We start from the raw sequence: 288,358 nt of genomic DNA on the forward strand, positions 1-288,358 counted from the left end.
CTTTTCTAACATACAGAAACAGACACAGAATGTCAGACAAAATGAAGACACAGAAAAATCTTTTCCAAATGAAAGAAAAGGGCAAAACCACAGCAGAAGACCAAAATAAAATGGATATAGTTAAAATGCTTTATAGAGAATTTAAAGTAATGATCATAAAGATACTAACTGGGTTGGAGAAAAAAGTGGAGGACCTTAGTGAGACCCTTAACAAGGGTAAAGAACAAATCAGATATCAAGAGCACAATAAAAGAAATTAAAAATACACTGGATATAATAAATAGGTGCTATGTAGTAGAGGAAAAAATTAATGAATTAAGAAAGAGAAAATAATGGAAAGGAACTGAGATGAGTGAAGGAGGGGAAAGAAAATTATGCAAACTGAGGACAGTCTTAGGAAAATCAGTGACTCCATCAAGGGTAGTAACATTTATAGTATAGAGATTTTAAAGAAGAGAGCAATAAGTGGGCAGAAAATTTATTTGAAGAAATAATAGCTGTAACCTCCCTAATCTGAGGAAAGAAACACAGAGATACTCTCAAGAATTCAACCCAAGAAGGATCACACCAAGACACATAGAAATTAAAATGTCAAAAAGTAGCAACAAAGAAAACAACCTTAAAAACAGTAAAAAGACAGTTACATACAAAGGAAATAACATAAGGCTATGAGCAGATTTTTCAGCAGAAATTTGACAGGCCAGAAGAGAGTTCCATGATATATTCAAAATGCTGAAAGGAAAAACCTACAGCCAAGAATACTCTATCTAGCAAAGCTATGATTCAAAATAAAAAGAGAGATAGAGTTTCTTAAACAAAGACTAAGAGTTGACTACTAAATCAGCCCTAGAGGAAATATCAAAAGGGGCTCTTTGAGTGAAAAGAAAGACGATAAGTGAGAGTATGAAAATTAAAAAAAAAACCCACAAAGGTAGTAAGTGAATATTTCTGTAAAAATAAGTCAAGGGATTCATAAAACAAAAGGACATAAAATATGGCACCACGTATCTAAAACATGGGAGGAAGATGAGTAAAGAATGTGATTTAATCTTAAGTGACCATCAACTTCATATGGACTACTATATACAGAAAATGTTATATACAAACCTATGGGCAACCACAAAACTAAAACCATTAATAAATATGCAAAGAATAAAGAGGAAGGATTCCAAGTATATTTCTAAAGAAAGCCAACAAACTGTGAAGAAGATCAAGAGAAGAAAGGATCGGAGAAAATCTATAGAAAAAAATACAAAATAAGTAAAAAGGGGAGGGGGCAAGATGGCGGAAGAGTAGGGTCCCCAAATCACCTGTCCCCAACAAATTACCTAGATAACCTTCAAATAATACTGAAAATCTACGAATTCGGCCTGAGATTTAAAGAGAGAACAGCTGGAATGCTACAGTGAGAAGAGTTCGCACTTCTATCAAAGTAGGAAGACGGGGAAAAAGAAATAAAGAAACAAAAGGCCTCCAAGGGGGAGGGGCTCCGCGAGGAGCCGGGCTGAGGCCAGGGCGAGTGTCCCCAGGACAGGAGAGCCCCGTCCCGGAGAAGCAGGAGCTGCACCAACCTTCCCGGGCGGGCGGAAAGGGGCTCGCAGGGAGTTGGAGCAGGACCCAGGAGGGCGGGGATGCCCTCGGGCTCCCGGGGACACTAACAGACACCTGCGCGCGCAGGAGAGTGTGCCGAGCTCCCTAAGGGCTGCAGCGCGCACGGCAGGACCCGAAGCAGCTCGGAGGGGCTCGGGCGCGGCTCTGCGGGGAGGGGGCTGCGCGGCTGGGAGAAGCTCGGCGGTGGCGGCGGCTCCGGCAGAGGAAGAGGCTCCGTGCTGAGGGGGCTGCGCGACCGGGAGCAGATAGGAGGGGCTCGGGCGGCGGCTCGGCGGAGGGGGCTGCGCTACCGGAGCGCGAATCCAACAGCGCAGGCCCCGGAGCACAGGGCGCCGGGAAACAGCCCAGGATCCGGCCTCCCCCCGGGACAGGCAGAGGCCGGGAGGGCCCAGGACAGCAACGACGCTCCTGCCCCGAGCTGAGCAGATCAGCGGTCCCTGCACCGGAGCCTCCAGGCCCTGCAGACAGAGAGCCCCATAGTTACTGTGGGAGCTGAATGCAGGTTTCCAGAGTGGCCATAGCCACTGAGGCTGTTCCTCCTGGGGCCTCACGGGATAAACAACCCCCACTGAGCCCTGCAGCAGGCAGGGGCAGAGCAGCTCCCCCAAGTGCTAACACCTCAAAATCAGCACAACAGGCCCCTCCCCCAGAAGACCAGCTGGATGGACCAGTTCCAGGGGAAGTCAAGGGACTTAAAGTCTACAGAATCAGAAGATACTCCCCCGTGTTTTTTGTTTGTTTGTTTGTTTGTTTTCTTTTTCTTTTTTCTTTCATTTTGATTTCTGATTGCTTTCCCCCCCACCCCCGCTTTTTTTCACCTTTCTTTCTTTTTCTTTCTCTTTTTCTTCCCTTTTTTCCTTTTTTTTTCTTTTTTCTTTTCCTCTTTTCTTTCCTTCACTCTCTTTTTTTCTCTCCTTTTCCCAATACAACTTGTATTTCGCCACTCTGCACTGAGCAAAATGACTACAAGGAAAACCTCACCTCAAAAGAAAGAATCAGAAACAGCCCTCTCTCCCACAGAGTTACATAATCTGGATTACAATTCAATGTCAGAAAGCCAATTCAGAAGCACTATTATACAGCTACTGGTGGCTCTAGAAAAAAGCATTAAGGACTCACGAGACTTCATGACTGCAGAATTTAGATCCAATCAGGCAGAAATTAAAAATCAATTGAATGAGATGCAATCCAAACTAGAAGTCCTAACGACGAGGGTTAACGAGGTGGAAGAACGAGTGAGTGACATAGAAGACAAGTTAATGGCAAAGAGGGAAACTGAGGAAAAAAGAGACAGACAATTAAAAGACCATGAAGACAGATTAAGGGAAATAAATGACAGCCTAAGGAAGAAAAACCTACGTTTAATTGGGGTTCCCGAGGGCGCCGAAAGGGACAGAGGGCCAGAATATGTATTTGAACAAATCCTAGCTGAAAACTTTCCCAATCTGGGAAGGGAAACAGGCATTCAGATCCAGGAAATAGAGAGATCCCCCCCTAAAATCAATAAAAACCGTTCAACACCTCGACATCTAATAGTGAAGCTTGCAAATTCCAAAGATAAAGAGAAGATCCTTAAAGCAGCAAGAGACAAGAAGTCCCTGACTTTCATGGGGAGGAATATTAGGGTAACAGCAGACCTCTCCACAGAGACCTGGCAGGCCAGAAAGGGCTGGCAGGATATATTCAGGGTCCTAAATGAGAAGAACATGCAACCAAGAATACTTTATCCAGCAAGGCTCTCATTCAAAATGGAAGGAGAGATAAAGAGCTTCCAAGACAGGCAGGAACTGAAAGAATATGTGACCTCCAAACCAGCTCTGCAAGAAATTTTAAGGGGACTCTTAAAATTCCCCTTTAAGAAGAAGTTCAGTGGAACAATCCACAAAAACAAGGACTAAATAGATATCATGATGACACTAAACTCATATCTGTCAATAGTAACTCTGAACGTGAACGGGCTCAATGACCCCATCAAAAGGCGCAGGGTTTCAGACTGGATAAAAAAGCAGGACCCATCTATTTGCTGTCTACAAGAGACTCATTTTAGACAGAAGGACACCTACAACCTGAAAATAAAAGGTTGGAGAACCATTTACCATTCAAATGGTTCTCAAAAGAAAGCAGGGGTAGCCATCCTTATATCAGATAAACTAAAATTTACCCCGAAGACTGTAGTGAGAGACGAAGAGGGACACTATATCATACTTAAAGGATCTATCCAACAAGAGGACTTAACAATCCTCAATATATATGCCCCGAATGTGGGAGCTGCCAAATACTTAAACGAATTATTAACCAAAGTGAAGAAATACTTAGATAATAATACACTTATACTTGGTGACTTCAATCTAGCTCTTTCTACCCTTGATAGGTCTTCTAAGCACAACATCTCCAAAGAAACGAGAGCTTTAAATGATACACTGGACCAGATAGATTTCACAGATATCTACAGAACTTTACATCCAAACTCAACTGAATACACATTCTTCTCAAGTGCACATGGAACTTTCTCCAGAATAGACCACATACTGGGTCACAAATCGGGTCTGAACCGATACCAAAAGATTGGGATCGTCCCCTGCATATTCTCAGACCATAACGCCTTGAAATTAGAACTCAATCACAAGAAGAAGTTTGGAAGGACCTCAAACACGTGGAGGTTAAGGACCATCCTGCTAAAAGATAAAAGGGTCAACCAGGAAATTAAGGAAGAATTAAAAAGATTCATGGAAACTAATGAGAATGAAGATACAACCGTTCAAAATCTTTGGGATGCAGCAAAAGCAGTCCTGAGGGGGAAATACATCGCAATACAAGCATCCATTCAAAAACTGGAAAGAACTCAAATACAAAAGCTAACCTTACACATAAAGGAGCTAGAGAAGAAGCAGCAAATCGACCCGACGACCAGCAGAAGAAGAGAGTTAATTAAAATTCGAGCAGAACTCAATGAAATTGAGACCAGAAGAACTGTGGAACAGATCAATAGAACCAGGAGTTGGTTCTTTGAAAGAATTAATAAGATAGATAAACCATTAGCCAACCTTATTAAAAAGAAGAGAGAGAAGACTCAAATTAATAAAATCATGAATGAGAAAGGAGAGATCACTACCAACACCAAGGAAATACAAACGATTTTAAAAACATATTATGAACAGCTCTACGCCAATAAATTAGGCAATCTAGAAGAAATGGACGCATTCCTGGAAAGCCACAAACTACCAAAACTGGAGCAGGAAGAAATAGAAAACCTGAACAGGCCAATAACCAGGGAGGAAATTGAAGCAGTCATCAAAAACCTCCCAAGACACAAGAGTCCAGGGCCAGATGGCTTCCCAGGGGAATTCTATCAAACGTTTAAAGAAGAAATCATACCTATTCTACTAAAGCTGTTTGGAAAGATAGAAAGAGATGGAGTACTTCCAAATTCATTCTATGAGGCCAGCATCACCTTAATTCCAAAACCAGACAAAGACCCCACCAAAAAGGAGAATTACAGACCAATATCCCTGATGAACATGGATGCAAAAATTCTCAACAAGATACTAGCCAATAGGATCCAACAACACATTAAGAAAATTATTCACCATGACCAAGTAGGATTTATCCCCGGGACACAAGGCTGGTTCAACACTCGTAAAACAATCAATGTGATTCATCATATCAGCAAGAGAAAAACCAAGAACCATATGATCCTCTCATTAGATGCAGAGAAAGCATTTGACAAAATACAGCATCCATTCCTGATCAAAACTCTTCAGAGTGTAGGGATAGAGGGAACTTTCCTCGACATCTTAAAAGCCATCTACGAAAAGCCCACAGCAAATATCATTCTCAATGGGGAAGCACTGGGAGCCTTTCCCCTAAGATCAGGAACAAGACAGGGATGTCCACTCTCACCACTGCTATTCAACATAGTATTGGAAGTCCTAGCCTCAGCAATCAGACAACAAAAAGACATTAAAGGCATTCAAATTGGCAAAGAAGAAGTCAAACTCTCCCTCTTCGCCGATGACATGATACTCTACATAGAAAACCCAAAAGCCTCCACCCCAAGATTGCTAGAACTCATACAGCAATTTGGTAGCGTGGCAGGATACAAAATCAATGCCCAGAAATCAATGGCATTCCTATACACTAACAATGAGACTGAAGAAAGAGAAATTAAGGAGTCAATCCCATTTACAATTGCACCCAAAAGCATAAGATACCTAGGAATAAACCTAACCAAAGAGGTAAAGGATCTATACCCTAAAAACTACAGAACACTTCTGAAAGAAATTGAGGAAGACACAAAGAGATGGAAAAATATTCCATGCTCATGGATTGGCAGAATTAATATTGTGAAAATGTCGATGTTACCCAGGGCAATTTACACGTTCAATGTAATCCCTATATCATTTATTTCTACTCTAATCTTCATTATTTGTCTTCTGCTGCTGGCTTTAGGCTTCATTTTCTGTTCCTTTACTAGCTCCTTTAGGCCTAAGGTTAGGTTATATATATGAGACTCTTCTTGCTTCTTGAGGTAGGCCTATTGCAATATACTTCCCTCTTAGGACTGCCTTTGCTCCATCGCAAAAGTTTTGGACTGTCCTATTTTTATTTTCATTTGCTTCCATGTATTTTTTTAAATTTCTTATTTAATTTACTGGTTAAGCCAGTTATTATGTAGTAGGATATTCTTTAACTTCCATGTATTTGTGGTCTTTCCCATTTTTTTCTTGTGGTTGACTTCTGGTTTCCTAATGTTGTGGTCTGAAAATATGCTTGGTATGATCTGAATTTTTTGTACTTGTTGAGGGTTGATTTGTGACCCAGTATGTGATCTACTCAGGAGAATGTTCCATGTGCACTCAAGAAGAATATGTATTCTGCTATTTTAAGATGAAATGCCCTGAATATATCTGTTAAGTCCTTCTGGTCCAGTGTGTCATTCAAAGCCATTGTATCCTGATTGATTTCCTCCTTAGATGATATGTCCATTGCTGTCAGTGGGGTGTTAAGGTCACTTACTATTATTGTATTATTATCAATGACTTTCTTTATGGTTATTGTTAATTGATTTATATTTTTGGGTGCTCCCAAGCTGGGGGCAAAAATATTTATAATTGTCAGATCCTCTTCATGGATAGACTCCTTAATTATGATATAGTGCCCTTCTTCATCTTTTATTAGTCTTTGTTTTAAAATATAGTTTTTCAAAAAAAAGAAAAAAAATAAATAAAATATAGTTTTTCTGATATAAGTATGGTACTCTTTTTTTCTTGATGTCTATTAGCATTATAGATATTTCTCCATCCTATCACTTTCAATCTGTAGATATCTTTATGTCTAAAATGAGTCTCTTGTATACCCTATGTATTTTGACTGGAGCATTTATTCCATTTACATTCAGAGTGATTATTGAAACATATGACTCTAGTGCTATTCTGTTACTGTAAATTTGATGTTTCTCATGGTGTTCTCTGGTCCTTTCTAGTCTTTGTTGCTTTTGATCTTTTCCTCCATTCAAAGTACTCCCCTTAAATATTCTTACAGGGCTGGTTTAATGGTCAGGAAGTCCTTTAGTTTTTGATTGTGTGGGAAATCCTTTATCACTCCTTTAATTTTGAATGACAGTCTTGCTGATAAAAAATTCTTGACTGCATATTTTTGCCATTCAGTATGTTGAATATTTCCTGCCACTACTTTCTGGCCTGCCACATTTTTGTGGACAGATCTACTTTGAATTTGGTCGGTATTCCCTTGTAGGTTAAGAACTTTTATCCCCTTGCTACTTTCTTGATTCTTTCCTTGTCTGTATATTTTGTGAATTTGACTATGATATGTCTTGGCTGTGTTTGGCTTTTGTTAAATTTAACGGGAGTTCTTAGATTTTAATGTCTGTGTTCTTCCCAGATTAGAGAAGTTTTCAGCTATAATTTGTTTACACAAACCTTCTGCCCCCTTTTCTTTCTCTTTATCTTCTGTGACTCCAAACATGTGAATGTTGTTACATTTTAACAAGTTGCTGAGTTCCCTAAGTCTACCTTCATGGTCCAAACCTTTCTCTCCCTCTTTTATTCTGCTTTATTATATTCCATTTTATCTTCTAAGTCACTGGTTGGCTCCTCTGCTTCATCCATACTTGTTTTTATGTTCTGCACTTGGGATTGTGTCTTGGAATTTTTTTATTATTTTTAAAATTATTTATTTATTTATTTATTTATCTATTTATTTATTTATTTATAACAGAAAGAGAGAGAGGCAGAGACATAGGCAGAGGGAGAAGCAGGCTCCTTGCATGGAGCCTGATGCAGGATTCTATCCCAGGACCCTGGGATCACGACCTGAGCTGAAGGCAATTGTTCAACCACGGAGCCACTCAGGTGCCCCATAGCATTTTAATTTTTTTCCTGATTAGATTCTAGTTCTTTAATCTGTACATCCAAGGATTCTCTATTGTATTCTATAATTTTTTAAAGCCCAGCTAGTATCCTTATAATAATCAATTTAAATTCTAGTTAAGATTCTTACTTGTATCTGTATCAATTAAATTCCTGGCCATGAGTTCTATTTCCCTTTCTTTCTTTCAGGGTGAAATTCTCCATCTTGTCTTTTTGTCCAGAAAAGAAAAGAAAAGAAAAAAAAGAAAACAAAATAACACACACAAACAACCCAATCAAAACAAAGAAACAAAAAAAAGCAAACAGACTAGATGCTGCTTGTTAAAAGAAACTAGATACCCAATAAAATAAAATAAAATAAAATAAAATAAAATAAAATAAAATACAAAAGTTGAAAGTAAAAAAAATAGGGGGGGAGGGCAAGAGGGCAGAAGAGTAGGGTCCCCAAGTCACCTGTCCCCCCTAAATTACCTAGATAACTTTCAAATCATCCTGAAAACCTACAAATTCGGTCTGAGATTTGTAGAGATAACAGCCTGGAATGCTACAGTGAGAAGAGTTCCGCTTCTATCAAGGTAGGAAGACGAGGGGAAAAAAAACATAAAGAAATAAAAAAGCATCCAAGGGGGAGGGGCCCCGCGAGGAGCTGGGCTAAGGCCCTGCAACAAGTGCCCCCAGGACAGGAAAGCCCAGTCCCAGAGAAGCAGTAGCATCACCAATCTTCCCGGACTGAAAGGCCCTCCCAGGGAGTTGAGGCAGGAGCCCAGGAGGGGCGGGGATGCCCTCAAGCTCCCAGGGGCACTAACACAGGACCTGCGCCCTGGGGGAGAGCGCCACACACCTCAGCCGAGCTCCCTAAAGGGTTGCAGTACGGACACGGTGAGACCCGGGAGAAGCCCCAGCAGCAGCTCTGCGCAGAGGGTACTGGTGGCCCCGGGAACACAATTCCAGCAGTGCAGGCCCCAGAGCCCAGGGCGCTGGGGGACACAGCCCAAGATCCCACGCTCCCCCTAGGACAGGCAGAGGCGGGGAGGACACAGGACATCAAGGACGCTCCTGCCACTGGGCGGTCTGAGCTGTGCAGATCAGCGGCCCGCGCCCCTGGAGCATCCAGGCCTCTGCTGACTGGGAGATGTGGTAGATACTATGGGAGCTGACTCCAGGGCTGGAGAGCTGGCCGCCACCACTGTTGTTGTTCCTCATGGGGCCTCACAGGATAAACAACCCCCAGTGAGCCTCAGTTGCCTCACAGGATAAACAGGATAAACAATTCCCACTGAGACCTGCACCAGACAGGGGGCTGAGAAGCTCCCCCAGGTGCACACACCTGAGAATTAGCACAGCAGGCCCCTCGGCCAGAAGACCAGCTAGAAGGACAGGGGAAAAGCAAGTTATTGACCAAGCAGCACTGGAAAGTTCCAGGGGAAGTCGAGGGATTTACAGTATATAGAATCAGAGGATACTCCCCCTTGTTTTTGTTTTATTTCTTCCCCCTTTATTCTTTTCTTTTTTCTTTTTTTTTCTTTTTTCTCTTCTCTCTTTTTCTCCTTTTTCCAGTACAACTTGTTTTTGGCCACTCTGCACTGAGCAAAATGACTAGAAGGGAAAACTCACCTCAAAAGAAAGAATCAGAAACAATCCTCTCTCCCATAGAGTTACAAAATTTGGATTACAATTCAATGTCAGAAAGTGAATTCAGAAGCACAATTATAAAGCTACTGGTGGCCCTAGAAAAAAAGCATAAAGGATTAAAGAGACTTCGTGACTGCAGAATTTAGATCTAATTAGGCAGAAATTAAAAATCAATTAAATGAGATGCAATACAAACAAGAGGTCCTAACGACAAGGGTTAACGAGATAGAAGAACGAGTGTGTGACATAGAAGACAAGTTGATGGCAAGGAGGGAGACTGAGAAAAAAGAAAAACAATTAAAAGATCATGAGGATAGGTTAAGGGAAATAAATGACAGCATCAGAAGGAAAAATCTCTGTTTTATTGGGGTTCCCGTGGGCACAGAAAGGGACAGAGGTCCAGAATATGTATTTGAACAAATCATAGCTGAAAACTTTCCTAACCTGGGAAGGGAAACAGGCATTCAGATCCACGAAATAGAGAGATCCCCCCTAAGATCAATAAAAACCGCTCAACACCTCGACATTTAATAGTGAAACTTGCAAATTCCAAAGAAAGAGAAGGTCCTTAAAGCAGCAAGAGACAAGAATTTTCTAAATTTATGGGGAGAAATATTAGATTAACAGCAGACCTCTCCACAGAGACCTGGCAGACCAGAAAGGGCTGGCAGGATATATTCAGGATCCTAAATGAGAAGAACCTGCAGCCAAGAATACTTTATCCAGCAAGGCTCTCATTCACAATAGAAGGAGAGACAAAGAGCTTCCAGGATAGGAAGAAACTGAAAGAATATGTGACCACGAAGCCAGCTCTGCAAGAAGTACTAAGGGAGACTCTGTAGTAGAAAGAGGAAGTCAAAGGGAACAATCCACAAAACAGGGAGTGAATAAGTGTCATGATAACGCTAAATTCCTATCTTTCAATAGTAACTCTGAACGTGAATGGGCGTAATGATCCCATCAAAAAGCTCAGGGTTTCAGACTGGATAAAAAAGCAGAACCCATTTATTTGCTGTCTACAAGAGACTCATTTTAGACATAAGGACACCTGCAGCCTGAAAATAAAGGATTGGAGGACCATTTACCATGCAAATGGTCCTCAAAAGAAAGCAGGGGTAGCCATCCTTATATCAGATGAATTAAAGTTTATCCCAAAGATTCTAGTAAGAGATGAAGAGGGACACTATACCATACTTAAAGGATCTATCCAACAAGAGGACCTAACAATCATGAATATTTATACCCCGAATGTGGGAGCTGCCAAGTATATCAATCAATTAATAACCAAAGTTAAGACATACTTAGATAATAATAGACTTATACTTGGTGACTTGAATGTAGCACTTTCTACATTCGAGATATCTTCTAAGCACAACATCTCCAAAGAAACAAAGCTTCAAATGATACACTGGACCGGATGGATTTCACTGATATTTACAGACCTTTACATCCAAACGCAACTGAATACACATTCTTCTCAAGTACACATGGAACTTTCTCCAGAATAGACCACTTTATGGGTCACAAATCAGGTCTTAACTGATACCAAAAGATTGGGATCATCCCCTGCATATTTTCAGACAATAATGCTTGGAAATTAGAAGTAAATCACAAGCAGAAGTTTTGAAGGATTTCAAACACGTGGAGGTGAAGGACCATCCTGCTAAAAGATGAAAGGGTCAACCAGGAAATTAGGGAAGAATTAAAAAGATTCATGGAAACTAATGAGAATGAGATACAACCGTTTAACATGTTTGGGGTACAACAAAGCAGTCCTGAGGGCGAAATAAATTGCAATACAAGCATACATCCAAAAAATGGAAAGAATCAAATACCAAAGCTAAACTTGCACCTAAAGGAGCAGAGGAAAAACAGCAAATAGATCTTACACCCAGCAAAAGAAGAGAGTTAATGAAGATTCGAGCAGAACTCAATGAGAGACCAGGAGAATTGTGGAACAGATCAACAAAACCAGGAGTTGGTTCTTTGAAAGAATTAATAAGATAGATAACTATTATACAGCCTTATTAAAAAGAAGAGAGAAAAGACTCAAATTAATAAAATCATGAATGAGAAAGGAGAGATCACCAGCAATACCAAGGAAATACAAACGATCTTAAAAACTTATATTAAGCAGCTATATGTCAATAAATTAGGCAATCTAGAAGAAAAGGACGCATTTCTAGAAAATCACAAATTACCAAAATTGGAACAGGAAAAAATAGAAAACCTGAACAGGCCAATAACCGGGAGGAAATTGAAGCAGTCATCCAAAACCTCCCAAGACACAAAAGTCCAGGGCCACATGTCTTCCCAGGGGAATTCTTTGAAATGTTTACAGAAGAAAATGTACCTATTCTACTAAAGCTGTTCAGAAAGATAGAAAGAGATGGAATAATTCCAAACTCATTCTATGAGGCCAAAATGCCCTGAATTCCAAAACCAGACAAAGACCCCACCAAAAGGAGAATTATAGACCAATACCCCTGATGAACATGGATGCAAAAATTCTCAACAAGATACCAGCCAATAGGATCCAAAAATACATTAAGAAGATTATTCAGCATGACCAAATGGGATTTATCTCTGGGATGGAAGGCTGGTTCAACACTTGTAAAGCAATCAATGTGATTCATCATATCAGCAAGAGAAAAAACAAGAAGCATATGATCCTCTCAATAGATACAGAGAAAGTATTTGACAAAATACAGCATCCATTCCTGATCAAAACTCTTCAGAGTGTAGGGATAGAGGGAACATTCCTCAGCATCTTAAAGCCATATATGAAAAGCCCACAGCAAATATCATTCTCAATGGGGAAGCACTGGGAACCTTTCCCCTAAGATCAGGAACAAGACAGGGATGTCCACTCTCACCACTGCTATTCAACATAGTACTAGAAGTCCTAGCCTCAGCAATCAGGCAACAAAAAGAAATAAAAGACATTCAAATTGGTAAAGAAGAAGCCAAACTCTCCCTCTTCGCAGATGAATGATACTGTCCATTGTAAACCCAAAAGCCTCCACCCCAAGATTGCTAGAACTCATACAGCAATTGGCAGTGTGATAGGATACAAAATCAATGCCCAGAAGTCAGTGGCATTTCTATACACTAACAATGAGACTGAAGAAAGAGAAATTAAGGAGTCAATCCCATTGACAATTGCACCCAAAAGCATAAGATACCTAGGCATAAACCTAACAAAAAGGTAAAGGATTTATACTCTAAAAACTATAGAACACTTCTGAAAGAAATTGAGGAAGACACAAAGAGATGGAAAATTATTCCATGCTCATGGATTGGAAGAATTAATAGTGTGTAAATGTCAATGCTACCCAGGGCAATGTACACATTTAATGCAATCCCTATCAAAATAGCATGGACTTTCTTCAGAGAGTTGGAACAAACCGTCTTAAGATTTGTGTGGAATCAGAAAAGACTCCGAATAGCCAGGGGAATATTAAAACAGAAAACCATAGCTGAGGGCATCACAATCCCACATTTCAGGTTGTACTACAAAGCTGTGGTCATCAGCAGTGTGGTACTGGCACAAAAACAGACTCACTGATCAATGGAACAGAATTGAGAATCCAGAACTGGACCCTCAACTTTATGGTCAACTAATATTCGACAAAGGAGGAAAGACTATCCACTGGAAAAAAGACAGTCTCCTCATTAAATGGTGCTGGGAAAATTGGACATCCGCATGCAGAAGAATGAAACTAGACCATTCTCTTGCACCATACACAAATATAAACTCAAAATGGATGAAAGATCTAAATGTGAGACAAGATTCCATCAAAATCCTAGAGGAGAACACAGGCAACACCCTTTTTGAACTTGGCCACAGTAACTTCTTGCAAGATATATCCATGAAGGCAAGAGAAACAAAAGCAAAAATGAACTATTGGGACTTCATCAAGATAAGAAGCTTTTGCACAGCAAAAGAAAGAGTCAACAAAACTAAAAGACAACCTAAATAATTGGAGAGGATATTTGCAAATGACGTATCAGATAAAGGACTAGTATCCAAGATCTCTAAAGAACTTATTAAACTCAACACCAAAGAAACAAACAATCCAATCATGAAATGGGCAAAAGACATGAATAGAAATCTCACAGAGGAAGACATAGACATGGCCAACAAGCACATGAGAAAATGCTCCGCATCACTGCCCATCATGGAAATACAAATCAAAACCACACTGAGATAACACCTCACACCAGTGAGATTGGGTATAATTAACAAGAGAGGAAACAACAAATGTTGGAGAAGCTGTGGATAAAGGGAACCCTCTTGCACTGTTGATGGGAATGTGGACTGCTATAGCCACTCTGAAAAACTGTGTGGAGGTTCCTCAAAGAGTTAAAAATACATCTGCCCTACCACCCAGCAATTGCACTGCTGGGAATTTACCCCAAAGATGCAGACGTAGTGAAACTCCGGGACACCTGCACCCCAATGTTTCTAGCAGCAATGTCCACAATAGACAAACTGTGGAAGGAGTCTCGGTGTCCATCGAAAGATGAATGGATAAAGAAGATGTGGTCTATGTATACAATGGAATATTACTCAGCCATTAGAAACAATAAATACCCACCTTTTGCTTCGACATGGAGGGACCTGGAGGGTATTATGCTGAGTGAAATAAGTCAATCAGAGAAGGAGAAGCATTATATGGTCTCATTCTTTTGGGGAATATAAAAATAGTGAAAGGGAATAAAGGGAAAGGAGAGAAAATGAGTGGGAAATATCAGAGAGGGAGAGAGAACATGAGAGACTCCTAACTCTGGGAAATGAACAAGGGGTGATGGAAAGGGAGGTGGGCAGGGTTTTAGGGTGACTGGGTTATGGACACTGACGGAGGCACTTGATGGGATGAGCACTGGTTGTTAGGCTATATATTGGCAAATTGAACTCCAATAAAAATAATTAAAACATATAAGTATATATAAACAAAAATTTTAAAATTGTAATAAAAATTAAAAGGAGGAATTGAAAAACTAAGAAAGTAAGTGAAAAAATAATAATAAATAAAAAATAAAAGAGAAGAGGAAGCTAGATCTTCTTTTCCCCTAGAGTTGAAGCTTTGCGGCACTCTAAGATCAGTAAATTGGTGCAAGTAAGTTTTTTTTTCTTTTTTTAAAGATTTTATTTATTTATTCATGAGAGACACAGAGAGAGAGGCAGAGACACAGGCAGAGGGAGAAGCAGGCTCTGTTCAGGGAGCCCTATATGGGACCGGATCCTGGGTCTCCAGGATCACACCCTGGGCTGAAGGCAGCACTAAACTGCTGAGCCACCTGGGCTGCCCACAAGTAAGGTGGTTTTTTTTTTTTTTTTTTTTTTGCAGGTCTTCTAAGGGAGGAGCCTGTTGGGCTGATTTTTTCGGGTGGTCTTGTCCTAGTGGATATGTGCCTCCAGGGCACAGGGGGTTGAGACTTGGTGTAAGCAGCTCCAGCCTCCACTAGGTGGCATTATTTTGTTCGTTGAAGACGAGTCACTGAAAGGTGGGATATATATGGTAGTGCCCTAAAGTCTCAGAGCTGAAAATTCATCCCCTGTAGTGCAGTGAGCCATTATAGAAGATAAATCAATCACTCTTGTGTTTCTGATTGCTGTCAGAACCCTGCATTTACTCTGCCTGTGACGAAGGTTTTTTTTTGTTTTTGTTTTTGCTTTTGTTTTGTTTTGTTTTGTTTTAATCTCAGGTGCATGACAGAGTTTCAAAATTCCAAATATTAGAGAATTCAGATGTACAGACCTGCAACTGTTCCTCCAGGGGATGTTCTTGCCAAGATTTTGCCATTTGCCATTCCAGGAAAGTGGTCACACAATTTCACAGCAGTTCACGGTTTATGGCAAAACAGAACAGAAAGCTGGCACCAGGAATCATTGTTCTCACCCAGCTTCTGAGCTCTTGTGTTTGAGAACAGTGTAACATTTAGTTGCCACCCATTCTTCTTGCAACCCAGGGGATCCTCCGACCTAGGATTCCATTCCACTTTGCCACCTGAGAACGTATAAGCCAGGCAAGTCCCTGACTGTAGCAGACTTTTACAAATCCAGATTTTGCACTCTGTTTTTTATAATACTTTGTGGTAGTCTCTGTAAGCAGGTTCCCTCCCTGCTGCCATTTCCACAGCAAAATATCCCCCAATTCAAATCTCTACACCTCCTACCTTCCAAAAGTTGGTAGCTTTTTCTACTTGTAGACTTGCAGTTTTTGCTCTCTCAAGCATCCAATTGATTTCTTGGGTGTTCCAAAAGATTTGGTAACTATCAAGTTGTGTTTGAGGGACAAGAAAAGATTAGGACCCCCCTAATCTTCTGTCATCTTAACTATTCTACAAAGTATTTTTTTCTAATTGAAGAAAGATACTTCAGTGTATGACTCAAAAAAGTTTTAGTGAAAAATATGCAAAACATTAGACCCCTTTAGGGAGCTATGATGGTGGTGTAATAGGACTCTAAGATTGCCTCATCCCTTAATCACAGGTAGAAAAAAAATCACAGGTAGATAATTATTGATTCACTCTGAATACTCAAAGAAATCGACCTGAGGACTGATAAAACTAACTGCACAACTAGAGGGAGAGAAGAGGTCACTTTGAGGAAGGTAGGAAGTGTGGAAACATGGTTTGATGGAGAAATGGATTGCAGGTGCTACCGAGAGGAGGGAGCCCTGGTCATGGAAAACAGTGAAAAGTGGAATCCAAAAAGATATGTACCAGAAGAAAAATTTCCCAATGCCATTGGCTGGGAAGTGAGAGGGGCTGAATTTTATGTGCTTTTGCAACCAGCATGGCTCAAAGACTAGAATTTCAGAGGCCCTTGGGCTTGGCTGAGATAGAGACATGAGGACACTGCCCTATTCCTGGAGTAGAGGCAGACAAACAACCCCAGGGCAGACTGTGTGATCTGAAGATTGACTAGTGGCGCAAGGATACACTGTCCATTCTTTTCAGAGTGCATCTGTGAGAGGTGGCATTGACACTCTGGGGAAAAAAGAACCTGCATATTCCATTTTCCTCCTCTAACATTCACCATGGAAGAGACACATCTGATGAGAGCAGCTAACCAGGACACTGAGTGTTTAGCCTACTTGCCCCAAATCACACGCCCTTGTGTTCTGGCACATTTTTTCCTTCTAGGTCAAATCTGCACCAGTCTCAGTGTGGCAAGACCCTTTGCCAGAGGACCAGTGTAGGTCTCCAACAGACCAGACCCCTGATGTTTGTTATCCTAAAAGTAAGCATGCCTGCCTAGAGTAAAGAGCAAAGTACACTTTGCTGCTCCAGGAAGACTAGTGACCCAGAGAAAGAAAGTGAAATCAGCAATCTGAAAAACACCTGTGACACAAAAGGAGAAATTATTCACCTTTCTGGAAGTGTTTCCCTGAGAACAGAAAAAACAGACACCCTTTTTCAGAGACACAGGAGAGGGCTAGCACCATTTCCTTTCCCCAGTCCTCAGCATAAACCAACATCAGTAAACAGTATGAGGTCAACACTGGCTGTCTAACCTGCCTTTACCAAATCCTGCTTCCCTGTGCTTTGCTGATACTGCTTTTGTAGATCAACTGTGCCTTAGGAACAGCACAGAGGGTCTCTCCTGCAGAAGAACAGCAAAAATCCCTGCATACACCATGTCTACTGATCATGGAGCTCTGCAAAGTCTCAGTTTTAGTGGAAATAGTATCATGTCTCGTTTAACAAGAAGACCAGAGCACGACTAGTTAAAACTCACCAAACTCTGGCCAAGGTCAAAACACTCTCCACTGCAGGCAAGGGAAAACTCTGTAGATGACTAACGAGGGACAGAGCACCCAAAACAGCAGCAAAGTGCATGCAGTACACACCAGAGACACTTCTTGAAGCTCCAGGCCCTAGACATTAAATGATCTCTTCTTAATAAGTCGTTACTCTTGGGAGCAGGAAATGTAACAGGCTTTATTAACGTAGAGAAGAACTCAGATACCTAGAAAAAATGTGAAGATGGAGGAATTCATCCCAAACAAAAGAATAAGAAAAGGTTACAGCCAGGGATTAATTGAAACAGATATAAGTAATGTACCTGATTCAGAATTTAGAGCAGCAAGCATGATGATAGTAGATGGGATTGAAAAAAGCATAGAAGACATCAGAAAGTCCCTTACGACAGTGATACAAGAGCTAAAAACCAATCAGGCTGAAATGAAAAATACAATAACTGAGAAACAAAAACCAATTGAAAATAATAACCACAAGGAAACAAGAAGCAGGGGAATGGATAAGTGATTTAAAAGATAGAATTATGGAAAATAATGAAGCTGAACAAGAGATGGAAAGGAAAATCTTGGATTATGAAAGTAGAATTAGGGACTCTGTGACTCCATAAAATGTAATAGTATTTATGTCATATGAGCCCCAGAAGAAGAGAGAGAAACGGGGACAGGAGTTATGTTTGGGGATATTATACCTGAAAACTTCCCTAATATGGGGAAAGAAACAGACATCCAAATCTAGGAGGCACAGAGAACTTCCATCAAAATCAACAAAAGCAGGCCAACACCAAGACATATTGTAGTTACATTTGAAATATACAGAGATAAAGAATAAATCTTAAAGCACCAAGTCAAAAGAAGTCCCTAACTTAAAAGGGAAGATCAATAGGTTAGCAGCACAACTTTCCACAGAAATTTAACAATCCAGAAAACAGTGGCATGACATATTTAATCTGCTGAATGTGAAAAGTCTAGAGCCATTAATACTCTATATGGCAAGGGAATCAGTCAGAGAACAAGGAGAGATAAAGAGTTCCCCAGACAAATAAAAACTAAAGGAGTTCATGATCACCTAACTAATCCTGTGAGAAATATTAAATGGGAACTCTTTGAGTGGGGAAGAAAGACCAAAAGCAATAAAGATTAGAAAGGAGCATAGAAAATCCTCAGGAACAATGACAAAAGAAATAATAAAATGGCACTAAATACATTTCTGTCAATAATTACTCTGAATGTACATGGAACAAGTATGCCAATCAAAAGATATATAGTGTCAGAATGGATAAAAGAACAAGACTCATCTATATGTTACCTCCAAGGGATTCAATTTAGCCCTGAGACACCTACAGATTAAAAGTTAGGGGATAGAGAAATATTTATCATGCAAATAGAAGTCAGAAGAAAACCAGAGTAGCCATACTTATATCAGAAAAACTAGATTTTAAAGCAGAAACTATTAACAAGAATTGAAAAAGGACACTGCATCATAATAAAGGGTCTATCCAAGAAGAAGTTCTAACAATTGCAAATATTTATGCCACCAACTTGGGAGCACCCAAATATATAAAGAAATAATAATGAACATAAAGCAATTCATTTATAATACAATAATAGTAGGGGATTTTAATACCCCACTTACAACAAAGGACAGATCATCTAGGCAGAAAATCAACCAGGGCACAATGGCTTTGAATTACAACCGGACTGGATGGATTTAACAGATATATTTTGAGCATTTCCTCCTAAAGCAGTGGAATAGACATTCTTTTCATGTGCATATGGGACATTCTTCAGTATAGATCATATACTCGGGACAAATCAGGACTGAACAAGTACAGAAATCCTGTGATCATTCTACTCATGTTTTCCTACCACAACACTAAGAAAGTTAGAGTCAACTATAAGAAAGATATTGGAAATACCAAAAATACATGGAGTTTAAGGAACATCCTATTAAAGAATGAATGAGTAAACCAGAAAATTAAACAAGAAATAGAAAAAATACATGAAAAGAAATGAAAATGAAAACACAATAATCCAACACTTTGGGATGCAGCAGAAGTGTTTCTGAAAGGGAAGTACATACTAATAGAGCCCTTCCTCAAGAAACAAGAAAATTTCAAATATACAACCTAACTTCACACTAAAAGAGTTAGAAAAAGAACAACAAATTATTCCTAAAGCCAGCAAAAGAAGGGAATATCTAATAAATATTAGAGCAGAAATAAATGATACGAAAGAAAGAAGACACCAGTTGAACAGATCAATGAAACCAGGAGTTAGTTATTTGAAAGATTAATAAAACTGATAAACATCTAGTCAGACTTATCAAAAAGAAAAGAGAAAGGACACAAATAAATAAATTCTGAATGAAGAGGGATCACAATAATTATAGAGATACAAAAAATTATAAGAGAATTTCATGAAAAATTATATGCCAACAACTTGCATGATCCAAAATTAATGGATAAATTCCTATAAACATATACACTACCAAAACTTAAACAGGAAGAAATGGAAAACTTGACCAGACTGATAATCAGCAAAGTAATTGAATCAATAATAAAAAAACTCCCAATAAACAAAAGTCTATGGACAGATAGCATCATAGGTGAATTCTACCACGTATTTAAAGAAGAGTTAATACCTATAATTCTCAAATCATTCAAAAAATAGAAATGGAAGAAAACTTCCAAAGTCATCCTATGAGATCTGTAATATCATGATTTCAAAACCAGACGATGCCATTGAAAAAGAGAATATAGGCTAATTTCCCTTATGAACATAGATGCAAAGATTCTCAACAAAATGCTAACAAATTGAATCCAAGAGTAGTGGGATATATTGCTGGGCTGCAAGGGTGGATCAAGTCATAAATCAATCAATTTGATACACCACATTAATAAAAGAAATGATAAGAACCATATGATCATTTCAACAGATACAGAAAAAGCATTAGACAAATTACAACATCCCCTCATGATAAAAGCTGCGAACAAGGTAGTTTCAGAGGAAACATACTTCATCATCAAAAAGGCCATATACAAAAATCTCACAGGTAATATCATCCTCAATGGGGAAAAATTGAAATGTTCTCCTCTATGGTCAGGAACAAGACAGGAGTGTCCACTCTCAATACTGTTACTTAATATAGTACTGGAAACTCTAACCTCAGCAATCAGACAACAAAAAGAAATAAAAGGCATCTGGATCAGTCAGAAAAAAGTCAAACGTTCACTATTTGTAGACAACATGATACTCTACGTAGAAAACTCAATAGACTCCACCAAAAAACTGCTAGAACTGATACCCAAATTCAGTAAAGTCATAGGATACAAAAATCAATGTACAGAAATCTGCTCATTTCTATACACCAATAATGGAGCAGCAGAAAGAGAATTCAAAGAATTAATCCCATTTACATTTGCATCAAAAACCGTAAGATACTTAGGAATTAACCTAACCAAAGACCTATACTCTAAAAACTATAAAACACTGATGAAAGAAATTGAAGATGACACAAAGAAATGGAAAAAAAAGTCCATGATCATTTCTATACTGTCCAAAGCAATTTGTGCTTTTAATGCAATCCCTATCAAAATAACAGAACATTTTTCACAGAGCTAGAACAAACAATACTAAAATTAGGATAGAACCACAAAAGACCCCAAATAGCCAAAGCAATCTTGAAAAATAAAGGCAGAGCTGGAGGCATCATATTTAAGTTATGTTACAAAGCTGTCATCAATAAGACAGTATGGTACTGGCACAAAACAGACACATAGATCAATGGACCAAAATAGAAAAGCTTATAAATGTACCAAAAATATAGTCAACTGATCTTTTTAACTTCTTGAGGAACCTCCATACTGTTTCCCAGAGTGGCTGCACCAGCTTGCATGCCCACCAATAGTGTAAGAGGGTTCCTTTTTCTCCACATCCTCGGCAACATATGTTGTTCCCTGACTTGTTAATTTTAGCCATTCTGACTGATGTGAGGTGGTACCTCATTGTGGCTTTGATTTGTATTTCCCTGATGACAAATGATGTTGAACATATTTTCATGTGTCTGTTGGTCATTTGTATGTCTTCTTTGGAGAAATGTCTGTTCATGTCTTCTGTCCATTTCTTGACTGGATTATTTGTTTTATGTGTTTTGAGTTTGATAAGTTCTTCATAGATCTTGGATTCTAGCCCTTTGTCTGATATGTCATTTGCAAATATCTTCTCTCCTTCTGTAAGTTGCCTTTTAGCTTTGTTGAATGTTTCCTTTGCTGTGCAAAAGCTTTTTATCTTGATGAAGTCCCAATAGTTAATTTTTGCATTTGTTTCCCTTGCTTGTGGAAATGTCTGATTGCTGTGGTTAGGATGTCCCATACTACGTCAGACAGAAGTGGTGAGCATGGACATCTTTGTCTTGTTCTGGACCTTATGGGAAAAGCTCCCAATTTTTTCCTGTTAAGAATGATGTTAGCTATGGTTTCTTCATAATAGTCTTTAATATGTTGAGGTATGGGGATCCCTGGGTGGCTCAGCGGTTTGGCGCCTGTCTTTGGCCCAGGGCGCGATCCTGGAGACCCAGGATTGAATCCCATGTCGGGCTCCCAGTGCATGGAGCCTGCTTCTCCCTCTGCCTATGTCTCTGCCTCTCTCTCTCTCTCTCTCTCTCTCTCTCTCTCTCTCTCTCTCTCTCTGTGACTATCATAAATAAATAAAAAAAAATTAAAAAAAAATATGTTGAGGTATGTTACCTCCAAGCCTAGTTTGTTTTGACAGATTTTACCATGAATGAAGGTTGTACTTTCTCAAATGCCTTTATTTCTGCATCTATTGAAATGATAATATGACTCTTACCCTTTTTCTTATCGATGTAATATATCATGTTAATTGATTTGTGAATATTGAACAATCATTTCAAACTTAAATAAATAACACTTGATCCAGATGAATGATTTTTAATGTATTGTTGGATTTGGCTTGACAGTGTTTGTTTTGTTCAGGGATTTTTGTTCATCAGGGATATTGGCCTGTAGTTCTCTTTTCTAGTGGTGTGTTTACTTAGTTTTGGTATCAGGGTAATGCTGGCCAAAGGAATGAATTCGGAAGTTTTCCTTTTTTTTCTATTTTTTGGAATAGTTTCCAAATAATGGGTATTAATTCTGCCTTAAATGTTTGTTAGAATTCACTTGTGAAGCTATATTGTCCTGAACTTTTGTTTTGAGGGGTTCTTGGATTACTGATTGAATTTTTTCTGGTTATTGGTCTGTTCATATTTTCTATCTCTTTCTGTTTTGGTTTTGATACTTTATATGGCTCTAGGAATTTATCCATGTATTCTGGAATGTCCAATTTGTTGGCATATACTTTTTCATAATATGGTCTTATATTTGTCTTATATTTTTTGTATTTCTGTGGTGTTGATTGCTATTTTTTCTCTCTCATTTGTGATTTTGTTTATTAGAGTTCTTTCTCTTTCTTTTTTTGATAAGCCTGGCTAGAGTTTTATCAATTTTATTTAGTTTTCCAAAGTACTAGCTCCTGGTTTCATTGATCCTTTCTTTTTAAAATATTCTATGTTGATTGTTTCTGCTCTAACCTTTATTTTTTTTCCTTCTGCAAGTTTTAGGTTTTGTTTGCTCTTTTTCTAGTTCTTTAGGTGTAAAGTTAACTTGTTTATTTGAGATTTGTTTTCTTTTGGGGGTAGGCTTGTATTGGTATAACTTCCCTCTTAGAACAACTTTTACTGCATCCTAGAAATTTTGGACCAATGTACTTTTTTATTTCTCTTATTTCCTGGTTGACACATTTGTTGTTTAGTAGCATGTTATTTAACCATCATATTATTTGTGGGCTTTCCAGATTTTTTCTTGTGGTTGACTTCTAGTTTCATAGTGTTGTATTCAGGAAAGTTTCATGGTATTATTTCAATCTTCCTGAGTTTGTTGAGGCTTGCTTTATGGGCTGAATGTTATCTATTCTGGAGAATGTTTCATGTGCTCTTGAAAAGAATGTATATTCTACTGTTTTAAAATAGAATATTCTGAATATATGTGTTAAATCCATCTGGTCCAAAATGTCATTCAAAGTCATTGTTTCCTATTATTACTGATTAGTTCTTTTATGCTTTTTATTAACTTTTTTATGTATTTGGGAGTTCCTATGTTGGGTCTATAAATATTTATAATTGTTATATCTTCTTTTTGATTGTCCCCTTTATTGTAATATAGACTCTTTCTTTGCCTCCTGTTATAGTCTTTCTTTTAACATTTATTTTGTCTGTGTAGGTTTTGCTACCCTGGCTTTCTTTTGGCAATGATTTGCATGGTAGATGATTCCTTATCCCCTCTCTTTCAATTTGAAGGTGTCTTTAGGTGGAAAATATGCCTCTTATAGGCAGCATATAGATGGGTTTCTTGTTTTTTTTTAACCATTCTGACATATGTCTTTTCATTGGAGTATTTAGTCCATTTGCATTCAAAGTAATTATTGATAGATGTGTATTTATTGTCATTTTATTATTTGTTTTGGGGTTGTTTCTGAAGATTTTCCCTAATACATTCTTATCTTTCCCTTGCATGCTTTATCTTCTTTTCTTTAGTAATATATTTGGATTTCTTTGCCTTTACACTTTTCATATATTTATTAGTGGTTTTGATATATGATTTACCACTAGCTTTGTATAAAACATCATCTGCGTATAGCATTCTCTAGGCAGCTAATGATCATTTAAGTTTGAACCCAATCTTTACTACTCTCCTTCCCACATTTTAGGTAAATATTGTCATATTTTACACCCTTTAATTTTGTGGGTTTCTTGACTGATTTTATTTACAGAAAAATCATCTTTATTGCTTTTGTGTTTCTTTACTTTATACTACCACTTTTGGTCTTTCTGTTCCATTGAATGAATCTCCTTTAATATTTCCTGCAGGGCTTATTTGTGATCACAAAGTCCTTTAGTTTTTGTCTATCTGGAAAACTTGCTATCTCTTTTATTCAAAGTGATAGCCTTCCTGAATATTTTTGCCTGTAGATTTTTTCCCATTCAGCTCTTTGGATATATCATGCTACTTTATTCTAGCTTGGAAAATTTCTTCTGTAAAATCCCCTGCCAGCCTTTTGGGCTTTCTCTTTTGAGTTCTGTCTTGCTGCTTTAAAAATTTTTTTCTTTGTCACTATATTTTGCTAATTTAATTACAATGTGTTTGGTATTGATGAAGTTTTATTGATTTTGATGGGGGTAGTCTGTGCCTCCTGTATCTGGATATTTGTGTTCTTCCCAAGATTAGAGAAATTTTAGCTATTATTCCTTCAAATGTATCTTTTGCCCCCTTTTCTCTCTCTTCTTTTTCTAGTATACCATTAATATAAATGTTATTACATTTATAGAGTCAACTGAGTTCTCTAAGTCTATTCTTATGTTACATAATTCTGTTTTCTTTATTTTGTTCAGTTTGATTACTTTCCATTATACTCTCTTCTAGGTCATTAATTCATTCCTATGCTTCTTCCAGACTTCTGTTCATTACATCAAGCATGTTGTTTCTCACTTTGCTTATTAAGCCCTTTATCTCTGTTATGTTATTCATTATCTCTGTGTTAAATGTCTCACTGATGCCTTCCACTCTTTTCTCAAGTCCAGTGAATATTCTTGTGATCATTACTTTAAATTCTCCATCAGGCATATTATTTACATCTCTTTCCCTTATATCTCTGACAGTGGACTTGTTCTGTTCATCATTTGGAATAAATTTCTCTGTACTCTCATTTTCTTTGAGTCTCTGTGTACTATGAAAGTCAGCTACTTTTCTGTTCTTAAGGGTAATTGCTGAAGAAAGAGGTCCTGTAGTTCCCTGCTCTGTAGTGTTTTGTGGTCCCCATGGCCTAGCATTTCTGCGAGTGTCTCTGATATGTGTTGCTTGTGCTCTGATGTTTTGTTGTGGCTGCTTTATCTTTCAGGCCACTCATTTGTAGAGACTATCTTTGCCATATTGGGGCAGTGTTTTGTTCATGACCTAAGTGTGGTGTGTTTTAAGTTAAGTGTGCTCTTCTCTGTGAAATAATACCTATCCCCACTGCCAGTGGAACTGAAAGCCCACAAATCTACATCAGGAGATGCAATATGTGCAAGGGTTTGTCCTAGTCTTTTTGGGGAGTGGGCCTACTGTGCTGGAACTGAGGCAATTGTGACTGGGAATGGTGGTTCTGCTGGAGGGATCGGTGCTTGGTGTAAGCAAGTTAGTCAACAGTGTTGGCACTGTGTTGGTTCTTGCTGGGTACCCAGTATTTATAAATGATGAGGGGAGGGAAATGACACCAGCCAGTTCCTTTGTTCCCAGAGCATGTGTCTATGAATGCTCTCTCTGGGATGTATTCCAAGATGAATGAATAACCTCCCTACCATGTGACCCAGGTGCTCTTCAGATTGCAGATTCCATGCTATATGTCCCCAGGTGGTTTGCCTGCCTTCTTACCACAATGTCCTCTGGGCTCTATCCCAGACAAGTCTGTTGACCTTTCAACCTCCAGGGTCAAAGCTTTGTTGGTTGCCAAAATTCATGAAATTCACCCCCTCTCACTTCCCAAATGAGTTACCGTGGGGATTTATCCCATGTGGTCCCCTGTGTGTGTGTTAGTATGTCTCTCCCCCTCTCCACAACTGTGTCTCCCTCCCAACTGCAGGATCTGCTTCTCTCTGAGACTGTGTCTCCACAGTCCCTACCTTCTTTGATGTGGCTTCTTCTCTACCTTCAGTTGTGGTATTTATTCTGCTAGTCTTCAGGCCAATTTCTGGAGTATTGAGGATGATTCAATAGTTATATAGTTGCATTTGTGAGATGAGGTAAACCTAGGGTCCTCCCATTCCACCATCATTTTCCTCCTTCATGTTCAAAGTAAGTATTGATGGATACGTATTTATTGCCATTTTGTTACTTGTTCTATGGTTGTTTTTGTAGTTTTCCTCTGATCCTTTCTTTTCTTGGGTCTTTTTTTTTTTTGCTTTCTTAAGTGGTATACTTGGATTCCTTTATTCCTTTCTCTTAATTCTTTGCATATCAAGTACTGATTTTTGACTTATTGTTACAATTCAGGTTCTAGATAATATTTTCTGCATATATCAGTATACATGTAGAAGATGGCCACTTAACTTTGAACTCATTCTTTACTTCTCTACTCCCCTTCACATTTTAGATATATGGTGTCATATTTTACATCGTTTTATTTTATTCATAATTTGATTTTTACAGAAATAATTATTTTTACTTTTTTTGTGTTTTTTACTTTTCCTGCTTTCACTTATGGTGAAACTTTCCACTCAGAGTACCTTTTATTCTTTCTTTTTTTAAAGTAGTCTCAATACCCATCAAGCAACCCAACATAGGGCTTGAACTCACAATGGTGAGATCGAAGCCTGAGCCAAGATCAAGAGTCAGATGCTCAACCAACTGAGCCACCCAGGCATTCTCCATTTATCATTTATTATTTCTTGTAGGGCTGGTTTAGTAGTCATGAACTCCTTTAGTTTTGTTTGAGAAACTTCTTATCCCTCCTATTCTGAATGGTAGCCTTGCTCTGTATAGTATTCTTGCCTGCAGATTTTTCACTTTCAGCGCTTAGAATATATCATGCCACTCTTCTGGCTTGCAAAATTTCTGCTGAAAAATCTTCTCATAGCCTTATGAGGTTCCTCACATATGTAACTGTCTTCTCTCTTGCTTCTTTTAAATTTTTTTATCACTAGGTTTTCATATTTTAATTACCATGTCTCTGGTGTGGACCTCCTTGGTTTGACTTTTTGGAGGGATCTCTGTGCCTCCTAGATTTCCCAGATTAGGGAAGTTTTCAGCTATTATTACTTCAAATTAATTTTCTTCCCTCTCTTCCTTCTCTTCTTCTGGGATGCCTATAATGTGAATGTTAGTATGCTTGATGGAGTCAGTGTATTTTTAATTTCATTTATTATGTTCATCTGTGATTGATTCATTTTATTTTTTTATCAAGGGTCTCACTGATGTCCTCCACTCTTTTCTCAAGTCCATTAAGTATTTTTATGATGGTATACTTCAAATTTTCTGTCACATTTATTGCTTAAATCTGTTTCATGTGGGTCTTTTGCTGTGGTTTTGTCCTTTTTTTTCATTTGGGAGATATTTCTCTGTATCCTCATTTTGTCTAAATCTCTGTATCTGTGTCCGTGTGTTAAGAAATCAACTACAACTCCTATTCTTGAAGGTAATGGCTTCATGAAGAAGTGGTCCTATAGTTCCCTGTGGTGCAGAGTCCACTATTCCCCAGGATGTGGCTCTTCAAGGAGTATCCCCTATGTATGTTGCATGTGCCCTCCTGTTGAGTCCTGGTCACGTTTTCCTTCAGTTCAGTTGTCTACAGAGCCTTTCTTTGCCTGTTGTGGGCAGTTCTTTCGTCTCCATCTGGGTGGAGCATGTTTTAAGAGGGTGTGCACCAGTCTGTTTGCAAAATGAGACCTGCTGCCACCACTGTCACCAGAACTGAGTTTTCACAAAAATCATGGGTTGGGACATAAGTTGTTTATGAGGTTTATACAGGTCTTTGGGGGAAAGGAACCTACAGCACTGGGACTGAGGTAAGAGTGACTGGGAAGAGCAGATCTGCTAAAGTATGGGGGCATGGAGCTTGCCATAAGCAAATTAGGTAGAGATTATTGGCATTGATCTTGTTCTCTATGGTGGCTATGGGTTTATGTTGAGGTGCAGAGGAAAGAAATGTCACCTGCCAACTACCTTATTCCTGGAGAGATCTCCCCCCCGATCCCTGCCTTCCTGGGCCACACTTGAAGATGAGTAAATAACTCTCCTTCCTGTCTGCTCCTGGAATTCTTCAAACTTTACTTCGAGGCTCTATCTTCCTTGGTTGTTTGTCACACTCTCTCTTTAAGAGTTGGGACTCAGCCTCCTGATGTCCTCCAGGCTCATCCAGAGCTAACCCTGATGACTTTTAAAATTCTAGGCTTTAAGTCCTGCTTCAGAATTCATGATGTGGCTCCTCTAGCTTTCTTGCTTTCCAGGCCAAATATTTTGGGGATTTGTCTTCTCTATGCATGCTCCTCAGTATGATAGTGTTTTTCTCACCTTTCTCTGTGTCACCATCTTCCTCTTGAGCATGGACTGGCATGGCTGATTTCACTCCCAAACCACATCTTTATATTTTCTACTGTTTTTTGATGTGGCCTCTTCTCTATCCTTTGTGGATTTTTTTCCCTAAGCTATGCATTATTTTCTGGGTTATTTACACTGATGTGACTATTATTGAGCTGTATCCATGGAATAAGGTGAACTTATGGTCTCCCTACTCTGCTATTTTCCCCATTATTTCCTCTCCAGATATGGGAAACTGTTGAAAACTGCTTATCTAAAACAATTAATATCTAATAGTTGTAAAACAAAAGGAATTAAAGTCACAGTTCACTCTTTTTAATTTATTTTGTTCCACTACTGCTCAAGAATGGATTGAAAATCATTTAAAATGCTCCATACTGATACGTCATTTGCAAATATCTTCTCCCATTCTGGAGGTTGTCTTTTAGTTTTGTTGGCTGTATCTTTTGCTGTGCAAAAGCTTCTTATCTTGATGAAGTCCCAATAGTTCATTTTTGCTTTTGTTTCTTTTGCCTTCGTGGATGTATCTTGCAAGAAGTTCCTGTGGCCGAGTTCAAAAAGGGTGTTGCCTGTGTTCTCCTCTAGGATTTTTTTTTTTGTTTGTTTATTTTATTTTATTTTTTTTTTCTGGGTACTTTATTTATTTATTTATTTTTTTTTATAAATTAATTTTTATTGGTGTTCAATTTACCAACATACAGAATAACACCCAGTGCTCATCCCATCAAGTGTACCCCTCAGTGCCCGTCACCCATTCACCCCCACCCCCCGCCCTCCTCCCCCTCCACCACCCCTAGTTCATTTCCCAGAGTTAGAAGTCTTTATGTTCTGTCTCCCTTTCTGATATTTCTCACACATTTCTTCTCCCTTCCCTTATATTCCCTTTCGCTATTATTCCTATTCCCCAAATGAATGAGAACATACACTGTTTGTCCTTCTCCGGTTACTGTGGCCAAGTTCAAAAAGGGTGTTGCCTGAGTTCTTCTCTGGGATTTTGATGGAATCTTGTCTCACATTTAGATCTTTCATCTATTTTGAGTTTATCTTTGTGTATGGTGCAAGAGAGTGGTCCAGTTTCATTCTTCTGCATGTGGATGTCCAATTTTCCCAGCACCATTTATTGAAGAGACTGTCTTTCTTCTAGTGGATCGTCTTTCCTCCTTTATCGTATATTAGTTGAGCATAAAGTTCAGGGTCCACTTCTGGGTTCTCTGTTCTGTTCCATTGATCTATATGTCTGTTTTTGTGCCAGTACCACACTGTCTTGATGAACACAGCTTTGTAGTACAACCTGAAATCTGGCATTGTGATGCCCCCAGATATGGTTTTCTTTTTTTAAAATTCCCCTGGCTGTTTGGGGTCTTTTCTGATTCCACACGAATCTTAAAATAATTTGTTCTAAGTCTCTGAAGAAAGTCCATGGTACTCTGCGCCTTTTGATGGGGTCATTAAGCCCATTCACGTTCAGAGTTACTATTGACAGATATGAGTTTAGTGTCATCATGATATCTATTTAGTCCTTGTTTTTGTGGATTGTTCCACTGACCTTCTTCTTAAAGGGGAGTTTTAAGAGTCCCCCTTAAAATTTCTTGCAGAGCTGGTTTGGAGGTCACATATTCTTTCAGTTCCTGCCTGTCTTGGAAGCTCTTTATCTCTCCTTCCATTTTGAATGAGAGCCTTGCTGGATAAAGTATTCTTGGTTGCATGTTCTTCTCATTTAGGACCCTGAATATATCCTGCCAGCCCTTTCTGGCCTGCCAGGTCTCTGTGGAGAGGTCTGCTGTTACCCTAATATTCCTCCCCATGAAAGTCAGGGACTTCTTGTCTCTTGCTGCTTTAAGGATCTTCTCTTTATCTTTGGAATTTGCAAGCTTCACTATTAGATGTCGAGGTGTTGAACGGTTTTTATTGATTTTAGGGGGGGATCTCTCTATTTCCTGGATCTGAATGCCTGTTTCCCTTCCCAGATTGGGAAAGTTTTCAGCTAGGATTTGTTCAAATACATATTCTGGCCCTCTGTCCCCTTCGGCGCCCTCGGGAACCCCAATTAAACGTAGGTTTTTCTTCCTCAGAGTGTCATTTATTTGCCTTAATCTGTCTTCGTGGTTCTTTAATTGTTTAATCTCTTTTTTCCTCAGTTTCCCTCTTTGCCATTAACTTGTCTTCTATGTCACTCACTCGTTCTTCCACCTCGTTAACCCTCGTCGTTAGGACTTCTAGTTTGGATTGCATCTCATTCAGTTGATTTTTAATTTCTGCCTGATTGGATCTAAATTCTGCAGTCATGAAGTCTCGTGAGGCCTTAATGCTTTTTTCTAGAGCCACCAGTAGCTGTAGAATAGTGCTTCTGAATTGGCTTTCTGACATTGAAGTGTAATCCAGATTTTGTAACCCTGTGGGAGAGAGGGCTGTTTCTGATTCTTTCTTTTGAAGTGAGGTTTTCCTTCTAGTCATTTTGCTCAGTGCAGAGTGGCCAAAAACAAGTTGTATTGGAACACGGGGGAGTATCACTGGTCCGTCCAGCTGGTCTTCTGGGGGAGGGGCCTGCTGTGCTGATTTTCAGGTGTTAGCACTTGGGGGAGCTGCTCTGCCCCTGCCTGCTGCAGGGCTCTGCGGGGGTTGTTTACCCCGCCAGGCCCCAGGAGGAACAGCAGCAGTTGCTACGGCAACTCTGGAAGCCTGGATTCAGCCTCCGCAGGAACTACGGGGCTCGGGGCTCTCGGTTCTCCGTCCGCAGGGCCTGGAGGCTCCGGGGCGGGGCCGCTGATCTGCTCAGCTCGGGGTAGGAGCGTCCTCACTGTCTCGGGCCCTCCCGGCCTCTGCCTGTCCCGGGGGAGGCCGGATCCTGGGCTGTGTCCTGGCGCCCTGTGCTCCGGGGCCTGCGCTGTGGGATTCGCGCTCCCGCCCCGCAGCCCCCTCCGCGGAGCCGCCGCCCGAGCCCCTCCGAGCTGCTCCGGCCCCGCCGTGCGCGCTGCAGCCCTTAGGGAGCTCGGCGCACTCTCCCGGGGCGCAGGTGTCTGTTAGTGTCCCCGGGAGCCCGAGGGCATCCCCGCCCTCCTGGGTCCTGCTCCAACTCCCTGCGAGCCCCTTTCCGCCCGCCCGGGAAGGTTGGTGCAGCTCCTGCTCCTCCGGGACGGGGCTCTCCTGTCCTGGGGACACTCGCCCCGGCCTCAGCCCGGCTCCTCGCGGGGCCCCTCCCCCTTGGAGGCCTTTTGTTCCTTTATTTCTTCTTCCCCGTCTTCCTACCTTGATAGAAGCGCGGACTCTTCTCACTGTAGCGTCCCAGCTGGTCTCTCTTTACATCTCAGGCCGAATTCGTAGATTTTCAGGATGGTTTGAAGGTTATCTAGGTAATTTGGTGGGGACAGGCGATTTGGGGACCCTGCTCTTCCGCCATCTTGCCCCTCCCCCCCTCCTCTAGGATTTTGATGGAATCTTGTCTCACATTTAGATCTTTCATCCATTTTGAGTTGACCTTTGTGTATGGTGCAAGAGAGTGGTCTAGTTTCATTCTTCTGCATGTGGATGTCCAATTTTCCCAGCACCATTTAATGAGGAGACTGTCTTTTTTTCCAGTGGATAGTCTTTCCTCCCTTGTCGAATATTAGTTGATCGTAAATTTGAGGGTCCACTTCTGGATTCTCTATTCTGTTCCATTGATCTATGTGTCTGTTTCTGTGCCAGTACCACACTGTCTTGATGACCACGGCTTTGTAGTACAACCGGAAATCTGGCATTGTGATGCCCCCAGCTATGGTTTTCTTTTTTAAAATTCCCCTGGCTATTCGGGGTCTTTTCTGATTCCACACAAATCTTAAGATGATTTGTTCCAACTCTCTGAAGAAAGTCCATGGTATTTTGATAGGGATTGCATTAAATGTGTACATTGCCCTGGGTAGCATTGACATTTTCACAGTATTAATTCTTCCAATCCATGAGCATAGAATATTTTTCCATCTTTTTCTGTCTTCCTCAATTTCTTTCAGAAGTGTTCTATACTTTTTAGGGTATAGATCCTTTACCTCTTTGGTTAGGTTTATTCCTAGGTATCTTATGCTTTTGGGTGCAATTGTAAATGGGATTGACTCCTTAATTTCTCTTTCTTCAGGCTCATTGTTAGTGTATAGAAATATCACTGACTTCTGGGCATTGATTTTGTATCCTGCCACACTTCTAAATTGCTCTATGAGTTCTAGCAATCTTGGGGTGGAGTCTTTTGGGTTTTCTATGTAGAGTATCATGTCATCAGTGAAGAGGGAGAGTTTGACTTCTTCTTTGCCAGTTTGAATGCCTTTACTTCTTTTTGTTGTCTGATTGCTGAGGCTAGGACTTCTAGTACTATGTTGAATAGCAGTGGTGAGAGTGGACATCCCTGTCTTGTTCCTGATCTTAGGAGAAAGGCTCCGAGTGCTTCCCCATTGAGAATTATATTTTCTGTGGGCTTTTCGTTGATGGTGGGAATGTGAACTGGTGCAGCCACTCTGGAAGACTGTGTGGAGGTTCCTCAAAGAGATAAAAACAGATCTGCCCTACGACCCAGCAATTGCATTGATGGGGATTTACCCCAAAGATATAGATGCAATGAAAAGCCGGGACACCTACACCCTGATGTTTATAGCAGCAATGTCCACAATAGCCAAACTGTGGAAGGAGCCTTGGGGTCCATTGAAAGATGAATGGATAAAGAAGATGTGGTTTATGTATATAATAGAATATTACTCATCCATTAGAAGCGACAAATACCCACCATTTACTTCGACGTGGATCGAACTGGAGGGTATTATGCTGAGTGAAATAAGTCAATCGGAGAAGGACAAAATTTATATGGTTTCATTCATTTGGGGAATATAAAAAATTGTGAAATGGAATAAAGGGGAAAGGAGAAAAAATAAGTGGAAAATATCAGAAAGGGAGGCAGAACATGAAAGATTCCTTACTCTGGGAAACGAACTAGGGGTGGTGGAAGGGGAGGTGGGCGGGGGGTGGGGGTGACTCGGTGGCGGGCACTGAGGAGGGCAGTTGATGGGATGAGCACTGGGTGTTATTCTGTAGGTTGACAAATTGAACACCAATAAAAAATAAATTTTTTTAAAAAATAAAATGCTGCATACTGTAGCAAGATAATATTAGAAATATTAGCTGTAAAATAAGAAAGAGAAAATGAGCAAAGACATAAAAATAGAGCCATGAAAGATGATAATAAAAAATTACCGTAAGAAAATCTCCAAACTTTCTACAAGTAGACTGTAAATTAGTTTTGGGTTTTTCAGCAGACTATATAAAAAAGACAAGTGACCCAATTATTAGTATCCATAAGAATCAAATCAAACCAATTGATTAGGACATATATAGTTTGTTCTATTACAAAAATCAGGTAGTACTCTTGTGTTCTCCTAAAAATCACAGCATATTGTAATGAATAATGTCCTCAATAATAGCTCTAACTCCTAATCTACTCATACTATTAAAGAATATCCAAAGTTGGCGGAGGGAGCTTCATGGCACCGGGAGCAGCTTGGATGGAGCTCCGGCGATGGCTACCCGCCGAGGGTAGTTATTCCCCGGTATCACTATATCATAGTGCATGCCCCGGAGCCCAGGGCGCTGGGGGACACAGCCCAAGATCTGGCGCTCCCCCCGGGACAGGCAGAGGCCTGGAGGACACAAGACAGCAAGGATGCTTCTGCCACTGGGCGGCCCCAAGCTGTGCAGATCGGTGACCCCTCCCCCGGAGCATCCAGGCCCCTGCGGACTGAGAGTTGCGGTAGTTACTGTGGAAGATGTCTCAAAAGCTGGACAGCTGGCCGCAGCCACTGTTGTTGTTCCTCCTGGTGGCACCTTGTACCTCGGACTGAGCAGGGGCCTCACAGGATACACAACTCCCACTGAGCCCTGCACTTGGCAAAGGCGGGGCAGCTTCCCCAGGTGCACACACCTGAGAATCAACAAAGCAAGCCCCTCCCCGACCCCTCCCCCAAAAGACCAGCTAGAAGGACAGGGGAAAAGCAAGTTATTGACCAAGCAGCACTTGAAAGTTCCAGGGGAAGTCGAGGGATTTACAGTATATAGAATCAGAGGATACTCCCCCTTGATTTTTGTTTTCTGTTTGTTACTCCCCCTTTATTCATTTTTTTCTTCCTCTTTTTTTTTCTCTCTTTTTCTCCTTTTTCCGGTACAACTTGTTTTGGCCACTCTGCACTGAGCAAAATGACTAGAAAGCAAACTCACCTCAAAAGAAAGAATCAGGAACAGTCCTCTCTCCACAGAGTTACAAAATTTGGATTACAATTCAATGTCAGAAAGCCAATTCAGAAGCACTATTATACAGCTACTGGTGGTTCTAGAAAAAAGCATTAAGGACTCACGAGACTTTATGACTGCAGAATTTAGATACAATCAGGCAGAAATTAAAAATCAATTGAATGAGATGCAATCCAAACTAGAAGTCCTAACGATGAGGGTTAATGAGGTGGAAGAACGAGTGAGTGACATAGAAGACAAGTTGATGGCAAGGAAGGAAACTGAGGAAAAAGGAGAAAAACTATTAAAAGCTCATGAGGATAGGTTAAGGAAAAGAAATGACAACCTCAGAAGGAAAAAATACGTTAAATTGGGGTTCCCAAGGGTGCCGAAAGGGGCAGAGGTCCAGAATATGTATTTGAACAAATCATACCTGAGAACGTCCCTAACTTGGGAAGGGAAATAGGCATTCAGATCCAGGGGATAGACAGATTCCCCCTAAAATCAATAAAAACCGTTCAATACCCCGACATTTCATAGTGAAACTTGCAAATTCCAAAGACAAAGAGAAAATCCTTAAAGCAGCAAGAGACAAGAAATGTTTAACATTTATGGGGCAAAGCATTAGGATAACAGCAGACCTCTCCACAGACCTGGCAGGCAAGAAAGGACAGGCAGGATATATTCAGGGTCTTAAATGACAAGAAACTGCAGCCAAGGATACTATATCCAGCAAGGCTCTCATGCAGAATAGAGGGAGAGATAAAGAGCTACCAAGATAGGCAGAAACTGAAAGAATATGAGACCACCAAACCGGCTCTCCAAGAAATACTAAGGGGGACTCTGTAATAAAAAGAGGAAGTCAACGGAAACAATCTACAAAAACAGGGACTGAATAGGTATCATGATGACACTAAATTCATATCTTTCAATAGTAACTCTGAATGTAAGTGGCCTTAATGACCTCATAAAAGGGCACAGGGTTTAAGACTGGATAAAAAGCAAGACACATCTATTTGCTGTCTACAAGAGACTCATTTTAGATAAGGACACCTACAGCCTGAAAATAAAAGGTTTGAGAACCATTTATCATTCAAATGGTCTTCAAAAGAAAGCAGGGGTAGCCATCCTTATATCAGATTAATTAAAGTTTATCCCAAAGATTGTAGTAAGAGATGAAGAGGGACACTATATCATACTTAAAGGATCTATCCAACAAGAGAACCTAACAATCATGAATATTTATGCCCCGAATTTGGGAGCTGCCACGTATATCAATCAATTAATAACCAAAGTTAAGACACACTTAGATAATAATACACTTATACTTGGCGACTTGAATGTAGAGTTTTCTACAATCGAGAGATCTTTAAAGCACAACATCTCCAAAGAAACAAGAACTTTAAATGATACACTGGGTCAGATGGATTTCACTGATATTTATAGACCTTTACATCCAAACGCAACTGAATACACATTCTCTCAAGTGCACATGGAACTTTCTCCAGAATAAACCACATACTGGGTCACAAATCAGGTTTTCACCGATACCAAAAGATTGGGATTGACTCCTGCATATTGTCAGACCAAAATGCTTTGAAATTAGAACTAAATCACAAGAAGAAGTTTGGAAGGATTTAAAACACGTGGAGGCGAAGGACCATCCTGCTAAAAGATGAAGGGGTCAACCAGGAAATTCGGGGAGAATTAAAAAGATTCATGGAAACTAATGAGAATGAAGATACAACCGTTCAAAATCCTTGGGATACAGCAAAAGCAGTCCTAAGGGGAAATACATCGTTATACAAGTAGTCACCCAAAAAACTGGAAAGAACCCAAAAACAAAAGCTAACTTTGCACCAAAATGAGCTAGAAAAAAAAACAGCAAATAGATCCTACACCCAGCAGAAGTAGAGAGTTAATAAAGATTCAAGCAGCACTCATGAAATACAGACCAAAAGAACTGTGGAACAGCTCAACACAAACAGGAGTTGGTTCTTTGAAAGAATTAATATGATAGATAAACCATTAGCCAGCCTTATTAAAAAGAAGGGAGCAAAGACTCAAATTAATAAAATCATGAATGAGAAAGGAGAGATCACCGCCAATACCAAGGAAATACAAAAGATCTTAAAAACTTATTATGAGTAGCTTTACGCCAATAATTTAGGCATTCTAGAAGAAATGGACGCATTCATGGAAAACTACAAACTACCAACACTGGAACAGGAAGAAATAGAAAACCTGAACAGGCCAATAACCAGGGAGGAAATGGAAAGGGTCATCAAAAACTTCCCAAGACACCAAAGTCCAGGGCCAGATGGCTTCCCTGGGGAATTCTATCAAACATTTAAAGACGAAACCATACGTATTCTACTAAAGCTGTTCAGAAAGATAGAAAGAGAAGGAATACTTCCAAACTCATTCTATGAGGCCAGCATCACCTTATTTCAGAAACCAGACAAAGACCCCACCAAAAAGGAGAATTATAGACTAACATCCCTGTTGAACATGGATGCAAAAATTCTCAACAAGAATCCTATACTAGCCAAAAGGATCCAACAATACATTAAGATTATTCACAATGACCAAGTGGGATTTATCCATGGGATGCAAGGCTGGTTCAACACTCGCAAATCAATCAATGTAACTGATCATATAAGCAAGAGAAAAAATAAGAACCATATGATCCTCTCAATAGATGCAGAGAAAGTATTTCACAAAATACAGCATCCATTCCTGATCAAAACTCTTCAGAGTGTAGAGATAGAGGGAACATTCCTCAGCATCTTAAAAGCCACCTATGAAAAGCCCACAGCAACTATCATTCTCACTGGGGAAACACTGCGAGCCTTTCCCCTAGGATAGGAACACAACAGGGATGTCTACTCTCACCACTGCTATTCAACATAGTACTACTAGAAGTCCTAGTCTCAGCAATCAGGCAACAAAAATAAATAAAAGGCATTCAAATTGGCAAAGAAGAAGTCAAACTCTCCCTCTTCGCAGATGACATGATATTCTACATAGAAAACCCACAAGACTCCACCCCAAGATTGCTAGAACACATACAGCAATTTGGAAGTGTGGCAGGATACAAAATCAATGCCCAGAAGTCAGTGGTATTTCTATACACTAACAATGAGACTGAAGAAAGAAAAATTAAGGAGTCAATCCCATTTACAATTGCACCCAAAAGCATAAGATACCTAGGAATAAAACTTACCAAAGAGGTAAAGGATCTATACCCTAAAAAGTATAGAACACTTCTGAAAGAAATTGAGGAAGACACAAAGAGATGGAAAATTATTCTATGCTCATGGATTGGAAGAATTAATACTGTGAAAATGTCAATGCTACCCAGGGTAATTTACATATTCAATGCAATCCCTATCAAAATAGCACACACTTTCTTCAGAAAGTTGGAACAAATCATCTTAAGATTTGTGTGGAATCAGAAAAGACCCCGAATAGCCAGAGGAATATTAAAAAAGAAAACCATAGCTGGAGGCATCACGTTGCCAGAATTCTGGTTGTACTACAAAGCTGTGGTCATCAAGACAGGGTGGTACTGGCACAAAAACAGACGCATAGATCAATGGAACAGAATAGAAAATCCAGAAGTGGACCCTCAACTTTATGGTCAACTTATATTCTAGAATCAGGACAGACTATCCACTGGAAAAAACGACAGTCTCTTCAATAAATGGTGCTGGGAAAATTGGACATCCTCATGCAGAAGAATGAAACTGGGCCATTCTCTTGCACCATACACAAATATAAACTCAAAATGGATGAAAGATCTAAATGTGAGACAAAATTCCATCAAAATCCTAGAGGAGAATACAGGCAACACCCTTTTTGAACTTGGCCACAACAACTTCTTGCAAGATACATCCACGAAGGCAAGAGAAAGAAAAGCAAAAATGAATTATTGGAACTTTATCAAGATAAAAAGCTTCTGCACAGCAAAAGAAACAGTCAACAAAACTAAAAGACAACCTACAGAATGGGAGAAGATATTTCCAAATGTCCTATCAGATAAAGGGCTAGTATCCAAGATCTGTAAAGAACTTTTTAAACTCAACAGCAAAGAATCAATCCAATCATGAAAAGGGCAAAAGACATGAACAGAAGTCTCACAGAGGAAGACATAGACATGGCCAACAAGCACATGAGAAATTGCTCCGCATCACTGCCCATCATGGAAATACAAATCAAAACCAACTGAGATACCACCTCACACCAGTGAGAATGGGGAAAATTAACAAGACAGGAAACAACAAATGTAGAAGTGGTTGTGGAGAAGGGGGAACCCTCTTACACTGTTGGTGGAAATATCAACTGGTACAGCCACTCTGGAAAACTTTGGTTCCTCAAAGAGTTAAAAATACATCTGCCATAGGACCCAGCAATTGCACTGCTTGCTGGGAATTTACCCCAAAGATACAGATGCAGTGAAACACCAGGACACCTGCACCCTGATGTTTATAGCAATAATGTCCACAGTATCCAAACTGTGGAAGGAGCCTCGGTGTCCATCGAAAGATGAATGGATAAAGGAGATGTGCTCAATGTATACAATGGAAGATTACTCAGCCATTAGAAATGACAAATACCCACCATTTGCTTTGACGTGGATGGAACTGGAGGGTTTTATTGTTGAGTGAAATAAGTCAATCAGAGAAGGACAAACATGATATGGTCTCATTCATTTGTGGAATATAAAAAATCGTGAAAGGGAATAAAGGGGAAGGGAGACAAAATTAGTGGAATATCAGAGAGGGTGACAGAGCATGAGAGACTCCTACCTCTGGGAAACGAATAAGGGGTGGTGGAATACGAGGTGGGCAGGGCGTTGGGGTGACTGCATGATGAGCACTGAGGGGGGGCACTTGATGATATGAGCCCTGGGTGTTATTCTATATGTTGGCAAATTGAACTCTAATAAAAAGAAATTTAAAAAAAGAAAAAAGAATATCCAAAGTCTTTAAACATCAATTCTTAAATTTACCCCAACCTAGAGAAATTACGATGCATCTGTTAAAAATAAACTTTGAAGGGAGGAGCTCAGAACTATGGGCACAATAGGATATATGTACTATTTTTAGATTCTTATGATTAAATATTTATTACTTGTTTGAATTGTTATTGATTCCTTCACTGTCAGTTTTATTCAATAACCAAAAAAAAAACTTCTCTTCTAAAAGTTAATTGGTGATAATTCTGTTATCAGCTTTTTTGGTTTGTCCACAGATTTACTCCTTTTAATTAATACTGAAAACTTTACTGAGTTGAAATTTTCTTTGCCTAAACTGGGCCACTCACTTTTCAGCAACTTTTCTTCCCTTTTTAGGACCAATGAAACCGGAGGATACTTGCATGCAAAAGAGAAATGACATAAGTTGGCAGGTTTTCTTAGTAAATTGTTTTTTATTTTCCTGTGACATGAAGGTTGGAGGTAGTGACAATAGTTAATTATCAGGGAAAGCATCTTTTTCCTCCTTCTGTTTCAGGGTTTTGCTCTAAAGCTCAACAGGTCTGAAGCTTTATTTGTCCAGAAAATAATCATACCCTAGGAAAACTGGCTCATACTGTGAGCCCAAACTCACAAAGGATGGATTTTTATGAAAAAGCCAATTTAATAATTTATAGTGAAGAATATAACTGCCAAATGGACTGAAATGTGTGTTAGAGTGTCAATGTATTATCCTTTTAGTAGGAGGTCAAGTCAGAAAGTTAAATTAACAACAGATAAAAAACAGTTGGATAAACATATGAAGTAAGAATTAAGAGGGGATTTGCAAGATCAGGCATATTTCATTTGATAAACCTCAGCCAGGTTGGCTATCCTTTCCCTTTGCCAGTTCTCACAAGTCATGGTCTTTTGATAAAGCAATTCAAATTCTTAGTTTTTAGTGCTGAAATTGTGCCTTTTTCCAACTCTTGATAACTTTGAAATTTGTATAAGAGATCTATAAATGAAAAAAAAGGAGATCTATAAATGTTAGGCATGGTTTCATCTAGTTCTTGAATGGTTCTGGTTTTATAAGAAGAGCTTGCTGCCGATCTAGATTGCCCTCCGACAAAAATATTATCCTGTACTTTCTTCTCTAATTAGTTTAGTGCATAAATTAAAATGCTACTGTTTGACCTAACCCACTGTACTTTCTTTTTTCCCCTTTGCTATGGCTATTACCCAGAGGCTCTTTGCAGTTCTTGGCCCTGGCTTCTGAAAGTGGTTCCCTTACATGCCCACAGAGGATTGTATGCTTTGCAAGCCTTGTTTTTTTCATAACTACTTTCAGATTTGGCCAACACTATAGTCTCCAGGTGTATATATTTTTCAATTTGCACACTTATAAAGCCCCATAAACATTATTCATAAAGACCAAAATCTTAGTACACTGTAGAGAGGCTCTGTAATCAGCAATATTTATTTATTTATGCATTATTTGAACATTTGTTTTATATGTATATAACACATACCATAAGAAAATCTCCAAACTTTCTACCAGTATACTGTAAATTAGTTTCAGGTTTTTCAGCATATTATATAAAAAAGACAAGTGACCCAACTATTAGTATCCATAAGAATCAAATCAAACTAATTGATTAGGAAATATATAGTTCGTTCCAATACTAAATCAGGTAGTACTCTTGTGTTCTCATAAAAATATATGATGTTGTATTATATGTTGGCAAATCGAACTCCAATAGTATAACACCCAGTGTTTTTTTTTTTTCATTCATTACTTCATTTATTCACTCAACAAACACAATAAAGGCTTTGTGCCAGATAGTTGGGAATAGAGATGAGTCAGACACTTGCCCTCAATTAGTTTGCAGTGTACATAGGGGATAAACCGTGAACAAAAATTACTAAAATACACATTAAATTATGCCTTTTGTGATGAGAGGTTGAGAGAAAAGCACACCATATGGAGGGAAGAGTGTAACAAAGGTAACTCTATTGCTGTTAGTTCTGACTTATATTTTTGAGATTTTTCTTACTCTATGACCTCAGGCTTGAAGGAGTTGCAACTTTCTTATTCTAAGGTAAACTTTCTTCATATTTTGCCTTAAGTTTTATCTTGCTGTGGAGATTCTAGTGAGACAGACAGACATGTGAATTTTGGTGGAAAGAGATAGGGTGAGGAACAGTACAAACGACTGGTATGCAGTTTTTGTTTGATTTTGCACAGTCTTTGGTTCCATATTCTGCATTTTTTTTTGTACAATTGAAATAAAACTTGAGTACTGTCATCTGCTCAAGGGACTTACCTTTGGTTTGTGCAAATAAGGTTTCTGTGGTGAGAGACCAAATGAACTCAACTTCCTCTTTCAACAACAAATTTGTCAGTTATCAGCAGGATCTGTGCCACCCAGAGTTAAGCTTTTTTGCCATCAGCTCCCTGCAAAGAAACAAGACTGCTAATCGTGACAAGGCTCCAGGGTAAGTTACAGACTAGTGTCTGGGAATTGGTGGTTCCATGTGGAAAGATTGGTGGGGACATGAAGATCCAAGATAGAGGCAGATGTGGGACCATTGTCCAAAGTGAAAATGGTCCCTGGTTTCTCATCTTAGACTTCTTACAGTTGAATCAATGGTGACTGCCCTTGAGCCTAACTAGAGTACCACAAATTCAGGTTAATGCCATCAGTCCCAAAACCATTACTTAAGGAGCATGAAGTATGTGATGCAGCTCCCTCTTTGCTGAGGGCTCTTTGTTTCTCCATCAACCAGAGAGGAGGACACAAAATATTAAGAAAGCTGTATTTGTGAGACTTATTGGGGAAAAAATGGCATATTCAGCCAGAAAAAAAGAGCATTTGAATTTTTGCTCTCTATAATTTATCTAGTTTCATAATGAAGGGAAAGTTTACATATAAGTTTCTTGCTTTGGTAAGTTTACTTTTCACATATACAGAAACAATAACCTCTTTCAGGATAGAAGGAATCAGATCATAGATTTTGGAGTTGAAAGAACTCTTAGAGATTCAAATCCCTCATAATACATATGGGGAAACTGCGAGCCAGTGAAGTAAGGACACTTGGTTTCGGACAAATGCAAAAGTAAAGACAAATGATTAAGAGTGTGTTCAGAGGTGTTTCTTGATGCTTTAAAAGTTGTTTTGTTGACTCAAGTTTAGCTTCAAAGAGGCACCTATCTTTCAAGTGATTATTGTTCTTATTACTCTGAATACTAGGAACCTCTCTGGTTCTGAACCAAGGAGACTTCTGTTGGGAAATCCTTAAATTTGGACTGTGCCATGCCTGCTGGTCACAAGATAATTCTGAATAAAATAATAAAGTAATAAGCTTTGTTGTGATTTTGGTGGGGAGTGGTCTCAGTCCCAAATATCCTGCTAGTGGGGACATTTTTATTTTTTGTTTACATGGTTGCAAGATGCCACTGTCTTTTCCATTAATTGAAAAGTTTAGTAATTGTGACACAGTAAAATTATTTACTGCTGAAATAGGTGGTATCCTGGTATACTGAGGTAGGCAGTGGCTTGCACTGTACCAAGAATCAGATAATATATTCAGGGCAATTGTCTTTGCACACAAAGGTTGACACAGGTCCTTCTTTGATTAAAAGAAGTTCCTATTTGAGCTTATCTGGGAAAGTTGTTGAGATCATGTTGTACAGATTGCTCAAACCCTGGCAATGGTGGAGCATAAGACTAAAAAATGAGTGAGAATACTTCTGTGTGATTTGAGGTGGATTTCGTGACCATTTGTATTTAAGGTAAGCCAAATGGCATCCTAATATACCAGTATATACCGTTCAGTCAGAGTTTGAGCAAAGAGGACAGAGCTGTCTGTTGTGAAACCACTCTAAAAGTTCTAGTAGTCAGGGCAATGACTGGTAGAGAGTCTGCTTTATTTGTAAAAACTTTTGGTCAAGAATCTACTTGCATCCAGGTCGGGATATTTTGCAGGGGAATTTTTATTGAGTATTGGTTTGCATGCATTACAGGCAGAGTGATGAAGTAGTTCAATAAACACAGAATCAAAAAGTTTTGGTCTTAGTTCAAGTTCTGCTAGTGAGTCATTGTGTGGCCTTAGGCAAACTGTTATATTTCTACAGGTATCAATATTCTCACCTGCAATAAGTTGCAGGAGCTTAAAATAGATGGTCTTTACTTTCCTTTATGACAATGCAATAATTTGACTCTAGGGTCCTAGGTACCTGAGAAGAGTTATATACCATTAAGTGGTAAATAATAGGGTCATAAGATGAAAATCCAACTAGAGGGGACTTTCTAGAAATATAATCTAGATCATAAATGGAACTCAGTAAACTTTTTTTTAAAATAAAGGCCATTATATTTGTTTCAGAATAATGTTATCATGAGAACTCAACTATTAGACCAGTTTTTTTACAAGTAATTTCCTTTTTTAATAAAAAACACAAGCAACAAACAAGGGAAATAGCTCTGAAATCTGATTTCCACAATGACAGTGTCACCCAATCACTATTTCTCAATATTTTAAGCCAAAGTTCCCTTTGAGAAACATAAAAATGTCACTACAAGGTTATTGTGGACTTGCTTCCCTAGGAACCAAAACCTGGACTCCTAAGAAAACTTACCCATTGAATTGACATTTTCTGAGTACATGTGCTCATCAGCTACAAAGATTTTCTGGATCTGTATTTTCAACTATTTGCATTTTTAAAAATATTTTATTTATTCATGAGAGAGAGCGAGAGGCAGAGACACAGGCAGAGGGAGAAGCAGGCTCCATACAGGAATCCTGATGTGGGCTCAATCCCAGGACTCCAGGATCATGCCCTGGGCCAAGGCAGGCGCTAAACCGCTGAGCCATCCAAGGATCCCATCTGTTTGTATTATAGAAACAATGATTTTGATTCCCAAATAAGTTTACTTTAATAAGGAAATTCTTTTTTTTCAAGTAACACATACTTTTCAGCCTTTCACTTAAAGAATTATTATTTTAGTTTTACATTTACACATTTTGGGAGATTTTCTAAATTCAGAAAAGTACAGGATCCAACCAAAAACCCATGAAGACTGTTTTCTATACAAGTAAAGAGGAAGTGAACTAACATTTACTTAATGTCACTGTGTGCCAGACATGAAAATAGGTCATTTCTTATACATTTTCCATTTAATCTTCACAACAATCTATATTTCAGGGACTATGATGTTATTTTTTTTAATGAGGAAACTAAAGGCCAGAGATATGAAGTAAGTTACTTCAGGCTAGTCAGCTGATAGTTAAGATATGACCTCAGTACTGCCCAAAGAATCTAATTCTTTCCACCTCCAAAATACTGCCCCAACTGAAAAAAAAAAAAAGATATCTAATTAGGTCTCTTTCTTAAATGATTAAAAACCTAATCAAGATGCATGCATGGAAATTTAATTCCATTTAAGATTTTGTTTGTGAATAGCCTAATTGCTTTAATTCATTTTCATGATAAAAGTAATTCTCATCTCCTCTAATTTATAGAAAAAATATTTAGACTTACAAATATATCCAAATCTTAGTGTTTGTGATGTCAAGTAGGTGATTTAGGGTTGATTCCAATCAATTTAGGAAATAATGGAATTCCAAATTCCAGTTGTTCTTTTTCATCTGTGATTGTGAGTGATTGAATGAAGGACACCATGGTCATGTAGATCTGATGGGCTTGGGTAATACATGCAAGACTTTCATGGTTTAAAGAAGAAAAAGATCAAGTAAGACAAATCAAGATAGGTTCTCAAAAGGCCTGTAAAGGTTGTAGAGAATGGGAAGGCCTCCCTCATAAATCTTTCCCTATTTAATTTTCCCTTCTTCTCCAAAGATGACAACCCCACATACTGGCCCTATTATCAAACAAAATAATAGAAGCAAATTTGATAAACATGTTCACATAATGTCATTAATGACTTCATGATAAGAGGTGAAAAGAGAGGGAGGATTGAGAGAGTGAAGATTTGTGGAATTATACAGGAAAAGAGTAGTCACCTTGATACTAGAAGCCTAAGTATCACTCTCCTCATTCTGCCACTTGCTAGCTTTATATCGTTAGGTAAATAAAGTCACTCTTTGAGCCTCAATTTTCTGATCTGTGAGATGGGGATGATTTTCTCTGGCCTGATTATTCATAACATATACCTTTACTAGTGATTAACAGCAATTATGGGTATAATAAAGGTTTGTAAAGTATAAATCAGTAGATGAGTTGAGATAGTGGTTGCTGCCTTAATGATGACAGTGGCAATGCTGGCAGTATTATTTAGAGGAAGGGGATGAGAAGGGCCACGTCCATACAGTCATGACAAGTTAGGGCTGGAAGGGAGTTAAAAATAATCATCCAGTTTAATCTGTTTTGTTTTAATAATGAGGGAAATGAAAACCACAGAAAGGAAGAGGTTTAGCAGGGAAACACAAAGAATAATCTAATAGTTGCTAGAATCCAAAATGTCTTAGCTCAGAATTCAGTACTCTTTTCAATATATCCTACAGTTTTTAAGTCCTCTCCAGCCCACAGCAAATATTGTCACAGTCAGCTCACTATTGTTATTTAAAAAATTAACCCAGTACTCTATTTACAGATCTATTATGGTTTGAGGTCATAGGCAAAACTTCCTAAAAATCCTTGGGTTTGATGCAATCCTACTCTGAAACCTGATGGGCAGTCATTTGCCATATATGCATAGATATAAAAGTGCTAGAACTAGAACTGAGAATAATAGCTTCATCTTTGATGAACAGTCTTATCCATGGTAATGCTACTTTAAAATATCTTTTTGTTTGTGCAAAAAGTTGCTTTTATAAGACGAATTTTAGCTTTCTCTGCTCATAAACAGCCTTATTACAACTGAAATCATAATAGCTATGACTTTGAGAAAGAAACTTTATTCTGCTGAGTCTCCATTTTCTGATTTGTAACAGGAGTATAATAATTTACTCAAAGCTCTTACAAGAAGTAAAGACATGAATAGCACTTGGACAGTGACTGACAGGATGCATGTGGAAACTTCTTGGACTTAGCATTTCCCTGAAACTTAGAAGTCTGGTATAAATTCTGATGACATAATAATAGTGAAAGGGATTATAAGGGAAAGGAGGGGAACTAAGCAGAAAAAAATTAGAGAGAGAGACGAACCATGAGACACTCCTAACTTTGGGAAACAAAGGGTTGAGGAAGAGGAGGTGGGCGGGGGCATGGGGTATCTGGGTGATGGGCACTAAGGAGGGCAGTTGATGGGATGAGCACTGGGTGTTATACTATATGTTGGCAAATTGAATTTAAATTAAAAAATTAATTTAAAAAGAAAACGAAAGATAAAAAATAATAATATAATTTCATGTTGGTTGTACCTTTGTGAAATCACAGCATTTAGGTTGTTTATTGAAAAGAAAAACTATCTTGGGCTAGATGTTATTGGTACCTCCTAAGTTTTTGGACTCAATGCCACTGAGTTATGTTTAAAGACCTGACATAACTTTATGTTCTGAGACAAAATTTAGTTATTTCCATAAAGTTAATGTTTAATGACCATATTCCTATTTGAGCTTTTGGGTTCCTATCGGATTTTATTTTATTTTAAAGATTTTATTTATTTATTCGTGAGAGAGAGAGAGAGAGGCAGAGACACAGGAAGAGGAAGAAACAGGCTCCATGTAGGGAGCCCGACGCGGGACTCGATCCAGGGTCTCCAGGATCACACCCTGGGCCAAAGGCAGGTGCTAAACCGCTGAGCCACCCAGGGATGCCCTCCTATCGGATTTTAAATAAAAATCTGGAATGGCATGCTTTGGAAATATTACATATCCAGATTTATTAGTCTCCAACCTTATTATCCTTGGCTTGACCATGTATTCAGTATCAAAGGAGACTATGATTTTTGATGGTGAGAGTAATTCGTGGGAGAGATATTAGAAATAAAGCAGCCTAAAGCTCTACCAGTATGTGCTTATTTTCCATATTCTTGTTTTTACAAACCAATGTATATAAACTAAGCACTTACTGCATGCTTAACCCTCTGCTAAGCAAAGTGAAAAAAATAGAAGTCTAATATACAGAGTCCTCCCTCAGAGAAACTGTATTGTTAGAGTGTGGGCTATAAATCTATATAAAATACTATAAGTGTACAAAGAAGAAGGAGGTCAGAATAGAATTTCCCAGTGGAAGGAAAATATGAGATTTGAGAGAGAACCCTGAAAAAGAGCAAAATATTGGCCTCTGAGATAGGATCCAGGAAGTAAGTTCCCTTTAGGGGTTGATTTCTGTCATCAGATCCCTCTTTCAAGAGAAGAGGCATCTCTCATCATGGTTCTGGCCTTTGATGTAAGCCGCACGTACCCTTGACAGAGCACTGCATGCTGGAGCGACCAAGAGGCATTTACTCCTGTCAGGGTGGTGTTGGAGGCACTGGAAATTCTCCTCTTATCTCTACATAGGTGGTTCACATCTACAGAGCTAAGGACTGAAGTATATACTGAAGATGCAGCATTTTCACAGGTTATAATTTTGCCTGGACTTTATTGTCAGTATGGTTTTGGTTAGCTGAGTTGATTATGCAACAATGAGATTAAGTCCTTGGAATTAATCCCTACATGGACCAGTTAACATTAATTGTTTTATTTTATTTTGTTTTATTTTTTAAAGAGTTTATTTATTTTGAGAGAGAGTAATAGTGGGGGGAGTAGCAGGAGGAGAGGGAAAAGCAAACTCCCTGCTGAGCAGTAACCCCCCCCAATATGGGGCTAGATCCCAGGACCCTGAGATCATGACCCAAGCTGAAGGCAGATGCTTAGCTGACTGAGCTACTCAGGCAACACACAATAATTGTTTTAATAGTGCTGTATGTTTAACCTTGTTCTAGATTTAGAGGGAAAGAGCTAAAGAAATTTAGATTGCAACCTCTGACTTCACAACCCAGTGTGGAGAGATCTATAAATAATTGAACTATATGAGTTGTCATAAAGCAAAGTATTTTTAAGTTAAAAATATCTACTGAATGACTACGTGCCAGTCATTCTGCTAGAGTCTAGAGATTTAAAAATGAGTGAGATGTGGTTTTTGTCTTCAAACTGCTCATGGTTTAGTTAGAAATACAGACATAAATAGGAACATTTGATATAATTCATTAGTGTATTGTTAAAGTAATTCCTATGGGGACCTGAACCTAACTTGCATTTTTTACATCATTTTTATAGAAGACTAGATAATAGATTTTAACAAGGCAAACCTCAAGGAAAATGGGCCAGTTAACAAGTGTTTCAATAATTCAGAGAGGAAAGAGAGAGTGTGATAGTGAGGGAGGGAGAGAAAATTTGGTTGATTGAATGAGAGAAGAGGAGTCTAGGATTATTCTAAGAATTCTGATAGATAGTGATGGGTAAGTAAAAGGTCAGGGCATATGATTACTTTTGTTTTGGAAATACTCATTTTGAGATGCCTGGAGACATTCATATGTGAAATTTCAGTTGGATGCTGGACAAATGGGTTTAATATCTTAGGAGAGACTAGGCCTGGACTTAGAGATATGAAAGTCATCAGAATATGGGTGGTAACTGATGCCACTAAAGTGGGTGATGTTACTCAGCATGAAGATGATGAATAAAAAGAAGACACAGACCTAGGGAAAACAAAGATTTAAAAGATATGAAAAAACTAAAAGAAACCAAGAGAGAAACTTGGTACAAATGGACAAATAGTTAAGAGGATAATTAAGAAATTCTTGTTTGAAAGCCAAAGGAAGATAACTTTGCAAAAAGATGGAAGTGGTCAGACTGTATCTAGGGCAGCAAAGAAGCCTTGCATGATTTAGCAACATGATGGTCACTTGTTACTTTTGGTGAAGCAGTCTCAGTGAGGTTATGAGAGTATATACACTACCTTGAAGTGCATAAAGAATATATACAAAGTGAAGAAAATGAAATGATCAATGAACATAACTACTTTGAGAAGTTTATTTAAGAAGAGAAAGTAACAGATAGACTAAGATGCATAAAAAAGAAAATAATTATTTTGGGTGTTGGTGAGACTTGATGACAAAGATCTCATGAGAAAGGAGAGCATGATGATCTAGAGTAAAAGGGAACAACTAATGAAAGAGGATCCTGAGAGAAATAAAATGAATTAAGAGCATGGGAATTCATCTTGAGCAACAGGAAAGGCAGCTGTGTTGGGAAGTAAGATGTAGTTGTACATAAGAGTATATGTGTTGGGGGGAGACAGTAGATGAAATTGAGTTGCTTCTCACCCAATAACCTCAATTTTCTCTATGATTTAAGAAGTTAAGACTTTTTGTTGAAGAGTTGGTGGGAATGCAAACTAGTGCAGCCATTCTGGAAAATAGTATGGAGGTTTCTCAAAAAGGTATGACTAGAACTACCCTATGACCCAGCAATTTCACTACTAGGTATTTGCCCAAAGAATACAAAAATACTAATTCAAGGTGATGCATGCACCCAGATGTTTATAGCAACATTAACTACCACAGCCAAATTATGGAAATTGTGCAAAAATCCACTGACTCACTAATGGATGAAGTAGATGCAGTATATGTATATATACAATGGAATATTACTCAGACATAAAAAGAATGAAATCTTGCCATTTGCAATGACATGGATGGAGCTACAGAGTATAATGCTAAGCAAAATAAGTCAATCAGAGAGAGACAAATACAATATGATTTCACTCACATGTATTATTTAAGAAAGCAAACAAATGAACAAAAGGAACAAAAGAGACAAGCCAAGAAACAGACTCTTAACTGTATAGAGAACAAACTGATGGTTATAGAATGGAGGTAGGTGGGGAGATGGGTAAAATAATCGATGGAGATTAAGGAGTGGACTTTGTGTGATGAGCCATAGGTATTGTGTGTAAGTGTTGAGTCATTATATCGTACACGTGAAACTAATATATTTTATGTTAACCAACAAGCATTTAAATAAAAGCCTTAAAAAACAGTCTATGCTGGGAAAGGTAGGGGATGGGAGAGTAGAAGAGAAGAAGCTTTAGTAGGGTTATAAAGATACTGAATGGCCACCATGGAAATGGAAGAATGTACTAATCAAGGATATGCAAAGAGAGGCTTGAGAATAAAATCTTAGGCTTGAGATCATAAATTTCTGTTTTTGGCATTCCAAATGAATCCTAGTATTTTTAATAGGATAATTCAGCAGTTTGGATAGTAAAAAAAAATGCACTGTGGACCTGACCTGGGATTAAGGTGTTGCCAGTCTGGTAACAGCAAAAGAATGGCGAACAACGAAGTTAAGGTTTCTTGTGAGAGAGTAGTTGGTTTGACATTTAATGTAGGCTGAGTAAGGGAGGAAGTAGGATAAAGGAGGGTGCTGGGTTGAACCATCAGAAATGGAGGGATTTAAATATTTAAAGTCTCCAGGAGTGCATGATGCAAGCTAGTATAGTACAACTTGAAGTGAAACTTAATAATTATGATATTAGAGAGTCAAGAATTCATGAGTCTTGGCAGAGAGTACAAATTTGAAAAATCCTATAATAAGGATAATCTGAAAAGGCTTTGGAAAAGTGCAAAATTGTGATATCTTTTTTAAATATTTCACACATTCTATAACAGAATGTATCTGACACCTCAGTCAAATGATGTCCCAAACTGGCTAATTCCATACATAATTTTTACTTGAAATTCTAATATTCCTGCCATAGCAAGTTCAGAGTTGTTTTTATCTCAATTGTTGCACCAGTAGGGTTACCAAATATACTGTTTGCCTTGAACTTTCACAGGTTTAGCTCTGAAAATCCGATATCTCAGGAAACCGTTAGTTTTAGGCAAACAAAACTGTTGATCACACTACGAACTCCCAGCTGATATGGACTTCCTATCTTTCATGTCCCATCTTTCCAATTGATCTTCTACACTTCTGTCAAAGTGATTGTTTTAAAACATCAGTATGGGGGTACTCATACTGGGTGGCTCAGTCAGTTAAGCATCTGCTTTCAGCACAGGTCATAATCCCAGGGTCCTGGGATTGAGCCCCATGTCTGGTCTCCTCTTTCAGTTGGGAGCCTGCTTCTTCCTCTCCCTCTGTTACTCCCCTTGCTTGTGCTCATGCTCTCTCTCTCTCTCTCTCTCTCTCTCTCTCTGTCAAATAAATAAATAAAATATTTTTTAAAACCCACCAGTATGATAATATGACATATCTTCCCAGAATCATTCAATGATTCCCCCTAAAACCTTCCATGATCCTGTTGCCTCTACCTTTTTATTTTCTTTTTCCTTCGACTATCTTCTCCCATTCTTATCTCTCATTCCACCTTCCCCACCATCTTACTCTGTTTTCCAGCTAGACTAGAACACCTTTTATTGCTATCTATAGGTCATTTATTAACTTCAGGATGTTTGAATGCTATTTATTCATTGCTGTCATTTTTCTCCCACCCTTTATTCTCCTGTACCCTACCCACCCGAACTGCACGTTGAAAATGCATTTATCAGGGAGGGGCAAGATGGCGGAAGAGCAGGGTCCCCAAATCACCTGTCCCCACCAAATTACCTAGATAACCTTCAAACCATCCTGAAAACTTACGAATTCGGCCTGAGATGTAAAGAGAGACCAGCTGGAATGCTACAGTGAGAAGAGTCCGCGCTTCTATCAAGGTAGGAAGACGGGGGAAAAGAAATAAAGAAACAAAAGGCCTCCGAGGGGGAGGGGCCCCGCGAGGAGCCGGGCTGAGGCCGGGGCGAGTGTCCCCAGGACAGGAGAGCCCCGTCCCGGAGAAGCAGGAGCTGCACCAACCTTCCCGGGCGGGCGGAAAGGGGCTCCCAGGGAGTTGGAGCAGGACCCAGGAGAGCGGGGATGCCCTCAGGCTCCCTGGGACACTAACAGACACCTGCGAGCGCAGGAGAGTGCTCCGAGCTCCCTAAGGGCTGCAGCGCGCACGGAGGGACCGACCGGAGCAGCTCGGAGGGGCTCAGGAGCGGCTCCAGGGAGGGAGCTGCAGGGCAGGAGCGCGAATCCACCAGCGCAGGCCCCGGAGCACAGGGCGCCGGGACACAGCCCAGGATCCGGCCTCCCCCGGGACAGGCAGAGGCCGGGAGGGCCCAGGACAGTGAGGACACTCCTGCCCCGAGCTGAGCAGATCAGCGGCCCCGCCCCGGAGCCTCCAGGCCCTGCAGACGGAGAACCTAGAGCCCCGAGCCCGTAGTTCCTGCGGAGGCTGAATCCAGGCTTCCAGAGTTGCCATAGCAACTGCTGCTGTTCCTCCTGGGGCCCCACGGGGTAAACAACCCCCGCTGAGCCCTGCAGCAGGCAGGGGCAGAGCAGCTCCCCCAAGTGCTAACACCTGAAAATCAGCACAGCAGGCCCCTCCCCCAGAAAACCAGCTAGACGGACCAGTGATACTCCCCCGTGTTCCAATACAACTTGTTTTTGGCCCCTCTGCACTGAGCAAAATGACTAGAAGGAAAACCTCACCTCAAAAGAAAGAATCAGAAACAGCCCTCTCTCCCACAGAGTTACAAAATCTGTATTACACTTCAATGTCAGAAAGCCAATTCAGAAGCACTATTCTACAGCTACTGGTGGCTCTAGAAAAAAGCATTAAGGACTCACGAGACTTCATGACTGCAGAATTTAGATCCAATCAGGCAGAAATTAAAAATCAATTGAATGAGATGCAATCCAAACTAGAAGTCCTAACGACGAGGGTTAACGAGGTGGAAGAACGAGTGAGTGACATAGAAGACAAGTTAATGGCAAAGAGGGAAACTGAGGAAAAAAGAGACAATCAATTAAGGGACCATGAAGACAGATTAAGGGAAATAAATGACAGTCTGAGGAAGAAAAACCTACGTTTAATTGGGGTTCCCGAGGGCGCCGAAAGGGCCAGAGGGCCAGAATATGTATTTGAACAAATCCTAGCTGAAAACTTTCCCAATCTGGGAAGGGAAACAGGCATTCAGATCCAGGAAATAGAGAGATCCCCCCCTAAAATCAATAAAAACCGTTCAACACCTCGACATCTAATAGTGAAGCTTGCAAATTCCAAAGATAAAGAGAAGATCCTTAAAGCAGCAAGAGACAAGAAGTCCCTGACTTTCATGGGGAGGAATATTAGGGTAACAGCAGACCTCTCCACAGAGACCTGGCAGGCCAGAAAGGGCTGGCAGGATATATTCAGGGTCCTAAATGAGAAGAACATGCAACCAAGAATACTTTATCCAGCAAGGCTCTCATTCAAAATGGAAGGAGAGATAAAGAGCTTCCAAGACAGGCAGGAACTGAAAGAATATGTGACCTCCAAACCAGCTCTGCAAGAAATTTTAAGGGGGACTCTTAAAACTCCCCTTTAAGAAGAAGTTCAAGTAACTCTGAACGTGAATGGGCTTAATGACCCCATCAAAAGGCACAGAGTTTCAGACTGGATAAAAAAACAGGACCCATCTATTTGCTGTCTACAAGAGACTCATTTTAGACAGAAGGACACCTACAACCTGAAAATAAAAGGTTGGAGAACCATTTACCATTCAAATGGTTCTCAAAATATACCCTAAAAACTACAGAACACTTCTGAAAGAAATTGAGGAAGACACAAAGAGATGGAAAAATATTCCATGCTCATGGATTGGCAGAATTAATATTGTGAAAATGTCAATGTTACCCAGGGCAATTTACACGTATAATGCAATCCCTATCAAAATACCATGGACTTTCTTCAGAGACTTAGAACAAATTATTTTAAGATTTGTGTGGAATCAGAAAAGACCCCAAACAGCCAGGGGAATTTTAAAAAAAGAAAACCATATCTGGGGGCATCACAATGCCAGATTTCAGGTTGTACTACAAAGCTGTGTTCATCAAGACAGTGTGGTACTGGCACAAAAACAGACATATAGATCAATGGAACAGAACAGAGAATCCAGAAGTGGACCCTCAACTTTATGGTCAACTAATAATTGATAAAGGAGGAAAGACTAGCTACTGGAAGAAAGACAGTCTCTTCAATAAATGGTGCTGGGAAAATTGGACATCCACATGCAGAAGAATGAAACTGGACCACTCTTGCACCATACACAAAGATAAACTCAAAATAGATGAAAGATCTAAATGTGAGACAAGATTCCATCAAAATCCCAGAGAAGAACTCAGGCAACACCCTTTTTGAACTTGGCCACAGTAACCGGAGAAGGACAAACAGTGTATGTTCTCATTCATTTGGGGAATATGAATAATAGCGAAAGGGAATATAAGGGAAGGGAGAAGAAATGTGTGAGAAATATCAGAAAGGGAGACAGAACATAAAGACTTCTAACTCTGGGAAATGAACTAGGGGTGGTGGAGGGGGAGGAGGGTGGGGGGTGGGGATGAATGGGTGATGGGTACTGAGGGGTACACTTGACGGGATGAGCACTGGGGGTTATTCTGTATGTTGGTAAATTGAACACCAATAAAAATTAATTTATAAAAAAAAAAAAAGAAAATGCATTTATCTTTAAGTTGAACTTCCAATCCTCCTCTTCTGTGCAGGATTCATTTCTACTCCCATAGAGACCTCTTTGTTATCTCTCTCATGACGTTTCAAAAATCTATTATGGTTAGTTATTTTTATATCTATCTCTCTTAAATGACTATAAACATTTTGAGGACAACAATCATGCATTATTCTACTCTGATATTTCCCACCTCACTCCATCATTCTTAGCAATCAGCATACTGGATACAGTAGTAGCAGAATTTTAATTTTCTCTATGAAATCCTAATCTGCTGAATCCCAGATGAATGGTATTGGTAATACATAATGCAGGCTTTCTTGAAGAGATAAAACTTGATCAAAACTTTAAAGGGCTATTAGGAGTTAAATACAATAGTGTATATATCAGGCATAGTAAGTTAAGTTTTTCTCTGCCTCAACCACCATCTCTATTTTTCCTTCTAACCCTGTCCATATGGGGACCAATAAGAAAATGCAGATGGCTTGGCACAAGTGCCATCTCTTCTGGCTCAGAATTCAATGGAAACAGCCTGACACTGTAAAAGGAGCATTAAGAGGCCTACAAGTCTGACTTCTGGTCTCAGTTCCATCATATTCTTACTAGATAACCTTGAACAAGGTATTCAATTGTTCGTGAATGCATCTCTTTGTCAGTTAAATGCTATGATAGGGATATTACTGTTATTGTCTCACTTACAGGGATGATGCTATGGTAATATGAGGATTTCTTATCACCTATGCTATTGACCACAGTTCTTGTCATGCACTGATTATGATGTTGGAGATTTAAAAAATATTTCCTCCACCAGGATAGAAGCTTCTCAGGGACAGAGATTATGGCAGATGGTTCTGTATTTTCCACAGGACATAGCACAGAACTTATAGGATTGTGTGTATTAAATATATGTTGATTAAGGCAGCCAGAGTCATCAAAAAGCCATGGAAAAAAAGCCTAAATAGATTTATTTTTCCTTTATGCTTACTTTTAATATGTGGACCACTTTGGGGACTACAGATGCAGCCTTCTCACTCTCCTTTCAGTTCCTATGCTTAGGTGGGTAAGAAGTAATTTGCTGGTGAGATGAGGCAGTTTTACCCTTTACAGAATGGCAGCCAAGAAAAATAAAGTGTTGAGATGCCTTTAGAAGTAGACCACAGGGATCCCTGGGTGGCGCAGCGGTTTGGCGCCTGCCTTTGGCCCAGGGCGCGATCCTGGAGACCCGGGATCGAATCCCATATCGGGCTCCCGGTGCATGGAGCCTGCTTCTCTCTCTGCCTGTGTCTCTGCCTCTCTCTCTCTCTCTGTGACTATCATAAATAAATAAAAATTTTAAAAAAATAAATAAAAAAAAGAAGTAGACCACAAAGGGGATCCCGGGGTGGCTCAGTGGTTTAGCGCCTGCCTTCGGCCCGGGGCATGATCCTGGAGACCTGGGATCGAGTCCCACGTCGGGCTCCCAGGATGGAGCCTGCTTCTCCCTCTGCCTGTGTCTGTGACTGACTCTCTCTCTCTCTCTATCTTAAGAATAAATAAATAAAAATCTTTAAAAAACTCTTTTAAAAAAAGAACAACTAGACCACAAGGAATAGCTTCTTTCTGAGGTCCAGACAATAGTCTTAATGATACTCTGAGACCTTGGGTGGTGCTGACTTCTACCCATAGGATATGTCTGACCACTTGTGATTTCCAAGTTAATTATTTTACATTTCTCTCAAGCTTCTACAGGTAGGAATTTTCTAAGTTCAAAAGGGTAGGTACAAGTAATACTGATGATAATAGCCCAAATCAGAAGACAACATCATAGGGAAATAGCAAGCAACAGAAATGCATTAGTTGACATAATCAAGTTTGTGTATTTGCTTCATACTTCCAATAGGGACTTTAAACTACTGTCTGCAGTTCAATCTAATTATGCCACTTCTGGGATCCCTGGGTGGCGCAGCGGTTTGGCGCCTGCCTTTGGCCCAGGGCGCGATCCTGGAGACCCGGGATCGAATCCCACGTCAGGCTCCCGGTGCATGGAGCCTGCTTCTCCCTCTGCCTGTGTCTCTGCCTCTCTCTCTCTCTCTCTCTCTCTCTCTCTCTCTCTCTCTCTGACTATCGTAAATAAATAAAAAAAATTTAAAAAAATTATGCCACTTCTCTGTGAGTGCTTCATAAGTAGCAGGCTGTCCTGGTTATATGGCGATTTATGTAAGAAATGTTGTTATGGCACTAATGAAGCTAATGGCACAGTGGGTGAAAAAGCCAACAGACAAGTAAACAAACACTTAAATTACAAATGTTGATGCTATGAGAGTATATACTGATATGTAGGTGTACCTGGATAGTTTTGGCAATGAAAGTCTCTCTGACGTGCAAACTGAGATTAAAAGGGACCAGACATGTGAAGACCTGAAAGGAGGTAATTCCAGACAGTGAAAATATATGCCGAGGCCTTTGTCAGGAAAAAAGCTTGGCTTGTTCTAGAAACTGAAAACATCTCAGTGTAGTTGAAACATAGAGAATGAAGAAGAGAACGGAATGAGGTGATGTTGAAGGGCACAGGAGACATATTAGTGATCGCTTTTAAGCAGTGGTGGAAAATTTGGCCTTCAAACAATAGAGAGCCACCAAAGGATTTTATGGAGGAGAATGATATATTTAAAAGAAAGATTATTAGGACCACAATATAGAAAGTGCTAGAAGGGGTTAGTAAGTGCCACATCAAAGGTAAGAGAGTATGGAACCAAGCATAGGTTAGAATTCTAATATTAATCCTCTACACAATGCAAGTTTTGTGATTCTGTTGCAACTTATTTAACCTCTTTTGGTCTCAGTTTCCTCATCAGTGGTATGAAAATAATCATATGGCTGCTATGAGGATTAATGAGATAATATATGAAGAGTGTTTAGCTTGTAAATAAATAGTAGTCCTCAATAAATGGTAGCAAAAAATGTTAGTGTTAGACACAGTATGGAGAATACACTGCAGAGGATGAGACTAGTGTGCAGAGAGTATGGTAAATCAATCTGTTTTAATAGGGATCTGTTTCAAAAGTCAAGAGGAAAGTTGACAGTGCCCTAGATTCAGATGGCAATAGTGGAAGTACAGATGGATTGGGGAGATTCTTAGGAAGGAGAATCACCTGGTTAAAGATTGGATATGGAATAAATGTAGTGATAAGGTTAGATGAATCCCTAGTTTCCTGCTTGAGTGTCAGGGAGAGAGTCATGGCACTTAATGAGAAGGGGAGTTCAGACTCCAGAGCGAATCATCAATCTTCCACATTTTTCTGAGACAGGAACCAAAGGTATATGTAGGTTGAAGATGAGAAAAATTGGCAACATAGGTGGCATAAGCCAACTAGAAATAGTCAACAACCCAACTACAGGCAAAGAGAAACAGAGACAGGGGCAGAAGCAGAGACAGAGAAGGAATGTACTCCGACTTTAGCTCTTCGATTCAGCATTTTTCTGTTAGTGGCTTCTTAGGTTGTTCTCCTTTCTTAAAATTCAGAAATGTCACAGATTGTCCACAGCAAGCTAAATATTTCCTGAGATAACTTATATTTCTCCCCTACTGAAAACAAATTCCCCCATCTCCACCCTACCATGGGGATTTTACATTTGTTACCAGATTTGGGGCAAACTCATCCTATTTTCCCTTCAGTGTGGAGAAGAGATTTTGGAAAGCAGACCTTGCAAATCTCTAAGCTCACAATAAACCGAATTGGAGAGGCATAAAAACTGACAGGAAAAAAAGGTATGAACTTGATCTCTAGCTTGCTGTTCTGGTTTAATAGGTTTCTGTTATTTAACACAGAGGTGTGAATGGAACATCCCTCTTTAGTAAGTGAAACTTTCTGCACCAGTGAAGCAGGAACAAATACCCATGTCTATAAAGTACAAAAGTGGAAGTGTGATTTGGGTGGGTGTGAGATGTTCTCAGTTCTTGGAATTGTAGTGCACTTGACACATCTTCCCTTGCTTTCTCACAGTTTTTGCATGGATAATATACAATGCAGGAACATCGCCAATAATGAAGTCCAAGTGGGTTTTAAGGAGGTATAGATGGCATGTGTGGGGACAGGTGTTTAGTTATATCATAACAGCCTAAATAGATTAATCCTAGTGTTATAACATTATAAAGTCCTAATATGGGATAGAAAGTTTCTTCTATAATGTGACCTCCAGATATGATAAGCTCCATTTTGTCAAGTAGTTCCTCCTAAGCAGAGAGAAACAAGTGGTGTAGTGGAAATAGCATACACTTTGGAGAAAATAAAGCATAAGAGTATCTCCCATTTTTTATTTTCTAGGTTTGTTATTCCAGAAAACATACTACATCTCTCTGAACCTCAGTAACCTTATCTGCACTACAAGAGTAATAATAGTACCAACCTCTGGTGATGGCTGTAAGAATGAAATTGGATAATGCATGTGAAAAATTTCATTGCAGATTCTAAGGTGTATTGCTGATAGTCACACTATGATAATTTATCTTTTCACCTGTGAATAAATCTCCACCTTCAGTTCAAAGTCATACATACATAAGCAAGATGACTGCATGATTTTTTAGGACATATCACAAGCCAAATACCAAGGATGAAATATTAGAGGAGGGGAAGTGAAAATACTCTTTAGAATAATGGGAGGTCAGAATGCTGACTCTTCTATATGTGAATTAATCATATGGGGTTCTGCTTTTAATTCACACTACTATTATTTATTTTATTATATTATTTTTTAATTTTTTAATGGAGTTAGATTTGTCAACATATAGTATAACACCCAGTGCTCATCCCGTCAAGTGCCCCCCTCAGTGCCTATCACCCAAACACCCTGTCCCCAGCCCACCTCCCCTTCCACTACCCCTTGGTCATTTCCCAGAGTTAGGAGTCTCTCATGATCTGTCACCCTCTCTGACATTTCCCACTCATTTTCTTTCCTTTCCCTTTTAATCCCTTTCACTATTTTTTATATTCCCCAAATGAATGAGACCATATAATGTTTGGCCTTCTCCGATTGACTTACTTCACTCAGCATAATACCCTCCAGTTCTATCCATGTTGAAGCAAATGGTGGGTATTCATCATTTCTGATGGCTGAGTAATATTCCATTGTATATATGGACCACATCTTCTTTACCCATCCTTCTTTTGATGGACCCCGAAGCTCCTTTCACAGTTTGGCTATTGTGGACATTGCTGCTATTATAAACATTAGGGTGCAAGTGTCCCGGCATTTCACTGCATCTGTATCTTTGGGGTAAATCCTCAGCAGTGCAATTGCTGGCTCATAGGGCAGTTCTATTTTTAACTCTTTGAGGAACCTCCACACAGTGTTCCAGAGTGGCTGTACCAGTTCACATTCTCACCAAAAGTGTAAGACGGCTCCCCTTTCTCCACATCCTTTCCAACATTTGTTGTTTCCTGTCTTGTTAATTTTCCCCATTCTCACTGGTGTGAGGTAGTATCTCAGTGTGGTTTTGATTTGTATTTCCCTGATGGCCAGTGATGTAGAGCATTTTCTCATGTGCTTGTTGGCCATGTCTATGTCTTCCTCTGTGAGATCTCTGTTCATGCCTTTTGCCCATTTCATGATTGGATTGTTTTTGTTGTTGTTGTTGTTGTTGTTGTTGTTGTTGTTTTTTGCTGTTGAGTTTATTAAGTTCTTTATAGATCTTGGATACTGGCCCTTTAGTAGGTCATTTGGAAATCTCTTCTCCCATTCTGTAGGTTGTCTTTTAGTTTTGTTGACTGTTTCTTTTGCTGTGCAGAAGCTTTTTATCTTGATGAAGTCCCAGTAGTTCATTTTTGTTTTTGTTTCCCTTGCCCTCATAGATGTATCTTGCAAGAAGTTGCTGTGGCCAAGTTCAAAAAGGGTGTTGCCTGTGTTCTCCTCTAGGATTTTGATGGAATCTTGTCTCACATTTAGATCTTTCATCCATTTTGAGTTTATCTTTGTGTATGGAAATTCACACTACTATTACCTGGAATAGAACTGAAAATGGTATATGAAATCATTCTGCTACATATGAGGAGAATCTAAAAGAAAATCACTTCTTTGTTTTATAAACTTATTTAAAACAATACAAAACAGAAACAGTTAAAGCAGCTAAAATGTTATTTCACTTAAGAACAACCTAGCAGGACACATTCTTGCAATATGAACAGAAGCTATGCTTGTAAAATTTGTTTTGGGAAGGAAAACAAATGAAAAGAAGGGTGTGTATGAGGATTAGCCACCTTGTACTCCCCTTTGAAGCCCCACATCTTCTGTTTAGTAGTTTTGTGGCCTTAATAAACCTCTCTTTTGGCCTTACTTCTTCTATATGCGCTATGTGAAGGCTGAATTAAATGATTTTTTAAAGGTTCTTTCCAGTGTAAAATTCTACAGGAGTGTTAAAGTAAAATAATGAAGTTGTTGCTTTCTTATTTGCATGCAATATGTGTAAATACTTAACCAGAACTTGAGGAGTCCTAAAGATTACTTTATATTCACCATGTTCTCTATATATTACATAATGAAAAACACACTGAAGCATAAAATAAGATTAATGACATTCATAATGTTTTTCTTCTTATGATGATTGTTTTAGTGAAAAAGTATTAAGCATTAAATTGTTTCCAAAAAATATTTTGTGACCTATTTTACTGGTGCTCTAATCAATGTTTACTGTGACTGTTGGATAATCTGCCATGTCTGTGGTGTCACACCAGTACTGAATTCTTAGGGAAAAATTAATCTCTTCCCTTGAAGTTCACTAAGGGAAATTCCTAGTTCAGCTTCTATATTCTCATATTAATAGATTTTTTTCATATAAATTGGAATAAGACCTAAGCTGAGAGAGAAAGACAAAGTGCACTTATGCTAATGTAATAGAATCATAAGAAGGTAGTGTTCCCAAGTCCTGAAACTCAGCCAGTATATTGGGAATGCTGGCTAAAAACTCAGGGCCATTTTCCAAGTGCTATAGTACTCAAGGTAGGAAGTCAGAGCCCAAAGGATAAGAAAGGGGTTGTAAAAGGTGAGGCTGGATTTCTATTATTGCAATTGTAAATGAGCAGAGCTTGAGGCAAGGAAAATTTGGAGGCAAAAGGAACAGACTGAAATGCCATACCCTTTTTGTTGTGGTAAGAACAATAAGCTAAATATTTCATGACATCCTTGCCTATAAGACATGAGTTTAACAATTTGAGAGGGCAGTTTGGGAACAATTCCATGGTTGCCTGATTCATTAGGTGACCTTGGATCAGTAGTATATCTTCCTTTAGCATCTGCTGCTTCATCTGGAAATAGGCCTTTTCTAATTTTAATATTGTTACTTTCAATATAAAAAGGAAACTGGGTGTTGGCTATAGAACTGGTTAGTAATTATCCTCTTTTTTTCTTTGATTAAACAGGGATTATAAATCCACAGCCTACCTTGATGAGTATACTGAAATATTCAAGATGTATAGCAACAGTACCAGCAATGTTGAGACTGACTGCAGTGCTACTAATGTGACATTTCAGAACTCCCTCTATGCAACCACCTACATCCTCATATTCATCCCTGGTCTTCTGGCCAACAGTGCAGCCTTGTGGGTTCTGTGCCGCTTCATCAGCAAGAAAAATAAAGCCATCATTTTCATGATCAACCTCTCCGTGGCTGACCTTGCTCATGTGCTGTCCTTACCCCTCCGGATTTACTATTACATCAGCCACCACTGGCCCTTCCCAAAGGCCCTTTGCTTGCTGTGCTTCTACCTGAAGTATCTCAACATGTATGCCAGCATTTGTTTCCTGACATGCATCAGCCTTCAGAGATGTTTCTTTCTCCTCAAGCCCTTTAGGGCCAGAAACTGGAAGCGTAGGTATGATGTGGGCATCAGTGCTGCCATCTGGATCATCGTGGGAACTGCCTGCTTGCCATTTCCCCTTGTGAGAAGCACATACTTGGGCAACAAGACTGAGTCCTGTTTTGCTGATCTTGGTTATAAGAAAATGAATGTAGTGGCTTTGGTTGGAATGATTACAGTTGCTGAGCTGGCAGGATTTGTGGTCCCAGTAGTAATCATCGCATGGTGTACTTGGAAAACTACTATATCCTTGAGACAGCCACCAATGGCTTTCCAAGGAATCAGTGAGAGGCAGAAAGCACTGCGGATGGTTTTTATGTGTGCTGCAGTCTTTTTCATCTGCTTTACTCCATATCATATTAACTTTATTTTTTACACTATGGTGAAGGAAACCATCATTAGTAGTTGTCCCATTGTCCAAAGCACACTGTATTTCCACCCTTTTTGTCTATGCCTTGCAAGTATCTGCTGTCTTTTGGATCCAATTCTTTATTATTTCATGGCCTCAGAGTTTCGTGACCAAATATCTCGCCATGGAAGCTCTGTGACCCGTTCCCGCCTTATGAGCAGGGAAAGTGGTTCATCAATGATTAGCTAAAAATAAAGTAACTTTTCAATTATGACTTAAACTATGTTTCCTAGCTTTTCCCAAAAGATATAGTGACCAGCCAGACAATTTGTTTAATGGAAATTTGGGAACAATGGAAATCTTCTTGGGTGATAGGTGTGGTCAAAGGGATGTAACGGGAGAGGCAGTGTGTAAGAAATGTGGGAGAGGTAGGGAAGATAGAATTTGCCTGTTTCCTCTTTGAAATTCAAGATACTTTCTTAAGAGACCTAGCTCAAGTTTTTACAGATATTTTCATCCAAATGAAAACTGGATATTTTATCTTAAACATTTATTTAGTAAATATATTGTTACTAAGATAGAATAAATACATAAATCTTGGGCAGCCCTGGTGGCCCAGTGGCTTAGCGCCGCCTTCAGCCCAGGGTGTGATCCTGGAGACCTGGGATCGAGTCCCACATCAGGCTCCCTGCATGGAGCCTGTTTCTCCCTTTGCCTGTGTCTCTGCCTCTCTCTCGCGCGCGCTCTCTGTGTCTCTCAAGAAAAAATAAATAAAGTTTTTAAAACAATAGTGAATCTTTTTCTAAACTGTAAAAGTAAATATTTTTTATATGAAGACTTTTATTTGTGAATGACAGTTACATTCTTTAGCCTTTCTAAGAGATAAAAGGGGAATGGCAATTGAAGTAATGTGTGCATAAATTTCAGGGCCACAAACCTAATACTTAATAAAGGGCATGGAAATTTGTTCATTCACTGAAAATGTATTGGATGCCTATTGTATTCTGGGTTACCAATTTCTTGGGTACTTTCACAATAGAGCAAACATCTCATCTGGCCCTTCTAATAAACTTGTGGAAGTTTCCAATACAAATGAGTAAGTAGAATCTCAGAGAAGTGAAGTAACTTGCCTGAGGATAAATAGTGGTGAGCTAAAATCTGTCCTGTATACACCAGATATGCTTAAGTTATTCCTTTTATATGTGTTGTTACTTTTACTAGATCAATATTATACTTGACTTAAATGGTGAAGACACAGACCAAAGCTAAGCTGCATGAGACCAAGACCATTTCTACACAATTTGCTTGAGATTATCTGAAAAGTCTGAGTTATGCAGACGGCACATCAGGCTTCAGGCTATAAAGTATCAAATAATAAATAGTTAGTTTTTTCTAATGCTGTCCCAATCTACAGTCTTAAGGATCAGGGATATAGACGACCCAAAGAGTTCATTATTTCATACCAAATATATTTTAGGGCTTAACATAGGTCATACAAAACCCATGATTAGATGAAAGAAAGAAGACTATAAAGCTGACAGATGTAGAAGTTCCTTATATATTTTGGATATTAACCCCTTATTGGATATATCATTGCAAATATCTTCTGTTCAGTAGATTGCTTTTTTTTTTGTTTTGTAAATGGTTTCCTTCAGTGTGCAAAACCTCTTTTATTTTGATGTAGTCCCAAGATTTTATTTTTGTTTTTGTTTCCCTTGACTTAGTTGACTAATCTAATATTGCTATGGGGGAATGAGCAAAAAAAAAATCTGAGAGATGAACATTCTGTGAAGTCTAGATTTTTTTTGGAGCTTGCCCAACTTCTTTCTTTTTAAACATTACTATACATCACTGTGAACAAATTTGTGTTTATTGAAAAAGTTCTGTCAATAGAGCTCACAGAATTTCATTGGAAATAGAAAACATTACCAAATCATAAATGAATGGGATAAAAACATATGTGCTCCTTCTGGCAATTCCTTATCTTAATTTTTCTAGTGGTTATGTCTATTATTACAGAGACTTTATGGAGGATTTGAATATAAGCAATCCTCAGCTTCTCAAGTTGGCCTTTATGAAGCTCAATACATTACTGTCATCATTTATGCCTGAAATTTAAATAGCACAGACACTTTGCATGCAGGAAGGAGAAGGGAAGTGATTGTCTTCAGAATATCCATTTGAACAGCCTGGCTGAGGAGGAGGAGGAAGGAGCAAAAACTAAAAAGAAGAAATTAAAAAAAAAAAGAACAAGGTTTCTGGAGAGGAAGAGATTTCTGTAATTGTAAATTAATGAAATTGATTTTCTTGTGCTTTATTAACCTACACCTGAAAGCACTGCTTAAAGAAGGTTTCCAGGTATGTTTAGAGTCAATGGAAGCATTATTAGAATGACTGCCTAGATGGCCCACTCTAAAGACATAATTTTGAAAGACAACTACTTGCAACTACACTTCCTGCTGTTTGCAGAGGAAAATACTCACATCTACTTTGAAGTCATTGCCTAGAGATAGTGCTTTGAACATAGGATTTGTATATTAGTGGGCTAATTAATATACGTACCTTTCATTTGGCCACCATTAAAGTGGAATCTTTGGACTTTTTGACATATGAATCCTTGTTGTAATGAGAGAAAAATACAACATCAAAGTAAGTAATGGCTGGTTCTTGAATTTTAAAGGCTGAGATGCCTTATACAATGCTGGCAGAAAGATGAAAATGTTTGATCTTATGAGATAACAGCTCAGTAAATTGGTAAGATTGCTTTATTACAACAAACAACAATTTTAACGCTTATCTGTATACTTATTACAGAGACATGATGCAGGACAAATAAGACAGGAAAACATATCTCCTTGAACAGGCTTTTCAAAATGTCACCAAAAAAATGTATATATTTGCCTCTATATGCCTGCAAGATACTTGCCAAAATCCCCTTAGATACAGTTCAGAATCTTATAATACTGATAAAAGACTCTTTAAACTGATAGTTTCAGTAAAAAGAAGGAAGCAGTTTTGAGAGATAAAATAACTTTGAACAACAATGTATATGACCTTAAATGCAGTTTATGCATGATTTGCTATGCTGTTTATCTTTACAAAGATTTAAAGATGAGCATAGAGTACAGATATAACAATTTTCATAGATTAAATAAATTATTCTTATGTAGCTTGTAGTCATTTCTATAAAAATGTTAAGCATAATACTCTTATTTGAAAATTTAACTTTCTTGCTATTAAATTGCTACTGGAAGTAAATCGGTTTTTCCTTACATTCTTTTGCACATTTTACAGTAATATAACCCACCATAAAAGTAAACTTAGTGCTTTTAATATAAACTTAAAACTACATTCCACTTTTAAGTAGTAAGTAGTTTAGGTGTCATATTAATTATTTGGACCAAATACTAAGTCTTTAGGTGCATTACGAATTCAATATATAGTTACATGTAGAAGTGTGCTATTATCCCCTAAGGCTCTGAAAAAGTGAATTAATCTCCCAGGTCTCAAAATTCACCACACATGAATAATTAAGGTATTTTGAGAATTTTCAACGTACAGAATTGATAAAGTAGAAAAGGAACAACCAGTTTACAGAAGATGAATTTCAAATTGGCTACTATCAGGAAAGAAAGTGGCAAAATTCCAGTAGCTTTTATTATATACTAGTAGATTTTCTGATCTTCTGGTGTTGGGAGTAAGCTTCCATGACCTCAATTTCCATCTGAATTGAGTCTTACATGATGGCAATGTTTTCAAGTTGTTGCCAAATATAGAGGAAGAGTAAGCATCTTTATTGGAAACTCTCTTGAACCAAAAGTAGAAAGGGGAAAAATATTGGGAGGTGACTAATACCGAATACTATAGTTTGGCTAGAAATATACAGGAGAGCAGGAAGTAATGAGACGGTAACAGTTAGAGATCTGGTTCCAGTTCAAAATGGGGACACTGAAAGAACCTGAACTCACCTCCTCCTAAGAACACATCAAATCTAGAGCTATATATCAAACAATTTTATTTGGGAAAAACAAAGCAAAAAACTAAACACTGACAGAATGACTCCTTTGCATTTGAAAATGAGAAGGAAACCACCTCCTGCATAAGGAAAGCAGAGATGCAATCTCACCATAAACTTCTCCCCTGGCTCAGTGATCCACAATTGCACGTGGTGGTGGGGAAATAAAAATCCGGAGCTTCAACTTGAGGAACAGAGTTTTTATACCCCAAATTGGGCACTCCATTTTTAAGACTGATATGTGAGAGACAAGACTCAAAAACATCTAACTTTGAAGACCAATAAGTCTTAACCCCATGAACCCATGATGCTGTGGCAAATAAAGGCCTCCTTTGCACAGTGATTCATTTTAAGGCTCAGTATAGAAGAAACCCCTTGAAAAAGTGCATAGACTTTATGTGAGACAGAATAATTTGCAAACTTTAGCACATTGGTCTGAGGGTCAGGTGTCTGCAGAAATACTCTTAATAATATTTAGGCAAAGAGACAAGTGGACAGCATATTTCTACTCTCCCTCAGGCCTACTAAAGTTGATGTACAACACCTTTTATTTTATTTTCTTATATTCTTACTTTCCTTTCCCTTTTTATTTATTTTTTATTTTTTATTATTATTTTTTAATAAATTAATTTTTATTGGTGTTCAATTTACCAACCTACAGAATAACACCCAGTGCTCATCCCGTCAAGTGTCCCCCTCAGTGCCCGTCACCCATTCACCCCCACCCCCCGCCCTCCTCCCCTTCCACCACCCCTAGTTCGTTTCCCAGAGTTAGGAGTCTTTATGTTCTGTGTCCCTTTCTGATATTTCCCACACATTTCTTCTCCCTTCCCTTATATAAAAGACAACCTACAGAATGGGAGATGTTTGCAAATAACCTATCAGATAAAGGACTAGTTTCCAAGATCGATAAAGAACTTATTAAACTCAACACCAAAGAAACAAACAATCCAATCATGAAATGGCCAAAAGACATGAAGAGAAATCTCACAGAGGAAGACATAGACATGGCCAACATACACATGAGAAAATGCTCTGCATCACTTGCCATCAGGGAAATACAAATCAAAACCACAATGAGATACCACCTCACACCAGGGAGAATGGGGAAAATTAACAAGGCAGGAAACCACAAATGTTGGAGAGGATGTGGAGAAGAGGGAACCCCCTTACACTGTTGGTGGGAATGTGAACTGGTGCAGCCTCTCTGCCAAACTGTGTGGAGGTTCCTCAAAGTGTTAATAATAGACCTGTCCTACGACCCAGCAATTGCATTGTTGGGGATTTACCCCAAAGGTACAGATGCAAAGAAACGCTGGGACACCTGCACCCCGATGTTTCTAGCAGCAATGTCCACAATAGCCAAACTGTTGAAGGAGACTCGGTGTCCATCGAAAGATGAATGGATAAAGAAGATGTGGTTTATGTATACAATCGAATATTAGTCAGCCATTAGGAACGACAAATACCCACCATTTGCTTCAACGTGGATGGAACTGGATGGTATTATGCTGAGTGATGTAAGTCAATCGGAGAAGGGCAAACATTATATGTTCTAATTCATTTGGGGAATATAAATAATATTGAAAGGGAATATAAGGGAAGGGAGAAGAACTGTGTGGGATATTTCAGAAAGGGGGATAGAACATAAGACTCCTAACTCTGGGAAACGTACTAGGGGTGGTGGAATAGGAGGAGGGCGGGGGGTGGGGGTGAATGGGTGACGGGTACTGAGGAGGGCACTTGACGGGATGAGCACTGGGTGTTTTTCTGTATGTTGGCAAATTGAACACCAATAAAAAATAAATTTATTATAAAAAATGGTAATAGAAAGGACCCATATTAATAAAATCATGAATGAGAGCAGACAGGTCACTACCAACACCAAGGAAATACAATTTTACTAATGTATTATGTAGTATATGCTATCAAATTAGACCATCTGGAAGAAATGGATGGATTCCTGGAAACATATCAGTTACCAAAACTGAAACAGGAAGGAATATAAAACCTTAACAAATCCATATTTTATGAGTCTGCAAGGAAATTAAATATAAATTAAAAAAGGGGGAACCCTGGGTGGCTCAGCGGTTGGGCACCTGCATTCAGCTCAAGTCATGATCCCAGAATCTGGGATCGAGTCCTGCACTGGGCTGCCTGCAAGGAGCCTGCTTCTCCCTCTCCCTATGTCTCAGTCTCTCTCTCAGTCTGTGTCTCTCATGAATAAATAAATAAATGTTAAAAAAAATATCCCCCAAAAAACAAGAGCCGAAGATCAAATGGCTTCCCAGGGGAATTCTACCAAATATTTAAAGAAAAAATAATACTTATTCCACTGAAGCTCTTTCAAAAAATATAAATGGAAAGAAAACTTCCAAACTCATTCTATGAGGCCAGCATTACCTTGACCCCAAAATCAGACAAAGAAACAATCAAAAAGGAGAAATGCAAACCAGTATCCCTGATGAATATGAATGTCAAAATACTAACCAATATACTAGTCAATAGGATCCAATTGTACATTAAAAGGATTATTCACCACAATCAAGTGGGATTTATTTCTAGGATGAAAGTGTGGTTCAACACTCGTAAACAATCAACATGATAGATAATAAAAGAAAAGTCAAGAACCATATGATCCTCTCAACTGATCCAGGGAAAGCAGTTGACAAAATACAGCATTCTTTCTTTTTTTTTTCTAATTTTTTTTAATTTTATTTTTATTTTATGATAGTCACAGAGAGAGAGAGGCAGAGACACAGGCAGAGGGAGAAGCAGACTCCATGCACCGGGAGCCCGATATGGGATTCGATCCCGGGTCTCCAGGATCGCGCCCCGGGCCAAAGGCAGGCGCCAAACCGCTGCGCCACCCAGGGATCCCTACAGCATTCTTTCTTGATTAAAGCTCTTCAATGGATAAGGATAGAGGGAACATACCTCAAAATTATAAAAGCTATCTATGAAAAACCCACAGTGAATACCATTTTCAACAGAGGAAAAACTGAGAGCTTTCCCCTAAGGTCAGGAACACAGCAGGGATGCCCACTCTCACCATTATGTGGATAAACATATTACTAGAAGTCCTAGTCTCAGCAATCAGACAACAGAAAGAAATAAAAAGCATTCAAATTGGCAAAAAAGTACTCAAACTGTCTCTCTTTGCAGATAACATGATACTGCATGTGGGAAACCCAAAATACTCCACCCCAAAATTGCTAGAACTCATACAGCAATTCAGCAATGTGGTAGGATACAAAAATCAATGCCCAGAAATCAGTTGCATTTCTATACACTAAGACTGAAGAAAAAGAAATTCAGGAATCAACCCCATTTATAAATGCTCCAATATCATAAGCTACCCAGGAATAAACATAACTAAAGAGGTAAATTATCTGTACTCTAAAACCCACAGAATATTTATGAAAGAAATTGAGGAAAACACAAAGAAATGGAAAAACATTCCATGCTCATGGATTGGAAGAATAAATATTGTGAAAATGTCTATGCTACCCAGAAAAATCTACACACATTCAAAGCAATCCCTATCAAAATACCATAGATATTTTTCACAGAGCTAGAAAAAGTCATCCTAAAATTTGTATGGAACCAGAAAAGACCTCGAATGGCCAGAGGAATGTTGAAGAAACCTAAATCTGGGTGTATCACAATGCCTGACTTCAAGCTATATTACAAATCTGTGATCATCAAGACAGCATGGTATTGGCACAAAAACAGACACATAGATCAGTAGAACAGAATAGAGAACACAGAAATGGACCCTTAACTCTATGTTCAACTAATCTTTGACAAAGCAGGAAATAATATCCAATGGAAAAATGATAGTCTCATCAAAAAATAGTGTTGGAAAAATTGGACAGCCACATGCAGAAGAATGAAACTAGATGATTCTCTGACACCATACACAACGATAAACTCAAAGTAGATGAATGTGAGACAGAAATTCATCAAAATCCTAGAGGAGAACAGAGGTAGCAACATCTTTGCCCTTGGCTGCAGCAACATCTTGATAGACTTGTCTCCAAAGACATTGGAAACAATAGCAAAAATGAACTATTGAGGCTTCATCAAGATAAAAAGCTTCTGCATAGCAAAGGAAACATTCAACAAAACTAAAAGGAAACCTACAGAATGAGAGAAGATATTTGCAAATAATATATCAGACAAAGGGCTAATATCCAAGATCTATAAAAAACTCATCAAACTCAACACCCCAAAACCAAACAATCCAATCAAGAAATGGGCAGAAGACATGGACAGTCATTTCTCCAAAAATCTACATATGGCTAACAGACAAATGGAGAAAAAAATGCTCCATGTCACTTGTCATCAGGGAAATACAAATCAAAACCACAATGAAATACCACATCACACCAGTCAGAAGGGCTAAAATTTGCAAGACAGGAAATAATAAATGTCGTTGAAGATGTGGAGAAAGGAGAACTCTCTTACATTGTTGGTCGGAATGCAAGCTGTTACAGTCCCTGGAAAACAGTATGGAAATTCCTCAAGAAGTTAAAAATAGAGCTACCTTAGTACCCAGGAATTGCACTACTGGGTATTTACCCCAAAAATACAGATGTGGTGAAACAAAGGGACACCTGCACCCCAATGTTCAGAGCAGCTATGTCCACAATAGCCAAACTGTGGAAGGAGCCACGATGTCCTTTGACAGAAGAATGGATAAAGAAAATGTGATAATGGAATATTACTCAGCCATCAGAAAGGATTTACATTTACATTTACTTGGACATGGATGGAATTGGAGGGTATTATGCTAAAGTGGAATAAGTCAATCATAGTAATACAATTATATCATTTCACTCATATGCAGAATATAAGAAATGGTGCAGAGGAACATAAGGGAAGGGAGGAAAAACTGAATGGGGAAAAATCAGAGAAGAAGACAAACTATGAGTGTCTCCTAACTCTGAAAAAAGAAAGTGAGGGTTGCTGAAGGGCAGGTGGGTAGGTGGATGGGGTAACTGGTGATGAGCATTAAGCATGGCACAGATGGAAGGAGCACTGGCTATTATATGCAAGTGATGAATTATTGAAAACTATGTCTGAAACTAATGATGTACTATTATGTTGGCTAATTGAATTTAAGTAAAAAATGAAAAAAGGAAAGGTTATTGAAATACAATAAAATGCAGAAAGAAAACCAAATGAATTTAGGAAACCAATGTATAAATTAAAAAAGAAGTTCATAACTCTGGGAAACGAACTAGGGGTGGTGGAAGGGGAGGTTGGCGGGGGGTGGGGGTGAATGGGTGACGGGCACTGAGGAGGACACTTGACGGGATGAGCACTGGGTGTTATTCTGTATGTTGGTAAATTGAACACCAATAAAAATTAATTTATTAAAAAAAAAGAAGTTCAACAAGGAGATAGCAATCATCCAGGAGGGGGAAAGAAACACAAAAATTCAGAAATCCTAGGGTTGAAAAATATAACAACAGAAGAATTCAAGTGTTTTATAAAGCCGATTTGATCATGCAGAAGAAAGGATAAGGCATTGAAATTCACCTAGTAGGAGAAGACAAAAAGGAGTAAAGAAAGCCTAGGGGAATTGTGGAACACAATGAAAAGAAACAACAATCACATTTTGAGGATTTTAGAAAGAAAAGAGAATGAGAAAAAGGAAGAAAGTATTTTTTAAAGTGATAATGTCTAAAAAATGAACAAACATGAGGAAAAATGGACATTCATATCCATGAAGCCCTAAGTATAACCATATTATTTTAAACTAAGTAGAGCTACAGCTAGACACATTATAATTATATTGTCAAAGTTAAAGAGAAAGAAATAATTTTAAAAACAGAAAAAGGAAAGAGATAAGTTACATACTAAGGAATCCCTATGAGACTATTAATATATTTCACAGGAAACATTTTAGGATAGTAGAGAATAGTGTGAAATATTCAAAATATTGAAAGAAAATAATTGTCAAACAAGATTTCCATGCCTGGCAAAGTAGTCTTTTAGACAAAAGAGGGATAAAGACTTTCCCTAAGAAGCAAAACCTGAGGGTATTCATTACCAACACACCTGTTCTACAAAACATGATATGGTATTTTGAGTGGAAATAAAAAACACTAATTAACATAAAAATATAAAACTTCACTGTAAATCTCACTGGTAATAGTGAATATCTAGTCCCAGATATATTCTTCAATATGGTTAAGAGTGGTGCATAATTTAGTTACAACTCTAGTTTAAGAGTTAAAAACTAAAGCAAACAATTAAAATAACCATAATTACAGCAATCTGCTGTTCATCACACACACAAAAAAAATCCTTGTAAATTATAACAGCAATAGCCCAAAATGTGAGGGGGAAGAGAAGTAAAATATAAAATTTATGAATTATTTTTTAAATTTTATTTATTTATTTATTTATTTATTTATTTATTTATTCATTCATTCATTCATTCATTCATTCATGAGAGATACAGAGAGAGAAAGAGGCAGGGATGCAGGCAGAGGGAGAAGCAGGCTCCATGCATGGAGCCTGATGTGGGACACGATCCCAGGGCTCCAGGATCAGGCCCTGCGCTGAAGGCGACACTAAACTGCTGAGCCACCCAGGCTGCCCTAAAATTTACTAATTCTATTGAATTTAAGATGTTGGTGAGTTCTAAATAGGGTATTATAAGTTTAATATAATTTATATTAGCCTCATCATAACCACAAATGAAAATCCTATAAAAGTTACACAAAATAACACAATGAATGAGTCAAAGTATACTGAACCCAAAAGACATGAACACACACACACACACACACACACACACAGCAGAATAAGAGGCAAAGAAAAACAAATCTATAAAACACCCAGAAAACAAATATCAAAATTGCAATAGTAAGTCCTTACTATCAATAATGACTTAAAACATAAACAGATTAATTCTCGAATTCTAAGAAGTAGAACGTCTGAAATATGATCAAATATACTGCCTAAAAGAGACTTATTTTAGCATTAGAGATACACATAGTGAAAAACTGGAAATAAGATATTTTGGGGAAAAAGCATGGGTAACCATACTTTTATCAGACAAAATAATCTTTAACATAAGAATGTTAAAAAGAGTCAAAGTAGGTCATTATATAATGATAAAGTGGTCAACATACTAACGAAATCTAAGAATTATAAATAATTAAGCACCCAACATTAGAGCACTGATCTATATAAAAGCAAATATTTTCTCCAAAGAAATTATACAGATGGCCAATGGACACATTAAAAAAATGCTCAACATCACTAATCATCAGGTGAATGCAAATGAAAACCATAGGATATCACCTCCCACCTGTATGAATGGGTAAAATAAACAACACAATAGACAATCATTGGCAAGAATATGGGGGAAAAGGAACCTTTGTGGAAGATTGGTTGGAATGCAAACTGATGTACCCACTGTGAAAAACAGTATGGAGTTTCCTCAAAACATGCAAAATAGAAGACAGGAAGATGATGGTGGAGTACGAGGACCTTAGGTTCACTTAATCCCATGAATACAACTAGATAACTATCAAATCATCTTAAATGCCCCCAAAATCAATCTGAAGACTGACAGAAAAAAAAATCCATGAATAAAAGGAGAGAAGAGGTCACATCAAAGAAGGTAAGAAGTCCACAGTATTTTGATAGGGATTGCATTGAACCTGTAAATTCCCCTGTGTAACATTGAGATTTTCACAATATTTATTCTGCCAATCCATGAGCATGGAATATTTTTCCATCTCTTTGTGTCTTCCTCAATTTCTTTCAGAAGTGTTCTGTATTTTTTAGGGTATATACCCTTTACCTCTTTGGTTAGGTTTATTTCTAGGTATCTTATGCTTTTGGGTGCAATTGTAAATGGGATTGGTTCCTTAACTTCTCTTTCTTTAGTCTCATTGTTAGTGTATACAAATGACACTGATTTCTGGGCATTAATTTTGTATCCTGCCACATTCCTGAATTGCTGTATGAGTTCTAGGAATCTTGGGGTGGAGGCTTTTGGGTTTTCTATACACATTATCATGCCATCTGCGAAGAGGGAGAGTTTGACTTCTTTGTTGATTTGAATGCCTTTTATTTCTTTTTGTTGTCTGATTGCTGAGGCTGGGACTTCTAGTACTCTGTTGAATAGCAGTGGTGAGAGTGGACATCTCTGTTGTGTTCCTGATCTTAGGGGAAAGGCTCTCAGTTTTTCCCCATTGAGAATGATATTCATTGTGGCTTTTCATAAATGGCTTTTAAGATATTGAGGAATGTTCCCTCTATCTATTCACTCTGAACAGCTTTTACCAGGAATGGATGCTGTATTTTGTCAAATGCTTTCTCTGCATCTATTGAGAGGATCATATGGTTCTTGATTTTTCTCTCATTGATGTGATCTATCATGTTGATTGTTTTACGAGTATTGAACCATTCTTGCATCCCAGGGATAAATCCCACTTGGTCATGGTGAATAATCTTCTTAATGTACTATTGGATCCTATTGGCTAGTATCTTGTTAAGAATTTTTGCACCCATGTTCATCAGGGATATTGGTCTATAATTCTCCTTTCTGGTGGGGTCTTTATATTATGCTGAGTGAAGTAAGTCAATTGGAGAAGGACAATCATCACATGGTTTCACTCATATGGAGAATATAAGAAATAGTGAAAGGAATTATAAGGGAGAGATGGGGAACTGAGTGGGAAAACATTAGAGAGGGAGACAAACCATGAGACACTCTTAACTCTGGGAATCAAACAAAGGGTTGCAGAAAGGGAGGTGGGCAGGAGGTTGGGGTAACTGGGTGAGGGGCCCTGAGGAGGGCACTTGATGGGATGAGCATTGGGTGTTATACAATATGTTGACAAATCAAACTTAAAAAAAAAAGGTAGGAAGTGCAGAGAACTAGTTTAGGAGAGAAAAGGATCCTGGCCACTATGGAGGTGGGGGAGATATGGTTATGGAGAAGGGAAAGAGAGAAGAGCACATTGGAGAATGCACACAGAGAAAGTTTCCCCATAGCCATTGGCTTAGAAAATGAGAAAGAATGAATTTCATGAATTCTTTAATTTTAAAAAAAAATACTTTAAAATATTTTTTAAAAAATATTTTATTTATTCATGAAAGACACACAGAGGGAGGCAGAGATATAGGGAGATGGAGAAGCAGGCTCCCCACAGGGAGCCTGATGTGGGACTCAATCCCAGTACCCTGGGATCACGACCTGAGCCAAAGGCAGATTCTCAACCACTGAGCCACCCTGGGGCCCTTGAATTTCATGAATTTGCAACCCAGCAGAGCTGAAAGCCTGGAATTTTAAAGGTCAGTGGGCTTGTCTGGGATAGAGCCTGGGGTACGGTGCTGCTTTTGAAAAGACAGACAAACAACATGGAAAAAAAGGGATCTGAAGAGCGTCTTGGGCACAAAGTAGGGAGATAATTTGCTCTTCTCACATCGTGTCTCAAAGAGGCAGCAATTGTAGAGAGACTGCTCCAAGATTAAAGGAGCTGACTGACACCATTTCCCTCCCCGTCACTCAGCATAAACACAGAATCATCTGTGGAAAGCATCATAATGGTGCACTGACTACCTACTTTGTTTACACTAAGCCTCATGCCCCTGTGCTCCAGTGGAACTTCCTTTGCCAATCACACTTATCTCAGTTCCACTGTGGAGGACCCTTCCTATAGAAGAGAAGCACCAACTCCTGCCCACATCATGTCTCTCTACTAGAGAGTTTTTCTATTGGAGGTGGTATCAGATCTCATTTCACAAGCAGACAGACCAAAGCACACCTAATTAAAACTTGTCACATTCATGCCAAGGACAAAACACAACCCACAGTAGGGAAAAAAAGCCTCTGTTGATAACTGATCTGAGGACAGAGAAGCAAGAACACAGCAGCAGACATCATGCAATACGCATTCTGGAGACACTCCCTGAAGTGCCAAGCCCTGAGCAGTACATGACATCTTCTTCATAAGACCGTTATATTGAGAAGCAGGAGACATAACGGGCTTTTCTGACACAGAGAAGTAAGTAGAGACTTAGACAAAATGAAAAGACAAAAGAATTTACTCAGATGAAAGAACAAGATAACATCATAGCTAAAGATCTAAGCAAAACAGATATAAGAAACATGCCTGAAGGAGAATTGAAAGCAATGATTATAGATACTCACTGAACTTTAGGAAAGAATGTGAGACATCATTGAGACCCTTACCACAGATATAAAGAGTTAAAAAAGAATCAATCAGAGATGAAGGATGCAATAAATTATATCAGAAATAGGCTTGATTCAATGAACAGCAAGGTGTAAGAAGCAGTGGAACAAATTATTGACCAAGAAGAAAAGTAATGGAAAATAATGAAGCTGAACTAAAGAAAGACAGAATTATGCAACATGAGAAGACACTTAGGACTCAATGACTCCATCAAATGTACTAATATTCCTATTATAGAGGACTCAGAAAAAGAAGAGAGAGAGAAGGGAGCAGAAATTTTATTTGAAGAAATAATAGTTGAGGGACATCTGGGTGGCTCAGTGGTTGAGCATCTGCCTTTTGCTCAAGTCGTGATCCTGGGATCCTGCGATCGAGTCTCACATCAGACTCCCTGCAGGGAGCCTGCTTCTCCCTCTGCCTATGTCTCTGCCTCTCTTTCTGTGTTTCTCATGAATAAATAAATAAAATTTTAAAAAAAGAAATAATAATGTAAAATATACATACTGTGAAGTGGAAAACAGGCATGGAGATCTGGAAGGCAGATAACTCCTAACAAAAACAAAAACAAAAACAGCAGGCCCACACCAAGAAATATTAAAATTAAATTTGCAACAGACACTGATAAAAAAATATTTTAAAGGTAGCAAAACAAAAGATATCCTTAACTTACAAGGGATAAGCCATAGGAATAGCAGGAAATTTTTCAATAGAAACTTGGCAAGACAGAAGGGAGGGGCATGATATATTCAAAGTGCTGATTGGGAGAAAATTATAACCACAGATATGCTATCAAGCAAGGTTCTCACTCAGAAGGAGAGATAGAGTTCCCTAGGCAAGCAAAAACCAAAGGAGTCATGACCACGAATTCAGCCCTGCAACAAATATTAAAGGGAACTCCTTGAGTGTAAAGGAGAGACCAACAATTACAATTTAAAGGCAAGAAACACAAAACCAGTAAAAATGAATATTTCTGTAAAAAGTCAATTAAAGAACTCACACACATAAATGCAAAACAGATATAAAATATAATAATATATACATAAACTATGGGGAGGAGAAAATAATGAGTTTAAAATTAAACAACCATCAACTTAGTACAGACTATTCTATGCAGAAGAGGTTATATACAACCCTAATGGTAACCATACATCAGAAACCACTAATAAACATGCATAGAATAAAAAGAAATAAATGCAAATATGTCAATAAAGAAAGTCAACAAAACATGAAAGAGAGACAAGATCAGAAAAAACTTCCAGAAACAACAACCACAAAATGAGTAATAAAATGGCAATAAAAATATATCAATAATAACTTTTAATGTAAATGGACAAAAAGCTCCAATCAAGACACACAGAGGGTATCAAAATGGGTTAAAATAATAAAATCTATGTATATGCTACCTGTAATACACCCATTTTAGAGAGACACCTGAGCAGTTCAGTCAGTTAAGTGTCTAACTCTTGATTTTGACTCAGTTCATGATCTCGGGGTTCTGATATTGACTGCACTCAGCGTGGAGTCTGCTTAAGATTCTCTCTCCCTTTCCTTCTGCCACTACCACTTGTGCTTTCTCTCTCTCTCTCTGACATAAACAAATAAGTATTTTAAAAAGACACATAGGGTGTCCGAATGTATAAAAAGAACAAGACCCATGGATATGCTATCTATAAGAGACTCATTTTAGACATAAAGACACCTGAATATTGAAACTGAGGTGAAGGAGAAATATTTACCATGTGAATGGATGTCAAAAGAAACCAGAGTAGAAATACTTCTATTGGAGAAATGATATTTAAAACAAAGACTAAGAAGAGAGAAATAAGGAAACTATATAATAATAAATGAGACAGGGGCATCTGGGTAGCTCAGTGGTTGAGCATCTGACTTTGGCTCAGGTCATGATCCTGGGGTCCTGGGATTGAGTCCTGCATCAGATTTCCTGTGGGGAGCCTGCTTCTCCCTCTGCCTATGTCTCTGTCTCTCTGTGTGTCTCTAATGAATAAATAAATAAAACATTAAAAAATAATAAAGGGAACACTCCAACAAGAAGATGTAAAAATTATAAATATTTTTGCACCCAACATGGGATCACCCAAATATATAAGAAAATAAATAACAGGGATCCCTGGGTGGCGCAATGGTTTAGCGCCTGCCTTTGGCCCAGGGCGCGATCCTGGAGACCCGGGATCGAATCCCACGTCGGGCTCCCGGTGCATGGAGCCTGCTTCTCCCTCTGCCTATGTCTCTGCCCCCCTCTCTCTCTCTCTGTGACTATCATAAATAAATAAAAAAAAGAAAATAAATAACAAACCTAAAGTAACTGATGTATACTAATACAATAATAGTAGGGGCTTTAACACCCACTCACATAAATGAACATATCATCTAAACAGAAAATTAACCAGGAAAAATAGCTTTGAATGACACATTGGAACATATGGATGTAATAGATATATTTAGAACATTTCATCCTAAAATAACAGAATACACATTCATTTCAAGTTTTCAAGTCCACATGGAACATTCTTCAGAATAGTTCACACATTAGGCCACAAAACAAGCCTCAACAAATACAAGAAGATTGAAGTCAACATGCACCTTTTCTCACCACAGTACTATGGAAGTAGAAGTTGAAAAAAAAATCTGGAAAGATCACAAATACATGGAGCTCAAAAACCATGCTACTAAACAATGAGTGGGTCAACCAGCAAATAAAAGAAGAAATAAAACATTTAATGGAAACAAATGAAAATGAAAACAGTGGTCCAAAGCCTGTGAGATGCACCAAAAAAGGTCCAAAGGGGGAAGTATATAGCAATACAGGAAGCACAAAAAATCTGGGGCACCCATGTGGCTCAGTCAGTTAAATGCCCTACTCAATTTCAGCTCAGGTCATTATCTCAGGGTTGTGAGATTGAGCCTCACATTAGGTTCCACACTCAGTATAGAATCTGTTTGAGATTCCTTCCCTTTCCCTCTCCTTCTCCTTCTGCTATTTTCTCCATTCTCTCTCTTAAATAAATAAATAAAATGTTTTTTTAAAAAATGAAGTAAGTTAGGACGCCTGGGTGGTTCAGTGGTTGAGCATCTGCCTTTGTTTCAGGGCATCATCCCAGAGTCCTGGGATCAAGTCCCACATTGGGCTTCCTGCATGGAGCCTGCTTTTCCCTCTGCCTATGTCTCTGCCTCTCTCTCTCTTTTTCTTTTATGAATAAATAAAGAAAACCTTTAAGAATGAAGAAAAATATAATATAAACAACTTAATCCTACACCTAGAAGAACTAGAAAAAGAACAACAAATAAGGCATAAAGCCAGCAGAAGGAAGAAAATTATAAAGGGTAGGGCAGAAATAGATAATAGAAAAACTAAAAAACAAAACAAAAAATGGAACAGATCAGTGAACCCAGGATCTGTTTCTTTGAGAAAAAAAAATCAGTAAAACTGATCATCTTCTTGCCAGGCTTCTCAAAAAAAAAAAAAGTTGAAAGGACCTAAAACAACTCACATATGTGGGAGGAGAAATAAGAACCTACACCACAGAAATACAGAGTTATAGAAGAATATTATGAAAAGCTGTATGACACCATCTGGACAACTTAGAGGAAATGGATAAATTCCTAGAAATATATAAATTACCAAAACCAAAATAGGAGGAATTAGAAAGTTTGAATGGACTAATAACCTGCAAAGAAATTGAATCAGTAATAAAAAGAAATCCCAAACAACAAAAGCCCAGGGCCACGTGGCTTCACAGGTGAATTCTACAAAATATTTAAAGAAGAGTTAACACCTATTCTTCTCAAATTATTCCCCCAAAATGGAAGGAAAGCTTCCAAATTCATTCTATGAGGCCAGCTTTACCATGATACCAAAACCAGATAAAGACACCACAAAAGGAGAACTACACAGACCAATAACTCTGATGAGCATATATACAAAAATTCTCACAAAATACTAGGAAACTGAATCCAGTAGTACATTAAAAAATCATTCAGTATGATCAAGTGAAATTTATTCCCAACTTGCAAGAGCAGTTCTATATTGGCAAATAATTCAGTGTGATATATCACATTAATAAGACAAATCATAAGAACCACATGATCATTTCAATAGATGCAGAATAGCATTTGATGAAGTACAATAAAAAATCTTTCAAGAAAGTGGTTTTTTTTTTATTTTTTTAAGAAAGTGGGTTTTAAGTAAAACACCTCAACATAATAAAGGTCATATATGAAAACCCCACAGCTAATGTCAACTTGAATGGGGAAACACTGAGAGCTTTTCCTCTACAGTCAGGAACAATAGAGGAATACCCATTCTCACTATTTTAATTAAACGTAATTTTAGTTTAATTTAAATGTAATTAAATTTAATTAAACGTAATCAGACAACAAAAAGAAGTAAAAGGCATCTAAATGGCAAGGAAGAAGTAAAGTTTTCACTATTTACAGATGACATTATACTACATACAGAAAACAAAAAACTCTACAAAAAGACTGCTAGAACTGATAAACAAATTCAGTAATGTCACAGGATACAAAATCAACATACAAATAGATTCCATTTCTATACACCAATAATGAAGCATCAGAAAGATAAATTAGGAAACATTCTCATTTATAATTGAACCAAAAAACAATAAGATATGTAGGAAGAAATGTAACCAAAGAGTTAAAAAACCTATACTCTGAAAACTATAAAATACTTATGAAAGAAATCGAAGATGGGATGCCTGGGTGGCTCAGCCATTGAGCATCTGCCCTCATCTCAGGGCATGATCTGGGGATCTGGGATTGAGTCCTGCCTTGGGCTCTTTGCAGGGAGCCTGCTGTTCCCTCTGCCTGTGTCTCTGCCTCTGTGAGTGTGTGTGTGTGTGTGTGTGTGTGTGTGTCATGAATAAATAAATAAAACCTTTTTAAAAAGGAAAGAAATTGAAGACGACACAAAGAAATAGAAAAAAATTCCATCTTCATGGATGGAAGAACAAATACTGTTGAAATGTCTATACTACTCAAGGCAATCTACACATTTAATGAAATTCCTTTCAAAGACTAACAGAATTTTTCATAGAATTAGAACAATCCTAAAATGCATATGAAACCACAGAAGAATCTGAATAGCCAAAGCAATCTGGAAAAAGAAAAGCAAAACTGGAGGCATCAAAATTCCAGACTTAGAGTTAAATTCCAAAGTTGTAGTGATCAAAATAGTATGGCTCTGACATAAAAATAGACACACAGATCAATGGAACAGAATAGAAAACCCAGAAATGGACCCATACCTATATGGTCAATTAATCTTCAACAAAGCAGCAAATGATATCCAGTGGGGAAAAAAGACAGTCTCTTCAATAAATGATCTAAGAAAAACTGGATAGGAAGATATAAAAGAATGAAACTAGACTGGTTTCTTACACTATAGACAAAAATAAATTCAAAATGAATGAAAGACCTAAATGAAACCATCAAAATCCTAGAGGAGAACACAGTAACTTCTTTGACATCAGCCATAGCAACACTTTCTAGATATGTTTCCTGAGTGAGGCAAGGGGGGGGGGAAGCAAAAATAATTTATTAGGACTTTGTCAAGATAAAAAGATAAAAAATTCTGCACAGTGTAGGAAACAGTCAACAAAACTAAAAGCCTGCTGAATGGAAGGAGGTATATGGAAATGATATATCTGATAAAGGGTTAGTATCCAAAAAAATAAAGAACTTATATAAATCAACACTCAGAAAAAGAATAATTCCTTTAAAAAATGTGCAGAACACATGAATAGATATTTTTCCATAGAAGACATATAGAAAAGATGCTCAGCATCATTCAAAATCAGGGAAATACAAATCAAAACCACAATGAGATACTATCTTATACTTGTCAGAATGGCTACAATTACCAACACAAGAAACAATAGACATTGGCAAGGGGCTGGAGAAGAGGGAACCCTCTTGCATAGTTGGTAGGAATGTAAACTGGTACAGCCAATCTGGGGAACAATTTGGAGGTTCCTCAAAAGGTTAAATATAGAACTACCCTATGATCCAGTAATTGCACTACTAGGTATTTACCCAAAGGCTACAAAAATACAGATTTGAAGGGGTACATATATCCTAATTTTTATGGCAGCATTATCAATAATAGGCAAACTATGGAGAGAAGCCCAATGTCCATCAACTGATGAATGGATAAAGAGGTGATATAGATATAGATATAGATATATAGATATATAGATGACATAGATACATAATGGAATATTACTCATCCATTAAAAGAATGAAATCTACCACTTGAAATGATGCAGATGGAGCTAGAGTATATTATGCTAAGCAAAATAAGTTAGAAAAAGATAAATATCATATGATTTATTTCATATGTAAAATTTAAAAACAAAACAGATCTTTGAAAAATGCAGAAGCTTTTAATTTGTTTTCTCTTTGTTCCTTGCAAAATTGGCTGAGAGGAATTTGTTTCTGCACAAATGAACTCAATTTGTTAATTCTGCAAACACTTATCAAACACCTACAATATACCAAAAAAATTGGTAGGGTCATGAATACATAGCTAAAATTTACAAAGTCTTTAAAGACTCTCGAAGTCTAACTCTACAATCAGAATTTAAAATGCATACATTGGCAGCCAGGAAGATGGCAGAGTAGGGGGACTCTAAGCTCACTTTGTCTCACTGATACAACTGGTAGCATTTATATTGGTGTAAATAACACAGAAAATGACCTTCATACTGGCAGAACAAACACAACTAAAGATAGAGAAAAGGTCACATCAAAGAAGGTAGGAAGATCAAAGGTTGTCCAGTTGGATGGGATCCAGTGGTTCACAGAAGGATGAAATACTATCACACCAGGGAGCCTAGAAAGAAGACAAATCTCTATAACATTTGATTTTTTTGCCACTCATCTATTTTTATTTTTTAAAGATTTTATTTATTTATTTTAGAGAGAGAGAGAAAGAAAGAGAGAGAGAGAGAGAGAGAGAGAGAGAGAGAAAGAGCATGATTAGGGGGAAGAGCAGATGGAGAAACAGAGTCCCCACCCAGCAGAGGGCCCAATGTGATGCTTGGTCCCAGGCCCCAGGGATCATGGCCTGAGCCAAAGGCAGATGCCCAGCTGACTGAACCACCCAATCATCTTTTTACTTTTATCTTCTTTTTTTAAGTTTTTATTTGCATTCCAGGTAGTTAACATAGACTGTTATATTAGTTTCAGGTATACAATATAGTGATTTAACACTTCCATACCTCACCCTGTGATCATCACAAGGGCATTCCTTAATCCCCATTACCTATTTACTCATCCCCCACATCAGGCTCCCTGCGTGGAGCCTACTTCTCTCTCTCTCTCTCTCTCTCTCTCTCTCTCTCTCTCTCTCATAAATAAATAAAATCTTTAAAAAAAGAAACTATAACTTAGTTTTCAAAATGGCTTTGAAGTTACTTAAGATAAAAGAAAAAAAATGTTTCTGAGCCAATGCTATAAATCTGAAAAACAAGTGTAAGTGCCTTGGAAGCTCATCACAAATTGTAAGGAGTGTGAGGGAGGGGCAAGATGGCGGAAGAGCAGGGTCTCCAAATCACCTGTCCCCACCACATTACCTAGATAACCTTCAAACCATCCTGAAAATTTACGAATTTGGCTTGAGATGTAAAGAGAGACCAGCTGGAATGCTACAGTGAGAAAAGTTCGCGCTTCTATCAAGGTAGGAAGACGGGGGAAAAGAAATAAAGAAACAAAAGGCCTCCGAGGGGGAGGGGCCCCGCGAGGAGCCGGGCTGAGGCCGGGGCGAGTGTCCCCAGGACAGGAGAGCCCCGTCCCGGAGGAGCAGGAGCTGCACCAACCTTCCCGGGCGGAAAGGGGCTCGCAGGGAGTTGGAGCAGGACCCAGGAGGGCGGGGATGCCCTCAGGCTCCCGGGGACACTAACAGACACCTGCGAGCGCAGGAGAGTGCTCCGAGCTCCCTAAGGGCTGCAGCGCACACGGCGGGGACCCACCGGAGCAGCTCGGAGGGGCTCGGGAGCGGCTCCAGGGAGGGAGCTGCGGGGCGGGAGCGCGAATCCCACAGCGCAGGCCCCGGAGCACAGGGCGCCGGGACACAGCCCAGGATCCGGCCTCCCCCGGGACAGGCAGAGGCCGGGAGGGCCCGAGACAGCGAGGACGCTCCTGCCTCGAGCTGAGCAGATCAGTGGCCCCGCCCCGGAGCCTCCAGGCCCTGCGGACGGAGAGCCGAGAGCCCCGAGCCCGAGCCCCGTAGTTCCTGCGGAGGCTGAATCCAGGCTTCCAGAGTTGCCATAGCAACTGCGACTGTTCCTCCTGGGGCCCCACGGGAGCAGGCAGGGGCAGAGCAGCTCCCCCAAGTGCTAACACCTGAGAATCAGCACAACAGGCCCCTCCCCCAGAAGACCAGCTAGAGGGACCAGTGATACTCCCCCGTGTTCCAATACAACTTGTTTTTGGCCACTCTGCACTGAGCAAAATGACTAGAAGGAAAACCTCACTTCAAAAGAAAGAATCAGAAACAGCCCTCTCTCCCACAGAGTTACAAAATCTGGATTACACTTCAATGTCAGAAAGCCAATTCAGAAGCACTATTCTACAGCTACTGGTGGCTCTAGAAAAAAGCATTAAGGCCTCACGAGACTTCATGACTGCAGAATTTAGATCCAATCAGGCAGAAATTAAAAATCAATTGAATGAGATGCAATCCAAACTAGAAGTCCTAACGACGAGGGTTAACGAGGTGGAAGAACGAGTGAGTGACATAGAAGACAAGTTAATGGCAAAGAGGGAAACTGAGGAAAAAAGAGATAAACAATTAAAGAACCATGAAGACAGATTAAGGCAAATAAATGACACTCTAAGGAAGAAAAACCTACGTTTAATTGGGGTTCCCGAGGGCGCCGAAAGGGACAGAGGGCCAGAATATGTATTTGAACAAATCCTAGCTGAAAACTTTCCTAATCTGGGAAGGGAAACAGGCATTCAGATCCAGGAAATAGAGAGATCCCCCCCTAAAATCAGTAAAAACCGTTCAACACCTCGACATCTAATAGTGAAGCTTGCAAATTCCAAAGATAAAGAGAAGATCCTTAAAGCAGCAAGAGACAAGAAGTCCCTGACTTTCATGGGGAGGAATATTAGGGTAACAGCAGACCTCTCCACAGAGACCTGGCAGGCCAGAAAGGGCTGGCAGGATATATTCAGGGTCCTAAATGAGAAGAACATGCAACCAAGAATACTTTATCCAGCAAGGCTCTCATTCAAAATGGAAGGAGAGATAAAGAGCTTCCAAGACAGGCAGGAACTGAAAGAATATGTGACCTCCAAACCAGCTCTGCAAGAAATTTTAAGGGGGACTCTTAAAACTCCCCTTTAAGAAGAAGTTCAAGTAACTCTGAACGTGAATGGGCTTAATGACCCCATCAAAAGGCGCAGAGTTTCAGACTGGATAAAAAAACAGGACCCATCTATTTGCTGTCTATAAGAGACTCATTTTAGACAGAAGGACACCTACAACCTGAAAATAAAAGGTTGGAGAACCATTTACCATTCAAATGGTTCTCAAAATATACCCTAAAAACTACAGAACACTTCTGAAAGAAATTGAGGAAGACACAAAGAGATGGAAAAATATTCCATGCTCATGGATTGGCAGAATTAATATTGTGAAAATGTCAATGTTACCCAGGGCAATTTACACGTATAATGCAATCCCTATCAAAATACCATGGACTTTCTTCAGAGACTTAGAACAAATTATTTTAAGATTTGTGTGGAATCAGAAAAGACCCCAAACAGCCAGGGGAATTTTAAAAAAAGAAAACCATATCTGGGGGCATCACAATGCCAGATTTCAGGTTGTACTACAAAGCTGTGTTCATCAAGACAGTGTGGTACTGGCACAAAAACAGACATATAGATCAATGGAACAGAACAGAGAACCCAGAAGTGGACCCTGAACTTTATGCTCAACTAATATACGATAAAGGAGGAAAGACGATCCACTAGAAGAAAGACAGTCTCTTCAATAAATGGTGCTGGGAAAATTGGACATCCACATGCAGAAGAATGAAACTGGACCACTCTCTTGCACCATACACAAAGATAAACTCAAAATAGATGAAAGATCTAAATGTGAGACAAGATTCCATCAAAATCCCAGAGAAGAACTCAGGCAACACCCTTTTTTAACTTGGCCACAGTAACCGGAGAAGGACAAACAGTGTATGTTCTCATTCATTTGGGGAATATGAATAATAGCGAAAGGGAATATAAGGGAAGGGAGAAGAAATGTGTGAGAAATATCAGAAAGGGAGACAGAACATAAAGACTTCTAACTCTGGGAAATGAACTAGGGGTGGTGGAGGGGGAGGAGGGTGGGGGGTGGGGGTGAATGGGTGACGGGCACTGAGGGGTACACTTGACGGGATGAGCACTGGGTGTTATTCTGAATGTTGGTAAATTGAACACCAATAAAAATTAATTTATAAAAAAAATTGTAAGGAGTGTAAAAACAGCATCCTCACAGTTAAATTTCAATATAAAGATTTGAAAAAGCTTGAAGTAGATTAGCTTGTTCTGGTTGGGTTAAAATACCAATAAAGCTAACCCAATTGTTTATTTTTAGTGAATGTAATATTACAATACTACAAATTTATTTGCTCAGTAATTTTTATTATTTAATGGCACCAAAACAACTAATATCATTTAAATGGGGCTAGAAGTTGCCTCTCTCACTCACCCTCAAATAGATGGATAACACTGTAATTTGTTATACTCGTTTTCAGAAATGAGATATGTTTTGGTCATTTAAATCTGTGAAGGAAAAGACAGGTTGAGGTCAGAAAAAGGTGTAGTAGGGGGCAAACTTATACAAATTAAAGGAAAAATGATCATCCTAACAAATCAATTCTTATGTGTCTAATGCCTTTGTATGGACAGATTAACTTTTGATTATTAGGCAAAATATCCTTGAGCTTTTTTCCTTCTTTCTTCTTTGTCTACTCTCGCAATTAAGTGATAGAATGTCTCTCTACTGGTATTCCTTTAAGTAGAAACAAAAAACTCAATATATTTTTAAGAAAACAGAATCCTTGAGAACAGGGGTCATGGCTTATTCATTAATGTACAAGTAATCACAGTGCCTTGTAAGTACTAGTATTTAAATAAATACTTGAATAGATAAAAGATGCCCTTTTTCCTTTTATGTGATAACATCACTCAGCTCAAAATAGAGTAAGTATTGACCAAGGCTCAAAATATAATAACTGTTTTTCCCCCTTGTCCTTCAGCCCTCAAATCAATTACACAAAATTCAGTTGTTACTTTCTTTGTTTACAAGTGTTGAACCAGTTTTGCATTCTGGGGATAAATCCCACTTGGTCATGGTGAAAAATCTTCTTAATGTACTGTTAGATCCTATTGGCTAGTATCTTGAGAATTTTTGAATCCCTGTTCATCAGGGATATTGGTCTATAAATCTTTTTCCTGGGGTCTTTGTCTGGTTTTGGAATTAAGGTGATGCTGGCCTCATAGAATGAGTTTGTAAGTATTCCATGTCTTTCTATCTTTCAAAAAACCTTTAGTAGAATAGGTATTGTTTCTTCTTTAAAGGTTTGATAGAATTCCCCTGGGAAGCTATCTGGCCCTGGACTTTTGTATTTTGGGAGGTTATTGATGATTGCTCCAATTTCCTCCCTGGTTATTGGCCTGTACAGGTTTTCTAATTTCTTCCTCTTCCAGTTTTGGTAGTTTGTGGTTTTCCAGAAATGCATCCATTTCTTCTAGATTGCCTAAATTGTTGGCATATAGCTGCTCATAATATGTTTTAAAAATCGTTTGTATTTCCTTGGTATTGATTGTGAACTCTCCTCTTTGATTTGTGACTTTATTAATTTGAGTATCTTCTCTTTTCTTTTTAATAAGGCTGGCTAATGGTTTATCTATCTTATTAATTCCTTCAATGAACCACCTCGTGGTTTTCTTGATCTGTTCTACAGTTCTTCTGGTCTCCATTTCATTGAGTTATGCTCGAATCTTTATTATCTCTATTCTTCTGCCTGGTGTAGGTTTTATTTGCTGTTCTTTCTCCAGTTCCTTTAGGTGCAAGGTTAGTTTGTGTATTTGAGTTCTTTCCAATTTTTTGAAGGATGCTTGTATTGCAATGTACTTCCTTCCCAGGACTGCTTTTGCTGTATCCCAAAGATTTTGAATGGTTGTATCTTCATTCTCATTAATTTCCATGAATCTTTTTAATTCTCCTCTAATGTCCTGGTTGACCCTTTCATCTTTTAGCTGTATGCTCTTTATCCTCCACGTGTTTGAGTTTCTTCCAAATTTCTTCTTGTGATTGAGTTCTAGTTTCAAAGCATTATGATCTGAAAATATGCAGGGGACAATCCTAATCTTTTGGTATCAGTTAAGACTTGATTTGTGTCCCAGTATGTGGTCTATTCTGGAGAAAGTTCCATGTGCACTTGAGAAGAATGTGTATTCAGTTGCATTTGGATGTAAAGTTCTGTAAATATCTGTGAAATCCATTTGGTCCAGTGTATAATTTCAAGCTCTTGTTTCTTTGGAGATGTTGTGCTTAGAAAATCTGTGATTTGCAGAAAGTACCATGTTGAAGTCTCCCTTTAGAAGTATGTTATTACCGAAGAATGTCTTTATTTTGGTTATTAATTGATTTATATACTTGGAGCTCCCACGTTAGGAGCATAAATATTCATGATTGTTAGGTCCACTTGTTGGATAGATCCTTTAAGTATGATATAGTGTCCCTTTTCATCTCTTACTACAGTCTTTGGGATAAACTTCAATGTATCTGATATGAGGATTGCTACCAGAGCTTTCTTTTGAGGACCATTTAAATGGTAAATGGTTCTCCAACCTTTCATTTTCAGGCTGTAGGTGTCCTTAGGTCTAAAATGAGTCTCTTGTAGACAGCAAATAGATGGGTCTTGCTTTTTTATCCAGTCTGAAACCCTGGGTCTTTTGATGAGATCATTAAATCCATTCACATTCAGAGTACTATTGAAAGATATGAATTTAGTGTCATCATAATACCTATACAGTCCCTGTTTTTTTGGATTGTTTCTTTGTTCTTCCTTTTTCTTTTACAGAGTCCCCCTTAATATTTCTTGCAGAGCTGGTTTGGTGGTCCCATATTCTTTCAGTTTCTGCCTATCTTGGAAGCTCTTTATCATTCCTTAAATTCTGCATAAGCCTTGCTGGATAGAGTTTTCTTGGCTGCATATTCCTCTCATTTAGGACCTTGAATATATCCTGCCAACCTTTCTGGCCTGCCAGGTCTCTGTGAAGAGGTCTGCTGTTAATCTCGTAGTTCTCCCCATATAAGTTAGGGATCTCTTGTCTCTTGCTGCTCTAAGGATCTTCTCTTTATCTTTGGAATTTGCAAGTTTCACTATTAAATGTCGATGTGTTGAAAGGTTTTTAATTATTTTAGGGGGGGACCTCTCTGTTTCCTGGATCTGAATGCCCATTTCTCTCCCCAAATTAGGGAAGTTCTCAGCTGTGATTTTTTCAAATATGCTGTCTGGTCCTCTGTCCCTCACAGCGCCCTCTGGAACCCCAAGTGAACGTAAATTTTTCCTTCTGAGGCTGTCATTTATTTCCCTTAACCTTTCCTCATGTCTTTCAATTGTTTTTCTCTTTTTTCCTCAGCTTCCTTCCTTGCCATAAACTTGTCTTCTATGTCACTCACTCTGTATTATACCTTATTAACCCTCATCGTTAGGACCTCCACTTTGGATTGCATCTCATTTAATTGATTTTTAATTTTTGCCTGATTAGATCTAATCAGTCTAATCAGTCTGCAGTCATGAAGTCTCTTGAATCCTTTATTCTTTTTTTCCAGAGCCATCAGTAGCTTTGTAATTGTGCTTCTGAATTGGCTTTCTGACATCTAACTGTATTCCAAATTCTGTAACTCTGTAGGAGAGAGTACTGTTTCTGTTTCTTTCTTTTGTGGTGTGTTGTTCTTTCTAGTCATTTTGCTCAGTGCAGAGTGGCTAAAAGGAGTTGTACTGGATAAAGGAAGAAAAAAAAGAAAAAAAAAACAAAGAGGGGTATCCTCTGGTTCTATTTACTGTAAATCCCTTGACTTCCCTGGAGCTTTCCGTTGCTGCTTGGTCAAGAACTTGCTCTTCCCCCACCCTTCCCGCTGGTCTTCTGGGGGAGGGGCCTATGTGCAGATTCTTAAGTGTCTGTACCTGGGAGAGCTGCACCGTCTCCACGAGGTGTGGGCTCCGGGAAGCTGTTTACCCTGTGAGGCCCCTGTTCCCTGGCAGCCCCGCTCCATCCCAGGCACAGGGTGACACAAGGAGGAACAATAACATTGGAGGCGGCCAGCTCTCCAGCTCTGCAGTCAGTCAGCTCCCACAGTAACTACTGTAGTCTCCCAGTCTGCACTGGACTGGATGCTCCAGGACAAGGGGTGCTGTCCTACTCAGCTTGGGGGCTCCTGGTGGCAGAAGAGCCCTCACTGTCCTGTGCCCTCCCCGCCTCTGCCTGTCCCAGGGAAAGTGCAGGATCCCGGGCTGTGTCTGCTTGGTACCCTGGGATCCGGGGCTTATGCTGCTAGAATTGCACTCTTGGAGCCGTGGCTCCCAAAAGCAGCAAGGTGCAGCCCCCTCTGTCCAAGCCACCGCCTGAGCTTCTCCTGAAGCCCCGCCAAGTGTGCGCTCCAGCCCTTTATCGAGATTGGCCCACAGTCTGGGGTGCGCTCTCCCTGGGGCACACTTCCTCTGTTAGTGACTCCAGGAGACTGAAGGCTCCACTGACCTTCCTGCGGTTTTGCCCGAGTTCCCTGTTAAGTGCCTTTTCATCTGGGACGAATCCCATGTGGATTTTTAAAGTTCCTGCTTCTCTGGGACTGGGCAAAAATTCTTTTTTTCTGCTTTCCTACCTTTTTTTTTTTTTTTTTTTTTTTTTTTTTTTACAGGGGGAAGAGTCCTTTATTTGCTTTATTTGTCTTTTACATGAAAACAAAATGGAGGGGGGAGAACAAGAAGGGAAATAGCCAGCTGTTTAGATTTCTTGAGTCGGAATGGGGCAGCTGGCTTCACAACAGGAATCTGGGTCCCCACAACCACAGGGCAAGTGCCACTGGACCGGAAGTGGCTTAGTGAAGTACATTTCTACTAAGTCTTATCCCAAGCTAAGCAGACATAAGCTTACAGTGGGAGGTGACACTGGAATACTTGAGCACAGAGAGGAGGTGCAAGGTGACGGCGGGGCAGGCAGCGCAGGCAAGGCTAGGCTGGGAGCAGGATCAGTTCACAAAGAGCGAGCGGGTGAACTCCACGTAGTTGAAGGCAGTGGGGAGTTCGCGGCCCCTGCCATCCACGTAGGGCTTCATGTGGGAGACGCAGTAGTTGGCTTGTTCTCTAGTCAGGTTCTGATACAGCTCCTCCTTGGTCACGTAGGGCTTTCCCTCGGAGCTCAGGGCCCGGAAGGTGCTCTCAATCTCCTCACTGGATTTAACATTCTCCGTTTCACGGCTGATCATGAAGGCCGTGTACTCTTCTCTCTGTAGCATTCCAGCTGTTTTCTCTTTAAATCTCAGGTCGAATTTGTAGGTTTTCAGGATAATCTGAAAGTTATGTAGGTAAGTTGGTGGGGACAGGTGACTTGGGGACCCTACTCCTCAGCCATCTTGCCCCCCCCGTTACTTCCTTTGTAACATCTCTCACATCCATTTATTCTTATTGTAACCACCAATCTTATCTGCCACAGTCTTCAGAGACACAGTGAAGTGGCTCTCCTTGTTCCTCTGTGTATCTTTTGTACATACCTTGCCAAATCTTGTTCACTTACACATAATAGGTTATAAGAGTTCAGGAATTCTTTCTTCTCAGAATATTGGTTAAAATTTTCCTGTGTTACTTATATGGAATTACTCCCCTATGATTGCTTATGAAACTTTATATTTTTTTTTAGAATTTTCATAATTTTTATCATCTATATACATCTGTATATATAGCTCTCTAATAATTTTCATGTTTTTATTTTTATCTTCTATCTATATCTATTCATCTCTTTATGTTTCCTACTGATTTTCTCCAAAACAAAATTGAAAGTAGTTTACAATGGAAGCAATTGTAAAATATGAGTTAAAATAAATATTGAATTAGCAATAAAAATCTATCAAAAATTTGCCCGCAATTTCAAGGGTTTTATGTGTGTACTGAGATCTATCCATGGTTTCAAGATTAAAATCTGATTAGGGGGGAGAACAGAAGATAATTGTGGTAGGGACATGGAACAAGGAATTCATAAGAGTAACTTCAGCTCTGAATGTCCTAGAAACTGGAGTGGAGAAAAAACAAATGTAGGTGGCTACACTGTCTCATTGCCAGGCAGCACTACTCTATGATCTTCACAGTACCCTTTAAAGCAGCTGATCTTCTGACTACCTCCTATTTTTTTTTCTGACTACCTCCTATTGATGGGATAGGAATTCAGTCTATTCCTTTGCAGCAACCTATCTTCCTATTTAGTGTTTCTTTTTCACTCCCAATTTTCAATTTCTCATGGCCTGTTCATGATACAGTCCAACTCCAAGTTTTTATCAACTCATGCTTGGATTATTACAATACTCCTGAATGGTTTCCTTGCCTTCAGACTCACTTCCTCCACAATTTGTTTGTACACTATCTTCAGAAGATTTTTAGAGATGATATATTTGATCATGGTCATGTCTAGTCCATCTAATTCCTTTATAAAATTACTTTAAAAGTGACACTTTCAATCTAATATTGTCCTCTCGTTAAAAGACTTGTATTTTTTTAATTAGAAAATTACACATCTTCCTCCAGGTGAATCAGCGCTGTGCTTAGGATTACTATTTCACTTAGATTTCAGCTCTCATGAACATCTTGTATAGTCACTCTTCTGCACTGCACAATTATATGCAGTGTTTCTTCCTTTCTTTACATTATTCTTCCATGATAAACATTTATTGAGGCCCCCATGACTTCTAATAAATATCATAATCATTTGATTTCTCTTCCATATAGGCAGGTCCAAAATAGTCTGGAAAGGAAAAGAGCCAAAAGTACAAGAAGGTCCCAGACAGCCACTTAAAATCTTGTACTCTCAAACTATAACTGCATCAGTAGTAAAAAGTAACATTTTGAGAGGAATCAATGAGACTTATTCCAAATATCTCACCCACTTTTTGGTTTCAATGCTCTGTTCTTTCTGGATTTAGTTATGTTTTTCAGACCAAATGCTGTGGAATGGCTATTAGTGTATCCTTCTAATGGGATCAGTCAATGTCAAGGTCGTGAAATCCTGAATGTTTGTCTTTGAAATCCTTAATACTCCTTCCTGAGCAGCTTTCTCCATGTTTACACATTTTATTCATTTTTGACACATGCATAAGATTTCCCAAACAACACGTTGCCAATATGGTGTTAATAATTTAATAAGAAGGTGGGTGGAGGGAAGAGAATTGGGTGATGGGCATTAAGGAGGGAAATTGATAATGAGCACTAGGTTTATTTATTTTTATTTTCTTAAAATTTCTTTTTATTGGAGTTGAATTTGCCAACATATAGCATAACACCCAGTGCTCATCCCACCAAGTGCCCCCCTTAGTGCCCATCACCCAGTCTCCCCAACCCCCTGCCCACCTCCCCTACCACTACCCCTTGTTCATTTCCCAGAATTAGGTGTCTCTCATGTTTTGTAACCCCCTCTGATATTTCCCACTCATTTTCTCCTCTTTCCCCTTTATTCCCTTTCACTATTTTTTATATTCCCCAAATGAATGAAACTATATAATGTTTGTCCTTTTCTGATGGACTTATTTCACTCAGCATAATACCCTCCAGGTCCATCCACGTCGAAGCAAAAGGTGGGTATTTGTCATTTCTAATGGCTGAGTAATATTCCATTGTATACATAAACCACATCTTCTTTATCCATTCATCTTTCGATGGACACCGAGGATCCTTCCACAGTGTGGCTATTGTGGACATTGCTGCTAGAAACATCGGGGTGCATGTGTCCCGGCGTTTCATTGCATCTGAATCTTTGGGGTAAATCCCCAACAGTGCAATTGCTGGGTCGTAGGGCAGGTCTATTTTTAACTCTTTGAGGAACCTCCACACAGTTTGGCAGAGTGGCTGCACCAGTTCACATTCCCACCAACAGTGTAAGAGTGTTCCCTTTTCTCCACATCCTCTCCATCATTTGTGGTTTCCTGCCTTGTTAATTTTCCCCATTCTCACTGGTGTGAGGTGGTATCTTATTGTGGTTTTGATTTGTATTTCCCTGATGGCAAGTGATGCAGAGCATTTTCTCATGTGCACGTTGGCCAGGTCTATCTCTTCCTCTGTGAGATTTCTGTTCATGTCTTTTGCCCATTTCATGATTGGATTGTTTGTTTCTTTGGTGTTTATAAGAAGCTTTTGCACAGCAAAGGATACAGTCAACAAAACTAAAAGACATTTGCAAATGATGTATCAGATAAAGGGCTAGTTTCCAAGATCTATAAGGAACTTATTAAACTCAACACCAAAGAAACAATCCAATCATGAAATGATGATGTCTATTTTTAAATAAAAATTGATATAACCACAAATTGTCCACCTGAACTTACTAGTAAATTTCACATTTTTAGCAGTTGGGATTCATACTGTGCTTGCTAGCTTTAATCTTTGTGTTTTCCCCCCATATTGTTGTTGTGAATTTTTTATTTTTTTCCAAATGCATTGATATATTATTGACATGTATGTAAATTATTTAAGTCATATGATGTGGTGAATATAGGTGATTACCACAATAAATTTAGTTAATTCCTCCATCCCTTTAAATAATTGTGTGTATTTTGTGTATGTGCAGTGATAATATTTAAGGTTTACTCTACTAAGAACTTTGAAATATATAATGTAGGACTGTTACTTATAGACATGTTTTGTACATAGTTTTCCACAAATTACCTATCTTATAGCTGGAATTTTGTAACTTTTGGCTGACATATTCTCAGTTTGCCCAGCCCCTAGTCCCTGGCAACCACTTTTTATAGCTGTTTCTATCACTTTGGCTTTTATAGATTCCACTAATAAGTGAGAATGTACATTATTTGTCCCTCTGTGTAGGACATTTCATTTAGCATAATGCCCCAAAGGATGATCCATTTGTCAAATAGTAGGATTTCCTTCTTCTTTGTGGCTAAGCAACACACTGTTAGATAAATATAGATGATGGTTGAATAGATAGATGATAGATAGATAGATAGATGATAGATTTTGTCCATTTGTCTATGTGCTATAATTTTAGGTGCATATATGTTTTAATTGCTAGGTCTCCCTGATACAATTTCTCTTTAATTGTTATGTCATATCTTTTCTGTCTCTAATAGCAATTGGTATATAAAATCTATTTTTTCTGATATTAATATAGCTCTTCAAGCTCTCTTTTAATTACTGTTTGCATTGTATATCTTTTATCTTCTTTTTATTTTCAACCTATTTGTGTCTTTGAATCTAATGTGTGTCTCTGTAGATAGTATATGTTTGTATACAATCATTTATTTTAATACACTCTACCAATCTCTGCTTTGCTATTGGAGTGTTTAATCCATTTACATTCAATGTAATATATAATGTATTTATGGATTTGCTATTTTACTATTTGTTTTCTTAATGTCTTTTGATATCTAATCATTCATTTGCGCTACATAAGCAAGGTATTGTATACCATTTCAATTCCTTTGTTGTTTATTTTACTTTAGTTTCAGATTTATTTTCTGAGCAGTTTCCTTGCGGATTTCAACTAACAACTTACCTTAAAACAATTTAATACAGATTAATGTAAACTTGATTACGATAAATATAAAAACCTTGCTTCAATATAGCTCCATTATTAGCTTTTCTTCTATCTTTGCCCTACGTATTATATCTTTATACATTATAAATCAACCAACACATTTTTATAATTATTGGTAATAGATATTTTATTTTTTTAATTTATAAATTTATTTATTTTAGAGAGAAGGAAGGGCAGAAAGAGAGAGAGTCTCAAGTCAACTCTGTGCTGAGTACAGAGCCAGATGGGGGCTCGATCTCATAGCCCTGAGATCACAACCTGAGCCCAAAACCAAGAGTCAGTTCATTAACCACCTGTGCCACCCAGTGCCCTGGTAATAGATGTTTTATACAATTTTCCTTTAAATCATAGAGTAGAAGAAAAGTCCTTTAAAAATATATGTTTATGCTTTCTTTTATATTTGCTTATGTAGTTACCTGTAATGGTGATATTTGCTTCTTTCTTTATGTTCTAGTCACTGTTTATTTCCTTAAAGTTCATCTGAAGAAGCTCTTTGTAGAATTTTTATTGAAGAATGCTACTATCAAACAATTATTTCTATTTTTTTAAAATTTGGGATTGTCTTAATTTTTCCTTCATTTTGAAGGATAGTTTTTCTGGATATATTATTTTTTAGGCTAATCTTTCTTAAGTCTTTTTTTTAAGTTTTTAAACATTTTAAAGGAGGCAATAAGGCATGTAAGTTGTGTCCTGGCAGACATTAAGAACTACTTTACTTACCAAAGAAAATGGCACATATTTTATTAAAATTTGACAATTGAGATTAAAGGGTACTGAGATTGCCAAAGCATCAACTAAAACAAAAACAACCAAAATTAAAAAATATATATTATTCAACATGGAATGAAGAATAGAACCAAGACATAAAAGGGAGGTTAAATAGGTGTTCCTTAACCTCAAAATCCTTCCGCACAAGGAGTTCTGGCCAATTGTGAACATTGTCCAAACCACCAAATCTCAATTCCAAAATCCAAATTTACAACAATAGAAAAACAAAGATAATTCTAAATTCATTTCTGAGCATATTCAAAAGGAAAGCTTGAAAGTGTTCATAGTACACAGGCCTGTGTGTTTCAGGTAAAATGACAGATTTCTATAATTCTTCCCACTATTATATTCAAAGGAAAAAATAAGATTCACTTTTGCTAATATTTAAAAATATCTCACTTTCATGCTTATTTTTAGTATGGAATTGACTTTTTTTTAATAAGGGCTATATCTATAATGAATACAGAACTTTAGCACACACTTTTCTTTTTTAAAGATTTTATTTATTCATCCATGAGAGACAGAGAGAGAGAGAGAGAGAGAGAGAGAGAGAGAGAGAGAGGGGCAGAGACACAGGCAGAGGGAAAAGCAGGCTCCATGCAGGGAGCCCGACACAGGATTCGATTCCGGGTCTCCAGGATCACGCCCTCAGCTAAACCGCTGAGGCACCCGGGCTGCCCTTAAGGACAATTTGAATGGTAAATGTTTCTCCAACCTTTTGTTTTCAGGCTGCAGGTGTCCTGAGGTCTAAAATGAGTCTCTTGTAGACAGCAAATAGATGGGTCTTGCTTTTTTATCCAGTCTGAAACCCTGTGCCTTTTGATGGGTTTATTAAGTCCATTCACGTTCAGAGTTACTATTGAAAGATATGAATTTAGCGTCATCATGATATCTATTCAGTCCCTGTTTTTGTGGATTGTTTCCTTGGACTTCCTCTTTCTTTTAAAGAGTTCCCCTTAATATTTTTTTGCAGAGCCGGCTTGGTGGTCTCATATTCTTTCAGTTTCTGCCTATCTTGGAAGCTCTTTATCTCTCCTTCTATTCTGAATGAAAGCCTTGCTGGAAATAGCATTCTTGACTGCATATTCTTCTCATTTAGGACCCTGAATATATCCTGCCAACCTTTCTGGCCTGCCACATCTCTGTGGAGAGGTCTGCTGTTAATACTTCTCCCCATAAAGCTTGAGGATTTCTTGTCTTTTGCTGCTTTAAGGATCTTCTCTTTATCTTTGGAATTTGCAAGTTTCACTATTAAATGTTGATGTGTTGAGCAGTTTTTATTGATTTTAGGGAGGGGGGAAATCTCTCTATCCCCTGGATCTGAATGCCTGTTACCCTCCCCAAGTTAGGGAAGTCTTCAGCTATGATTTGTTCAATACACTTTCTGATCCTCTGTCCCTTTTGGCGTCCTATGGAAGACTATTAAATGTAGATTTTTCCTTCTGAGGCTGTCATTTATTTCCCTTAACCTTTCCTCATGATCTTTTGTTTTTCTCTTTTTACCTCAGCTTCCTTCCTTGCCATCAACTTGTCCTCTATGTGTCTCACTCGTTCTACCTCATTAACCCTCGTCGTTAGGACCTCTAGCTTGGATTGCATCTCATTTAATTGATTTTTAATTTCTGCCTGATTAGACCTAAATTCTGCAGTCATTAAGTCTCTTGAATCTTTTATGCTTTTTTCTAGAGCCACCAGTAGCTTCATAATTGTGCTTCTGAATTGGCTTTCTGACTTTGAATTTTAATCCAAATTTTGTAACTCTGTGGGAGAGACTACTGTTTCTGATCCTTTCTTTTGTGTTGAGTTCTTCCTTCTAGTCATTTTGCTCAATGCAGAGTGGCTAAAAACAAGTTGTATTGGAAAAAGGAATTAAAAAAGAGAGAAAAGGGAGAAAACAAACAAGGAAAAAACAAAAAGCAAAACCAAAACAAAAGAAATCAATATAAAATAAGGAAAAAACAAAACAAAAAGAGCAAAAAACAGACAAGGAAGGGTATCCTCTGATTCTATATACTGTAAATCCCTCAACTTCTCCTGAAGCTTTCCAGCACTGGTCAGTCCAGAACTTGCTCTTTCCCTGTCCTTCCAGCTGGTATTCTTGGGCTGGTGCCTGCTGTGCAGATTATCAGGTGTGTGCACCTAGGGGAGGTGCCCTGCTCGCTGCCAGGTGCAAGCCTCAGTGGGAGCTGTTTATCCTGTGAGCCACCTGTTCTATGGCGGCCCCGATCTGTCCCAGGCACAAGGTGACACAGGGAGGAACAAGAAGACTGGCGTGGCCAGCTCTGCAGCCCTGGAGTCAGCTCTAGCAGTAACTACTGCAGCTCCCAATGGGCATGGGCCTGGATGCTCCTGGGGCAGAGGGCCCTGACCTGCACAGCTCAGGGCCACCTAGCGGCAAGAGTGTCCTTGCTGTCCTGTGTCCTCCTGGCCTCTGCCTGTCCTAAGAGGAGTGCCAGATTCTGGACTGTGTCCCCTGGCACTTTGAGCTCAGGGGCCTGCGCCAGTGGAATCCATCAGGATAAGATCCTTTTTTTTAATAAATTTATTTTTTATTGGTGTCCAATTTGCCAACATATAGAATAACACCCAGTGCTCATCCCATCAAGCACCTTCTTAGTGCCTGTCACCCAGTCACCCCCAACCCCCGCCCACCTCCCCTACCACCAGCCCTAGTTCCTTTCCCAGAATTACGAGTCTCTCATGTTCTGTCCACTTTCTGATATTTCCCAACCATTTTTTCTCCTTTCCCCTTTATTCCCTTTTACTATTTTTTATATTCCCCAAATGAATGTGACCATATAATGTCGGTCCTTCTCCGACTGACTTATTTCATTCAGCAAAACACTCCCATTCCGTACACGTCAAAGCAAATAGTGGGTATTTGTCTTTTCTAATGGCTGAGTAATATTCCATTGTATACATAAATCACATCTTCTTTATCCATTCATCTTTTGATGAACACAGAGGTACCTTCCACAGTTTGGCTATTGTGGACATTGGTGCTATAAACATCAGGGTGCAGGTGTCCCGGCGTTGCATTGCATCTGTATCTTTGGGGTAAATCCCCAACAGTACATTTGCTGGGTCGTAGGGCAGATCTACTTCTAACTCTTTGAGGAACCTCCACACAGTTTTCCAGAGTGGCTGCACCAGTTCACATTCCCACCAACAGTGTAAGAGGGTTCCCCTTTCCCACATCCCCTCCAACATCTGTGGTTTCCTGCCTTGTTAATTTCCCCCATTCTCACTGGTGTGAGGTGGTATCTCATTGTGGTTTTGATTTGTATTTCCCTGATGCCAAGTGATGCGGAGCATTTTCTCATGTGCTTGTTGGCCATGTCTGTGTCTTCCTCTGTAAGATTTCTGTTCATGTCTTTTCCCCATTTCATTATTGGATTCTTTGTTTCTTTGGTGTTGAGTTTAATAAGTTCTTTATAGATCTTGGAAACTAGCCCTTCATCTGATAGGTTATTTGCAAATATCTTCTCCCATTCTGTAGGTTCTCTTTTAGTTTTGTTGACTGTTTCTTTTGCTGTGCAAAAGCTTCTTATCTTGATGAAGTCCCAATAGTTCATTTTTGCTTTTGTTTCTCTTGCCTTCATGGATGTATCTTGCAAGAAGTTACTGTGGCCAAGTTCAAAAAGGGTGTTGCCTGTGTTCTCCTCTAGGATTTTGATGGCATCTTGTCTCACATTTAGATCTTTCATCCATTTTGAGTTTATCTTTGTGTATGGTGCAAGAGAGTGGTCTAGTTTCATTCTTCTGCCTATGGATGTCCAATTTTCCCAGCCCCATTTATTGAAGAGACTGCCTTTTTTCCAGTGGATAGCCTTTCCTCCTTTGTCGAATATTACTTGACCATAAAGTTGAGGGTCCACTTCTGGATTCTCTATTCTGTTCCGTTGATCTATGTGTCTGTTTTTGTGCCAGTACCACACTGTCTTGATGACCACAGCTTTGTGGTACAACTGGAACTCTGGCATTGTGATGCTCCCAGATATGGTTTTCTTTCTTAATATTCCGCTGGCTTTTCGGGGTCTTTTCTGATTTCACACAAATCTTAGGATGATTTGTTCCAACTCTCTGAATAAAGTCCATGCTATTTTGATAGGGATTGCATTAAACGTGTCAATTTCCCTGGGTAACATTTACATTTTCACAATATTATTTCTGTCAATCCATGAGCATGGAATATTTTTCCATCTCTTTGTGCCATCCTCAATTTATTTCAGAAGTGTTCTGTAGTTTTTGGGGGATAGATCTTTTACCTCTTTGGTTAGGTTTATTCCTAGGTATCTTATGCTTTTGGGTGCAATGGTCAATGGGATTGACTCCTTAATTTTTCTTTCTTCAGTCTCATTGTTAGTGTATAGAAATGCCTCTGACTTCTGCACATTGATTTTGTATCCTGCCACACTGCCAAATTGCTGTATGAGTTCTAGCAATCTTGGGGTGGAGAAGATCTTGACGGCTGTAACTGCCCTAATATTCTAGGAATTTCTAATGTGTTTAGAAGCCAAACTATTTTCAGGGATCTATATGAGGAAGTATGGAGGCTAAAAAATTAAAGTAAAACTTCTAAAATGCCTTCTAAAGGATTCTTCTTTTGATGTTATACAGGTTGTTGGTGATTCATCCTTTAGTATAATTTCTCCCTTAATGCAATTTTAAGACAAATGTGTCAAATTTTTAAAAATATTTGAACATTGGTATACTTCTGACACCTGGTGGTCAAATCAAATATCATATCTAAATAGTAATTCCCGGGAGTACTCATTGTCTTTCTCTGTGCGATTTTTTCCTCCCCCTGATTTATCCACCCATCATGAATTCAAGTCATTCACTCCACAAACACACAGTGAATCCCTTGTATGTTCAAAACACTTTAGGAAAAACTTTACTATGGAGGAAAGAAAGCAGTAAGAGAATGAGTCTTTTATATGTAGGAGATCACAATCTATATAGAGGTACAAAAGAGACTCCATCAAAGGCAATTACCACAGCATGTTAAGTGTATTAAATGTACTCTCCCCCCAAAAATGATCAGTACTATGAATACTGTGAGGCCATAGAAGTGACCTCTGGCTTGGAGAGGTCAAGGAAGGCTTCTTGAAGCAGGTGATACATCCTTTTCTTGGAACCTCAGTTTCCACAGCTGTAAAACAGTGGTAATGTTATACTGTTGCATAAGATTGCTGTGAGAGACAGAATGAGAGCATGTATAGAAAGTACTTACTATAGTGCCTCATCCAAAGTAGGCGTTCAGTGATTTTTAATAATTATTTTAATAAAACCATAGATGATCAGGGAAGACTTCATGCATGTTAACAGTTTTCTAAATTTTATTTCAAGAATAATACTGATTCAAAGAAAAGAATAATTCTGGTTAAAGTTTACACAGCTTTTCATTTAAACTGAGTATACAGAACGCAAGATCAATTATTTTAGTTCAGTGGGTAAACAAACAGATCCTAGGTGTTGCTTTTATTTACAGTTTGCTAGACTAACTGGCTGATTTACTAAAATAGTCAACTCAGTAGAAAAAAAACCATTCAAAGTAGTTGTTTACCTGAATAATCTTGCTGTTTGACTGCAATGAACTTTCAGTAAATATAGCATATCTGAAAACACCATGTAGTCAGTACAAAGGCATCAAATAGATGGATCAGCACTGTATGAGCTGTGTGTGTTAACTGAATTTTTACAATTTTCAGTTGGTTGTATTTTGGGTTAAATACGCACTGTCTTAGACTTTATATTGCTTTCAATAGTTAAGTGTGCCTCAATTTCCCTTTAATTCCATGAAATGTAAAACAAAGTAATTGCTTTTGCAAGCAATACAAAATAGAAGGGAATATTAAAATTCTATTTATCCTTTTACAATTAAAAGCATGTTATACTTCCTGAGAATATCAAACATTTAGGTAAACTGTCATTTTCAAGGGCTAAAATAAGCTGTATTGTAGTGGTTTTGGGGACAAAAGCAACAATGATATAATCCAAAAGGAATCCAAGTACAGGGAATCTACATTTTAGGAGTGAATGTTTAACCTGAATAAAGGAAGATTTGAGAGAGACAAGATTGCTGCCTTCAGAAATTCGAAGAGTTTCATGTGCAACAGGGGGTAAACTTTATTGTATTTGACGTTGGTAGGCAGAACTAGGTTGAAATGACAGGGATACAGATTTTAACTCACTGGAAGGAAAAATTTTCTAACAATTATGACTGTTAAAAGTGTAACCATTCAAAATTAATAACTTTTCACTAAACTTACCTCAAGAGCTGAAGTGTAGGTAAGCCCTTTTGCTGCAACTACCACCAGATACCTTCTAGTTTTTGACACACTCTGATAGTTGTTTAAAATGGGGGAAAGGATAGTCTCAATAAAGGTGAATATCTGAAGTTACCATAAATCTGTTAATAAGCACAGATCTTCAGATTTACAGAAGCTTTTGAAAAGTGCCATGACACACAAGAAGGATTAGTTTTACCCTTAGCCAAATTTTTAAAAATTTTTTTATTGGAGTTCAATTTGCCAACATAACACCCAGTGCTCATCCCACCAAGTGCCCCCATCAGTACCCATCACCAAGTCACCCCAACCTCCTGCCCACCTACCCTTCCACACCCCTTGTTCATTTCACAGGATTAGGTGTCTCTCATGTATTATCACCCTCACTGATATTTTCACTCATTTTATCTCCTTTCCCTTTATTCCCTTTCACTAATTTTTATATTCACCAAATGAATGAGACCATATAATGTTTGTCCTTTTCTGATTGACTTATTTCGCTCAACATAATATAATACCCTCCAGGTCCCTCCATCTTGAAGCAAATGGTGGGTATTTGTCGTTTCGAATGGCTGAGTAAAATTCCATTGTATACATAGACAACATTTTGTTTATCCAATCATCTTTTCATGAACACCGAGGGTCCTTTCACATTTTAGCTATTATGGACATTGCTGCTATAAACATTGGGGTGAAGGTGTCCCTGCATTTCACTCCATCTATACTTTTGGGGTAAATCTCCAACAGTGCAATTGCTGGGTCATAGGGCAGGTCTATTTTTAACTCTTTGAGGAACCTCCACACAGTTTTCCAGAGTGGCTGCACCAGTTCACATTCCCACCAACAGTGTAAGAGGGTTCCCCTTTCCCACATCCCCTCCAACATCTGTGGTTTCCTGCCTTGTTAATTTTCCCCATTCTCACTGGTGTGAGGTAGTATTGTGGTTTTGATTTGTATTTCCCTGATGCCAAGTGATGCGGAGCATTTTCTCATGTGCTTGTTGGCCATGTCTGTGTCTTCCTCTGTAAGATTTCTGTTCATGTCTTTTCCCCATTTCATTATTGGATTCTTTGTTTCTTTGGTGTTGAGTTTAATAAGTTCTTTATAGATCTTGGAAACTAGCCCTTCATCTGATAGGTTATTTGCAAATATCTTCTCCCATTCTGTAGGTTCTCTTTTAGTTTTGTTGACTGTTTCTTTTGCTGTGCAAAAGCTTCTTATCTTGATGAAGTCCCAATAGTTCATTTTTGCTTTTGTTTCTCTTGCCTTCATGGATGTATCTTGCAAGAAGTTACTGTGGCCAAGTTCAAAAAGGGTGTTGCCTGTGTTCTCCTCTAGGATTTTGATGGCATCTTGTCTCACATTTAGATCTTTCATCCATTTTGAGTTTATCTTTGTGTATGGTGCAAGAGAGTGGTCTAGTTTCATTCTTCTGCCTATGGATGTCCAATTTTCCCAGCCCCATTTATTGAAGAGACTGCCTTTTTTCCAGTGGATAGCCTTTCCTCCTTTGTCGAATATTACTTGACCATAAAGTTGAGGGTCCACTTCTGGATTCTCTATTCTGTTCCGTTGATCTATGTGTCTGTTTTTGTGCCAGTACCACACTGTCTTGATGACCACAGCTTTGTAGTACAACCTGAAATCTGGCATTGTCATGCCCTTAGCTATGGTTTTCTTTCTTAATATTCTGCTGGCTATTCGGGGTCTTTTCTGATTCCACACAAATCGTAAAATAATTAGTTCCAAATCTCTGAAGAAAGTCCATGGTATTTTGATAGGGATTGCATTAAACGTGTCAATTGCCCTGGGTAACATTGACATTTTCACAATATTAATTCTGTCAATCCATGAGCATGGAATATTTTTCCATCTCTTTGTGTCTTCCTCAATTTCTTTCAGAAGAGTTCTGTAGTTTTTAGGGTATAGATCCTTTACCTCTTTTGTTAGCTTTATTCCTTGGTATCTTATGCTTTTGGGTGCAATTGTGAAAGAGATTGATTCCTTCATTTCTCTTTCTTCAGTCTCATTGTTAGTGTATAGAAATGCCACTGACTTCTGGGCATTGATTTTGTATCCTGCCACACTGCCAAATTGCTGTATGAGTTCTAGCAATCTTGTGGTGGAGGCTCTTGGGTTTTCTATGTAGAGTATCACGTCATCGGGGAAGAGGGAGAGTTTGACTTCTTCTTTGCCAATTTGAATGCCTTTTATTTCTTTTTGTTGTCTGATTGCTGAGGCTAGAACTTCTAGTACTATGTTGAATAGCAGTGGTGAGAGTGGACATCCCACCAATGTTTTATATATTTTCATGCTCCTATGTTGGATACATACATATATTTATAAATAATATATCTTTTTGCTGGATTGTCTGTTTTATTATTATGTGCTAACTTACTTTGTCTTTAATTACAGTCTTTGTTTTAAAATCAACTTTGATATGAGAACAGCTACAACTGCTTTCTTTTTGTTTCCATTTGTATGAAATATCTTTTTTCATCCCTTAACTTTCAGTCTGAGTGTCCTTGCTTCTCAAGTGATTATCTTATAGGCAGTATATAGGTGAGTGTTCCTTTTTTCAAAAAAAACTATTCAGACAATTTATATCTTTTTATTAAAGAGTTTTGTCCACTAATATTTATATTCCCCAAATGAATGAGAACATATAATGGTTGTCCTTCTCCGATTGACTTACTTCACTCAGCATAATACCCTCCAGTTCCATCCACGTTGAAGCAAATGGTGGGTATTTGTCATTTCTAATGGCTGAGTAATATTCCATTGTATACATAAACCACATACTCTTTATCCATTCATCTTTCGATGGACACTGAGGCTCCTTCCACAGTGTGGCTATTGTGGACATTGCTGCTAGAAACATCGGGGTGCAGGAGTCCCTGCATTTCATTGATGAATGGATAAAGACAAACATTATATGTTCTTATTCATTTGAGGAATATAAGTAATAGTGAAAGAGAATATAAGGGAAGGGAGAAGACATGTGTGGGAAAAATCAGAAAGGGAGACAGAACATAAAGACTCCTAACTCTGGGAAATGAACTAGGGGTGGTGGAAGGGGAGGAGGGCGGGGGGTGGGGGTGAATGGGTGACGGGCACTGAGAGGGGCACTTGACGGGTTGAGCACTGGGTGTTATTCTGTATGTTGGCAAATTGAACACCAATAAAAAATAAATTTATTATAAAAAAAGAAAAAAATAGTTTTGTCCATTTATATTTAAAGTAATTATTAACAAGTATGTACTTAATGCTATTTTCTTTATTATTGCTTGGCTGTGTTCATGGTGCCTCTCTTCATTACTTCTTTTTCACTCTTCCTTTGTATTTTGATGGATTTTTTTAGTGTTATGTTTAGATTCCTATCACATGTTCTTTTATGTGTTTACTATGAGTTTTTGCTTTGTGTTTATCATGAGGTTCACATATAGCAACCTAAGTATATACATAAATAGCAGTCTCTTTTAAGCTGATAGCAACTTAAATTTGAACACATTCCAAAAGCTTATTTTTACTCCTCTTCTCTTTATTTTATGCATCCTTTGACTAATTATTGCCACTTTAGTTATTTTTACTACTTTTTTTAAATAATAAATTTATTTTTTATTGGTGTTCAATTTGCCAGCATACAGAATAACACCCAGTGCTCATCCCGTCAAGTGTCCCCCTCCGTGCCCATCACCCATTCACCCCCACCCCCCGCCCTCCTCCCCTTCCACCACCCCTAGTTCGTTTCCCAGATTTAAGAGTCTTCATGTTCTGTCTCCCTTTCTGATATTTCCTACCCATTTCTTCTCCCTTCCCTTCTATTCCCTTTCACTATTATTTTTATTCCCCAAATGAGTTGTTTCTTATTTGCTTTACTTACTGTATATTTATCTTTTCCAGAGAGATTTTTATTTATATGTTTTTGCTATTATTTAAGGCTATTTATTTTCAAGTCAAAGAAGTCCTTTTAATATTTCTTGTAAGACTGTATTTATGGTGATGAATTTCTTCAACTTTTGCTTATCTGAGAAATTCATAATCCCTTGATTCTGAAAGTTATCCTTGCTGGGTAGAAAATTCTTATTTGTAGCTCTTTTCATTTCAGCACTCTGAATATATTGTGTTACTCCCTTCTGGTCTGCATAAATTCTGCTGAGACATCTGTTCATTTCCTAATGGGGTTTCCTCTGTACATAAGATGTTTTTCTCTTGCTGAAATGTTTTTCTCTTCTTTCTGCCTTTAAGATTCTGTCTTTATCTTTAACTTTTGCATTTTACACATTTGCTTTGTATAGATTCATTTGATCATATTATTTGGGATTCTCTGAGCTTCCTGAATCCAAATGTCTGTTTTCTTCCTCGGGTTAGGAACGTTTTCAAGCATTATTTATTCATATAATTTTTCTGGTCTTTTTTCTCTCTTCTTGTGAGAGCCATATAGTGTGAATGTTATTCCATTTGTTGTTGACTTGGAGATCTTAAGGAATATTTACTTTGTTTTTTTTATTATTGCTGCTCTGTTTTGGTGATTTCCATTGCTTTTTCTTCCAACTCACTAATCCATTTTTCTGCTTCATCCAGTCTGGTGTTGAATGAACCCTTGTAGTATATTTTAATGTTTGATTATTGTGTTTTTCAACTAAGTTCTATTTGGAGTTTTCTTATGTTTTGTATCCCTTTGTTGAAGATTTCACTATGTTCATATCTTCTCCCAAGTTTAGTGAGCTTCTTTATAACCATTACTTTGAAATATTTATTAAGTAGATATCCTATCTCTATTCCATTAATGACTTTTTCTGAACTTTTGTCTTATTCTTTCATTCAGAACATATCCCTATGTCTTCTTTTTTTCTTGACTTTCTGTATTTATTTCTATGTGTTGGATAAAGCAGCAGTTTCTACACTCCCAGTTTCCATGGAATGGTCAGTAGTGGTGTGCAGTGCTATGGTGATGAGAACCTGCCAAACTCTGTTTCTCCATTTCTTTCAGTCCAACAGGCCCAGAAATGCAAACACCCTTAGCAAGAAGTACCAGGCATTCATGGGGTGGGAGGTGGTCCTTTTTGTTGAGAGCATGTGCCTTCTGGGGAAGAGGAGGAGAGAGTCACAGTGGAGGAGCATTGGGTCAAGGAAAGCCCATGCCTGCGTATGCAACATTGGTACTGGAAGGATGTTGAATTGGGGCAAGCCTGCCTACCAGATCTTGTGCGGTGAGGCCATGGTGAACAAGCCAAGACAAAGGTGACCCTCTGTGCCAATTCCAGCATGGTGGGGGCTGCAGGGTAATGTTGGGGCAAGGGAGCAATGCTAGCAAGGAAGATTAAGATTGCCAAAATTGGCACCCATCAACACTAGGCTAGCAAGGAATAAAGACAGTAAAAAACAATGTTGTCTGCCAGTGCTTCTGTTCCTGAAGAGATCTTCAACAGGGCACTGCTCCCCTGGTGAGACAATTTAACAAAACTCCATCCCATACTACCCAGGCATTTCTTAACCCAATGCCTGTATTTTATATCTCTTAGTAAATAAAACTGTGCAAGCCCAGGAAGAGTGGAGTCTTTATTTCCCTCAACCTGCTGGCTTTCCCAAATATCAGTCCCACTTGTTTTCAAAACCACTCATTTTGGGATCTTGCCATTCTAGTGTAGGTTCCATGGGATGAAATATCCAAGGTAGGGCTTGAACCGCTTGTTCCTTATTGTGTGATATCCCTCATACTTGTGGGCTGCTGCACTGAGACTGGGGGTACTGGCAAGACTACTTCTCTGCCCTTACCAGCCATTTCAACGTGGCTTTTTCTGTCCATTGTTGTGGAAGAACTTTTCTCATCTTCAGGTCTTTTTTGGAGAAAATTGTTCTATATGTAGTTGTAACTTCAGTGTGTTTGTGGTAGGAGGTGAACTCAAGATCTTCCTACACTCTGCTCTTGAACCCCTTTCTAAGGAGAACAAGTCTAGTATTAATTTGTTTTAAATTTCCTCTATCACAATGTTTGTTTTGATGTAACTTCTCCTCATATGGAGAAAGATCCTAAGGTAGAGATAAAAAGGAATTAATTATAGGTCAACTTTACAATTGCCTATGGCTATCATCTAAAGATCCATTTTTTTCTCAGCTCTGTTAGTCAAAATGGTTGTTAACTGTACCTTTAGAATTATTTGGTAAACTGTTAAGTTTTGTTTCTTTAATTGAGATGTGACCCAGGTATTATGATTTAAACAACCTTGATGGAACCCAGTAATAAGCTTTTTGAATTGGTTTAAAAGAGATCATGTAATATAAAATAATTATTATAATATGTACAATTCAATTTTTAATTAAATTTATTTTTATTGGTGTTCAATTTACCAATATACAGAATAACACTCAGTACTCATCCCGTCAAGTGCTCCCCTCAGTGCCCGTCACCAATTCAACCCCACCTCCGCCCTCCTCCGCCTCCATTACCCCTAGTTCGTTTCCCAAAGTCAGGAGTCTTCATGTTCTGTCTCCCTTTCTGATATTTCCCACACATTTCTTCTCCGTTCCCTTATATTCCCTTTCACTATTATTTATATTCCCCAAATGAATGAGAACATACACTGTCCTTCTCCGACTGACTTACTTCACTCAGCATAATACCCTCCAGTTCGATCTACATTGAAGCAAATGGTGGGTATTTGTCGTTTCTAATGGCTGAGTAATATTCCATTGTATACATAAACCACATCTTCTTTATCCATTCATCTTTCGATGGACACCGAGGATCCTTCCACAGTGTGGCTATTGTGGACATTGCTGCTAGAAACATCGGGGTGCAGGTGTCCTGGCGTTTCATTGCATCTGAATCTTTGGGGTAAATCCCCAATAGTGAAAATGCTGGGTCTTAGGGCAGGTCTATTTTTAACTCTTTGAGGAACCTCCACACGGTTTTCCAGAGTGGCTGCATCAGTTCACATTCCCACCAACAGTGTAAGAGGGTTCCCTTTTCTCTGCATCCTCTCCAACATTTGTGGTTTCCTGCCTTGTTAATTTTCCCCATTCTCACTGGTGTGAGGTAGTATCTCATTGTGGTTTTGATTTGTATTTCCCTGATGGCAAGCGAGGCGGAGCATTTTCTCATGTGCTTGTTGGCCATGTCTATGTATTCCTCTGTGAGATTTCTCTTCATGTATTTGCCCATTTAATGATTGGATTTTTTGTTTTTTGGTGTTGAGTTTAAGAAGTTCTTTATAGATCTTGGAAACTAGCCCTTTATCTGATAGGTCATTTGCAAATATCTTCTCCCATTCTGTAGGTTGTCTTTTAGTTTTGTTGACTGTATCCTTTGCTGTGCAAAAGCTTCATATCTTGATGAAGTCCCAATAGTTCATTTTTGCTTTTGTTTCTTTTACCTTCATGGATGTATCTTGCAAGAAGTTACTGTGGCTGAGTTCAAAAAGGGTGTTGCCTGTGTTCTCCTCTAGGATTTTGATGGCATCTTGTCTCACATTTAGATCTTTCATCCATTTTGAGTTTATCTTTGTGTATGGTGCAAGAGAATGGTCTAGTTTCATTCTTCTGCATGTGGATGACCAATTTTCCCAGCACCATTTATTGAAGAGACTGTCTTTCCTCCAGTGGATAGTCTTTCCCCCTTTATTGAATATTAGTTGACCATAAAGTTGAGGGTCCACTTCTGGGTTCTCTATTCTGTTCCATTGATCTATGTGTCTGTTTTTGTGCCAGTACCACACTGTCGTGATGACCACAGCTTTGTAGTACAACCTGAAATCTGGCATTGTCATGCCCTTAGCTATGGTTTTCTTTCTTAATATTCTGCTGGCTATTCGGGGTCTTTTCTGATTCCACACAAATCTTAAAATATTTTTTCTAACTCTCTGAAGAAAGTCCATGGTATTTTGATAGGGATTGCATTAAACGTGCCAATTGCCCTGGGTAACATTGACATTTTCACAATATTGATTCTGCCAATCCATGAGCATGGAATATTTTTCCATTTCTTTGTGTCTTCCTCAATTTCTTTCAGAAGTGTTCTATAGTTTTTAGGGTATAGATCCTTTACCTCTTTGGTTAGGTTTATTCCTAAGTTTCTTATGCTTTTGGGTGCAATTGTAAATGGGATTGACTCCTTAATTTATCTTTCTTCAGTCTCATTGTTAGTGTATAGAATTGCCATCGATTTCTGGGCATTGATTATGTATCCTGCCACGATGCTCAATTGCTGTATGAGTTTTAGCAATCTTTGGGTGGAGGCTTTTGGGTTTTCTATGTAGAGTATCATGTCATTGGCGAAGAGGGAGAATTTGACTTCTTCTTTCCCAATTTTAATGCCTTTTATTAGTTTTTGTTGTCTGCTGAGGTTAGGACTTCTAGTACTATGTTGAATAGCAGTGGTGAGAGTGGACATCCCTGTCTTGTTCCCGATCTTAGGGGAAAGGCTCCCAGAGCTTCCCCATTGAGAATGATATTTCCTGTGGGCATTTCGTAGATGGCTTTTAAGATGTTGAGGAATGTTCCCTCTATCCCTACACTCTGAAGAGATTTGATCACGAATGGATGCTCTATTTTGTCAAATTCTTTCTCTGTGTCTAATGAGAGGATCATATGGTTCTTGGTTTTTCTCTTGCTGATATGATGAATCACATTGATTGTCTTACGAGTGTTGAACCAGCCTTATGTCCCAGGGATAAATCCCACTTGGTCATGGTGAATAATTTTCTTAATGTACTCTTGGATCTGATTGGCTAGTATCTTGTTGAGAATATTTGCATCCATGTTCATCAGGGATATTGGTCTGTAATTCTCCTTTTCGGTGGGGTCTTTGTCTGGTTTTGGAATTAAGGTGATGCTGGCCTCATAGAACGAATTTGGAAGTACTCCATCTCTTTCTATCTTTCCAAACAGCTTTAGTAGAATAGGTATGGTTTCTTCCTTAAACGTTTAATAGAATTCCCCTGGGAAGACATGTCGCCCTGGACTTTTGTGTCTTGGGAGGTTTTTGATGACTTCTTCAATTTCCTCCCTGGTTATTGGCCTGTTCAGGTTTTCTATTTCTTCCTGCTCCAGTTTTGGTAGTTTGTGGCTTTCCAGGAATGCGTCCATTTCTTCTAGATTGCCTAATTTATTGGCGTAGAGCTGTTCATAATATGTTTTTAAAATCGTTTTTATTTCCTTGGGGTTGGTAGTGATCTCTCCTTTCTCATTCATATTTTATTAATTTGAGTCTTCTCTCTCCTCTTTTTAATAAGGTTGGCTAATGGTTTATCTATCTTATTAATTCTTTCAAGGAACCAACTCCTGGTTCTATTGATCTGTTCCACAGTTCCTCTGGTCTCAATTTCATTGAGTTCTGCTTGAATTTTAATTAACTCTCTTCTTCTGCTGGGCGTCGGGTCCATTTGCTTTTTTTTCACTAGCTCCTTTATGTGTAAGGTTAGCTTTTGTATTTGAGTTCTTTCCAGTTTTTGAATGGATGCTTGTATTGCGATGTATTTCCCCCCCAGGACTGCTTTTGCTGCATCCCAAAGATTTTGAACGGTTGTATCTTCATTTTCATTAGTTTCCATGAATCTTTTTAATGCTTCCTTAATTTCCTGGTTGACCCTTTTATCTTGTAGCAGGATGATCCTTAACCTCCACGTGTTTGGTGTCCTTCCAAACTTCTTCTTGTGATTGACTTCTAATATCAAGGCGTTGTGGTCTGAGAATATGCAGGGGACGATCCGAATATTTTGGTATTGGTTCAGACCCAATTTGTGACCCAGTATGTGGTCTATTCCTGAGAATGTTCCATGTGCACTTGAGAAGAATGTGTATTCAGTTGAGTTTGGATGTAAAGTTCTGTAGATATCTGTGAAATCTATCTGGTCCAGTGTATCATTTAAAGCTCTTGTTTGTTTGGAGATGTTGTGCTTAGAAGACCTATCGAGTATAGAAAGAGCTACATTGAAGTCACCAAGTATAAGTGTATTATTATCTAAGTATTTCTTCATTTTGGTTATTAATTGATTTAAATATTTTGGAGCTCCCACATTCGGGGCATATGTATTCAGGATTGTTAAGTCCTCTTGTTGGATAGATCCTTTAAGTATGATATAGTGTCCCTCTTCATCTCTCACTACAGACTTCGGGGTAAATTTTAGTTTATCTGATATGAGGATGGCTACCCCTGCTTTCTTTTGAGGACCATTCAAATGGTAAATGGTTTTCCAACCTTTTATTTTCAGGCTGTAGGTGTCCTTCTGTCTAAAATGAGTCTCTTGTAGACAGCAAATAGATGGGTCCTGGTTTTTTGTGTTTTTTTGGGGGGTCCTGTTTTTTTTAACCAGTCTGAAACACCTTTTGCACGTTTTGATGGGGTCATTAAGCCCGTTCACGTTCAGAGTTACTATTGACAGATATGAGTTTAGTGTCATCATGATGTCTATTCAGTCCTTGTTTTTGTGGATTGTTCCACTGAACTTCTTCTTAAAGGGGAATTTTAAGAGTCCCCCTTAAAATTTCTTGCAGAGCTGGTTTGGAGGTCACATATTCTTTCAGTTCCTGCCTCTCTTGGAAGCTCTTTATCTCTCCTTCCATTTTGAGTGAGAGCCTTGCTGGATAAAGTATTCTTGGTTGCATGTTTTTCTCATTTAGGACCCTGAATATATCCTGCCAGCCCTTTCTCGCCTGCCAGGTCTCTGTGGAGAGGTCTGCTGTTACCTTAATACTCCTCCCCATAAAAGTCAGGGATTTCTTGTCTCTTGCTGCTTTAAGGATCTTCTCTTTATTTGGAATTTGCAAGCTTAACTATTAGATGTCGAGGTGTCGAACCCTTTTTATTGATTTTAGGGGGGGGGGATCTCTCTATTTCCTGGATCTGAATGCCTGTTTCCCTTCCCAGATTAGGAAAGTTTTCAGCTCGGATTTGCTCAAATACATATTCTGGCCCTCTGTCCCTTTTGGTGCCCTCAGGAACCCCAATTAACCGTAGGTTTTTCTTCCTCAGGCTGTCGTTTATATCCCTTAATCTAACCTCATGGTCTTTTAATTGTGTGTCTCTTTTTTCCTCAGTTTCCCTCTTTGCCATCATCTTGTCTTCTATGTCACTCACTCCTTTTTCCACCTCGTTAACCCTCGTCATTAGGACTTCTAGTTTGGATTGCATCTCATTCAATTGATTTTTAATTTTTGCCTGATTGGATCTAAATTCTGCAGTCATGAAGTCTCTTGAGTCCTTTATGCTTTTTTCTAGAGTCACCAGTAGCTGTATAATAGTGCTTCTGAATTGGCTTTCTGACATTGAATTGTAATCCAGATTTTGTAACTCTGTGGGAGAGAGGACTGTTTCTGATTCTTTCTTTTGAGGTGAGGTTTTTCTTCTAGTCTTTTTGCTCAGTGCAGAATGGCCAAAAACAAGTTGTATTGGGAAAAGGAGAAAAAGAGAGAGAAAGAAGGAAAGAAAAGAGTTAAAGAAAAATGTAAAAAGGAAGAAAAAAGAAAAATAAGAAGAAAAAGAGAAAGAAAAAGAAAGAAAGGGAAAAAAGCGTGGGGGATGCAAACAGAAATCAAAAAGCAAAAACAACAACAACAACAACAACAGCAAAACATGGGGGAGTATCTTCTGATTTTGTATACTTTAAGTCCCTTGACTTCCCCTGGAACTTTTCCGTCTAGCTGGTCTTCTGGGTGAGGGGCCTTTTGTGCTGATTTTCAGGTGTTAGCACTTGGGGGAACTGCTCTGTCCCCCCCGGAGCAGGGCTCGGTGGGGGTTGTTTACCCCGTGAGGCCCCAGCAGGAACAACCCCAGTGGCGGGGCCAGCTCTGGAACCTGATTCAGCCCCCGCAGGAACTCTGGAGCTCTCCGCCTGCGGGGCCTTGAAGCTCCGGAGGCGGGCCGCTGATCTGCTCAGCTCGGGGCAGGAGCGTCCTTGCTGTCCTGGGCCCTCCTGGCCTCTGCCTGTCCCGGGGGGAGGCCGGATCCTGGGCTGTGTCCCAGCGCCCTGTGCTCCGGGGCCTGCGCTGTTGGATTCGGCCGCCGCCCGAGCCCCTCCGAGCTGCTCCCGGAGCCGCGCAGCCCCCTCCGCGCAGAGCCGTGCCCGAGCCCCTCCGAGCTGCTCCGGGTCCCGCCGTGCACGCTGCAGCCCTTAGGGAGCTCGGCGCACTCTCCTGGGCGCACAGGTGTCTGTTAGTGTCCCAGGGAGCCCGAGGGCATCCCCGCCCCTCCTGGGGTCCTGCTCTAACTCCCTGCGAGCTCCTTTCCGCCCGGGATGATTGGTGAAGCACCTGCTTCTCCGGACGGAGCTTTCCTGTCCTGGGGACACTCGCTCCTGGCCTTAGCCTGGCTCCTTGCGGGGCCCCTCCCCCTTGGAGGCCTTTTGTTTCTTTATTTCTTTTCCCCCCCATCTTCCTACCTTGATAGAAGCACGAACTCTTCTCACTGTAGCATTCCAGCTGGTCTCTCTTTAAATGTCAGGCCGAATTCTTAGATTTTCAGGATGATTTGTAGGTTATCTAGGTAAATTGGTGGAGACAGGTGATTTGGGGACCCTACTCTTCGGCCATCTTGCCCCTCCTTCCCCTAGGTGACTTTTAAGTGCAGCAAACCAACTCAAATTCCATTCACATGCTTTTGAGAAGTGCCTTGGACCAAGTTGGAATATATAGGTGCTTTATATAGCACCTTTTAGCACCTTTATAGCACTTAAAGCTAGAGCCCTGAAACTGAAAACTTATAGTGCCTCTGAAATGTATAGTGCCATGAGTCATGCCTTACCAACTTATCTATAAACTCCTAGAGAGCAGGAATCTTGTCTTTTGCCTCTTTGAATTCTATCTGAAGTTTGGTGCAGGATTGAAAATAAGGCATAATAGTACTGCTACTATATTTGTTGACTGTATGATTTTAAGCAGATCACTTAACATTCCTGAGTTTTTTTCCTATTTTTTAATATGGAGTGAATGGCATGACACATATCTCATAGGTCAAATGTCAGAATGCATACAAAGTATCAAAGACAGTGTTTAACACATAAATGTTCAAAAATGGAGCTAACTAGTAGTATTAGTATAAATTTCAGTTATCAATTAATACATGATTGATTAATCCAAGTACTCTAAGATATTAATGTAGTCTTTTGAATGTTTTGAGGCAAAGATTCCTTATTTCTCTGTATTCTTATGTTATTATTAGTGTGGATCATTAATATTCATCGTTAGGATAGCAGCCTGTCCTTGAACAGTGGTAAGCATAGAAATATTTTACTTCACATTATTTCAAAACTCTTGGCTTCAGGATGTTCCTCATCCTGCATTTCTTATATTAAGTCAGTGGTACTATACGGAAGAGGTTCTGAATCAATTATTTTTTTTTGTTTGTTTCAGTTTACAGACTCATTACTTTGCTGAGAAATGAACTTTGGTTGCTATTCATAAACCACTGGCAAAAACAGGATATAACATCACTTCCTTGGGTTTAAAACAAAAATCCCCTACAAGAGTAACTATTATGATCAAAGTGAATATGTGAGATCAAACACTTAAAACTCATTAGTTTTTATCTGTTAATGAAAAAAAGTACAGATTTTGGAACTCACTGGAGAGTAAATTTACCATATAGGCATGTCATCATGAAGAGGTTATCCAGATATCTCCATTCTATCCTATTGAGCCAACCTGCCTTATTCGAAATGAGACTTTAATCCCACTTCTAACAGACACAGAACAGGGATGGCAAAAAAAAAATCCCTGCTATACACATCAAATCTTAAAACATGTAGGTTGACATGCAGACCAATGGGATAAACATATACCATGCTGTTTGGGTCCTTTAACCTCACAAAATTAATTTCCTCCTTGATTTTTACTCACTTCTAAGACCACATTAATTTGTTCAGTTGTGTATTTAATTTATAGGCTCTAAGTGAGTTTATTATGGACTGTGTTCTCCAGGAGTTTACTTATCACTTAATTTAGGGGAGTAGACCAAGAAAAAAGTAGTAAATATTAAAATCATTGTAAATGAGGATAATATAATCCTAAGGCCTAGGATATTGATAATTGTAAATATTTGCAAGGGCCTTTGAAGGATAAAGGACAGTTTTGATTCGTGTGGTTAGAAAGGCATATATTTTTTCCATCTCACAGGCTATTTTGGTATTCTATTAGGATTAGTGGTGAGCATAAACTAACTTATTCTTTCTACTTGTCTCTTCACTTAACTTCTACACACTGCATGAATCTAAGGAAAAAGCCTAATAAAGGAAGTTGTTATTTTCTAAGCCACAAAACTTCATGAACTACACTTATGCTGAAATATAACTCCAAACACATACAAAACTAAACAAAAAAATCTGGATCTCTTACTCCAATCAATTTGACTTATGTTTTAATTTTTGATATAATACCCCTTGAATATGCTCTCTGTAGCAATCTTCATCATCTGCATTTATATCAGTCTCTTCCTCAAGTACAGCCTGGCACTCCACTAGATAATCTTCAACCTTGGCAGACAGAATAAACACAGAACAATAGATTGAGCACTTGAAGACATGATTTCAATTTGAGAAGATTCAAGTTTCAAACTCTGTTTCCCAGAGATGCAAGCCTACAATTAGAGAACTCTGAGCTATCAACCAACTGAGCATTCTAAGAGAGAATATGACAGTTCAGGCTCTAATATTAAACCAAATAAGTCCCTTAAATATCAATTTAAAATATTAAAATTTCAGTTGTGGCATCACAAAGGGAAATTTTATGTCAGGGTAATAAAGATAAATCATGTAAATTCCACAATGATGGACTTTTATGGAAATTTCTCAAAATTAAGTTTAAGAAATCCAAGAAGAAAGATCCGAATAATTATCATTACACTGACCAGAATTCCATTTCTCTCAATGAGCCATCATAAAACTGGAAGGAAATTTTAGGAAAAAAGTTAGGGCCATTTCTTTTAACCCCACCTCATTTCTAAAAAAAATTTAAAAATTAAAAAATACCCCCCCCAAATAAGCATTTATATTAACTCTATTTTGTCCAAATGCAAAAAACCTGACAATGGAAGCATGTTATATTCTCGGTCACTACAAGCCTTATTTTAGAAAGCTACATTTATATATTTGTTCTGGCCAATCCTAGAGAAAACCATGCAAATATATGGATTAATACATGGTTTCTTTTTTTTAATAATAAATATATTTTTTATTGGTGTTCAATTTGCCAACATACAGAATAACACCCAGTGCTCATCCCGTCAAGTGCCCCCCTCAGTGCAAGTCACCCATTCACCCCCACCCCCTGCCCTCCTCCCCTTCCACCACCCCTAGTTCTCTTTCCAGAGTTAGGAGTCTTTATGTTTTGTCTCCCTTTCTGATATTTCCTACCCATTTCTTCTCCCTTCCCTTCTATTATCTTTCACTATTATTTATATTCCCCAAATAAATGAGAACATATAATGTTTGTCCTTCTCCGATTGACTTATTTCACTCAGCATAATACCCTCCAGTTCCATCCACGTTGAAGCAAATGGTGGGTATTTGTCATTTCTAATGGCTGAGTAATATTCCATTGTATACATAAACCACATCTTCTTTATCCATTCATCTTTCGATGGACACTGAGGCTCCTTCCACAGTTTGGCTATTGTGGACATTGCTGCTAGAAACATCGGGGTGCAGGAGTCCCGGCGTTTCATTGCATCTGTATCTTTGGGGTAAATCCCCAACAGTGCAATTGCTGGGTCGTAGGGCAGACCTATTTTTAACTCTTTGAGGAACCTCCACACAGTTTTCCAGACTGGCTGCACCAGTTCACATTCCCACCAACAGTGTAAGAGGGTTCCGTTTTCTCCGCATCCTCTCCAACATTTGTTGTTTCCTGCCTTGTTAATTTTCCCCATTCTCACTGGTGTGAGGTGGTATCTCATTGTGGTTTTGATTTGTATTTCCCTGATGGCAAGTGATGCAGAGCATTTTCTCATGTGCATGTTGGCCATGTCTATGTCTTCCTCTGTGAGATTTCTCTTCATGTCTTTTGCCCGTTTCATTATTGGATTCTTTGTTTCTTTGCTGTTGAGTTTAATAAGCTCTTTATAAATCTTGGAAACCAGCCCTTTATCTGATAGGTCATTTGCAAATATCTTCTCCCATTCTGTAGGTTGTCTTTGAGTTTTGTTGATTGTATCCTTTGTTGTGCAAAAGCTTCTTATCTTGATGAAGTCCCAATAGTTCATTTTTGCTTTTGTTTCTTTTGCCTTCCTGGATGTATCTTGCAAGAAGTTACTATGGCCGAGTTCAAAAAGAGTGTTGCTTGTGTTCTCCTCTAGGATTTTTATGGAATCTTGTCCCACATTTAGATCTTTCATCCATTTTGAGTTTATCTTTGTGTATGGTGCAAGAGAATGGTGTAGTTTCATTCTTCTGCATGTGGATGTCCAATTTTCCCAGCACCATTTATTGAAGAGACTGTCTTTCTTCCAGTAGCTAGTCTTTCCTCCTTTATCAATTATTAGTTGACCATAAAGTTGAGGGTCCACTTCTGGATTCTCTATTCTGTTCCATTGATCTATGTGTCTGTTTTTGTGCCACTACCACACTGTCTTGATGACCACAGCTTTGTAGTACAACCTGAAATCTGGCATTGTGATGCCCCCAGAAATGGTTTTCTTTTTTAATATTCCCCTGGCTATTCGGGGTCCTTTCTGATTCCACACAAATCTTAAAATAATTTGTTCTAACTCTCTGAAGAAAGTCCATGGTATTTTGATAGGGATTGCATTAAACGTGTCAATTGCCCTGGGTAACATTGACATTTTCACAATATTGATTCCGCCAATCCATGTGCATGGAATATTTTTCCATCTCTTTGTGTCTTCCTCAATTTCTTTCAGAAGTGTTCTATAGTTTTTAGGGTATAGATCCTTTACTCTTTGGTTAGGTTTATTCCTAGGTATCTTATGCTTTTGGGTGCAATTGACATGATACTGCACATAGAAAACCCAAAAGCCTCCACCCCAAGATTGCTAGAACTCATACAGCAGTTTGGTAGCGTGGCAGGATACAAAATCAATGCCCAGAATTCAGTCGCATTTCTATACACTAACAATGAGACTGAAGAAAGAGAAATTAAGGAGTCATTCCCTTAATACATGGTTTCTTTTTAGCTTTTTATCCTTTCTTTCCTCTCCCCATTAAGCTATTCTTTCCCACCTGTTTTCACTTATCTTCCACTCTTTCCTCTAAGATGCTAGGGAAAGCTTTCCCTTCAAATGGACTGTCATTTCAATACACTCAACATATCTCTGTTTAACATCTATTCATGTGTGTTTTCTTGTTTCATTTGAACTTAGATGAAGGCTTTAAACAAAGGCACATATGTAGGTATATGTGTGCACATGCACATAGGCACATATGTGGGCATACACATAGATACACACACATCTTGATTGGGGATATTTTAAGTACTTAAGGAAAGTAGAAGAAATGTTTGTTATGGGACTTTTTTGTGAATCTGACCATATACCTTGGTGGTTCTAAAAGAGATTTGCATTACAAAGATTGAAAATCCAATATTTGTGTTTCTGAAAATCAAAGTTTTCCTCTCATTATTTACTGTGAGGCTGTTTTGAGATCCCAAAATAAGCCCTTTGTTTGTACTGATAAATTAACTGGCTGAGTGAAGTAAGTCAATCGGAGAAGGACAAACAGTGTATGTTCTCATTCATTTGGGGAATATGAATAATAGTGAAGGGGAATATAAGGGAAGGGAGAAGAAATGCGTGGGAGATATCAGAAAGGGAGACAGAACATAAAGACTTCTAACTCTGGGAAATGCACTAGGGGTGGTGGAAGGGGAGGAGGGCGGGGGGTGGGGGTGAATGGGTGACGGGCACGGAGGGGGACACTTGACGGGATGAGCACTGGGTGTTATTCTGTATGTTGGTAAATTTAACACCAATAAAAATTAATTAAAAAAAATTAACTGGCTTCTCCAGATGAAAGAAACCCCTCTCTCCATCATCAATTAATTAAAGTAATAATTTTAGTTTGTCAGAGATATGCTATATATATAGTATGTGTCAATACAATCCCTTTAATATATTTTTATACAATAGTGACAATTTGTTTATTTACTATTGAAAAATATGTTGCAAGCATTTTCACTCACATCATTAATGAAGATGAGCACCTATAACTATGGATTGAATGAAACAAGCATTATTATCTTCACTTAACAGATGAGGAAAAAGTCCAGAGGATCTCATATACTTTTTGAGTTCTAGGAATTAAATAAGTAATGTTTCTGAGGCTATTACACATAGCTCAATAGCTTGGACCTTTACATACTGTGTAGAAATAATTAGAAATAATTGTGTGTATCATCTATAGTTATTGCATTGCTTAATTTGCAAGACCTCAAAACCACATGTACTTTGCGTTATGGGAATGCTTGCTGTACAGTTGAAGGAAAAAAAGTGCTTATCTACCGGTATATGTGAGGCTTTCATCCTCCAAAGGGTGTAAATCCTCAAGTGCAAAGGAAGGGCCTATAAGGGCTTGCAAAAATTGAGACAGACAGCAACTCACAGCTGTTAGGGAAATGCAGTGTTATGCAACAAGCTTGGAATTCACAGGCCTCTGCCCAAATTCCAGAGACTGGCCCAAACTGTGTGATATGAGTGGAACATGGGGAATGTATGTTTTGGGTTCTATGTACTGCTGGAAAAACCCACCCCCTGCCCCCCAGTAGGAAACTCTTCCAACCCAAAGGACACAACTGGGAAAAAATATCAGACTTAGCAGATTTCAGAAATTTGTGGGGTTGTAAGTGGCTTAAGAAATTATCCAATCTAACACCTACTTTTTATAGAGGAAGAAATAAGTAGGGGTGAATGGAGGTAGGAATAAGTAGGTTACACACTGAATTAGTGAGAGGGCTAGAGTGAAAGGACAGCTTAGCATTCCTTGTCTGTAGTTGTTTTTCTATTTCTCTGTACTTCAGAGACAGTTTTTAGTCTTGTAACAAGAACACAGTAGTATGAGCATAGGCACCTTGTGGTTGAAGGGGGACTCCATTAGAAAAGGCTCCTAATTTCAGCTTTATGGATTACCTAAAATTATGCATCCCTACTGTCCAGTTACCTGGGGAGCCTGAAAAGTGAATAATACAGGTTTTCTGTGTGCAGAAGGGATTCAGTAATGGACAGAGTAAAAAGTACCTAGGAGGAAAAAAAGAGAGATTTTCCTTTTTTAAAAGACTTTAAGTATTTATTCCTGAGAGACATAGAGAGGCAGAGACATAGACAGAGGGAGAAGCAGGCTCCTCGCAGGAAGCCATATGTGGGACTTGATCCCCAGACCCGGGATCACAACCTGAGCAGAAGGCAGAAGCTCAACCACTTGAGCCACCCAGGTGCCCAAGAGAGATTTGCATAGCAAGGAAAACAGCTGTGCACAGCTGTGAAATAATAGAAACATTACAAGTCATGCTTGGAATTTCACAGCTTTAGGCCAAATCTGGAAAACTTGGGAACAATGAGTAAAGCATGAGAAACATGTACCCCTGTATGCCTGAAGCTTCAAGGAAAAGAGGGCTAGAAGCTTGGGAGGATAGTACTTTCCAAAAAGGTAATAAAGGTAATAAATATCTGCTTCTGCAGTGTTTGATATTTTATAAGTCTGATAATTTAAAATGTGAATTTTTTTCTTGTAAAGGCAGGAAGTATAATGTTGAAAATACAGGTCAGAAAGCAAGAGTGATTCAAATTGCATCAAGAAAAACTGGTTGCAGGTACCTCTCAACACTCTTTTAGCATTTCTGTGAGTCTTTTCTTCCATCTCTCTACTCACGCTCTGTAGCTTCATTTTGTCCTTTCACTAGTGAAAATTCCTTTCCTCAACCCTCTCCCTATGCTTGCCCTTCTCTAAAATCTCCAGAACCTCTAGATACTTCTCAGATCATAGCCATCAGCTTCCAAATTGGAATTCCCATTCTCTTGAAGCAGCTAATCATATAAATTTGTAACATGAGTTGAATCACTGATCAGGTCAACTGTATTCCCACAGTTAACTAAGATCATCTGCCTCTTAAAAGATAAGTCTTCTGAAAGAATGTCTAAGTAAGAATTTGGCTAACATTTTATGTAAAGGGCCAGATAGTGCATACTTTAGGCTTTGCAGGCTGTATGGTCCCTGTTGCAACTACTCAACTCTGTCTTTGACTTTATTTTTATTTTTTTTGCCTTTGAGTTTAAAAGCAGCCACACCTTTGAGTTTAAAAGCAGGTGAATAATAATGAAGGGGAATATAAGGGAAGGGAGAAGAAATGTGTGGGAGATATCAGAAAGGGACACAGAACATAAAGACTTCTAACTCTGGGAAATGAACTAGAGGTGGTAGAAGGGGAGGAGGGCGGGGGGTGGGGGTGAATGGGTGACGGGCACGGAGGGGGACACTTGACGGGATGAGCACTGGGTGTTATTCTGTATGTTGGTAAATTGAACACCAATAAAAATTAATTTATAAAAAAAAATAAAAAAAAAATAAAAGCAGGCATAGACATACATACATTCATGAATGAGCTCATACATGAATGAAGATAGCTCTATTTTGATAGGACTTCTTTTATGAAGACAGATTGTTAGTTGGAGGAGCACAGTAGGCTCTCTATGCAGAGCAATAAACATTTAAGTGGTGAAAATTATCCAACACAATGATTTAAATTATCTGAAAAGTGATCTAAGCAGTACATGGTGAAATATTTGTCCAAGAAAATCTGCTAAACATAGTAAATCTCAGCAATATGAATTATAGTCTGTGTAATTTGGGCTATGAACCTCTCCCATTATCTGCCATCCCCACCTCTATGTTAAGGAAGTTTTACTCTGGGAACTGTATAGTTGAACATCACATGGGCAGGATATATGTGAATCTCATGCCCTCCCCCATATCTGTGTTTTGCAAGCTCTATTCCCAGAAGATATGAATAAGAGGACTGAAAGTCCTTCCTTCCACCCCAATCCTACTCATAGGCTAGGGCTTTTCCCCAAGAGTGACATAGAATACTGCAGCCTGATTGGCCACACCCCAATTTCCTCACAGGGCAGAAGTTTCACTCTAGGAGAAGCAAGCTGAATAACAGTCAAGGACTACTACACTTCTTTCCACACCAGAACCCACTGGTAGAGCAAGGTTTTCACTCCAAGAGAAGTGGTATGCTCTTTCCACCTTTAGCTTCTGTGCAATGGCATAGATCTTCCCAAGAAGAGAAACAAACCACAATGACACCTCTGCCTGAGAGGACAGACTGACCTTTTGGCATACAGACTAGAGAACTCCATGTCTAAGGGCCATATAAAAACAATGGAGATTTTGGTGGAGGGCAGTTAAGAGGCAGCCTATAGCTCTGATATAAGCAAAACAGCAGAGCAGCCAGATGTTTAGTTGAGATAACTAGAGAAAGACAGGTAAGAACTCTCCTGGGATCACACACAACTGTTGAAGTTGGGAAGGTTATGTGCACTACTATTCATGAACAGTAATAGCAGGCTATGGGACAGGCTTAAAAACATTCTCCAAGCCACTTTCAAATCACTCAGCAATAAGTAGAAGCCTTATTGGCTTAAGGGGTTTAAGTACAACCTCTGAGGAAGCAACAGCAGAATAAAATCATAAACTATTCTGACCCCAGGATGACTCCTAAGATTCTAGTCAGAAAAATAAGATCACATTAAACTCTGGTGGTCTAGAAGACTGCACATAAGGTCATGTAACAAAAGAAGGAATTTCTCACAAGGGCAGCCATAGAGGGATCTTCTGAGCCATTTATCCCAGGATGAGATTGAAGCAAAATCCAAGTTTCCTGAACCATAGAAACACACACATCCAATGATCTAACTGGTTTAGTGACCTTAAGTATAAGTTTTGCCCAATAAGTGACTTATAATAAACAAGAGGTGAACAAGAGAAGCCAGACTAAAAGATTTTTTAAGAAAATGAAAATCTGAGAATGGACATCAGAGGCTATACAGTGACAAAAGAAGTAAACTTCACAGTAGTCCACTCAAGTAATTAAACAAACAAATCATCAAATAAGCATCAAAAACAAGTTCCAACAAGAAAGGAGACTCAGTATTAAGTTCCTACAATATGCCATTTATACAGCTATCAATAAAAATGTAAGATATGTAGAGAAACAGTAAAATGTAACCTATACTGGGGAAAAGAAGCAAGCAATAGAAAAGAAAGGACCTTTGAGAGGGTCCAGATGTCTGACTTAATAGACAAAGATTCCAAAACAGTTATTATAAATATGTATAAAAACTGAATGAGGGATCCCTGGGTGGCGCAGCGGTTTGGCGCCTGCCTTTGGCCCAGGGCGCGATCCTGGAGACTCGGGATCGAATCCCACGTCGGGCTCCCGGTCCATGGAGCCTGCTTCCCCCTCTCCCTGTGTCTCTGCCTCTCTCTCTGTCTGTGACTATCATAAATAAATAAAAATTTAAAAAAAACTGAATGAAACTATGTTTAATGACTTAAATGAAGACACATAAATGGTATATTATCAAGTAAATATCAATAAAGATGATAAAAATGGAAATTCTGGAAATAGAAAATACAACAAGCAAAGTGAAAAATTCAGTGGAGGGGCACATGGATGGCTCAGTGGTTGAGCATCTGCTTTAGGCTCAGGTCATAATCCTGGGTTCCTGGGACTGAGTCCTGCCTCAGGCTCCCTACAGGGAGCTTCCTTCTCCCTCTGCCTATGTCTCTGCTTCTCTGTGTGTATGTTGCATGAATAAATAAGCAAAATATTTTTAAAAAAGCAAAGTGAAAAATTCAGTTGAAAGGTTCAAGAGTACATGTAGTTTTCAAAACAAAGAATCAGCAAATTTAAAGATAGATCAATATATATTATGCAACCCGAAGGACATAAATAGGAGTGAAGATAAATGAATAGTCTTAGAGAAATGTGAGACAAGATGAAGTAGACTAACACTTGCATAAGAAAATAATTAAAAGAAATGGAATAAAGGGACAGAAAAATAAAGAAGTGATGGTCATAAATTTTATCAATTTGGTGAAAAACACTTAGCTTCACATTCAAGAAATTTTAAAAACTTTCAAAATTGTATTGACACAAAGATGTTTACAAACAGACACATGGTCAAAATATTAGGGGCCAAAGTTAAAAAGAAAATCATAAAAGCAGCCAGGAAAGCCATTTATCCCTAAAATTTTTTTTGTCCTGAAGTTGTTGTTACCTGCCTTTGCAGATCTCCCAGGGCTTTTTTGAACAATTTTAGAATCTTTACTGTAGAATCTTTTCTTCCTTTGCTTAAATTTATTCTGCAATATTCCTGTTTTAATCTGCTCAGGATGTGTGTACCTGTACCTCAGCAGATTCTAAATGAAAGTGGGTGGTACTTTGGTGAAGCCCAAGAAAAGACCTGGAGGCAGTGATTGCAGTATATGTTTATCAGGTAACTTACATACAAGGAGTTTAGGGGCAGCCATTGGGACAAAATATCTGCTACTGGGTTTGACATGAAGCAAGATTTTATAGAGTAGCCTAGCAACTATCTGTAGCCTTTCCCCTCCTTGCACAACCAGTGTTTCAAGGAGATCAAGGCTTGCCATCAGGACATTCTTCATTATAAAGGAGATGTTCTGGGTTGGCCACACCTGGAACCTCTGACCTTGAAGACTGAACAGCACATTCTTCTACACGTTCTGATTGATAGGAATATAGGGAGTGCAAGATCTCTACCTTCTCAAGAGTAACAGGGAACAATCAAGGTGTGCTTGCACAAGCTAGCTATTTGGTACATACCATTCAGGCTGCCATAACAGAATACCATAGACTGGGTAACTTAACAGAAATTGATTTTCTCATAGCTCCGTAAGTAGGAAAGTCCCAGATCCAGGTTCAATTTCTGGTGAGCGTTACCTTTCTAGCTTATAGAAAGTTCCCTTTCTTACATGGGAGAGTTAGTGTGTGTGTGGAGAGAGAAAGAGAGAGAGAGAGAGAGTTTTGTTTCTTTTCCTCTTCTTATAAGGGTACAGCTCTATCGAATTAAGGCCCAATTCTTATGAACTCATTTACTCTGTGACTCCTTCATAATCCTCTTCTCCAAATATGGTCACATTGGAAAATCAGGTTTCAACATAGGAATTTGGGGGAGGACACAATTCAGTTATAACAATCTCCATCATGAATAGTCCACCTTCTGCTTTCATACATCCATAGGGTTAGGGAACTCATTTGCTCGCCTATGCTATCTTTTCTAATGCTTCATATCAATAATTGCTTTGATGATTTTTCTTGCATTCAGCAAGCATATGTCTCTTGGGAGTTTGTATCTACTTCTTCCAGTTCTCCCTTTAGGATTGTATTGATTTATCTGCTCACATAAAGGGCTTTGATTTTTAATTATTCTTTGAGTGACCCATTAATCCTAGCCCACTTTGCATACTGCAATATAAAATAGTTGACTAAATTTACCTCCCATGGAAGATATTCTATGTTTGTTCATCCAGTACCCATTACAACCTCTTTTTAGTTTGGTTTCTTGTTCAATTAAGTTAGAGAACTAATATCTACATTGCATATATGCATACATACACAAACGTGTATATTTTTAAATTTTTTGGTAGATGAAAAAAATTCATCTACTTTTTTGGTAGATGATGTACAGGCCTGTGATCCAAATTTGGTTAAGAGGCTGAAAATTTATCATACTTGGAAGTAGAAGAAAGCAAAATGAATCTGGGGCCATATGGGTTGGCTTGGATCTTATGGGAATCATGACAGAAGCATCCAATTCTTTCAGACAATCTGGGCAAAGTGTCACATATAGTCTCTAATGTCATAGCACTGAGTATTGGATAGCGAATAGTCTCCTAGAATATTCTCATGATGTGACTTTGCTCCTGGCTGAATTGTCCCTAGCTGTGTGACATCTAAGCCTGGTTTTGTGTCTCTTCTGGAGGTCCAGTAATTTAATAATCTTTAACAAATTGCTTTCTATATAAATCAAGTAGATCCAACTTTACAGTGTCTGCAACTAAAAATTAACCTATGTAACTAAAGTTCTTACCCCAACTACAGTGGCTAGGTCCATTTGAAAACACATTAGTTGAATTATTTGAGGTTCAGAAGACTTCCTTGCACTCATTTAAAAATACCTTTCCGTATTGAGTCTACAAGTGTCTGTGGTCTTGAGTATATCTCATCAGGTCTTTGTCACAGGTATTAAATAGGGGAAAAAACCAAAATACATCTTATTTAGAAAGATAAGCTAGTAAAGAAAAATATTGCTTGGGGCACAGTGTAAAAACCACTGAACTAAAGTTGAGAAACTGAGTTCTTGTTTTAGCTTTTTACTTCCTATGATAACATGTGAGTCCCTTATCCTCTCTGGACTTTAGTTTCCTTCAATGAATAAATAAACTCAGTGATTTTTAACTTTTTTGCATGTCATGGACTCTTAAAAAGCATATAAAATCTATGGAATATTTTCCATAAAATGCACACACACACACACACACACTAAAAATTTCATACAATTTCAGAGATTCTTTAAGCTGAGGGACCTGTATTTTAAATTTTATCAAATATCATGGCAATACCCCTGGAATTCAACATTTCTTTTCCTTTTATACCACATCTCCTTCTCTGCCATTACTCAGATCTAAAAATAGTAGCATAAGCCTGTATGCAACACAATAAGCACCATCTCTTCCACTTACAATGACTCTTAGAAAAGAAACATCAAGGAAAATAGAAAAAGGATAAGGGAAATTATCTCTCATTAGACTCAAGGTAATTTACACTGAGCTCATCTATATTTTATTCAAAGAAATGTAGAAATATTTTAATTTGCATATCATATTACAATGAATCATTATGGAGTCAAAGTCCACCATTACACAATCATAAAATTCTATACATAATCCTCAGAATAATTAGTTTCCATACAAAGGTTTACAGATGTCTAAGGTTTGTAGTTTTTCCTAATTGTGCTATAGAGTTTAGAAGTTCTGCTGGAATATTCCCAAAATCAAGTGCAGGATCTGTTTCTTCATAAATTTCTCTAATGACATTGTCACTTGTTACAATGCATAACCTTAGTACCACTTGTTTTACTCCTGTGAAGAGTTGAACACTAGTTCGTGGCTTTCATCCATACTCAAGTTTATGGTCTGGTTAAAACATTGCAGTGTTTCCACAATCATTCTTTCCATAGAAGTAATAATTGCAATAGGTTGGTTAAAGTAGTTCTCCAAGGCAGATGTAATGTTGTTGGGCCCAAGTGCTCTGGGCAACACAGTAGCACAGGTGACAAGGGAAGCTAAAAATGCCTGCCTGAGCTCATCTATATTATGCTATACTAGTATACTGTAATTATAATTATACTATATTGGACAATTAGTACAATTGTCTCAGGGCTTCAGTTTCCTCACTTGTAAAATGAGGAAGTCGGACAGATCAGCAGTTTCTAACCATTTGGGGGATTATTATCTGAAAACCCTCATTTTCTGGGCCCTTTCTACCAGGTTGCATTTCTGATAGCAGACAGGCTATATTGGTAACCCTCATAAGTCCAGTGGTTCTTAACACATTCTGGTCCGGGCCTTTTCAAGTATCTGATTAAAATAAGGAACGTACTACCAAAAAAGTGTTCATATATATGCACACAGAAATTTTTTATAAATGTTTTTAGAGATTCCAGGACTTTCTGACAGCCATGCATAGCTCACCAGTAAAAACTTCTATACAGGAAGATGTTTAAAAATATTTTTAAAAATATTTAAGTTCAATTTGGTTAACATATACTGTATTATTAGTTTCAAGGGTAGAATTTAGTGATTTGTGAGTTGCATATTACACCCAGTGCTCATTGCATCAAGTGCTCTCCTTAAAAAATAGTTTGCTTCCAGTACCCTGTGAGTTTCTTATGTGGTCAGCATGTTTGGCCAAAGACAAAAATGGGTGGTGGATCCTTCCTCACACCCTTCTCATTCCTCTCCAGCATTCCTGTCCTGTTGATTATCTCCAAATTGCCAGGGTCTCCACTGAAAGTAGATTTACCTAATAGATTTACACTAAAGGAATTCGAGGCTATATATGTTACCTTTCAAGACAGTTTGCTTTTGCAAAAAGGACAGTGAATTGGAAGAACCAAAAAGAAGACAATTGGAATACTGACTTCAGATGTGGTGGCAGGTATGTGAGTGGGCTTTGGGGGATTATAACTCTTGCATTGAATATTGTATTGTATAGGACAAGTGACCTGGTTTATTTATGGATAAGGTTATTTCATTCTATGAAGGACTTTGTCCACTTGTATATGTCTGAATACAGGCATCATATAGTGATGTTGTGGGCTTCTGTTGAATCCTCTATCACATGGGTCTGATACAATAGATACTCTCACTTATTGTTGATTATAAAGTCTTAAAATCAGTAACAATAAAACCACTCCTGCCTTGAATTCTGGTCTATGCATGCAGATCCAAACAGCACTCCTTTGCTTAATTCCCTTGAGTGCTATTTTTGATTGAAATATCCAGTGCTCAATTGCACTTACTCTGTGACTTTTAGTAGAATGTTCTCTGGACATTTTTGAAATATCAAATTAGGCTCCCTCAAGGCCCCAAACTGGTTGTCTTATTGCTATTGCTAAGACTTCCAGGACTGTGTTGAATAAAAGTGGAGAGAGTGGACGTCCTTGTCTTATGCCTGATCTTAGTATTTCCCCATTGAGTATGATGTTTGCCATAGGTATTTCCATTATACCCTTTATTATGTTGAGGTATGTTCCTTCTAGACCTATTTTGTTGAGGGCTTTTATCATGAAAGGATGTTGCAATTTGCAAAATGTGCTTTCTGCATCTATTGAAATGACGATATGATTTTTATCCTTTCTCTTATTGATGTGGGAAAGCATGTTAATTGATTTGCAAATATTGAACCACCTTTGCATACCAGAAACAAATCCACTTGATAGCAATGAATGATTTTTTTTTACATTTATTTATGATAGTCACACACACACACAGAGAGAGGCAGAGACACAGGCAGATGGAGAAGCAGGCTCCATGCACCGGGAGCCCGACGTGGGACTCGATTCAGGGTCTCCCGGATCGCGCCCTGGGCCAAAGGCAGGGGCCAAACCGCTGCGCCACCCAGGGATCCCTGAATGATTTTTTTTTAATTGGAGTTCAATTTGCCAACATATAGCATAACACCCAGTGCTCATCCCATCAAGTGCCCCCTCACTGCCCGTCACCCAGTCACCCCTACCTCCTACCCACCTCCCTTTCCACCACGCCTTGCTCGTTTCCCAGAGTTAGGAGTCTCTCATATTCTGTCTCCCTTTCTGATATTTCCCACTCATTTTGTCTCCTTTCCCGTTTATTCCTTTTCACTATTTTTTATATTCCCCAAATGAATGAGACCTTATAATGTTTGTCCTTCTCCGATTGACTTATTTCACTCAGCATAATACCCTCCAGTTCCAACCACGTTGAAGCAAATGGTGGGTATTTGTCATTTCTAATGGCTGAGTAATATTCCATTGTATACATAGACCACAATTCTTTATCCATTCATCTTTCGTTGGACACCGAGGCTCCTTCCACAGTTTGGCTATTGTGCACATTGCTGGTAGAAACATCGGGGTGCAGGTGCCCTGGTGTTTCACTGCATCTGTATCTTTGGGGTAAATCCCCAACAGTGCAATTGCTGGGTCCTGGGCAGATCTATTTTTAACTCTTTGAGGAACCTCCACACAGATTTCCAGAGTGGCTGCACCAGTTCACATTCCCACCAACAGTGCAAGAGGGTTCCCCTTTCCCACATCCTCTCCAACATTTGTGGTTTCCTGCCTTGTTAATTGTCCCATTCTCACTGGTGTGAGGTGGTATCTCATTGTGGTTTTGACTTGTATTTCCCGGATGGCCAGTGATGCGGAACATATACTCAGGTGCTTGTTGGCCATGTCTATGTCTTCCTCTGTGAAATTTCTGTTCATGTCTTTTGCCCATTTCATGATTGGATTGTTTGTTTCTTTGGTGTTAAATTTAATAAGTTCTTTACAGATCTTGGATACTAGCCCTTTATCTGCTAGGTCATTTGCAAATATCTTCTCCCATTCTGTAAGTTGTCTTTTAGTTTTTTTGACTGTTTCTTTTGCTGTGCAAAAAACTTCTTATCTTGATGAAGTCCCAATAGTTCATTTTCCCTTTTGTTTCCCCTGCCTTCATGGATGTATCTTGCAAGAAGTTACTGTGGCCAAGTTCAAAAAGGGTGTTGCCTGTGTTCTCCTCTAGGATTTTGATGGATTCTTGTCTCGCATTTAGATCTTTCATCCATTTTGACTTTATCTTTGTGTATGGTGTAAGAGAATGGTGCAGTTTCATTCTTCTGCATGTGGAAGTCCAATTTTTCCAGCACCATTTATTGAAGAGACTGTCTTTTTTCCAGTGGATAGTCTTTCCTTCTTTGTCAAATATTAGTTGACCATAAAGTTGAGGATCCACTTCTGGTATCTCTATTCTGTTCCATTGATCTATGTGTCTGTCTTTGTGCCAGTACCACACTGTCTGGATGACCACAGCTTTGTAGTACAATCTGAAATCTAACATCATCATGCCCCCAGCTATGGTTGGGCCAATAAATTAGGCAATCTAGAAGAAACGGATGCATTTCTGGAAAACCACAGGCTATCAAAACTGGAACAGGAAGAAATATAAAACCTGAACAGGCCAATAACTAGGGAGAAAATTGAAGCAGTTATCCAAAACCTCCCAACACACAAAAGTCCAGGGCCAGATGGCTTCCCAGGGGAATTCTATCAAACATTTAAAGAAGAAACCATACCTATTCTACTAAAGCTGTTCGGAAAGATAGAAAGAGATGGAATACTTCCAAACTTGTTCTATGAGGCCAGCATCACCTTAATTCTAAAACCCAAGACCCCACCAAAAAGGAGAATTATAGGCCCATATCCCTGATGAGTACGGATGCAAAAATTCTCAACAAGACACTAGCCAATAGGATCCAACAATACATTAAGAAGATTATTCACCATGACCAAGTGGGATTTTTCCCTGGGTTTCAAGGCTGGTTCAACACACATAAAGCAATCAATGTGATTGATCATATCAGCAAGAGAAAAAACAAGAAACATATGATCCTCTCAATAGATGCAGAGAAAGAATTTGACAAAATACAGCATCCATTCCTCATAAAAACTCTTCAGAGTGTAAGGAACACTCCTCAGCATCTTAAAAGCCATCTACAAAATGCCCACAGCAAATATCATTCTCAATGGGGAAGCACTGGGAGCCTTTCCCCAAGATCAGGAAAAGAAAGGGATGTCTACTCCCACTACTGCTATTCAACATAGTACTAGAAGTCCTAGCCGCAGAAATAAGGCAACAAAAAGAAGTAAAAGGCATTCAAGTTGGCAAAGAAGTCAAACTCTCCCTCTTCGCTGATGATATGATACTGTGCATAGAAAACCCAAAAGACTCAACTCCAGGATTGCTAGAACTCATACAGCAATTTGGCAGTGTGGCAGGATACAAAATCAATGCCCAGAAATCAGTGGCATTTGTATACACTAACAATGAGACTGAAGAAAGAGAAATTAAGGAGTCAATCCCATTGACAATTGCACCCAAAAACATAAGATACCTAGGAATAAACCTAACCAAAGAGGTAAAGGATCTATACCCTAAAAACTACAGAACACTTCTGAAAGAAATTGAGGAAGACACAAAGAGATGGAAAAATATTCCATGCTCATGGATTGGCAGAATTAATATTGTGAAAATGTCAATGCTACCCAGAGCAATTTACATATTTAATGCAATCCCTATCAAAATACCATGAATGATTTTTTAAAGATTTATTTATTTATCTGTTAGAGACACAGAGAGAGGCATAGAAATAGGCAGAGGGAGAAGCAGGCTGCCTGCGGGGAGCCTGATGCGGGAATCAATCCCAGGAACCCAGGAACATGACCTGAGCCAAAGGTAGAGGTTCAACCACTGAGCCACTCAGGTGCCCCTGGCAAACGATTTTTTAAAATATATTAATGGATTCCATTTGTGAAAAGTATTGACCTGTTGTTCTCTTTTTTGGTACTGTCTTTATCTGATTTTGGTGTCAGGGTAATGCTTGTCTCGTAGAATGAATTTGAAATTTTTCTTTCCTTTTCTTCTCTCTCTCTTTCTTTGGAATACTTTGAGAAGAATAATTATTAACTCTTCCTTAAATGTTTGATAGTATTATCCTGTTAAGGTATCTGGTCCTGATCCAATATATAATAAAAAATGAGCGTGGTCTTGAGTAAACTGACTCTGGCTACTGGGCTACTTGGGATAGAAACAACTTTCCGCCAATCTCCCTTCGCTTTCTTCCTGGATTCAGTACATTTCTGTAGTGTGCATTGTTTTCCCATCTCCTTTCATGATCAAGTCAGAGATTGTCCCTGGAAGAAACACAAAAAATACAGATGTAAGATATCAGTGAAAACTTTGGCAAAGAAGGAAGGAGTTGAGCAAGTGATCTGTCCTTGGACTGCTTGTAATTTTGGTACTGAAGGTAATTTGCAGTCTATTTAGAACTATCTGGGAGTTCCACAAATACAAAGTCTACCTTATGCCATAACCCCATAATCACAAAGCTATGATAATTTTTTTCTTTGTCATGTGCATCTCCTGAATCAATATTTATGTTATTTTTTTTAATCTTTTTTTTTAATTTTATTTTATGATAGTCACAGAGAGAGAGAGAGAGGCAGAGACACAGGCAGAGGGAGAAGCAGGCTCCATGCACCGGGAGCCCGATGTGGGATTCGATCCCGGGTCTCCAGGATCGCGCCCTGGGCCAAAGGCAGGCGCCAAACCGCTGCGCCACCCAGGGATCCCAGTATTTATGTTATTCTTTTATTTCCCCCACATTAATAATGATGAACATAATTTAGTTGCAATTGTATACTTTACCAAAAAAGTACGACTATAGCCTGAGTATCAGCAAAGATACTGTGTCTTGAAATCTTAATTTCAAAACTGCAAGCCAATTTTCACCATTTCTTGACAAAGCTGTATAACTTGGAGAAATTTACTTAACATTCCTCAGCCTGTTTTTTTTTTTCAACTCTATAATGGGGACAAATAGTATCTAAAATATAAGGCTGTTTGAATGAGTAAATAATATAACAAATGTAAAATTGGTAGCACATTGCTTAGTGAATTGCCAATTCTCAGGCCATTAAACACTTTCCAAAAGAAGTATTTTATTTAAAGAAGGAATAAGTATGATTAGTATTTTAACTGGTAACTTGACAAAGAAAATAATTTAGGTAACCTATTTTTTAAATAATCCATGAATTGCAGCACTCTAATGTTTTATTGATAATGATGTATTAATTTTGTGCAATTACATAACAAGGCATAAAGCACTTTGCAGATTATAGAGTGCTGAAGAAATGCTAGTTATGATTAAATCAACCAATAAAAGTTTAAATTATAGAAAATTCTTAGGAAGGACAAACATTATATGGTTTCATTCATTTGGGGAATATAAAAAATAGTGAAAAGGGAAAGGAGAAAAAATGAGTGGGAAATATCAGTGAGGGTGACAGAACATGAGACACCTAACTCTGGGAAACAAAGGGATGGTGGAAAGGGAGGTGGACGGGGAGTTGAGTTGACTGGGTGACGGGCACTGCAGGGGGTACTTGATGGGATGAGCACTGGGTGTTATGCTATATGTTGCCAAATTGAACTCCAATAAAAATTTAAATAAAAATAAGTAAATAAAAAGTTCAAGAATAAAAAAAAGAAAGGTAGAACCATACATATTTAAAATTGTAGGTCTTATGATATGAATATGTTTAAAATTTTTTTTTCAACTTTCACCTTCATTTTTTAATAATGAATTTATTTTTTTATTGGTGTTCAATTTGCCAACATACAGAATAACACCCAGTGCCAAGGATACAGTCAACAAAACTAAAAGACAACCTACAGAATGGGAGCAGATATTTGCAAATGACGTATCAGATAAAGGGCTAGTTTCCAAGATCTATAAAGAACTTATTAAACTCAACACCAAAGAAACAAACAATCCAATCATGAAATGGGCAAAAGACATGAACAGAAATCTCACAGAGGAAGACATAGACATGGCCAATAAGCACATGAGAAAATGCTCCGCATCACTTGCCATCAGGGAAATACAAATCCAAACCACAATGAGATACCACTTCACACCAGTGAGAATGGGGAAAATTAACAAGGCAGGAAACCACAAATGTTGGAGAGGATGTGGGAAAGGGGAACCCTCTTGCACTGTTGGTGGGAATGTGAACTGGTGCAGCCACTCTGGAAAACTGTGTGGAGGTTCCTTAAAGCATTAAAAATAGACCTGCCCTTGGACCCAGCAATTGCACTGTTGGGGATTTACCCCAAAGATACAGATGCAGTGAAACGCTGGGACACCTGCACCCTGATGTTTCTAGCAGCAATGTCCACAATAGCCAAACTGTGGAAGGAGCCTCTGTGTCCATCAAAAGATGAATGGATAAAGAAGATGTGGTTTATTTATACAATGGAATATTACTCAGCCATTAGAAATGACAAATACCCACCACTTGCTTCAACGTGGATGTTGAAAAAAATATTTCAATGACTGTATAGTGTATTATGCAACACAATAAGCTAATTTGAAAGCAATTTTAGAATCATGAAGTAAACATTAGATGATAATGAAACATATTAAAAAGAAAATTCTCTTCTCAAATCAATAACAAAAGCTCAATCTTTTCCTTTATATTTTATTATTTTTGTATGAGATTTATTTATTCACTTTACAGAGAGAGAGCACAAGTGGGGAAGAGGAGCAGCAGGAGAGCGAGAGAGAGAATCTCAAGCAGACTCCTCTATGAGCATGGAGCTTGTTTCATGGCTCTATCCCACGACCCTGACATCATCATCTGAGACAAAAGAAATAAAAGGAATTCAAATTGGCAAGAAAGAAGTAAAACTTTCACTATTTGCAGATACTATGTCATATAGATAGCAAACCTGAAAGACTCCACCAAAAATCTACTAGAACTGATAAATGAATTCTGTACAGTCGCAGGATACAAAATCAATGTGCAAAACTCAACTGAATGAGTCATGCAGGTGCATTACACTTTATTATTACTATTATTATTATTATTATCACTTTGCCTCACAAGATGAACATTATTTGTATAAATAGGAGATTATGGAGAATAATTTACAAGGCCATGATGCCCTGAACAAGGCAAAACAGAATTCTTTTTTTAAGATTTTATTTATTTATTCATGAGACACACAGAGAGAGAGAGACAGAGACATATGCAGAGGGAGAAGCAGGCTTCCTTCAGGGAGCCTGATGCAGGACTCCATCCCAGGACCATGGGATGACGACCTGAGCCAAAGGAAGGTGCTCAACCACTGAGCCACCCAGGCATCCCAAAACAGAATTCTTTTTATCAATGTTTTTTTTTTAAATCCAATATAAAAAAATAAAATAAAAAATTCCAATATAGTTACTGTTACACATAGAGTGCTATCTTAGTTTTAGTTGTATAATATAGCAATTCAACACTTCCATGCATCAGCCTGTGATCATCACAAGTGCAGTCCTTAGTCCTCATCACCTATTTAACCTATTCCCCCACCAACCTACCCTCTGGTAACCATCTGTTTGTTCTCAATAGTTAAGAGTCTGTGTCTTGGCTTGTTAATCTCTCTTTTTGCTCTTTGTTCAATTGTTTTGTTTCTTAAATTCCACATATGAGTGAAATCATATTGTATGTGTCTTTCTCTGACTGACATTCACTTAGCATTATACTTTCTAGCTCAATCCATGTCCTTGCAGATGGCAAGATTTCAGTCTTTTTCTGGATGAATAATATTCTATTACATATATATGTCACATTTTCTTTATTCATTCATCTACTGATGGACATTTGATTTGGGCTGCTTCTATAATTTGGCTACAATAAATTATACAGCAAATACAGTGGTCCATGTATCATTTTCAATTCATGTTTTTGTATTTTTCTGGGTAAGTACCCTATAGAACAATCATTTGATCATAGGGTAGTTCTATTTTACTTTTTGAGGAATCTCCATACAGTTTTCCATAGTGGTAACACCAGTTTGCAGTCCCACCAACAGTGTAAGAGGATTTTTTCTTCACATACTCACCAACACAGGTTGTTTCTTATGTTTTTGATTGTAGCCATTCTGATGTGAAGGGATATCTCCTTGTCGCTTTGATTTGCATTTTCATGATGAGAAGTGATGTTGAGCATCTTTTCATGTGTCTCTTGGCCATTTGTAGGTCTTCTTTGAAGAAATATCTATGCATTTCTTCTGCCCATTAAATTAGATTATTTTGCTTTTGGTGTTGATTTGTTTAACATCCTCCCTTTACTGGATATGTCACTTGCAAATATTGTCTCCTATTTAGTGAGTTGCCTTTTGTTTTATTGACAATTTCCTTTGCTGTACAGAAGTTTTTTTTTTTTTTTGAAGTAGTACCCAAAGTTTTATCTTGCTTCTATTTACTTTATCTCAGAAAACATATCTAGGAAAAATATTCCTAAACCTGATACCAGAGAAATTACTGCCTTGGCTAACTTCTAGGATTTTTATGGTGTCATGTCTCACATTTAAATTTTTATTTTTGCATATGATGTAAGAAGGTGGTTCAGTTTCATTCTTTTGCATGCAGCAGATCAGTTTTTCCAATACCATTTATTGAAGGAATTTTCCGATTGGGTATTCTTTACTGCATTGTTTGAGATTAACTGACCATGTAGTTGTGGGTTTCTTTCTGAGTATTCTATTCTGTTCCATTAATCTATGTGTCTATTTTTCTGTGCCAGTATGATATTGCTTTCATTACGACAGCTCTGTAATATAACTGGAAGTATGAAATTGTGATACCTCCAGCTTTGATTTTCTTCCTCAAAATTACTTTGGCAGTTAATATTCTTTTGTGGTTCCATATAAATTGTAAGATTTTTGTTCTACCTCTGTGAAAAATGCCATGAGCATTTTATAGAGATTGCATTAAATGTGTAGATTGCTTTCAGTAGTAGGGATATTTTACTAATATTTTTTCTTCCAATTTGTGTTCATGAAATATATTTTCATTTCTTTGTGTCATCCTGAATTTCTTTCATCAATGTTGTATACTGTTCAGAGTACAGATCTTTCACCTCTTTGATTAGGTTTAGTCCTAGGTTAAGCTGTTTATTTTACATTTTTCTTGCTTATTGAGGTAGGCCTCTATTGCTCTAAATTTCCCTCTTAGAACCACTTTTGCTGCATTCCAAAGGTTTTGGCCTGTTGTGTTTCCATTTTCATTTTCACTTGTTTCCATGTGATTTTGGATGTCTTCTTTGATTTCTTGGTTAACACATTCATCATTTAATAGCATGCTATTTAACCTCATGTTTTTGTGATCTTTCCAGATTTTTTCTTTGTTTGATTCCAGTTTCATAGTGTCACAGTCAGAAAACATGCGTGGTGTGAATTCAATCCTTTTTAAATTGTTGAGACCTGTTTTATGGCCTAATATGTGATCTATTCTGGAGAATCCTCTGTGTGCACCAGAAAAAAAATGTGTATTCTCTTATTTTAGAAGATGTGTTCTAAATATGCCTGCTAAATCTGCCTGGTTCTATCCATCCTATAAAGCATTTGTTTCCTTGTCGATTTCTGTTTGAAAAATCTGTCTATTGATATGTGTGATGTTAAAGTCCCCTATTATTGGCACTTGGAAAATTCTCCAGAATAGGTCACATATTAGGTCACAAAACAGGTCTCAACAAATACAAGCAGATTGATGTCAAAACATGCATCTTTTTTAACCACAAGGCTATGAACCTGGAAGTCAGCAACACCAAAAATATCTGGAAAGATTACAAATACATGGAGATTAAGTAATATGTTACAAAACAATGAACGTGTCAACCAGGAAACCAAAGAAGAAATCAAAAAAGCATAAGGAACCAATCAAAATGAAAACACTGTGATCCAAAAATCTTTGGGAGGTGGGTGGGAAATGGGTTTAAATAGGTGATGGGGGGACGCCTGGGTGGCTCAGTGGTTGAGTGTTCACCTTTGGCTCAGGGCGTGATCCCGGGGTCCTGCAATTGAGTCCTGCATCAGGCTCCCTGCAGAGAGCCTGCTTCTCCCTTTGCCTATGTCTCTCCCTCTCTCTGTGTGTCTCTTATGAATAAATAAATACAATATTAAAAATAGATGATGAGGAGTTAAGGAGTTTACTTGTTGTGAAGTGTTGTATGGAAGTCTTGAATCACTATATTGTTCATCTATAACTGCATGTTAACTAACAAATTTAAATAAAAATTTTTAAAAGTCCTGTGTTATTGCTTTTTTACTATCAGTCGCATTATCTTTGTTATTAACTGTCTTGTGTATTTGGGTGCTCCCATGTTGGGTGCATAACTATGTAAAATTGTTCTATGTTCTTGTTGGATTGTCCCCTTTATTAGTATATAGGGCCTTTCATTATCTCTTGTTACAATCTTTGTTTTAAACTATTTTTTTGTGTAAGTATTGCTACTCAAGCTTTCTTTTGACAGAAATTTGCATGATAAAGTTTTTTCCATCCCATCAGTTTAAATTTGTAGTTTTCTTTAGGTCTAAAATTAATCTCTTGTAGGCAGCATATATATTGGTCCTGTTTTTTAAATTTAATTTAATTTAATTTTTACTTTTTTAATATTTAAAATTTTAATATTTCTTTTCTATAATCACACTGATGTTAACAATATAATAAAATGATATTAACCTAATGTTATCACCTAATTAGTTTCAAGGAGAAAAAAAGCTCAATTTCTTTTTTTTAATAAATTAATTTTTATTGGTGTTCAGTTTACCAACATACAGAATAACACCCAGTGCTCATCCCGTCAAGTGTCCCCCTCAGTGCCTGTCACTCATTCACCCCCACCCCCCGCCCTCCTCCCCTGCCACCACCCCTAGTTCGTTTCCCAGAGTTAGGAGTCTTTATGCTCTGTCTCCCTTTCTGATATTTCCCACACATTTCTTCTCCCTTCCCTTATATTCCCTTTCACTATTATTCATATTCCCCAAATGAATGAGAACATACACTGTCCTTCTCCGATTGACTTACTTCACTCAGCATAATACCCTCCAGTTCCATCCACGTTGAAGCAAATGGTGGGTATTTGTCACTTCTAATGGCTGAGTAACATTCCATTGTATACATAAACCACATCTTCTTTATCCATTCATCTTTCGATGGGCACCGAGGCTCCTTCCACAGTTTGGCTATTGTGGACATGGCTGCTAGAAACATCAGGGTGCAGGTGTCCTGGCGTTTCATTGCATCTGGATCTTTGGGGTAAATCCCTAACAGTGCAATTATACTAAAAAAAATAATTGTCTTTGGTAGACATCTTCCAGTATTTAGATTTACACATCTTTATTACATCCAAATAAAAAATTAAGGAATCCCTGGGTGGCTCAGCAGTTTAGCACCTGCCTTTGGCCCAGGGCATGATCCTGGAGTCCCGGGATTGAGTCCTGCATCGGGCTCCCTGTATGGAGCCTGCTTCTCCCTCTGCCTTTGTCTCTGCCTCTCTCTGTGTGTCTCTCATGAATAGGTAAATAAAATCTTAAAAAATTAAATATCAACACTATGCTGAAAATGTCCATTAACTATAAGCTAAAAATTTACTTCTGAAATTCAGTTTGGGGAATGACTCTGAAGAGAATAGAAGAATGGAAGTGAGTAGGTATTCCAAGGATCTTTATATATAATATTACATTATATATATATATATATATATATTCATATCTTGACTATATTATGATAAAATAATATTATATCTTCATTTTTGGTTGATACATAGATTTTATTAATGCAATTTTTATTTAAAATTTTAATTTTTTTCAAAATTGTTGGGATAAAAAATTGTCCTCACAAATGTGTCCATGTCCTAAACCCTAGAACCTGTGAATATATTCCCTTACATGGCAAAAGGAACATTGCAGGTGTGATTAAGTTAAGGAACTTGATATGGGGCAATTATGCTGATTTATCTGCATAAATTAATGTAATTAAAAGAGTCCCTATAAGAGACAGTCAAGAAAGTTGCAGATAGAGAAGGCAATGTGATAACAAAAGTAGAGAAAGAAGACATATGATGGGAACAGAAGTCAAAACATGTAGGCAGTCTCTAAAAGCTAGAAAAAAAGGCAAGAAAACAGACTGGATTCTTTATTAGAGCCTCCAGAAGAAAGGTTGCTTGCTGACCCATTTTAGACTTCTAGCTTGTAGAACTATAAAATAAATTTGTGTTGATTTAATCCAAGGTGTGTTGTAATTTGCTACCTAAGCAATATAAAACTAATACAAAATATATCTGAATATTACAAGCAAGCATAAACATTAACACACTAAAAGTAAATTGTTTGCACATACTTTCACAGGTATATATGCATGATATGTACTTAACATAATCAGTTGACTTGAATGACCATGCAAGCTCACCTCATTTTGTTTGAGTGTGTGTACATGTGTGTACTTTATAATTAAGAAGATCAACTACAACTTCAGGGTTTCCTTCTACCTGCCATCCTAACATCTCATCTCTTAGTAGTATTATACCTTCAAGAAGGAAGAGAGAGGGAAAGAGAAGGGGTAGGAGGACTGTGAGGAGGAGGTGGAGGAGGAGTAAGCAAAGCAAAATCCTTTAATCCATTATTTAACATTTAAAGATCTGTTTAATTGAAGATGTTTAAATCAGTGTACAACAGTCATAATCTATAAATAACTACTTATCAGTAGATAGTAGATATTTCCATAGATAAATTTTTTAGATAAATATAAAATGAGAAAAGCATGGACATTATTTGAAATTGAGGTTAGCAATCTCATAGCAGGAAAGAAAGAAGAGATTGTACATGGACAATAAACTTGATAGACTTCATAAATTTCCCTTGGATTGAGTATGTTTTCATCAAATTGTCCTATAATAAATAGATGCTCCTGATTAAAATATTTTTTCATGCAGCTGCAAAGCAGTATGCTTCATCAGAATTATGAATATTTTTTAAAAATTCAGCTTATTGACTCTGAAAGGACATTTTCTACAGAGAACAGGCTAATTGAAGCATCATTATATAGTTCTATTTAAAATATTTCTATTTCTCATGATATTGGATATGCCCTATGCCCATATATATTTGGAAGATTCTCAATTCATATCTTTTAATTTTTAAAAGATTTTATTTATTCATTTATGATAGACACATACACACACAGAGAGAGAAAGGCAGAGACATAGGCAGAGGGAGAAGCAGGCTCCATATAGGAAGCCCGGTGTGGGACTCTATCCTGGAACACCAGGATCAAGCCCTGAGCCAAAGGCAGACGCTCAACTGTTGAGCCACACAGGCGTCCCTCTTTTATTTTCATTTCATTTTTTTATTTTAATTATTTTCTTTATTAGAGTTCAATTTACCACCATATAGCATAACACCCAGTGCTCATTCCGTCAAGCGTCCCCCTCAGTGCCCATCACCCAGTCACCGTAACCCCCCACCAATCCTCCCTTTCCACTACCCTTGTTCGTTTCCCAGAGTAGGAGTCTCTCATGTTCTGTCACCCTCTCTGATATTTCCCACTCATTTTCTCTCTTTTCCCTTTTATTCCCTTTCTCTATTTTTATATTCCCCAAATGAATGAGACCATATAATGTTTGTCCTTCTCTGATTGACTTACTTCACTCAGCATAATACCCTCCAGATCCATCCACATCGAAGCAAATGGTGGGTATTTGTCGTTTCTAATGGCTGAGTAACATTCCATTGTATAAATATACCACATCCTCTTTCTGTCCATTCATCTTTCTATGGACATTGAGGCTCCTTCCATGGTTTGGCTATTGTGGACATTGCTGCTATAAACATTGGGATGTAGGTGTACCGGCATTTCACTGCATCTGTATCTTCAGGGTAAATCCCCAGCAGTGCAATTGCTGTGTTGCAGAGCAGTTCTATTTTTAATTCTTTGAGGAAAGTCCACATAGCTTTCCAGACTGGCTTTCCAGTTCATATTCCCACCAACAGTGCAAGAGTGCAACAGTGCAAGAGGATCTTTCTCCAGATCCTCTCCAACATTTGTTATTTCCTGTCTTGTTAATATTCACCATTCTCACTGGTGTGAGGTGGTATCTGATTGTGGTATTGATTTGTATCTTCCTGATGGCAAGTGATGCAGAGAACTTTCTCATGTGCTTGTTGGCCATGTCTATGGCTTCTTTGGTGTAATATCTGTACATCTTTTGCCCATTTCAAGATTGAGTTGTTTCTGTTGAGTTTAATAAGTTCTTTATAGATTTTGGATGCTGGCCCTTTATCTGATAGGTCATTTGCAAGCATCTTCTCCCATTCTGTAGGTTGTCTTAGAGTTTCGTGGACTGTTTCTTTTGCTGTTCAGAAGCTTCTTATCTTGATGAAGTCCCAATAACTCATTTTTGCTTTTGTTTCCCTTGCCTTCATGGATATATCTTGCAAGAAGTTGCTGTGGCCAAGTTCAAAAAGGGTGTTGCCTGTGTTCTCCTCTAGGATTTTGATGGATTCTTGTCTCACATTTAGATCTTTCATCCATTTTGAGTTTATCTTTGTGTCTGGTGTAAGAGAATTGTCTACTTTCATTCTTCTGCATGTGGCTGTCCAATTTTCCCAGGACCATTTATTGAAGAGACTCTCCTTTTTCCAGTGGATATTCTTTCCTGCTTTGTCTAATATGAGTCTACCTTAGAGTTGAGGGCTCATTTCTGGATACTCTATTGTGTTCCATTGATCTATGTGTCTGTTTTTGTACCAGTACCACACTCTCTTGATGATCACAGCTTTGTAGTACAACCTGAAATATGGCATTGTGATGCCCCAGCTCTACGTTTCTTTTTTAATATTTCCCGGGCTATTCAGGGTCTTTTCTGATTCCACATAAATCTTAAGATGATTTGTTCCAACTCTCTGAAGAATGTCCATGGTATTTTGATAGGGATTGCAGTAAATGTGTAAATTGCCCTGAGTAACATTGACATTTTCACAATATTAATTCTTTCGCTCCATGAGCATGGAATATTTTTCCATCTCTTTGTGTCTTCCTCAATTTCTTTCAAAAGTGTTCTGTAGTTTTTATGGTATAGATGCTTTCCCTCTTTGGTTTGGTTTATTCCTAGGTATCTTATGCTTTTCGGTGGAATTATAAATGGGGATTGACTCCTTAATTTGTCTTTCTTCAGTCTTATTGTTAGGGTATAGAAATGCCATTTATTTATGGGCATTGATGTTGTACTCTGCCAAAGTGCAAAATTGCTGTATGAGTTCCAGCAATCTTGGGTTGGAGTCTTTTGGGTTTTCTATGGAGAGTATCATGTCATCTGCAAAGAGGGAAAGTTTGACTTCTTCTTTGCCAACTTTTTTTGTTGTCTGATTGCTGAGGCTAGGACTTCTAGTACTATGTTGAATAGCAGTGGTGAGAGTGGTCATCCCTGTCTTGTTCCTGATCTTAGGGGAAAGGCTTCCAGAATGATATTTGCTGTGGGCTTTTTGTAGATGGCTTTTTAGATGCTGAGGAATGTTCCCTCTTTCCCTACAGTCTGAAGTGTCTTGATCAGAAATGGATGCTGTATTTTGTCAAATGCTTTTTGTGCATCTTAGTGTGTGGATCATATGGTTCTTGTTTTTTCTCTTTTTGATATGATCTATTACATTGCATTATGAGTGTTGAACCATCCTTGCATCCCGGGGATAAATCCCACTTGGTCATGGTGAATAATCTTCTTAATGTATTGTTGGATCCTATTAGCTTGTATCTTGTTGAGAATTTTTGCATCTGTGTTCATCAGGGATATTGGTCTATAATTCTCCTTTTCGGTGGGGTCATTGTCTGGTTTTGGAATTAAGGTGATGCTGGCCTCATAGAACGAGTTTGGAGCCATTCTATCTCATTCTATATTTCGGAACAGCTTTTGTGGAATAGGTATTGTTTCTTCTTTCAGCATTTGATACCATTCCCCTGGGAAGCCTTCTGGCCCTGGAGTTTTGTGTTCTGGGAGGTCTTTGATGACTGCTTAAATTTCCTCCCTCATTATTGGCCTGTTCAGGTTTTCTATTTCTTCCTGTTTCAGTTTTGGTTGTTTGTGGTTTTCCAGAAAGTGTCCATTTCTTCTAGATTGCCTAATTTTTTGCCGTATAGCTGCTCATAGTATCTTTTAAAAATCGTTTGTATTTCCTTGGTATTGGTTGTGATATCTCATTTTTCATTCTTGATTTTATTAAATTGAGTCTTTTCTCTTTTGTTTTTAGTAAGGCTGGCTTATGGTTATCTATCTTATTAATTCTTTCAAAGTACCAACCACCTGTTTTGTTTTGTTTTTTTTATCCGTTCCACAGTTTTTCTGGTCTCTATTTCATTGAGTTCTGCTTGAATCTTTATTAACTCTCTTCCTCTGCTTGGTGTAGGTCTTTTTTGCTGTTCTTTCTCCAGTTCCTGTTGGTGCAAGGTTAACTTATGTATTTGAGTTTTCCCCAGTTTTTTGAGTGATGCTTGTATCGCGATGTATTTCCATCCTAGGACTGCTTTTGCTGTATCTCAAAGATTTTGATCAGTTGTATCTTCATTCTCTTTAGTTTCCATGCATATTTTTAATTCTTCTCTAATTTCCTGGTTGACATTTTCATCTTCTAGCAGGATGGTCTTTAACCTCCACGTGGTTGAATTTCTTCCAAATTTCTTCTTGTGATTGAATTCTAGTTTCAAAGCATTATGTTCTGAAAATATGCAGGGGACAATACTAATCTTTTGGTATTGTATAAGTCCTGATTTGTGACCCAGTATGTGGTCTATTCTGGAGAAAGTTCCATGTACACTCAAGAAGAGTGTGTATTCAGTTGCGTTTGGATGTAAATTTCTGTTAATATCTGTGAAATCCATCTGGTCCAGAGTATCATTTAAAGCTCTTGTTTCTTTGGAGATATTGAGCTTAAAGATTTTTCATTTACAGAAAGCGCCATATTGAAATCTCCCAGTATAAGTGTATTATTATCTAAGTATGTCTTAACTTTGGTTATTAATTGATTGATATACTCGGCAGCTCCCACATTCGGGGCATAAAGATTCATGATTGTTAGGTCCTCTTGTTGGATAGATCCTTTGAATATTGTAGTGTCCCTCTTCATCTCTTACTACAGTCTTTGGTGTAAACTTTATCTGATATGAGCATTGCTACCCCTGCTTTCTTTTGAGGACTATTTGGATGGTAAATTGTTTTCCACCCTTTCATTTTCATGCTGTAGGTGTCCTTAGGTCTAAAATGTGTCTCTTGTAGAAAGCAAATAGATGGGCCTTGCTTTTTATCCAGTCTGAAACCCTGCACCTTTTGATGGGTTCATTAAGCCCATTCACATTCAGAGTTACTATTGAAAGATATGAATTTAGTGTCATCATGATACCTATTCAGTCCCTGTTTTTGTGGATTTTTTCTTTGGGCTTCCTCTTTCTTTTACAGACTCCCCCTTAATATTTCTTGCAGAGCTGGTTTGGTGGTCACATATTCTTTCACTTTCTGCCTATCTTGGAAGCTCTTTATCTCTCCTTCTATTCTGAATGACAGCCTTGCTGGATAGAGTATTATTGGCTGCATGTTTTTCTCATTTAGGACCCTGAATATATCCTGCCAGCCCTTTCTGGCCTGCGAGGTCTCAGTGGAGAGGTCTGCTGTTTATCTTATACTTATCCCATATAATTTAGGGATTTCTTGTCTCTTGCTGATTTAAGGATTTTCTCTTTGTCTTTGGAATTTGCAAGTTTCACTATTAAATGTCGAGGTGTTGAAAGGTTATTATTGATTTTAGTGGGGATCTCTCTATCTCTGGATATGAATGCCTGTTTCCCACCCCAAAGTAGGGAAGTTCTAAATTATGATTTGTTCAAATACACTTTCTGATCCTCTGTCTCTTTCAGGTGTCCTCTGGAACCCCAATTAAATGTAGATTCTTTCCTTTGGGGGCTGTCATTTATTTCCCTTAACCTTTCCTCATGGTCTTTTAATTGTTTTTCTCTTTTTTCCTCAGCTTCCTTCCTTGCCATCAACTTGTCTTCTATGTTACTCTTTTTTCTACCTCATTAATCCTCGTCATTAGGACGTCTGTTTTGGATTGCATCTCATTTAATTGATTTTTAATTTTGGCCTGATTAAATCTAAATTCTGCAGTCATGAAGTCTCTTGAATCCTTTATGCTTTTTTCCATAGTCACCAGTAGCTTTATAATTGAACTTCTGAATTGGCTTTGTGACATCAAATTGTAATCCAAATTTTTTAAGTCTGTGGCAGAGAGTACTGTTTCTGAATCTTTCTTTTGTGGTGAGTTCTTTTTTCTAGTCATTTTGCTCAGTGCAGAGGGGCTAAAAACAAGTTGTACTTGTTAGAAGCACTATCTCTTCTCTCTTTAGCCTTCTGGCTGTTCTCTCTTTAAATTTCGGGACAAATTGGTAGGTTTTCAGGATGATTTGAATGCTATCTACATAAGTTGGTGTGGACAGGTGACTTGGGCCCCTACTCTTCCACCATCTTGACCTGCCCCCGGTCCTGTTTTTTAAAATTCTATTCTGTCATCCTAAGATTGGATCATTTAATCGATTTACACTTGAAGTAATTATTGATAGATATTTATGTGTTGCCATTTTATTTTTTGGTTTTGAGGTTGTTCCCGAAGATTTTTTTCTGAGCCTTTCTTATCTTTTATCTTTCATTTTTTATTTTGTTTTGTTTAGTGATATATTTGGATTTCTTTCTTTTTTTGTCTATGTATTACTGGTATTTAATATATTTTTACTAGTAGCTTTGTATATAACCTCTTCTGTTTATAGCATTTTAAATTAAGTTGATGTTCATTTAAATTAGAACCCATTCTTTTCTTCTCTCAAGTGTTAGGTATACATTAACATATTTTACAACTTTTACTTTGTGACTTTACTGAGTGATTTTTTTAAATAGAGTATTTATTTTTACTGTTTTTTTTATTTCCTACTTTCTTAATGTCACTTTTGCTCTCTCCTTTCTGCTCAAACAATCCCCTTCAATAGTTCTTGCAGATCTGCTTTTGTTAATTTTGTTGGAATTTCTCTGTGCCTCGTGGATCTGGATATTTGTTTTCTTTCCTAATTTATGGGTGTTTTAAGCTATTTTTTCTTCAAATATGTTTTCTGCCCTCTTTTCTCTATATTCTTTTTATTGGACCCCTATAATATGAATGTTCTGAGTTCCACAATTTTGCAAGTCTATCCTCATTTTGTATAATCTTTTTTGTCTCTTTTGTTTAGCTTGATTACTTTCCATTACTGTTTTCTTGGTCCTTTATTCCTCTGCTTCTTGCAGCCTGCTGTTCATTCTATCAAGAATGTTCCTTATTTTGTTTATTGAACCCTTTATCTCTACTACATTATTTTTTTATTTTTGTGGTGAGGGTTTTACTGATGACTTCCACTCCTTTCCATAGTCTATGAGAATCTTTATAATCATTACTTTCAATTCTCTATTGGGTCTGCATTTATATCTGTTTTGGTAGATCTCTGACTCTGGCCTTGTCCTATTATTTCATTTGGGACAAAATCTTCTGTTTTCTTACTTTGTCTAAAATCTCTGTGTCTGTTTCTCTATGTTAGGAAAGTCAGCTACACCTGTTCTTGAGAGTAATGGCCTTATGAATAAGAGGTCCCATATTGCCCTTCAGTGTAGTGTCTTTTGTTCCCCAGGGCCTGACGTTTAAGAGTGTCCCAATGTGTGTTGTGTGGGCTCTGCTGGTTTATCCTGGTTAATTTCTTTCAGGCCAGTAGTCTACAGAAACTTTTTTTTGCCATTGTGTGTGGTGTTTGGTCCCTGGCCTGAATATAGCAAGTTTTAAGAAGGTGTGCTCTGGTCTGCTTGCAAAATGATACCTGTTGTCACTGCCTCTGGAACTGTGTCCCTGAGAAATTCCTGGAACTTCTGGGGGAGGAGCCCCACCACCCTTTACTGACACAAGCATGACTGGGGAAGGGAAGGGTGGTTCCACTGGAGTGATGATCTTCCACTAGAGTGGTTCAGGTCTTGCTGTAAGCAGTTAAATAGTGAGATTTGGATCCTTGCTGGTTTCTGCAGGTGGCTCTATGCTTATGCTGAAGGGAGGGAAGTGAAATGATGCCTACTACTACTACTACTACTAATAATAATAATAATAATAATAATAAAAGTATTACTGGAGGGATCCCTGACTTCCTTTGTAAAATCTTATGGCAGTAGATATGACATTTTTAGACTCTTATGACACGTATATTTCCTTATATTTGTGAATACTGCCTCTTTGGACATGTTCTGAAATAAGCAAATAACATCTCCACTGTGTACCCCAGGTTCTCTTCAGATTGCTGTTTTCATCCCTATATTCACAGACTGTTTGCCCTTCTTTCTCTACAAGAGCAGACCCAATGTTGTTCATGTTACCTTGGAGCCAAGGCTACTGATCTTTAAAATTCCAGGCATTAAGCCCAGCTGGTTTCCTGAAGTCAGGAAATTCATTCCCTCTTGATTTTCAAGCCAATGACTATGGGGATATCCTTTCCCCATGCACCTCCCCTTGGGCTAGTCTGTCTCTCATCCTTCTCTACCACCATGGTTCCATCCCCACTGCAGGGGCCACAATCCATTTCTCTAACAAACCACATCTCTGTACTTTCTATCTTCTTCAGTGTGGATTGTTCTTTACTTTTAGTTGTGGAGTTTGTTCTGGCAGTCTTCAGGTCAATTTCTGGGGCATTTAGGATGATTTCATACTTATCTAGTTGTATTTGTGGGAGGAGATGAACCTAGGGTCCTCCTATTCTGCCACCATTCCCCCCCTTTTCCACTTTAACATGTTTTATATTTCAAAATTGCACTATTGAGATAAAATTTATAGTCTTGGCCTGTATCTCTAGTTTGAGTGGGCTTAAACTTTCTTTTCTTTTTTAAGTGGATCTAAGTGAGTCAAAATATCTACCTCTTTTATGTATAAAAACAGAGGCATAAAAAAACCAGAGGAATAGAATTCAGCTTTTGAGTTTGATATTTGACCTTTCCTCTGTAACTAAGTAAGATAAAGCCTGGCCACAGATGATATAATTGCGAACAAATTACTCATATCATTAATGTCATAAGACACTGGTCAGATGGAAATGACTTTGGTAAGGACATTGTCTTAAAAGGCAGGAAACCTGCACTTAAGTACCAGCTTTACTATTAACTCACTGTGAGACATGAATCAGGTTATTTCTATGACCTTCTTCACCTTTAAAATGAAAGCTTAGACTAAATCATCACTCATATTCCAATCAGCTTTGATATAGTATTCTTATTTGACCAATTTGGAGTGGAATTTAACAATGTTCCAATAGGGGTATTACTTTGATTCTAATCAGGCTAAAGTTCCTTGATCTAATTAGGAATGATAAGTACAGTCTAGGTCAGGAAATTGTATTACTCGGTATTTTATTTTATTTTTTATTTTTATTTTTTATAATAGATTTATTTTTTATTGGTGTTCAATTTACCAACATACAGAATAACACCCAGTGCTCATCCCATCCAGTGACCCATTCAGTGCCCATCACCCATTCACCCCTACCCCCCCCCGCCCTCCTCCCCTTCCACCACCCCTAGTTCGTTTCCCAGAGTTAGGAGTCTTTATGTTCTGTCTTCCTTTTTGATATTTCCCACACACTTCTTCTCCCTTCCCTTATATTCCCTTTCACTATTATTTGTATTCCCCAAATGAATGAGAACATATAATGTTCGTCCTTCTCCAGTTGACTTACTTCACTCAGCATAATACCCTCCAGTTCCATCCACACTGAAGCAAATGGTGGGTATTTGTCATTTCTAATGGCTGAGTAATATTCCATTGTATACATAAACCACATCTTTATCCATTCATCTTTTGATGGACACCGAGGCTCCTTCCACAGTTTGGCTATTGTGGACATGGCTGCTAGAAACATCGGGGTGCAGGTGTCCCGGCATTTCATTGCATCTGTATCTTTGGGGTAAATTCCCAACAGTGCAATTGCTGGGTCCTAGGACAGGTGTATTTTTAACTCTTTGAGGAGCCTCCACACAGTTTTCCAGAGTGGCTGCACCAGTTCACATTCCCACCAACAGGTTAAGAGGGTTCCCTTTTCTCTGCATCCTCTCCAACATTTGTGGTTTCCTGCCTTGTTAATTTTCCCCATTCTCACTGGTGTGAGGTGGTATCTCATTGTGGTTTGGATTTGTATTTCTCTGATGGCAAGTGATGCAGAGCATTTTCTCATGTGCATGTTGGCCATGTCTATGTCTTCCTCTGTGAGATTTCTCTTCATGTCTTTTGCCCATTTCATGATTGGATTGTTTGTTTCTTTGGTGTTGAGTTTAATAAGTTCTTTATAGATCTTGGAAACTAGCCCTTGATCTGATAGGTCATTTGCAAATATCTTCTCCCATTCTGTAGGTTGTCTTTTAGTTTTGTTGACTGTATCCTTTGCTGTGCAAAAGCTTCTTATCTTGATGAAGTCCCAATAGTTCATTTTTGCTTTTGTTCTTTTGCCTTTGTGGATGTATCTTGCAAGAAGTTACTCTGGCTGAGTTAAAAAAGGGTGTTGCCTGTGTTCTCCTCTAGGATATTTATTTATTTATTTATTTATTTATTTATTTATTTATTTATTTATGACAGTCACAGAGAGAGAGAGAGAGATAGAGAGAGGCAGAGACACAGGCAGAGGGAGAAGCAGGCTCCACGCACTGGGAGCCTGACGTGGGATTCGATCCCGGGTCTCCAGGATCGCGCCCTGGGCCAAAGACCGGCGCTAAACCACTGCGCCACCCAGGGATCCCTCCTCTAGGATTTTGATGGAATCTTGTCTCACATTTAGATCTTTCATCCATTTTGAGTTTATCTTTGTGTATGGTGAAAGAGAGTGGTCTAGTTTCATTCTTCTGCATGTGGGTGTCCAATTTTCCCAGCACCATTTATTAAAGTAACTGTCTTTCTTCCAATGGATAGTCTTTCCTCCTTTTTCGAATATTAGTTGACCATAGAACACTTATGAAAGAAATTGAGGAAGACACAAGAGATGGAAAAATAGTCCATGCTCATGGATTGGCAGAATTAATATTGTGAAAATGTCAATGTTACCCAGGGTAATTTACCCGTTTAATGCAATCCCTATCAAAATACCATGGACTTTCTTCAGAGAGTTAGAACAAATTATTTTAAGATTTGTGTGGAATCAGAAAAGACCCCGAATAGCCAGGGGAATTTTAGAAAAGAAAACCATATCTGGGGGCATCACAATGCCAGATTTCAGGTTGTACTACAAAGCTGTGGTCATCAATACAGTGTGGTACTGGCACAAAAACAGATACATAGATCAATGGAACAGAATAGAGAACCCAGAAGTGGACCCTGAACTTTATGGTCAGTATTTTATTTCAAAATACATGAGGATTGGTGCCTAAGAGTTCTACTAGGGACAGCCAGCTGAAACTTGGAGACTGATATGTCCATGCCCAAAGCTTATTTGGTGGAAGCAGACAAGAAGAACTGGAGGATAATAAAAGGTGAGACTATAAAATGTAGCAAAATTCATAGATTTTAGAAATCTGAAAAAAATATTTTTCTCTTTTGTACTTATTGAAATCCTATCATTTAAAAAAGATTGTATTTATTTACTCATGAGAGACACACAGAGAGAGGCAGAGAAATAGGCAGAGGGAGAAACAAGCTTCTCAAGGGGAGCCCGATGTGAGACTCAATCCTAAGACTCTGGGCCCATGCCCCAAGCCAAAGGCAGATGCTCAATCACTGAGCCACTGAGGTGTCCTGAATTCCTATCATTCTTAATAGGCTTAGCCCAAACTCTCATTCTTCTGGAAGATTTGCCTGATTTGCATCCTGTAATTCCATTGGTTATCCCAGCCCCCATGGGATCTCTGACTTCCTCTGTAAAATCTTATGGCAGTATATATGACATTTTTAGAACCTTATGACATGTATGTTTCCTTATGTTTGAGGCAATTACATGATGTCTTATCTCCTTAACTACATTCTAAAATGTTGCTGGGACGTGGCATCCTTTTGTTTACCCTCAGCTCTCTCCTACTCTTTTTCCCTTATTCTCTCTTCTTCATCTGTGTTTGGTCTACTGGTCTGTATTTGGCAGGTTTTCAGTAGGTGTTTGCTGAATGAAGCTAAGTCTGCGTGAAGGGAGAGAACATCACAATAACCTCTAGATATGGCAAAAAACAAGTAGGAAAGTTTTCTTCAAATAAACAAAGCATTAATGCCATATTCTTCCAGACTGTGAAGTACAGAATAAAAAGATACAGCAGGAGCAATGAATTGTTGTCCGTTGTCACTATATCTAACTTAATACAAATTTATATTAATTTACCCCTTTCTCTCATATTTTCTCCACTTGCTCAAAACTATTCTCACCATAGCTAGCTTAGTGCAAAATCATTAAAGATTCCTCTTTGCAAATCAGTTTTTGTGTCCTGTAATCTTTTCATTTTTCTTTTATATCCTGCTCCCACCATCTACTCTCATCTTTTCAATTCTAATAAATTCATTCACAACAAGGTTTTCAACTAAGTATATTCTTAAGAGTGTCAGGATTTGAAACTCAAGACTCAGGAAGAAGGAAATGCTTGCCACCAAAGGACTTGTGTTTCAGGCATTAGTGAAGGAAGTATTTTGAGGCAAAGCATCCTGTAGATGCTTTCTATAATTTACTGTGAAGGTATGTCCTGGCATGAGGCTGGACCTGCACTGATATGTTTCTTTGTCCCATGGTCAGTGTGCAAACTTCCCTTGGTCTAATCTAAAATACTACTCAAGTCTTGGACATTGCATTCAGTTGCCCTCTCTTCATCTCTCAGGGGTGCTGCTGCTGGTGATATGTTAGGTGTCTAATACAGTGTGGTGCTGGGCCCTGAGGCTCTGAGACTCCTTGAAACACCGTCTTCAACAGGCTGTGGTTAAGGGTCTGGGCTCCAGGAAATGAGGCCCTTTTCACAGAATTATCCGTAACCACTGAGAGGAAATGGAGGTTTACTTGCACTTCCTGGCCCAGGACTCTGGGGGGAATGGGTGAACAGGAAGTAAGAGGTGAGTTAGGTATCTTAAAGTTTTTCTTAACGAATTTAACATTTATTTTAATCCTAGGGGTTTAAAGGTCTGCACATCTAAGAATGTGCTAGGTAGAGATCATGCCCACTTTGAACTCTTCTATTGGGAGCTACCTATGGGGCAACCTTAAGTTAGGAGTGCCCACTTTGGTATCTGAACACAACTGAGGGCCCAAGATAAAGGATCACAGTAACGATTGCAGTGGTCCACTATCTATGAAAGGAACCAGAGGGCACATAGCTGCTGCAAAAAGCTCCATAAACAAATAGGCCATGTATTGTCACAAACTCAAAGCTGAGTGCAACCACAAGATTGGAAGAAAATGCACGGTGGCCCTATAAATAGAAACAAGAGTTTCTTTGCTAAGTGTGAAGCTTAGCAGGCTTTATGTACAGCCCATAGCATAGTTCTGCATCATTAACCAGAGAGAGAGAGAGAGAGAGAGAGAGAGAGAGAGAGAGATCAAGCACCAGTGAGCTTGCTAACTCAAGCTACCCCCTGGAAAACGGAAATGTTCAGTGTTCACAGAGGCTTGTGTATTTCACTCTGATTTCACTACAGTGTTTTCCAACATGATGGTGGAATGCTAAAAATTTTACTTTTTTCCTTTTATCTTCATTTTTTGGCTTTTTAAAATTTTTGTTTTCTTTTTATTCTTTCCTCCCTCTGTCCCTACCTCCCTCCCTCCTTCCTTTTTTCTTTTCTTTTCTTTTCTCTTTCTTTCTTTCATTTATTTTTGTCTTTATTTCCTTTTTAATTTGTTTGGTAGTAAATAGGATTCGAATAGTTTTTCTCAGAATAGGGAGCTGGAATTGATGCACATATCAGTAGCATCCTTGTTGGAATGGCTTTCGCTTGAATTCTTTGGGGATTTCTGGAGAAAATGGAAAGAAACTGAAACGGTAGGCTCTTTTTTAAATTATAAATAAGATCTTATCTGTGCTTTTTACTATTAATAATCTAGAATTGGTCTCTTCACACCCGGTTCTGGGTAACCTGTCAGATCTAAGGGTGGTATGGATATCATGAACCTGGACCATCCTTGTATGTCATTTCCTTAGTATTTGCGCAAACAAAAATAATTATGCAGTTGGCTTCTTGATGTGGGAGGGGGAAGTAACTTTGAATGGGGAGAAATGTAAGTTTGACCTGGAGAGATTTTTCCTGATTTGTTTCACTCGATTGATATTGAATAAAATAACCCCATGAACATTTGTAATTTAACCAACTCTGTATTAAGTAGAGTTACTTGCAGAATGTGCAGAATGTTTTTTTTATCTACTCTTTGTTATATTTTTGGAGGTGATTTTTTATCTACTAAATTATTAAAATGGTTAGGTTTCTGTTATTTTCAAAATGAGCTATGATTAAAAAATAAGAACTATAATGTCTCAGGACCTTTACTAACATGACTGCATGTTCTTATCAGCTTGCATAAGTTATATATTTTTACTGCAAAAGCGAATTGTAATTAATGTTAGATATAGAGATTCTGCTTTCAAAGAAAGCACTCCAGAACAACAACAAAAAGACACATCTATAATAAAAGAGAAGAAATAAGACAAGAGATATAGTTGCTGTTTCTCATAGATAAGCTGTATCTATCAGAATAATCAGTACATTAAAAAAAACAACAGTTGGCTAAATGATTTTAGGTTAAATTTACATTTTTAGATACTAGTAATCAACTTATTTTGAGACAATGTAAGTAAAATTGTTCCCTGGTTTGCATGTTGTTTCTTTTATGCTCAGGTAGAAATACTGAAGAAGATGCCTTCTAACTTTAAATCAAATTGTGGAGTTATCAGTAGCATGTAACTGTTAGGAGCTGCGTTCAGAGTTTTTTTTTTTTAAAGGGAAGGGTGGATTTCCATGTTGCAGCGTGACCCAGGATGAAATCTCAAATGACTTTCATTCTTCTTTCTCTGCTGTCAATAATAGTGTGCATGGACTTCATTTTATTTTATTTTTTATTATTTTTTTCATGGACTTCATTTTATACTGCTCTAATCTTCGAAGGGAAGAAAAAGAGTATAATTTCATTCAACTAGAGCTACGTTTGTTAGAGAGCTTTGGATCATTCAGCGAGGTGTATTTCTTTCCTGCAGCTGCTATAAATACCAGGTTTTGTGGAAAAGGCATTAATCTTATAGATGGGATTCAAGTTTTTTTAGCTGAAGGAAAGATTCCACCAGCCACACTAGCAAATATCTGGATCACATAAAAGCCATCCTTCAAGAAGTTTGTGTCTAAGGGGGAGGATTTTTTTTTAATTATAGAAAACATTCCTTGCACTTGTAAGCACGTGTACCGCTCTATCTTGCTATATGTTTTCAGCAATATTTCTGTGAGACAAGAATCATCTAATGTATCTATTCTGTTTTGGCTGGTACTATATTGTATTTACTATTATAAAGGTGAATAAATATAAAAGGGGACACTGATTCTTCCAAATAGTTCACTGATTTTTCACCTAGAGACTCTTAGGAATGAATGAACTCAGTTTTCCCCCTTTGCATTAGGAAAATGAAATGAATAGGAGAAAGAAGCATTCTTTTTGTATTCCTCTAATAGAAATGTTTGGCATTAATTAGATGCTCAGAACCAGAAAGGGAATTCAACTCTTTCTTCTGAATCCTACCTAATCCTGAAAGAAGGGACCACAGATAGTGCTGTTTCCCTTGCCCACTAAAGTGACCTCCCAAAAAAGTCTTTTTCTTGTGCCATATGTCTATAGAATAAGTCTGCAGACCCCAAGTCTAAGAAAGTCAGAAAAAGAGTCCAATCCTGTCAGTGATGGAGCAATGGAAAACATCTAAGACTCTTATGATTTAAAAAATGACAGAGATTGACAGTTTGCATTTTATAATTGGAAAAACTGATGCTCAGAGAATTGAAATGATGGGGCCAAGTACTTCTGTGAGTCTATCACAGACAAAAGGCTGTAATGTACATCTGTGACACTTCATCCAGTGCTCATTTCATTTTTTCTTACTGTTTAGCAAGGCTTGAGGATTAAGAGACAAATGTATTATTCATTGGGAAATGTTAAAAGATATCATTTTGAAACCACTCAAGAATGAGGGGCACCCTTCAGACTTCTTCCACGGGAGAATGTAGCAAATTTGGATTTACTGGGCTTTGCCACTGTTTCCCTGCAAGAATAGGAGATAATTATTCTACTATCCTCAAAGAAAAAACCTAAAATGACAATGGATATGCACAAAGTGCTATATAATACAACATTAACACAGACCTGGTCATGTACTGGATGTTTATGTACCATATCATGTGCCAGAGCAATAGTTTGGCCAATCTATAAGACAAAAGAAAGTATTTGAGGTCTAGGAGATTCCAAGTCTGAGAAAGGAGTCAAGGTTACAGGGTAAGCACAAAAGTTAAACAGACTTAGAATAAAGTGTGAGGAAGTTAATATTATAATAATTGATGGTATGTGAGTCCAGAAGAAGATGCAGTCATTGGTGGCTTGACTATTACTGCTTATCATATAACAACATGATATCTAGGATTTGAAAATTAAAGCAGGTTCTCTTGGTATAGTCATTGAAAGATAATCCAGAGTGTGCATCAGAGGAATAACTTTTACTTGCAGCAATGACTGCATTAGCATAAGCTGTGAATCAAGATGCAGATACAGTTCCTGAGAAATAATCAGAAGTACAAGTTAGTAATCAAAATCAAGTCTGTATAGATTTTGGAGATGCATATGGGTCAAGAAATTCACTAAATCTAATTAGCTAGTGGGGAAACAAAAGTTTAAATCATTGGCCATGATCAGTTCATAAATCATGAGAAAAATTTCTCCTGCCCAGAGCATGAGGCAAGCCTGCCCATTCAGGTTCAATTGTATCTTGGATAGCATGATTACTATCTCATTAGATGCCTAAAATATATGCAAATGCCATCCATTATCTAAAAAAGCCTTTCAATTCCTTTCTTACTTCCTGATGATATATTTTTTCTTCTAAAAGGTTTTGCTCAATGTTATGCTATGTAGGGAAGGGAATAGCAAGGTTTCCTCCACATTCTCAGCAACAGAAGAAAGAATTTAATTTTGCTATAATTATAAATACTTAGCTAAACTTCTTTTCAGCTTTACTTAGCAGATCACATTCAGGTATTTCTATAAAGCTAACAACATATTACCACATATTTATTTTTTTTAAGTTTTTATTTAAATTCCAGTTAGTTAAAATATAGTATTAGTTTCAGGCATACAATTTAGTGATCTATACTTTCCTACAATACCCCATGCCTGTACTCCTTAATCCCCATGTCCTATTTTATCCATCCTCACCACTCACTTCACCTCTGGTAACCATCACTTTATTCTCTATAGTCAAGAGTCTATTTCTTGGTTTCCTTCCCTCTATATTTTTCCCCTATACTATTTTGTTCTGTTTCTTAAATTCCACATATTAGGGAAATCAAGTGGCATTTGTCTCTGACTATTTCACTTAGCATAATATTCCTTAGACCCATCTACATCATTGCAAATGAAAAGATTTCATTCTTTTTATGGCTGATATTCCATTGTGTGTATATATATATATATATATATATATATATATATATATATATATACCTCATCTTCTTCATCAATTCATCAGTAGACAAATACTTGGGCTATTTCCATAATTTTGTTATTGTAGATAATGCTGCTATAAACATCAGGGTTCATATGCCCCTTCGAATCAGTGTTTTGTATCTTTTGAGTAAGTACCTAGTAGTGCAGTTGCTGGATTGTAGGGTAGTTCTATTTTTACTTTATTATTTATTTATTTATTTATTTATTTATTTAATAAATTTATTTTTTATTGGTGTTCAATTTACCAACATACAGAATAACACCCAGTGCTCATCCTGTCAAGTGCCCCCCCAGTGCCCGTCACCCATTCATCCCCACCCCCCGCCCTCCTCCCCTTCCACCACCCCTAGTTCCTTTCCCAGAGTTAGGAGTCTTTATGTTCTGTCTCCCTTTCTGATATTTCCCACATATTTCTTCTCCCTTCCCTTATATTCCCTTTCACTATTATTTATATTCCCCAAATGAATGAGACCATATGTTTGTCCTTCTCCGATTGACTTACTTCACTCAGCATAATACCCTCCAGTTCTATCCACGTTGAAGCAAAAGGTGGGTATTTGTCATTTCTAATGGCTGAGTAACATTCCATTGTATATATAAACCACATCTTCGTTATCCATTCATCTTTCGATGGACACCGAGGCTCCTTCCACAGTTTAGCTATTGTGGACATTGCTGCTAGAAACATCGGGTGCAGATGTCCCGGCGTTTCATTGTATCTGTATCTTTGGGGTAAATTCCAAACAGTGCAATTGCTGGGTCATAGGGCAGGTGTATTTTTAACTCTTTGAGGAACCTCCACACAGTTTTCCAGAGTGGCTGCACCAGTTCACATTCCCACCAACAGTGTAAGAGGGTTCCCTTTTCTCCCCATCCTCTCCAAAATTTGTGGTTTCCTGCCTTGTTAATTTTCCCCATTCTCACTGGTGTGAGGTGGTATCTCATTGTGGTTTGGATTTGTATTTCTCTGATGGCAAGTGATGCAGAGCATTTTCTCATGTGCATGTTGGCCATGTCTATGTCTTCCTCTGTGAGATTTCTCTTCATGTCTTTTGCCCATTTCATGATTTGGATTGTTTCTTGGCTGTTGAGTTTAATAAGTTCTTTATAGATTTTGGAAACTAGCCCTTTATCTGATAGGTCATTTGCAAAATCTTCTCCCATTCTGTGGGTTGTCTTTTAGTTTTGTTGACTGTATCCTTTGCTGTGCAAAAGCTTCTTATCTTGATGAAGTCCCAATAGTTCATTTTTGCTTTTGTTACTTTTGCCTTTGTGGATGTATCTTGCAAGAAGTTACTGTGGCCAAGTACAAAAAGGGTGTTGCCTGTGTTCTCCTCTAGGATTTTGATGGAATCTTGTCTCACATTTAGATCTTTCATCCATTTTGAGTTTATCTTTGTGTATGGTGCAAGAGAGTGGTCTAGTTTCATTCTTCTGCATGTGGATGTCCAATTTTCCCAGCACCATTTATTGAAGAGACTTTCTTCCAGTGGATCGTCTTTCCTCCTTTGTCGAATATTAGTTGACCATAAAGTTCAGGGTCCACTTCTGGGTTCTCTATTCTGTTCCATTGATCTATGTGTCTGTTTTTGTGCCAGTACCACAATGTCTTGATGACCACAGCTTTGTAGTACAACTTGAAATCTGGCATTGTGATGCCCCCGAAATGGTTTTCTTTTTTAAAATTCCCCTGGCTATTCGGGGTCTTTTCTGATTCCACACAAATCTTAAAATAATGTGTTCCAACTCTCTGAAGAAAGTCCATGGTATTTTGATAGGGATTGCATTAAACGTGAAAATTGCCCTGGGTAACAATGACATTTTCACAATATTAATTCTGTCAATCCATGAGCATGGAATATTTTTCCATCTCTTTGTGTCTTCCTCAATTTCTTTCAGAAGTGTTCTATAGTTTTTAGGGTATAGTTTTATGAGTTCTTTATATATCTTGGATAGTCACCCTTTATCAGATATGTCATTTAAAAATATCTTCTCCCATTTTATAGGTTATCTTTTAGTTTTGATGATTGTTTCCTTCTCTGTGCAGAGCTTTTTATTTTGATGAAGTCCCAATAGTTTCTTTTTGCTTTTGTTTCCCTTGGCTCAGGAGACATATCTAGGAAAAACATGCTATGATGAATGTCAAAGAGGTTACTGTTTGTGTCTTTCTCTAGGATTTCTATGGTTTCATGTCTCATATTCAGGTCTTTAATCCTTTCTGAATTTATTTTTTGTATGGTGAAGAAAATTGCCCAGTTTCATTCTTTTGCATTTGCTGTTCAGTTTTTCCAACACCATATGTTGAAAGGACTTTTTCCCATTGGGCATTCTTTCCTCCTTGTTGAATATTAATTGACCACATAGTTATGGGTTCATTTCTGGGTTTTTATTCTGTTCTTTTGATCTATGTGCTATTTTTGTGCTGGTACCATGTAATTTTGGTCACTAAAATTTTGTGATATAACTTGAAGTCTTGAGTTGCGAAACTTAATTTAGAACACAAAATGTTTCTGTAGTTTCTAGCTATTATATTACTACTTTATTCATCTTCATAATCAGCATAGTTTTGTACATATTGATGTGACATCAATCAGAAATGTCAAGAAAACATTTCCTTCTGCAGGTTTAGAGTTAAATGGGTATTTAAAAAAACATAACTGGGGATCCCTGGGTGGCGCAGCGGTTTAGCGCCTGCCTTTGGCCCAGGGCGCGATCCTGGAGACCCGGGATCGAATCCCACGTCCGGCTCCCGGTGCATGGAGCCTGCTTCTCCCTCTATGTCTTTGTCTCTCTCTCTCTCTCTCTCTCTGACTATCATAAATAAATAAATTTTTTTTAAAAATATAAAAAAATAAAAAACATAACTGATGAACAATAAATAAGTCTGGTTTTACACATCAGTACTAAAAAGGAGAATAATTTTGATTAATTTCACATCAGTGGATATAATTAAACTAACCTAGTGATGATTTACCTAGCTGAAGTAACGTTTGAATATGACAGACAGTGAAGTGGCCAGTCTAGAAAAGCAATCTATATGAATTAAGGAACATTGATTCAGGGCCTGCGTTATCCAGAGCGGGTGATAATCCATTGGATTTTGGGCTACTCAGCTTTATTCTGGCCATTTGCTGAAAGGTCCTTCTAGTCCCGGAGGATAGAGTAAGCTTCCCCCAATTTTGAACCATGAAATTTGATTAAACAAAGCTCTATGAAGATATTTTGCAATCTGCAGAGAGAACAGCGATTTCTTTCAGAATTCACAGAGTGTGCCCTAGGTCATATTTAACATAAAATTACTTATTAATAACCATCTTGGTTCTAAGTTAAAGTTGTATGCTTTGCACGTGGATAAATGCCATATCTGTCTGAGCATTTCCTAGGGGGGATAATAACTGAGGAAATTTAAAGCTGTCAAAATTCTGGGAATCAATAAATTAGAAAATCTCTGTGACCATGGTTCATGGTCAAGAACTAAAGTTTATTCCCCTGGATTATAAACTACTCCTTAACTGAGACTTGAGCCAAGCATAGCCAAAGTAAAAACCGAGGTTAAACCAACACTGGAGAATATGGTCAATGATGGTCAATCATGCTGGCTCTCCCCAAATGCTATGGAATATCCAATGTGTGGAATGCTTTAATACACTAAATAGATATATTTTCCCCCTGACTTTTCATTTACCAACATTGGGGAACTGGTTGGAAATATTTTGGATACAAATACAATTAAAATTGCTGGTGAACCACTATAATGTATTGTCCTCCAAAGACTGTATCATGTTGCATAGGAAATTTTAAGACTAATTTAGTAATGTTTTCATTCATTAACCCACTAGTCATATGGGGCCAAGAAATATGAAGTACTTCAAGGAGTGGTTATCAGTTCAGTATCTCTTTCTGTAAATTTTCAGCACATAGATTTAAAAAAAATTGATTTATTTGCATAACTAAAACTTTGTTTTCAAAATAAAGTTTTAATTTTACATAACCTTTTTGTGGCATGGAGTTATTTTTAGGTTTGAAAAATTCACTTTGGAATATAAATTGGTTTTGATTTCCTTGGTTTTATTCCTAATCATGCCAACTTCATTTTCTTCATTTTCTTCATGGAGAATTCTGAGTGTTTGGTCTTGGTCTATTCTCACAGCTCTGGGAAGTCAATATGGTTTTTAAAGCAAAGGGAAAATAAATCAGAATTCTCCAAGGTGAATTAGGGGTTCATAAGTATATTTAGTGTATGCCAAATCCTCCTTAAAACTCAGTGTGAATGTCATAGCATGGCTAAAGTCCTCACATGGAGTAAAGGTCTACATGAGATCCATGCTATTCCAAAGCTTTTAATTTTCTCCTGAAATAACGTACACTATTCAGAAACGATTATCTTCCTATTAATGATTCCAGAAAAAGCTAATAAGCATCTGAGCAGCTACCTAGAGTCTACCAGATAGACTAAGCTTTTGATGCCTATCTATTACTGGCTCTAACTTTGATTTTAGGTGCTCTATCATAAAAAATAATAATGATTCTTAATTATTTTGCATTTATGATGTACTCTTATTGGGCAAGGTTTCTTACATTTTTACAATAACTCTATTAATTTCCACCATTTTATAAATGAGGAAACCAAAAATTAAACAACCTGTGCCAAATTGTACAACTGTCTTGGTTGTGTTTCAAACGCAGTTCTATTTGCTGCCAAAAGTCTTTACATTAAACTATACTGTGTATATGATACAGCTATATTTCATGATTTTGAGGATCAAGATAATTAATAATAGAGATAAGATGTACCAATTTAAAAGTAGGTTGTTCTTTTATTAGATTTATGTTAGATGAACTAAGAGATGGGGGGGAAATTTAAACATAAAATAGGGAATAAAATAGATTAAAATGGGGATCATAGAAAACATAGATGAGGGCAGCCCCGGTGGCGCAGCGGTTTAGCGCCACCTGCAGCCCAGGGTGTGATCCTGGGGACCCAGGATCAAGTCCCACATCAGGCTCCTTGCATGGAGCCTGCTTCTACCTCTGCCTGTGTCTCTGCCTCTCTCTCTCTCTCTCTCTCTCATGAATAAATAAAATCTTAAAAAAGAAAACATGGATGATATACTTTTTCTTTGAGCAATCTTTATGGTGTGTTTACTATTTTTCAGGTGGAGTATGAGTAATAATAAGAATCATATAAGATATAGCCCCTGCCATTATGGAGCTTATTTACTTGTGGAGGATATAGTAGTACATATTAAATCTCACTATACAAAAGGAATTTTTTTTTATTTATGATAGTCACACACACACACACACACAGAGAGAGAGAGAGAGAGAGAGAGAGAGAGGCAGAGTCACAGGCAGAGGGAGAAGCAGGCTCCATGCACCGGGAGCCCGATGTGGGATTCGATCCTGGGTCTCCAGGATCACGCCCTGGGCCAAAGGCAGGCGCCAAACCGCTGCGCCACCCAGGGATCCCACAAAAGGAATTTTGAATAAGGTATATGATTTCATAACATAGTTTGCCTTAAACAGGAAGTTATCATCACCATTCACATTTAAACTGCTGTAATGCAAAAAGGAAATCATATTAGAGCTTCTGCAAAATATTTGATTTCTTATGTTCTGCTAATCTATGTTATGCTAAGTTTAAAGCAAAGGAATTCCAGATGTATTCCTTACATCCTGAATTCCAGATGTAAGGCTATATCAGAGAGTAGGACAGAATGTGTGATTTTAGATGCAAGTTAAAATCTACACAAGGAAAGGGCTCAGAAGAAAATTATACATAGAGAATCTCTGAAATAAGTCCAGAAGAATAGATTTATTTATGTGTATACATATCTGCTGTCCTCCACCTTCACTCAATATTAGTTATAGGGCATCTAAGCTAGAAAGAAAAAAAATTAGATCTTTCATATACAAATTTGAAGCTACACATCAACCATCAGAAGAGAAGGTAGACTGCTTTGGGTAGTATAGACATTTTAACAAAATTTGTTCTTCCAACCCATGAGCATGTAATATCTTTCTATTTTTTCTCTTTTTAAAGATTTTATTTATTTATTCATGAGAGACACATAGACAGAAACAGAGATATAAGCAGAGGGAGAAACAGGCTCCCTGTGGGGAGCCTGATGTGAGATTTGGTCCCAGGACCCTGAGATCATGACTGAAGCCAAAGGCAGACACTCAGCCACTGAGCCACCCAGATGCCCGTTTCTCCATTTCTTTGTGTTCTTTTCAATTTCTTTCTTTTTTCGAAAATATTTTATTTATTTATTCTTGAAAGACGCAGAGAGAGAGAGGCAGAGACATAGGCAGAGGGAGAAGCAGACTCCCTGCGAGGAGCTTGATGTGGGACTCGATCCTGGGACCACAGGATCATGCCCTGAGCCCAAGGCAGACGCTCAACCACTGAGCCACCAGGTTTCCCTCAATTTCTTTCATAAATGTCCTACAGTTTTCAGAGTATAGATCTTTTACTTCATTGGATAGGTTTATTCCCAGGTATCTTATGGTTTTTGGTGCGATTTTGTAAATGGGACAAATTCTTTGATTTCTCATTCTGCTGCTTCATTATTGGTGTGTAGAAATCCAGCAGATTTTTATATGCGGATTTTATTTTTAAAAGATATTTATTTATTGATTTATTTGAGAAAGAGATGGAGCACAAGGGGTGGGGGCAAGATGGAGAGAGAGCCAGAGAAGCAGACATCCTGCTGAACAGGGAGCCCTATGTGGGGCTCCATGCCTAGATCATGACCTGAGCTGAAGGCAGATGGTTAACCAAGTGGGTCACCCAGGTCCCCTGTATTCTGTGACTTTTCTGAATTCTAGTATCAGTTCCAGTAATTGTTTGCTGGAGTCTTTCAGATTTTCTACATGGAGTATCATGCCATCTGTGAATAGCTAAAGATTGACTTCTTTGCTGATTTGGATGATTTTTATTTCTTTTTGTTGTCTGTTTGTGGAAGATAGGACTTCCAGTACTATTTTGTTTATTTATTTTTATTTTTTATTGGTGTTCAATTTGCCAACATACAGAATAACACCCAGTGCTCATCCTATCAAGTGCCCCCCTCCGTGCCCATCACCGAGTCACCCCCACCCCCGCCCACCTCTCTTTCTACCACCCCTAGTTCGTTTCCCAGAGTTAGGAGTCTCATGTTCTGTCTCCCCTTCTGATATTTCCCACTATTTTTTCTCCTTTCCCCTTTATTCCCTTTAACAAATTTTTATATTCCCCAAATGAGTGAGACCATATAATGTTTGTCGTTCTCCGATTGACTTATTTCACTCAGCATAATACCCTCCAGTTCCATCCACGTTGAAGCAAATGGTGGGTATTTGTCGTTTCTAATGGCTGAGTAATATTCCATTGTATACATAGACCACATCTTCTTTATCCATTCATCTTTCGGTGGACACCGAGGCTCCTTCCACAGTTTGGCTATTGTGGACATTACTGCTATAAACATCGGGGTGCAGGTGTCTTGGCGTTTAATTGCATCTGTATCTTTGGGGTAAATCCCCAACAGTGCAATTGCTGGGTCGTAGGGCAGACCTATTTTTAAGTCTTTGAGGAGCCTCCACACAGTTTTCCAGAGTGGCTTACCATTTCACATTCCCACCAACAGTGCAAGAGGGTTCCCCTTTCTCCACATTCTCTCGAACATTTGTTGCTTCCTGCCTTGTTAATTTTCCCCTTCTCACTGGGGTGAAGTGGTATCTCATTGTGGTTTTGATTTGTATTTCCCGGATGGCAAGTGATACAGAGCATATTCTCATGTGCTTGTTGGCCATGTCTATGTCTTCCTCTGTGAGATTTCTGTTCATGTCTTTTGCCCATTTCATGATTGGATTGTTTGTTTCTTTGCTGTAGAGTTTAAGTTCTCTATAGATCTTGGATATTAGCTAGATGGACAGGGGAAAAACAAATTATTGACCAAGCAGCACTGGAAAGTTGCAGGGGAAGTCGAGGGATTTACAGTATATAGAATCAGAGGACTTTCAGTACTATTTTATTTTTTATTATTTTTTAAATAATAAATTTATTTTTTATTGGTGTTCAATTTGCCAACATACAGAATAACACCCAGTGCTCATCCTGTCAAGTGCCCCCCTCAGGGCCCGTCACACATTCACCCCCACCTCCCGCATTCCTCCCCTTCCATCATCCCTAGTTCGTTTCCCAGAGTTAGGGGTCCTTATGTTCTGTCTCCTTTTCTGATATTTCCCACACATTTCTTCTCCCTTCCCCTATATTCCCTTTCACTATTATATATATTCCCCAAATGAATGAGACCATACACTGTTTGTCCCTCTCCGATTGACTTACTTCACTCAGCATAATACCCTCCAGTTCCATCCACGTTGAAGCAAATGGTGGGTATTTGTCACTCATAATGGCTGAGTAACATTCCATTGTATACATAAACCACATCTTCTTTATCCATTCATCTTTCGATGGACACCGAGGATCCTTCCACAGTTTGGCTATTGTGGACATTGCTGCTATAAACATTGGGGTGCAGGTGTCCCGGCGTTTCATTGCATCTGAATCTTTGGAGTAAATCCCCAACAGTGCAACTGCTGGGTCGTAGGGCAGGTCTATGTTTAACTCTTTGAGGAGCCTCCACACAGTTTTCCAGAGTGGCTGCACCAGTTCACATTCCCACCAACAGTGCAAGAGGGTTCACATTTCTCTGCATCCTCTCCAATATTTGTGGTTTCCTGCCTTGTTAATGTTCCCCATTCTCACTGGTGTGAGGTGGTATTTCATTGTGGTTTGGATTTGTATTTCCCTGATGGAAAGTGATGCAGAGCATTTTCTCATGTGCATGTTGGCCATGTCTATGTCTTCCTCTGTGAGATTTCTCATCATGTCTTTTGCCCATTTCATGACTGGATTGTTTGTTTCTTTGGTGTTGAGTTTAATAAGATCTTTATAGATCTTGGAAACTAGCCCTTGATCTGATAGGTCATTTGCAAATATCTGCTCCCATTCTGTAGGTTGTCTTTTAGTTTTGTTGACTGTATCCTTTGCTGTGCAAAAGCTTCTTATCTTGATGAAGTCCCAACAGTTCATTTTTGCTTTTGTTACTTTTGCCTTCATGGATGTAACTTGCAAGACGTTACTGTGGCCGAGTTCAAAAAGGGTGTTGCCTGTGTTCTCCTCTAGGATTTTGATGGAATCTTGTCTCACATTTAGATCTTTCATCCATTTTGAGTTTCTCTTTGTGTATGGTGCAAGAGAATGGTCTAGTTTCATTCTTCTGCATGTGGATGTCCAATTTTCCCAACACCATTTATTGAAGAGACTGTCTTTCTTCCAGTGGATAGTCTTTCCTCCTTTATCGAATATTAGTTGAACATAAAGTTCAGGGTCCACTTCTGGGTTCTCTATTCTGTTCCATTGATCTATGTGTCTGTTTTTGTGCCAGTACCACATTGTCTTGATGACCACAGCTTTGTAGTACAGCTTGAAATCTGGCATTGTGATGCCCCCAGATATGGTTTTCCTTATGAAAATTACCCTGCTATTCGGGATCTTTTCTGATTCCACACAAATCTTAAAATAATTTTTTCTAACTCTCTGAAGAAAGTCCATGGTATTTTGATAGGGATAGCATTAAACGTGTCAATTGCCCTGGGTAACATTGACAGTTTCACAATATTTTCTGCCAATCCATGAGCATGGAATATTTTTCCATTTCTTTGTGTCTTCCTCAATTTCTTTCAGAAGTGTTCTATAGTTTTTAGGGTATAGAACCTTTACCTCTTTGGTAGGTTTATTCCTAGGTATCTTATGCTTTTGGGTGCAATTGTAAATGGGATTGACTCCGTAATTTCTCTTTCTTCAGTCTCAGTGTGTAGAAATGCCATGGATTTCTGGGCATTGATTTTGTATCCTACCACACTACCAAACTGCTGTATGAGTTCTAGCAATCTTGGGGTGGAGGCTTTTGGGTTTTCTATGTAGAGTATCATGTCATCGGCGAAGAGGGAGAGTTTGACTTCTTCTTTGCCAATTTGAATGCCTTTAATGTCTTTTTGTTGTCTGATTGCTGAGGCTAGGACTTCCAATTCTATATTGAATAGCAGTGGTGAGAGTGGACATCCGTGTCTTGTTCCTGATCTTAGGGGAAAGGCTCCCAGTGCTTCCCCATTGAGAATGATATTTGCTGTGGGCTTTTCATAGATGGCTTTCAACATGTCGAGGAAAGGTCCCACTATCCCTACACTCTGAAGAGTTTTGATCAGGAATGGATGCTGTATTTTGTCAAATGCTTTCTCTGCATCTAATCAGAGGATCATATGGTTCTTGGTTTTTCTCTTGCTGATATGATGAATCACATTGATTGTTTTACGAGTGTTGAACCAGCCTTGTGTCTCGGGGATAAATCCTACTTGGTCATGGTGAATAATTTTCTTAATGTGTTGTTGGATCCTATTGGCTAGTATCTTGTTGAGAATTTTTGCATCCATGTTCATCAGGGATATTGGTCTGTAATTCTCCTTTTTGGTGGGGTCTTTGTCTGGTTTTGGAATTAAGGTGATGCTGGCCTCATAGAATGAATTTGGAAGTGCCCCATCTCTTTCTATCTTTCCAAACGGCTTTAGTAGAATAGGTATGATTTCTTCTTTAAACGTTTGATAGAATTCCCCAGGGAAGCCATCTGGCCTTGGACTCTTGTGTCTTGGGAGGTTTTTGATGACTTCTTCAATTTCCTCCCTGGTTATTGGCCTGTTCAGGTTTGCTATTTCTTCCTTCTCCAGTTTTGGTAGTTTGTGGCTTTCCAGGAATGCGTCCATTTCTTCTAGATTGCCTAATTTATTGGCGTATAGATGTTCATAATTTGTTTTTAAAATCGTTTGTATTTCCTTGGTGTTGGTACTGATCTCTCCTTTCTCATTCATGATTTTATTAATTTGAGTCTCCTCTCTCTTCTTTTTAATAAGGCTGGCTTATGGTTTATCTATCTTATTAATTCTTTCAAAGAACCAACTCCTGGTTCTGTTGATCTGTTCCACAGTTCTTCTGGTCTCGATTTCATTGAGTTCTGCTCGATTTTTAATTAACTCACTTCTTCTGCTGGGCGTAGGGTCCATCTGCTGTTTTTTCTCTAGCTCCTTTATGTGTAAGGTTAGCTTTGGTATTTGAGTTCTTTCCAGTGTTTGAATGGATGCTTGTATTGCGATGTATTTCCCCCTTAGTACTGCTTTTGCTGCATCCCAAAGATTATGAATGGTTGTAGCTTCTTTCTCATTAGTTTCCATGAATATTTTTAATTCTTCCTTAATTTCCTGGTTGACCCTTTCATCTTTTAGCATGATGGTCCTTAACCTCCACGTGTTTGAGGTCCTTTCAAACTTCTTCTTGTGATTTAGTTCGAATTTCAAGGCGTTATGGTCTGAGAATATGCAGGGGACGATCCCAATCTTTTGGTATCAGTTCAGACCCGATTTGTGACCCACTATGTCGTCTATTCTGGAGAAAGTTCCATGTGCACTTGAGAAGAATGTGTATTCAGTTGGGTTTGGATGTAAAGTTCTGTAGATATCTGTGAAATCCATCTGGTCCAGTGTATCATTTAAAGCTCTCATTTCCTTGGAGATGTTGTACTTAGAAGACCTATTGAGGGTAGAAAGAGCTAGATTGAAGTCACCAAGTATAAGTGTATTATTATCGAAGTATTTCTTCTCGTTGGTTATTAATTGGTTTAAATATTTGGCAGCTCCCACATGGGGGGCATATATATTGAGGATTGTTAAGTCCTCTTGTTGGATAGATCCTTTATGTATGATATAGTGTCCCTCTTGGTCTCTCACTACAGTCTTCGGGGTAAATTTTAGTTTATCTGATATAAGGATGGCTACCCCTGCTTTCTTTTGAGGACCATTTGAATGGTAAATGGTTCTCCAACCTTTTATTTTCAGGTTGTAGGTGTCCTTCTGTCTAAAATGAGTCTCTTGTAGACAGCAAATAGATGGGTCCTGCTTTTTTATCCCGTCTAACACCCTGCACCTTTTGATGGGGTCATTAAGCCCGTTCACGTTCAGAGTGACTATTGACAGATATGAGTTTAGTGTCATCATGGTATCTATTCAGTCCTTGTTTTTGTGGATTGTTCCACTGAACTTCTTCTTAAAGGGGAATTTTAAGAGTCCCCCTTAAAATTTCTTGTAGAGCTGGTTTGGAGGTCACATATTTTTTCAGTTCCTGCCTGTCTTGGAAGCTCTTGATCTCTCCTTCCATTTTGAATGAGAGCCTTGCTGGATAAAGTATTCTTGGTTGCAAGTTCTTCTCATTTAGGACCCTGAATATATCCTGCCAGCCCTTTCTGGCCTGCCATGTCTCTGTGGAGAGGTCTGCTGTTACCCTAATGCTCCTCCCCATAAAGGTCAGGGATTTCTTGTCTCTTGCTGCTTTAAGGATCTTCTCTTTATCTTTGGAATTTGCAAGCTTAACTATTAGAAGTCGATGTGTTGAACGGTTTTTATTGATTTTAGGAGGGGATCTCTCTATTTCCTGGATCTGAATGCTTGTTTCCCTTCCCAGATAAAGAATGTTTTCAGCTTGGATTTGTTCAAATACATATTCTGGCCCTCTGTCCCTTTCAGCGCCCTTGGGAACCCCAATTAAACGTAGGTTTTTCTTCCTTAGGCTGTCATTTATTTCCCTTAATCTGTCTTCACGGTCTTTTAATTGTCTGTCTCTTTTTTCCTCAGTTTCCCTCTTTGCCATCAACTTGTCTTCTATGTCACTCACTTGTTCTTCCACCTCGTTAACCCTTGTCATTACGACTTCTAGTTTGGATTGCATCTCATTCAATTGATTTTTAATTTCTGCCTGATTGGATCTAAATTCTGTAGTCATGAAGTCTCTTGAGTCCTTAATGCTTTTTTCTAGAACCACCAGTAGATGTATAATAGTGCTTCTGAATTGGCTTTCTGACATTGAATTGTAATCCAGATTTTGTAACTCTGTGGGAGAGAGGACTGTTTCTGATTCTTTCTTTTGAGGTGAGGTTTTCCTTCTAGTCATTTTGCTCAGTGCAGAGTGGCCAAAAACAAGTTGTATTGGGAAAAGGAGAAGAAGAGAGGAGAGAAAGAAGGATAGAAAAGAGAAAAAGAAAAAAGAAAAAAGGAAGAAAAAATGGAAGAAGAGAAGAAAAAGAGAAAGAAAAAGAAAGGTGAAAAAAAGGGTGGGGGTAGCAATCATAAATCAAAAAGAAAAAAAGAAAAAAAACACACACCGGGGAGTATCTTCTGATTCTGTGTACTTTAAGTCCCTTGACTTCCCCTGGAACTTGTCCGTCTAGCTGGTCTTCTGGGGGAGGGGCCTGTTGTGCTGATTTTCAGGTTTTATTTTTATTTTATTTTTTTTTATTTATTTATGATAGTCAGAGAGAGAGAGAGAGAGAGAGAGAGGCAGAGACACAGGCAGAGAGAGAAGCAGGCTCCATGCACCGGGAGCCCGACGCGGGATTCGATCCCGGGTCTCCAGGATCGCGCCCTGGGCCAAAGGCAGGCGCCAAACCGCTGCGCCACCCAGGGATCCCTGATTTTCAGGTTTTAGCACTTGGCGGAGCCGCTCTGCCCCCTGCCTGGTGCAGGGCTCAGTGGGGGTTGTTTACTCCGTGAGTCCCCAGCAGGAATAACCCCAGTGGCGGCGGCAGCTCTGTAGTCCTGGCTTCAGCCCCCGCAGTAACTACAGAGCTCTCTGTCTGCAGCACCTGCATGCTCCATGGGCGGCGCCGCTCATCTGCTCAGCTAGGAGCTGGAGCGTCCTTGCTGTCCTGGGCCCTCCTGGTGTCTGCCTGTCCCGGGGGGAAGCCAGATCCTGGGCTGTGTCCCGGCGCCCTGTGCTTCAGGGCCTGCGCTGTTGGATTCACGGTCCCGGCCGAGCAGCCGCCTCCGTGGAGCCCCCGCCTGAGCACCCCCGAGCTGCTCCGGGAGCTGCGCATCCCCCTCCGCACAGAGCCTCTTCCTCTGCCGGAGCCGCCTCCGAGCTGCTCACCGCCGCACAACCCCCTCTGAGCAGAGCCGCCGCTGAAGCCCCTCCAAGCTGCTCCGTGTCCAGCCGTGTGTGCTGCAGTCTTTTAGGGAGCTCGGCTGCGGGGTATGGCGCAGTCTCCTGGGCCCGCAGGTGTCTGTTAGTGTCCCAGGGAGCCCGAAGGGCATCCCCTCCCTCCTGGGGTCCTGCTCTAACTCCCTGTGGGCTCCTTTCCACCCGGGAAGATTGGTGAAGCTTCTGCTTCTCCGGGACGGAGCTCTCCTGTCCTGGGGACACTAGCCCCGGCCTTAGCCCGGCTCCTCGCGGGGCCCCTTCCCCTTGGAGGCCTTTTGTTTATTTCTTTTTCCGGGTCTTCCTACCTTGATAGAAGCTTGAACTCTTCTCACTGTAGCATTCCAGCTGGTCTCTCTTTAAATCTCAGGCCGAATTCGTAGATTTTCAGGATGATTTGAAGGCTATCTAGGTAATTTGGTGGGGACAGGTGATTTGGGGACCCTACTCTTCCACCCTCTTGCCCCTCCCTTCTCAGTACTATTTTAAATAACAATGGTGAGAGTGAACATCCCTGTCTTGTTCCTGACTGTAGAGGAAAAGCTGTCAGTTTTTCCCCATTGAGTATGACATTAGCTGTGGGCTTTTCATATATAACCTGTATGATATTGAGGCAGGTTCCCTCTATCCCTACACTCTGAAGAGTTTTGATCAGGAATGGATGCTGTATTTTGTCAAATTCTTTCTCTTCATCTATTGAGAGGATCATATTGTTCTTATCTTTTCTTTTATTAATGTGGTGTATCACATCATTTGATATAAAGATATTGAACCACTTCTGCAGCTGAGGAATAAATTCCCCTAAATTGGAATGAATAATTATTTTAATGTGGTATCGGATTGGATTTGCTAATATCTTGCTGAGAATATTTGTACCCATGTTCATCGGGGATATTGGCGTATACTTCTTCTTACCGGGGTCTTAGTCTGGTTTTGAAACCAAGGTAATGCTGGCCTTTTCAGAGAATTTGGAAGTTTTTCTTCCATTTCTATTTTTTGGAACAGTTAGAAAAGAATAGGTATTAACTCTTCTTTAAATATCTGGTATGGTAGAATTCCCCTGGGAATTCATCTGTCTCTGAATATTGGTTTCTTGGGAGATTTCTGATTTCTTTTCTTTTTTTTTTATTTCTGATTTCTGATTCTATTCCTTTGCTGGTCATGGGTCTGTCCAAGTTTTTTCTTTCTTATTGTTTCAGTTTTGGTAGTTTGTCTGTTTCTAGGAATTTATCCATTTATTCCATATTGCCGAGTTTGTGGGCATATAATTTTTCATAATAATGTCTTTTTTTTCATAATAATGTCTTATGATTGTATTTCTCTGGTCTTGGTTGTGATCTCTCCTCTTTCATTCATGATTTTATTTACTTGGGTCCTTTTCCTTTTTTTGATAAGTCTGGTTTTATCAATTTTATTAAGTCTTTCAAAGTATTAGTTCTTAGTTTCATTGATCTGGGATTTTTGTTTGTTTTTAAATCATTTCTTTCTGAACTAATCTTTATTATTTCCCTTATTTTGCTGTCTTTAGGCTTTTTTTTAATCAGTTGGTTTTATTTTTTTATTTTTTTATTTTTTTTATTTATGATAGTCACACACACACACACACAGAGAGAGAGAGAGAGAGAGAGAGAGAGAGAGAGAGAGGCAGAGACATAGGCAGAGGGAGAAGCGGGCTCCATGCACTGGGAGCCCGACGTGGGATTCGATCCCGGGTCTCCAGGATCGCGCCCTGGGCCAAAGGCAGGCGCCAAACCGCTGCGCCACCCAGGGATCCCTGTCTTTAGGCTTTATTTGCTGTTACTTTTCTAGATCCTTTAGATGTACAGTTAGGTTGTCTTTGAGACTTTTATTGCTTCTTGAGATAAGCCTGTATTGCTATACACTTCCCTCTTATGACCACCTTTTTTGCATCCCAAAGATTCTAGGCTGTCATGTTTTTATTTTCATTTGCTTCCATGTACTTTTTAAAAATTTCTTCTTTAATTTCCTGGTTTACCCTTCATTCTTTAGTAGGATGCTATTTAACTTCCAAGTAACGTACACATTTGATGCAATCCCTATCAAAATACTACCAGCATTTTTCACAGAGCCAGACCAAACAGTACCAAAATTTCTGTGGAACCACAAAAGATCCCAAATATCCAAAGCAATCTTGAAAAACAAAAGTAAAGATTGAGGCATCATGTTTCCAGACTTCAAGTTATATTACAAAGCTCTAATCATCAAGACAGTATGGACTGGCACAAAAACAGACACATAGATCAATGGAAAAGAATGGAAAACCCAGAACTGGACCCACAGCTCTACAGTCAACTAATCTTCAACAAAGCAGAAATGAATATCCAATGGAAAAAAAAGTCTATTTAACAAATGATGTTGGGAAAACTAGGCAGCAACATGTAGAAGAATGAAAGTGGGCCACTTTTTATGCCATACACAAAAATAAATTCAAAATGTGAAAGACCTAAATTTGAAACAGGAAATTGTCAAAATCCTAGAGGAGAACACAGGTAGTAACCTCTTTGATCTCACTTGTAGCGACTTAGTACTAGATACTTCTCCAGAGGCAAGGGAAACAAAATCAAAAATGAACTATTGGGACTTTTTCAGGATAAAAATTTTTGCATGGCAAAGGAAACAATCAACAAAACTAAAAGGAAACCTAAAAAATGGGAGAAAACATTTGTAAATAAAATATCGGCTAAGGGGTTGGTATCCAAAAATCTATAAAGAACTCATCAATCTCAACACCCCAAAATAAATAATTCAGTTAAGAAATGGGCAGAAGAGATGAACAGACATTTTGCCAAAGAGGACCTCCAGATGGCTAACAGACACATGAAAAGATGCTCACCATCACACGTTATCAGGAAAATACAAATCAAAACCACAATGACATCACCTCACACCTTTCAGAATGGCTAAAATTAACAATATGTGAAAGAACAGGTGTTGGTGAGGATGTGGAGTAAAGGCAAACCTCTTGCACTGTAGGTGGGAATGCAAACTGGTACAGCCACTGGGAAAACAAGATAGAGGTTCCTCAAAAAGTTAAAAATAGAATTATCCTATGACCCAGCGATTGCACTACTAGATATTTATGCAAAGGACACAAAAATACAAATTCAAGGGGTGCATGCACCATTATGTATATAGCAGCATTATCAACAATAGCCAAATTATGGAAAGAACTCAAACGTCCATTGACTGGTGAATGGACTCCATTCCATATGCAATGCAATATTACTCAGCCATCGAAAAGAATGAAATCTTGCCATTTTCAATGACATGGATGGAGCTAGAGTGTATTATGCTAAGTGAATAAGTCAAATACCAGAGAAAGACAAATGGTGTAAGATTTTACTCATTTGTAGGATTTAAGAAATAAAAAGATGAACATATGGAAAGGGAAACAAAGCAAGGGAAAAGTAAACCCTAAGAGATTCTACTACAGAGAACAAACTGAGGGTTAATGGATCGAGGTGAGCAGAGGATGGGCTAAATGGGAGATGATTATTAAGGAGAGTACTTGTGGTGAGCACTGGGCATTATACATAATTGATGAATCACTAAATTGTACACTTGAGACCAATTTTATTGTAATGTTAACTGGGATTTGAAGCTTGGGCTTCACGTTGTGCTATTTGGGCACTGGCCAAGGGCATAAATCTGAACAAGGAAGTAAGCTTCCCCATTTTTCATTTTCTCCATTTGTGAGAATAGTGTGATTGAGGGCACCTCTCTTTCAGGGGCATTACTCAGCATGCAAATACCTTAATAGATACTTCACATTTCTTTGTTCCGAATACTTCTGTAAAATTTGCAAAATGCCATGTGCAATTGGATGGAAATTATAGTGAGAAAGTTAAGTTACACCTGCCTTTTGCCTGTCAAATTTCCATCAGCACATGGGACCATTAGGCTTGGTCAATCTTTCACCTTAAAATGCTTATGAGGAGCAGAATTGTTATAAGGCTTAAAGCTGAAAAGCTACAAAAGAGAAGTATGAGTTTTATAAATTCGTGAAACCACTGCTTTTAAAAAGGTCATATGGAATGGCCCAAACACATCAAGAACTATGGTGGGTTTGTACACTAAATATATGGGAGCTTTCTATAGAGCTTAGCATTTGAATTGCTCAATTTATCAATTGATTTTACTCATTTCTCTCTTGTTTTGTGTATTGTGCCAGTCTGCAAGTTTTGAGAGGCCATGTATCCCTTTTCTCTCCAGTGGCATCTAACACAGTAACTTAATTTACAACAAGGTATTGCTCATCTCATCACTTAATTCTTTTTTCCTACACTGATAATTTAACAAACTGTAGGAGCAGGAAAGGGGATGGCCAAGTAAATGAACATTTGCCCCATCTTGCTTACTTTCTTCCAGTCTTGCATGCCAATGAAAATGTCTATTTGTATCTGTGTTTCGTTATGTGGGGGTGGGGCTAGAGAGAGAGGAGTGAAGGCAAGAATAAGTGTTAATGTTTTTCTGCACATAGCAACAACACTGGTTACAATGCCATTGCAGAAAGCAAAATGAAGGACATATGTTTTCAGTGATTTGTACAGTGGTGTTGATTTAAAGATGGACAAACTTTAATAACAGAAACAAAGCTTACATCCAAATGGCCTGACTATATGAGAAAAGAAATATTAATACAATTGTAAATGAGATTGTTTTCTAATTTCATTTCTGGTACTTTATTATTAGTGTATCGAAATGCAACATATTTCTGTATATTAATTTTCTTTCCTGCAACTAAATTCATTTATTTGTTTTAGTATTTTTGGTGATATCTTCAGGGTTTTCAGTATGGTGTAATATGTCATCTTCAAATACAGTTTTACTACTTTCTTACCAATTTGGATGCCATTTATTGATTGATTGATGATTGATGATTGATTGATTGATTGATTACTGTGGCTAGGACTTCCAGTACTATGATGAATAAAAGTGGTGAGAATGGAGATCCTTGTCTTATTCCTGATTTCAGAGGGAAAATTTCTTAGTTTTCCCCCCATTAGGTATGATGTTAGCTGTGTGTTATTTTTTTATATGGCCTTCATTATTTTGAGGTATTTCTCCTCTAAGCCCACTTTGTTGAGGATTTTTATCATGAATAGATGTTGTAATTTGTCAAATGCTTTTTCTGTATGCATTGAGATAATCCTATGGTTTTTATCCTTTCTCTTAATAATGTGGTATATCACATGCATTTGAAAATATTGAAACACCTTTGTATCTGAAAAATTAATTCCATTTGATCATTGTGATTAACTTTTTAAAGGTATTTTTGGACTTGGTTTGCTAATATTATGTTGGGGATTTTTGCATCTATGTTCATTAGAGGTCTGTAGTTTTCTTTCTTTTTTCTTTCTTTCCTTCTTCTTTCTTTTTTTTTTATAATGTCTTGATCTGCTTTGGTGTTAGGATAATGCTGGTATTATAGAACACATTTGAAAGACTTTTTTCCTTTTCTATTATTTTGGAATAGTTTGATAAGAATAGGTGTTAACTCTTTAAGTGTTTGGTAGAATTCACCTGTGAAAACATCTGTTTCTAGACTTGTTTATTGTGAGTTTATGATAACTGATTTAATTCATTGCTAGTAATCTGTTTAATTTTTATTGATTCTTGACTCTGTTTTTAAAAGATTTTATTTATTTATTCATGAGACACATAGAGAGAGGCATAGACATAGGCAAAGGGAGAAGCAGGCTACCTGCAGGGAGCCCAATGTGGGACTCAATCTCAGGACCACGGGATCATGACCTGAGCCAAAGGAAGATGCTCAAACACTAGGTTACCCAGCTGTCCCTTGATTCTGTTTTGGAAGTTTACATATTTCTAGGAATTTATCCATTTGTTCTAGGTTGTATAATTTACTGGCATATAACTTTTCATATTATTATAATTATTTTTATTTCTATGGTGAGAGTTGTTATTTATCCTTCTTCTGATTTTATTTATTTGAGTCCACTTTTGCCGTTGATGTATCTGGCTAAAGGTTTATCAATTTTGCCAATCTTTTCAAAGAAACAGCTCATGAGTTTATTGATCTGTTATATTGTTATTTTATTTTCCATTTCATTTATTTCAATTCTAATTATTATTATTCTCTTCCTCTACTGGCTTTGGGATCTATTTTGTTCTTATTTATCAAGCACATTTAGGTATAAATTTAGCTTGTTTATTTTAGAGTTTTTTGATTATTGAGATAGGCCTGTATTATTATAGTCTTCTTTCTTACAGCTTTTGCTGTATCCCAAATATTTTGGACCATTGTGCTTTTATTTTCATTTCTCTCCACATATGTTTTTTAGTTCTTCCTTAATTTCTTCATTGGGCCATTAATTGTTTACTAACATGCTACTTATCTTCCATGTATTTGTTATTTCCAGATTTTTTTCTTGTCATTGATTTCTAGTTTCATATCATTGTGTTTGAAAAATAAGTATGAAATGATTTTGATATATTTGTTAACTATTTTATCTATTCATTCATGAGAGACACACACACAGAGAGAGAGAGGCAGAGACACAGGCAGAGGAAGAAGCAGGCTCCATACAGGGATCCCAATTTGGACTTGATCCTGGGTCTCCAGGGTCACGCCCTGAGCTGAAGGCAGGCACCAAACCACTGAAACACCCAAGGATCCCCTGATGTTGACATTTTTAAAATTTATTGAGACTTGTTTTGTTGCCTAACATGTGATCTGTTCTGAAAAAAAAATGTTCCGTATGTACTTGAATGTGTGTTCAGCTGTTTTTGAATGGAATGTTCTGAATATATGTTAAAGTCATCTGTTCCAATGTGTTATTCAAAGCCATTGTTTCCTTGTTGATTTTCTGTCTGGATTATCTATCCATTGATGGAAGTGGAGTGTTAAAGTCCTCTACCATTGTGGGTTTTTTTTTGTATTTTTTAATTGGAGTTTGATGTGCCAACATATAGTATAACACCCAGTGCTCATCCCATCAAGTGCCCCCCTCAGTGCCCATTACCCAGTCACCCCATCCCCCCACCCATCTCCCCCTTCCACTACCCCTTGTTCATTTCCCAGTTAGGAGTCTGTCATGTTCTGTCACCTTCTCTGATATTTCCCACTCATTTTCTCTCCTTTCCCCTTTAATCCATTTCACTATTTTTCATATTCACTGAATGAATGAAACCATATAATGTTTGTCCTTCTCCCTTCTTGTGTTATTATGGAGGTTTTCTTTCATGTCTGTTAATACTTGCTTAATGTCTTTGGGTGCTCCCATGTTGAGTCCATCAATATTTATAATTGACATATCTTCTAGTTTGATTTTTCCTTTATGATCATGTAATAATATCTCTTGTTATAATCTTTGTTTTAAATTCTATTTTGTTTGAGGAGCCTCAGTGGCTCAGTTGGTTAAACTTTGGTATCTTGATTTTGGCTCAGGTCATGATCTCAGGGTTATGGGATCACGTCCTGCATCAGGCTCTGTGCTCAGGGTGGAATCTGCTTGAGATTCTCTCTCTCTCTCTGCCCCTTCCTCTTCTCATGAATGCTCTCTCTCTCTCTCTTCCTCTCTAATACAAATGAATATTTTATTCTTTAAAGTCTGTTTTGTTTGATATAAGTACTGCTATCATACTTTCTTTTTGCTTCAATTTTCATGATAAATGTTTTTACATCTTTTCACTTTCAATCTGTATATGTCTTTAGGATTGACATGTATCTCTTCTATGCAGCACATAGGTTGGTGTTGCTGTTTTGTGTATTCTTTCTGCCTGTGTTTTTGATTGGACCATTTACTGCATTTACAAAATAATTATTGACAAGTGTGTACTCATAGTCATTTTGTTACTTGTTTTATAGTTGTTTTTGTATTTCTCTCTCTTTTTTCTTGCTCTCTTCTCTTGTAGCTTGATGGCTTTATTTAATGATATGTTTAGATTCTTTTCTCTCTATTTTTTGCAAATCATTACAGGTTTTTTATTTGTGGTTACCACTAGGTTTATATATATAAAACATCCTATGCATATAAGTCTATATTAAGTTGATGATCACTTAAGTTCAACTCATGCTAAAAGTACTAATTTTTACTCCACTTTCCACATTTTATGTATATGATATCATGCCGTAAATTACTTTTATTTCATAAATACATTGACTGATTTTTGTAGGTGTAATTGATTTCACTGCTTTTGTGCTTTACTCTATACTGGTTTATAAGTGATCAATCTACTACTTGTGTTATGTTTTCATGTACTTGTAAATTTTTTTCCTTTCCTAATTTTCTTACTCCTGATTATGGCCTTTTCTTTCCACTTGAAGAATGCCCTTTAACACTTCTTGTAAGGCTATTTTAGTGATGTGACCTCCATTAATTTCTGTTTGTCATAGAAAATATCTGTCCTTATATTTTGAATAAAACCTTGTTGTATAGAGTATTTTTTATTACAGGTTTTTTACTTCTTTTAGCACTTTTAATATGTCATGCCAGTGTCTTCTGTCCTATAAAATATCTGCTGAAACATCAGCTGATAGCCTTATGGGGTTTCCCTTTATGTAACTGTTTTGTTTGTTTTGTTCTTGCTCCTTTGTAAACTCTCTATTATTACTTTTGGCCATTTTAATTATTATGTGTCTGGGTGCAAACTTTCTTGGCTTTCTTTTGTCAGTAGCTATGTGATTTATGAATCTGGATGTCTGTTTCTTTCCCCAGATTAGGGAATTTTTCAGCCATTATTTCTTCAAATAAATTTTCTGTTCCTTTTTCTCTCTCTTTTCCTTCTGGAATCTCTATAATGACAATATTATTACAATTGATGATGTCATTGAATTCCCTTAACCTACTCTCCTTTTTAACTATTCTTTTTCCTTTTTGCCATTTAGCTTAGTTGGCTTCTATTATTTTGTCTTCTAACTCACTGATCTGTTTTTCTATGTCCTCTAATATGCTATATATTCTCTATAGCATATTTGTCATTTCAGTTATTGAGTTTTTCTTCTCTGGTTCCTTTTAAAATATTTTTTCTTTGTTGGAGATATCCTCTACTCTTTTCTCAAGTCTAGTAAGTATCTTTATGGCCATAACTTTGAATTCTTTATTATGCATATTGCTTATCTCCATTCCATTTAGCCCTTTTGCTGTGATTTTTTCCCCTTTTCTTTCATTTGGGACATATTCCTCTGCTTCATCATTTTGTTTAACTTTCTATGTTTGTTATTAGGAAGATCAGTTATGGTTCTTATCTTAAAAGTAGTGGTGTTATGAAGAAGAGATCCTGCAATGCCCTGTAGGTCAATGTCTCCTAGTTACCCAGGCCAGGCTATTCAAGGATATCTTCTTTGTGTTGCATGTACCCTACTGTTGTGGCTGAACCATGTTTGCCTTCAGTCTAGTCAGCTGCAATGGCCCACTTTGCCTGTTGGTCTTTGTACCATTAAGGGGCCAGTCTAGGACTGCCTTGGAATTATAGTTGGGTCATAGCTGATGCCTTCTCTTAGCCCTTTTGCTGGGGCTGCTGTTGAACTGAACTGCAGGGTTCTCTTCTTACATTGTGAGATGATTTCCTTGGTGAGTGGGACCTGTGGTCAGACCCAGATATCTGCCTTCAGTCTGTCTCTTGGGGTTTCAGTGACCTCAAACTACAAGGCTTTCTCCTTGTGCTGCCCTCAGTGAGGTTTTTATTGACAGTAGAGGCCAGACCAGATATCTGCCCTCAGCCCACTGCTGGGACTGCAGTTGAGATGGTATGTGTGGTTATCTTTTATCTCCCCAGAGCAGGAGTCACTTTGGAGGGAATACTGCTGAGTGGATTGGATTGGATGGGCAGCTATGCAGAAGAACACAGAGATGGGGCCTACAGTGTTATCAAGCTAGGTGAAGAGAGTTCAAGATGGTTCCAGGAGGTGTTTGGCTATCTAGGTTGGGATTGGGGAGATAAATGGTGCCCACCAGGCATTTTTTTCTTGAAGTCTTTTAAAGAACAATGTTTTTCCAGTGCACATTCTGAGATTAGTAAATAAATCTCCTTCCCTTATACTCCAGGCACTGCTCAAACTGTTGGTTCTTTTCTGTGTTTTGCAGAAATTGATATTCTGTCTCCGTAATGGATGGGACTCAGCTTCCCTTTTGGTTTTCCCACAGCTAAAAATGCTGATTTTTAAAGCACCCATAGTCAAGTCCTACTTATTAAAAAAGTGCAAAGTTAAGTGCCACTGGTTTTAAAAGCCAAATTGAGGACTCATCTTCCCAATGTGGTCCCTTTTGTCTGGGGTGCCTGGTGTGGGGTTTATTAATTTTCTTTTCCATGCTTGTTCTCTCCCTTCCATTTGTGTTTAGTCTGGCCATGAGTTTGGTTCACAACCACATCCCTGCTCCTACTGCCATTTTTGATGCAGGCTTTTCCCTAGGATTAACTGCAGAGTCTGTTCTGTCAGTCTTTGTGTTGTTTCCTGGATTAGTTGCACTGGTGTGGCTGTTATCTAGGTATACCCATGGGACGAGGTGAGCTTAGGATCCACATACTATAACATCTTCCTATGCTAACTAAATCAAACTTTGTACTAGACTTAGACTGTTAGAACTCAAAGAAACCTTAGGGATAATATAGTCCAACTATTACATTTTACAGATGAAATATTGAAGCCTAGAAATAGAAGTAATTTTGTCAAAGTCATACCCTCAGTTAGTGATAAGGTGAAAACTAGAAGGCAGGTGTCCTAGTTCTCTCACCTGTGCTTTTCCCCCATACTCTGCTTTCTCTCAGCTTATGTGGCCAGTCTTGGGAGTTGAAAAAGCCAGCAAATAATGTGAAATACTTTGGGAGTATATGGCTTCTCTAAAAGTACTTGATGAAGTAAACCCCAAACTAAAACCCGTTTTTATATTTTACATGACTCTTGTCCATGAAATATAATTAACATAGACTTGAAAAAAAGTCCCTGAAAATATTCACCATTTCAATAAGATCTGCTTCTCTCTAGCTGGATTTACCTGGTGATGTTTATGATTAATCTGTAACTCTTCTCAGTCACTGAATTATGTCCCTATGAACAATTGCTCTAGTTTGTCCTCACATATCTAGCCCACTTGGGTAGTATTTGGATAGTTCTGACTATGCCTTCACACATTAAAAAGTACCAATAGGGATCATAACTCTGTTAATTTGTAATTTTCTGTCTGGGCTTTCTTTCCTAGCCCTTATGACATACTAATATGGATTGCCTTTTGGTTACTCTAGTATATTTTATTGTCACCACTATTTTTTCCTTCACCAAGTCTTTTTAAGCATTTATGAGAAGTCCCTTTGTACCAAACATCTTATTTAATATATGTTAGAGGCAGAAGAAAAAAGAAAATGACAGGTATTGAGATCTATTATGTGCAAAGCACTGTCCTACTGCCTTTTACTTGGGATATCTTATGTAATCTTAACAACACACCCCAGGGGTATACATTATTGTACTTATTGTAAAAAAGGATGAAAATGAAGCAGGGCAGGGAGGAGAGCAGAAAATAAGTGGTTCAACAGCTCCAAAATGAAGCTGGTATTCAAATTCTAGTTTCCTCAAAAGGAAGCCTCTCCCCAAGGAGATTGCACTCTTGATGAGAAAAGACTCTTAAAAGAGCTAGTTTGACACAAATTTGTTTAGTAGAAGCTATTATGTTGGCTGTCTGCCTTCTATCTTTCCTGTCTACTCCTCCCTTTTGTAGAATTCTCTGACATCACTTATGATATAATCTGGCTTCTCTAGTAATCCTAATACATTGCACCACCTAAGACTGTCCCCATCTTTGTTCCGTTACTTCCCTTTTTCTTCAAAGTAAAATGCATCTCTATTTGTATATTTAATCCTGTTCAGTCTCTAAGGTGAAAACTAACATATCTGATTGACTACAGTTTATAGGTTAATGTTAAAATCCTCCTTGTAGTATTTTCATTTATTAAGAAATACTTGTAGAGTCACCTGGGTGGCTCAGTCAGTTAAGCATCTGACTTTCGATTTTAGCTCAGGTCATGATATCAGGGTTGTGAGATTAAGCCCCACATGGGGCCCCGTGTTGGGTGTGGAGCCTGCTTAAGACCCTCTCTCTCCCCGTCCCTCCCCCATTCACACATTCTCTCTCTCTCTCTCTCTCTCTCTCTCTCTCTCTCTCTCTCTCAGAATACAAGCCATTAAAAAAAGGAATTCTTGGAGACCAAGTGAGTTAAAGAATTGAATCTATAATGGGCTATTTCAGGGAAAGTGGCAACCCTAGGCAAGAGATCATTGCACAACATGGAGCAGAAAGGAGGGGAGTATGTTTTTTGGTGCATCTAAACTACCCCACATAAGAAGCCATCTGCAAGCATTGCAATGGTACCTGTGAGGCAGTTTTTTTGTAGAAGTTAATCTCTCTCAGCATCAGCTGAGCCAGTGTCCATTTAGATCTCTCTCTGTGTGTATACATTAATCAATGAAGCAGTTGTGGTTATAAGAACTCAGAAAAGATTCCCATGTGAGAAAAATCAGTTTTTACCCTCCAACTGTTTTGTGTTTGACTACAAGCTGTGGGATTTTTCTAGGCTAGTTAATCATAGTTAAGAGTTCCTTGTGACCAAGGAGTGACATGGAACCCTGCCACTGAAATTCTTATCATTGCTCACCCTTTCCAAAGACTAAGTCAAAAAAATATGTCAGATGGTAAAGGGATGCCCACTCAACTTTACTACCACCAGCAGCTAAGTATAACTCTCTCCATACTATTTTTGCCCATGGTAATCCATTTTTGGGGTATCAGCATCCATCTACTGAAATATCCCAGCCCTCTATGAGAATCTTCTTCATGCTGCACTTGATCACTGTTCTTCTATGTGTTTTCAGGCATAAATGAATTAAACCAGCAAGATTCCTCATGGCTTCTTCAGAAGACCCTATTGCTCTGATTAAGGAACTCCACCAGCATTGGAGAAAAGGGTAGGTACTCAAATAGTCTTGATTCCATTTTGACATCATCCCTAAAAGAGTGCTTTTTCACTGTGAGCACTGGCCTGAGAGCCCTCACCAGTCACCTGTCCTACATTTGCTGGTTCATTTATAGATTACCAGAAAATAATCAGATTCTTGCAGTCAAAGAATGTATCTTATGGAACATGAAAAGCTACTGTTTCTGGAGTATTTTGTAGAATGAGATATTCTTTCAAATATTGTCTTGTTGAGTCATATTGGAAACTGAGGCAAAAGGGAAATGAACCATACTGTCCCTGACTTTATCTATTAAGCAAACAAAAATACATAAGTATCACTCAGCACATATTGTCCATTCTAGTTATATAGTAAAGAGTAATATGTGTGCACTGAGGAAGGGGATGCCATTTACTGAGAAGGAATAATAGGATAGTTGTAAGTGAATCACATGAATAATAGGAAAGAGCTATTTATTGATTGGTAAACTTAAAAGTCATTGAATCTTAGGTTAAGAACAGATTTGGAAGATGCAGATTTTGGAGAGAGGGGAGTGTTTATTTTTTATTTTTTGGCTCCTTTTTCTAGATGTCTATTCTTAGAAGAAAGGTATTATTGAAGCGCCAGCCTAGATATCTAACCATTGTAAGAGGACATGTCTAATACTTAAGCTCATTAAAAAATATCAGCCAGAAATATCTCATTGTGATTTTAATTTACATTTTCCTGATTATTAGTGATGTTATCTTTTCATGTATCTGTTGGCCACTTGTATGTCTTCCTTGGGAAAAAATGTATATTCAGATCCTCTGTCCATTTTTTGATAAGGTGATTTATATGTTTTTGCTGTTGAGTTGTATGTATTTTTTATATATTTTAGATATTAATGAAATATTGGATACATCATTTGCATTATTTTCTTTCGTTCAGTAGATGACCTTTTTTTGACAGTTTCCTTTGCTGTGCAAAAGCTGTTTATTTTGGTGTTACCCAAATACTTAAATGTACAACAGGTAAATTATGGAAGCAACCCAAGTGTCCAGCGATAGATGGATGGATAAAGAAGTGATATCTATCTATCATCTATCTATCTATCTATCTATCTATCTATCTATCTATCTAATGGAATATTACTCAGCCATAAGAAGAATGAAATCTTGCCATTTGCAACAACATGGATGGACCTAGAGAGTATTATACTAAGTGAAATCAGTCAGTCAGAGAAAGACAAATACCATGTGATTTCACTCACATGTGAAATTTAAGACACAAAAGAAACAGGAACATCTGGGTGGCTCAGCCAGTTAAGCATCCAACTCTTGATTTTGGGTCAGGTCATGATCTCAGAGTTGTGAGACTGAGCCCTAAATCCAGCTCGGTGCTGGGTGTGGAGCCTGCTTAAGATTCTCTCTCTCTCTCCTTCTGAACTCTCTCTTTCTTTCTCTCTCTCCTTCTAAAAAATTAAAAAGAAACAAAACAAACAAAAACTACAAACAAAAAAACAAATTATTAAATACAGAGAACAAACTGGTGTTGCAAGAAGGAAGGTGGATTGGGGAATGGGTGAAATAGATAAAGGGTATTGAGAAAATACTTACTTTGATGAGCACTAAGTAATGTGTACAGTTATTGAATCATTATATTTCATACCTAAAACTAATATAACACTGAATGCTAATTATACTTCAAAAGAATCAGGAGCAAAATGACTGCACAGATAACTTAAACATGGAGAGAAAAAGACCCTAAACATGGTCACATTCAATTACCCAGGAGTTCAGAGTTTTAATAACTAACACAACTCCTTAGAGTGTTCATAATCCCTGTTTGTGAATACGTGCATGTTTAACTTTTTAGTGTATGGATTTATGGCTATCTGGAAGCAAAATTGAAATCATTCTATCTTTTCTTTCTAGTTGCACTTTCTTGTAAAAGTGGAAAGAACCTCTGTACAAGACTACTTGAAACTTTTTCCCTGACATAATCAGGATGAGTATAGATAGAGAGCTCAGTGAAACAAGAATAAAAATAATTAGGTGCCTGTTGAAGCACATTATATTTGCAACACTCATAAATTAGTAATTAATAAGTGGGGTAGCCTAAATAGCATACTTCCTTTGTCAAAAAATAATTATCTTTTCCCTCAAGTAAAGAACTATACCTCCATTGGAGGTATTAAGAAATGAAAGTGCTGGTTGATCCTGAGTTCCTGTTATGATATAAAAGTCAAGTTAACTGGGGAAATTCAAGTGCATTTTTATTTATTAATAGCCACAGAAGTCCCTAATCATAATACAACCTCAGGCTTGAGAGAGAAAAGGAAATACATAACTATTACTATTAGCCAAAAACAAAAACAAAAAGCAAAAAAACAACAATAGAAGTTTTTAGTAATAAAAATATATGCATGAAAAAATGTAATTCCTTTTAATGATTAAAAGACATTAGTTTGCATTCATTAGAGCACCCCAGAATTTGTTCATTTTTAAGAACATATTTATATATCACTTACAGAAATATTAACTCATTCAATACTCATAGAGGTAGGCACTATTATCACTTTTTACAGATGAGGCAATTGAGACAGAGAAATGCTCAGGTAACTTGCCCCAAATCACACAGCTAGTTAGAGGCAGATTCTGATTTTTTTATTGATGTGTAATGAACATACAATGCTATGTTAGTTTCAGATGTATAACATACTGATTCAGTAATTCTATATATTACCCAATGCTCACCATGATAATTGTAGTCACCATCTGTCCCAATATAATGTTATGGACTATATTACTTATGGTGTACGTTTTTATAACTGGAATTTTCTACCTCTTAATTGTCTTTATCTATTTTAACCATTTTCCTAGACACCTCCCTTTTGGCAGACAGGTTCCAGAGTCCCATGCTCTTATCAACCATAAATGATGCCTCATTATTTATAAAATATTTGTATATTATGCAATAATTATATATGCATCCACATGAAATATGTCATTAAATACCAGGGCTATTTAAAACCCAGAAGTAAAATGATGCAGTATTAGAGCTAAAATTGCCCATAAAAGTTAGTTTAATCTACCCATTTCAAAGAATAATGAGGAGGTAGAGAAGAAGATGCCAGCAGAGTAGGAGGACCCTCTTCTTGCCTCATTCTATGAACCCAATTATATACCTATCAAATCATTTTAATACCTCAGAAATACATCTGAAGACTGACAGAACAAACTCCACAACTAAAGGGAGAGGAGACCACACTGAAGAAGTTAGGAAGCATGTGGACATGATTTAGAGGAGAAATGGATTGCAAGTGCTACAGAAAAGGGAACCACAGGCACAGAGGATGAGAGAGAGGAGCATACAGGAGAATGCAGATAAACTTCTGCCAAAAGGCATTGGCTTGTAAAATGAGAGGCTGACTTCCATGAATTCTTGTAACCAACCCAGCTTATAGACTGGAGTAATGGTCAGTAGGCTTGGCTGATGCTAGTCAGATCAGACCCTGGAGAGAAGACAGGGAAACAATGCAGAGGCAGACAGTGTGGAAGCAGCAATCTGAAGACTGCCTAGGGCACAAAATGGGAAGATGATTCACTCTTCCCAGAGTATGTCCCTGAGAGGCTTCATTCATAGACACACTTCACTGGGAACAAAGGAGCTGGGCTGCAACATTTCCCTCACCCAGCACTCAGCATAAACACAGAGCCACCTTCAGGAAGCACCATAGCACCCATGCTTGCTGTCTGCCTAACTTAAATCCAATAAACCCCAAACCCTATGATCTGGCAAGAGTGCTCTTCTCAATAACTCTTGACATTCCCACCATAGCAGGCCCCTCACCCAGAAGACCATCACAACCCCCTGCACACACCATGTCTTCCAACCAGAGAGTTCTACAGGGACTCAGTTCTGGAGGAGAAAGTGACAGGTCTCATTTCACAAGCAAACCAGAGCTCACCTAGTTTAAACACACTACATTCAGGCCAAGTATGAAACACTGCCCACAGGAGGAAAGGAGAGCTTCTGCAGATGACTGGCCTGAAAGATCGAGCAGACAAAAAAAAAAATAGAGTCCATGCAGCACACACTAGTGACACACTCTGAAGCACCAGGATATGGGCACTACATGACCTTGGGTTCATAAGGCCATTACTTTCAGGAATAGAAAACATAATTGGCCTTTCTAACACAGAGAAGAAGGCAGAGACTTAGACAAAATGTAAAGATGGAAGAATTTATCCCAAATGAAAGAACAAAATAAAACCATTGCCAGAGATATAAGCAAAAGAGATATATGTAAGATCCCTGATGGAGAATTTAAAGCAACAATAATGGGGATACTCAGTGGGCTTGAGGATAGAATAGAAGACATCAGTGAGGCCCTTACCACAGGGATAAAGGAATTGAAAAGGTTTAAGAGATGAAGAGTGTGATAAACAAGATTAGAAACAGGCTTGATGCAATGAATAGCAAAGAGAGGAATGGATTAATAACCTGGAAGACAAAGTAATGGAAAGTAATCAATTTGAACAAAGAGAGAAACAAGAATAATGCAACACAAAAGTAGATTTAGGGGACTCAATGAGTCCATCAAACATAGTACATCAAAATTTCATTTTATAGAAGTGCTAAAAGAAGAGTGGGAAAAAGCATCAGAACATGTATTTCAAGAAATAATAGTTGAGAAGTTCCTTAATCTGCAAAAGGAAACATACATTGAGATCAAGAAGGCACAGAGAACTCCTATCAAAATTAACAAAAGCAGGTCAACACCAAGGTATAGTGGATTTAATTTCCAAAATATAATGATAAAGAAAAAAATCTTAAAAGTAGCAAAACAAAAGAAGTCCCTAATGTACAGAGAAAAACCATTAAGTCTAGCTGAAGGTTTCTCAACACAAACGTGGCAAGCCAGAAAGGAGTGGCATTATATGACAAATTGCTGAATGGGATACCTCTGAAGCAAAAATATTCTATCCAGCAAGGCTATCATTCAGAATAGAAATAGACTGAAGAGTTTCCCAGAAAAACAAAAACTAAAGCAATTCATGACCATTGGACAAGCCCTGTGAGAAAAATTAACAGAGATTTTTTTAGTGCCAAGAAGAGACTAAAAGGGACAAAGACAAGAAAAGATCAGAGAAAATCTCCAGAAACAATGACAAGCAAGTAAGAAAGTTGCAATAAATACATATCTATCAATAATTATTTTAAATATAAATGGACTAAATTCTCCAATCAAAAGGCATGGGATGTTATTATGTATTAAAAAGAAACAACAGGGATCCCTGGGTGGCACAGCAGTTTAGCGCCTGCCTTTGGCCCAGGGCGCAATCCTGGAGATCCGGGATCGAATCCCACGTCGGGCTCCCGGTGCATGGAGCCTGCTTCTCCCTCTGCCTATGTCTCTGCCTCTCTCTCTCTCTCTCTCTCTCTCTCTCTCTCTCTCTCTGTGTGTGTGTGTGTGTGTGTGACTATCATAAATAAACAAAAATTTAAAAAAAAGAAACAACAATCTATATGTTGCTTAAAAGAGACTATTTTTAGACCTAAAAACACCTACATTTATCATGCACATGGATGTCAAAAGAAAGCCTGAGCAGTAATACTTATTGTAAACAAACTAAACTTTAAAACAAGGAGTGTTACATGAGACAAAGAAAGGCACTATATAATAACAAAGGGCAAAATCCAAATAGAGAATCTAACAATTGTAAATATTTATACATTAACATGAGAGCACTCACATATAAAAAACAATTAATAACAAACAGGTGCCTGGGTGTCTCAGTTGGTTAAGCATCTGATACTTGATGCTCAGTTCAGGTCATGATCTCAGGGTTGTGAGATGAAGTCCACATTGGGCTCCATACTGAGTGTTAAGCCTGTTTAGGACTATCTGTCTCCCTCTTCCCTCCCCCCATACTCATGTTCACTCTCTCTTCAAAAAATACCAGTTAAGGGCAGTCCAGGTGGCTCAGTGGTTTAGTGCCACCTTTGGCCCAGGGCGTGATCCTGGAGTCCTGGGATCTAGTCCCACGACAGGCTCCCTGCATGGAGCCTGCTTCTCCCTCTGCCTGTGTCTCTTCCTCTCTCTGTGTGTGTGTCTCTCATGAATAAATAAATAAAATTTTAAAATAACAATAACAAACATATAAGAACTAATTGGTAATAATATAATGACAGCAGAGGATTTTAAAACCTCACTTACATCAATGGACAAATATTCTAAACAGAAAATCAACTAGAAAAAATAACTTTGGATGACAAACTGGAACAGATGGACTTAACAAATATATTCAGAGCATTTCATCCTGAAACAGCAGAATACACATTCTTTGTAAGTCCACATGGAACATTCTCCAGAATAAATCACACATTAGGCCACAAAACAGGCCTTGACAAATACAAGAAGATTGAAATAATACCATACACCTTTTCAGAACACAATGCTATGAAACTAGAACTTAACCACAAGAAAAATCTGTAAAGACCACAAATGCATGGAGCTTAAATAACATGCCACTAAACAATGAATGGGACAGCCAGGAGATGAAAGAAGAAGTAAAAAATACACAGAAATAAGTGAAAATGAAAACAGAATGCCCAAAACCATTGGAATCCAAAACCATCTAGATCCAAACAGAAGTGATCCTAAAAGGGAAGTATATAAAAATACAGGTCTATCTCAAGAAGCAATAAAAATCTCAATTAAAAAACCTAACCTTCACCTTAAGGAGCTAGAAAAAGAACAACAATGAAGCCTACAGATAGCAGAAGGAGGGAAATAATAAAGATTAGGGCAGAAAGAAATGATAGAGAAGCTAAAAAAAAGACCAATAGAACAGATCAATGAAAACAGGAGCTATTTCTTTAAAAAAAATAAAATTGATGAACTCTAGCCAGGTTTATCAAATAAGAGAAAGGACCCAAATAACAATAATTACAAGTGAGAAATTACACCAATCCCAGAGAAACATACTTAAAGGAGAATATAATGAAAAACTATATACCAACAATTAGACAACCTGGAAGAAATAACAATTCCTAAAAAGATATAAACTACCAAAAATGGAAGAGGAAGAAAGAGAAAACTTGTACAGACCAATAACCACCAAAGAAATTGAATCATTAATAAAAAAATCTCCCAAAAAACAAAAGTCCATGACCATATAGGTTCACAGGTGAATTCTACCAAACATTTAGAGAAGAGTTAATACTTTTCTCCTCAAAATATTCCAAAGAAACAGAAATGGAAGAGACACTTTCAAATTCATTCTAGGTCTCCAGCATTACCCTGATACCAAAACTAGATAAAGACTCCACTAAAAAAAGGTCCAATATCTCTGATGAATAAAAACACAAAAGTCCTCAATAAAATAAGAGCAATCCAAATCTAGCAATACATTAAAGAGACCCTTCATCATGATCAAGTGGGACTTATTTCTGGTATGCAAAGATTGTTCAATATTCACAAATAAAATAACATGATGCATCACATTAATTAAAGAAATATAACAACCATACAATCATTTCAATAGATGCAGAAAAAGCATCTGACAAACTATAACATGTATTCATGATAAAAACCCTCAACAAAGTAGATGTAGATGGAAAATACCTCAAAATAATAAAGGCCTTATATGAAAAACCTACAACTAATGTCAAGCAAAATGAGAAAGAATGGAGAGCTTTTCCTCTAAGGTCAGGAACATGGCAAAAATGGACACTCACATGATTTTATTCAACATAGACTGGAAGTTCTAGGCACAGGAGTCAGACAACAAAAAGAAAGAAAAGGCATCCAAATCAGAAAGGAAGAAGTAAAACTTTAACTTTTTGCAGGTGCCATGATACTGTAAATAGAAAACCTGAGGAGGAGGGGCAAGATGGCGGAAGAGCAGGGTCCCCAAGTCACCTGTCCCCACGAAATTACCTAGATAACCTTCAAATCATCCTGAAAATCTACGAATTCAGCCTGAGATTTAAAGAGAGAACAGCTGGAATGCTACAGTGAGAAGAGTTCGTGCTGCTATCAAGGTAGGAAGACGGGGAAAAAGAAATAAAGAAACAAAAGGCCTCCAAGGGGGAGGAGCCCCGCGAGGAGCCGGGCTGAGGCCGGGGCGAGTGTCCCCAGGACAGGAGAGCCCCGTCCCGGAGAAGCAGGAGCTGCACCAACCTTCGCGGGCGGAAAGGGGCTCGCAGGGAGTTGGAGCAGGACCCAGGAGGGCGGGGATGCCCTCAGGCTCCCTGGGACACTAACAGACACCTGCGCCCCGGGAGACTGCGCCAAGCTCCCTAAGGGCTGCAGCGCGCACGGCGGGACACGGAGGGGCTCGGGCGGCGGCGCCGCGGAGGGGGCTGCGGGGCGGGAGCGCGAATCCAACAGCGCAGGCCGGGAGCACAGGGCGCCGGGACACAGCCCAGGATCCGGCCTCCCCCGGGACAGGCGGAGGCCGGGAGGGCCCAGGACAGCAAGGACGCTCCTGCCCGGGACTGAGCAGATCAGCGGCCCCGCCCCGGAGCCTCCAGGCCCTGCGGACAGAGAGCCCCGTAGTTCCTGCGGGGGCTGACTCCAGGCTTCCAGAGCTGCCATAGCCACTGTGGCTGTTTCTTCTGGGGCCTCACGGGGTAAACAACCCCCGCTGAGCCTGCAGCAGGCAGGGGCAGGGCAGCTCCCCCAAATGCTAACACCTGAAAATCAGCACAGCAGGCCCCTCCCCCAGAAGACCAGCTAGACGGACCAGTTCCAGGAGAAGTCAAGGGACTTAAAGTCTACAGAATCAGAAGATACTCCCCCATGTTTTTTCTTTTTTCTTTTCTTTTTGATTTCTGATTGCTTCCCCCACCCCCATTTTTTTCACCTTTCTTTTTCTATCTATTTTTCTTCTCTTTTTTTCCTTTTTGTTCTTCTTTTTCTTTTTCTCTTTTCTTTCCTTCTCTTTCTCTCCTTTTCCCAGTACAACTTGTTTTTGGCCACTCTTCACTGAGCAAAATGACTAGAAGGAAAACCTCACCTCAAAAGAAAGAATCAGAAACAGCCCTCTCTCCCACAAAGCTACAAAATCTGGATTACAATTCAATGTCAGAAAGCCAATTCAGAAGCACTATTATACAGCTACTGGTGGCTCTAGAAAAAAGCATTAAGGACTCACGAGACTTCATGACTGCAGAATTTAGATCCAATCAGGCAGAAATTAAAAATCACTTGAATGAGATGCAATCCAAACTAGAAGTCCTAACGACAAGGGTTAACGAGGTGGAAGAACGAGTGAGTGACATAGAAGACAAGTTAATGCCAAAGAGGGAAACTGAGGAAAAAAGAGACAATCAATTAAGGGACCATGAAGACAGATTAAGGCAAATAAATGACAGTCTAAGGAAGAAAAACCTACGTTTAATTGGGGTTCCCGAGGGCGCTGAAAGGGCCAGAGGGCCAGAATATGTATTTGAACAAATCCTAGCTGAAAACTTTCCCAATCTGGGAAGGGAAACAGGCATTCAGATCCAGGAAATAGAGAGATCCCCCCCTAAAATCAATAAAAACCGTTCAACACCTCGACATTTAATAGTGAAGCTTGCAAATTCCAAAGATAAAGAGAAGATCCTTAAAGCAGCAAGAGACAAGAAGTCCCTGACTTTCATGGGGAGGAATATCAGGGTAACAGCAGACCTCTCCACAGAGACCTGGCAGGCGGAAAGGGCTGGCAGGATATATTCAGGGTCCTAAATGAGAAGAACATGCAACCAAGAATACTTTATCCAGCAAGGCTCTCATTCAAAATGGAAGGAGAGATAAAGAGCTTCCAAGACAGGCAGGAACTGAAAGAATATGTGACCTCCAAACCAGCTCTGCAAGAAATTTTAAGGGGGACTCTTAAAATTCCCCTTTAAGAAGAAGTTCAGTGGAACAATCCACAAAAACAAGGACTGAATAGATATCATGATGACACTAAACTCATATCTGTCAATAGTCACTCTGAACATGAACGGGCTTAATGAGCCCTTCAAAAGGTGCAGGGTGTTAGACGGGATAAAAAAGCAGGACCCATCTATTTGCTGTCTACAAGAGACTCATTTTATTTTTTTTTATTATAAATTAATTTTTATTGGTGTTCAATTTACCAACATACAGAATAACCCCCAGTGCTCATCCCGTCAAGTGTACCCCTCAGTGCCCGTCACCCATTCACCCCCACCCCCCACCCTCCTCCCCCTCCACCACCCCTAGTTCATTTCCCAGAGTTAGAAGTCTTTATGTTCTGTCTCCCTTTCTGATATTTCTCACACATTTCTTCTCCCTTCCCATATATTCCCTTTCGCTATTATTCATATTCCCCAAATGAATGAGAACATACACTGTTTGTCCTTCTCCGGTTACTGTGGCCAAGTTCAAAAAGGGTGTTGCCTGAGTTCTTCTCTGGGATTTTGATGGAATCTTGTCTCACATTTAGATCTTTCATCCATTTTGAGTTTATCTTTGTGTATGGTGAGAGAGTGGTCCAGTTTCATTCTTCTGCATGTGGATGTCCAATTTTCCCAGCACCATTTATTGAAGAGACTGTCTTTCTTCTAGTGGATCGTCTTTCCTCCTTTATCGTATATTAGTTGAGCATAAAGTTCAGGGTCCACTTCTGGGTTCTCTGTTCTGTTCCATTGATCTATATGTTTGTTTTTGTGCCAGTACCACACTGTCTTGATGAACACAGCTTTGTAGTACAACCTGAAATCTGGCATTGTGATGCCCCCAGATATGGTTTTCTTTTTTTAAAATTCCCCTGGCTGTTTGGGGTCTTTTCTGATTCCACACAAATCTTAAAATAATTTGTTCTAAGTCTCTGAAGAAAGTCCATGGTATTTTGATAGGGATTGCATTATACGTGTAAATTGCCCTGGGTAACATTGACATTTTCACAATATTAATTCTGTCAATCCATGAGCATGGAATATTTTTCCATCTCTTTGTGTCTTCCTCAATTTCTTTCAGAAGTGTTCTGTAGTTTTTAGGGTATATTTTGAGACCCATTTGAATGGTAAATGGTTCTCCAACCTTTTATTTTCAGGTTGTAGGTGTCCTTCTGTCTAAAATGAGTCTCTTGTAGACAGCAAATAGATGGGTCCTGTTTTTTTATCCAGTCTGAAACTCTGCACCTTTTGATGGGGTCATTAAGCCCATTCACGTTCAGAGTTACTTGAACTTCTTCTTAAAGGGGAGTTTTAAGAGTCCCCCTTAAAATTTCTTGCAGAGCTGGTTTGGAGGTCACATATTCTTTCAGTTCCTGCCTGTCTTGGAAGCTCTTTATCTCTCCTTCTATTTTGAATGAGAGCCTTGCTGGATAAAGTATTCTTGGTTGCATGTTCTTCTCATTTAGGACCCTGAATATATCCTGCCAGCCCTTTCTGGCCTGCCACGTCTCTGTGGAGAGGTCTGCTGTTACCCTAATATTCCTCCCCATGAAAGTCAGGGACTTCTTGTCTCTTGCTGCTTTAAGGATCTTCTCTTTATCTTTGGAATTTGCAAGCTTCACTATTAGATGTCGAGGTGTTGAACGGTTTTTATTGATTTTAGGGGGGGATCTCTCTATTTCCTGGATCTGAATGCCTGTTTCCCTTCCCAGATTGGGAAAGTTTTCAGCTAGGATTTGTTCAAATACATATTCTGGCCCTCTGTCCCTTTCGGCGCCCTCGGGAACCCCAATTAAACGTAGGTTTTTCTTCCTTAGAGTGTCATTTATTTGCCTTAATCTGTCTTCATGGTCCCTTAATTGATTGTCTCTTTTTTCCTCAGTTTCCCTCTTTGCCATTAACTTGTCTTCTATGTCACTCACTCGTTCTTCCACCTCGTTAACCCTCGTCGTTAGGACTTCTAGTTTGGATTGCATCTCATTCAATTGATTTTTAATTTCTGCCTGATTGGATCTAAATTCTGCAGTCATGAAGTCTCGTGAGGCCTTAATGCTTTTTTCTAGAGCCACCAGTAGCTGTAGAATAGTGCTTCTGAATTGGCTTTCTGACATTGAAGTGTAATCCAGATTTTGTAACTCTGTGGGAAAGAGGGCTGTTTCTGATTTTTTCTTTTGAAGTGAGGTTTTCCTTCTAGTCATTTTGCTCAGTGCAGAGTGGCCAAAAACAAGCTGTATTGGAACACGGGGGAGTATCACTGGTCCCTCTAGCTGGTCTTCTGGGGGAGGGGCCTGCTGCGCTGATTTTCAGGTGTTAGCACTTGGGGGAGCTGCTCTGCCCCTGCCTGCTGCAGGGCTCAGCGGGGGTTGTTTACCCCGTCGGGCCCCAGGAGGAACAGCCCCAGTGGCTATGGCAGCTCTGGAAGCCTGGATTCAGCCTCCGCAGGAACTATGGGGCTCGGGGCTCTCGGCTCTCCGTCCGCAGGGCCTGGAGGCTCCGGGGCGGGGCCGCTGATCTGCTCAGCTCGGGGCAGGAGCGTCTTCGCTGTCTCAGGCCCTCCCGGCCTCTGCCTGTCCCGGGGGAGGCCGGATCCTGGGCTGTGTCCCGGCGCCCTGTGCTCCCGGGCCTGTGTTGTTGAATTTGCGCTCCCGCCCCGCAGCTCCCTCCCTGGAGCCGCTCCCGAGCCCCTCCGAACTGCTCCGGTGCGTGCTGCAGCCCTTAGGGAGCTCGGAGCACTCTCCTGCGCTCGCAGGTGTCTGTTAGTGTCCCCGGGAGCCCGAGGGCATCCCCGCTCTCCTGGGTCCTGCTCCAACTCCCTGCGAGCCCCTTTCCGCCCGCCCGGGAAGGTTGGTGCAGCTCCTGCTCCTCCGGGACGGGGCTCTCCTGTCCTGGGGACACTCGCCGGGGCCTCAGCCCGGCTCCTCGCGGGGCCCCTCCCCCTCGGAGGCCTTTTGTTCCTTTATTTCTTTTTCCCCCGTCTTCCTACCTTGATAGAAGCGCGGACTCTTCTCACTGTAGCGTTCCAGCTGGTCTCTCTTTACATCTCAGGCCGAATTCGTAAATTTTCAGGATGGTTTGAAGGTTATCTAGGTAATTTGGTGGGGACAGGCGATTTGGGGACCCTGCTCTTCCGCCATCTTGCCCCTCCCCCCAAGAGACTCATTTTAGACAGAAGGACACCTACAACCTGAAAATAAAAGGTTGGAGAACCATTTACCATTCAAATGGTCCTCAAAAGAAAGCAGGGGTAGCCATCCTTATCTCAGATAAACTAAAATTTACCCCGAAGACTCTAGTGAGAGACGAAGAGGGACACTATATCATACTTAAAGGATCTATCCAGCAAGAGGACTTAACAATCCTCAATATATATGCCCCGAATGTGGGAACTGCCAAATACTTAAACGAATTATTAACCAAAGTGAGGAAATACTTAGATAATAATACACTTATACTTGGTGACTTCAATCTAGCTCTTTCTACCCTCGAAAGGTCTTCTAAGCACAACATCTCCAAAGAAACGAGAGCTTTAAATGATACACTGCACCAGATAGATTTCACTGTTATCTACAGAACTTTACATACAAACTCAACTGAATACACATTCTTCTCAAGTGCACATGGAACTTTCTCCAAAATAGACCACATACTGGGTCACAAATCGGGTCTGAACGGATACCAAAAGATTGGGATCGTCCCCTGCATATTCTCAAACCATAATGCCTTGAAATTAGAACTAAATCACAACAAAAAGTTTGGAAGGACAATAAACACGTGGAGGTTAAGGACCATCATGCTAAAAGATGAAAGGGTCAACCAGGAAATTAAGGAAGAATTAAAAAGATTCATGGAAACTAATGAGAATGAAGATACAACCGTTCAAAATCTTTGGGATGCAGCAAAAGCAGTCCTGAGGGGGAAATACTTCGCAATACAAGCATCCATTCAAAAACTGGAAAGAACTCAAATACAAAAACTAACCTTACACATAAAGGAGCTAGAGAAAAAACAACAAATGGACCCGACACCCAGCAGAAGAAGAGAGTTAATTAAAATTCAAGCAGAACTCAACGAAATTGAGACCAGAAGAACTGTGGAACAGATCAACAGAACAACGAGTTGGTTCTTTGAAAGAATTAATAAGAGAGATAAACCATTAGCCAACCATATTAAAAAGAAGAGAGAGAAGACTCAAATTAACAAGATCATGAATGAGAAAGGAGAGATCACTACCAACACCAAGGAAATACAAACGATTTTAAAAACATATTATGAACACCTATATGCCAATAAATCAGGTAATCTAGAAGAAATGGACGCATTCCTGGAAAGCCACAAACTACCAAAACTGGAACAGGAAGAAATAGAAAACCTAAACAGGCCAATAACCAGGGAGGAAATTGAAGAAGTCATCAAAAACCTCCCAAGACACAAGAGTCCAGGGCCAGATGGCTTCCCAGGGGAATTCTATCAAATATTTAAAGAAGAAATCATGCCTATTCTACTAAAGCTGTTTGCAAAGATAGAAAGAGGTGGAGTACTTCCAAATTCATTCTATGTGGCCAGCATCACCTTAATTCCAAAACCAGACAAAGACCCCACCAAAAAGGAGAATTACAGACCAATATCCCTGATGAACATGGATGCAAAAATTCTCAACAAGATACTAGCCAATAGGATCCAACAACACATTAAGAAAATTATTCACCATGACCAAGTAGGATTTATCCCCGGGACACAAGGCTGGTTCAACACTCGTAAAACAATCAATGTGATTCATCATATCAGCAAGAGAAAAACCAAGAACCATGTGATCCTCTCATTAGATGCAGCGAAAGCATTTGACAAAATACAGCATCCATTCCTGATCAAAACTCTTCAGAGTGTAGGGATAGAGGGAACTTTCCTTGATATCTTAAAAGCCATCTACGAAAAGCCCACAGCACATATCATTCTCAATGGGGAAGCACTGGGAGGCTTTCCCCTAAGATCAGGAACCAGACAGGGATGTCCACTCTCACCACTTCTATTCAACATAGTATTGGATGTCCTAGCCTCAGCAATCAGACAACAAAAAGACATTAAAGGCATTCAAATTGGCAAAGAAGAAGTCAAACTCTCCCTCTTCGCCGATGACATGATACTCTACATAGAAAACCCAAAAGCCTCCACCCCAAGATTGCTAGAACTCATACAGCAATTTGGTAGCGTGGCAGGATACAAAATCAATGCCCAGAAATCAATGACATTTCTATCCACTAACAATGAGACTGAAGAAAGATAAATTAAGGAGTCAATCCCATTTACAATTGCACCCAAAAGCATGAGATACCTAGGAATAAACCTAACCAAAGAGGTAAAGGATCTATACCCTAAAAACTATAGAACACTTCTGAAAGAAATTGAGGAAGACACAAAGAGATGGAAAAATATTCCATGCTCATGGATTGGCAGAATTAATATTGTGAAAATATCAATGTTACCCAGGGCAATTTTCACGTTTAATGCAATCCCTATCAAAATACCATGGACTTTCTTCAGAGAGTTAGAACAAATTATTTTAAGATTTGTGTGGAATCAGAAAAGACCCCGAATAGCCAGGGGAATTTTAAAAAAGAAAATCATTTCGGGGGCATCACAATGCCAGATTTCAGGTTGTACTACAAAGCTGTGGTCATCACGACAGTGTGGTACTGGCACAAAAACAGACACATAGATCAATGGAACAGAATAGAGAACCCAGAAGTGGACCCTGAACTTTATGGTCAACTAATATTCGACAAAGGAGGAAAGACTATCCAATGGAAGACAGACAGTCTCTTCAATAAATGGTGCTGGGAAAATTGGACAGCCACATGCAGAAGAATGAAACTAGACCACTCTCTTGCACCATACACAAAGATAAACTCAAAATGGATGAAAGATCTAAATGTGAGACAAGATTCCATCAAAATCCTAGAGGAGAACACAGGGAACACCCTTTTTTGTACTTGGCCACAGTAACTTCTTGCAAGATACATCCACAAAAGCAAAAGAAACAAAAGCAAAAATGAACTATTGGGACTTCATCAAGATAAGAAGCTTTTGCACAGCAAAGGATACAGTCAACAAAACTCAAAGACAACCTACAGAATGGGAGAAGATATTTGCAAATAACATATCAGATAAAGGGCTAGTTTCCAAAATCTATAAAGAACTTATTAAACTTAACAGCAAAGAAACAAACAATCCAATCATGAAATGGGCAAAGGACATGAACAGAAATCTCACAGAGGAAGACATAGACATGGCCAACATGCACAGGAGAAAATGCTCTGCATCACTTGCCATCAGGGAAATACAAATCAAAAGCACAATGAGATACCACCTCACACCAGTGAGAATGGGGAAATTTAACAAGGCAGGAAACAACAAATGTTGGAGAGGATGCGGAGAAAAGGGAACCCTCTTACACTGTTGGTGGGAATGTGAACTGGTGCAGCCACTGTGGAAAACTGTGTGGAGGTTCCTCAAAGAGTTAAAAATAGACCTGCCCTACGACCCAGCAATTGCACTCTTAGGGATTTACCCCAAAGTTTCAGATTGCAATGAAATGCCGGGACACCTGCACCCCGATGTTTCTAGCATCCATTTCCACAATAGCCAAACTGTGGAAGGAGCCTCGGTGTCCATCGAAAGATGAATGGATAAAGAAATTGTGGTTTATGTATACAATGGAATATTCCTCAGCCATTAGAAACGACAAATACCCACCATTTGCTGCAAAATGGATGGAACTGGAGGGTATTATGCTGAGTGAAGTAAGTCAATTGGAGAAGGACAAACAGTGTATGTTCTCATTCATTTGGGGAATATGAATAATAGTGAAAGGGAATATAAGGGAAGGGAGAAGAAATGTGTGGGAAATATCAGAAAGGGACACAGAACATAAAGACTCCTAACTCTGGGAAACGAACTAGGGGTGGTGGAAGGGGAGGAGGGCTGGAGGTGGGGGTGAATGGGTGACGGGCACTGAGGGGGACACTTGACGGGATGAGCACTGGGTGTTATTCTGTATGTTGGTAAATTGAACACCAATAAAAATTAATTTAAAAAAAAGAAAAAAAAGAAAACCTGAAAGTCTCCACTAAAAACTACTAGATATGATAAACAAATTCAGTAAAATCACAGGATATAAAATCAATATACAGAACCCTTGCATTTCTATACACCAATAATAAGACAGCAGAAAGAGAAATTCCAGAATCAATCTCATTTATAAGTGCAACAAAATTAATAAGACACCTGGGAATAAACCTAAGGAAAGAGATGAAAGACCTGTACACTGAAAACTATAAAATACTAACGAAAGAAAATGAAGATGACACAAAGAAATAGATAGATATTCCATGTTTATGAATTGGAAAGCAAATGTTAAAATGTATATAGGACCCAAAGAAATCTACACATTTAAAGCAATTCCTGTCGGACATCTGGGTGGCTCAGTCGATAGTGTCTGCCTTCAGCTCAGGTCATGATATCAAAGTCCTGGGATTCAGCTCCACAATGGGCTCCTTGCTCAGTGGGGAGTCTGCTAGTCTCATTCCCTCTTCCCCTCCCCACCATTCATTCTCTCTCTCTCTCTCTCAAATAAATAAATTAAAATCTTAAAAAATACAATGCTTATCCCTTATATTCCCTTATCCATTCATCTTTCGATGGGCACCGAGGCTCCTTCCACAGTTTGGCTATTGTGGACATGGCTGCTAGAAACATCGGGGTGCAGGTGCCCCGGCGTTTCATTGCATCTGAATCTTCGGGGTAAATCCCTAACAGTGCAATTGCTGGGTCGTAGGGCAGGTCTATTTTTAATTCTTTGAGGAACCTCCACACAGTTTTCCAGAGTGGCTGCACCAGTTCACATTCCCACCAACAGTGTAAGAGGGTTCCCTTTTCTCCGCATCCTCTCCAACATTTGTTGTTTCCTGCCTTATTAATTTTCCCCATTCTCACTGGTGTGAGGTGGTATCTCATTGTGGTTTTGACTTGTATTTCCCTGATGGCAAGTGATGCAGAGCATTTTATCATATGCATGTTGGCCATGTCTATGTCTTCCTCTGTGAGATTTCTCTTCATGTCTTTTGCCCATTTCATGGTTTGTTTCTTTGGTGTTGAGTTGAATAAGTTCTTTATAGATTTTGGAAACTAACGCTTTATCTGATATGTCATTTGCAAATATCTTCTCCCATTCTGTAGGTTGTCTTTTAGTTTTGTGGACTGTATCTTGATGAAGTCCCAACAGTTCATTTTTGCTTTTGTTACTTTTGCTTTCGTGGATGTATCTTGCAAGAAGTTACTCTGGCTGAGTTAAAAAAGGGTGTTGCCTGTGTTCTCCTCTAGGATTTTGATGGAATCTTGTCTCACATTTAGATCTTTCATCCATTTTGAGTTTATCTTTGTGTATGGTGCAAGAGAGTGGTCTAGTTTCATTCGTCTGCATGTGGATGTCCAATTTTCCAAGCACCATTTATTGAAGAGACTGTCTTTCTTCCAGTGGATAGTCTTTCCTCCTTTATCGAATATTAGTTGACCATAAAGTTCAGGGTCCACTTCTGGGTTCTCTATTCTGTTCCATTGATCTATGTGTCTGTTTTTGTGCCAGTACCACACTGTCGTGATGACCACAGCTTTGTAGTACAACCTGAAATCTGGCATTGTGATGCCCCCAGATATGGTTTTTTTTTTTTTAAATTCCCCTGGCTATTCGGGGTCTTTTCTGATTCCACACAAATCTTAAAATAATTTGTTCTAACTCTCTGAAGAAAGTCCATGGTATTTTGATAGGGATAGTATTAAACGTGTCAATTGCCCTGGGTAACATTGACAGTTTCACAATATTAATTCTGCCAATCCATGAGCATGGAATATTTTTCCATCTCTTTGTGTCTTCCTCAATTTCTTTCAGAAGTGTTCTATAGTTTTTAGGGTATAGATCCTTTACCTCTTTGGTTAGGTTTATTCCTAGGTATCTCATGCTTTTGGGTGCAATTGTAAATGGGATTGACTCCTTAATTTATCTTTCTTCAGTCTCATTGTTAGTGGATAGAAATGCCATTTATTTCTGGGCATTGATTTTGTATCCTGCCATGCTACCAAATTGCTGTATGAGTTCTAGCAATCTTGGGGTGGAGCCTTTGGGTTTTCTATGTAGAGTATCATGTCATTGGCGAAGAGGGAGAGTTTGACTTCTTCTTTGTCAATTTGAATGCCTTTAATGTCCTTTTGTAGTCTGATTGCTGAGACTAGGACTTCCAATTCTATGTTGAATAGCAGTGGTGAGAGTGGACATCCCTGTCTGGTTCCTGATCTTAGGGGAAAGGCTCCCAGTGCTTCCCCATTGAGAATGATATTTGCTGTGGGCTTTTCGTAGATGGCTTTCAACATGTCGAGGAAAGGTCCCACTATCCCTACACTCTGAAGAGTTTTGATCAGGAATGGATGCTGTATTTTGTCAAATGCTTTCTCTGCATCTTATGAGAGGATCATAAGGTTCTTGGTTTTTCTCTTGCTGATATGATGAATCACATTGATTGTTTTACGAGTGTTGAACCAGCCTTGTGTCCCGGGGATAAATCCTACTTGGTCATGGTGAATAATTTTCTTAATGTGTTGTTGGATCCTATTGGCTAGTATCTTGTTGAGAATTTTTGCATCCATGTTCATCAGGGATATTGGTCTGTAATTCTCCTTTTTGGTGTGATCTTTGTCTGGTTTTGGAATTAAGGTGATTCTGGCCTCATAGAATGAATTTGGAAGTACTCCATCTCTTTCTATCTTTTCAAACAGCTTTAGTAGAATAGGTATGATTTCTTCTTTAAACATTTGATAGTATTCCCCTGGGAAGCCATCTGGCCCTTGTGTCTTGGGAGGTTTTTGATGACTTCTTCAATTTCCTCCATGGTTATTGGCCTGTTCAGGTTTTCTATTTCTTCCTGTTCCAGTTTTGGTAGTTTTTGGCTTTTCAGTAATGCGTCCATTTCTTCTAGATTGCCTAATTTACTGGCGTAAAGCTGTTCATAATATGTTTTTAAAATCGTTTGTATTTCCTTGGTGTTGGTAGTGATCTCTCCTTTCTCATTCATGACTTTATTAATTTGAGTCTTCTCTCTCTTCTTTTTAATATGGTTGGCTAATGGTTTATCTATCTTATTAATTCTTTCAAAGAACCAACTCCTGGTTCTATTGATCTGTTCCACAGTTCTTCTGGTCTCAATTTCGTTGAGTTCTGCTCGAATTTTAATTAACTCTCTTCTTCTGCGGGGTGTCGGGTCCATTTGCTGTTTTTTCTCTAGCTCCTTTATGTGTAAGGTTAGCTTTTGTATTTGAGTTCTTTCCAGTTTTTGAATGGATGCTTGTATTGCGATGTATTTCCCCCTGAGGACTGCTTTTGCTGCATCCCAAAGATTTTGATCGGTTGTATCTTCATTCTCATTAGTTCCCATGAATCTTTTTAATTCTTCCTTAATTTCCTGGTTGACCCTTTCATCTTTTAGCATGATGGTCCTTAACCTCCACGTGTTTATTGTCCTTCCAAACTTTTTGTTGTGATTTAGTTCTAATTTCAAGGCATTATGGTCTGAGAATATGCAGGGGACGATCCCAATCTTTTGGTATTGGTTCAGACCTGATTTGTGACCCAGTATGTGGTCTATTCTGGAGAAAGTTCCATGTGCCCTTGAGGAGAATGTGTATTCAGTTGAGTTTGGATGTAAAGTTCTGTAGATATCTGTGAAATCCACCTGGTCCAGTGTATCATTTAAAGCTCTCATTTCTTTGTAGATATTGTGCTTAGAAGACCTGTCGAGGGTAGAAAGAGCTAGATTGAAGTCACCAAGTATAAGTGTATTATTATCTAAGTATTTCTTCACTTTGGTTAATAATTCGTTTAAGTATTTGGTAGCTCCCACATGCGGGGCATATATATTGAGGATTGTTAAGTCCTCTTGTTGGATAGATCCTTTAAGTATGATATAGTGTCCCTCTTCTTCTCTTGAACAGTCTTTGGGGTAAATTTTAGTTTATCTGAGATAAGGATGGCTACCCCTGCTTTCTTTTGAGGACCATTTGAATGGTAAATGGTTCTCCAACCTTTTATTTTCAGGTTGCAGGTGTCCTTCTGTCTAAAATGAGTCTCTTGTAGACAGCAAATAGATGGGTCCTGCTTTTTTATCCAGTCTGAATCCCTGTGCCTTTTGATGGGGTCATTAAGCCCGTTCACGTTCAGAGTTACTATTGACAGATATGAGTTTAGTGTCATCATGATATCTATTCAGTCCTTGTTTTTGTGGATTGTTCCACTGAACTTCTTCTTAAAGGGGAATTTTAAGAGTCCCCCTTAAAATTTCTTGCAGAGCTGGTTTGGAGGTCACATATTCTTTCAGTTCCTGCCTGTCTTGGAAGCTCTTTATCTCTCCTTCCATTTTGAATGAGAGCCTTGCTGGATAAAGTATTCTTGGTTGCATGTTCTTCTCATTTAGGACCCTGAATATATCCTGCCAGCCCTTTCTGGCCTGCCAGGTCTCTGTGGAGAGGTCTGCTGTTACCCTAATACTCCTCCCCATGAAATTCAGGGACTTCTTGTCTCTTGCTGCTTTAAGGATCTTCTCTTTATCTTTGGAATTTGCAAGCTTCACTCTTGTCGAATGTCGAGGTGTTGAACGGTTTTTATTGATTTTAGGGGGGGATCTCTCTATTTCCTGGATCTGAATGCCTGTTTCCCTTCCCAGTTTGGGAAAGTTTTCAGCTACGATTTGTTCAAATACATATTCTGGCCCTCTGTCCCTTTCGGAGCCCTCGGGACCCCCAATTAAACGTAGGTTTTTCTTCCTCAGGCTGTCATTTATTTCCCTTAATCTAACCTCATGGTCTTTTAATTGTCTGTCTCTTTTTTCCTCAGTTTCCCTCTTTGCCATTAACTTGTCTTCTTTGTCACTCACTCGTTCTTCCACCTCGTTAACCCTTGTCGTTAGGACTTCTTGTTTGGATTGCATCTCATTCAATTGATTTTTAATTTCTGCCTGATTGGATCTAAATTCTGCAGTCATGAAGTCTCGTGAGTCCTTAATGCTTTTTTCTAGAGCCACCAGTAGCTGTATAATAGTGCTTCTGAATTGGCTTTCTGACATTGAATTGTAATCCAGATTTTGTAACTCTGTGGGAGAGAGGGCTGTTTCTGATTCTTTCTTTTGAGGTGAGGTTTTCCTTCTAGTCATTTTGCTCAGTGAAGAGTGGCCAAAAACAAGTTGTACTGGGAAAAGGAGGAAAAGAGAGGGAAGGAAAGAAAAGAGAAAAGGAAAAAAGAAAAAGAAGAAAGCAAGGAAAAAAGAGAAAGAAAAAGAAAGAAAGGTGAGAAAAAAAGGGGTGGTGTGGGAAGCAATCAGAAATCAAAAAGAAAAAGAAGAAAAAAAAAAACAAAAAACACGGGGGAGTTTCTTCTGATTCTGTATACTTTAAGTCCCTTGACTTCCCCTGGAACTGGTCTGTCTAGGTGGTCTTCTGGGGGAGAGGCCTGTTGTGCTGATTTTCAGGTGTTAGGACTTGGGGGAGCTGCTCTGCCCCCTGCCTGCTCCAGGGCTCAGTGGGGGTTGTTTACCCCGTGAGTCCCCAGAAGGAATAGCCACAGTGGCTATGGCAGCTCTGGAAACCTGGATTCAGCTCCCACAGTAACTACGGGTTCTCTGTCCGCAGGGCCTGGAGGCTCCGGGTCGGGGCCGCTGATCTGCTCAGGTCCGGGCAGGAGCGTCCTTAATGTCCTGGGCCCTCCTGGCCTCTGCCTGTCCCGGGGGGGAGGCCGGAATTTGGGCTGTGTCCCGGCGCCCTGTGCTCCGGGGCCTGCGCTTTTGGATTCGCGCTCCTGGTCGCGCAGCCGCCTTCTACGGAGCTGCCGCCTGAGCCCCTCTGAGCTGCTCCGGGTCCCGCCGTGCGCGCTGCAGCCCTTAGGGAGCTCGGCGCACTCTCCTGGGTGCGCCGCAGGTGTTGTTAGTGTCCCAGGGAGCCGGAGGGCATCCCTGCCCTCCTGGGTCCTGCTCTAACTCCCTGTGAGCCCCTTTCCGCCCGGGAAGGTTGGTGCAGCTCCTGCTTCTCAGGGACGGGGCTCTCCTGTCCTGGGGACACTCGCCCTGGCCTCAGCCCGGTTCCTCGCGGGGCCCCTCCCCCTTGGAGGCCTTTTGTTTCTTTATTTCTTTTTCCCCGTCTTCCTACCTTGATAGAAGCGCGAACTCTTCTCAGTGTAGCGTTCCAGGTGGTCTCTCTTTAAATCTCAGGCCGATTTTGTAGATTTTCAGGATGATTTGAAGGTTATCTAGGTAATTTGGTGGAGACAGGTGATTTGGGGACCCTACTCTTCCGCCATCTTGCCTCTCCTCCTCAAAGGACAGACATTATATGTTCTCATTCATTTGGGGAATATAAATAATAGTGAAAAGGAATAGAAGGGAAGGGAGAAAAAATGGGTAGGAAATATCAGAAAGGGAGACAGAACATGAAGACTCCTAACTGGGAAACGAACTAGGGGTGGTGGAACGGGAGGAGGGCGGGGGGTGGGGGTGTATGGGTGATGGGCACTGAGGGGGGCACTTGTCGGGATGAGCACTGGGTGTTATTCTGCATGTTGGCAAATTGAGCACCAATAAAAAATAAATTTATTATTTAAAAAAATGATACCACGAAACACACACACACACAAATTTTTTTTTTTGTTTAGAAATGGCCTCTCTTGGGGATCCCTGGGTGGCTCATCAGTTTAACGCCTGCCTTTGGCCCAGGGCCTGATCCTGGAGTCCCGGGGTCGAATCCCTCATCAGGCTCCCTGCATGTAGCCTGCTTCTTCCTCTGCCTGTGTCTCTGCCTCTCTCTCTCTCTCTCTTCTCTGTCTCTCATGAATAACTAAATAAAAAATAAATGGCTTCTCTTTTAACCTTTTGCAAGATTCACTTAAGGGGAAGGAATTAAAAATAAGAAAATACCAAGCTCGTGACTAAATTACTCCTAAACCTCCCATAGGCTAAACTTATTTCCTAGGCTTACAGGTATCCAGAAGTCCATCTTTTTGAGTAGTTCATAAGATAGAGAGGTAAGCAATTGGCTGTCAGAAATAAAAGTGATAAAACCAACAGGTAAATTTAATTAGAAAAAATATGATCTTTTTTTCAACTTCAGGTTTTAAAGACCAGGGACCATTCAACACACATTAAGGTACTTGGTGATTCCCCTTGCTATGGTTGGGGAGGGACTCGTCATTTCCTCCTATAGGAAGACCGCAGGCTGTGGTAGAGAAAGTAAAAATAGTACCACATTGCCACAAAGTGTGCTCTACTCCATCTTGTTGTGTATTTGAATGGAAGGGGATATTTTTTTAATCTGACTTTAATACTTCCTTTGATGGTAATACAATGTGGCTGCTTAAATATATATTTTGGAGAGTTATTTTTTAAAAAGCAGTGACTATTTTGAGTTGTGTATTCTGCCTTAGTTCACAGCTGCAAATGAAAATCATAAATTTACAATTGGACTTTTTAAAAAAATGCTAAATGGACAATGAGCTTGTGAGACCCCTGTTTCTCTGAAGATGTATTTTCTTTTTGATTGTTCCTGAAAGTTTCTTCAATTTGATTCCCAAATACTTAAATGAATACATTGTAAATATTTCAGGAGAAACCATGAAGGAAATCCTAATCAGTTCACTGGGATGCCATTCAGAGCACTTGCTTTATCCATTAGCAAATGATAATACGTAAGAACAAATTTTACTGTTGAGGGAAGAGAGACAATTCTATAAAAAAAATCAGATGTAATTCTAATAAAAGGAAATGTTCTTTTAAAAAGTGTCTTTTGTAATCCCCAAATGCTTTGATGTAGCTCATATCAATGATTAAAACATTAGGTAGAAATTATTAAATGTTTTTGAATTTTATAACTTGAAAAGACTTTAAAACACATACTATAACACTTGTGCTATATTCAAATTCAAATATATTTGAATATAACACTTGTGCAAAAATTATGTGAAACTGGATTATTCAAAAACTTGGAAAATAAAGAAGTGTAGGTTAAATTAAAAGTCAGAGATGTCAGAGCAAAGTACATGATGTATTCAAGGATACCCTGACATAATGGAAGCCTAGAGCATTTAGAAGAGTATAAGTGATAAGGCCAGAAAAATAAAGTTGTTTTGAATGTCAGAGTTTTAGGTCATCACAGTGTGGATACTTAAAAGATTTTGTACATATGCTTCAACCTATAACTGATAAAGACACCTGCAGTTTTATATCAATCTAAACTGAGAAAGTTATGCTATTTAACATAATAAAGAGAAAACAAAGCTATTATGTCAAAACGTTATAGACAGATATAAAATATAAATATATGTTCCACCTTTTGAAATATTGCTAAATATTAATGGTTTTATTATGGAAAGTTACAAAGGTTTGCATTTGCTGATAAAGATTCTTTATTTGATTTTATGTTGTTGCAAATAGCAAGATTTCATGCTTTTTTATGGCTGAGTAGTAATCCAGTGTGTGTGTGTATACATACACATATTCTCTATCTGTTCATCAATCAACATTTATGTTGTTTCAATTATAGGCCAGTGTACCTAATGCTGCAATGAACATAGGGATACATATATCTTTTTGAATCAGCATTTTGTTACCTTTCCAAAGTTTTGTTTTATTTTATTTTATTTTATTTATTTTATTTTATTTAATTCTGGTGAGTTAACATACAATGTTAACATACAATGTAATATTAGTGGCAGTGATTAGTGAATTCAGTGATTCTCACTTACATAAAACACCCAGTGCTCATCACAATAAGTGCCCTCCTTAATACGCATCACATATTTCAAGCATCCCATCCCCCTGGCCCACCTCCTCTCCAGGAACACTCAGTTTGTTCTCATAGTTGAAAGTCCACTTTATGGTTTGCCTCTCTCTCTCTCTTTTTCTTGACTAGTTCAAAATAGTCTCAAAGATAAATACAAAGAATACGTTATGAGAATATTTCTCAAAACATAGCATCACCAGGGTAAGCATACAGCATTGCAAAATGACCATTTGAAGGTAACATAGATTGGAAAATATAAATTGTGATGAATTTCTTTAAATTAGTCATAGCAGAGGAAATTCAGTGTAATGAAAATCATATTAGATTAAGAGTGAGAATTCTTGAGTTCTTGTTCCATCTCTGCCATTGGATGTCAGTGCGACCGTGTGAAAGTCAGTTTATCTAGGCTCTCATTTCTTTACTGGGGGAGGGGGCACTCTAAATATTCTTCATTCTTTAAAAGTGTATATATATATATATATATATACACACATACATATGTGTATGTGTGTTCATATATATATGTGAATGGATAAGGAAGTGGTATATATATCACTTCTTTATTTTTTATAGATTTTATTTATTTATTCATGAGACACACACACACACAGAGAGAGAGAGAGAGAGAGAGAGAGAGAGAGAGGCAGAGACATAGAAGGAGAAGCAGGTGCCATGCAGTAAGTCTGATATGAGACACAATCCTGGGACTTTGGGATCATGCCCTGAGCCAAAGGCAGATGCTCAACTGCTGAGCCACCCAGGCATCCCATATATCACTTCATTATCCATTCATCAGTCTATGGACACTTGGGCTGTTTCCATAATTTGGCTATTGTAGATAATGCTGCTATAAACATCTGCATGGGGGTGCCTGAGTGTCTCAGTCACTTTAGCATCTGACTCTTGGTTTCCACTCAGGTCATAATCTCAGGGTCATTGGATTGAGCCCTGTGTTGGGCTCTGTTCTCAGCACAGAGTCTGCTTGTCCCTCTCCCTCTGCTCCTCCCTCCACTCTCTCTCTCTCCCTCTCTCCCTCTCTTTATTCCTCTCTCTCTCTCTCTCTCTCTCTCTCTCAAATAAATGGATAAATAAAGTATTTTTTAAAAAGAAATGTAAAAAAAAAATCCACGTGCATGTCTCTCTTTGGATTAATACTTTGGTAGTTTTGGGGTAAATACTTAGTAGTGCAATTGCTGGATCAAAGAATAGTTCTACTTTCCACTTTTTGAGGAACCTCCAAATTGTTGTCCAGAGTGGCTAAACCACTTTGCATTCCCACAACAGTGTAAGAGGGTTCCCTTTTTTCACATCCTCACCAACATCTGTTGTTTCTTGTGTTGTTTATTTTAGCCATCCTGACAAATGTGAGGTGATATTTCATTGTAGTTTTGATTCGTATTTCCTGGATGATGAGTACTGTTAAATGAGCATTTTTGTATTCTTCAATTAAATACCCATAACTGCCATTGCTGAATTGTAAGGTAGTTTAATTTTTTATATTTTTGAGGAATAATGCATATTCCATCCTTCTATAGTTACTGCACCATTTACATTCTCATCAACAGTGCAGGAGCATTCACTTTTGCTCCATATCTTCTCCAATAATTGTTATTTCATATTTTTTGATAAGAATCATTCTAACTGGTGTGAAATGCTAACTTATTGCAATTTTTATTCCCATTTTCCTAATAATTAGTAATGCTGAACATCTTTTCAAGTACCTGTTGGTTATCTGTATGTATTCTTTGGGAGAATATTTATTCAGATACTCTGCCAGTTTTTAAATTATTTTCATCATTGTGGCTGAGTTTAATGAATTCTTTATATATTGTAGTTAGTAGTCCTTTGTCAGATAAATAATTTGCAAAAATCTTTTCCCATTCAGTATGTTGGCTTTTTGTTTTAATGATGGTTTCCCTTACTGCACAGAAGCTTTTTAGTTTGATGTATTCCCATTTGCATATTTTTGCCTTTGTTTCACTTGTATATGGAGTCCAATCCAAAAAAATAACACTAAAACCAATGTAAATGAGCTTACCACCTGTTTTCCTTTAGGTATTTCATAGTGTCAGGGATCACATTCAATTATCTAATCCACTTTGAGTAAACTTTTGTGTATGGAGTAAGTTAGTGGTCTAATGTCATTCTTTTGCATCTGGTTGTCCAGCTTTCCCTGTGTCATTTATTGAAGAAAATGTCCTTTCTCTATTGTATGTTCTTGGCTCCTTAGTCACAAATTAATTGTCTATATACTGGGTTTAATACTGAGCTCTCAGTTATGTTCTCTTGATCTGTGTCTCTGTCTTTATACCAATACCATACTGTTTCAATTTTTATAACTTTGTAGCTTGGCTTGAAATTAACAAGTGTAATACCTCCAGCTTTGTTTATCTTTCTCAAGATTGTTTTGGCTATTAAGGGTCCTTTGTGGGTTCACACAAATTTTAGGATTATTTGTTCTAGTTCTGTGAAAAATGACTTTGGAATTTTTATAGGGATTGCATTAAATCAGTAGATTCCTTTGGGTACTATGAATACCTTGACAATATTAATTTTGCAATCCATTAATATAGGTATATTTCCAATTTTTATAAGTTTTTGTTTTAATTCCAGTTAACATACAGTATTATATTAGTTCCAGTGTATAATATTGTGATTCAACACTTCCATACTTCACCCTGTACTCATCATGACCAATCCACTTTAATCCCCATCATCTATTTAACCCCCTCACACACACTTGTCCTCTGGTAACCTTCAGTTTGTTCTCCATAGTTAAGAGTCTGTTTCTTGGTTGTCTCTCTTTTTGCCCTTTGCTCATTTGTTTTCTTTCATAAATTCTATACAAGAGTTAAATCATGAGGTGCCTGGGTGGCTCAGTCAGTTGACCAACTCTTGACTTCAGCTCAGGTCATGATCTCCGGGTTGTGAGATTGAGCCACACATCAGGTTCCTTGATAGTCTTTGAACCTACTTAAGATGCCCTTTCCCTTTCCCACCTCCTCTCCTCTACCCACTGTCTCTTTCTCTCTCCCTTTCTCCTTCTCTCTCTAAAAAGAAAAACAGTGAAATTGTAAGGTATTTATCTTTCTTTGAATCACTTCACTTACCCTTATATTCTCTAGATCTATTCATGTCATTGCAAATGACAAGATTGTAGTTTTTTCATGGCTGAGTAATATTACATTGTGTGTGTGTGTTTGTGTGTGTGCACGTGCTCATGCCACTTATTTATCCATTCATTAATCGAAGGACACTTGGGCTGCTTCCATATCTTGGCTATTGTATATAATGCTATTTTAAGCATAGATGTGCATGTATCCAATTGAATTCGTGTATTTGTATTCTTTTGGCAAATAGTCATGCAACTGCTGTATCATAAGGTTGTTCTATTTTTATTTTATTTTATTTTATTATTATTTTATTTTAGAGATTGTGGGGAAGGGCAAAGGAAGAGAGAGAAAAAAAAACTCTTGAGAAGGCTCTATACCCAGCATGGAGCCAGACATGTGGTTCAATCTCACAACCTAGAGATCATGACCTGAGTTGAAATCAAGAGTTGGACACTTAACCGACTAAGACACTGAGGCACCCCAAGTAGTTCTAGTTTTAACTTTTTGAGGACAGTCCATACTCCTTTCCATTGTGACTGCATCAGTTTGCATTCCCACCAACAGTGCAGGAGGGTTCTTTTTTCTCCACATCCTCACCACACTTGTTCTTTCTTGTGTTATTGATTTTAGCTATTTTGACAGATGTGGGGTGATATCTCATTGTAGTTTTGTTTTGCATTGCCCTGATCATAAGTGATGATGGGAATCTTTTTGTAAGCTATTGGACATCTGTATGTCTTCTTTAGAGAAATGTCTGTTCATGTCTTCTGCCCACTTTTTAATTGGATTATTTTTGCAATGTTGAGTTTTATCAGTTCTTTATGTTTTTGGATACTAACCATTTATTGCATATGTTACTTGCAAATATCTTCTCCCATTCCATAGGTTGTCTTTTAGGTTTTTTGATTGTTTCCTTCACTATGCAGAAGCTTTTTATTTTGATGTAGTCCCAATAGTTTATTTTTGCTTTTAATAACTTTGCCTCAGGGGGCCTATCGAGAAAATAGTTGGTATGGACAATGTCAGAGAAGATATGGACTGTGCTTTTTTTCTAGGATTTTTATGGGTTCAGGTCTCACATTTAAGTCTTTAATCCACTTTCAATCTATTTTTATGTGTGATATAAGAAAGTGGTCCAGTTTCATTGTTTTGCATGTTGTTCTCCAGTTTTCTCAACACCATTCATTGAAGTGACTTTTTCCCATTGGATATTATTTCCTCCTTTTTCAAAGATTAATTGAACATATAATTTTGGACTTATTTCTGCATTTTCCATTCTGTTCTATTGATCTATGGTCTATTTTGTGCCAGTTCCATGCTATTTTATTTACTACAGCTTTGTAATAAACTTGAAGTCCAGACTTGGGATGCCTAGAGCTTTACTGTTCTTTTGAAGATTGCTTTGGCTATTCTGGGTCTTTTGTGGTCTCCTATAAATTGTAGGATTGTTTGTTCTAGTTCTGTGAATAAAGCTGTTCATATTTTGATAGGTGTTGCATTAAACCTGTAGATTTCTTTGGAGAGTATAGGCATTTAAACAATACTTGTTCTTCTAATCCATGAGAATGAAGTGTCTTTCCATTTTTTTGAGTCATTCTTGAATTTCTTTCATCAATGCTTTATAATTTTCAGAGTATAGATCTTTTACTTCTTTGGTTATTTTTATCCCTAGGTATCTTATTCTTGGTGCAATTATAAATGAGTTTGTTTTCTTAATTTCTCTTTCTGCTGCTTCATTATTGATATATAGAAACCAATAGATTTCTGTATATTGATTTTGTATCCTGAGTTTAGTGAATTCATTTATCAATTCTTTTTTTTTTTCATGGAGTCTTTGGGTTTTCTATATATACTCTCAGGTCATCTGCAAGTAGTGGATGTTTTACTCCTACTAATATAGATGTCTTTTATTTCTTTTTGTTGTCTGATGCCGCGGCTAGGACTTTCAGTACTATGTTGAATAAAGTAGCAAAAATGGTCATCCTTGTCTTATTCCTGAGTTTAGAGGAAGAGCCTGCAGATAATCTCTATTAAGAATAATATTAACTGAGCAGCCCTGGTGGCTCAGCGGTTTAGCGCCACCTTCAGCTCAGGGCCTGATCCTGGAGACCTGGGATCAAGTCCCACATCCGGCTCCCTGCATGGAGCTTGCTTCTCCTTCTGCCTGTGTCTCTGACTCTCTCTCTCTCTCTCTCTCTCTCTCTCTCGTCTCTCATGAATAAATGAATAGAATCTTTAAAAAAAGAATGTTATTAGCTGTGGAATTTTCATATAAGGCCTTTATTATGTTGAGGTATGTTCCCTCTAAACCTATTTAGTTGAGGGTTTTTATTGTTAATGGTTGTTATACTTTGTCAAATGCTTTTTCTGCCTCTATTGAAATGGTCATATGGTTCTTATTTTTTCTGTTACCGATGGGATGTATCATGTTGATTGATTTCTGCACACGTGCAATCCAGGTATAAACCCCATTTGACTGCACGCTTGAAATCCAGGAATAAATCACACCTGAATGTGGTGAATGATTAGTTTGTGTATCATTGGATTTAGTTAGTATTTTGTTCAGGATTGTTGCATCTTTTTCATCAGGGACAGTGGCCTATAGTTCTCTTTTGTAGTGTTGCCTTTATCTGATTTTTGTATCAGGATAATGCCAGCCTCATAGAAACAGTTTGGAGGTTTTCCTTCCATTTCTATTTTTTAGAATACTTTGTGAAGTATAGGTGTTAACTCTTATTTAAATGTTTGGTAGAGGGGATCCCTGGGTGGCGCAGCACTTTGGCGCCTGCCTTTGGCCCAGGGCCCGATCCTGGAGACCCGGGATCGAATCCCACGTCAGGCTCCCGGTACATGGAGCCTGCTTCTCCCTCTGCCTGCTTCTCCCTCTGCCTGTGTCTCTGCCTCTCTCTCTCTCTCTCTGTATGATTATCGTAAATAAATAAAAAAAATTAAAAAAATAAATAAATGTTTGGTATAAATCACCTGTGAAAAGATGTGGTCTGAGACTTTGTTTTTGGGGGATTATTACTTTTTGATTACCAAATCAATTTCTTTGCTGGTAATCAGTCTACGATTTTTTTCTGTTTCAGTTTTGGTAGGTTATATGATTTTAGGAATTTATCCTTTTCTTCTAGGTTGTCCATTTTGTTGTTATCTAGTTTCTCATAATATTTTCCTATGGTGTTTTATTTCTATGGTGTTAGTTGTTATTTCTCCTCTCTCATTGTATTTTTCTTTATTTCAGTCCTTTAAATTTTTTTCTTTAGAAGTCTGGCTAGAGGTTTATCAATTTTGTTGACTTTTTCAAATAATCATCTTCTTATTCATTGATCTGTTGTATTGGTTTTTTAAATTTCCATTTCATTTTTTTCTGTTCTAATCTTTACTTTCTTCCTTTTGATGATTTTATGTATTATTTGCTGTTCATTTTCTATCTCTTTTAAATGCAATGTTAGGTTGTTTACTTAAGATATTTCTTAGTTCTTGAGGTAAGTCTTGTTATAAGCTTTCCTCTTAGTACCACTTGTGCTCCATCCCAAAGGTTTTGAACCATTGTTTTTTCAATTTTATTTGCTTCCACGGACTATTTTACTTATTTTATTTCTTGGTTGACCCATTCATTGTTTTGTAGCATGTTATTTAATTTCCATATATTTGTGTTCTTTCCAGATTTTTTTGTGTGGTTGATTTCAACTTTCATACCATTGTGGTCAGAAAAGATGCATGGTATTACTTCAATCTTTTTCATTTGCTGGTGTGTGTTTTATGGCCTAATAACTCACCTATTCTGCAGAATGCTCCGTGTGCATTTGAAAATAATGTGAATCCTTCTGTTTTATGATGGAGTACTCTGTTAATATATCTATTAAAGCTATCTGTTGCAGTGTGTCATTCAAAGTTATTGGCTCCTTGTGTATTTTCTTTTTAAATGATCTGTTCATTTATGTAAGTGAGATATTGGTGTCCCATACTATTATTGTATTATTAGCAATTGCTACCTTTATGGTGTTATTTACTGTTTGTATATTTGGGTGTCCCCATATGGCATGTATAAATATTTACAATTGTTATTCCTTCTTGATGGATTGTCCCCTTTATTATTATATAGTGTCTTTCCTTGTATTTTGTTACAGTCTTTGTTTTAAAGTCTATCTTGTATGATGTAAGTACTGGTGCTTTGGCTTTATTTGGACATCCATTTTCTTTTTTTAACACATTTTAGTTAAATTCCATTTGCCAATATATAACACCCAGTGCTCATCCCATCAAGTGCTCTCCTTCATACCTGTCACCCAGTTACCCTACCCCTAACCTCCCTCCCCTTCTGCAACCCTTTGTTTGTTTCCCAGAGTTAGGAGTCTCTCATGATTTGTCTCCCTTTCTAATTTTTTCCCACTCAGTTTACCTCCTTTCCCTTATACTTCCTTTCACTATTTCTTATATTCCACATATGAGTGAAACCATATGATAATTGTTTTTCTCCAATTGACTTACTTCACTCAGCACAATACCCACCAGTTCCATCCACTTTGAAGCAAATGGTAGGTATTCATCCTTTCTGATGGCTGAGTAATATTTCATTATATATATATATATATATCACATCTTTTTTCTCTTTCTAATTTTTTGTATATATTTTTTAAAGATTTTATTTATTCATGAGAGACACAGACAGAGGGAGAAGCAGGCTCCATGCAGGGAGCCCGATGTGGGATGTGATCCTGGGACTCCAGGATCACTCCCTGAGCTGAAGGCAGGTGCTAAATGCTGAGCCACCCAAGATCCCCTTTTTTGTATATTTTTTTACTGGAGTTCGATGTGCCAACATATAGTATAACCCCCAGTGCTCATCCCATCAAGTGACCCTCTCAGTGCGCGTCAGCCAGTCACCCCATCCCCTTGCCCAATTCCCCTTCTACTACTCCCTGTTCATTTCCCAGATTTAGGAGTCTCTCATGCTTTGTCACCCTCTCTGATTTTACCACATCTTCTTTATCCATTCCTCTGTCGAAGGACATTGTGGCTCCTTCTGCAGTTTGGCTATTGTGAGCATTGCTGCTATGAACATTGATGTGCAGGTGTCCTGTCATTTCACTACATCAGTATAGTTGGGGGGAATAGCCAGTAGTGCAATTGTAGGGTCATAGAGTAGCTCTATTGTTATCTTCTTGAGGAACCTCCACATTGTTTTCCAGAGTGGCTGCACAAGCGTATATTCCCAACAGTGCAAAAGGGTTCCCCTTTCTCCACATCCTTGCCAACATTTGTTGTTTCCTGTCTTGTTAATTTTAGCCATTCTCACCAGTGTAAAGTAGTATCTCATTGTGGTTTTGATTTGTATTTCCCTGATTGATGTCTATTTTCATGATAAATGTTTCTTCATTCCCTCATTTTCACTCTGTAGGTGTCTTTAGGTCTAACAAAGACCTTATAAGCAGCATATACTTGGGTCTTTGTGTGTGTGTATGTGTGTTTATTCTATTCTTCCAGCATATGCCTTTTGCTTAGAGAATTTAGTCAATTTGCATTTAGCGTAATTATTGATAAATATGTATTTGCTCTCTTTTATTACATGTTTTACAGATGTTTTTGATGATTTTCTCTGACACTTTTCCTGTCTTAACCTTTCCTGTTTTGTTAAATTTCTTTAGTGATATGTTTGGATTTTATTCTCTTTATTATTTTCTTATTTATTAATGGTTTTTGATATATGATTGCCATTAAGTATTTATATAATCTCTTCTGCATATAATAGTCTATATTAAGTTGATTTTTTTTTAAGTTTGAGCCCATTCTTTTCTCCTCTGCTACCCATGATTTAGGATTGTGTTTTCATATTTTTAATCCTTGTATTTTTTTCACTGATTATTTTATGGAAATATTCATTTTCCCTGCTTTTATGTTTCCTACTTTTATACTGTAACTTTTGGTTTCCCCTTTCCACTAAAAAAATCATCTTTAGTATTTTATTGCAGAGATGGTTTAGTGGTTATGAACTCCTTTCCCTTTTGTTTGTCTCAGAATCTCTTTGTCTCTCCTTCTATTCTGAATGATAGCCTTGCTGGATAGAGTATTCTTGGCTACAGGTTTTCCATATTCAGCACTAGATAGATAGATAAATAGATGATAGATGATAGATAGATAGATAGATAGATAGATAGATAGATAATTTCATGTAACTTCTAGATTGCAAAGTTTCTGGTGAAAATATGATATTCTTATGTGGGTTCCCTTTTATATAACTGTCTTCTTTTGTATGACTGCTTTTCATATTTTTCTATATCTCTATATTTTGCATTACATTAATTACAATATATCTTGCTGTGGATCTGCTTTTGTTACTTTTTGGCAGGGATTCTCTGTTTATCATAGATCTAGATATCTGTTTCCTTACCCAGAGTAGCAATGTTTTAATCTATTATCTCTTCAAATAAATTTTCGACCCCATTTTCTCTCTCTTCTGCTGGGACTACTATAGTATGAATGTTACTATGTTTGATGGAGTTGCTGAGTTCCCTCAGTCCATTCTCCTGTTGCACTTGAAGAGAAGGATAGAAATGACAACCTTCTGAAGAGCACTTGAACACACAGTGAGGAGGTTATTTGTTTATTTCTTTTTTTACAGTATGTCCTACTTATTTTATTTTTTTAATAATAAATTTATTTTTATTGGTGTTCAATTTGCCAACATACAGAATAACACCCAGTGCTCATCCCGTCAAGAGGCAACACCCTTTTTGATCTCTTCTTAACCATTATCTCTTCCTTTATTTCACTGGGTGTAGGCTAAGGTCCACAGATTTCATTGTTAAGAATCTGATTGTAGCCAACATTTTGGTCCTGTTCTCATTTGGAATACACAATGCAATGCCATTTTGGGGGTTATATCATATCCTCAGTGATTTTGGATGCATTTTTTTTCTCTATATTCGTGGGGTAGGCAGGGGAGTGTCCATTGGCACCACCCGCCTCTTGAGTGTCTTCCAGGTCATCATCATCAGCCCCAGGAACGCCAGGTGGGCCGTGCTTAAAGGGAAAGCTTTCAAGTGCATTGTCCCTTCCATAGTCCTGTTCTGGGTCCTGCAGATACTTGTAAATATTGTGATTTTTATGTTTTTGTTTTTTTAATAATAAATTTATTTTTATTGGTGTTCAATTTACCAACATACAGAATAACACCCAGTGCTCATCCCATCAAGTGCCCCCCTCAGTGCCATCACCCATTCACCCTCACCCCCCGCCCTCCTCCCCTTCCACCACCCCTAGTTCATTTCCCAGAGTTAGGAGTTATTTGGGGAATATAAATAATAGTGAAAGGGAATATAAGGGAAGGGAGAAGAAACGTGTGGGAAATATCAGAAAGGGAGACAAAATATTTGTTTATTTCAGAGCATGTTCCAGAGAAGCAGCATTCACAGAGAGACTCCTACTGGAACAAAGGAATGTCAGGCACCATTTCCCTCCCCTGCATCTCAGTATAAGCACAAAACCACCTGCAGGAACTACACTGGGTTTGAGGCAAGGGTGACTGGGAAGTGTGTTTCCAATAAAGTATGTCAGGGCAAGGCTTGATATAAGCAAGTTAGATAGCAGTGTTGGTGATGTGTTGGTTTCTGTAGGTGATTTTGTGCTTATACTAAATTGCAACCCCTATGCCTCTGGGATCTCCCTGAGTGAAGACTGCTGACCTTTGGATCTCCGGGTTTTAAGCCCCCCCTCTGGTTGCCAGAAGTCATGAGATTCAGCCCCTCTGGCTTTACAAGCCAGTTCCTATGAGGATTCATTTTCTCCATGCACACCCAGAATTTTGTGTCTCACTCTTCTCCAGGACCATGGTTCCCTTCCCACTATGGAGTCCATGGTCTCTTTCTCTCTCATACTGTGTCTCTACACTTCCTACTTTCTTCAATATAGCCTCTTCTCTCCCTTTAGTTGTGGAATTTGTTCCGTAAGTCTTCAGGTCAATTTCTATGGCATTTAGGATCATTTGATAGTTATCTTATTGTATTTGTGGGATGAGGCAGGCCTAGGGTCTCCCTACTCTGCTGTCATCTTCTCTCTCTCAGCATATCTTTCCATTTATTAAATCCATCTTCGAGTTCTTTCAGCACTGTTTTATAGTCTTTAGTGTACAAGTCTTTTCTTCCTTGATTAAATATATATCTAAATATTTTATTTTTGATGCAATTTTAAAATGATTTTTTAAATTTTTTTCTGATTATTTGATAAACATGCAGAAACACCACAGATTTCTGCATCTTGGTTTTCTATCCTGGCACTTTGCTGAGTTCACGTGTTAGCCATTTTTTTAGATGGAGTATTTTGGGTTTTCTATATAAAGTATATAACTGTCAGTATTTGTCATCTGTAAATTTTTACAGTTTTACTTCCTTTCCATTTTGGATACATTTTTATTTATTTTTCCCACCTAATTGTTCTAGCTAGGACTTCTAAAACTAATGTTGAATAAAAATAGGAGGTGTGAACATTCTTGTCTTTTTCATGAGCTTTGAAGAAAAATTTTCAGCTTTTCATCATTGAGTATGATGTTAGCTGTAGGTTTGTCATATATGGCCTGAATTATATTTAAGTTCATTCCCTCCATACCCTCTTTGTTTTATTATAAATGAATACTGAATTCTGTCAAATTATTTTTCTGCATCTGCAATCATATATAATCATTTAATCATATAATTTATATTCTTCATTTTATTAATGTAATGTATCACATTGATTGATTTGCAGACATTGAACCATTCTTGCATCCTTGGAATTAATCCCACTTGATCTTGGTGTATCATCCTTTTTAAGGTATTGTTGAATTTGATTTGCTAATATTTTGTTAAGTATTTTAGCAAGTATATTTACCTGGGACACTGACATGTAATTTTCTTTCTTTGGTGTGTCTTTGTCTAATTTTTGTTTTAAGGTAATGCTGGCCTTGTAAAATGACTTTGAAAGTGTTTTTAATTTTTTGGAAGATTTTGAGGATAGTTATTAAATATTCTTTCAATGTTTGTTGAGTTAAGCAGTAAAGCCATTGGGTCCTGGACTTCTATGTGTTGGGAGGTTTTTTGGTTATTGATTCAATCTCCTAACTAGTAATCTGTCTATTCAAAATTTCTAATTCCTCATGGTTGAGTCTTGAAAAATTGTACATTTCTAGGAATTTCTCTGTTTCTTTCAGGTTGTCCAAATTGTTGGTGTACATTAGTAATAGTCTCTTATGATCCTTTGTACTTCTGTGATACCTGTTGTAACTTCTTTCATTTCAGATTTCTTTTTATTTGAGCCATCTATCTTCTTTTTCTTGGTGAGTATACCTAAGGGTTTATTATTTTTTTATCTTTGAAAAGAAACAGCTTTTAATTTCATTAATCTCTTCTGTTTTCTTTTTAGTCTTTATTTCATTTTTTTCCACTTTGATCTTATTATTTCCTTTCTTCTACTGAATTTGAGGTTTTTTTTATTACTCCTTTCCAGCTTATTTAGGTATAGAGTTAGATGGTTTATTTGAGATATTTCTAGTTTCTTGAGGTAGGGTTGTATTGCTAGGAAGTTCCCTCAGGCAACACTTTTGCTGTATCACATATATTTTGGTACGACATATTTCTGTTTTTATTTCTCTCTAGGTATTTTTAAAATTTCTTCATTGATTGCTTCAGTGACCCATTAGTTGTTCAGAAGCATGTTGTTTAATCTCCACATTTTTGTGGTTTTTCCAAATGTTTTTTGCCATTTCTTTCTAGTTTCATACCATATTGGTCAGAGAATGTGTTTGATACAATTTCAGTCTCCCCGAATTTATTAAGACTTGTTTAGTGGCTTAACATGTCATTTATAGTGGAGAATATTCTATGTACACTTGAAAAGAATGTGTATTTATTGCTGTTGGATGCAACATTCTCTATATATTAAGTCCATCTGGTTCGGGACACTTGGGTGGCTTAGCGGTTGAGCATCTGCCTTCGGCTTAGGGCCTGATCCTGGGATCCGGGATTGAGTCCCACATCGGGCTCCCTGTGAGGAGCCTGCTTCTCCTTCTGCCTGTGTCTCTGCCTCTCTCTCTGTGTGTCTCTCATGAATAAATAAATAAAATCTTTAAAAAAGTCCATCTGGTTCAATGTGTCATTTAAGAATGATGTTTCCTTATTAATTCTTTCTTTGGATGATCTCTCCATTAATATAAGTGAGGAGTTAAAATTTTCTATTATTATTGCATTGCTGTAATTTTTTTCCTTTTAGGTCTATTAGTATTTGCTTTATGTACTTTCGTGTTCCTACGTTTTATGTATATGTATATGTATATGTATATGTATATGTATATGTATATGTTGGGTCCTTTTATTGGATTGACTTCTTTATCATTATGTATTTTTCTTTGTCTATTATTACAGTCTTTGTTTAAAATCTATTTTGTCTGCTGACTATAGATATGCCAGCTTTGTTTTTATTTCATTTACTTGGAATATATTTATCCATTCCTTCACTTTCAATCTGTGTTGTCCTTATTTCTGAAGTGTGTCTCTCATGGGCAGCATATATAGGGTTTTGTTCTTTTATCCATTCAACCCTTCAAAGTCATCTAATTGAAGATTTTAGTCCATTTACATTTAAAGTAATTACTGATGGGTATGTACTTATTGAGATTTTATTAATTATTTTCTGGATGTTTCTGTAGTTCCTCTGTATTGCTTTCTACTTTTTTTTCTCTTTCTTTATGGTTTGATGGCTTTCTTTGGTGTTATATTTTGATTTCTCTATCATTTCTTTTGTATATTTACTACAGACTTTTGCTTTGAGCTTACTGTAAGGTTCAAATAAACTTCCTGTGTATCTAATAGTCTGATTTGAGTTTTAGCAAGTTAAATTTGAGTGCATTCCAAAATGGCAATTTTTATTATATTTTCCCCATGTTTTTTGTTGTTGTTTGTGATGTTACATTTTACATATTTTTTAAAAAATATTTTATCTGTTTATTTTAGTTAGAGAGAGAGAGAGAGAGAGCAAGCAGGAGGAGGAGCAGAGGGAGAGGGACAAGAAGACTGCCCTGAGTGCATAGCCCAATGTGGGGCTCAATCTCACAAACCTGAGCCAAAATCAAGAGTTAGATGCTCAGCCAACTGAGCCACCCAAGTGCCTCATACATATTTTTATTTTACACATCCTTTAACTAGTTACTGCATTTTCAGTTAATTTTACTAATCTTTAAATTCCAACTTTCATAATTGTTTTATAAGTGACTGATCTGCCACCTTACAGTATAATTATCCTTTCCAGTGAGATTTTTCAGTTTTGTATATATTCTTGTTTGTAATTTAGTCCCATTTTCTTTCAGTTTAGGGAAGTCCCTTTAACATTTATTGTAAGGCCAGTTTAGTGGCAATCAACTAGGTTTTATTTATCTGGAAAGTTCCTGATCTTTTCTTCAATTCTGAATATTAACCTTATTCCATTATATAACCAATAATTCTTGGCTGGAAGTTTTTCCTTTCAGCACTTCGAATATGTTGTGCTATTCTCTTCTGGCTTACAAAGTTTCTGGAGGAAAGATTTTTCTGATATTCTGTCAAACTTCCCTTGTATGTAAGAAGCTGTTTTTCTCTTGTTGTTTTTACAATTCATTCTGTATCTTACTTTTTACCATTTCAATTATGACATGTCTCAGTGTAGCTCTTTTGGAGCTTATTTCATTTGGGACTCTCTGGGTTCTCTAAGACTTTTTGTTTCATTCCCCAGTTTAGGGAAGTTTTCAACCATTATTTCTCCAAATATATTTTTTTATTTTTTTATTTATGATAGTCAGAGGGAGAGAGAGAGAGAGAGAGAGAGAGAGAGAGAGAGAGAGAGAGACATAGGCAGAGGGAGAAGCAGGCTCCATGCACCGGGAGCCCGATGTGGGATTCGATCCCGGGTCTCCAGGATCGCACCCTGGGCCAAAGGCAGGCGCTAAACTGCTGCGCCACCCAGGGATCCCTCCAAATATATTTTTTGACTCTTTCTCTATCTCTCCCCTTCTGGGACTCCTATAATGAAAATGTTATTCCCTTGACATTGCCCCAAATGTCCCTTATGTTATCTTCTTCATTTCATATCTTCTTCCTTGTCTGTCCGAGTTCTGTTGCTTTGCCTTCCAGCTCATGGATTTGATCTTTAGCTTCATCCACTATCCTGTTGAAGCTGTCTAGTGCATTTGTCAATTTAGGTGATGCATTCTTTAGTTCTGTAACTTCTGTTCAGAACTTTCTTACATATCTTATTTCTTTGTTAAAAATTTCACTGTGTCCATCCATTATTTTCCCATGTTTATTAAGCATATTTATAGCCATTAATTTGAAGTCTTTATTAAGTATATTATCCCCATTACATTAATACCTTTTTTGAATGATATTTTGCCTTGATTTTTTTTTGCATTTGGGACATATTCCTCTGTCTTCTTATTTTCCCTGATTCTCTGTGTTTGTCTCTACATATTACACAAATCAACTACCTTTCCCAATCTTGAAGGATGGTCTTGTGTAGGACAAGTAACATGGAGCCCAGAAGCACAATCTCCTTTGGCCACCAGAGCTAGGTGCTCAAGTGGTGTCCCTTGTGTTGGTTGTGTGTTCCCAGCTATGGTTGGGTTGTATTTGTGCTGTGGACATGGGTAAGGATAGTACCCAACCCATCTGTACTATGTGCTTACACTGTCACACTGGGGTGAGTGGGGCAGGCTAAGACCCAGCCAGGCTGTGACATGCAGCTGCACTGTGGTGGTGAATAGTGGAGGTTTATTTTTAAAATGAGTGACAACATAAAGTCCTTTAGGGTTTTCCTAATTTATAGGATCCATTTTCCAAGTATAGAAAAAATAGTAGAAAATTGAGATGTATGCAAAAGAATCCTGTTTAGTTGGAGTACCAGAAGAAACAAGCTACTAAAAGCTAAAAAATAAGACAAGTCCAGAAAAGAAAAACTAATGCTAGAAGAGTCTTACAGTCAATCATTTGAGATAGAGGTGTTCATTGTCTTGTTCCCCTATGCCTTGCCCTCCTCAAAGTCTGATCTATGGACATGATTTAGTATCTATCATTAAAATCCAAAAATGAGATCCCCATATTTTACATTGTCTTTTTATTGGGATGTCAAATGTTCCACAGGCAGTTTTTTAGAGTAATTATTGAGAAGTACATGGGTGCATTTTAGGGTAATTACTTAAGCTAAACAACCTCTTTTGTTTTCTACTTGCATTTTAGTATTTGAAATGTTAAAATTTAAATCATTTTTTATCAGGATTTTTTATGCAGTTTCTAAAGACCTCAAGCATTTACTGAGAGGCTTCCATAATATCCTTTCGTTCTTTAAAACAAAATGCTATAGATTTTGAATAATATAGTGCATAGAAAATGGCCTCAACATATAAGTAAAACACAATTAACTATGGGGGGAAAATATTCAGCACCAAGACCAAAAAATTAATACACTATCTGAGCTAAAAAGTATAGAATGCAAAACCGCTAGGATCTATTACATATGATACAGAAAGTCTGAGTTTGTGTGGGGTACTGATATTCCCCAGGAAAAGATACCAGTTTTAAGTTCCTGGATTCCATCTTTATTTTTTTTTTTATAAGTGTTAGGTTTGGGGTTGTTTTTTTTTTTTTCCCAACACTAAGCTTAAGTTTGAAGAATTGAAGTTTGAAGAAAATTGTTTCAAGAATGAGTGTGAAATACGAGAAATGGTTTAATTTGAAAACCTCATTAATGAAACCTAATTCCATTTCTATTTAAAAGGGGGAATAAAAAGTATCAGTCATTTTGAAAGGATAAAATGTGAAATGACTAAAAAGGAACTAGAGTTCCGTGCTGGATGCCAGGGCCATGAGCCACTGGTGCGGAGAGCACATGGCCCTTCTTCTATTTTGGGAGATTCTTGCCTGAAAACCAGTTAGAAAAACTCTGCCTTTCCTTCCCTGATAGGAAGCCTAAGGTTCTATTAGTACTCCAGCAGCTGCTACTCTGCGGTGATGCAGCCCAATGGAAAGTAGTTGGCTGACATTTATGGTGGCCATCTGCAGATGTCTTGGACCACCAAGGGCCACCACCACGAGGGCACTGCCTCCAGGGGCCACCACCACGAGGGTCACTCCTCCCAGAGGCCACCAGCACGTGGGTCACCTCCCCCCTGGGCCACCGCCATCAAGGCCACTGTCCGGAGAGGCCGCCTCGGGGAACATGCCCGCCCCCACAGCGGCGTCCCTCGTCAGTCCTCGGCTACTACCCCATTCCACCCCCCAGCCCCCAGCCCCCAGCCCTGGGGTTGCTCTGAACCGCCCGCGCTCAGATGCAGGGACCTGGGCGAGCTTCCCGGCCCTGGATTCCATCTTTAAAAGTGGAAGTCTTGTATTACAAACCTAAATTTTCTATATAATATATACATAAGGAAGAAGTGTTATTTTTAAGAAAAAGGAGTTTGGGCCCCAGCCAATAAATTGGAGAGGATTTGTACTTCTTTTTTTCTTAAAGGAAGGCTTTTTGGTAGCTCTTGAAATCACACCACATTAGGTAGCCATCCACCTACACTCAAAATCAAAGCCAACCCTGGAGTGAGGCCCTGGAACTGGTTTAATTTTCCACTCTACTCTTGTTCTTTTTACCAGACCTCATAAAGCTGCTTTACTTCTCCACTTTTGCAGCCTATTAATCTTGTGAAGCAGTGGATAGGGCACACTCTCAAAGAGAAAATTACAAGAAAAGGACTGCAAAAAATGAAAACAGCCAGAAGGACCTGGTTATATTGGGCTTTAGCTTATTTTATATAAACTTGGAAGCTTTTAATTTTCCTTTAAAAAATCCCCCTTTTGTCCAAAATCTGATGTCTGGTCTGAAACACTAGATGAACATTCAGAAGAGTGGAGGAAAATCCCCACATCCATGTCAGCAATGGGAATAGGAAATACATAGTTTTCCCACCGTAACACGACTTGTGATTTTCTCATCACATCTACAAAGTTAAGATATTTGAAATATAACGTCTAAAATGGAACTTTGTAAAAAAATGGTGACCTGTATTTTAAACTGAAAGTTAGGATACATACACCCAGAGTGTAAAAATAGGAGACACTGATAGCTAGATAGTTCACTGTATGATATTCTAAACTGTTTGCTCTGTGTTTTATAATACCTATCAAAAGTGATTTACTACTTTCTCTTGTATTTTAACTATGTATAAATAAAGACTTGAGACTTATTATGAGCCACAAGTTAAACAACAGTCAACAATATAGAGCTATATTCCAATTGTTTACAAAATAATTTAGCATATATGAAACATAAAGGGATTCTCCCATTGCATTAAGCTCTGGCATGGATGTTCAATAAACTTAGTTGAATATAATTGAGTTCCTACTACATGCAAAATAGCTAGACACTTTAGTGATGGAGGGTCATATATACATCAGTAAAACATGGTCTTCGGGCAGCCCTGGTGGCCCAGCAGTTTAGTGCGGCCTTTGACCCAGGATGTGATCCTGGAGGCCCGGAATCGAGTCCCACATCAGGCTCCCTGCATGGAGCCTGCTTCTCTCTCTGCCTGTGTTTCTGCCTCTTTCTCTCTTTGTGTTTCTCATGAATAAATAAATAAAATATTATAAAAAAACATTGGTCTTTCCTGGTAAAGAGCTCATAATTTTGTGGAATGAATAAGAAAAGAAAGCATATTTATAATGCAAAGTTCTATGGGTGTTAACAGGTGGGTATAATCATAATCAGGCAGAGGATAATGAAAGCTTTCATAAGGAAGGTAGCATTTTTTAAAAGAGTGGTGTCAGAAGATGGGTAGAATTTCAATAGGTAAAGATGAGGATGCACTTTAAGCAGAGGGAAAATCAAGAACCCAGGCAATGGAGATAGGAAAGCACAGAGAATTCTTGCAAGGACCTAGTCTTGGTATGGAGCTTAAGAAAATTACTAAATTGATATTGATGTTGCCTTTTGTAACTCAAAGAAGACTCTGATTTGAAGGCTCTCAGATTTGTTTATCTTAGTAGCTTGTTAAAATGTAGCTACCTTGGCTCTATCCTTTGAAAGTTAATATTTGTTCCATCTGGAAGTTTTCATTTTTAATATGCATTCCAGTTAGTGCAGAGACCACATTTTGAGAAACACTGCTTAAGAAAAAGGGAAAATAAAAACAAACAGCTTTCTATTGTGTGTAAAGAACAAGATGCTGAGAGATAGGAGCTGTATAAGAACAAACTAACAGTTTTTAAAGGATGGTAGGAGCAAGGAAGTGGATAGTGGCTAAAGTACTTGTTAATTATCAGTGCAGATTTTAATAGCCTCTGAGGTCACCAATACCAATTGATGTTCCTTTGTCTCCAGGATATGAAAGATCAAAACATAGGATATCAGAGAAAAGGCAACGTGACTGGGCATTACTTATTGGTAATGTGAGAGGGAGTAATATACTCCTTGCTGTCTCTTGGTAATTAAAAGAGTACTACTCAGAGTAGCAAGATGCACTATCTGTTGAAGAGGAAATGGGCTTCAGAACTCTGCAAAGACATTTAGACTGAGGCAAATGGAAGAACTTACTGGCAAACTGCCAATGCCCACAGTAACTACATTGTGTGTCCAAACATAGTTACTTCCTCCTCTTTATGAAGTTGGCTTATGAAGGAATCATAAGAGTTATCAAATATAAGAGAAATTGGAAGCCTTAATTGAATGTAGTATCCAAGCAGAACACACCTCTTTAAAATAAAAATTATGATTAAATTTTCAGTAGGACAGAACTGGTAAATTCCCTAGGAGGATTAGCCAGGAAAGACTTTCTAAAGTATTTGTGTACTGTGTTGTAGTCAGCTCTTTACCTAGTTGCAGTTGCCAGACAGGTTTTCTGGAAAGATTATAAAGTATTTGACTTTGAAGATTTTTAAAAGTGAAAAAGGACACCTGATATATGCTGTGTCTTGATAAAAATCAGGAAGAAATTGTTTTGCTCTCTTGCATTCAATATTTGTGATTACTTATGAATTATAGTGGAACAAACGTTTGCCTCCCACACACATGTACACACCTTATTCAGTCCCACATCATTTGCAGTCACTTGAAGCACTAGATCTGCCTTTTATTGGCTTACTAAAGTATAAACCTAACTAGAACTCTAAAATAAAATTGGCTTTTGGGTAAGTAGTTGCCTATGACCTATGACTGGATGGTTGCTGGGCAGAGTTTCACATCCCAAAATATAGTCTTTACTTGCCCCTAATATGGCTCGAAGACCACCATTAAAAATTAGGTCATTTGATGATCTAATATTTTTAATGGTTCACTTTCTTTTTTAAAAAAATATTTTATTTATTTGAGAGAAAGAGAGAAGTAGAGAGAAATCAAGCACAAGTGAACGGCAGAGGGAAAGGAAGAAACAGGCTCCCCACTGAGCAGGGAGCCCAAGGTGCAGAGCTTGATCCCAGGACTCTGGGATCATGACCTGATCTGAAGGCAGACACTTAATGGACTGAGCCACCTAGGCACCCCAGTTGTTCACTTTATTTATTAAAATACAAAAACAGATTTTGATGGGTAAAAGTCTAGCACCTTCATAGATAATAGTAACTTGTTCAGAAGAAGTCCCAGTAAAATAACACAAAAAGTTATCCCTGATATTCATTTGAATCACGCTTTTCCTGGAAAAGCAACCAAAGGCAAAATATTGCTGGAAAATACTCTTGAACCATATCATGAGTGAAATTTAGTAAAGCTTCAGGTTTGGATGAACATAAATATCTGTAAATGAAGATAATAACTTCCCGTGAGGACTCCATATGAAATAGTTTCTGACGTGTAGATTGCTGGGGATCAGGCCAGATTTGGGCCATTAGTTTCATGTTTTTCTCTTCTTTTTTTCTTCCCAAAAGGAAGTATGTAAAATTAAAGAAGATTAGTCTCCTGATAGCAAAAAATAATTTGAACAAAGATGCTGGCATGATTCTTTAAATAAATACCTCATTCAAACTGGAGTCTCTTTCTGTGTCTGAGATGATATGGACTTCTTTCCTAAGAAAGGAAAATCTCAGAAAATAGTGTCATGTTCTGAAGAAAAATGCTTCCTTTATTTTTTTGTCTCCATCACTCTTTAAAAACTGAGGAGTTTATATTCATTCTAAAACATGGGCTTTAACTAGTTTTTTTTTTCCCACGAAAGAAAGCTTTTTCAGTCACCCCAAGCAACTTTTCCTACTAGAAAATAATGTTTTTTAAACAAAGGGAAATCATCATCAACATTCCCAGAGGAAGCCAGAGGAATTGTAAAGTATATATTCTATTCAGAAGCATTTTGAGGTTACAGGCTAGGATATACATATGAAAATGCACTAAAATGTGCCCAATGACAGAATGACCAATAGGAAGATTATAGACTTTGGGAGGGTAGTCATAGCTTTGATTTCACTTCACTTAAGGAAAAATGTTCTTAATATTTTAGTTTACCTTCATTTGTCCTATAGAGTATGCTGTAGATTGCCTACAAACACACTTTTTAAATATTGTATGGCAATTATCATTCTGCCTCACTAGAAAATAAGGTCCATGAAGACTGAAATCATGTGCCCTTTTCCACTCTATCCTCATATCAAGAGCAGTGCCTGGCAAATGGCAGATGTTGAATAAATATTTGCTGAATAAATATTGGATGAATCCATCACATTCCAAACATATCTCTGGGTGCTCCAGGGGATATAAAGGTGTCTAAACCCCAACCTCTGACTTCAAAGAATTTCTGGCCTTGCTATGGTAGGGTGGAATAAGCAGGAAAAGAGAGGCATAAAAAGGACACAGACAAAAATTACTAACTAAAAAACAGATTAGGCCATTTAAAAATATTTATTTATTTATTTGAAACAGAGAGGTAGAGAGAGGAGGGGCAGAGGGAGAGGGAGAGAGAAACCCAAGCAGACTCTGCACTGAGCATGGATCCTCACATGGGGCTTGATCTCACAACCTTGAGATCAGACCTGAGGTGAAACCAAGAGTCAGAAGCTTAACCGACTGTGACACTCAAGCACCCCAGAGATGTAGGCCATTGTAAATAACTTTGATCTTTCTTCTAAGTAAGAGGAGAAAAAAACATTAGATTTTTTTTATCAAAGAGATGACATAATCTGACAAGATAAGACATATTTTGAACAAATATTAATTTTATTTTCATAGATTGAATTTTGAGGTGATAACTCTTCAAGAGAAGAGTTCTTATATAAAGTTGGAAAGAGAGCTACAGCGTAAAAGAAATATAAATTTGAGAGTCATTGCCCACAAGGGAAAATGGATGTTCAATGGAGGTTGACTGGATGTATAGTTGTATAAACTTCTAATGTCTATTCAGTGACATTAGAAGACCATGACTACTGTATAGTTAAAAGAAGGTTGAAAACCAAGGGCTTTTGATTGTTTGATCTGCCACCCTATTTTGCCTGCCACCTATGCAAAATCACTACCTCTGTAAATATTATAAAGATGTATTTCAGTTTTAGAACTAAACAACCTCTAATTTTAATCACTTTCAATATCTATGGTATTCTTTACAGCTGTGCTTCCTTGTATATTATAATGTCATCTATCTACTTTGTCTTTACCTAAGATATCATTCATCAGGTCTTTTAGTTAAAATGAGCACCATATCTTTGAACAAAATGTGCTATTTTTCTTATTAAGCAATTGAGTCAAAAAAATTTAACAAAACAATTCTTTCAATAGCAGGAAGCACTTTAAAGCACACTTTAAAGCACAATGCATTTGATAATATAAAGCAGGATGTTTCATAATTCTTATTCCATTTTTGTTTTTCCCACGTCTTTAAAGTCAGTTAAACCTTCCTGAATTGCAGCAGCCTTAAGGCAACTATTCAAGTCCCTAAGCTAAAATTTGTTCACCACAGAACAAAACTCCAGCTGAATCAATTACCTTGGGATTTTGATTCTCTCTACTGGTACTATGGTCTGTTAACCAGGATATTTAAGAGATGACTAAATGACCCATGTTAATGCAGTATTTCAAGAGAGGCTGGTTGCTCACTTATTTTCAGACATCTGAGAAGGATTCTGATCAACTTAGTAGCCTCTATAATGATGGTTCAAGGAGGAATGCTCAGTTGACTATATCTGAATCATGTGGAAAGGTTTTAAAAAGTACAAATTTGGGGCTTATATACTGAATCAGAATCTCCAGAGGAGATACCAGGAAAGCTATAGAAAGTTGATTTTTTTTAAAAAACTCCATCAGATGAGTCTGACAATCAATGTGGTTTGTGAATCAGTGATCTAAATCAGAGCCTCTCAAATGTAAATATGCATAAAAATCACATGTCGCTTTCGTTAAACTGCAGATTGTTTCAACAGGTCCTGGGTGGGCCCTGAGAGTCCCCAGCATTTCTAAAAAGCTCTTAAAGTTGGTTCAAGACACAGACTACATTACCTTTGAGGTTACTTCTAGCTATACTTTCCTGTGATTCTAAAGTAATTTACAGAAACTGGCTTGTCACCCTCACTTACATCAGAATTTTCCATTCAAATGAATAGATTTTTGTACACATAGGCTCTTTCTTTTTTTGCAAAAGTGCCAGACAATAATTTGTTTGTTTTTTCACTTGCAGCTCTGCCTTTGCTTCCCATTTTTTAGCTTTCAACACCTAACTGAAAAAGTCTCAGAAAGCTGATGTATCCAAGTTAATCACCTCTGAAGAACTGCGGACTCACTGAGTACTAAACAAAACCTTCCTTCTATGTGAGCCAAAAATCAGAAAAAAAAAAACTGCTGTCAAACACCTGTAAAGAGATGCCTATCGTCATATGGAAATTCGAAGAGCTGCTGTGTGGCACATTCATAATCCAAATGGGAGAGAATCAACTGTCATGATATCCCAGAAGGCCTTATAACAGTAAACAAGAGAGAAAAGTTATAATAGTTTGTTAATCGGTGCTTGCACATTAGACTTGAGTGTGATTACTATAAAAAAATCCAAGGCAAATATGCAAATACTTCTTTGAAAGTCTTCCAAATTATGTAGAGGCTCAGACCAATGAAGTAACAAAGAGGTTATTTTATTCTCACTCTCTACAACCCATTGATAAAAAGTCTTTAGAAAGAGGAGCAGTTGATCGTGAATTTCTGTTTTGATCCACCATTTATTTTTTTTATTTTAATAAATTAATTTTTATTGGTGTTCAATTTACCAACATACAGAATAACATCCAGTGCTCATCCTGTCAAGTGTCCCCCTCAGTGCCAGTCACCCATTCACCCCCACCCCCCGCCCTCCTCCCCCTCCACCACCCCTAGTTCATTTCCCAGAGTTAGAAGTCTTTATGTTCTGTCTCCCTTTCTGATATTTCCCACACATTTCTTCTCCCTTCCCTTATATTCCCTTTCACTATTATTCATATTCCCCAAATGAATGAGAACATACACTGTTTGTCCTTCTCCGATTGACTTACTTGATCCACCATTTAGCAAAGATAGTTGTTCTGGAAAGAAACATGCCTATTAATGTCACGTGTACTGGGCCAGATGGGGACAAGACAGATTTTCGATATTTTATCTATGCAGTGACATATACTGTAATTCTTGTGCCAGGTCTCATAGGGAATATATTAGCCTTATGGGTATTTTATGGCTATATGAAAGAAACCAAACGGGCTGTGATATTCATGATAAACTTAGCCATTGCTGACTTACTACAAGTTCTCTCCCTGCCACTGAGGATCTTTTACTACTTAAATCATGACTGGCCATTTGGGCCTGGCCTCTGCATGTTCTGTTTCTACCTGAAGTATGTCAACATGTATGCAAGCATCTACTTCTTGGTCTGCATAAGCGTGAGACGGTTTTTGTTTCTTATATATCCCTTTCGCTTCCATGATTGCAAACAGAAATATGACCTATATATCAGCATTGCTGGCTGGTTGATCATCTGCCTTGCCTGTCTTCTCTTTCCTCTCCTCAGAACCAGTGATGACACTGCAGGTAACAGAACCAAATGTTTTGTGGATCTTCCTACCAGGAACGTCAATTTGGCCCAGTATATTGCCATGATGACCATTGGCGAGTTGATTGGGTTTGTCACTCCTCTTCTGATTGTCCTATATTGTACCTGGAAGACAGTTTTATCACTGCATGATAAATATCCTGTGGCCCAAGACCTTGGGGAGAAAAAGAAAGCCTTGAAGATGATTCTAACCTGTGCAGGAGTATTCCTAATTTGCTTTGCACCTTATCACTTCAGTTTTCCTTTGGATTTCCTGGTCAAGTCCAACAAAATTCAAAGCTGCCTAGCCAGAAGGGTGATTCTAATATTTCATTCAGTTGCTCTCTGTCTTGCTAGTATGAATTCCTGTCTTGACCCAGTCATATACTACTTCACCACTAATGAGTTCAGAAGACGACTTTCAAGACAAGATAGCATCCAACTCCATGCAAAATCCTTTGTAAGCAACCATACCACTGAATTATGCTAAATTAAAACAAAACCTGAATGTTATCTGAAATGCAAGTATATCAGAAGGTATTTGTAATATCACAAGCCACTGGAAAGTAATCACAGGGAGCACTGACGACTTTTCAGTTATGCTCTATTTCACCTATATGAGGAAACTGTTTAAAGCACTGTATTCCACCATCACATGTTGACATGTCCATGTAATAATTTGTTATCAAGTCAGGAATTAAACTGTAAAACTTCAGTGGCATTCTATATATATGTACTCAGAGTCATCAGTTTTATGTGAACCTAAGACACCGGAGACTATCAGCTTGGGCTCATCATAAGCACTTAGTTTTGCTGCAATGGACACTGAGTCTCTGTATTTAGAGGCAATGTAGTTTGTCTTTTTATACTAGTAGCCACAGTTTATATTCAAACATCATATTTTGATTGTATTTTAAGTAGGATGGACAATATGTTATTCTGTGAAAAGAAAGTGATATAAACATGGGACCATTTTTATCTCCCATATGTGATTATAATCCAGGATTTGAAGACTCAAATAACTATTTCCTTCATTTAATTGTCAATATGAAACATCATCTATCACACCTGTTCATAAAATGAAAATCTGAACTCCGGCCTCTGTTATATTTAAAGTAATAACAAGAAATCAATTCACATACAGTAACCTCTATGGACTGTATAAGATGTCATACTGAATCCACCCAAGCCAAATAGTTCACCAAAGAACATACAATGTGACCCAAATTGTCTCTATAGGTCCAGGAGACAGCAGATAAGTGATAATCACAGTTCCAGTACTCTTAAACTATTTCCAAAGAATATGTATTGAAATATATGGACCTGAATAATACAAAGAGTTTTCACCATGCTCCTAGAGTAACATTGACTATCTCTGACAGGTTACTGCACTTTTTGAGCCTATGAAAGAAGCAGTGCACTAATTAATTACTAAGCTTAGGCCAGAGAAAAAAGATGAAGAGATGGGTACACCTTTTAAAAGCCTCACCATTTTGTATTTATTTCTTTAATTTAAGTGGCAACTGTCAAGTCACCTTCATGGACTGAAGGCAGCTAGGCATGTGGACCATTGAAATTTGTGGACCTTCAGAAATTTTTCTGGTCCAGCTTTACCCGAGTCATACCATTGTGAGTCATGCACAGCCTACCTCCTAGCAGCTATGGAAGGAGATTCTTTCACATTTTGGGAGAAAAAAAACTGCAAAAGATTAATTTTGGCAGCATTGGACTCCCCTTACAGTTATTTATCTGCTACCTGTAGCAGTATACTAGTACTAGTTTGGTACTAGTATGCAAGTAGCAGACCCAAGATATGATTCATAATTAAATCTGAGGTCTAAAATATTACAGTACTTTGAAACATGTTTTTGCAAAATGCTCTAATTTAAAACAATGATCTACATAAAATCTGTGTGCTATATAATAAAGATACATGCTACTTCTCATCTGGAGGAATGTGGAAATCAACAAAGGTTCCAACATATTTTTATAGACAAGGAGTTGTTTTAGCCACACAGTTATGATACTAATATGAATGGGGGGAATGATAAAACCAAAATCAATTCTAATATCTTAGAGAAATGGAAATTTTTCTAATATTTTCTCTAGAAAAGTATTGATTTTGCTTGTACTTTGTTATTAAAATAATATCTTATTAGAAAACAGACTTTGTGCTGCTAACAAGTGTATTTATCTCCTTATAATTCATTGTAAGATACATATTTTGATGTGTTATATGAATTCTAAATGAGTGTTATATTGTGTTTTAAAAAGAGTAACTGTAACCATGTCTGGTCTGTTTGATTTTTTTAAATATTTTTTTTAATTTTATTTATTTATTTATGATAGTCACAGAGAGAGAGAGAGAGGCAGAGACACAGGCAGAGGGAGAAGCAGGCTCCATGCACCGGGAGCCCAATGTGGGATTCGATCCCGGGTCTCCAGGATCGCGCCCTGGGCCAAAGGCAGGCGCCAAACCGCTGCGTCACCCAGGGATCCCTGGTCTGTTTGATTTAATAGTGCTTTGTGTTTGAATATAATTTAGCATTGTAATGGGATCACAAGTAATAATTTTGTGGGTTCTTATAATGGAAGAGTCTTGTCCATATTATATTTGTTTACTATTTTTTCAGATTAGCATAGATTATACTTTTTAGGATCATTTTGGGATACCAGAGATTTAATTTTATTAATGTATTAACATTATTTTAAGAATGTCTATTTTCGTTTTTAAAAGGGAGAGGAAATATTTCTAGGACATTAATGAATTTCTTCGAGGAATGGTTAAAGGAGTTAGTGGTCACTTATTAGGTGGCCCAGAAGCCCTTGCAGATCACTTACGACATTAGAGGAGATGACAAGTGTCCTATATTCTTATGCTGCTTAGCTAGGACCACCACTTCTCCCCGGGTCTACCCATCTAGGTTTGTATTGTGTTGTAACTTATTTACCCCTCTTCCCCATCAATATGTTTTTCCTTTTGTCCTATTTCTTTGTTCTTCTAGGGAGTAATCTGATCAATCTATTCATACTAAGGTGCTATGACTAATGTTAGCTTAATATTAACTTGCCCAGGGCTATCTGAATTCAAGTTTTAGGGATAAACGAAAAATCAAAGTGTTAATCCCTTACTTTTATTTTATTTTTAAAAGTATTTTATTTATTTATTCATGAGAGACACACAGAGAAAGGTAGAGACAGAGTCAGAGACAATTGCACTGTCTGCATTTTTTGTTAATTTTTATTTTATTTATTTTTAAAAGATTTTATCTATCTATCTACTTATTTATTTATTCATGAGAGACACACAGAGAGAGGCAGAGACATAGGCAGAGAGAGAAGCAGACTTTCCACAGGGAGCCTGAAGTTAGACTCTATCCCAGGACCCCAGGGTCATGACCTGAGCCAAAAGCAGACACTCAACCACTGAGCCAACCAGGTGCCCCTTCCTTACTTTTAATGGAAGGGAGAAAGACACTGAAGAAAACTGGAAGGGAAGATTTTTTTAAGAAAGTGGATTTTACAGTAGTGTCTTTTTTTAAAAATAAAAAGTGTTACATTTTAATATTCCTGTATAATTAAAAAGATGGAATTTAAAATCTTCATATGAAAAATATTATAGTCCCTGCTATTTTACCTGTGATGCCATCGAACATTGAAAGATTATGGAAGTGGGCACCTGGGTGGCTCTGTCGGTTGGGCACTGACTCTTTTTTTTAATAATAAATTTATTTGTTATTGGCGTTCAATTTGCCAACATACAGAATAACATCCAGTGCTCATCCCGTCAAGTTCCCACCTCAGTGCCTGCCACCCAGTCACCCCTACCCCCCGCCCTCCTCCCCTTCCAACATCCCTAGTTGTTTCCAAGAGTTAGGAGTCTTCCATGTTCTGTCTCCCTTTCTGATATGTCTTTTAAATTACATATAGTAATTGATCACCTACTTTGCTTACCATAATTCTAGGAGATATATCATCTATCTATCTATCTAACATCATCTATCTATCTAACAATATATCAGCTTCTCAGATCTCTGCTTGTTTCTTTTTGACTTTTCCCCTTCCAACTCTGGACCTTATTCCCAGGAGAAAAGCATCAATTTTAGGAGTAGGAGGGATGTGCTACTGCAGCTGCCATTTGGACATCAGTTTCCTCTCTGAGCTTCTCTTTTCCTTGGAAAATCTCCTTTTTGCATCTCCCATTTGTCACTCTCTGCGTTTAATGAAATCAGGGTGCAAAATGTGAATATCATCAACTATGGTAATATACAATTCAAGATAAATAAATTCACATTTCCTATATAAAGTTATTTTAAGTCCTGATTCCAAAATATACACATGATTATTCCAAAAAACAGAGATTTTGAATAAAGGGGAAAGGAGAAAAAATGAGTGGGAAATATCAGAAAAAGAGACAGAACATGAGAGACTCCTAACTCTGGGAAACGAAGTAGGGGTGGTGGAAAAGGAGGTGGGTGGGGGATGGGGGTGACTGGGTGACGGGCACTGAGGGGGGCACTTGATGGGATGAGCATTCTATATGTTGGCAAATTAAACACCAATAAAAATAAATTTATAAAAAAAGATTTTGAATATGGGGTGATTTCCATGTTTTTATTTTCATTATTATTAATTATTATTATTTATTATTGTTGTGGTTATTATTATATTCAAATGTTTTATATGTTTTCATTGTCACTCAGGTAAGCAGCTAATTCTATTAATCTGTAATTCCATAAAAAAATGAACCATCTGGGATCCCTGGGTGGCGCAGCGGTTTAGCACCTGCCCTTGGCTCAGGGCGCGATCCTGGAGACCCGGGATCAAATCCCACGTCGGGCTCCCGGTGCATGGAGCCTGCTTCTTCCTCTGCCTGTATCTCTGCCTCTCTCACTCTCTCTCTCTCTCTCTGTGTGACTATCGTAAATAAATAAAAAAAAATTTAAAAAAAAGGAACCATCTGCCCTAGGAACAACAGATCAACCTACCAAAAGTCAGTGAGATGGCATTAGTAAGTCCTTATATATCAATAATTATTCTATTTTTTAAATTATTTATTTATTCATGAGAGACACACACACACACACACAGAGAGAGAGAGAGAGAGAGAGAGAGAGAGAGAGAGAGGCAGAGACACAGGCTGAGGGAGAAGCAGGCTCCATGCAGGGAGCCTGACTTGGGACTTGATCCTGGGACTCCAGGATCACACCCTAGGCTGAGGGCAGCACTAAACCGCTGAGCCGCAGGGGCTGCCCTCAATAATTATTCTAAATATAAAGGGACTGAATTTACCAATTAAAAGGCACACAATGGCTTGGTAGATTTTATTTAATTTTTTGAAGATTTTATTTATTCATTCATGGGATACACAGAGAGAGGGGCAGAGACATAGAGGGAGAAGCAAGCTCCTTATAGGGAGCCAGATGCTGGTCTTGATCTCAGGGTTCCGCCCTGGGCCAAAGGTAGATGTTCAACCACAGAGCCACCCAGGTGTCCCTGGCTGGGAAGATTTTTAAAACAAGCCAACTATATGCGGCCTAAAGAGAGCCAATTTCAGATTTAAGGGCACATATAAACTCAGAGTGAAGGGATGGAGATAGACATGCCATAAAAGAAGAATCCAAAATAAAGTAGAGGTAGCAATATCAGACAAAATAGATATTAAGCCAAAAAAAGTAGCAACAGATAAGGAAAATCATCATATAATGATAAAAAGACCAATGCAGGAGGAGGAGGGCAAGATGGCGGAAGAGTAGGGTCCCCAAGTCACCTGGCCCCACCAAATTACATAGATAACCTTCAAATCATCCTGAAAATCTACGAATTCGGCCTGAGATTTAAAGAGAGAACAGCTGGAATGCTACAGTGATAAGAGTTCATGCTTCTATCAAGGTAGGAAGACGGGGGGAAAAGAATTAAAGAAACAAAAGGCCTCCAAGGGGGAGGGATCCCACGAGGAGACCGGCTAAGGCCAGGGCGAGTGCCCCCAGGAGAGGAAAGCTCGGTCCCGGAGAAGCAGGAGCTGCACCAATCTTCCCGGACAGAAAGGCGCTCGCAGGGAGTTAGAGCAGGACCCCAGGAGGGCGGGGATGCCCTCGGGCTCCCTGGGACAATAACCGACACCTGCGCCCCGGGGAGAGTGCGCCAAGCTCCCTAAGGGCTGCAGCGCGCACCTATGGACCTGGGAGCAGCTGGGGGGGGGGGGGGGGCTTGGGCAGAGACTCGACGCGGAGTGGGCTGCGCGGCTCCGGGAGCAGCTCGGAGGAGCTCAGGCGGCGGCTCCTGGAGAGGGGGCTGTGTGCCCCGGGAGCAGCTCCGAGGCGGCTCCGGCAGAGGAAAAGGCTCCACGCGGAGGGGGCTGCGCGGCTCTGGGAGCAGCTCTGAGAGGCTCCGGCAGCGGCTCCGCGGAGAGGGGGCTGCCCCGCGGGGAGCGCGAATCATACAGCACAGGCCTGGGAGCACAGGGCGCCGGGGACACAGCCCAGGATCCGAACTCCCCCTAGACAGGCAGAGGCCAGGAGGGCCAAGGACAGCAAGAACGCTCCTGCACCGAGCTGGGCAGATCAGCGGCCCCGCCTCCGGAGCATCCAGGCCCCTGCACACAGAGCTCTGTAGTTACGGCGGGAGCTGAATCCAGGGTTCCAGAGATGGCCTCTGCCACTGTGGTTGTTCCTCCTGGGGCCTCACGGGGTAAACAACCCCCAATGAGCCCTGCACCAGGCAGGGGGAGGAGCAGCTCCCCAAGTGCTAACACCAGAAAATCAGCACAACAGGCCCCTCCCCCAGAAGACCAGCTAGACGGACAAATTCCAGGGGAAGTAAAGGGACTTAAGTGTACAGATTCAGAAGATACTCCCCCGTGTTTTTTTTTTTTTTTTGCTTTTTTTGTTTTTTGTTTTTGTTTTTGTTTTTTTTTTTTTTTTGTTTTGTTTTTTTTGCTTTCTGGTTTCGGTTTGCTTCCCCCACCGTTTTTTTTTTCCTTTCTTTTCTTTCTCTTTTTCTTCTTTTCTTTCTTTTTTCTTCCTTTTTTCTTTTACTTTTTCTCTTTTCTTTCATTCTTTCTCTCCTCTCTTTTTCTCCTTTTTCAAATACAACTTGTTTTTGGCCACTCTGCACTGAGCAAAATGACTAGAAGGAAAACCTCACCTCAAAAGAAAGAATCAGAAACAGTCGTCTCTCCCACAGTTACAAAATCTGGGTTACAATTCAATATCAGAAAGCCATTTCAGAAGCACTATTATACAGCTACTGGTGGCTCTAGAAAAAAGCATTAAAGACTCAAGAGACTTCATGACTGCAGAATTTAGATATAATCAGGCAGAAATTAAAAATCAATTGAATGAGATGCAATCCAAACTAGAAGTCCTAACGACTAGGGTTAACGAGGTGGAAGAACGAGTGAGTGACATAGAAGACAAGTTGATGGCAAAGAGGGAAACTGAGGTAAAAAGAGACAAACAATTAAAAGACCATGAGGATAGATTAAGGGAAATAAATGACAGCCTGAGTAAGAAGACCTACGTTTAATTGGGGTTCCCAAAGGTGCTGAAAGGGCCAGAACCAGAATATGTATTTGAACAAATCATAGCTGAAAACTTTCCTAATTTGGGAAGGGAAACAGGCATTCAGATCCAGGAAATAGAGAGATCCCTCCCTAAAATCAATAAAAACCTTTCAACACCTTGACATTTAATAGTTAAGCTCCCAAATACCAAAGGTAAAGAGAACATCCTTAAAGCAGCAAGAGACAAGAAATCCCTGACTTTTATGGGGAGGAGTATTAGGGTAACAGCAGACCTCTCCAAAGAGACCTGGCAGGCCAGAAAGGGCTGGCAGATTATATTCAGGGTCCTAAATGAGAAAAACATGCAACCAAGAATACTTTATCCAGCAAGGCTCTGATTCAGAAAGAAAGGAGAGATAAAGAGCTTCCAAGACAGGCAAGAACTGAAAGAATATGCGACCTCCAAACGAGCTCTGAAATAAATTTTAAGGGGAACTCTTAAAATTCCCCTTTAAGAAGAAGTCCAGTGGAAGAATCAACAATAACAAGGACTGAATAGCTATCATGATGACACTAAACTCATATCTGTCAATAGTAACTCTGAAGGTGAACGGGCTTAATGACCCCATCAAAAGGCGCAGGGTGTCAGACTGGATAAAAAAGCAGGACCCATCTATTTGCTGTCTACAAGAGACTCATTTCAGACAGAAGGACACCTACAGCCTGAAAATAAAAGGTTGGAGAACCATTTACCATTCGAATGGTCCTCAAAAGAAAGCAGGGTTAGCCATCCTCATATCAGATCAACTAAAATTTACCCCGAAGACTATAGTGAGAGATGAAGAGGGACACTATATCATACTTAAAGTATCTATCCAACAAGAGGACTTAACAATCCTCAATATATATGTCCCGAATGTGGGATCTGCCAAATATATCCAACAATTAATAACCAAAGTTAAGACATACTTAGATAATAATACACTTATACTTGGTGACTTCAATCTAGCACTTTCTACACTCGATAGGTCTTTTAAACACAACATCTCCAAGGAAATGAGAGTTTTATATGATACACTGGACCAGATGTATTACACAGATATCTACAGAACTTTACATCCAAACTCAACTGAATACACATTCTTCTCCAGTACACATGGAACTCTCTCCAGAATAGACCACATACGGGGTCACAAATCAGGTCTGAACCAATACCAAAAGAATGGGATCGTCCCCTGCATATTCTCAAACCATAACGCCTTGAAATTAGAACTCAATCACAAGAAGAAGTTTGGAAGGACTTCAAACACGTGGAGGTTAAGGACCATCCTGCTAAAAGATGAAAGGGTGAACCAGGAAATTAAGGAAGAATTAAAAAGATTCATGGAAACTAATGAGAAAGAAGATACAACCGTTCAATATCTTTGGGATGCAGCAAAAGCAGTCCTGAGGGGGAAATACACCGCAATACAAGCATCCATTCAAAAACTGGATAGAAAAAAAAACTGGATAGAACTCAAATACAAAAGCTAACCTTACACATAAAGGAGCTAGAGAAAAAACAGGAAATGGACCCTACGCCCAGCAGAAGAAGAGAGTTAATTAAAATTCGAGCAGAACTCAATGAAATTGAGTCCAGAAGAACTGTGGAACAGATCAACAAAACCAGGAGTTGGTTCTTTGAAAGAATTAATAAGATAGATAAACCATTAGCCAGCCTTATTAAAAAGAAGAGAGAGAAGAATCAAATTAATAAAATCATGAATGAGAAAGGAGAGATCACTACCAACACCAAGGAAATACATACAATTTTAAAAACATTATGGACAGCTATACACCAATAAATGAGGCAATCTAGAAGAAATGGACACATTCCTGGAAAGCCACAAACTACCAAACCTGGAACAGGAAGAAATAGAAAACCTGAACAGGCCAATAACCAGGGAGGAAATTGAAGCAGTCATCAAAAACCTCCAAAGACACAAAAGTCCAGGGCCAGATGGCTTCCCTGGGGAATTCTATCAAACGTTTAAAGAAGAAACCATACCTATTCTACTAAAATCATTTGGAAAGATAGAAAGAGATAGAGTACTTCCAAATTCGTTCTATGAGGCCAGCATCACCTTAATTCCAAAACCAGACAAAGACTCCACCAAAAAGGAGAATTACAGACCAATATCCCTGATGAACATGAATGCAAAAATTCTCAACAAGATACTAGCCAATAGGATCCAAGAGTACAGTAAGAAAATTATTCACCATGACCAAGTAGGATTTATCCCCGGGACACAAGGCTGGTTCAACACCCGTAAAACAATCTATGTGATTCATCATATCAGCAAGAGCAAAACCAAGAACCATATGATCTTCATATAAGATACAGAGAACGCATTTGACAAAATATAGCATCCATTCCTGATCAAAACTCTTCAGAGTGTAGGGATAGAGGGAACATTCCTCAACATCTTAAAAACTATCTACCAAAAGCCCACAGCAAATATCATTCTCAGTGGGGAAGCCCTGGGAACTTTTCCCCTAAGATGAGGATACAGACAGGGATGTCCACTCCCACCACTGCTATTCAGCATAGTACTGGAAGTCCTAGCCTCAGCAATCAGACAACAAAAAAGCATGAAAGGCATTCGAATTGGCAAAGAAGAAGTCAAACTCTCCCTCACGCCGATGACATGATACTCTACATAGAAAACCCAAAAGACTCCAGGTGAAGATTGCTAGAACTCATACAGCAATTTGGCAGTGTGATAGGATACAAAATCAATGCCAAGAAATCAGTGGCATTTCTATACACTAACAATGAGACTGAAGAAAGAGAAATTAAGGAGTCAATCCCATTTACAATTGCACCCAAAAGCATAAGATACCTAGGAATAAACCTAACCAAAGAGGTAAAGGATCTATACCCTCAAAACTACAGAACACTTCTGAAGGAAATTGAGGAAGACACTAAGAGTTGGAAAAATATTCCCTGCTCATGGATTGGCAGAATTACTATTGTGAAAATGTCAATGTTACCCAGGGCAATTTACACGTTTAATGCAATCCCTATCAAAATACCATGGACTTTCTTCAGAGAGTTAGAACAAATTATTTTAAGATTTGTGTGGAATCAGAAAAGACCCCAAATAGCCAGGGGAATTTTAAAAAAGAAAACCATATCTGGGGGCATCACAATGCCAGCTTTTAGGTTGTACCACAAAGCAGTGTTCATCAAGACAGTGTGGTACTGGCAGAAAAACAGACACATAGAACAATGGAACAGAATAGAGAACCCAGAAGTGGTCAACTAATATTCGATAATGGAGGAAAGTCTATCCACTGGACGAAAGACAGCCTCTTCAGTAAATGGTGCTAGGAAAATTGGACATCCACATGCAGAAGAATGAAACTAGACCACTTTCTTTCACCATACACAAAGATTAACTCAACATGGATGAAAGATCTAAATGTGAGACAAGATTCCATCAAAATCCTAGAGGAGAACACAGGCAACACCCTTTTTGAACTCTGCCACAGTAACTTCTTGCAAGATACATCCACGGAGGCAAGAGAAAAAAAAGCAAAAATGAACGATTGGGACTTCATCAAGATAAGAAGCTTTTGCACAGCAAAGGATACAGTCAACAAAACTAAAAGACAACCTTTAGAATGGGAGAAGATATTTGCAAATGACGTATCAGATAAAGGGCTAGTTTCCAAGATCTATAAATATCTTATTAAACTCAACACCAAAGAAACAAACAATCCAACCATGAAATGGGCAAAAGACATGAACAGAAATCTCACAGAGGAAGACATAGACATGGCCAACATGCACATGAGAAAATGCTCTGCATCACTTGCCATCAGGGAAATACAAATCAAAACCACAATGAGATACCACCTCACACCAGTGAGAATGGGGAGAATTAACAAGGCAGGAAATCACAAATGTTGGAGAGGGTGCAGTGATAAGGGAACCCTGGAACTCTCTTACACTGTTGGTGGGAATGTGAACTGGTGCAGCCACTCTGGAAAACTGTGTGGAGGTTCCTCAAAGAGTTAAAAATAGACCTGCCCTACGACCCAGCAATTGCACTGTTGGGGATTTACCCCATAGATTCAGATGCAATGAAACGCCGGGACACCTGCACCCTGATGTTTCTAGCAGCAATGTCCACAATAGCCCAACTGTGGAAGGAGCCTCGGTGTCCATTGAAAGATGAATGGATAAAGAAGGTGTGGTTTATGTTTACAATGGAATGTTACTCAGCCATTATGAGTGACAAGTACCCACCATTTGCTTCAACGTGGATGGAACTGGAGGGTATTATGCTGAGTGAAATGGTCATTCGGAGAAGGACAAACATTATGTGTTCTCATTCATTTGTGGAATATAAATAATAGTGAAAGGGAATAGAAGGTAAGGGAGAAGAAATGTGTGGGAAATATCAGAAAGGGAGACAGAACATAAAGACTCCTAACTCTGGGAAGCGAACTAGGGGTGGTGGTAGGGGAGGGGGGAGGGTGGGGTGAATGGGTGACGAGCACTGAGGGGGGCACTTGACAGGATGAGCACTGGGTGTTATTCTGTATGTTGGCAAATTGAACACCAAAAAAAATAAATTTATTATTAAAAATAATATAAAATTAAATAAATGGTGTTGGAAAAACTAGATGACCACATGCAGAAAAATGGGTGTGTATCTTATATCGCTCACAAAGATGAACTCTAAAAGGATCAAAGCTGTAAACATAAGGCCTTAAACTGTAAAACACCTAAATGAAAACATAGGGGGAAGTCCTTGACATTGGTCCTAACGGTGCTTTCTTGACACGGAAGAAACACAAACAAGAAAAGAAAATATCAACAAGTAGGACTAAATTAAAGGTAAAATGGCTGCAAGGCAAAACAATAAACAAAAGGAAAAAAAAAAGCAACCCAGAGAGAATCAGATAAAATTTTGGCAAATATGTTATATATCAGAAAGGGGCTACTATTCAAAATTTATGAAGAGCCCATAAAATGTAATAACAACAACAAAACCCCAAACAAATTAAAAACTGGGCAGAGGAACTAAATAGACATTCTTCAAAAGAAGACATCCAAATAGCTAACAGGTACATGAAAAGGTGCTCAACACTGTTATTCATCAAAGAAATGAAAATTATAATCAAGATGAGATAGTAACCTCATACCTGTAAATGACAATCATCAAGAAGAAAAGTAATGTTGGTGAGGAAACAGTGAAAAGAGAACATTTGGGCAGCATGGGTGACTCAGCGGTTTAGCGCCGCCTTCAGCTCAGGGCCTGATCCTGGAGACCCGGGATCAAGTCCCATGTCAGGCTCCCTGCATGGAGCCTGTTTCTCCCTCTGCCTGTGTCTCTGCCTCTCTCTGTCTCTGTCTCTCTCTCTCTGTCTCTCATGAATAAATAAATAAAATATTTTTTTTAAAAAGGGAACATTTGTGCAAAGTTGGTGGGATTGTTAACTGGTTCAGCCACTCTAGAGAACAGTATGGATCTTCCTCAAAAAATTAGATACAGAACTATCATATGACCCAGCAATTACACTACCAGATTTATACCCAAAGAAAATAAAAACAGATTATTGAAGAGACATATGCACTCTCATGTTTATTGCACCATTATTTACAATAGCTGAGATCTGGAAATCTGGAAATAGCCTGTCTCCTCAGTGGTTGAATGGATAAAGAAGCAGTGAGATATAGATACATATATACATTTAGATTATATAGATATAGATATTAGTATATTTTATATATGTTATTTTATATTTTATTTACATCATATATTCCATTTATATTATAATATATAAAATTATCTATATTATATATTTTTATTATAAATTATATATTATATATTATATAATATATAATATGTGTTATATATATTATATATGTTTTATTATATATTGTATATAGCACACAATAGCATTACATTGGGTTATATATGTATCCAATATAATAATATATTATACATGTTATATGTGTTATAATATATATTACATATAGCATCCAATATAGTATTATATATATATATCTCCAATATAATACTATTCAGCTGTGAAAAATAGAAATTCTGCCATTTGCAACAACATGGATGGACATTGAGGATATAATACTAAGTGTGATAAGACAGAGAAATACAAATACTGTATAGAATCGATTATATGTAGAATCTAAAAAGGACAAGAACTGAATGCAGAAAGTCAGATAGTAAAATGGTAGAATCAGAGAAATTAGGGGTTAGGGAATGGGAAAGATGATGTTTAAGGATACATACTTGCAACTAGTAGATAAATTAGTCCTGGAGACCTAATACACAATAGAGGGGTTATAGACAACAAAAATGTATTATAAACATTAAACTTGCTAAAAGACTAGGTCTTAATTTTTCTTAACCACAAGAAGAAAAGATAATCATATGATGCCTCAAAAGTATTATCTAATGCTATAATGGTGATCATTTTGCAAAATAAATGTATCAAATCAATATGTTGTATACCTTAAATTTACATTTTGTATGCCAAATATATCTCAGTTATATATATATATTTTTTTTTGAATGGATAAATAGAAAATGAAGATAAATAAGTTGAACTCAGTTACACAGCATTCTAGTATTCTATAACAACTGACAACTTTGGTTGTATGCAATAAAGAGGTAAGGGAAGAAAAGTGGTTTGGGAAACTAGAGGAAAAGTAAGGATTATTAGAACCACTAGAGAAGCTTAAATATTGAGAAAAGGCATTTCTTTTTTTTAAGATTTTATTTATTTATTCATTCATGAGAGAGAGAGAGAGATTGAGAGAGAGAGAGAGAGAGAGAGAGAGAGAGAGAGAGAAACACGCAGAGACACGCAGAGGGAGAAGCTGGCTCCATGCAGGGAGCCTGATGCGGGACTTGATCCTGGGACTCCAGGATCATGCCCTGGGCCGAAGGCAGGCGCTAAACCACTGAGCCACCCAGGGATCCCTGAGAAAAGGCATTTCTAATAATAAAATATACTTAATATAAATCATTTGTAAAGTTGTTTTTGTCTTCTTTCTCTATATATGAAAGGCCAGCATTACCCTGATACCAAAAGCAGATAAAGAGTCCACTAAAAAAATGGAATTGCAGGCTAATATACCTGATGAACATAGATGCAAAAATTCACAACAAAATACTAGCTTACTGAATCCAACAATACGTTAAAAAGTCATTCACCACAATCAAGTGGGATTTATTCCTAGGTTGCACGAGTGATTCAATATTCACAAATAAATCAACATACCTCACATCAATGACAGGAAGAACAAGAACATATGATCATTTGAATAGATGCAGAAGAATCATTTGATAAAGTAAAAAATCCAATCATGATAGAAGCCTTAAAAATGTGGGTTTATTTTTTCTATTTCTTATTTGTTTATTTGAGAGAGAGTGAGAGCATGAGTGCGGTAAGCAGAAGAGGAAAAAGTAGACTCCTAACTAAGCAGGAAGCCAGGGTGCCAATCCTAGCACCCTGAGATCATGACAAGATGAAGGTAGACACCCAATGACTGAGTCACCCAAGCACCCAACAAAGTAGGTTTAGAGAGAACATACCTCAACATAATAAAGGACATTTATGAATAATCCACACTTAACATCATCCTTAATCTGGAAAAGCTCTGTTTTTCCCCTAAAATCAGGAACAAGACAAGGCAGTCCACTCCTACTTCTTTTATTCAACAAAGTACTGGAAGTCCTAACCACAGCAATCAGAAAAGAAAAAGAAATAAAAATACATCCAAATTGGTAAGGACATAGTAAAACTTTCACTATTTTCAAATGACATTATACTATATACAGAAAACCTAAAAGACTCCACCAAGAAAAAAATAAAACATACTAGAACTGATAAACGAATTCAGAAATATCACAGGATACAAAATCAACATACAGTAATGCATTGCATTTCTATATACCAATAATGAAGCAGAATAAGGAGAAATTAAGAAAAAAATCCCATTTACAATTACACCAAAAGCAATAAGATTCCCCTCAATAAACCTAACCAAGGAGATGAAGTCCATGTACTCTGAAAACTAGAAAACGCTGATGAGTGAAATTGAAGATTTCATAAAGAAATGAAAAGATATTCCATGCTCACACATTGGAAGAACAAATATTGGTAAAATATCTATACTACTCAAAGCAATGTACCCATTTAATGCAATCCTTATCAAAATACCAACAGCAATGTTCACAGAGCTAGAACAATCCTAAAATTTGTATGGAACCACAAAAGACTCTGAATAGCCAGACCATTTTTTAAAAAGAAAAGTAAGATTTCTCTTCATGTCTTTTGCCCATTTCATGATTGGATTGTTTGTTTCTTTGGTGTTGAGTTTAAGAAGTTCTTTATAGGTCTTGGAAACTAGCCCTTTATCTGATACGTCATTTGCAAATATGTATTCTGTAGGTTGTCTTTTAGTTTTCTCCCATTCTGTAGGTTGTCTTTTAGTTTTGTGGACTGTATCCTTTGCTGTGCAAAAGCTTCTTATCTTCATGAAGTCCCAATAGTTCATTTTTGCTTTTGTTTCTTTTCCCTTCGTGGATGTATCTTGCAAGAAGTTTGTGTGGCTGAGTTCGAAAAGGGTGTTGCCTGTGTTCTCCTCTAGGATTTTGATGGAATCTTGTCTCACATTTAGATCTTTCATCCATGTTGAGTTAATCTTTGTGTATGGTGAAAGAGAGTGGTCTAGTTTCATTCTTCTGCATGTGGATGTCCAATTTTCCCAGCACCATTTATTGAAGAGACTGTCTTTCTTCCAATGGATAGTCTTTCCTCCTTTATCGAATATTAGTTGACCATAAAGTTCAGGGTCCACTTCTGGGTTCTCTATTCTGTTCCATTGATCTATGTGTCTGTTTTTGTGCCAGTACCACAATGTCTTGATGACCACAGCTTTGTAGTACAACCTGAAAGCTGGCATGGTGATGCCCCCAGATATGGTTTTCTTTTTTAAAATTCCCCTGGCTATTCGGGGTCTTTTCTGATTCCACACAAATCTTAAAATAATTTTTTCTAACTCTCTGAAGAAAGTCCATGGTACTTTGATAGGGACTGCATTAAACGTGTAAATTGTCCTGGTAACATTGACATTTTCACAATATTAATTCTGCCAATCCATGAGCATGGAATATTTTTCCATCTCTTTGTGACTTCCTCAATTTCTTTCAGAAGTGTTCTATAGTTTTTAGGGTATAGATCCTTTACTCTTTGGTTAGGTTTATTCCTAGGTATCTTATGCTTTTGGGTGCAATTGTAAATGGGATTGACTCCTTAATTTCTCTTTCTTCAGTCTCATTGTTAGTGTATAGAAATGCCATTGATTTCTGGGCATTTATTTTGTATCCTGCCACGCTACCAAATTGCTGTACGAGTTCTAGCAATCTTGGGGTGGAGGCTTTTGGGTTTTCTATGTAGAAAGGACAAACAGGGGATCCCTGGGTGGCGCAGCGGTTTGGAGCCTGCCTTTGGCCCAGGGCGCGATCCTGGGGGCCCAGGATCGAGTCCCATGTCGGGCTCCTGGTGCATGGAGCCTGCTTCTCCCTCAGCCTGTGTCTCTGCCCCCCTCTCTCTCTCTCTGTGTGACTATCGTAAATAAATAAATAAATAAATAAATAAATAAATAAATAGGACAAACAGTGTGTGTTTTCATTCATTTGGGGAATATAAATAACAGTGAAAGGGAATATAAGGGAAGGGGGAAGAAAAAGACTCCTAACTCGGGGAAATGAACTAGGGGTGGTTGAAGGGGAGGAGGGCGGGGGGTGGGGGTGAATGAGTGACGGGCACTGAGGGGGGCACTGAGGGGGGCACTTGACGGGATGAGCACTGGGAGTTATTCTGTATGTTGGTAAATTGAACACCAATAAAAAATTAATTTATTTTAAAAAAATAAAAATAAAAAAATAAAAATAATAAAAAGAAAAGTAAATCTGGAGGTATCACAATTCTGGACTTCAATTTACATTACAAAGCTATAGTAATCAAAACAGAATGCTACTGGCACAAAAATAAACACTTAGATCAGTGGAACAGAATCAAAAACTCATAAATCAAACCACAACCTTATTGTCAATTAATTTTCAACAAAGCAGGAAAAAATATCCAATGAGAAAAAGGCCAGTCTTCAATAAATAGTGTTAGGTAAACTGGACAGCAACATGCAAAAGAATGATCCTGGACCACTTTCTAATACCATATGTAAAAATAAATTCAAAATGGATTAAAAACCTAAATGTGACAACTGAAACCATAACATTCTAAAAGAGAACACAGGCAGTACCTTCTTTGACATTAGTCATTGCATGTTTTTTTTTTCCTACATATGTCTCCTGAGGAAATGGAAACACTAGCAAAAATAAACTATTGGGACTTCCTGAAAATAAAAATCAGCTGCACAGTGAAGGAAATAATCAACAAAGGCAATCTACTAAATGGGAGAAAATATTTGCAAATGACATATCTGATAGTGGGATAGTATCTGAAATATATAAAGAACTTATACAACTCAACATCCAAAGTACAAATTGTCCTATTAAAAATAGGCATCTTGATTAAGTCCCGATAGTTCATTTTTGCTTTTGTTTCCCTTGCCTTCATAGATGTACCTTGCAAGAAGTTGCTGTGGCCAAGTTCAGAAAGGGTGTTGCCTGTGTTCTTCTCTAGGATTTTGATGGATTCTTGTCTCCCATTTAGATCTTTCATCCATTTTGAATTTATCTTTGTGTATGGTCTAAGAGAATGGTCTAGTTTCATTCTTCTTTACATGGCCATTCAATTGTCCCAGCACCATTTATTGAAGAGACTGTCCTTTTTCCAGTGGATAGTTTTTCCTGCTTTGTCGAATATTAGTTGACTGTAGAGTTGAGGGCCCATTTCTGGGTTCTCTATTCTGTTCCATTAATCTATGTGTCTGTTTTGTGCCAGTACCACACTGTCTTGATGATCATAGCTTTGTAGTACAACTTGAAATCTGGCATTGTGATGCCCCGGCTCTGGTTTTCTTTTTCAATAGTCCCTTGGCTATTCAGGGTCTTTTTTTAAAGATTTTATTTATTTATTCATGTGAGAGAGACAGACAGACAGACAGACACAGGCAGGGGGAGAAGCAGGCTCCATGCAGGGAGCCTGATGTGGGACTCGATCCTGGGTCTCCGGGATCAGGCCCTGGGCTGAAGGCGGCACTAAACCGCTTCGCCAACTGGGCTGCCCTCAGGGTCTTTTTGATTCTACAGAAATCTTAAGATGATTTGTTCCAACTCTGTGAAGAAAGCCCATGGTATTTTGATAGGGATTGCATTGAATGTGTAAATTGCTCTGGATAGCAAGTAATTTTCACAATATTAATTCTTCCAAGCAATGAGCATGCAATACTTGGGGCACTTGATGGGATGAGCACTGGGTGTTATAATATATGTTGGCAAATCGAACCCCAATAAAAAAGATATAAATAAATAAATAAATAAATAAATAAATAAATAAGGCAGAATACATGAACAGACATTTCTTCAATAAAACATACAGATGGTAAAGAGACACATGAAAACATGCTCATGTTAATCATCCTCAGGGAATATTACTCATCATCAGGAAAATGCAAAGCAAAACTGCAATAAGACATTGCTTCACATATGTCAGAATGACTGAAAAAAAATGCAAGCAACAACTTATGTTAAAGAAGATGTGGAGAAGGGATCCCTGGGTGGCGCAGCGGTTTGGCGCCTGCCTTTGGCCCAGGGCGCGATCCTGGAGACTCAGGATCGAATCCCACATCGGGCTTCCGGTGCATGGAGCCTGCTTCTCCCTCTGCCTATGTCTCTGCGCCTCTCTCTCTCTCTCCCTCTGTGACTATCATAAATAAATAAAAATAAAAAAAAATTAAAAAAAAAAAGATGTGGAGAAAAATGAACTCTTGTATGTTTTTGGTGAGAATGCAAAACTGGCACAACCATTGTGTAAAACAGTATGGATGTTCCTCCAAAAATTCCAAATAGATCTATTTGGAATCTATTATCCAATAGATCTATTGGATCTATTATCCAGCAATGGACATTCTGGGTATCTACCCCTAAAATACAAAAACACTAATTCAAATAGATACTTGCACCCCTATATTTATAGCAGTATTATCTACAATAGTCAAGATATAGAAGTAGCCCAAGTGTCCATTAATTAATGAGTGGATAGACAAGGTATATTATTTTATATTACTACATTATTCAACCATAAAAAAGAATGAAATTTTGCCATTTGCAATGATATGGATGGAGCTAGAGAGAATAATGCTAAGTGAAATAAGTCAGAGAAAGAAAAATACCATTTGACTCCACTCATATATGGAATTTAAGAAACAAAACAGGGGGGAGGGGCAAGATGGCGGAAGAGCAGGGCCCCCAAGTCACCTGTCCCCAAAAAATTACCTAGATAACCTTCAAATCATCCTGAAAATCTACGAATTCGGCCTGAGATGTAAAGAGAGACCAGCTGGAATGCTACAGTGAGAAGGGTTTGCGCTTCTATCAAGGTAGGAAGACGGGGAAAAAGAAATAAAGGAACAAAAGGCCTCCGAGGGGGAGGGGCCCCGCGAGGAGCCGGGCTGAGGCCGGGGTGAGTGTCCCCAGGACAGGAGAGCCCCGTCCCGGAGAAGCAGGAGCTGCACCAACCTTCCTGGGCAGAAAGGGGCTCTCAGGGAATTGGAGCAGGACCCAGGAGGGCGGGGATGCCCTCGAGCTCCCTGGGACACTAACAGACACCTGCGTCCCGGGAGAGTGCACCGAGCTCCCTAAGGGCTGCAGCGTGCACGGCGGGACCCGGGAGCAGCTCGGAGGGGCTCGGGCGGCGGCTCCAGGGAGGGAGCTGCAGGGCGGGAGCGCGAATCCAACAGCGCAGGCCCCGGAGCACGGGGCGCCGGGACACAGCCCAGGATCCCGCCTCCCCCGGGACAGGCAGAGGCCGGGAGGGCCCAGGACAGCGAGGACGCTCCTGCCCCGAACTGAGCAGATCAGCGGCCCCGCCCGGAGCCTCCAGGCCCTGCAGACAGAGAGCCCCGTAGTTCCTGCGGAGGCTGAATCCAGGCTTCCAGAGTTGCCATAGCAACTGCGGCTTTTCCTCCTGGGGCCCAAGGGGGTAAACAACCCCCGCTGAGCCCTGCAGCAGGCAGGGGCAGAGCAGCGCCCCCAAGTGCTAACACCTGAAAATCAGCACAGCAGGCCCCTCCCCCAGAAGACCAGCTAGACGGACCAGTGATACTCCCCCGTGTTCCAATACAACTTGTTTTTGGCCACTCTGCACTGAGCAAAATGACTAGAAGGAAAACCTCACCTCAAAAGAAAGAATCAGAAACAGCCCTCTTTCCCACAGAGTTACAAAATCTGGATTACACTTCAATGTCAGAAAGCCAATTCAGAAGCACTATTATACAGCTACTGGTGGCTCTAGAAAAAAGCATTAAGGACTCACGAGACTTCATGACTGCAGAATTTAGATCCAATCAGGCAGAAATTAAAAATCAATTGAATGAGATGCAATCCAAACTAGAAGTCCTAACGACGAGGGTTAACGAGGTGGAAGAACAAGTGAGTGACATAGAAGACAAGTTAATGGCAAAGAGGGAAACCGAGGAAAAAAGAGATAAACAATTGAAGGACCATGAAGACAGATTAAGGGAAATAAACGACAGCCTGAGGAAGAAAAACCTACGTTTAATTGGGGTTCCCGAGGGCGCCGAAAGGGACAGAGGGCCAGAATATGTATTTGAACAAATCATATCTGAAAACTTTCCCAATCTGGGAAGGGAAACAGGCATTCAGATCCAGGAAATAGAGAGATCCTCCCCTAAAATCAATAAAAACCGTTCAACACCTCGACATCTAATAGTGAAGCTTGCAAATTCCAAAGATAAAGAGAAGATCCTTAAAGCAGCAAGAGACAAGAAGTCCCTGACTTTCATGGGGAGGAATATTAGGGTAACAGCAGACCTCTCCACAGAGACCTGGCAGGCCAGAAAGGGCTGGCAGGATATATTCATGGTCCTAAATGAGAACAACATGCAACCAAGAATACTTTATCCAGCAAGGCTCTCATTCAAAATGGAAGGAGAGATAAAGAGCTTCCGAGACAGGCAGGAACTGAAAGAATATGTGACCTCCAAACCAGCTCTGCAAGAAATTTTAAGGGGGACTCTTAAAATTCCCCTTTAAGAAGAAGTTCAGTGGAACAATCCACAAAAACAGGGACTAAATAGATATCATGATGACACTAAACTCATAACGTCAATACTAACTCTGAACGTGAACGGGCTCAATGACCCCATCAAAAGGCACAGGTTTCAGACTGGATAAAAAAAGCAGGACCCATCTATTTGCTGTCGACAAGAGACTCATTTTAGACAGAAGGACACGTACAACCTGAAAATAAAAGGTTGGAGAACCATTTACCATTCAAATGGTTCTCACAATATACCCTAAAAACTATGGAACACTTCTGAAAGAAATTGAGGAAGACACAAAGAGATGGAAAAATATTCCATGCTCATGGATTGGCAGAATTAATATTGTGAAAATGTCAATGTTACCCAGGGCAATTTACACATATAATGCAATCCCTATCAAAATACCATGGACTTTCTTCAGAGACTTAGAACAAATTATTTTAAGATTTGTGTGGAATCAGAAAAGACCCCGAACAGCCAGGGGAATTTTAAAAAAGAAAACCATATCTGGGGGCATCACAAGGCCAGATTTCAGGTTGTACTACAAAGCTGTGGTCATCAAGACAGTGTGGTACTGGCACAAAAACAGACATATAGATCAATGGAACAGAATAGAGAACACAGAAGTGGACCCTGAACTTTATGGTCAACTAATATACGATAAAGGAGAAAAGACGATCTACTGGAAGAAAGACACTCTCTTCAATAAATGGTGCTGGGAAAATTGGACATCCACATGCAGAAGAATGAAACTGGACCACTCTCTTGCACCATACACAAAGATAAACTCAAAATAGATGAAAGATCTAAATGTGAGACAAGATTCCATCAAAATCCCAGAGGAGAACTCAGGCAACACCCTTTTTGAACTTGGCCACAGCAACCGGAGAAGGACAAACAGTGTATGTTCTCATTCATTTGGGGAATATGAATAATAGTGAAAGGGAATATAAGGGAAGGGAGAAGAAATGTGTGAGAAATATCAGAAAGGGAGACAGAACATAAAGACTTCTAACTCTGGGAAATGAACTACGGGTGGTGGAGGGGGAGGAGGGCGGGGGGTGGGGGTGAATGGGTGACGGGCACTGAGGGGGACACTTGATGGGATGAGCACTGGGGGTTATTCTGTATGTTGGTAAATTGAACACCAATAAAAATTAATTTATAAAAAAAAACAAAACAAGTGAGCAAAGTGAAAAAGAGAGAGACAGTGTGATAAATTAAGAAAGAGACTCCTCATTTTACAGAATAAATTGATGATTACTAGAGGGGAGGTGGATAGGATCATGGATGAAACAGTCGATGGGAATTAAGCAGTGTACTTGTGATGAGAACTGCATGATGTATGGAATTGTTGAATTATTACACTCTACATTTGAAACTATTATAATACTGTGTGTTCACTAACTGGAATTAAAAACTTAAAAAATAAGATTAGACCATGCAAGTGGCAAAAAAAGAAATACCTACATGTTTGTCAACAGACGAATGAATAAAGAAAATGTGGTATACTCACACAGTGGAATATTATTTATTTTTTTATTTTTATTTTTTTTAAATTTATTTATTTATGATAGAGAGAGAGAGAGAGAGAGAGGCAGAGACATAGGCAGAGGGAGAAGCAGGCTCCATGCACCGGATGCCCGATATGGGATTCGATCCCGGGTCTCCAGGATCGTGCCCTGAGCCAAAGGCAGGTGCCAAACCGCTGCGCCACCCAGGGATCCCTATTTAGTTTTTTAAAAGAAGAATATCGTACATTTGCCTTAACATAGAGGAACTTGGAAGGCATAGTGCTAAGTGAAATGAGCCAGACAGAGAAAAGTAAACATTGCATGGTATCACTTTTATGTGGAATCTAAATAAAAAAATCAAATTCATAGAAACACAGAGTAGAAAAGTGATTGCAGGGGTTAGGGGGCAGACGGAAATAAAGAGTCTGTGAAGGTTTACAAACTTCCACTTATTTTTTTTTTAATTTTTATTTATTTACGATAGTCACACAGAGACAGAGCTAGAGAGAGAGGCAGAGACACAGGCAGAGGGAGAAGCAGGCTCCATGCACCGGGAGCCCGACGTGGGACTCGATCCCGGGTCTCCAGGATCGCGCCCTGGGCCAAAGGCAGGCGCCAAACCGCCGCGCCACCCAGGGATCCCCAAACTTCCACTTATAAGACAAATAAAGTCTGAGAATCTAATGTATATAACACAATGACTATGGTTGATAATATTATTGCATAAGTGAAATTTGGTAAGAGAGTAGAACTTAAATGTTATCACTAAAAGAAGTAAATATGTGTTGTGATAGATATCTTAATTAACACAATGGAGAGAATTCTTTCACAATATATACATATGTCAAATCATCAAATTGTACATATAAATATCTAATAATTTTGTCAGTGACACCTCAGCAAAGCTGAAAAAAACCATCATTGACAAAACATTTGCTAGAAATTCTAGGCAGGGTAATAAAGCTAGCAAAATAAATGAAAGTTATCCAGATTGGAAAATAGTTAATAAAACTTTCCCTGTGTGTGCAGCATATGATTGTATATGTAGCAAATCCCAATTTAAAAATTACTAGTTCTTTTTTTAAAAAAAATTATTTATTTATGAGACAGACAGACACAGGCAGAGGGAGAAGCAGGCTCCATGCAGGGAGCCTGATGTGGGACTCGATCGCGGGTCTCCAGGATCAGGCCCTGGGCTGAAGGCTGCGCTAAACCACTGAGCCACCCAGACTGCCCAAGTATTAGTTCTAATAAAATACGTAGCCCAGTTGTGTAATATAAAACTTATGTGCAAAACTTAATTTTCTTTCTATACACTAACAATGAAAAACATAACAATAAAATTTAGAAAATATTTTTAAAAGCCTCAAGAAAAACACTTAGAGATAAATTTAAAAAAGAATTGCAAGATTTGTACAATAGAAACTAAAAAAAACTTATTGGAAGAAATTAAGGAAGATCTAAATAAATGATCTTGAATTGGAAAATTTAATACTGTCAAGATAGCAATTCACCCAAAATCAATCTATAGATTTAACACAATACTTACTAAAAATCCCAGTGTTTTATTTTCAGAAATTTATAAACTTATCTTAAAATAAATAAGGAAAAATCAGGGATCAATAATATCTATAACAATCTTGAGTATGTAGAAGAGTGACAGTTTTGCACTTTTCAATTTCAAACTTAATACATAACTATAGTAATAAAGACTGTGTGGCACTGGCATAAAGATAGATATATAGATCAATGGAATTTAATCGAGGGTAGAAGTAACCTTACATATTTATGGTCTATTGATTTTCAAAAAGTTTGCCAAGATAATTCAATAGAAGAAAAAAAGTCTTTTCAAATATAATGCTGAGACAACTGAATATCTACATGCAAGAGTGAAGCTCTATCTATACCTTATACCAAATACAAAAATTAACTAAAAATAGATGAGATACTTAAATGCTAAGAGCTGCAATTGTAAAACTATAAGAAGAAAGCATAGGAGTACTTCTTTTTGATCTTATATAGACAATCCTTTGTTCAATATGACACCAAAATCAAGAAAAAATATATAGATTGTACTTCATCAAAATTCAAACATTTGTGCTTGGAAGATCAGTATCAGTAATATGAAAAGACAATCTAATGAATGGGATAAATATTTGCAAATCATACATTTGGGAAGGAATTAGCATCTCAAATACTTCAATAATTTTTATAATTCAATAATAAAATATTCAATAACCCACTTAAAATGGGCCTATTATTTGAATAGGCATTTCTCCAACAAAAATATACATATGACCCAAAAGCATATGGAAAAATGCAGAATATCATTAGTCATTTGGAAATATAAACTGAAATCACAAGATACAACTTAATGCCCATATATGGTTATTTTTTTAATAATAAATTTATTTTTTATTAGTGTTCAGTTTGCCAATATACAGAATAAAACCCAGTGCTCATCCCATCAAGTGCCCCCCTCAGTGCCCGTCACCCATAATAAAACACATTAGCAAGTGTTTGCAGGAAGTCAAAATATCATAACCTTCAAACAATACTGATGGGAATGTAAAATAATGCAGCTACTTTGGAAAAAAATTTTACAATTCTTCAAAAATTTACGTATAGAATTACTCCAAGATTATCTAACAATGACAACTGAAAAACATGCTAACACAAAAATTTGATGGTGAATGTTTATTCCAACAATACTGTCAAGTCAAAAAGCAGAAAAAAAAACAAATATCCATTAACCAATGAACGAATAAACAAAATGTGGCATATCCATACAATGGGATGCAATTTGACTATAAAAATGAATGAAATACAGCTACATACTGAAACATGGATGAACTTTGAAAACAAAATGCCTAGTGAGATAAACCAGTGTGAAAATGTCATGTATTTTATGAGTCCAGTTATATGAAATATCCAGAATAGGCAAATGCTGAGACAAAAAGTAGATTAGTGGTTTCTAAAGACTCAGTGTGTGAGGGAATGGGGAATGACTGCTAATGGGTATGAAGTTTCTTTTTGGGGTGATGAAAATTTTCTGAAATTAGACAATGGTGTTGTTGCACAATTTTTTGCAATATACTAAAAACCACTAAAAAGTTAACCGTAGTGTTACTTATAAAGCTATTGATTTCTTATCAGAATCACTGATCTCTGTTTTTCCGTCTCTCATTTATTCCCTGCATAACTATTTTGTGAACATCTTTTAAATGTATGAAAATATGCTAGACATTGACTCTAGTTGGATTTGAGCATCCAGACAAAACCTTATAACGCTTTGCAGTGGATACTGATTATTGATATCAGTCCTTACCTGGTAAGCTGATTTTTGGTTGATAAGATCAGCAACAGATTCCCTAAGACATCCACAAAAAGAATGGATATTTGGGTGGTCTTTTCAGAATAAGGCTCATTGAGCATTCAGAAATCAGTTACTCTTCCTGTAACTTTACAAAATCACTTGACTACATCAAAGAATTTCCTTCATGAATTTTTGTCATATAAAATGAATCCCCTTCTGTTTAGCACTCGATAAAATACTTTTTAAGATGTTTCCTAACAGTAGCCTCAAAAAAAAACCTGTGTAGAAAGCGTACTGGTGATTATCCCATTCCAATATGATGAAACTAAGGCTCTAAGAAGGTAAGGAATTCACCAAAAGTTGACATCCTTAATAGCAAGTAACAGAGATTGCACTAGAATCTGTTTTTTTTAAATTCTGAAATAATCATTCTTTTCTCTATACCAGTAACTTTTTTTTTTTAAGTTTCATACCTTCTACATTCAAAAATCTGGGCTTTTTACTCTTTTTTTTTTGAATTCATGAAGTTGATTAATTTTAATTTTTTCCCTTTTTTATAATAAATTTATTTTTTATTGGTGTTCAATTTGCCAACATACAGAATAACAAGTGCCCCCCTCAGTGCCTGTCATCCATTCACCCCCAACCCCCGCCCTCCTCCCATTCCAACCCCCCTAGTTCGTTTCCCAGAGTTAGGAATCCTTATGTTCTGCCTCCCTTTCTAATAATTACCACACATCTTTTTTCCCTTCCCTTATATTCCCTTTAATTATTATTTATATTCCCCAAATCAATGAGACAATATAATGTTTGGCCTTCTCCGATTGACCATTTCACTCAGCATAATACCCTCCAGTTCCATCCACGTTGAAGCAAATGGTGGGTATTTGTCATTTCTAAAGGCTGAGTAATATTCCATTGTATACATAAACCACATCTTCTTTATCCATTCATCTTTCGATGGACACCGAGGCTCCTTCCACAGTTTGGCTACTGTGGACACTGCTGCTAGAAACATCGGGGTGCAGGGGTCCCGGGGGTTTCATTGCATCTGTATCTTTGGGGTAAATCCCTAACAGTGCAATTGCTGGGTCGTAGGGCAGATCTATTTTTAACTCTTTGAGGAATCTCCACAGAATTTTCCAGAGTGGCTGCACCAGTTCACATTCCCACCAACAGTGTAAGAGTGTTCCCTTATCTCCGCATCCCCTCCAAAATTTGTGGTTTCCTGCCTTCTTAATTTTCCTCATTCTCACTGGTGTGAGGTGGTATCTCATTGTGGTTTTGATTTGAATTTCCCTGATTGGAAATGATGCAGAGCAAGAGCATTTTCTCATGTGCATGTTGGCCATGTCTATGTCTTCCTCTATGAGATTTCTCTTCATATCTTTTGCCCATTTCATGATTGGATTGTTTGTTTCTTTGGTGTTGAGTTTAAGAAGTTCTTTATAGATCTTGGAAACTAGCCCTTTATCTGATACGTCATTTGCAAATATCTTCTCCCATTCTGTAGGTTGTCTTTTAGTTTTGTTGACTGTAACCTTTGCTGTGCAAAAGCTTCTTATCTGGGGGGATCCCTGGGTGGCGCAGCGGTTTGGCGCCTGCCTTTGGCCCAAGGCGCGATCCTGGAGACCCAGGATCGAATCCCACATCAGGCTCCCGGTGCATGGAGCCTGCTTCTCCCTCTGCCTGTGTCTCTGCCTCTCTCTCTGTGTGTGTGTGTGTGTGACTATCATAAATAAATAAAATTTTTTTTCATTTTTCAATAAATAAAAATTAAAAAAAGCTTCTTATCTTGATGAAGTCCCAATAGTTCATTTTTGCTTTTGTTTCTTTTGCCTTCGTGGATGTATCTTGCAAGAAGTTACTGTGGCCGAGTTCAAAAAGGGTGTTGCCTGTGTTCTCCTCTAGGATTTTGATGGAATCTTGTCTCACATTTAGATCTTTCATCCATGTTGAGTTTATCTTTGTGTATGGTGAAAGAGAGGGGTCTAGTTTCATTCTTCTGCATGTGGATGTCCAATTTTCCCAGCACCATTTATTGAAGAGACTGTCTTTCTTCCAATGGATAGTCTTTCCTCCTTTATCGAATATTAGTTGACCATAAAGTTCAGGGTCCACTTCTGGGTTCTCTATTCTGTTCCATTGATCTATGTGTCTGTTTTTGTGCCAGTACCACACTGTCTTGATGACCACAGCTTTGTAGTGCAACCTGAAATCTGGCATTGTGATGCCCCCAGCTATGGTTTTCTTTTTTAAAATTCCCCTGGCTATTCGGGGTCTTTTCTGATTCCACACAAATCTTAAAATAATTTGTTCTAACTCTCTGAAGAAAGTCCATGGTATTTTGATAGGGATTGCATTAAACATGTAAATTGTCCTGGTAACATTGACATTTTCACAATATTAATTCTGCCAATCCATGAGCATGGAATATTTTTCCATCTCTTTGTGTCTTCCTCAATTTCTTTCAGAAGTGTTCTATAGTTGTTAGGGTATAGATGCTTTACCTCTTTGGTTAAGTTTATTCCTAGGTATCTTATGCTTTTGGGTGCAATTGTAATTTGGATTGACTCCATAATTTCTCTTTCTTCAGTCTCATTGTTAGGGTATAGAAATGCCACTGATTTCTGGGCATTGATTTTGTATCCTGCCACGCTACCAAATTGCTGTATGAGTTCTAACAATCTTGGGGTGGAGGCTTTTGGGTTTTCTATGTAGAGTATCATGTCATTGGTGAAGAGGGAGAGTTTTACTTCTTCTTTGCCGATTTGAATACATTTAATGTCTTTTTGCTGAGGATAGTACTTCCAGTACTATGTTGAATAGCAGTGGTGAGAGTGGACATCCCTGTCTTTTTCCTGATCTCAGGGGAAAGGCACCCAGTGCTTCCCCACTGAGAATGATATTTGCTGTGGGCTTTTTGTAGATGGCTTTTAACATGTTGAGGAAAGTTCCCTCTATCCCTACACTCTGAAGAGTTTTGATCAGGAATGGATGCTGTATTTTGTCAAATGCTTTATCTGCATCTAATCAGAGGATCATATGGTTCTTGGTTTTTCTCTTGCTGATATGATGAATCACATTGATTGTTTTACGAGTGTTGAACCAGCCTTGTGTCCTGGGGATACATCCTACTTGGTCATGGATGAATAATTTTCTTAATGTACTCTTGGATCCTATTGGCTAGTATCTTGTTGAGAATTTTTGCATCCATATTCATCAGGGATTTTGGTCTGTAATTCTCCTTTTTGGTGGGGTCTTTGTCTGGTTTTGGAATTAAGGTGATGCTGGCCTCATAGAATGAATTTGGAAGTACTCCATCTCTTTCTATCTTTCCAAGCAGCTTTAGTAGAATAGGTATGATTTCTTCTTTAAACGTTTGATAGAATTCCCCTGGGAAGGCATCTGGTCCTGGACTCTTGTGTCTTGGGAGGTTTTTGATGACTGCTTCAATGTCCTCGCTGGTTATTGGCCTGTTCAGGTTTTCTATTTCTTCCTGCTCCAGTTTTGGTAGTTTGTGGCTTTCCAGGAATGTGTCCATTTCTTCTAGATTGCCTAATTTATTGGCGTAGAGCTGTTCAGAATATGTTTTTAAACCTTTTAGATTTCCTTCGTGTTGTTAGTGATCACTCCTTTCTCATTCATGATTTTAATAATTTGAGTCTTCTCTCTCTTCTTTTTAATAAGGTTGGCTAATGGTTTATCTATCTTATTAATTCTTTCAAAGAACCAACTCCTGGTTCTATTGATCTGTTCCACAGTTCTTCTGGTTTAAATTTCATTGAGTTCTGCTCGAATTTTAATTAACTCTCTTCTTCTGCTGGGTGTCGGGTCGATTTGCTGTTTTTTCTCTAGCTCCTTTATGTGTAAGGTTAGCTTTTGTATTTGAGTTCTTTCCAGTTTTTGAATGGAAGCTTGTATTGTGATGTATTTCCCCCTCAGGACTGCTTTTGCTGCATCCCAAAGATATTGAACGGTTGTATTTTCATTCTCATTAGTTTCCATGAATCTTTTTAATTCTTCCTTAAGTTCCTGGTTGAGCCTTTTATCTTTTAGCAGGATGGTCCTTAACCTCCTCGTGTTTGATGTCCTTCCAAACTTGTGGTTGTGATTTAGTTCTAATTTCAAGGCGTTATGGTCTGAGAATATGCAGGGGACGATCCCAATCTTTTGGTATCAGTTCAGACCCGATTTGTGACCCACTATGTCGTCTATTCTGGAGAAAGTTCCATGTGCACTTGAGAAGAATGTGTATTCAGTTGCATTTGGATGTAAAGTTCTGTAGATATCTGTGAAATCTATCTGGTCCAGTGTATCCTTTAAAGCTCTCGTTTCTTTGGAGATGTTGTGCTTAGAAGACCTACCGAGGGTAGAAAGAGCTAGATTGAAGTCACCAAGTATAAGTGTATTATTATCTAAGTATTTCTTCACTTTGGTTAATAATTGGTTTAAGTATTTGGCAGCTCCCACATGCGGGGCATATATATTGAGGATTGTTAAGTCCTCTTGTTGGATAGATCCTTTAAGTATGATATAGTGTCCCTCTTCATCTCTCACTACAGTCTTTGGGGTAAATTTTAGTTTATATGATATAAGGATGGCTACCCTTGCTCTCTTTTGAGAACCATTTAAATGGTAAATGGTTCTCCAACCTTTTATTTTCAGGTTGTAGGTGTCCTTCTGTCTAAAATGAGTCTCTTGTAGACAGCAAATAGATGGGTCCTGCTTTTCTATCCAGTCTGAAACCCTGCGCCTTTTGATGGGGTCATTAAGCCCGTTCACGTTCAGAGTTACTATTGACAGATATGAGTTTAGTGTCATCATGATATCTATTCAGTCCTTGTTTTTGTGGATTGTTCCACTGAACTTCTTCTTAAAGGGGAATTTTAAGAGTCCCCCTTAAAATTTCTTGCAGAGCTGGTTTGGAGGTCACATATTCTTTCAGTTCCTGCCTGTCTTGGAAGCTCTTTATCTGTCCTTCCATTTTGAATGAGAGCCTTGCTGGATAAAGTATTCTTGGTTGCATGTTCTTCTCATTTAGGACCCTGAATATATCCTGCCAGCCCTTTCTGGCCTGCCAGGTCTCTGTGGAGAGGTCTGCTGTTACCCTAATATTCCTCCCCATGAAAGTCAGGGACTTCTTGTCTCTTGCTGCTTTAAGGATCTTTTCTTTATCTTTGGAATTTGCAAGCTTCACTATTAAATGTCGAGGTGTTGAACGGTTTTTATTGATTTTAGGGGGGGATCTCTCTATTTCCTGGATCTGAATGCCTGTTTCCCTTCCCAGATTGGGAAAGTTTTCAGCTAGGATTTGTTCAAATACATATTCTGGCCCTCTGTCCCTTTCGGCGCCCTCGGGAACCCCAATTAAACGTAGGTTTTTCTTCCTTAGGCTGTCATTTATGTCCCTTAATCTGTCTTCATGGTCTTTTAATTGTCTGTCTCTTTTTTCCTCAGTTTCCCTCTTTGCCATTCACTTGTCTTCTATGTCACTTACTCGTTCTTCCACCTCGTTAACCCTCGTCGTCTTCTAATTTGGATTGCATCTCATTCAATTGATTTTTAATTTCTGCCTGATTGGGTCTAAATTCTGCAGTCATGAAGTCTCGTGAGTCCTTAATGCTTTTTTCTAGAGCCACCAGTAGCTGTAGAATAGTGCTTCTGAATTGGCTTTCTGACATTGAATTGTAATCCAGATTTTGTAACTTTGTGGAAGAGAGGACTGTTTCTGATCTTTCTTTTGAGGTGAGGTTTTCCTTCTAGTCATTTTGCTCAGTGCAGAGTGGCCAAAAACAAGTTGTATTGGGAAAAGGAGGAAAATAGAGAGAAGGAAAGAATAGACGAAAAGAAAAAAGAAAAAGAAGAAAAAAAAGGAAAGGGGAAGAAAAAGAGAAAGAAAAAGAAAGATAGGTGATAGAAAAAGGGGGTGGGGGAAGCAATCAGAAAACAAAAAGAAAAAAATGAAAAAAACAAAAAACACGGGGGAGTATCTTCTGATTCTGTGTACTTTAACTCCCTTGACTTCCCCTGGAATTGGTCCGTCTAGCTGATCTTCTGGGGGAGGGGCCTGCTGTGCTGATTTTCAGGTGTTAGCACTTGGGGGAGCTGCTCTGCCCCCTGCCTGATGCAGGGCTCAGTGGGGCTTGTTTACCCCGTGAGGCCCCAGGAGGAACAGCCCCAGTGGCTATGGCAGCTCTGGAAACCTGTATTCAGCTCCCACAGTAACTATGGGGCTCTCCGTCCGCAGGGCCTCGAGGCTCCGGGGCGGGGCCGCTGATCTGCTCAGCTCTGGGCAGGAGCGTCCTTGCGGTCCTGGGCCCTCCCGGCCTCTGCCTGTCCGGGGGAGAGGCCGGATCCTGGGCTATGTCCCGGCGCCCTGTGCTCCGGGGCCTGCGCTGTTAGATGCGCTCCCGGACGCGCAGTCCCCTCCGCGGAGCCGCCGACCGAGCCCCTTGAGCTGCTCCTGGTCGCGCAGCCCCCTCCGCGCAGAGCCGCGCCCGAGCCCCTCCGAGCTGCTCCGGATCCTGCCGTGCGCGCTGCAGCCCTTAGGGATCTCGGTGCACTCTCCTGAGCGCGCAGGTGTCTGTTAGTGTCCCAGGGAGCCCGAGGGCATCCCCGCCCTCCTGCGGTCCTGCTCTAACTCCCTGCGGGCGCCTTTCCGCCCGGGAAGATGGTGCAGCTCCTGCTTCTCCGGGACGGGGCTCTCCTGTCCTGGGGACCACCCCGGCCTCAGCTCGGCTCCTCGCGGGGCCCCACCCCCTTGGAGGCCTTTTGTTTCTTTATTTCTTTTTCCCCGTCTTCCTACCTTGATAGAAGCGCGAACTCTTCTCACTGTAGCATTCCAGCTGGTCTCTCTTTAAATCTCAGGCCGAATTAGTAGATTTTCAGGATGATTTGAAGGTTATCTAGGTAATTTGGTGGGGACAGGTGATTTGGGGACCCTACTCTTCCACCATCTTGCCCCTCCCTCTCGGCTCCTTTATTTCTAATGTCATCCTGAACTTAGGTAGAAATAATGTTCATATCTATCCCAATTCATTCACCTTGATTCGATCAAAAATGATCACTCTTATTTTTAGGTAAAAAGCATATTTTAGGTGAAGCAAACTTAATACACAAAACAAGCCTGACAACGAAAAAAGAAATTGCTACTAGATCAAGCATAAAGTATTCTTCTTCCCACTGCCTAAGGGACTCAAAATTATTGAGAATGTCCAAGACACATGTATATTTTGTATGCTATACCTAAAACATGATTACTTCCCTATCAACTGCATTTTGGGCCATTTTAGATTTTGGCTTCATTTACAATATATCAATATGTATGTAAGAAATGAAAACTCCTTAGTTCATAATTCAGATTACTTGATGTCATGATACTCAACATCTGGATGACTGCAAATATGTGGGTGATTAAAACTATTACAATAAATAAAGGGTTCCTGGAGTTAACAACATTGATGGATGAACTAATGCTGTGTTGTTCATTTAATGTTGAACTCAGTAGAGTTCATTTGTTAGATAACTGTCAGCTGACTGGTGGGCTAAATGGATGGATGGATAATGATTTGACTGATGAATGGAAGGATAGGTAGATAACTGGATGGATAAATACATGTTTTTTCAATACATGTTGAGTAAATTCAATTTAATGTTGAAAACATTAATGATAAAATTTTGTTCAGGTTCTTTTTTTTGTTCAGGTTCTATAATGCATGTTATTTTATTTTGTTTGACTTTTACCCACAGATACCTCACTTACTCAATTTTTAATAATTTCCATGTAAATAAATTTGCCAAATATTGATATTTGGCTCTTTAAGCCCTGTATTAATTTTATATGCTTGGAGTAACAAACTACCATAATCTTTGTAGTTTAAAACAGCAAAAATTTATTCTATCATAGTTCTGAAGCTCACCATCCCAAAATTAGTGTTGGCAAGGCTTCCGTATTTTCTCCCAAGGCTCTGAAGGAGAATCCATTCTATGTCTCTCTCCTAGCTTTAGTGGGCTGCTAACAATTCTTGGCAATCTTTGCCTTCCTCAATATTACTTCCATATCCAATTCTTGGCACTCTTTGCCTTCCTCGATGTTATTCCATCTTTGTAATGCCTTCTCTATGTATTTGTATCTTACCCTCTTCTATTTTATAAGGATATTTGTCATTGGATTTAGGGCCCATCCAGATAATTCAGGATGTCGTCCTCATCTCTACATTCTTAATTATATGTACAATGACTTGTTTTCTAGATAAGAACACATTCACAATTTCTAAGAATTACAACATGAACACATCTTTTCTTTGGGGGGGGGCATCATTCAACTCACTAGAAATACAAAAAGACTTTTAAACAGGTCTGTTTCTTTTTTAAGACTTTATTTTAACAGAGGAGAGAGAGAGAGAGAGAACACGCAAGCAGGGGGAGTGGCAGGGAGAGGGAGAAGTAGATCTCACAGAGTGGAGAGGCCAGTGGAGAGCTTGATCCCAGGACCCTGGGACCATGACCTGAGCTGAAGGCAGACATTTAACCAACTGAGCTACATAGGGGCCCCTAAACAAGGGTGTTTCTAAAGATTGTTATGTGCCTGCCTCAGTAAGTATAGTTAACAGAAGAGTGTTCTAATGACTTGGTTCTTTTACTATGTAGTATAGCAGATATAGTAAAATTCTCATGAGTTGTTTAGGTCTGTTTACCCCTATACTGAGTGCTTCTGGACTAACATTACTTTTTTAGTTCTTGTGTTCATTTTTTGGAGTATTTCTGTATTATTTTCTTTTTGTCAGTTGTAATGTCTTTATCCTGTACTAGTATTTACTCTCCTTTTCCTATTCTAATATAATACTTTTAATATTCTGTAATAACAGTGCTCAGTAGAAGTATTTGTAAAATAGGAGTCAAATGGTTTAGAATCATTTAAATATTATGAAACATAGGGTAAAACAAATATATATATATATATACACATATATAAAACAAATATATATGTATATATACTTATATATAACAAATATATATATATTTGTGTATACATATACATATATATAAATATATGTTTATATATAAATATATTTTTATATATTTGTGTTTAGGTTCAATAACATAATCATACAAGTCAGATATAAAGAGACCTGACATGATAACAATTTATGTTTAAGACATAGCTTTACATACATTAACTCCATAGTGTAGTGTATCTATCTATAAGCTAGAAAAACACTTTAATACATTAAGAAAGATATATTTTCCACAATTAAGAAGGTGTCATTCTTGTTCTAAACCATATTAGTCAGATGAGTTTTGGAAATCACATTTTAGGACAGACTTAAAGTATTCAGAGGAAGATGACTAAATCAGTGAGAGGCTGCAAAGTATGGCTAATGAAGAATACATAATGAAACTAATGATGGATATCCTGGGAAGTGAAAACTGATGCTGGAGACGGGAAAGAAAAAGTATGTTTGCTGTCTTCAGAAAGAAAAAATGGCTGTCACGTGTAAGATTGGAAGAAGCTAATTCTTTAGTGTAAGAAAAGCAAGAAATAGGGCCAACAAGTGGAAATTAGGTGGAGATGGATATCCAGTTATAATAGAGAACTTACAAGTAATTCTTTAATAATGGGGCAGCCTGCATATGAAAGAATAAGTTTCCCCAAATTAAAGGGGATTGAGATGAAATATAACTTTATTTACTTTATGAAATAGAAAACATGCTAAAGAAGGTTTTCTGCTATGGAAATATTACATCTATAAGGAATGTTAGGTCTATGAAGATTCATTAATAGGTTAGCCTTCAATCACGGTGAAATATGCATCTAAATGACAGAAAGAGCTCTGCGGCCATGGTCATTGGCTTTTCAACCTTCCAAAATTTGTGCCTCTTTTTTTCTGTGTTTTCTTTTCCTGTTTGTTTGCCCCCATCCTTTAGTCTATGCCTTAAATCACTAAAGGTTTTCACTTGTAAACTTCAGGGGTAAAGAAAACATTGAGACTTGATATAGAGATTATTCCCACGCTAACTTATCTAGTTCTATTTCTCTAACTATTAATTGTATGATCTTAGGCAATTTTCCAAACTTGTTTGGATTTTATTCCTTTCTGTGTAAAATAATCTAAATAATACTTGCCCTCCTTTTTGTTGAAAGTATGCATGTGTGTAACACATCTAGGTATTCAGGAAAGACGTACAAATTAGTATCCAAAGGAAGGCATTATTAGTTTCTCTCTCAGATGTGAGTAAAATTTTGGCAGTTTTAACAAATTGTTTTCATAGGAATCTCTCCCCATGTAGGTGTATGTGTGTAGTAGGGTGAGGGAGTAGACTTAACTCAGTCATTTATATTCCTACCATTCCTGAATATGTCTCCATTGATAATTAAATGCATTTTATTTTCCTTGGGGCAAGAAGTACTCTCCAGAGGCAGATGAAATATTATGTTGGGAATGAGAAAACAATCCCATCTTCAGAAGCATTGCTAACATGGCTTTGTAGCTAGCTATTCAGGAACATGTGGATAGGTTTCCAGGAAAGTAACTTCTGAATGAAATAATTACAATGACCTCTGGGAAGCACTCCTCACAGACAGGACAAAATGGCAGATTTCTTAAACAAAAACAAAAAAACATGGACTCTGGGCTTTCTCATGAACCACACAATACAGCTACTGGCCCCCTATACTGGTGAGGTGCAAAAGTTTGTATAAAAAACAGTGGCTTGGGGCCCCTGGGTGGCTAAGTGGTTGAGCATCAGCCTTTGGCTCTGGTTTTGATCCCGGAGTCCTGGGATTGAGTCCTGCATCAGGCTCCCTGCGCAGAACCTGCTTCATCCTCTGCCTATGTCTCTGCCTCTCTCTGTGTGTCTCTCATGAATAAATACATTCTTAAAAAAAACCACAGTGGATTGACCTCACAGCAGTTCACAGTTTATGGCAACGTGAAATACAAACCCAGCACCTAGACTCACTGTTTTCAGCTGGCTTCCCCACATGATGCCTGGGAACTATGTCACACTCAGGCACCCCTGTTCTTCTTGTGACCCAGGGATCCTGAGACCACACTGTCCCAACTAGGATTTCACTCCACCTCACCACCTGAGCATCTTTAAGCCAGGGACATTCTCCACTGTAGCAGACTTCTAAAAGTTCTGATTTTGCACTCCAGTCAAGAAATGGGGAGAACACATGAACAGGCATTTCTCCAAAGAAGACATACAAATGGCCAACAGATACATGAAAAGATGCTCAGCATCACTTGGCATCAGGGAAATACAAATCATAACCATAATGAGATTCCACTTCACACCAGTCAGAATGGCTAAAATAAACAATTCAGGAAACAACGAATGTTGACAAGGATGTGGAGAAAGGGGAACCCTCTTACACTGTTGGTGGGAATGCAAACTGGTGCAGCCACTCTGGAAAACAATATGGAGGTTCCTCAAAAAGTTGAAAATAGAACAGCCCTATGACCCAGCAATTGTACTACTAGCTATTTACCCAAAGGATGCAAACATGGTGATTTGAAGGGGCACATGCACCTCAATGTTTATAGCAGCAACATCCACAATAGCCAATATATGGAAAAAGCATAGATGTTCATAAATTGATGAATGGTTGTGGAATCATGAGTGTTCCATATATATGGAATTTTAAGAAACAGAAGATATGAACATGGGGAAGGAAAGTAAAAATAAAATAAGATGAAACAGAGAGGGAGGCAAACCATAACAGACTCAACTATAGGAAACAAAATGAGGGTTGCTGGAGGTGATGTGGGGGGGGAAGGGGTAACTGAGTGATGAAAATTAAGGAGGGCACTTGAAGTAATGAGAACTGGGTGTTGTATGCCACTGATGAACCACTGAATTCTACCTCTGAAACTAATAATACAGTATATGTTAATTAAACTGAATTTAAATAAATAATTTTTAAAAACAGTGGCAAGTAATGATTTGCTAGAGAGTTGGCTATGTGAGTAACCATAAGGATGATAGTTGGCATTTTTCAGGACATTTAAACAACTAAATATCCACTTAAACACTGAACCATAACTCCACACACATCTAGCTAATTACGACTTAGGAAAGGTATATTGGAAACACACAAGAATTCCACATATGAGTGAAATAATATGGTAGATCTTTTTCTGATTGACTTATTTTGCTTAGCATAGTACACTATAGCTCCATCTACATCATTGTAAATGGCAAGATTTCATTCTTTTTGATGGCTGAATAATATTCCATTGTATTTATAGACCATATCCTTTTTATCCATTCATCAGTTGATAGGCATTTGGGCTCTTTTCATAATCTGGCTATTGTTGCTAATGCTGCTATAAACATCTGGATGCATGTATCCCTTTGAACTAGTATTTTTGTATCCTTTGGGTAAATAACCAATAGTGCAATTGCTGGATCATAGGGTAATGTAGAATTTAAGAAACAAAACAGATGAATATAAGGGAAGGGGGGAAAAAAGAAGGAAATAAACCATAAAAGATTCATAAGTATAGAGAACAAACAGTTGATGGAGGTAGGCAGGCAGGGGATAGACTAAATGGGTGATGGATATTAAAGAGGGCACTTGTGATGAGCACTGGGTGTTATATGTAAGTGATGAACCAATAAATTCTACTCCTAAAACCAGTATTATCCAATATGGTAACTAACTAGAATCTAAATAAAAACTTGAAACAAGGGATCCCTGGGTGGCGCAGCGGTTTGGCGCCTGCCTTTGGCTCAGGGCGCGATCCTGGAGACCCGGGATCGAATCCCACATCGGGCTCCCGGTGCATGGAGCCTGCTTCTCCCTCTGCCTGTGACTCTGCCTCTCTGTCTCTCTCTGTGTGACTATCATGAATAAATAAATAAAATCTTTAAAAAAAAAACTTGAAACAAGCAAAATGTGACACAAGGAAAAGAAGAAAGCTGATAGTCTTCAAAACTTACCTCACAGACAATAGAAAACCATGATGCTAGAATTTAATTTCATGGTCTTTGAAACTGTCACCTAACCATGCTGGGTTAGAAATGCTACAGAGAAAAGCTAAAATTATTTTTAAAGGGTAACCAAGGGGTGCCTGTGTGGCACAGTCTGTTAAGCGTCTGTCTTTGGTTCAGGTCATGATCTCAGGGTCCTAGGATCAAGTTCCACATCAGGGTCCCTGCTCAGTGGGGAGTCTGCTTCTCCCTCTGCCCCTCCCCCTGCTCATGTTCTTTCTCTCCTTCCTCTCTCTCTCTCTTTCTTTCTTTTTCTCAAATAAATAAATAAAATCTTTAAGTAAAAGGCAACAAAGAGGAGCACCACAAATTTTCTAATTCCTTTGAGATCCCACAGAAAATTCAGGTCTTAGCTAATCAAAATACACAAAGAACAATCCATCCCAGATTTCTCTCTGATAACATATCATGCCAAAATAAAAAAGGCCTGTTATTCAAGTCTTGTTTGCTCTAGGACAACCAGGTTGATACTCTGAAGGTATCTAGGAAGAATATATAAATCTTTGAAGAAATGCCAATGAAAGAGAGAAGTAGAATTAATTTACTCAGAAACAGCTGGATTGTCTTCTCACTTTTAAAGTAATTACACCATAGAAAAGTGGCCTCAAATGGGCATGTAGTACTTGCTAGCTTCTGTATTTGATATTTATCACTATACAATTATTATCACCCTACAAGTTATATGACACTCCAGAAACTACCATATTTGATTAGAATTAGTAAATTTGGGGGTTGTTCTCAATACCCCTAAATCATGATCATTATTTTATAAGTAGTCTACTAGGAGGAAGAAAAAATAATTTCATTTTGCCTGGAGAGTAATATAGATTTGATGATGATAGTGGTGGTTGTAGTGGTGATGGTGGTCTATAATATTTATTGAAATTGTATTATCTTTCCTTAGACCAGTTTTAGGTATTATTTCATTAAATCCTCATATAACTCTCTGAGATATAGGACCTATTATTGTAACTATTTCATAGATGAGAAGATTGAAGTAAAAATATTAAGTAGTTTTCCCCAGGTTACACAACTACTAACATGTGGAGTTGGAATTAAGATCCTACGCAGTCTGACTCCCACAACTGTAAAGCCTCCTTACGTACTGCTAATAATTGGATGAACCAGGACTCAAGAACAAGTTCCTAACTGAAATGCTAATGTTTTTTTTTCATTCTTTCTTATGTCCCACTACAAAGGGCTTATTGCACCATCAAAAAGTTGGGCAGCCACACTTGTAAAAAATTATGGGGAAATGGATTGTGTCTTTGTGGAAATAAGTAGGCAGCTGGAGCCTTAAGATAACATAATTTGATTATGGCCTTGAGCACTCAGACCCACCCTTTTAAGCCAAGGGTAAGTTTATAGCCGAGCAGCTGAATCTGTTTGAAGGAAAATTTGAAGGTGGCCCTCCTAGCCCTAATTACAATTTTACAAATGCAAAGGGTTATCATTTGCCACTTCTGGAGGAGGCTGGAGTTAGCATACTCTTTACAAGTTGGTTTCTCTATGTCTCATTTCATAATCACTTGAGTGGCTGTTTCCATAGACACCCACACTTCAGTTTCCCAGCTTAACCACATTCAAACAAGAATATAGGCCTTGGTTTCAGCAGCTGTGAACTGTTTTACCATGTGTCTAACAGGCATGGCTTATCTACTTTCCTCTATGTGTGCAACAGAACAAGGGAGTTCAAAAACAGCCATAAAACATTACCTGAAAGACCCTTAGGAGTTTCAAAGCTAATGAAACATATTTGATCTATATGAAATGAAGCAAAATCAGAAAAAAAGGAGGCATCAACTTTGTTTTGTTTTTGTTTGTTAGTTTCTTTTGGCCCTTGGCTTTTGGGGGAAGGGTGTGGCAATAGTGTCTGGTGCTAGTCTGTTTCACAAGTATAAAATGAAAGCACACACCTTTATTCTTTATCTAAAACAGAGTGTGAGTCCCTGTAGACCCATAGGGTAGGGTAGTGGAATGTGGAAGTCTGTGTGGGCGCTGAAGGAAACCTAAAACATAAGCTAATAACATTTGAAGGCCACTAGGCTGTGTTTAAATTTGAAGTTGTACTAACAATGAAAGAAAATAATTGAATTATGTTTAAATGCATTGCCTCCTGAGAATCTAGGAAAATAATATTGTAGTAAAAGTTTCCATATAGAGAGAAAAAGGATAAGAATCATCTTAAAAATTTACTTTTGTGCAAAAGATAAATAGTAAATTTGTCAGTTGGCTTAGGAACACCCAGTACACAAACCTTTCTGGTTTATGCACATGCCACTTGACACAACATATATACAAACATGCCTCACATTGAAGAGTACTTTGAAGTTCAATGTAACCATCCAGACAAATATTCTGAGCTTAGATGAAACCTGGTAACAAAAAGGGTAGGATGAGAAATTCTATGTCCTAAAATAGTGATAGCAACCACTATTTCAACTCATATAATCATCACAACTACCCAGTGATATAGATTCTGGTTATTACATTATACAGATAAGGAAACTGAAAACAAAAGTATTAAATGATTTGCTGAAAGTCACACTGCTAATAAGAGGTTGAGCCAAGATTTGGCCTTAGGCAGTTTGGTACCAAAGTCTGTGGTCAAAGTCAATAACATTGTAGTTATCATGTGGAAAGAAGTGCTCTGAGCCCAGATGGAAAAAAGTGGGTGCTGATCCACCCTCACTTTTCTTTCTTCAAAGCATCTAGGTCTTTTTGTGAGTTTCTGTTCTATGTCACTGGGTAGGTGGGTGGGAATTTAGTGGTAGAGATATTTTTGGTGGGGAGGGATGTGTGGTTTGAAAAGTAATCACTATTTGATGAGAAAATGAACTCTTTGTAATGAGCTCAGCAGAGACTCTTCCTTTCCTTTAGCCTCTGTTAAAATAGTGCATGATCTTGACTTTGCCTTAGGTTACATTTCCTTAAAAAGATAAAATATGTTCCGTGTGATTTTTGGACAATATTCTAACCAAAAATTCAAAGTTTCCCCCCCTATTATTTCCTGGTTCATAAAGAGAACATGGTCATATAATGCCTTCTGCTATAATTTGCTGGAACTGAGTTTTTACCGTAATATTTATATCTGTGGTTGAGATAGGTTTTTTTTTTTTACTTTGCATTTTATTTTTATTTTTTTTTATAAATTAATTTTTATTGGTGTTCAATTTACCAACATACAGAATAACACCCAGTGCTCATCCCGTCAAGTGTCCCCCTCCGTGCCCGTCACCCATTCACCCCCACCCCCCGCCCTCCTCCCCTTCCACCACCCCTAGTTCATTTCCCAGAGTTAGAAGTCTTTATGTTCTGTGTCCCTTTCTGATATCTCCCACACATTTCTTCTCCCTTCCCTTATATTCCCCTTCACTATTATTCATATTCCCCAAATGAGTGAGAACATACACTGTTTGTCCTTCTCCGATTGACTTACTTCACTCAGCATAATACCCTCCAGTTCCATCCACGTTGAAGCAAATGGTGGGTATTTGTTGTTTCTAATGGCTGAGTAATATTCCATTGTATACATAAACCACATCTTCTTTATCCATTCATCTTTCGATGGGCACCGAGGCTCCTTCCACAGTTTGGCTATTGTGGACATGGCTGCTAGAAACATCGGGGTGCAGGTGCCCCGGCGTTTCATTGCATCTGAATCTTCGGGGTAAATCCCTAACAGTGCAATTGCTGGGTCGTAGGGCAGGTCTATTTTTAATTCTTTGAGGAAACTCCACACAGTTTTCCAGAGTGGCTGCACCAGTTCACATTCCCACCAACAGTGTAAGAGGGTTCCCTTTTCTCCGCATCCTCTCCAACATTTGTTGTTTCCTGCCTTATTAATTTTCCCCATTCTCACTGGTGTGAGGTGGTATCTCATTGTGGTTTTGATTTGTATTTCCCTGATGGCAAGTGATGCAGAGCATTTTCAAAAGCATAAGATACCTAGGAATAAACCTAACCAAAGAGGTAAAGGATCTATACCCTAAAAACTATAGAACACTTCTGAAAGAAATTGAGGAAGACACAAAGAGATGGAAAAATATTCCATGTTCATGGATTGGCAGAATTAATATTGTGAAAATGTCAATGCTACCCAGGGCAATTTACACGTATAATGCAATCCCTATCAAAATACCATGGACTTTTTTCAGAGACTTAGAACAAATTATTTTAAGATTTGTGTGGAATCAGAAAAGACCCCGAATAGCCAGGGGAATTTTAAAAAAGAAAACCATAGCTGGGGGCATCACAATGCCAGATTTCAGGTTGTACTACAAAGCTGTGGTCATCAAGACAGTGTGGTACTGGCACAAAAACAGACACATAGACCAATGGAACAGAATAGAGAATCCAGAAATGGACCCTGAACTTTATGGTCAACTAATATTCGACAAAGGAGGAAAGACGATCCACTGGAAGAAAGACAGTCTCTTCAATAAATGGTGCTGGGAAAATTGGTCATCCACATGCAGAAGAATGAAACTAGACCACTCTCTTGCACCATACACAAAGATAAACTCAAAATGGATGAAAGATTTAAATGTGAGACAAGACTCCATCAAAATCCTAGAGGAGAACACAGGCAACACCCTTTTTGAACTTGGCCACAGTAACTTCTTGCAAGATATATCCACGAAGGCAAAAGAAACAAAAGCAAAAATGAACTATTGGGACTTCATCAAGATAAGAAGCTTTTGCACAGCAAAGGATACAGTCCACAAAACTCAAAGACAACCTACAGAATGGGAGAAGATATTTGCAAATAACATATCAGATAAAGGGCTAGTTTCCAAAATCTATAAAGAACTTATTAAACTCAGCACCAAAGAAACAAACAATCCAATCATGAAATGGGCAAAAGACATGAAGAGAAATCTCACAGAGGAAGACATAGACATGGCCAACATGCACATGAGAAAATGCTCTGCATCACTTGCCATCAGGGAAATACAAATCAAAACCACAATGTGGTTGAGATAGTTAATGCATTACCATTTTATGTAGACAGACTAAATCACTCTTTATGTAGCCAGTGTGTTTCATGTTCTTCTGTGATCAAGGAATCTTTCCCTAGCTAGTTGAATCTCTACAAATGGAGATATTTTTCCACTCGTAAGACATTTGACAAGCAAAAGTTTGTTACCTTTCTTCCAACTCCCCTTCCAGATAGATTTAATCTCACTGAATAGACTCTGGGACACTGGAAATGTGTGAACTAAACCCACCAATGCTTTCCTTTGAATACTCACTTACAGAATTACAGTAGAACCATAGATTAGTCAAAGAAACTACAACACTCTAAACATAGGCCATTATGGTAGTCCTCTTACTCATATTAATTACAAACACTATGTACAAAGTATTTAGAATAAGTTGGCTTTGTCTAAGGGCCAAATATATTATTACTATTAATTTTTATCTATGTTGTTTTATTTAATTGCAAGAAATAGGGATAACTGAGAAACTATTGAGGTATTATCTATTTTTATGTATTTATGAGGTTTTAATTGGGACCTAAAAGAGGAGTAAGGAGGAAGAATTTTAAAGGTAGCATCATATAGCATTAGTTAAGCATAAAAGGTCAATAATAAGCCCATCTAAATAAGTAGAGTTTATTTATGGCTTTGGTACAGGGGGCAAAGAAACATCTCTGGCACTAAGGCAAATTCCTTTCATCTTTTTTTTCTAGGCACAGTCCTGGGCTTGATTATTGGTGCTGAGGACTAGTAGGCGAGCTATTAACCTAAATGAGCAGATTTACAAGCCTCACAGTTAACAAGGAGATTTGCCTTTAGGATTTATAGTATATGAAAGTGGATACAAGAGTAGTAAATGGAGCAAATTAAATTTCCCAGATAAAGTATTTAGAATATTTCCTGCAAAAGACAATGGCCACAGGAGAACCTTGAATGGTAATGTATTAAGGTCGGAGCTCTCAAAGCAACAATATGAAAGTTGTTTTAAGTCTGATAGCACCATTTAAAACATATCACCAACTATCTATCCATAAGGGAAAAGTGTTGCAAATATTAATTTTCAAAACTACTGGTTTATAGATGGTTGGAGGTTTGGATATTAAGTGAAATTACTGAGATGCTTGAGTAGCAAACGAGTTTCAACAAACAGGAAAAGTAAGTTGCATTTGAGGATTCCTAGTGATGTGAAATGCATATATTTTTCCAACTAAAGAAGAAAAGGCATGAAATCCCTGAAGAATCTATTATAAACCTCAAGCTAAACTGAAGTTAGCCTCTTTATGTATGTTTTATATTCTCAGACATTACCCCCTGCTGCTAGTGAAATATGATCTGATCAAATGTTCAGGCCACGGAGATTTTTCATCACAGGTTGGCAGATTCCTTTATTTATTTTTAGATTTTATTTATTTATTTATTTATTTATTTATTTATTTATTTATTCATGAGAGACACAGAGAGAGGTATACACATAGGCAGAGGGAGAATCAGGCGTGGGGAGCCTGATGTGGGTCAATCCCCCAACTGGGATCATGCTCTGAACCAAAGGCAGACGTTCAACCACTGAGCTACCGAGGGGTCCCAGGTTGGGGAGATTCCATGTGTTCATATTTAAGTCACACTTAGGGAAGTAATGGGAACTGGCAGACATTGAAAGACTGTGATTCAACTTGGGATTAAGCCTGAAAAATAAGTCAGGGAAATACAAGAAGGAGAAAGAGGGAAGGTGTGAAATCGGAGGGGAACTTGAGACCTTGCCAACAGTGTTAGTCAGACTTTCCCTGAGTCCTCATATGAACAGGTTGCTATTTTGACATCCCCACTATTGAGCACTGCAGAGAAAAGCTGCTATGAAAATACTGTAAAAAAACAAATTAAAGACATATATTATATATATATATATAAAGTATATATATAAAGTATATATATATTCAAAACTCATTGATTTATAAAGAAGCTTAAAATATTAGGGACCAGTTGGAATGACTATTTGTATCTTTGGAGTATTCATTAGTCACATTAGCACTTATTTATTTCTTTCCCTGGGCCACCTGTTTTCACTGAAATGTGTAAATAGAAGTTAATAGAACTTTGAAAGGTGACAGAAATAACTAAAACATCCACACAATTTTAAAAAATGGTACCAGCAGAAAAATGAAAATAGTTTTCCCAGAGTCAGGGAACAGTTTGGGTGGCACTACTTCATCTCACTGGAAAATGAGGAGACATATACTGGGATATATTGTACCATGACACACTGGGGTAACAGTGACTCATTTTTCTTTTCTGCTTTGTTAAACCCAAATCCAAAATGCACATACATAGGAGTTTTTGTTTATAACTTAAAGATAGACAGATATAAGCTACATTAACCCCTTTGCCTCACCTGCCATTCTGCTTTGATTTTTAAGGTAAGAAGTTTTTATGTTATCATTAAATATAGCATAATTATTTTTCACTAAAGTTACTATTCTGTTTTTATAATCTTTCACACTCAAGTTTTTCCTACAAATGGCTTTTACCAACTGCTTTTATTTCCCAATCTCTCTCAAAACCTGGTAATCCCATTTTCTAATAAAAATATTCTATTAAACGTTACTACTGACTTTCCAAAGAATACATGAAGTGGTATTTTATCAAGTCCTCATTTCATTGTCTTTGGCTTTTTAAAAATGTTTGACACTGTTCACCACCACTTTCGAAAATTTGTTCCCTTAAGTTTTCTTAACCTAATAGCTACCCTTATTTTCTTCCTACTTCCATGTCTGTTACCTTTTGTTTTCCCTTGGGTACAGCTCTCCCCCTGTCCAACCCTTATTCTCCTTTCCTAGGTTACATCCAACGTCCATTGTTCTTCTAGTGCTGCCCGTTCACATTGGGCAAGCACACCTACTTTTATGATTTCAATTACTACCTCATTACTCATGATTCCTAAAGCTTAATTTATGGCTTTGTCTTCTCTCCCCTTTCACTTTTTAAATTTAAATTCAATTGGCCAACATATAGTACATCATTAGTTTCAGATGTAGAGTTCAGTAATTTATCAATTGCATATATCACCCAAAGTTCATCACATCATGTGCCGTCTTTAATGCCTGTCACCCACTTAGCCCATCCCCCATCCACATCCCCTCCAGCAACCCTTAGTCTCTCATAGTTTGTTTCCTTCTCTGATTTATTCCCAGTTTTTCTCCCCTTCCCTATGATCCACTGCACTATTTCTTATATTACACATATGAGTGAAATCATGATAATTGTTTTTCTCTGATTGACTAATTTCACTCAGCAAAATACCCTCCAGTTCCATCCACATCAATGCAAATGGTAAGATTTTATCATTATACACACACACACACACACAAACACATATTGGAGTGCAAGTGAACCTTTGGATCACTACATTTGTATTTTCGCGGTGAATACTCAGTAAGTGCAATTTCTGGGTCATACAGTAGCTCTAATTTTAACTTCTTGAGTAACCTCCATGCTGTTTTCCAGAATGGCTGTACCAGCTTTCATTCCCATCAATGGTGTAAGAGGGTTCCCCTTTCTGCTCATCCTTACCAACATTTGCCATTTCCTGACTTGTTAATTTTACCCATTCTGACAGGTGTGAAGTGGTATCTCCCTGTTTTTTTATTTGTATTTCTCTGATGCCAAGTGATGTTCAACATAGTACTAGAGTTCCTAGTCTCAGCAATCAGACATCAAAAAGAAATAAAAGGCATTCAAATTGGCAAAGAAGTCAAACTCTCACTATTCACAGATGACATGATACTTTCTGTGGAAAACCCAAAAGACTTCACCTCAAAATTCCTAGGACTCATACAAGAATTCAGTAATATGGCAGTATATAAAACCAATGCACAGAAATCAGTTGCATTTCTATACACTAACAATAAAACAGAAGAAAGAGAAATTAAGGAATTGATTCCATTTACAATTGTTCTTTTTTGGTTTTTACTAATATTATGAAATCTGTCTTAATCAAAGACATAAAGATAGCTAAAAAATATTGTTCTTAGCTCTTTTGTCCTTAGCAAAGTTTAAAGAGAATTTATGGGTCACCTAGGTGGCTCAGTGTTTGAGTATCTGCCTTCAGCTCAGGGCATGATCCTGGGATCTGGGGTCGAGTCCCGCATGGGGCTCCCTGCGGGCAGCCTGCATATCCCTCTGCCTGTGTCTCTTTTCTCTCTCTCTCTCTCTCATGAATAAATAAATAAATCTTTAAAAAAATAAAGGGAATTTATTGCCACATTAAATGTTATTTGAAAGTGAAGATAAGAGGCGTACTCTCACTTGAAGGCAAAAGAAAAATTATGTGTAATGACTTATTCAGTTGTATTCTAGACTATACAGCTCAAAGTACATGTTTATGTAAATAAACCTCAGATGACTTCATTTTACCAGTTTACACCAGGGAAGCAGAATAG

At 38.4% G+C, this 288,358-nt stretch overlaps 2 protein-coding genes and 1 pseudogene across 2 annotated transcripts; 2 read left to right on the top strand and 1 right to left on the bottom strand.

Moving 5' to 3' along the window:
• Positions 1-62,634: 62,634 nt before the first annotated feature.
• P2RY10 (P2Y receptor family member 10) lies at positions 62,635-63,850 on the top strand. Its single transcript, XM_055338688.1, has one exon. The coding sequence runs from the start codon at positions 62,668-62,670 to the stop codon at positions 63,652-63,654; it is 987 nt and encodes a 328-aa protein (XP_055194663.1). The 5' UTR covers positions 62,635-62,667; the 3' UTR covers positions 63,655-63,850.
• Positions 63,851-130,526: 66,676 nt separating this feature from the next.
• LOC129517964 (U6 snRNA-associated Sm-like protein LSm8) lies at positions 130,527-211,745 on the bottom strand (annotated as a pseudogene).
• A 27,102-nt stretch (positions 211,746-238,847) lies between these two features.
• On the top strand, positions 238,848-239,825 carry GPR174 (G protein-coupled receptor 174). Its single transcript, XM_055338050.1, has one exon. It carries the CDS (start codon positions 238,848-238,850, stop codon positions 239,823-239,825), a length of 978 nt encoding a protein of 325 aa, XP_055194025.1.
• Positions 239,826-288,358: the final 48,533 nt, after the last annotated feature.

This window comes from Nyctereutes procyonoides, unplaced genomic scaffold (assembly GCF_905146905.1).
Source record: "Nyctereutes procyonoides isolate TBG_1078 unplaced genomic scaffold, NYPRO_anot_genome, whole genome shotgun sequence".
In the NCBI taxonomy this organism is placed as follows: domain Eukaryota; kingdom Metazoa; phylum Chordata; class Mammalia; order Carnivora; family Canidae; genus Nyctereutes; species Nyctereutes procyonoides.

Excerpts from the sequence above, each read along its gene's own strand:
- P2RY10 (XM_055338688.1), top strand. The coding sequence starts at position 62,668 with ATGTATAGCAACAGTACCAGCAATGTTGAGACTGACTGCAGTGCTACT.
- GPR174 (XM_055338050.1), top strand. The coding sequence starts at position 238,848 with ATGCCTATTAATGTCACGTGTACTGGGCCAGATGGGGACAAGACAGAT.